The sequence below is a fragment of the Schistocerca gregaria genome, chromosome X (genome assembly GCF_023897955.1).
Source record: "Schistocerca gregaria isolate iqSchGreg1 chromosome X, iqSchGreg1.2, whole genome shotgun sequence".
Taxonomy (NCBI): domain Eukaryota; kingdom Metazoa; phylum Arthropoda; class Insecta; order Orthoptera; family Acrididae; genus Schistocerca; species Schistocerca gregaria.
Window position 1 is genome coordinate 347,077,340 of NC_064931.1, and position 288,358 is coordinate 347,365,697.

The window sequence follows — 288,358 nt, forward strand, 5'->3', positions numbered from 1 at the left end:
GAACTCTGATCCATTGGTGTGTCACAGACATCCCGTGTGCTAACGTGTTACCTCTAATGCGACAGTATTGTGGTGCCATGTTTCAATAGGACAATGCTCATACACACACAGCACACTTCTCAATGACCTGTCTGCGTGATGTGGAGGTACTCCAGTGGTGAGACAGATCTGCCTCACACATAATTTGTGTGGAACTAGCTTTGGCCAGTGCCAGTATCCAGGATGTCACGGACCAGTTACAACTGTGGACCAGCTTGCGTCAGAAGAGGATACAACAGTTTGACACCCTGCCCAACTGAATCCTTACATACCTCCAGACACCAGGGGGTTGCAATGTCTAACTAGTAAGTGGACTCATCCTGCCAAGTTATTTGTAAATTTATAATCATTAAAAAAACATCATATACCCTCTCAACCCATTAAGTTTCCTTTCATTTCATTTCCTCCTTCCCCTCTGGGTGCTTCACTGTCTTTTGAGAGGGAGTGTAGTTCTTTGTATCACAGTTTATCATCTTGTGCATACATACTGAACTGTGTAGAAAACTGTTTTTTCCAAAGTCAAAACTGCAGATGAAAATATAACTTCATACACATTAGTAGTATATGTTTTTCTTGCACTTCTGACAGGAAAAATAATTTGTGTTCTTTACACTGTTAGTGCAATTAGCCATAAATGTTTCTTTATTGACCCATAAGTACCTTACTACAGCATACTGATAAGGCAAATTTGCAGATTCATACTGCTGGTGGAAATGTGGACAGACTGTGGAGACAATTTCAACAAGAATGAATTTTTCACTTTGCAGCTGAGTGGGTGATGATATTAAAACTATACCAGACAGGGTTCGAACCCAGGACCTTTGGCTTTTGCAGGCAAGTGCCCTACCAAATGACCTACCTGAGCACGACTCAGAACCCATCCTCACAGCTTTACTTCCATCAGTATCTCATATTCTACCTTCGAAACTTCACAGAAGTTCTACGTGGCTTGCAGGATTATCACCCCTGGAAGAAAGGATATTGCACACACATAGTTTGGCTGCAGCCTGGGGGATTGTTTCCAGGATGAATTTTTCACTCTATAGCACACTGAAATTTCCCGACAGATTAAAACTGTGTGGTGGACCAGAAAATGCGTGTGAAGAGTGAAGGCCCAGGTTTCAAGTCCCTGTCTGGTACACAGTTTTAATATGTCAGGAAGTTTGAAAAATTCAACTTCTGTTTCTCTTATAACTACATCATAACTTATAGTCATGGGTTTGTTTGATATTTCTGTAGCTGCAGATAGCCCAAATGACAATACCAAATAGCCATTTTTGAATAAAGAGCAGCAGTCAAGATGAGTTAGTGTGGTTATTGAATCCAATACATCCATCTAAAGCAGGGTTTCCCAAACTGTGTTCTACACAACACTGGTGTTCTGCAGGAAGTGAATAGGTGCTCCATGAAAAACTGTACTAATTTAATGGATATAAATTTCATAAATGACCATTGTTGGCACCATAAAATGTCATGTGCGCATCATTATCAACAACATTATGTATTTCTTGCAGGTTATATTCTTTTTTAAAATAGCTTGTGATGTCCTCCCACCATTAGTTTGGTACCTTCCTTTTATTAACAACAGTCAGCAGAAGTCGGAATTTGTCATCTTTGGAACAACTGCAAACCTATTCGATCTAACAGTCTGACGTTAAATAGATGTTCAAAATGTCTTCTCTCTTCTACTATTCAGTAATTGAGCTATAACACCCCCTATATAACTTATTTCATAATTATTACTACTAATAGGCACCACATTTCAACAAGAATCTCTTTGTAATGCACTTTCATGAAACCCAGCTGATCTGTATGGCACAATTGTTTTGTTGGCACAGAATGAAGATGTCTGAAAATCATTTCACTGCACCTACAACCCACTCAACAATTGCAATCATTTTGGTTCTCTTTCTCCCGTGACGAGCATTCTGCACAGAAAAGGGCTAATTATCGTGGCAGCACAATACTGTTGACAATATTGCTGATACATACTTCATAAATCCGATTAAAATACATTGGTAAAATGCTTATCAAGCATTCAGCATATGGATGTCTAAATTCTGGAGGAAACTAATCTGGAGAAATAATATGTAATTCGCAAGTAAGAATGTGTTGTTTTTATCAATTAAAGTTAATCAAATCCATTTATTCACATTGCTAAGTTGAGTTTTGATGCTTGTGATTGGTACATGTGAAAAAAGTTTACTCATAAACTCATCCGAACTAAAATAAGTTAACACTGGGGTGGCACTAATAATTTTATTTCTCTTTTATACATGAAGTAGGATGGGTAGCAGACATATATATTCACAATATACATTTTTTCTTTAATTTTTATGTGACATTAGGAGATGATTCCTGTTTTTTTGATTGTGCCTGCTATAAGAATGATATGAGATGATGAATGGATATGGGAGACTTTGCTTCACTCACTGTATTTGGCAACCTGTACAGTTACAATATGACACTCCATGACCATATCACTCTGAATCAACAGTATGAAATAATGAAAATTGACTGTTAGAAAGTCAGCCAATGCAGAAAGACAAAACAGAACATCGTACATTCTCCAGTATAACTTAATGTGTGTTTGCTTGTAATTGTACTGCAGAAGTCAGCAGAATACATGCCAATATGTTAGAATCAGATTTGGTACCTTGAATTATAACCCACCTACAATTGGACTCGGTACAATATTCATTGCTTTAAAATGGCTTTCTGACTTTTTTTAAATAATGTAGTTGGGACAATTGGGACTAAAATTTACACCCATAGACTGAAACTCATTAATTTTGGAAACAAAAACAAATTGTGGTTAATTGAAATCCAGAAAACAATAAAGCACCAGATATGTTATTGAAATCCCATGTGAAACCTGCTGAACAGTTGACCATTTAGAGTACGACTTAGTAAACACCACATTCATGTATAGTATTTTATCATTGTCCATTGCTGAGCTTCTGATGGCGAACTTAGCTGAATAAATTCTTCAAGATGAACCCAGTTAGCAGAGAATGAAAAAATGGGTTAGCTGATCCACATTTTTATTTCCCACTGGCACAGTTTACACTGAGCAATTTTTTAAATATATATGTATAAACCCTAGCTGAATAAAGGATTGGTTCCTATTTTCTTCCTTAATTCAATTAAGCATTTGCCTGAGATCTGGATTTACTATTAAACTTACCACATACACAATAATATGTGATAAAGTTTCATATCCTGCAACTGGGTTTGCAGAGTATGGATGTGGATGCAGATATAGATTAATATGCTTTGTAGTCTTGGTGACTAGAGTATTCTTACTTGCAAATGTTGAAAATGCAACAGCAGTAATGCAGATGTTTACACACCTCATTAACAGGTACTACAAACAGTATGTAGGGACTCCAGTTACGAAGTACTCTAAATAGCGTTGTGGTACTATGGTCATTGATAGACTTTTTTAATTGAACACCTTAATTATATTTGGATTGAAATTCATATAACAAACATGGCAGCTAGCAAGCAATAGAAAAAGATAATATACTTCAACAAAGGACAAGAGTGTTATTAATTTAAGAACTGTAATCTCTGATGGGAAGAGTTTCCACACAGACCCCGCTACCCCTCTCCCCACTGCCTGACATATTGCACAGTACCGTGGCAGAGGTGTAAGCATCTGAACTAGTCAAGAATGTAGTGGTTGAGGCGATGCGGTAGTTGGTGGGTGTGCTCATGGTAAGATTGTGAGGGTTGTCCTATGGAGGGGACGGCACAGAGAGCGGTGGAGCAGGAAGCGGAGGCTCTAATGGTGTTGCTGAACAACGAGATGTTGCTGTGCACTGGCAGATGGGAGAGTGCTGTGTGGGTCCTATACATTGGCAGGGTCATGTAGGAGCCCAGTAGGTTTAAGCTGATGTACTGAGATGGTTGTAGATTTGTCAAGGAGGTGGACATCAAAGGTGCTGCTACTTAGAACTTTGTGGGTATTGGAGAGTCGCCTGTACTGTGTCGTCACACAGCATTACAAAAATACGCATGTGAGGGCTTCATGAATGAATATCTTGGGAGTTCTGTGATGTTGAGGTGGTCATGTTCTATGTGAGATGTGCTGCTTCATATGGATGACTAGGGTTACCAACTGTTTGGCGTTCATAAGATCTGTAGGCTTGAGGAAGTCCATGGATAGGTTTGAAGGTTCTCCATATAAAATCTCCACCAGCAACGCTCGCAAGTCTTTCTTAAAGACTGAACAAATCCCTAGCAGTATCCAAGATAACACTCCTGTCTCCTCACTACCATGGCAAATTGGAACTACCTTTAAAGTACTATGGCACCGCTCCACCAACCAATTCCTCTGCAGGTGGTAGGCGATGGTGTGTTAACATTTCACTTCACACAGTTTGGATATTTCTGAGAACAGGACAGTCACCAACTGGCAGTCCTGGCCAATGGTTATTGCAGCCAGACATCTGAAGCACAAGATCCAAAGTTGTATGAATTAATTACCTGTGGTTTCTGTCATAATAGCAGTTATGGGCACTGCCCCTACCTACCACATAATGTGGTTGATTGTGGAGACTATGTATTGATATGCCGTGGACTATGAGAATGAGCTGACTAGGTTCAGGTGAATGTGCTGCAGTCTTGTTGTTGGAACATCATATTCTCCAAGTGCCAGATTTGCATGGCACCCTGTTATGTCTTCACCAGCCTGTGTCCACAGTTTGCTGTTACGTATCACATTTGGTCACATGAAATTGTCTGTAATTAGTTTGGTTGAAGACTGAATTCCGAGATGTGACAAACAGTGAAAACTGTGATGTCTCATCGAAACTGGAACCTGTGGGCGAGCTCTTCCTTGTGACATGTCATGCCAGATCTGTTTCTCAGATCCTGGAAGAGAACGACATTCAAAATCAAACCAGTTGATAGATCCTGCAGTTGTGTGTGGATTTGCAGGTCATGTTCTTGAGCTGAAGCAAGGTGATCATAGTTTATATTTGTAGACACGGCATCAATACAAGATAAGTAGTCTCCCACTAAGCTTTCAGCACCCTTGACGTGCTGGACATAGGTGGAGATTTAGCTGACATAGTCAAGGTGGTGATAGCGTCTAGGAGGGCAGTCATTACTCGGATTTATTATGGCAACTGTAAGTTGACGATGGTCCATATAAATTGTAAACAGCCTGTCCTCCACCTCCACTTTGAAGTGCCGCATGGTCTCATAAACCTGCAGGAGCTCCTGGTCAAATGCAGAAAATTTGCTTAGTGTGGAGCAAGTTTGCACGGAAAAAAATTGTAATGGCTGCTGTTGTCCATTTACTAATTGTTGCAGGACCATCCCAACTTCTGTTTTGTTGGCATCAGCTGTAATAGACAAAGGAGTATTCTCGATAGTGTGAGCCAAAGTGACAGCTTGTTGCAGACAGAGTCTGATCTTGTCGAATGCTGTTTATACCTACATATTTTGTCCATGTAAGAGCTTTTGTGCTACACTTGTTTTTTCCTGCTAGTGCATCTGTAAGTGGAATTTGTATTGCCACAGCTTGGGGCAGACATGTTTTGTAGAAGTTAGTACCTCCAAGGAATCTTAATTCCTGATAGTTGCTTGGGTGCCGGAGTAGTTCAATCCTTCCTGCTGTGGGGCAAATTCTGGCCTGTTTCTATATCTACATCTATACTCTGCAAAACGCCATGAGGTGCATGGCAGAGGGCACATCCCATTGTACTAGTTATTAGAGTTTCTTCTCCTTCTATTCATGTACAGAGTGTGGGAAGTATAACCGATTGAATGGCTCTGTGCATCCATTAATTATTCTAATCTTATCCTCACGATCCCTATGCGAGTGACATGTAGGGGATTGTAGTATATCTCTAGCGTAATCATTTAAAGCCACTTCTTGAAGCTTTGTTAATAGACTTTCTCTGGATAGTTTGTGTCTGTCTTCAAGTGTCTGCCAGTTCATTTTCTTTGGTACCTCTCTGACATTCGCTCATGGATTAAATAAACATGTGAACATTCGTACTGCCATTCTTTGTATATGTTCAGTATCCCCCGTTAGTCCTATCCGGTATGGGTCCCACACACTTGAGCAAAATTCAAGAACTGGTCGCATGAGTGATTTGTAAGGAATTTCTTTTGTGAACTGATTGCACTTCCCCAGTATGCTACCAATAAACAAAAGTCTACCATATGCTTTACCCATGACTGAACCTATATGATCATTCCACTTAATATCCCTACAAAGTGTTACACCCAGTGCCTGCATGAGTTGACCTATTAAAAAAATGACTCACCGATATTATAGTCACAGAATACTATGTTTTTTTGTTTTGTGAAGTCCAAAATTTTACATTTCTGAACATTTAGAGCAAGTTGCCAATCTCTGCATCATGTTGAAATCTTATCTAGGTCTGACTGAATACTTATGCAGCTTCTCTCAGATAATAATTCACTAAAGATAACTCCATCATCTCAAAAAGCCTGATTTTACTATTAATATTGTCTGCAAGGTCATTAATATACAACATGAACAGCAAGGGTCCCAACACACTTCCCTGGGGCACACCCAAAGTTACTTCTACATCTGACAAAGATCCTCCATCAAAGTTAACATGTTGTGCTCTCAATACAAAAAAAAGTTCCTCAATCTAGTCACAAATTTCACTTGATACCCCACATGATCATACTTTTGTCAATAAGTGTAGATGCACTACTGAGTTAAATACTCTTCAGAAATCAAGAAACACTGCACCTACCTGGTTGCCTTGATCCTAACCATTCAGTATGTCATGTGAGAAAAGTGCGAGCTGGGTTTCACACGATTGATGTTTTTGAAATCCATGCTGGTTGGCATAGAGGAGGAGTTCATTCTGTTCCAGATACCTTGTTATGTTTGAGTTCAGAATGTGCTCTAAGATTCTACAACAAACCAATGGCAAGGACACTGGACGGTAGTTTTGTGGATGACTTCTACTACACTTCTTGTAGACGGGTGTGAACTGTACATTTTTCCAAGAACTGGGCATGGTTTTTTGTTCAAGAGATCTATGTTAGATTATAGTTAGAAGAGGGGGCTAGCTCAACCGCAACTTCAGTTTGATGGAGTAACCAAGGAATGTAACCTCTTTCTGACAGAGCTGGCATTTGGTGTTATTTATCACAACATGGTGCTTTCTTAGAGTGTTGAAAATATAGTTGAGATATATCTCATGTTCTTAGGAAGATGATGAAAAGACCAAGATGTCATCAGGATATGAAAAACAGAAAGGAAATTATAGTAGTATCTTGTCTATAAAATGCTCCCATGTTTGGACAGGATGTTTTAAACCATACACCATGAAAAGAAATTCATAAAACCTGAATGGTGTTATTATGACAGTTTTGAGTACATCTTCACTTGCCATAAGAATCTGTAAATACACCACTTTGCAGCCTAATACACCAGACGTGGTAGTGATGGCAAAAGCAAGCGAAAATTTCTGTATGTTTGGAACTGTGTACTGAAAGGGTATTATACATGTGTTCAGTGAATGATAGGTCACTGCAAATTCTGTAAGAACTATCTTTCTTTGTCACCAATCATATTCTGGAGGTTGTGTTCCAGCATGTGTTGTGTGTAGCGAAGGGTAGTAATTGTTTCAGTTGTTGGTGAGAAGCTGATGTGGCCTCGCACAGATTTTCTGCAAACTGTCTGGTGAAGGAACCCCTCTGCCAAGTCAGGGGAAAGGTGGAAATTTCATCCGTTGAGAGCCCTGCAAAGCCAGTAAATTTGTGTGAAGTTTCTTATAGTTCCATTTGTCTGCTCCTTGTCATCGTGGGATAGCATTAGGTCCACCAGCTACACACAAATCAATGTTCTTCAAATCATGTTCCTTCGAGATCAGTGCACATTGAATTAGTTTAGATAGTTTGAATAACTAGACTGAGGAAAGAGTGCTGTTCTGCTGGACGTCTGGAGTGACAGCCTCCCGTAGTTAGTGCCATAGTCGCAAGGATGTTTTGCTACCAATTCTTTCCTTATAAATAACCTGATACAGATGATGTTTCATAGTCTTACCAAGGATTGGAGTAGTGCCGATTTTGAAGTGTCAAATTTTTGTTATAGACAGTGAGCATAATTTGCAATATTACTCAATGAGGCCATAACTTTGCATCTGTCTTCTATGATGCCACGGCTTCATAAAAGAAGTTCAACAATTTGAAACCACGAAGCAGTATGCTCAAGTTGGAAAGCTGGTTATTAAAAAATTGTGCCAGGTCTTAGCGGAGCACAGAACAGCATTGAAGTCCAGATTACACTGAACTGACATGTTCAGTTCGAGCTCATGACATTTGCGGTGTGAAAATGAAATTTGGACATATCTTGTGAGGCCCAGCCGACTGGATTTGCATATTGTGAATGGATTAGAAAGGAGCAGAACCAATGTGCAAAAACTGAGAAACGTCCATGGGTGTTTTTTGAACTGTCCTGCACTTGACATCTGAAGTGAATGTGTTGACAATTGGCACAAAGTTCTTTGTATGTGACCTTCCCAAGTAAGTCTGTCTGATGCGTATGTTGATCACGTCTTTGTCTGCCATTTGCATTGTCCACAGAATGATTCTTCGGCACAATACTTTCATGTTTTATTTCTACTTTGTGTTGTTTAAGGAGCATGAAAATGTTTGTCTTTTCACTGTGGAAGAGGTTGCCTTGATGTATTTGTGGGAGGAACAGATGTTCTTGTAGAGTCTCATCCATATTGTTGGCTGGGGTAAATAATTCCATATTTGGTTCTATTTCACACAAAACAGAAGCTGGTTTTATTGCTTGGTATTCTGTGGACTAATGTGTATCTGTATCATGTGGGCCATGTATGAACTGCTCAATTTAAATTCATTGTAAGTATATTTATCGTATTCTATGTTATTTTTGTTCCCATCTGTTTCTTTCTACTCTTGAATTTAATGGTGGCACCAAAATTTTCATTGACTTCTGCTAATATGGACCTGTGAGAATTATTCCCACCAGAGATTATCATTATTAAATTAGTAATACCCTTGTTCTTTGGGGATGTTAATTATCTATATCTTTGCCTTTGGTTCCATTGTCTAGTTGCTTTCAAGTTTGCTATACACACATTAATTTTAATGTAATTAAAGTGATCAATAAAATAAGTGCATCACTGAAAGAAGTACCATAGCATTATTCAGAGCACTCCCTGAGTGGAGTCTCCACAGTGGTGACTCCACTCAGGAAGTACTCTGAATAATGATGATGTGCTTGTTTTATTGATTACTAAAATGGTGAGCGCAGAAAGTGAACAAATTTAGACTCCACCTTCGAAGTGTACTCTGCAGCTACAGTGACTACACTAACCATGGAGAATCTGCAAGAACATCCATTCTTCAGGCAAATATTTCAAGGCATCCCCTTTCCACAGTGAAAAAGACAAACATTTTCATGCCCCATGAAGAACACACAATAGAAATGAAACATGAAAGTGCTGTGCTGAAGTATTATGCTGCTGACAATGCAAATGACAGACAAAGACATGACCAACATTTGCATCAAACAGACCTACTTGGTGAAGTCACATCTGAAGAACTTTGTGCCACTTAACAACATTCAGCTCAGATGACAAGTGCAGGCCAATGCAATGAGCACATAAGGATGTTTCCAGGTCTTCCGTGTCAGTCCTGCCCCTGACAAATCCGTTCATTACACACTACATGGTTCAGCCAGCTGTACTTTCCGAGATTTATTCAAATTTTGATTCCACACTATGAATGTGCCGCAAGCTTAAACTGAGCATGCCCTCACAGTATAATCTGGACTTCAAAGCTGTTCTGCTAAGACCTAATGCCATTCCTAAATTACCAGCTTTCAACCCGAGCATGCTGCACCGTGGTTTAAAATTGCTGAAATTATTTTACAAAGCCACAGCATCATGAAGACACACCCAAATCTGTGGCCTTATTAAGTAATATAGCAAATTAGCTCATGTTATCAGTTCTTTTTTTTTCTTTTGCTTGTGCCTTTCTCCCGCAATGATGCAGGGTCGGCACAGTTAATCTGATCTGGCAAGGTTAATATTTAAGGGGTAGCCGGATGCCCTTCCTGCCACCACTAGCTCATGTTATCAGTGATGTCATCAAATTCAGCACCACAAAACTGGTGCTACTTCAATGTGGTAACAAAACACTCTTGCAACTATGGGCGCGACTATGAGGGGCTGTCTGCAAGTATCATGTGGGACAACTCTCTTTGATGGTTTTAGTTACACAAACTACCTTTTTCTAATTCCATGTGCATTGATCTTGAAGAAGCATGTTTTGAGGGGCATTTATGTGGACTTAACTGATACTTTATGCTATCCACAACAGCAACATGGAGCAGATGAAAGGAACTATAACATTCCCTGACAAACTTACCAGCCATACAGGGTTCTCAAAAGACATGCATGGATTAAGGACCTTGAATGCTGACAAAAACTGCTGACAGCACCCGACTAAGGTAAACTGATCTACAATCATTTGGGGAGACCACACAGTCAGTGGGTGGCAACACTTACTGATGAGGCGGCATGACAACAAGGGTGCTGGTTCCATGCTCATTACGGCAAGAGAACACACAACTGCTCACAATAATGTGACTTCCCGAAACTTCCGAAGTGGCCCATTTTAAGCACCCTGAATCACAACAGACAGGGAGAAGGGGTCAAACCAGTTTGACTAAGCCTACAGGAGTGGACACAAGTCTTTTCATGCAAGATTATGCCTCTAACAGACTCTTTCTGATTGAGACCAGCTCCATGACGAGCACTATACCTGTTCGTTTATTTAAATCAATGAATGAAATTTCGGATGCACAGCTATGCACCGCCAACAATAATCCCATCACACATTTCAAAACTGCAGAATGGACAGTGTACATCAGGTTATATGAGACATTTACTTGGCAGTTCACTACAGCCAATGTATGAAATCCAATACTGGGGGTAGACTTCCCATGAAATTTGCACTTTTCCTTTAACTTGGCCAAGGGGTTCCTTCACCAGACAATTAGCAGAGAATCTGTGTGAGACCACATTGGTTTCCCACTGGCAGGTGGAATGATTACTACCCTTTGTAACACACAATGTGTGCTGGAGCACGACCTCCAGAATATGATTATGAAATACAAGGAAACTAAAAAATGAGAGTTTCTATGCTCACCAAAAATTCTCTATCGAGAGAAAAGTTATGTCTGTTGGAGACAGACTTCAACAACAAATGACCTCACTTCATATAGTTTCAACCACCCAAACAGATACAACAGCACTACCTTCATTAGAATCATCTATACCAGAAGAATCAGTTTCTGAGCAATTGCAGCATCAACAACAGCAGAAGCACCAGTAACTGACTTCACAGCAACACAGTCTAAGAAAGGTAACACACACATCACCGAATACCTAGGTCAGTGCAGTATACAACGCTCAGAGTTTGCATGCTACCCTACCCTGCCAATGATACTCCTACCTCTCACTCACTGTCTGAGCACACTAATCAACATGGAGTGATTTACAATATTTTATACAGAATCAGTATCATGCTCGGACTACCAGTGCATTACAAGTACAGTGCCTGATATGCTACATGCTGCTGAAACAAAAAAAATGAAATGCTACTGGCAGATATTGTCATGCCATTAGAGTGTTCATGATCTTCACCCATCCACTTGGTGACAAGGAAAGATGTTTCTTATAGACTGTGCAGTGACTTTCATCTGCTGAACACACATACAATACCCATTTGTTACACACTTCCAGACATACAGGGTTTTTCACACGCTTCGGCTAGCAGTACCACCTTTCGCATATTAGGCTGCAAATAGGCGTCTTTACAGATTCTCATGGGAAGTGAAGATGTACCCAAAACTGCCATAGTAACATTGTTAAGATTATATGAATTTCTTTTCAAGTCATACAGTTTAAAATATGCTGGCCAAACATGGCAGCTTTTATAGACAAGCTTCTACAATAATTTCCTTTCTGCTTTTCATAGCTTGTAAACATCTTGGTCTTCTTGTCAATGCCCAAGAAGACGGGATACATCTCAACTGTATTTTAAAACTCCAGAAAAGCATCACATAGCGATAAATAATGACAAATATCAGCTCTGACAGAAAGAGGTTACGTTCCTTTGTTACTCCATCAATCAGGCCAGAATTTGCCCTATAGCAAAAAGGGTCGAACTGTTATGCTCACTCCAGCATCCAATCAACTATCAGAAATTAAGAAGATTCCTTGGAGCTAATAACTTTTATGGAAGACATTTGCCCCAAGCTGTGGCGATACAAGTCCCACATATGGATGCACTACCAGGAAACAATAAGCACAGCAAGAAAGCACTTACATGGACAAAAGAGGTGCAAACATCATTCAACAATATCAGACCGTCGGCAACAAACTGTTAATTTGTCTCCCACTACTGAAAACGCTTCTTTATCTATTCCAGCTGATGCCAATGAAACAGAATTTGCGGTGGTCCTGCAACAATTAGTAAATGGACAACAGCAGCCATTACAATTTTTTTCACAAAAAAATAGCCCCTGCACAATGCAAATATTGTGCATTTGACCGGGAGCTCATCGCAATTTACAGAGTGTGCGGCACTACACAGCGACATGGAGGGCAGCCATTCACAATTTATAGGACCACCGCCAACTCACTTATGCCATACGAAATCTGAGTAATGACGCTCTCCTCGACACTGTCACCATGTCAGTCAATTCTCCACTGATGTTCAACACATCAAGGGTGCTGAAAACTTAGTGTTGGACTTCTCGTCTTGTATTGAGACCTTGTCTCCAAATATAAACTGTTATGACCGCACTTTGAGTCACTAACATGACCTGCAACTCCACATGCTACTGCAGGATCAGTTGACTAGTTTGATTCTGAATGTTATTCTCTTTCAGGATCTGAGAAAGATATATGGTGTGCCTTGTCACAAGGAAGAGCTCACCAACTGGTTCCAGTTTCATTGTGACATCACAGCTTTCAGTCTTCACTGTTTGTCAAACCTTGAAATTCAAGCCACGTGGTCGAAGGCGTCTTGTCATGGTTCGCGTAGCTCCCCCTGTCGGACGTTCAAGTCCTCCCATGTGTGCACGCGCATTTGCGTGTGTGTTTTCTGCCCTTAGCATAAGTTACATTAATTAGTGTGTAAGCCTAAGGACTTATGACCTCAGCAGTTTGGTCCCACAGAACCTTTCCACAAATTTCCAATTTTGAAATTCAACCTTCACAGTCACAGACACATTGATGTGGCCAAATGTGAAATGCGACTGCAAATTGTGTACATAGGCTTTCAAAGACTGACATGACACAATAAAAGGCGCCATGTAAATACAACACTTGGAGAATACAATGTTCCAACAGCAAGACTGCAGCACATTCACCTGGACCATTCTCATAGTCCACAGGATATAAATACACCCTCTCCACAACAGATTGCATTATGCGGTGGGTAAAGGCAGTGCCCATAACAGATATTAATGCAGAAACTCCAAATAAAGTCTTCATACAACTTTGGATCTCACACTTCAGGTGGTCAGTGGCAATACCTATGTAGCAGGACTGCCAGTTTGAGTCAAGCCTGTTCCCAGAAATATCCAAACTGTGGAATGCTACTGCTCCACAGCCTACTATCTCAGAGCAATTGGCTGGTACAGTGGTGGCACTGAACCTCAACGGCAGTTTTAATGTGACACAGGGGCGAATGGGCAGAAGCGTTACCTTGGCTACTGCTCGAGGTTCGTTCAGCCATAAAGGAAGACTAGTGGGTTGTTGGCAGTGATTTTATATGGAGAACGTTTGAACCCACCGACAGACTTCCTTGAGCCTGCAGAACTAAAGAACGTCATTAAGCTGCTAACTCTAGTCATCCATGTGAAACAGTACACCTCACACAGAACATGGCCTCCTCAACACCACAGCACTCCCAAGATATTCATTCATAAGGCCCTCACAACTGCAAGTTTGTAATGCTGCATGCGGACCAGGTACAGACGGCTCTCAAATCACCTGCAAAGGCCTAAGGTGATGTGGCAACATCTTTGGTGTCCTCCTTCATGACAAACCTACAACTGTTTCAATACAGTTATTTAAACCTGTCGGGCTCCTACATGATACCGCTGATGCGCAGGACCCACACAGCACCCTCGCATCTGCCAATGCACAGCAATACTCAAACACCCATCATCATTCAGCAACACCACCGGAGCCACCACCACCACCTGCTTCTCCTACTCCACCACTGGCTGTGCCATCCCCTCCATAGGACAACCCCCACTATCCCATCATGAGCACACCCAGCAACTACAACATCGCCTCGACCACTACTCCCTTGACTAGTGCAGATACCTACACCTCCAACATGGTGTTCTGCAGTTTATGGTGGTGGTGGTTGTTGGGGAGGGGGGGGGGGGGGGGTGAGAAGCCGGTCTTCCCATAGGAGATTATAGTTCTTAAATTAACAACACTCTTGACCTTTATTGAAGTGTATTATATTTTATCTTTGTTATCTGTTTTGTTGTCTGGTGTTTATTATACAATGTTGATTTGTGTGTAATTAGTGTATAAAAGTGATTAATAAAACAAGTGAATCAATGAAGTGAGTGCCACTCCATTATTCAGAGTGCTTCCTGAGTGGAGTCCCTGTAAGTTATTGCCATAAATAAGTCATTAGAAAATGTCATTGAGCTTTTAAGAAATTCTGTATGGTTGACAAAACTAGCATATCTGGCACACATTTTTTACAGAGTGCGATGAAATTAACTTGTAATTGAAAAGAAAGAGTTAAAATTTTTAATACAAGAGAAAAAACTGCATCTTTTGAGATAAAATTGAAGTGTTGTATTTCTTCAGTTTAAGGGAAAAATTTTATTGCTTTCCAGTTTTACATGAATTTTTGACTGAAAACAATTTCAAAATAGATGACATTTTTATACTATTTATAGAACACTTACATGACTTGGAAAAATCTCTTGTGCAAAATTTTCTGAAGATTAGTGAAGAGAATTCCTGAGTCTAAAATCCATTTTTTAAAATAGCCAAGCCAGCAGGCTTATGTGCAAAAGACTATGAAAAATTACTTTATTTTATAAGTGACACTGATTTAAAGCCAAAGCACCAAGATAAGCCTTTATGTAATTTCTGGGCAGAAGAATATTTGATTTTATACAACAAGTTATTGTAATTTTACTTCCATTCACTACTACATATTTATATGAAGCAGGATTTTATTACGCTGCATTGTATCTGATATCAAGATGACTTGTAGTTTAAGGACCCAAAATCACCAAAAACTTGTTGCACTTTGTTGTTATATATTAAGGAGAAATATTTCACTAAATACACCAGAAATAAACAATTTTTTTAGTTTTTAAAATTTATTTACCATTTCTTTGTTATTAGTTATGATTAAATTTGAAGCAGTCACTAAATAAACCAAGATTTTCTTATTTTTAAAAATTTTCTGAAAATTTAAGAGGAACATGTTTCATCAAAGTACCAAGCATCTCAAAGTGCTTCCTCAATGAAAAAGTTTGGGAACACCTGGTCTATAACTTAATTGTCACAATCCATTCACTTATGTGAATTCCTGTGTTCTAATCATATCTGTAAAGGGTTTTGATACTTGATTTGGAGATATTACTGAATGCAATACGGCTGGTGGCATACCAAGAACACTTGTTAGAGTAGCTGCAGAAGAATACACAGTTTGTTCACTAGCAAAACGATGAAAACTTATTCTTGCATTAAAAGTGTGGTGTAAAAAGTATAACCATTACTTCAAGACACAGAACCACACAAGAGTGGAAAAAAATATTTACTGTCTCTGTCTCTCTCTTTTTCTTTTCAAAATGCAATATGGTTAACCTTGTCTTGCAATGAGCTCAATGAATCTTGTGATGTATTGTGGCGTAAAAGTGTGTACAGCAGGTAGTCCTACACTATTTCAATGTCCCTTTAAAAACAAATTTTACACTGGTGAAAAATAATTTCCATTAAGCGGTCAGTCAAAAACAATTCAGAATAAACAGATTGATGAAGAAGCAACATGACACAGTACGATGCAATGGAGTTAACATTATATGAAAGACGACAAAGCAGCATTTAATTTTAAATGGAAATTTATGCCATTAACATTCTGCAATAATGGTTTTTCATGTATTAATTTTACAAACCTAGGCTGTTGAATAACTTAAATTCAGTCTCTTTTCGGTCATACAGGACTAAGTTGCCGAAATTATACAGACGGTACATCTCAGAGAGATTGACAAACAGGTTTAATGAAATATCGTTGTACCATATTCTTTATTTTCTGTATTCGTAAACGATAGACATTTGTAAGACTGATAGATGCATTTCTGTTTACATTGTCAACTGACAGCAAACAACTTTGCTCGACATTGATGCGGTAGCCAGAGAAGAAACCAAAGCAATGTAAACATTGGCTATGTATGACGACATGGCACTCAGATGCTACCAAAACAAGCATTGTAAACAGTCATTGGGTTGTCACAAACACGTAATTCATTTTACATAAACAATGAATTTAGTACAACCAGACTTTTCTCTTCTACAACATTACCATAACAAATGTTGTGGTATTAAAGAAAAGCTAACATCAAATAAAATGTATTCCCCTTAGTACAAAATCAACCAATTACTGCTTAATTCATTGTACATTAATTACAATCACCTCTTTCCTCTTTTTACAACAATACCATAAAAAAACTAAACTCAGATTATTTTGCTTTAATTCAACAGACCCGTACAAAAATGAAACCCACATTATTTAATTTTCTCTTACATGAATACTACAATGTGTGTACAAAATGTCCATTATTCGATTCGACACATGCTTAATTAGTTGCGTCGTACTTTTTCACACACATTCACATTTGCCTTTATGGTACTGGCAGCATTGAAAATCCCCTGTATACATTTGTCCCCATTATATACTTGCTGAGCATATGTAAGTTACTTCATATGGCCCCAAAAGTAATAATCCAGTTGATATAAATCAGAACTGCATGCTCGCTGATGATGGGAGCAAACTGTCCCATCCATCATTCTGGAAATTATCTATTCAAAAATCTTCATACTCCGTGACCAATGTCGGCAACCACATGTCATGATGTATGGCTAACGGAATATGTTCTAATACAATTGGGTAGCAAATTTTTCTCTAGAAAGGTTCAGTAATTGTTATCACAGGTGAAACACAAGGCCCCATAACATAATAATAGGTCATACCCACCCATACATTTACGGAAAAGTGGCGCTGAAAATGAGTTGCTACTACTTGATGCTGATTGTGTACACTCTACAAGTGCATGTACAGAAATTAGTTATTCCATTGGGAGTTAACCACGCTTCATCTGTGACGAGTATTTTGTTTCCAAAATCATGCTGCATACTTTGTAACAAAAACCACTCAGAGAACTCTCATCGCAGAGGGGAACCTTGCTCTTCAAACACTTGTATATGTCGAATGCTGTACGACCACAAATGCTGCTCTTTCAGAGCGGATGAATGAATGTGTGCAATACAATCATTTTGCGGGTGATTTCCTCTAGTACACTGAGTAGGAGCTTCATGGATGCAGTCCAGAATTTGTTCCTAAGCTTCCAACACACATTCTTCGCGTTGTGGGACTCTGCATTCTGTGTGGGGTAGTAAAGAGTCAGTATCTCTCAATCCATGCAAATTAAATATGTACTCCTAAGATGTAGTCTGTCATGATCATTTAATAATAAAATGAAATCATATCAGAAAAGAGAATACATTTTGCATACAGAACTAAAATAAAAATATAAAGATAATTACTGTACTTCCTCATGAATGAATTGCAAAATAATCCAGTAAAAGTAGAGAATTATGATGATACAAACCTTTGGTGAACAGCAACAAATGTCGTTCATGTACAAAGTCTTTGTTGTGGGACACATTCTTGATAAATTCATACAGCTGCCCTCACAATATATTTTGCCTTTCCATAAATTAAATGGGTATCACATAATTCAGTGATAGTAAATCTCCCCTCCATCCTAATGTTTAACAGAGTTGCAATGACATCTGCACAGGTAACAATCATCATCTCACAAGGACTCGGCCACGCGGGCCCTTGGTGCCCATGTGCTTGCGACTCAGCTCGTGACGCCAATAAGTGCAGTGGTAAATGACACAAACCGATTGCTTGTGTAAGTGCAGCTATTCTGGGGGAGGTGGTGGAACAGGCAGCCTGTAGTGGTTTGATCCTGTGTAATGAATTCTCTCTGTCTACTATGCATAATGTTTACATAAGTCATGTCTAATCCTGGTGCACTGTCCAGTGTCTACTTGTCCAAAGACATTGTCCTGAGATGAACTGTTTACTAGATATTTTAAATCTATTATTTGTGTCCTACTAGCAGGGTTTTTTAGGCAGGTTTTACCATAACAATGGGCCTTCCAGGCGATGAACCACGCATGTGCCAATGTTAACATCACATTGCCAACTACAACTGAAATGGGCACATGAACATCCGCTCTGGATGTTGGCACAGTGGCAGAGTTTTGCAAGGAACACAGTGGCGTGTTCCAATTGGCGTGCTGGCTTCCCATACTCACTAGATATGAACCCAATCGAACACATCTGGGATGTGATTGATCTTGGTGCCACAGCTTATTGCCAGTTACCTACCAAGGCCATGATGTGTCACCACTGTTACCAGTGCAAAGGTGGATATACCAGCTATTAGGTAGGTGGTCATAATGTACACGCTGATCAGTATATGTCTTAACTGTCTGCATCATGTTAAACTACTCTGGTGGCCATCAAGATCACCAGATCTGTCCCTGATAGAACATATGCTGGACCAGCTCGAACATCAACTGCACCCCAGTGCCAGTATATCAAGGGCCAGTTACAACAGTTCCTGAAGAGGTTGCCTCAGGATAGGATACAACAGCGTTAGGGCACACTTTCTGAATGTGCCATTTCTTGCATCCAGGCCATAGGGAGAGTGACACCATACTGAGAAGTGGGCTCATATTGCCAAATTCTTTGTAAATTTGACTAGATTTTATCATAACTGAACTAACCTAACATGCCATACCCTCTCAATTTGCAAGGTCTTAGTGGAGGCAGTTTGCTTGTTCTGATCTGTCCATGAACTGTCTCACTTTTGCTGATATTGTGTGGATCACTAAGTACTGTTTTATTGCTGATATAGAGAAGTGTAGGATAAAAAGAAAAATACAAACCTCTTAAATACTATCAACAGGTTTGCCAAATTTAACATCTGTGTCTGATGGTCACCAAATCACTAACAACAGTGTCATACATCTTCAACTCCAGGAGGCAATGCAGAGTGAATTGACAGGATACAAGATGCACAGAAAGGATGTGTAATGCCACCAACTCTCTTCCAATTGCTTTCCAAAATTCTGCCAATGAAAATTTGTCTCAACACTAGAATTAGAAAGGGAGCTTTGTGTGTGTGTGTGTGTGTGTGTGTGTGTGTGTGTGTGTGTGTGTGTGTGTGTGTGTATTCAAATTCAGATTGGTTAACATGTTGACTGCAATGAGGCCACTGCAGCAGAATCGCCCGCTGTGGCCAGCAGCAGCCACATGGCAGTTAAAATGTTAACGTCACCCTAGAAATGGAAACCCTCATATACAAGTACTTCTAAAAGAGCAAAACAAGGAACTCTCAAGTTTATGGGCCATCACTCAAGGTATTATGCCGCCTTCAAGGATTCATGTTTTATTTCAGACAACCTTAAGTACAACCACCCAGCATTACTTCAAGAAAAAGGTTTTTTTTTTTTTTCATTTAAGCACTTTGTATAGACATGGAATTTATAGGGGGTAATTCTGAAGTTTTCCGGTGCGTGTTCACTTCAGCATGTGTAATTCTGATGCAATATCTGGGCAAAGTCATTCGTTTTAGTCTGTGGCAAACCACCCAAGTTGCTACTCTCATGTTATTTCATAGTTTTTCCTAGTTACAAAACTGGCCATTGCTAACATTAAACACTCCAGTCTCCACAGGTTAATAGCGTCCTTTTGAAATCAGACTTTACGCATGTGTATAAGCTTGAAAGAATGGATTTGCAGTTGTCAAAACCATCACAGGAACAAATGTTTTCAAATTTGAAATATTAAATTAATTAATTAAATTAACTCTCGTACCATACGTAGACACATATGCCATAATGCCCCTAGATATTCAAACTGCTGTAGAACGATTTTGGATGGAATCCTCATACACACCAATTCTAATTCTTGCCCATGCTATCAGTCCACTGATACTTTGACTTTTTCACATATACACGAGGTAGTTTCTTCATGTATTCTTCCTCCAGATGTGTGTGTTACCATGTTCAACATGAAACAATGAAAACACCTCACCACTTCACTCTGTCTGGTCTCCTTCACAATGTTTCTTACATTCACTACCCTACTGTTAATAGGACACAAACTACAGATCTGGATTCAGGTAAGCCTCCAGAAGACAGTTACAAACTGCAATGGTTAATAACCTGTGTTTCATTGCTTTATGCAGGACTCTACAGTTTAGTTTTAGTCTGCTGTTTATTCCAGCCAACTGTGAGGCATGATTGTAATCCCACACTAATTTCCTTGTGGACATCCAATTTGGGTTGGGTTGTTTGGGGAAGGAGACCAGACAGCGCAGTCATCGGTCTCATCGGATTAGGGAAGGATGGGGAAGGAAGTCGGCCGTGCCCTTTCAGAGGGACCATCCCAGCATTTGCCTGGAGTGATTTAGGGAAATCACGGAAAACCTAAATCAGGATTGCTGGACGCGAGATTGAACAGTCGTCCTCCCGAATGCGAGTCCAGTGTCTAACCACTGCGCCACCTCGCTCTGTGACATCCAATTTCAAACAGATTATAAAGATAGCTCTGTCAAGAAATCTTTGGTAGATGAGGATCAATCATTGGAATAAAACTGTGTGAGCATCAAATTTTGACTCTAGGCAAGCAGAAGGGAACCAATACAAACACAAAATCTCACTGCTGGATGAGGATTGGCACTCTACTTCTCCTTAATGGAAGTGCAAGGTTTTGACCACTGCAACATCTCCCTCAGTGAACATACTTGTTTGCTGTGTGTGAAAATTTTTGTACGACTTCTCAATAGCTCTTTCTGCACTGCTTGCATGACCAAGCAGGGGTCCTAGGTGGCCCAGATGCATTTATAAGAATTGTGCATGTTTTATACTGAATTGTGCTTCCTCTAAGTTTCACTCCGTTCTTATAACACTACGGAGGAAAATTGTTGCAATATTTATGTAATGAGTACATAAGAGGAACTAATAAAGATACTAATTTTGGACTAGTGTCACTGCACAATAAAATGGCGAGTTCAGAAATAGTGGTTAATGATCTCTCCACCCTTAAAATAAATGTTTCTGGCGGACACACTCTTCAATTCAAATTTTAATCACACTGAATCATCTATATCAAACAACATTTATATATAAAGCAGTCTCAAAAATTAAAAGAAAATACAGTTCTTCATGAAAGAAGGCAAAATCTTGAGTAAAATATTCATCACTGTTCTTCCCTTCTTTCTGAAAAATTTGCTGTTTTAATGTCCACAATATATTTAGTCCTTCAAACATATTCACTCTGAAAGTAATTTTAAGTATTCTTAGTTTGAACATTAAAGTCTTACCAGTAAAACACTGACTACTACACTCAATCTTTCCTACTATTTCCAATAATGTGTTAAAATATGGCAAGTATATAAACCACGCTGCACCTCCATAGAATGAAACACACACTTTTCTAACATACAGTATCATAAAAATCATTAATAAAATCCTCCTCCCACTTATACCACAGTACATTACACACAAGAAAAGTATATTGTTTCAAATGTGTTCAGGTGAGAGAACTTTTATAAGGTGATAACTTACATTTCAAAGTAATTCTAACACTAAGTACAAAACATTACAATTCATACTGATACTTATTCCACACAGTTATTTGTCATCAGATCTTCTTCACAGAAATTCCTGAACCTCTGTAACACATACAGAACTTTAATTACTGGACACACTATTTGCTCTAATGAGCAGCAAAGTGAATTCAAAGTGTGCCCACTACTTATATACTGGCATACACTTTAACAACACTGAAGGTAAAAATTCATAAAAATTATTCAGTCTTTCTTCTTTGGTTTCTTTGGATTGCGACTTCGTGATTTAGCTTTGCACAGTGGACAGATGGGTGCATTTCGATGAATCTGCTGATGGCAGGATAGGCATGACTTCATAGGAGGGGGCTGTTGCCTGAAATACAGTTTTGATTATGGCTATGATAATAATAATAATAATAATAATAATAATAATAATAATAATAATAATAATAAAACTGCCTTATACTAAGCACGACATCTATGCAATATTATTTTATATTAAATCATCAGCTGTTAACACATCACTTCTATGTTTATCACTGCATTCAAGTATTCCTTTGAACATGAGTATATCAATGCAAAAGAAGTTTCTCAATTAATATGCAGTTAAATTCTATAAAGCATGGAAGTTGAATTTACCAACTGTATTTGTGAATGCGAACAACAAGACACACCTAAAACACAATTAAGTTCTAGTAATGTACTGTAGTGAAGTTCTGTAGCATATTGGTAACTGATGACCCCCCAAAAATGTCATTCTCACACTAAGTCTTGATGTATAGCCATTTCACAATTTGACCAACAAGTAGTAGTTCTGCAGCATACCATGTTATGTTAACATCACTGTGACATCTCTTTGACTTTTTCCAACTAATAAAACTTTCTGATCTGGCTGACAGGTACTGTCTTCTTACATGTTTATTAACTTCAAAATGTCTTAGTATAATATGGCATTCAGAGCACAGCAACTCAGATGCAAAATATTAACATCTAAACACAAATGACAAACAGAAAGATGTAAGGAATTACACCCTGGAAATGGTGGAAATCAATGTGGAACAAAATCCTGCAAGTATTTGGCACTGAAGATCTAACAGCAAACAAGAAAATGTCTAAAAAAGTGGCACAAATGGTAGAAAGAACTTCAGATCAAGAGGCATATCCACTATCAACATACGAATGTAAAATTAACATCATGTATTTACTGAAATTCACTCTCATAGTACTCATGGAACAGTTAATGTGCAATACGGTAAAATATCAGTCTCGTCATGTTAAGAAGCTTTCATAAATATCATATCCAAACCACTGTCATTTAAAATAGCTTATCACCCATAAATTGACTACTGTACTGTAACAAATAAAACACTTTGTTATAATGGATCACAGCAAAAATGAGTACACTCCTCACCAAGATATAAGTGCCCAATATCCAGATACCATGGGCTTCTTATTTATCCACAGGCAACTTTGCTAGATCCTGAACACATTGTTTTGCTGTAGCTATAATTTTTAGAATTTTGTTTGCATAAAGCTTTCAACAATGTAGAATAGAAAGATGCAATCTGCACATTTGACATTGTAAGCTGGGGCTGTGAAAGTAAAATGTATTTAGTCTTTGATCTCATTTTTATTTTATGACGACACAAAAATCACTTTCAATTTAAATGGAAAATGAAGCTGAGTGCTATGTTTTGGAGTATCAGAATTGGCTACAGAAGCCAGTTTCAAATGTGCATATATTTATGCGAATGGCTTTTAAAAAAAAAACAGTGCTTTTGTAAACAGTTTCCCAGTAATGGTTCATTGAGATAGTCATTTCTTTGCTACCATTGCAGAACTAACAAGAAAAGTAGAGTGTGTGATGAACTAATCTCTCATGACCGCTCACTCTTGCACCAAAATTAATTTTATTGGCATTTGCCTTACACGATTTAGAGAAACCACATACAACCTTAATATTAATGGCTGAACGGGTTTGGAACACCATTGTATCAAATGTGAATCCAGTGGCTTAACCACTGCACCACCTTACTCAAACAGGAAACTGTATCACAGGATCTTATGAAAGCAGAATGTTCATGTCCAGGAAGTTTGGTGGCGAGCGGAAGTGCTTAAACTCAGAAGAGTGTTCCTGGAGCCATTCTGTAGCATTTCTGGACATGTGAGGCGTCGCATTTTCCTGCTGGAATTGCCCAGGTATGTCTGAATACACAATGGGCAGTAAAGGATACAGGTGATCAGGCGGGGTGCTAAGTACGTGTCACCAGTGAGTCGTACCTAGATGTATCAGGGGTCCCATATCACTCCAACTGCACATGCCCCACACCATTAAAGAGCCTCCACCAGCTTGAACAGTCCCCTGCTGACATGCAGGGCCCATGGATACACGACATTGTATTCATACCTATACACGTCCACACCCATCTGATTGATACAATTTTAAACGAGACTTGTCTGCAGAATGAGATTTTCACTCTGCAGCGAAGTGTGTGCTGATATGAAACATCCTGGCAGATTAAAACTGTGTGCCGGACCGAGACTTGAACTCGGGACCTTTGCCTTTCGTGGACAAGTGCTCTACCATCTGAACTACCCAAGCACGACTCACGCCCCGTCCCCACAGCTTTCCTTCTGCCAGTACCTCGTCTCCTACCTTCCAAACTTTACAGAAGCTCTCCCGCGAACCTTGCAGAACTAGCACTCCTGAAAGAAAGGATATTGCGGGGACATGGCTTAGCCACAGCCTGGGGGATATTTCCAGAATGACATTTTCACTCTCCAGAGGAGTGTGCACTGATATGTAACCTCCTGGCAGATTAAAACTGTCAGACTTGTCTGACCAGGCAACATGTTCCCAGTTATCAACAGTCCAATGTTGGCGTTGACAGGTCCAGGCGAGGCATAAGGCTTTGTTTCGTGCAGTCATCAAGGGCACACAAAGTGGGCCTTTGGTCCTGATAGCCCGTATTGATAATGGTTTGTTGAATGGTTCATGCACTGACTTGCTGATAGCCCACAGCTGAAATCTGCAGCAGTTTGAGGGAAGGGCAGAACTTCTGTAACGGTGAATGATTCTCTTCTGTTGTCGTCGGTCACATTCTTGCAGGATCTTTTTCCAGCTGCAGCGATGTCCGAGATTTGATGTTTTACCGGATTCCTTATATACACAGTACACTCGTGAAATTGTCATACAGGAAAATCCCAACTTCATCGCTACCTTGGAGATGCTGTGTCCCATCACTCGTGCGCCAACTATAACACCGTGATCAAACTCACTTAAATCATGATAACCTGCCATTGTAGCAGCAGTAATTGATCTAACAACTGCGCTAGATGCTTGTTGTCTTATATAGGCATTGCCAACCGCAGTGCTGTATTCTGCCTGCTTACATCTATCTGTAATTGACTATGACTGCCTATACCAATTTCTTAGGCACTTCAGTGTATTTAAAAATTTATGAATATAAAAATAAGCAGAAGATGTTTTGGAAGTTACAAGTCAAGACTTCAATTAATTAAAACTAATATAGAAATTAATAAGTAATAGGAGAATGTTCCTGGAAATCTGTTTCTAATTTATTTAATTTTGTCTTTTCAATATATTTATGAAATTGTACATCGGTACAAAGCAAAATGAAATTTAAAATGAATTAGTACAGAAGCAGCCTAAATCTGGATGTATATCAAGGTTTCCAAAATGTACCATGTCGCATAATTGTTCATTATTCACACATAATTGTTCATAATTTACTGAGTGAGCCATCACTGTCAGATCTTACATCCTCATCTTCACATTTGAAGTCCATGTACCACTTCTTAAGTGTATAAGGGATAAACATTTCTGCAGCTTTAACTAACACGTTCGCTGCGGCTGACGTTTGTAAGCGTTTACACGATCAACACGGAAGTTTGGCTGATGCTTATAAGTGTTTCTGCGATCAACAAGCCAGTGCAGCGCGTTCACTAGCTGAGTACTCAGTTTAGTTTGTTCGGCTGTGTACTCATGTTAGTACAAGCAACAAACGAAATATCATGTAACGTTTTCCTGTCTGCAGTTGTGTGTTTTCGTATTTAGTCATCTGTGTTGTGCATCATTTGCAATGGTGGCGAATCAACTGAAACCGGGGCCTTCTAACCCAAAAGAGAGTAGGAAGAGTGAACAACATTCTGACAATGAGTTACTGAGTGTGTTGGAAGAGAGTGATGTTGAGTTCAGAGAGGATGAACCAGATGAGAGTGGCTGGGATTTGGAGACTGCAGAAACATATCATAGTGATGACAGTGTGGAAGCAAAACTGTCGAATATGTTTTACGACAGTTTGGAACTGGATGATACAGATGATGATGAGGAAATTGCTGATGATAAAGAACCCGCACTCGCAGAAGTAAGCAAACCGAGTGCGACTTGGCATGAAGAACTACATGGGATGCAGTATCATCTGTTTATGAAAGCAGAATGTTTGCAGATAAATCCTGCTGGCAATTGGCCAATAGGTTTCTTTAGGCACCTGGTTACAGATGACATACTGCAGCTTGTAGTTGATGAAACGAATGGTAATGCATGCAATATATTTCGAGCAAAAATAACAAAGAGGGCTCTAGGATTGGTAATTGGAAACCTGTAAGTATAGGAGAACGACTAGTCTTCCTGGGTATTTAATTACATATGGGTAATGTCAAATAAGTCTGATTACATGACTACAGGAAGAAAGACCTGCTGCTCGAAAACAGAGGAACAGCAATGAGCATGGGCAGAGACAGATATTTGCTCATCTTACGCTCACTGCATTTTGCACAAAAATTCAGTCAGGGGACCTGAAACCAGACGATCTACTATACAAGGTACACCTTATATAGAATTATTTCAACAACAGAATGTGTCAGGTTTATTATCCAATTAGGGACTTATCTTTAGTTAAATCAATGATTCTTTGGAGGGGATGCTTGTCATTTAGACAATATATAAAGAACAAAAGGAATAAATATGGCATCAAATTGTACATGCTAAATAATCCAAATGGTTTTGTAAATAAATGCACTGTGTGGTGACATGGGGAGGGGGGAGGGGGGGGGGGGGGGAGGGCATACTGAAAATATAGTATTACATTTGTTGGAAGAGAAGCTACATGTTGGCCATCAGGTTCACATGGACAGTTTTTACAAGCAGCTTTGCTTTAGCTAAAACCCTGTTGAAAGCAAAAACACACTGCACTGGGACACTAAGGTTAAATAGGAGAAATACCCCTAAAGATGTGCTATGCGCAAAACTGGGGAAAGAAGACACTATTGCACAATATTCAGACGGTGTAATGATTGGCAAATGGAAGGATAGATGAGAGGTCTCCTCTATTTCCACAGAATATCCTAATACAATGGGACATGTGCCAAATGCATGCCAGCAAATATTCTCGAAACCACTGCCAATCATCAAATAATGGTTGTATGTCTGGGACCGATAGGCAGGACCAAATGTTTTCGTATTATTTATGTGAATGAAAGACTATTCACTGGTCAGAGAAACTATTCTTCAATGTAGTTGACATGCTAATGTTGAATTCTACTCTGTAGGAATCAGCATGGGTTTCGAAAAAGACGATCGTGTGAAACCCAGCTCGCGCTATTCGTCCACGAGACTCAGAGGGCCTTAGACACGGGTTCACAGGTAGATGCCGTGTTTCTTGACTTCCGCAAGGCGTTTGACACAGTTCCCCATAGTCGTTTAATGAACAAAGTAAGAGCATACGGACTATCAGATCAATTGTGTGATTGGATTGAGGAGTTCCTAGATAACAGAATGCAGCACGTCATTCTCAATGGAGAGAAGTCTTCCGAAGTAAGAGTGATTTCAGGTGTGCCGCAGGGGAGTGTCATAGGACCGTTGCTATTCACAATATACATAAATGACCTGGTGGATGACATCGGAAGTTCACTGAGGCTTTTTGCAGATGATGCTGTGGTGTATCGAGAGGTTGCAACAATGGAAAATAGTACTGAAATGCAGGAGGATCTGCAGCGAATTGACGCATGGTGCACGGAATGGCAATTGAATCTCAATGTAGCGAAGTGTAATGTGATGCGAATACATAGAAAGATAGGTCCCTTATCATTTAGCTACAAAATAGCAGGTCAGCAACTGGAAGCAGTTAATTCCATAAATTATCTGGGAGTACGCATTAGGAGTGATTTAAAATGGAATGATCATATAAAGTTGATCGTCGGTAAAGCAGATGCCAGACTGAGATTCATTGGAAGAATCCTAAGGAAATGCAATCCGACAACAAAGGAAGTAGGTTACAGTATGCTTGTTCGCCCAATGCTTGAATACTGCTCAGCAGTGTGGGATCCGCACCAGGTAGGGTTGATAGAAGAGATAGAGAAGATCCAACGGAGAGCAGCGCGCTTCGTTACAGGATCATTTAGTAATTGCGAAAGCGTTACGGAGATGATAGATAAACTCCAGTGGAAGACTCTGCAGGAGAGACGCTCAGTAGCTCGGTACGGGCTTTTGTTGAAGTTTCGAGAACATACCTTCACCGAAGAGTCAAGCAGTATATTGCTCCCTCCTACGTATATCTCGCGAAGAGACCATGAGGATAAAATCAGAGAGATTAGAGCCCACACAGAAGCATACCGACAATCCTTCTTTCCACGTACAATACGAGACTGGAATAGAAGGGAGAACCGATAGAGGTACTCAGGGTACCCTCCGCCACACACCGTCAGGTGGCTTGCGGAGTACGGATGTAGATGTAGAATTCACATTACCAATATAATAAATACTCAGGGCATAAAATGATAGAGAGGAGTTAAATGACTATATGTCAGTCCCTATTGAGAGAATAGGAGACAGCTAAAAACAAGCACATGAAGGGGCAAAAAAAAAAAAAAAAAAAAAAAAAAAAAAAAAAAAAAAAAAAAAAAAAAAAAGAGGCACCACTTAGCAAATAACGATGGCTAAAAAAGGCGTGAGTGCCCAATACACAGAAGAGTCAAAATAATCTCCTCCCGGCAGGAGGGCCGAGAGGAGGTCGTCCAAGTTGCTGGGAGAGGCTTAATAAGCTGAAGCTTATTCCCGTGAAGGGAGGATCATTGGCGATGCCAAAGGGGAACCACCTCCTGACAGACGGCAACGCAGAGATCATCGGAGGGAATATAGGTATTTGCAGGCTGAGGTACGAGGACTGCAGCCTTGGCAGCAGTCTCGTTTCCTGGCAGACCGACATGACCAGGGACCCACAGAAATGTGACACTGGCTTCATGAAGAGTGAGCGAGTGACAGTTTTCCTGGACCTGCTGCACTAAGGGGTGATCAGTGTACATAGACTTTGGAGGGCACTGAATGAGTCTGAGCAGTTGGAAAGGCTGTGTCACTGGATGTACTCCGTGGCCTGATACAAGGCGAAGAGCTCGGCTGTAAATACTGAGGCGTGTGCCGGGAGCTGATATCGAAAGACACGGGTGCCAATGACAAAGGCACACCCGACTCCGCTGTCAGTCCGAAGGCCATCAGTGTAGACAAAGGTACTATCGCCAAGTTCCATGCGAAGGTCGTGAAGTTTGAGGCAATACACTGAGGCTGGAGTAGCATCCTTAGGAAACGAATGCAGGCCCATGTTAACATGGACCGTGTCACGAAGCCAAGGTGGTAAAGGGTCACACCCACTGGGAAAGTTGCAGGTAGTGTGAAGTTAAGCTGCCGTAGCAAGTGGTGAAGCGGACTCCAGGAGGTAACAGAGAAGTGGGATGAGCCCCATACTGACAGTCAATGGAATCATCAATGAAGGAGGCATAGGAGGGCTGACCACGCATGGTAGACTAATAGCATGCATACCTGCAGAGCAGGAAGTAACGGCGGTAGGACAGTGGTAGTTCAGCAGTTTCAGCAAACAGACTCTCAACTGGGCTGGTGCAAAAGGCACCGATGCCAAGATAGTGGATACTGTTGAGACAGCATAAGAGGGATGGGCGTGCAGATGCGTAAACAAAGCACCCAAAGTCTAATTTCGGACAAGAGACTAGTATGAACTGAGGAGGGCAGTTCCATCAGCCCCCCAAGAAGTACCATTGAGGACACGAAGGACACTGAGGGGCCGTGTACAGCGGGCTGCCAGGTAAGACACACAGGAGGACCAAGAGTGTTTCCTATCGAGCATTAGCCCCAGGAATTTAGTAGTTTCAATGAATGGAAGGACAAGAGGCCCAAGATGTAGAGATGGTGGGAGAAAGCATTTGCGCCGGCAGAAATTCATACCAGATGGTTCTGACAGAGGAAAAGCAAAAGCCACTGTCGATGCTCCAGGAGTAAAGATGATCAAGACAGCACTGAAGACACTGATCAGTGAGACAGGTCTGTGGAGAACTGCAACAGATGGCAAAATCGTCAACAAAAAGGGAGCCGGAGATGCCCAGTGGGAGAGAGGCCATGATAGGGTTAATGGCGATAGCAAAGCGGACGACACTCAGGACAGAACACTGAGGCACACTGTTTTCATGGACAAAGGTGTCCGACAAGGCAGAATCCACACACACCTTGGAAAGTCAATCTTGTAAAAATGCCAGAAGGAAACAGGGCAGGTGGCCACAGAAGCCCCATGTGTAAAGATTAGGGAGGATACCAGTTCTCCAGCAGGTGTCATAGGCCTCCTCCAAATCAAAAAACAGTCTGGGATTTCTGCAAAAAGCCATTCAAGACATGGGTGGACAAAGTAACGACATGGTCAACTCCAGAACACCATGCTCTATGCTCCATTAAGTTTCGGGAATGCAGCCGCATGAATTCTGCTTCTTCTAATATTTCGGCTGTATACCTTTCAGCCATCTTCAGAGAGAGTAAATGTCGTAGCTTGTCCAATCATTGAACACATAAAACCATCTCCTCCCCGAAGAGGCACTTGATGTGAATCTTCAAGTTTTTGCGGCGCAAAGACTGCTCCATTAAGTTTCGGGAATGCAGCCGCATGAATTCTGCTTCTTCTAATATTTCGGCTGTATACCTTTCAGCCATCTTCAGAGATCTCTCTGAAGAGGGCACCTCTCCGACAGGTCCTGGGAGAACCACAGAGGGGATGATGCCCATTAAAGTCAATGAGTAGCAAAAACGGGGAAGGTAGCTGCCCAATAAGCTGTAGGAAGTCTGCCCTGGTGACACTGAAGGACGGATGATGATGATGATGATGATGATGATGATGATGATGATGATGATTTGGGTTGAGGGGGCGCTCGACATCATGGTCATCAGCGCCCTGACGAAAAGTCAACATGAAATCTCATGGCTGGGGAAAAAGGCTGTCTCCACATGCGGAGCAGTTTATAATGTACTAAAGCCTGCCACCCTTCCCCACCAGTTTAGGGATGAGACCTGACAGTGCACAAAATTTCACCACTCCATTAACACTGGTATTGGTATCTGCGGGGATGGTGGGCAGATCTCCAGTGAGACCAAGGGCTGCCCTAATATCAATATACAGGACACACATAGCCACAATATGCTGAACTGAAAGCAGCACAACACAATCTTTACACAATGGTGGATCCTCCTGCCACAGGAGGAAGCCATGTATGAGAGGGCTGTGCCTGATGTGCGGTCTGGTAAGCAAAACCTCCTTCCAGCGGCGAGGCGGACACAAAGTCTGCCATGCCTTTGTGGTTGATTTGAGCGACCGCAGTTTGTTGTCTGACACTTGCAACCATTCAGTCTCCCACTGACACATGATGCATCTGTCAGAAAATAAGATAATGGATAATGGAGTGCATCCCATCCTGTGGATGGGACACTGATGGGCGCCACCATCCCAACGTGCTTTCCCAGTGCTTTGTCAGCTATGTTGTTACCCTGTATCCCAACATGGCCAGGTAACCAGCTCCTTGACACAGCGTTGGGGCCGCTGTAAGGAGTCACGGATGAGCTGAATCAGTGTATCTACCAGATAAATTTGGTTAAGTGCTTGCACTGCACTAAGAGTCTGAACAGACAAGGAAACTCATATGGTGATGTCCGTGAACCCTCTTTAGTGCCATCAGAATGCCATATAACTCAGCATCATAATTTGTAGATTGTTCTGGAAGATGCAAAAAACCAATCAGAGAAACCCACAGAACAACCGAGAGCATTCTCCTGCTGGGATCCGCCTGTATAAGTAATGATAAAACTATGGTACATACTTAAAATAGATGAAAACAAAGTTGTAAAAACCACATCCGGATTACAATTTTTCGGGTCAAGATTAAAATCACTTCGAGCCTCTGGAAGACACCAAGGTGGCAATGCGTTCCATCGCCTGAGAGATCCAGATCCTTGAGACAGTCCGTAGCATGTATACCATATGGCCGTGTTGCTTGGGGCCGATTCCTGAACAGTTGCTCAAAGGTGTGTTGGATCACTGAACTAAATGCCAAAGACTCAGGTGACACTGAGATTTTCAGTGCCTGTCGAGCCAAAAGGATACATCGCTGAAAACGGAGTGGTGGCTCACCAACCTCTGCACACAGACTCCGAGCTGGCCTGGTCCGAAAGGCTCCAGTTGATATCCGAATGCCCTCATGGTGGACAGCATCTAACATCCAGAGGTAGGAAGGACGGGCCAATCTGTAGACCACGCTGCCGTAGTCTAAGCGTGATCGAACAAATGGCCTATAAAACTGCAGAGCTGGGACCTGTCAGCTCCCCATGTTTTTTCGCCAAGGCATTTCAAAATGTTCAACAACCGGAAGCCCTTTGCTCATAGGCCTTTCAGGTGTGGGAATTTCAAGTCAAATAATAAACCCAAAAAGCGCACAGTGTCTTGAAAACGTAAAATACGCTCCTTGCTTAACGCTACGTCACTTATTCTCATGCCCATCAACAAAATCTGCTCTCTTATACCATCTTTGCTAAACATTTTGAACAACCATCAGCCTAAAGGACAGAGGTACATAAATGGTACAGAGGGAGAAAGTTAGGCGGGGAAGGAAAAGGCAAACTGCAACAGCTTGAAAGCGGGTAGTCAGGGATATTAATTGACTATGAAGGTCATCCCGTATGAGCAGCATGACGCCCCCACGAGACGGATTCCTGACCTCAGGGGGAAGGTCAAAACGAAGCAGTGAGTAAAGTGAAAGCTCAAAGCGGTCATGAGGGCGCAATTTCATTTCCTGAAAGCAGAGCACAAGGAGATGCTATGATGCTAAAAGCAGCAGTAAATCCTCTTTGTGGGACCGAAGGCCACGAACATTCCATTGGATGACAGACATGAGGACGAAGAGGTGGAGGGGTGTCAACTAGACAGCTGACGAGTGACAGCCGGTGTAGAATCTCTACTACAGGGCACAGGAGCAGGAGGATCCAGCTCCATGGGGTCCACAGAAGCATCGGCTTGCTTGTGCAATCGGTCTGTGGAGTCCAATGCTGAAAAATAATTGGTGGTGTGCACCGGTGAAACAGAGACCATCTGGGCTAAGGTACCACATGGAGACATCGTCGAACAGGGTCGCTGAGTTGGTGAAGGAGAAGACCGTTTGCCTTTAGCGGACTTCTTTGAGCCTTTGCAGTTAGAGGAAGACCGGCTCGAGGAAGTCTTCATGGGAGTACTACTCCTGTTTTTTCCTGGCTATGGGTTGTGTAGTCAATGGCTTCGCCCATTGAAGCAAGAGTTTGACAGTTTGTTGCACAGTGGGTTGGGGGGGGGGGGGGGGGTGATACCTTTACACTGGGTGATTTCACAACCTCCGGGCCGAATTTGAGGTCACATGTCTGTGTGGCCATATCCTTCATGGAGTGAGTACTAACAAGAACAGAACTGTAGGTGCCAGACGGGAGAACACAGGGTTTACCACTAGCCAGTAACTTGCGAGCTACTGGGTAAGGCACTTTTTCCTTTACCCAAATCTCTCTGACAGCCTCTGCTCATCTAGATACACGGGACAATCCCAAGAGGAGGCGACATGGCCGCCATAGCAGTTGATACAGTGGGGAGGAGGAGGTAGACAATTGCCCTAGTGGGCATCCCTCCCACAGGTTGCACATTTGGCTGTGTGTTGACAAGATGTTCTAGTGTGGTTAAAATGATGACACTGGTAGCAGCGCATTGGGTTCGGAACGTATGGCCAGACTGTGATAATTTCATCACCTGCTTTGAGCTTGGATGGCAGCACCACCCTATCAAAGGTGCGAAAAATAGTGCAGGTGGCTACTAAGGAAGAATCTACCTTTTTCGTTACACAATGGACGGCAATAACATCCTGATCAGAGGGATAAGATTGTATATTGGCCTCCGTTAGACCATTAAGCAGCATGATGTAAATTACACCATGGGAAGAATTCAAAGTTCTGTGGGGCTCGACACGGACAGGGTAGCCGTGGAGAAGTGAGGCAGCAGGCAGTAGTTGTGTTTGAGACTCAGAAGCCGTCTCCAAAGGCAAAGTGCCAGTCTGTAACCAAGAGCAGGATTTCACAGGGCCAGGCCAGCAATTGCATCAACACCTTTCTGAATAATAAATGGATTGACCTTGGCAAAGGACTGACCATCTTTAGCACATGAGACCACAAGGAACCATGGTGCTGCAGGAAGGGTCTTTTGAATCAATAGCCTCATTGGGCTGGGTGTCGATAAGATGCAAAATGCTGCAAGGGCTGGGGCCGTGGTAGCCAAGCACGAACCCACCAAAGAGTGGCGCCCCCTGGGGGGATAAATGGGGAGATGATTGACTTATTGAGAGAAAATCTCCCACGATTGTCAGTGTCTCCATTAGCGCACTCCTTGCAACTGGGGGCTCCCTTCACAAGAGAGCACACTCGCCTTAGGTGATTATTCACACCTCAGGTCACACCCCCCGAACATCTGACAGAGGGACCAATCGGCAATTTGGGCAAGTTGCAGCTCAGACAATCACCCCTGCCTGGGCCTGGCCTGTACCAGGGGTATGTGCAAACCCTACCTGCGAATTACACGTTACCCAGTCACCTGTTACACATCAGATGCGTGGGCCGGCCTTCAGGAGCGCACAGGTAGGAAGTAGGGGGAAAACAAAAGGAGGAGGATCCTCAAACACCGAAGTGGAGGAACGAATGGAGAAGGGAAATGAAGAAAGGAAAAGGGAGTGAAAAACAAAAGTTGAGACTTTTTGCACATCAGAGACAGAACGCGTAACATTCCCAATAATACTCCAGACATGTTCCCCAAGGGAGGGGAAAATGAATAGCAAGATGATAGACATGCAGCATGGAAGGGAAAAATGCTGCAAAGGCTGGGGCCCTGTGGTAGCCAAACACGAATCCACCAAAGAGTGGCGAGCCCCCTGGGGGGATAAAATGACGTCGTATGATTATAGAATACAAATAATTAAGGGAGTACTTCCACCAATGGACGTTACAAAAGGTGTGCAAATATCGTAAAAACACACAAGTTGTGCAAAACTGGGGCACAACTGAAGGAAAGAAGCAAGTTATGAGGAAGCGATGTAAAACGTGCAGAATGGGCGAGCCTACAGATACACCACATGTGTGCATAACGTGTCCAAACAAGCCTGAATTCTGTTTGAACTGCTGCACAATTAATGGGATGTCGTACCTTCAGAGGAAGATCTGTTCGTGTTTGATTTGTATACTGTTTGTGTTTGTTTTATTTAATAGCCAAGTAAAATGTTGTTACACTGAATGATCAGAACATGAGGGTCCTGTACAGTATGTGGACTTATATGTGGTTTGCTATAAAAACATAACCTCTACACCTTGCAAACATATTTGTTATATGGGATTGGGTTTCCATAGCACCGCATTGCAGATGAGTCCTGTTTCTTTTTCTGGATTTGATAAATCTATTGGTGTTTTCAGACTAATTCTCTCTCAATGGAGTGGATTTATCGCTTGTTTGAATTGCATTTTCTTTCCAATTTGCAACAAAATCAATAAATCAGAGGCGTTGTTGGAATTGTTTGCAATAAATGCATATGACGCTTGTAAGTGTCAGACAGCATACAGCATGCAGCTAAAGCATACTTCTATTTCTGTATCTAGCACAACCTCTTGCGCAGATGCTATATTCACTGTCAATATTACATAAGTGCACAACATGAACTTACACGTTTTGCAGAGATATGATTTCAGCTCTCAGCTCACATGCACTTAGAGTGACCGCAGCGAACGAGTTAATCTGGATATTCCTTGCTACTGCGAGGCAGTGCTTTTAAAATGCGGGTACCAGGAAAGTATTCTTGGGAGCCAAGTTCATCACCTACCTCCCTTTACAGACGAGTTTGAGATACTTATTGTAAATCATTCGATACCGTTCTTGAAAAATGGTGTCAGATGTGATTTGAAATCAAAATCATACCCTGCTTCACGTTCTGCAAAACGAATTTACTGGAAGTTGACAACTTCCTTTTGAACGTCTCAGTTTGGGCAAACATATGATCATACGGCATAAATGTGTGGCCAAGAGAAGAAAATAGTAATAAATTTACCTGATGTAGCAAGTATACTCAAGCACTCAACCATCAAAATATTTTAAATCTGACTTCCCCAATTTTCTGCGAAGGCATGGAGGAGGATATTACCATCATTTGATACATTGTTTTCTATGTAATGATTTAAAATTGATAGAATTTTGTTCAATACTTTCCTAGCACTAGATATTGCCAGCTGTTCTCTAGGCACTTCCAGCTATTATCCACTTCTTGTACTTTAAGAACAGACCACTGAACAGAGATGACATCCAACTACCAAAATATGCAATATGTTAAAAAGTCAAACATTGGACGATGAAGGGTACACTCATTGTTTTGAAAAGTGGTCATTCTCCATTTCTTACACATAGGTCCTTAATGGTCTTTAGTGGTGCAGTGGGGATAGAGATAAGGAAGCTCTCAAATGCCACAGAAAGTACATAAGAAACAACTGTTTCAAAACAAAACTATGCAAGTATGAAGAAACTTTAGAGTGACCTTTATTTTCCACATTTTTAAAAGCTGCCACTGATAATAATGAACTACACAAACAAAATGTGTAAAACTCCAGTTAAATCTGACTCATGTGATGTGATTCATCAATCGTGTAGCTTTCAAGTTTTCAGTGTGAATAATTCTTTAGGCATTTTAATTTTTTTTATTCATGACCATTCATAAGAACTAGTACTGGAAATAAACTTCACTATAATTACATGAAACAATATAATTATTTCCTGTTTACTTGGCAACTACTGTATTTATTTCACAATCATGATTTTCAGATGTGTGCCACTCTCAAGTGATACATAAAGTCTGTATTACTTACATATCTGTCTATTAGGTTCCATGGGACCGTGCAAGCCAATGAATGGAATGAGTCACCAGACCAGAAAAGTTATAAACAAAGAAATGAAAGAATTAATAAAACACAAAAAATACTGAAAGTATACATGACAAGCTCTGAACTACTGCAAGAAACTCCTCTTTGGAAAAGAAGTGGTGTGCCACAAGAGAACCTGTCAATTTGGTACAGAAAAATCGACAAATTGTGAGGCACAGTCTGCATAAACAGAACAACAAAATGTGTTTCTACTTGGATTTAAATAATTAGGGTTTATACTCAATTTTTTTCAGTTCTGCTTTCAGCTTACCAAAACTGAAACCTGCTGACTACTGCACATCTTTCTGTAAAACAAGTATTCACATTCCAGTGTCAGATACAGTAGAGACAATACTTATAGTGGCAATAGCTGCTTTCATTTTCTGCACACAATCTCCTATGAGATACTTCCGAGAAAGCTTTCCATCTAATCTCAGTTCTACAAATTTGAAATGTTCAATTTCACTGAATGATTGGCCACCTAGGGACAATGACATTTTCCTTTTACAAGAATTAAGTGCCAGGAACATTATGCATTGCATATTGGTGTAGTTAAGCATTAATCCACCCTTTAAAAACTACATGCTGATGTCACTGACTTACCTATTAACTGCATCACTTATATTACATTCAACATTTTTCACATTACTTGTGTCATCTAGAAAGAGAATTTTTTTTTTTGAGTCATCTGTCATGTTTGGTGGCATATTCCCAATATATTTAAAGGAAAGCTGTCAACCCAGAACAGAACCTGATTGCTCCCTTCACTTTACATTATCCCAGACTGATCAAACCTGTTTCCTGTTTGTCAATACTGGAAGACAACCTCCTGCTTCCTATTTTCCAGATATGAAGTGAACCGTTGTTTGGGTTTTTCCCTAGTCCCATACCATTCCAAATTATGCGAATGTATTCCACAGTCCACGGAATCAGATGCTTTTGTTAAATGAACGAAAATATCTGATTTTTCAAAATCTTCTTTGAACACAGACAACAATGAAATTGGCTAATAACTGTGTTCTCTCTTCCACCCTTTTCATAAACAGGTTTTATTAACTAGTATTTCAGTCTGACATGAAACTGACCACATGTGAAAAAACAGAATGCACAGTTGAGTGAATACAGAACTAATGTATGGGGCATTGATCTTCATAATCCTCTTCAAATTTCATCATAGCCATGAGAGTCTTTATCCTTTAATGACTTTACAAAGGATTTAGTTTTATGTTTGCTTGTTTCCTGTAGCTGAATATGTAGTTCTCTCTGAGACATCAGCTCTCAAGACTTTTGCATTTACTTGTACCACTGAAATTATTATTTAACATACCAATAATTGACAAGAAGTGATTATTAATATTTTTCAAAACTTTAGTGTATCACTAACAGTTTCATTATCACACATGAGACGCATAATGCACTGCTTGACAACTGCTACAAAACATACACCATTGGGCAGGAATAATCAAAGGCAATGATGGACGACACGAAACACAGTACGTACTTAATAGTGGTAGAGCAGTATATTTATACAGAAAAATGGTATAGATTTTACCACATGGGAAAGCAGGATAACAGACATAAATAATCGTGTTTCAAACAGGTCCGACTCCCAACATGAAGGTCAATATCAGACACATAGTAAGGAAATGCCCTCCTCGGTCACCAATACACACTTTGCACCTGTTATTCGTGCTGGCTAGCAAACTGTTGAGTAGTCCTTGGGGATATTGTCACACTCCTCAACGCAGTTTTCAGTTCTTGCACGGTTTAGGGAACGGATGTTAGCTGTGAAACATGGCAGCTAAGAGCAACCCAGGCATGCTCTATCTATAGGGGTTAGGTCTGGGAAGTATGTAGGCCATTCCATACACTCAATATCATCACTGTACTGTCTGACTACTCAGTAGTCCTATGTGGTCAGGAACTGTCATTCATAAACAGAAATTTGGGACCTACCTTAACCCTTAAACAGACGGACATGATCCAGAATCATCTCCCTGCAATATTGCTGTGCTGTAACGGTACTTCGCGCAAAGATATGCAGCGGTGTTCAGCTATTGTGCATAATGTCTACCTACACTGTAGCATCTAGGCCATACTGATGATGTTCATGAACATTCTGTGATGTTTAAAGTGTTCCCCTCTCTCTCCACACTAACTGGTGGCCAGAATCAATGAGGCAGAATTCATCGGGAAGCATCATGATGGACTATGGTTGCTGAAACCGACCAACATGCTACCTACAGCAGCAAACTAACTTGATGATGGCATAGTTGAAATGGGATGCATTAAACACGCTTCTGAGCATACCAGCCTGATTTAATTACCACAAACACACATATAGTGTTAGCAGATGCAATGTATGCAGCGATCTGCCTAGGAGTGAAGTGTGTATTCCTTTCATCTCTAGGGCTACAAATTGATCCCCTTTCCTTGCGGTGGTCTCTCTACGACTGCTGGCATTCTTTTGCTTAGCGTTTACACATTCAGCGGTATTTTTCAATTGTGAGATGACATTTTTGGGAACACCCATTACACTAGTCAACAACCATTTTGCATCTGGGATGTGATACATCAACTAGTATGTATTTAGGTCTGCATAATCTGACTATATCCTTCGAAATGTTTTAGCACATATCATTTTTGAGTTTTTAAAAGTTTTTTATCTTTCATATTCAGTATTTTGCTTTCTGCTGTTCTTCTGTTTTGATGTTTAATTGTTTGTTTTTGATTTGCAGAGGAGAGCTGGAAGATCTACAAATCATCATTAAATTGTTAGTGTGGTAATCCAGTGGTGCGAAAGAGAACCTCAGCGAGTTGTTTACCGTGAAAGATAGTGCAAACTTTGTGCGTTTAAAACTTATACTAAGAAAAATGGCAACTAGTAAATCTGGTAGCTGTTGCCACCCCAACAACTTTTTTTATGTTTGTGGGAAGTTCACTCCAAAAGCCCAAAGAAAACCAATCACTGATTTAGTTAAGAAAGCTTATAAGTTGTATTTTGATTGTCCTGTTCGTGATCAAGATAAAAATTTTGCAGCTCATATTGCATGCACAAAATGTGCTACAACCTCAACTGAGTGGTTGAAAGGAAAACACTGAGCCATGCCATTTGCCGTTCCGATGGTGTGGTGTGAGCCTAATGGCTATTATTCAGACTGTTACCTCTGTCTTACAAATATTTTGGGACATTCAAGCAAAACTAAACATAAAACAAAGTATCCAAATGTATCTTCAGTGCATCTGCCTGTGCACCATGATGAGGGGTTGCCTGTTGCTGCCAGAAACTTGAAAGTCGCAAAACCAGACACCATGTCAAGTGAATCAGAAAGTATTGAACATATAGAAGAATACTGCTGTCAATATCATTACACTTCGCCTTAGCTCTTTAATCAAAAGGAATTGAACAATTTGGTTTGCGATCTAAAACTTTCGAAACAGCAAATTGAACTCTTGCGGTAGAGAGTGCAACAACAGAACCTTCTTTTTTCAGGGACAAAAATTTTCTGTTTCAGATCAAGAGGTGCTCCCTTCGCTCAGTATTTCAATATGCAGAATTCAATGTATGTATGTAGAGATGTCAATGGTCTGATGATGCAGCTAGGTGTACAATATAAGCTACAGGAGTGGCTACTATTTATTGACTCCAGTACAACTAGCTTGAAAGCAGTACTACTGCATAATGGCAATGTTTTTCCATTGGTACCTTTGGCTTACGCAGTAGACATGAAAGAAACTTATGAAACCGTGGCTTTGCTGCTACAGGCAATCAAATGTAACGATCATGAATGGCAGCTTTGCTGTGCTTTAAAAGTTGTTGCACTCCTTACAGGTTTACAGGCTGGATTCACGAAATACTGCTGCTTTTTGTGCCTTTGCGACAGCCGTGACACCAAGAACCACTATACAGTCAAGGAATGGCCTGTAAGGAAGTCACACGTTCCTGGAAATGTAAATGTGAATGTGAACAATACCCCATTGGTCGAGCCCGATAAAATCATTTTGCATCCTCTTCATAACAAGTTAGGCCTTATAAAGAACTTTGTAAAAGCTCTGGATAAAGAAGGCGAGGCCTTCAATCACTTGAAAGAAAAGTTTCCCAAATTAAGTGAGGCAAAGCTGAAAGAGGGTATATTTCTTGCGCCACAAATAAGGAAAGTGCTGAAAGATACAACCTTTGATACCAAACTCACAGATATCCAATTAGCTGCTTGTTCTTCTTTTAAAGCAACTGTGAAGGGCTTTTTCAGTAACAGAAAAGACAAAACCTATGTTACCATTGTGAATGATCTGTTGGATAACTATAAGAACATGGGGTGTAGAATGTCACTTAAAATTAACTTTTTACATTCTAACCTTCATTTGTTCCAGGAAAATTTGGGAGATGTAAGCGATGAGCATGGTGAACGCTTTCACCAAGACATTCTTACCACGGAACCCTGTTACCAAGGCCAATGGAGCCCTTAGATGATGGGTGACAACTGCTGGGACCTTCTTAGGGAGAGCGATGAAACAGCAAACAAAAGAAGAGCTCCATTGCATTTTCCAAAAACCAAAGAAGATTGAAGTTGAAAATATTTTCTGAACTAATTTGGACCTTTTATTGGCATCATGCCCATATATACATACAAAATAGTAACGATTTCAAACATTCTGAATGTGTATTTTTGTTTGAGTTAATTGTGTCAATTTTTGCTATTACCATTTTTTATTCTGCTGTGTATCTAGGAAATGTGACACCATAGAGAAAAACTGATTTTACCAGTTTATTCAGCACCCCGAAATTAGGTAAATCCACTCATTTACAAACCAGATGCAGAAAAAAGTTTAAATTTGTTAACTAGTGTTATTGTGGCGACAGTTTGACCAGCTTCTAGCTGCCCAACTGCTCGTCCACAATCTCAAGCATTCAAATGATGTTTCGCAAACATGTTACCATACCACATGGAATGTCGCACTAATCAGTTCCACAACCACCTCCATCAAACAACGTACTCAACAAATTGTCGAATGCATACAATGTGTTTGTGCACAAGCTTTGCTGTAGTTAACATGTCCCGTCTTCTACATTTCCATTTACTACCATTGTTCAGCTGTTCTGTAGCAACTGGCAAGCAGTGTATGTTAAGCACCCATGTTCATAAAGATTGCACAAAGGTATTTGAAAATAATATGGAAAGGATAACATGGTAATCACCACACAAAAAGGCAAGCAGGCACCGAGTCTCAGACAGGCAAAATGAGAAAGAATGATAAAATATTACAGTTTTGGACAAATCTCTTCTGAGATAAAAAATACACGCACTTGCGCACATGCACACGAACGCACAGAGCCACTGGAGCCCAACTGCAGCTGAATCTGATGCGTGCTGCAATCTTCTGGGATGGGTGTTGGGGCAAGGGGGCGAAATGGGGTGGGGAGGGGGAGGGGTATCATGGTACGGATGGGTGAAGATGACGTGCAGCCTCTAAGTGCGCAGGGGTATGGTGGGGTCAAGACAGACCTGCTAGGTTCAGTGTCAGGAGGCAGTACTGTTTTTGAGGGGGGGGGGGGGGGGGGAGTGAGGGAAAGGCAGCAATTGAGAGGGGGGAGGGGGAGGAAGTGGGAAATACAAGTAGGGGCATTGGTGTGACAGAAGATGCTTGCAATGCTGGAACAAGAGTAGGGAGAGGGGTAGGTGGCTGGAGGAAAATAACTGTGTAACTGTTACGGTGCTCGCTTATTTCCAAGTCAATATCGATCTTAGTGCTGAGTTTTCATTCAGACAGCACTTTGGCATTAGGCAGTTGTTTCTGTGTGAGATCGCTGGCCAGAGCTTAGCTGGAGGCGTGTGAGGAGGTAAGAGGTGGCTGCCTTGGTGTGAAGACAGTTCGGCTCAGCTGGGGTTGTTTGCGTCTGGACGCCGAGTGGCGCCCTATGGGAAGACCGGACTGTGATTTTACGGTTAATAGTTTGGACAGCGGCGTGGTGTGCCATTTAACTTGATTTACAAGGGGAGCAAAATCTTGCCTGTTGCAGTTTGTCGAGCCTGAGTTTCAAATAGGTTCTATGTGTGGCGGGATATCATTTCGTCGTCCTGTCTCTCCGTCACTGGGGTTGCTATCCTTGTTCACCGTCCCATGGATGTTTATCGATGGGGTACGCTGCTCTCTGTACTCTACTAGACGCTGGTGATGGAAGTGCGTTGTTCAGCGGCACATTAGTCTGGGTGCTTTCTGTTTGATCTTCAAGTGCATAGTCTTCGAGTGGCACTCCTTAGAGATTGCCTTGCACAGTTAGATTGGAGTTTATTTTGTCTTGTGGTGCTTCCACTTTCTGTTAACGAAGGTTAAGCTTGATTCGGCACTCCATACAATGCTTGGCACCTCAGCAGGCAGGTCGGAGTAACCTTAGCGACTAAACGGAAGCCTATGGGCTGAGAGGTCTTGTGTTTTGCATATTGTTCATAAATTGTTGTTTTGGTATTAAGTTGGCTGAGGTTTCTTATGGATTTCCCGGCATTTGGTCTGTTGTCTGGCCCGGGCTATGTCTCGTTATTTTAAAAGTGGGTCCTTGTTTTGGCTTAGTATGATTTTGGTTTACTGCCGGGTGGTTCTGGCAGTACGCCAGGTCGCTGTGGTTGTGTTGCATTTTGTATGGGGCTGTGTGTTCGGAGCTGTGGAGTACCATTTGTGTGAACTGCTTCACTGGGGATTACTGATCAGGCTATTCTCGGTCCTCTGCTGTATGACATGATTTTATTATTATTTTAAAGTAACATTATCACTTAAATGATTTAATTCTTGTTGCGTTAATTGCAACTGGGTTACTGAGAAATTTAACAGTGTAATTACGGAAGATTTAATAGTGGCACATACCCCTTTACCTGTTACGTAATCTGTTAATTACTGAAAGACCTTAAGCTCATAGTCATATGATGTGATTTTCTTAAATTATTGTATTTTTATGTCATGTTTTTTTTTTTTTTTTGTTATTTTAATTTGCTGATCACTAGTGTACTGTTTCAAGTTTTAAAATGTTTCAGGTAGCTATTACTTTGGTGGAACGCGCGGAACCACAACGGAGAGAGTAGTTGCGTGTCTTGCGTGTTCGTTGTTGGTGCAGCCTGGTGTCCACTGTTTGTTTTGGTGCACCTGAGTTAAGTATTGTGTTGCCTCTTCCCTTGCGGCCCCGTCGTGTTGTTCTCAAACATTTCCTTCAAGGCATTTTAGTTAATTTTATGCTAGTAATTTTTTAATTTCTTACATTGGTAAAATTGTGCGGCCTTCATTATGCACACTGTCATAGCAGAGTTGATGTGCCATTGTAATTTCTTAACTCCATTGTGTGTGTGCCCTTCATGATACATATTGTTTGTCATAATACATTTGAGTATGGCAATTATAATGTCTCATATATCATGATGTGTGTGTGTAATAGTGCAATAAATGGATGATTATTATTTTTGTTTTTGGCGCCCTTCATGCCTCCTTTCTTGTCCCTATTGGTATTCTATCCTTGTACTTGTGTTGGTAGCCCACATCAGTAGCTGGTGGAGATTGAGCCCAGAGCGATTACGGGAATGAAGGATATGGCACCATCTGGATTCTTCAAAGCAAAACCAGCTTTTCTGAACTGCACAGGTGGGAACTTTCCCTTCTATTCCACTAAAATTTCTACAAGGCTTCTCCCACTGTCTATTCCCCCCTCTCCCTCACTACCTCCTAATAATTCCCTTAGCAGCCCCCCCTTCCCCCTCCCCAACACAACCTCCCAATACTTCCACAAGCAGCCCTATTCTGTCTCCAACACACCCCTGCATGCTTCCATAGGCAGCATAGCATTCCACCTGAGACGGTGTATGTCCGGAATGTATGGGGAAAGAGCAGAAAGGAACATTGTGTGATGGAAATATTACTGCCACGATGTGTAGGTCCATGTACCACTGTCAGAGTTCTATCTCAGGTCAATTTCTTGGTTGAGGTCCTGCAGACACTGGCAGATTAGAGCTCATATAAGCCAGATTAAGTTTAGTGGAACGGAAAAGGTGGGGGTAGAAGGGGATTAAAGCCCGAGGTCCTTACCCCCCTCCCCCACCCCCAACCATCAATGGGAGAGGGGCCGGGGGTGGGACACGGGGCGCAGTCCGGGGCCGGGGTGGGACACGGGGGGGCGGTCCGGGGAAGGGGTGGGACACGGGGGTGGTGGTGGTGGTGGGCCGGGGGGTGGGACACGGGGGGCGGTCCGCGCAGGGGGTGGGACACGGGGGGGTGTTGGTCCGCGCCGGGGGTGGGACACGGGGGGGGCGTTGGTCCGGGCCGGGGGTGGGACACGGGGGGGTGGGACACGGGGGGCGGTCCGGGCCGGGGGTGGGACACGGGGGGCGGCCCGGGCCGGGGGTGGGACACGGGGGGCGGCCCGGGCAGGGGTTGGGACACGGGGGGGCGGTCCGGGCCGGGGTTGGGACACGGGGGGCCATCCGGGCCGGGGGTGGGACACGGGGGGCCATCCGGGCCGGGGGTGGGACACGGGGGGCCATCCGGGCCGGGGGTGGGACACGGGGGGCCATCCGGGCCGGGGGTGGGGCACGGGGGTGGTGGTGGTGGGACACACACAGGGGTAGTGGTGGTCCGGGGCCGGGGTGGGACACGGGGGTGGTGGTGGTGGTGGTCCGGGGCCGGGGTGGGACACGGGGGTGGTGGTGGTGGTCCGGGGCCGGGGTGGGACACGGGGGTGGTGGTGGTGGTCCGGGGCCGGGGTGGGACACGGGGGTGGTGGTGGTGGTCCGGGGCCGGGGTGGGACACGGGGGTGGTGGTGGTGGTCCGGGGGTGGGACACGGGGGTGGTGGTGGTGGTCCGGGGGTGGGACACGGGGGGTGGTGGTGGTCCGGGGTGGGACACGGGGGTGGTGGTGGTGGTCCGGGGGTGGGACACGGGGGTGGTGGTGGTGGTCCGGGGGTGGGACACGGGGGTGGTGGTGGTGGTCCGGGGGTGGGACACGGGGGTGGTGGTGGTGGTGGTCCGGGGGTGGGACACGGGGGTGGTGGTGGTGGTCCGGGGGTGGGACACGGGGGTGGTGGTGGTCCGGGGGTGGGACACGGGGGTGGTGGTGGTCCGGGGCCGGTGGTGGGACACGGGTGGTGGTGGTGGTGGTCCGGGGCCGGGGGTGGGACACGGGGATGGTGGTGGTCCGGGGCCGGGGGTGGGACACGGGGGTGGTGGTGGTGGTCCGAGCCCGGGGGTGGGACACGGGGGTGGTGGTGGTGGTCCGGGCCCGGGGGTGGGACACGGGGGTGGTGGTGGTGGTGGTGGTGGTGGTGGTGGTGGTGGTGGTGGTGGTGGTGGTCCGGGCCCGGGGGTGGGACACGGGAGGGGGGTGGCGGTGATACGGGGCCGGGGTGGGACACGGGGGGGGGGGGATGGTTCGGTCCGGGCCCGGGGGTGGGACACGGGGGGGGGGGGGGGGGGGTTGGTCCGGGGCCGTGTGTGGGACACGGTGGGGGGGGTGGTCCGGGCTGGGGGGACACGGGGGGCAGTTCGGGCTGGGGGGGCACGGGGGGCGGTTCGGGCGGGGGGGGGGCACGGGGGGCGGTTCGGGCGGGGGGGGGGGCACGGGGGGGGGGGGCGGTTCTGGCTGGGTGTGGCACGGGGGGCGGTTCGGGCTGGGGGGGGGGCACGGGGTGCGGTTCGGGCTGGGGGGGGCACGGGGGGCGTTTCGGGCTGGGGGGGGCCCGGGGGGCGGTACGGGCTGGGGGGGGCCCGGGGGGGCGGTTCGGGCTGGGGGGGGGCACGGGGGGCGGTTCGGGCTGGGGGGGGCACGGGGGGCGGTTCGGGCTGGGGGGGGCACGGGGGGCGGTTCGGGCTGGGGGGGGCACGGGGGGCGGTTCGGGCTGGGGGGGGCACGGGGGGCGGTTCGGGCTGGGGGGGGGCACGGGGGGCGGTTCGGGCTGGGGGGGGCACGGGGGGCGGTTCGGGCTGGGGGGGGCACGGGGGGCGGTTCGGGCTGGGGGGGGCACGGGGGGCGGTTCGGGCTGGGGGGGGCACGGGGGGCGGTTCGGGCTGGGGGGGCACGGGGGGCGGTTCGGGCTGGGGGGGGGGGGCACGGGTGGCGGTTCGGCCTGGGGGGGCGGTTCGGGCTGGGGTGGGGTTAGCTGGGGTCGGGTTGGGTGGGCGGAGGGGGCACAGCAGGTGGTTTGGGGTGGGGTGGGGTGGGAGGAGGGTGCACAACAGGTGGTTTGGGGTGGGGTGGGAGGAGGGTGCACAACAGGTGGTTTGGGGTGGGGTGGGAGGAGGGTGCACAACAGGTGGTTTGGGGTGGGGTGGGGTGGGGTGGGGTCGGAGGAGGGGTCACAGTGGATGGTGTAGGGTGGGAGCTGTCAATATATATTTCTCCAGTGCATGCAAAATGGGTTTATTTCTGTATCTAACACAGTGAGATCTCGAGGCAATCTGATCTTGCTGATACGATTGTGGGTAACAATTGACCAACAAATGGAATCACCATTTTTAGACTCACAGCTACCCATATGTGGCACTCATTTAAAATATCACAAAACGTTGTATTAAAAACGAATGTAGGTGTACAATCTCTCCTGTATTGCATTAAATACGAAGTGCTCTAGGTCTCTGCAGTGACGAGGGTTGCAGCTGGTAAAAACCATATATTTTGTTTCTATGTGTGCCATACAAAGTGCGAATCCCAAATGGGCCTTTTGCTTGTGGACAACTAGAGAAAAGGGTTTCCATAGCTGGATGAGCAATGCAGACTACATGCTGGTGATTTGGGAGCAGCAATGAACTAATATGCTTGATGCAACACGAGGAGTTAGCTCCAGATGGTGAGATGCAATTCCATGGCCTCAGCGCAGAGACTTGGTATGGTGCTGGACCAGTACACACTCTTAGTAAACTACTGTGGTGGAGTGCGTCAATCATCTTCCAGTTGGAAGGTCTTGCTCATCTGTACACTGTGCATATAGTTCAGATGCTATCTCATGAAAGCCCTACAAAGAATGGGGCACACTTGACAGTACGATTGCAAAGACCTGTGGCTATGGCATGATCAGGTTTAAGTGTTTTCTAGGTCCTTGCTTTCAGGGCAGTCAGGTGTGGTAACCACAAAAGATTTGAATAAAAAATGTGGGCCAATAACTTCATGGAGTCTTTAAAATGTGCAAGTCAGGTAAATTAAAAAATATAGCAGTCCACTCCTCAAATCTCTTTACTGTAAGTTTTAACTGATGAATTGCTATTGCAATGTTGGAGGAAGAACAGAAAACTTTAAAATCCACAAATATAGATAACTGTACAGAACCCCTAACCCTAGATATGAGTGCTGTTAATGACTATAGTGAAGAGGGGTGACAAAACATTTCTCCGGGGAACACTATTCTCCTGCTCAAAACTATCTGACAACATGTCACCACCACAGCAACAAAAACAGTACTGTAGCAAGAACCACCAAATGAATATAGGGAGGAGTCCATGAAAGTCTGATTGGTAGAGTTGTACGAGAGTACTGTGCATCAGAGTGTTGTATGTCTTACTGATGTAAAATTTATACCTACACAATGATGTTTACATAGGGGTCCCAGCTGGAAAACTGCCCCCTGTAAGGTCAGAACGTTAACAGGTAATCGGTACCTCATGAGTCCATACCGAGAGTGATGGAGAGCTTCCTGATTTCCAACATTCAGAGGAAATGACCATTCGCTCCACAGTCTTTCCAACATAGATCGTTAAGGTGATGCTCTGATGACTATCAGGACTTTTTGGCCATATCCTCGTTTGAGGAGAGGTATCAAAGTTGCCTCCCTCAGTGAATTGAGATAATAATCTGTCTCCCATATTACATTAAAAACATTCTAAGACGATTTGACATTATTTCCAAGTTTTTCAGCACATTGCATCAGATTTGTTGTGACCACACACAGTACCACAAGCCTTAAACTGAGCTAAATCCACCTCCCAAATGGATGATGATGTTTTGAGCTGAGGGGCAGTCAGCATCACGGCCATCAGCACCCTGACGAAAAGTCAGCATGCAAATCTCAAGGGTGGGGATGAAGTCTGTCCCCACATGCTGAGCAGTTTATAATGCATTTAAGTCTGCCTCCCTTCCCCGCCATTTCAGGGCAGTTCACAAAATTCCACAACTCTTAATACTGCAATCAGTATCTGCAAGGATGGTGGGCAGATCTCCACCGAGACTGAGAGCTGCCCTAATATAAGTACTTAGGAAACATATCACCAAAATATGCATATGAAGTGGCCCGCCAGAGCGGGAAGCCACGTGTTAAAGGGCTGTGTCCGATGTGCAGTCTGGTAAGCAAAACCTCCTTCCTGCAGTGAGGCTGACATGAAGTCTGCCATGCCCTTGTGGTCGATTTCAGTGACTGCAATTTGTTTTCTGTCACCTGCAACCATTCTGTGTCCCACTGTGTGTGTGTGTGTGTGTGTGTGTGTGTGTGTGTGTGTGTGTCAGAAAATGAGATAATGGCATGCAACAGTATGGGACATTCATGGACAGCACCATCCCGACATGCTTCCTTGGCGGCTTAGTCAGCCATGTTTCCCAATGTGGCCAGGTAACCAGCAAAAGACCACCACCTTGCCAAGGTGTTATAGCCACTGTAAAGAGGTTTGAATCATCTGGTCTACTGGATACATTTGGTGAAGTGCTTCCAGGGCACTAAGCAAGTCTGAACAGATAAGAAACCTTGTACAGTGATATCCGTCAATCCTCTCCAGTGCCATCAGAATGCCATATAATTCCGCATCATAATTTGTAAATTGTTCCAGAAAACACACTTTAAAAACCCTACCAGGGAAAACAGCATAACAGCTGAGGGCATTCTCTTGCTTGGATCCATCTGTAAAAACAACGATAAAAATGTGGCATGTACTTAAAATGGATGAAAACAAAGTTGTAAAAACATAATCTGTACAACAAGTTTTCTTGTACTGTGTCAAGCTTAAAATCACTTTTGGCCTCTGAAGACACCAAGGCGGCAATGTGTTATGTCCCTGGCTTTGAATTTTGATGCCTAACAGGTCCAGATCCTTGAGACAGTCTGTAGCACGTATTCCAAATGGCTTGGTTTCATGGGGCCAATTCCTGAACAGCCATTCAAAGATGGGTTGGACCACTGAACTAAATATTAATAACAGAGGTGACGCTGAGATATTCAGCACCTGTTGAGCCAAAAGGATATGTCGCTGAATTGCGAGTAGTGTTTCACCAGGCTTTCTTTGCACACAGACTTCGAACTGGGCTGGTCCGAAAGGCTGCAGTTGATTTCCGAATGCCCTCATGGTGGACAGCATCTAACATCTTGAGGTAGGAAGGACGGGCTGATCTGTAGACCTCACTGTCCTAATCTAAACATGATCAAACAAATGCCCTATAAAACTGCATGATGCGGGACCTGTTTTTCCATGTTTTTCCACAAAGGCCTTTCAAAATATTCCAAGTCCTTGGTTTGTAGGTCTTTCAGGTGTTGGTGCCAAGTTAATTTTGAGTCAAATAATAAACCCAAAAAGCACACAGTTTCTTGAAAACTTAAAATATTGTCCCCCTTGTGAGAACTGATTGGTTAAAAATTCAACAAGCAAGGTTACAATTGACACATATAATCTTCTGTGGTGAGAACTGAAAACCAGTTGTCCTGGCCCAGGTTTCCAGCCTCCTAATGGTCAGCTGTAGCTGCCTTGTCATCGTCGTCATCTTAAGATCAGAGGAAGAGTAGAAGATTCCAAAGTCATCCACAAACAAACAGCATCTGACAGGGCTCCTGACTGCAGAGGAAATGCCATTGATAGCTATTGCTAACAATGTGGCACTGAGGACACTGCCTTGAGGGACCCCATTCTCTTGAACATAGCAGTCAGATTATTATTATTATTATTATTATTGGTTTGTGGGTCACTCTACTGCACGGTTATCAGCACCCATACAAATTCCCAACCTTTGCTCAGTCCAATCTCACCAGTTTCAGGAATGATGACGAAATGATGAGGACAACACAAACACCCAGCCATCTCGAGGCAGGTGAAAATCCCTGACTCCGCTGGGAATCGAACAAGGGACCCGGTGCTCAGGAAGCGAGAACGCAACTGTGAGACCACGAATTGCGGGCATAGCAGTCAGACAAGGCACTGCCAATGTGATATCTAAAACACCGGTCCTTGAGAAAGGTTTGGATAAGAAGTGGCAGGCATCCGCGTAGATCTCATTCATGAAGTTGGTGAAGGGTGATGTACCTCCAAGTGGTGTGTATGCTATTTTTGAGGAGAAAAAAAATATATACACAAACCAAATGGTTTCAGCGTAAGGAGGAATCCTGTATCACTGTCTCCAGTAGAATTAAGTTGTCAAGGGTGGAACGGTAGCGCCTGAAACCGCACTGGGAGCAGCTCAGGTGACCTCAGGATTCGAGCACCCAGACGAGGTGGCAGTTGACCAGATGATCAAGGGTCTTACCCATACAACTGGTAAGGGCTATACTCCGATTACTGATAGGGGCGCTAAGGTCCTTGCCTGGTTCCCAGAATGGCATTAATACAGCCTCCTTCCAAGTCGTGGAGTGCCGTCCATCGAACAACATCTGACAAACAAGATAGGTGCTGTCCTTTCGCTTCAGGGTACACGTGATGAAGCATGGCAGAATTTAATCAGGTCCTGGAGCACTGTGTATGGCTGCAGACAAAGCTGATTCCAGTTCCACATGGAGAACAGAAGGTTGTAGACTTCCTTATTATGCGAGAACAGCTTGGCCTTCCCCATCTCCGCAGTCCTATGGAAAAGTAGGAGCTTGTCTGGATGATGCAGTGACAGTAAAGAAGTGTTCAGCCAAAACCTCAGGCATGTCTTCTGGCATGTCCACCAAGACCCCATTACTTGACAAGGCTGTATGGGACGTGAACTGCACTTGCCGTAAATCTGCCTTATTGATTCCGAAACTTGCTCAGTGGAAGGGGAATTCCCTCCAGGAAGCCCTCTTCCATTCTTTTATCACTCACCTCACATGTGCTTTAGCAGATCCGAATGTGTGAAGGTTTTCTGTAGCTGGACAGAAGTTCCACAGAGCTGTTTGTCAGGCCCTGATTGTCAATTGACAGTCATCATTTCACCTAAGTACAGTCCATCGTCTGAGGTGGTTACTAGACCGGGGGTTGGACTCTGCGGCAGCGCGTTGGATCTCACAAGTGATATGGGCCACCATCTCCTGTGCACAATCCTTTTGTTCAAAAATGGTCTGTTGATTGTACTGGAACCAATTTGCCCTTTGTATCAATCAACTGCGTGGTCTCCTATCAGCCAGGTTCCTAGTTGGCAGACAGATTCACACTGGAAAATAGTCACTAGAATGTAAATCTGTAGCCACTTCTTACTGAATGGAGTCCAGTAACTGGGGAACAAAAACAAAGGTCAATGACTGAAGAATACCCTGTAGCTGTGGAAAAGTGTCGTCTCATTTGACCTGCAGTCAGAAGGCAAATATTCTCAGAATGGACAAGTCACTATCATCCGACCCCTGGAGCAAGTAGTAGCAGAGCCCCACATTGTGTGCACTTAAGTCCCCCACAAGGAGGAATGGGTGTGGGAAGGCCCGGACGAGTTCAGCCAGTGTGTCTACATCAAAAGCATCATCAGGTGGAAGGTACAAAGAACACACTGTGATATTAAAGGGTGGTAGAACTTTTACAGCAATTGCTTGTATGGTCATGGTTAGAGAGAGAGGAGAGTAGCAGCATCTGGCATCAATAAAAACAGCTACTACTCCTTTAGCCCTGTCTCCAGTAGTTTCATCCTTCCTGTATAGGTGATAACCCTGTAATGCAGGTGTGTCAGTGACTAAGATGTGTCTTCTCCTGGGCTAAGAGTGGCAGTTCTTCCAAATGTGAGTGATATCCATTTCAATTCCACTGCGACACAGAAGTCCCTGTGGAAGCCATTGTTTAGCGATGGTTGGTCTTTTCTTTCTCCCTTGGAGGTGGTGATTTACTGGTGATGTCATGGGGAACGTTAGCCAGTTCCCAGCTCTCTGGTTCCTCCAATTGGAAGTCCACACCCTCAAGAGCATAGTCTCCATCGCAGGGAGAGAGCTCGTTGATCCGAAGGTATAACTAGGAGGTGGTTGCCTGGGTTGCATGGCAGGCTTAGTTGGTTTCTGATGGTGGGTAGTGGGATGTGGCTTAGGTGGTAAGCCCATTGCTGGCAGCTTCTGAATGACTTCAGCTTCAAGTGGAGCATTTCTCCCACAGGTTTGAATCAGCAGTTTCAACTAGAAGTGTTCCATTACAAAGTTGTTTGACACTTTTTAGAAACCAGAATACCTTCCACTGCCTTGTGAATATAGAAAGGGGAGACCTTCTCAAAGGTTACCCCTGTTCACTTGATTACAATGAAAGCGTTGTGGCACACTAATGCCCTGTCACTATAATTCGAAGACTTCTTTTTCGGGAGGACTGATCAACAGAGCTCTCGTCGTTGAGAGGGTGTAGGTACTACCTGACAGTACACCATACCTATCAGGAGTAGTAGTTAGATGAGATCGTTCCGTAAGGATCCCACGAGACGCTAGGGGAAACAGATGTCTACCCAGACAAAGCCCTGCATGCCTGAGCAAGCCTTTTACAACTGTGGGATGGCAGGTGTGCCAGAGGTTGCCCACTAGAGACTGTTTAGCCGTTCACCTCATCAGCACATAGCACACCTTGAGGTTGAGGGATTTTTTATCGAGCTTTGTATTTGCCTCGTGGTCCAGGTGGTGAAGTCAAGACCCCATTCTCCGAAACATACAACAGTCCATCGCTGCACCGCACGGTGTTCGCTGACGCATGCCCACAGCTTATGGGAACAGAGGGCTGGTGGCGCTTACCAGTCCCCAGCTGAGGAACACCAGGGTAGCTAAGCCTGTACTCGGCGAACAAATACAGAGTCCCTGAGGGGTCAGAAATGGAGAAAATCCAGCTAACTTGTGCAGAAAGGGCAGTTGTGTACCTCAGAATAGTTAGATTTAAGTCTATCTCACCCCTCTCAATAGTTGCGCACTAGTAGTACTGGTCCCAAATGTTCTGCCATTGTTTGGGCAATGTGTCCATTTTTGGAGAAATCCGTGCTTCAGCACTGATGTTCCACTGTAGTACAGAAGATTTTTATTGGTGAGGCTTGTCTTCCAGCCTCTCTCTCTACCTGGTTGGATATCCTACAACAGATAGAGGTTTAGTCTTGAGGCTAGATGGATCCCCCAGTGAAACTACATATTCCACTGTCTCCAGAGCTGAGTCATTGGAATGGTTGGTTGGTTGATTTGGGGGAGGGGACCAAACAGTGAGGTCATCGGTCCTATTATATTAGGGAAGGGTGTGGTGATGCCCTTTCAAAACAATAATCTCAGCATTTCCCTGAAGCAATTTAGGGGAATAACAGAAAACTTAAATCAGGATGGTCGGACATGGGTTTGAACAGTTGTCCTCCCGAATGTGAGTCCAGTGTGCTAACTCCTACACCACCTCGCTCAATCACTGGAACTGTCGGATAACACGAGATCTACGTGAACTGAGGGTTTACAATCTGTCTTTCTGTGTTCAGCACTTCTCATTTAGTTTGTTCTGCACTGGATATTTTGGAGGAATGGTCATGGCAGTGACAGCAGCAGTGCTGGCCTGTTTTCTGGAGTTTGCCCACTGAGGTGCCAAAAGTTATACAATGTCAGCGACTGTGGCTTTTTCTGTGTTTGGGGGGGGGGGGGGGGGGGGGCAGCTATATGCTTCATAATAAGAGCACCACTGCAATTGCACTTATGAACACATGTACTACTGTTAGCACTATGAACCTTTCTTTATGTAGAGGGTCCGGTTTTCTGAACACAGGTTTTGAGAGTAGAAACAAATGAGGTATTGAAAATGGAAGGCTGATGGCTTTATAGACCTTTTTGTCCTCTTTATATGGGATAAAATTAATTTTTTTAGGTTTCAAGGTAGACACTGCAGTTTCTACAAAGTGATTCTCAGATGAAATGCCACACTTTGGAAACACGCCTGAAAGCATCTGGGCTACTTAGTAATAAGGATTGCGATTGCATCATCTACTTTCAATATATTTTGCACATCAGTCACATCTTGTGCCCACTCATCTTTCTGTTCTTTTTTGGCAATACCTACATTATCTCTGCACACAACACTGCACCTTTTCTACAGTTTTCAAGGTGATGTGTAGCTCTTATTTGATGGCATATTCCCTGAGGTATTTAGCTGTCTGGATGATTGTGGCTAATTGGGAACTAGATGTTTCAACCCATCGTGTCCATACCTAAATTTGTTAATAGATTTTAAGGTGCTAGCAATGCCCTCAAAACCCTTTTGAATGTACAAAGGCAAACCTTTCTCAAAGCTGCATTTTTTCTTTTTAACTATTAAAAACATATTCTGTCTTATCAGCCTGTGATCCATTACCATAAACTGAAGTATTTGAAATCATTCCTGTTTCAGGACTGGTTACAAACCCCCTTTTTGGGTTTTTTGTTGATACCTACCATTGGTACACCCTTTCTGCTGGGAGGTGATCTAGAAGTGTTCAATGATTCCCTCTCAATCCCATGAGCAGCTACGGAAACAAGGGTCCTCTCAAACAGAGGACTTGAGATTGAGGTTTTTTTTGTGGAGGTTTATACCATGCTCATGTTCCCTGTTGTGAAGCAAAGATCTCTGTTCCCTGTGACACACTATGGTCTATCATCACACTCCACAGTAGTCGCTGAAGCATGCTCAGAGCTTGTGGTTACAGAGGACTGGTGGCTTTTACTAGACCTCAGCTCAGGAAACTCAGGTTCGCCAAGTCTATACCCAAGAAAACTAATACTGAGCTCCGTGAGGTTCTCTACATATAGTGACCCACTTTGGGTATGTGTGGTTTCACTGAATATACCATGGACATGGTTTGTATGTGCAATAGCTGTGTAAGTGCTACTAAATCCCTTATAACTGAACCTGCTGGCACTACAGCAACTTCTAATGCTTTTTTTTCTTTTTTTAAACTTAGAGGCAGCAAAGTAATTTATAGACCTTAACTGTAAGGACAGTAACAGAAAAACAACATCTGAAGCAAATTTAATATAATTAAGAAAGTGAAAGACAGTACTGAGACAACATAAATAGAATAATGATAGACTTGATAGCCAGAATAAACATTATACAGCTACATCTACCTTCTGGTTTGAAATGTCATATTTACAATGTCCTACAAAAATCACATATCTTTGCTACATGGATAAATTTAAGAACAAAAATGGTTGTAGCCTTACTAAAACAAGTGCATTATGTGAGTCACCAAAATTGGAAAGCAAATGCCCTGAGTCAATTGCACCTCGCGATTAAAATTTTATTAACCTATTACATGGGTTGAACAATGTAAATGATAATCACAGCTCCACACACTTACGGAAAGACTGTCTGACAACAGACTCATTATTTTGATGACATCTGACAACAATCCAGTTCCCCAGTTGTTAATGCAGTTTTATAATAAAGTGCATTGCATAGACATCATTCGCACACCTAATGAAAAGATGAATGTGACTAATTTGTTGCTATACCTCAATACAGAGTAGTAAGATCCACAATAATTTCAACATACTGATTAAAGTATGAAATAATTCACATGAACTGGCGTGATGTAAGGCGATTATTAAAATTTATCAGGGCTAAGGATAACTTTAAAGTAATAGTTTTGCGAGGATGACAGGAAATAAAATAAAGGGAGTCAAAATTTCAAAAAGTGGCTCACCTTACTTCATGGTGTCTTTTTTCATTCACTTCTACATTCACATACCAAAGTTTCATCATACCAGAAAGCCTTTCATGTTGTTACTTTCCAACAATTAATGCTTCACTTTGATAGGGTACAATGCTTTTGATGCACAAACTCAAAATTCTTCCTCAGTTATGTGTTAATAGTTGACACCAGAGGAGGATCCCTTTTAAAGTAAACCACCTTTGCTTCTTGCAAATTACTACCTACCTTATCTTTCTCATCATTTATAGTCTTATATCCTAGACAGGGGAATTTTTTCCACACCTATCACCCTACCTCCCACGTATAAATCCACTTCAAATGTCTGATTACGGGTGTGTGTGTGTGTGTGTGTGTGTGTGTGTGTGTGTGTGTGTGTGTGTGTGTGTGTGTTTTTTTTTTTACATATTTGCCTTGGAGCACGTAAGTGAGTGCCTTGGAGTACGAAAGGTTTGAAATTATGCTTTAAGTTTGTTGAAAGTCACTAAGTGCACTCATAAAACACTGGGTGAATATGAACTGGGTAATTTGCAATCGATTTTAGGCAGAAGCTAGTTTTTCACCCTTCTCAACGTTTCTGGCATTATATTTCCTGAACTGTGTGATGTGCATTGATATGATTTTGCAGCTACATTATATGGCCTATGTAGATATTGCCCGAAAAGTGTGTTGTGAATAGGCGTTTTACTAGTAAAGTAGTAATTAAAATGTCATGCTCAATACTGAAGTTTGACTACATGAACAGCGAAAATGTAGTAAGCGATAAACTTTTTTTCCTTTCATAATTTTCGGGGGTGTCAGTGAGAGAAAGTTGTGTAAAGGTTTGAAATTGTGTTAATCTTTGTTGGAACTTGCTAAATGCTCTCATTCTCAAACAACGAATGAATGAATGAATGAACAAAGTCCACGTATTCGTACACTGTTAGTTACACTGCCTCATGACAAACACACAGTTCTAAGTGTAATACTTGGCTTGTTGTGTTAAACCATTAACATAAGATTATACATCAATGAGTAGATTAGCACAGCATTTTAAATTATCAAATTCAGTTAATAATTATGTGAAATATTAAAAATTGAAGTTTTGTTATGCTTATACTGCAACTGGTAACAAATTCCAAGACTGCCTTTTAATAATATAGATTCCTCACTAATCTTTATTTTTCCAGTCGTTAATACATTTAACACCAGAATTTCTTATAAGGTAGACACAATTTTTTCTGAATCCAAAATTAATTCTCCAGTACATCTTCAATGTTTCTTCTCTATACTATTCTAGTCTGCAGTCTGTAAGCATAAGTCGTCAAAGAGCTTGTCTGATGATTCTCTCATTTAACTGTTCACACCACCTTTTGTAGTGCCACCAACACTTTTACTGAAATCTTGTGGTTAACCTCAAGTTTCATAGATGTATGACACCAGATCAAGTAACATTCTAGCTGCTGTATTGTGAAGCAAGGTAATGCACATGGATCCAAATAATCAGGCATGACTGTAAGAGTGGCTTTAAACATGCCATTGCTGTCAGTCTTCTCTAAATGTATCAGAATGTAGTTTAAACAATGCAATGGACTCAGATTTACTGTGTTGAAAGGTGGATGAATTGATGATATCTAAAAGATGCTTCTGAAAGTGATTAAAATAAATTGTGACTACAGATAGTTCATCAAAGATTGAATGGAAGGTTCTGTTGTTGTTGTTACGTGCTGAGCATTAAACACTCAAGCCCTTGATGCTAGACCCGACATTCTACTATTTACTGAGTGTTGCAACAGGGTGTACTATAGAAACATAACTCTTACCTGAGTGAAATTGGCTCACCACCGGTGCCACTGCATCAAGTGTCACCCACTCTCCTTCAAGGTAAATTTCAACTCAAGTTATTTTAATCACACACTAGCCAGAGTTTTGCATGGATCAGAGAAATATTACCCACATATATGAAAGTGTTTTTCACACCAAAAACTCTCTTATACACATTCACAGACATTAAAGTTTTCTAAAGTTGTTAACCCCATTTAGTACATCACATCTCTGAAGACAGGCTTGTGCCACCCCTGAATCTTAGACTGCTTAAGCCTGCAATCAGCTTTGAAGCATTGCTGTGAGTCAACAGTTCACTATATTTCAGTGTCAGGAATACCAAACTTAATTTTATTCCATTCTGAATCTAAGAGCAACACAAAACATTTTTATACCTCCTTTATGTTTAATGCCTTTTGCTGTGAACAAATTTTGTCGCTGCTTTTGAACATTTTATGGGCTGGTTTCGTAATTTAAATTTTGTAGTGTAAGGTTGGTTGGTTGGTTTAAAGGTGGAAGAAAGGACCAAACTACGAGGTCATTAGTCCCTTGTTCCTAATAAAACTGTGCCAGAAGTGTGAGAATAAAGTGGACGAAACATGTAACACAAAACGGAAAGAAAGGAAAAGCCACACGAATGAAGGAAGGCAACGAACACTGAAAGGAACAAAAGAGGCCAACAAAACAACAGAGAAACACTAGAAACAGAAGAGAGTAAAACATGAAAGCAGATTACAGTGGCAGGACACCCACGAGAATAAAAAGGGAAAGCAAGCCACTCTGCAACACATTAAAACCTCCACCCTTAAAGCACTAGGGCGGAGGACACAGAGGGACAAAGGACATGTGCTAAAACCTACATAGAAGTATAAAACCCACTCTCACGGATAAAACATAAAAGTAAATCTGCTGTGGAGGCATTGTCATGGAGGTCAGCTTTGGAGATGCCTATCTCCAGAAGCGGTTTCCGTGTCGCCTGTTTGGCCAGCCTGTCGGCAAGTTCGTTGCCTGGGATTCTGACGTGTCCTGGGGTCCACACGAAAACCACGGAGAGGTGGGACTGTTCCAGGGCATAGATGTACCCTGAATGGACACTACCAGAGGGTGGCGAGGGTAGCACTCATTGATAGCTTGTGGGCTGCTCAATGAGTCAGTAGACAGGAGAAATGACTCACCAGGGCACGAGCAGACGTACTCAAGAGCACGAGATACGGCCGCCAGCTCTGCAGTAAAAACATTGCAGCCAACTGGCAAGGACTGCTGCTCAATATGTCCTCCATGAACATATGCGAAGCCTATGTGACCATCAGCCACTGGGCCGTCAGTGTAAACCATTTCAGAGCCCCATAACACGTCACGAATCGAGAGGAAGTCACAGTGGAGAGGAGCGGGGTTAACGAAGTAATTAGGGCCATACAAAAGGTCCAGACGAAGCTGCGGCTGAGGCGTATGTGAACGGACAACAAGTAGAGGTGGTAAAGGGAAGGACTCCAGTTAGGAGAGAAAGGACCGCACACGAACCCCAATTGTTAGCCCTGACCTGGGCCGCCAATGTGGGAGATGGACTGCTGCAGGCGGGAAAAGGAGATGGTAATTCGAATGCTCAGGAGAACTATGAATGTGTGCTGCGTAACTGGCGAGCAGTTGCACATGTCTGATCAGCAGAGGAGGGACATCAGCCTCCAACAGTATGCTGGTCACCGGACTCATCCTAAAAGCTCCTGTCGGTAATCGAACCCCACAGTGGTGCACAGGGCGAGTAAATGCAATGCTGAAGGTGCTGCTGAACCATAAACCATACTCCCATGGTCAATTCGGGATTGGGCAAGGGCTCTATAGAGCTGCAGCAGCGTGCAGCGAACTGCACCCCAATTGGTGTTGCTCTGGCAATGGAGGGCACTGAGGTGCTGCCAGCACTTCTGCTTAAGTTGACAAAGATAAGGACGCCAAGTCCACTGAGTGTCGAAAACCAGTCCTAGGAATTTAGATGTCGCCACTACAGTGAGTGGATCGTCATTAAGGTAAAGTGCAGGTTGCAGATGAACGGTACGACGCCAACAGAAGTACACGACTCACGACTTTGCGGATGAAAACTGGTTAGCAGTGGGCTAGAGCCCATGACTGCACCTTGTGGATGGCTCCCTGGAGGCGATGCTTAGCAACAACAGTACTGGAGCAGCAGTAAGAATTGCAGAAGTTGTCTGCATACAGAGAAGGTGACATGGAGGGGCCCAAAGTTGCTGCTAAACCATTAAGGGCCACTAAAAACAGACACACACTCAATACAGAGCCCTGCAGGACTCCACTCTCCTGGATATGGATGGAACTATGGGAGTCACCAACTTGGACACGGAAAGTACTGAGCGACAGAAAGTTTTGGGTAAAAATTGGGAGTCATCCCCTGAGACCCACTCATACACTGTGGGACGGATATGAAGTTGCAAAGTCGTATTGTATGCTTTACGTAAGTCAAAAAAGATGTCAATCTGGTGTTGCTGCCTGGAGAAGGCTGTTCAGATGGCAGACTAGATGGACACAAGATTATCTGTGTTAGAGTGACCCTGGTAGAAGCTGCTCTGATATGGAGCCAGCAAGCCACATGACTCCAGGACCCAACCCACCCGCCAACATACCATACGTTCCAGCAGCTTACAAAGGACATTGGTGAGGCTGATGGGCCGATAGCTACCCACATCAAGCGGGTTTTTACCGAGTTTGAGCACCGGTATGATGGTACTCTCCCGCCATTGCAATGGAAATACGCTACACACCAGATCCAGTTGAAGATGACAAGGAGATCTTGCTTGTAGTCAGATGACAAATGTTTAATCATTTGGCTGTGGATGTGATCACGCCCAGGAGCTGTGTCGGGGCAATGTGCAAGGGCACTGAGTAGCTCCCACTCTTTAAATGGGGCGTTATAGGATTCAATGCAGCGTGTAGGGAATGAGAGGACGTTCCCTTCCAGTCGCCGTTTGAGTATGTGAATGGCTGAGGGATATTTCTACGATGCAGAGGCTCGAGCAAAGTGCTCGGCAATCGCGTTTGCGTTGGTACATAACTCGCCATTTATGTTAAAATCGGGGACAGCTGTTGGGGCCTTGTACCCGAAAGATGTTTGGTCTTTGCCCAGGCTTGGGAAGGTGGCATGTGACACCCATTGGTGAAAACTTATCTCTCTCAACACTCCTTCTTCCGTTGTTTGATAAGGTAGTGAACACAGGAACGGAGCCATTTAAAGGCTATGAGGTGCTCCAGAGAAGGGTGCCACTTGTGTCGCTGTAGAGCTTGTTGGTGCTCCTTAATTGCTTCAGCAATTTCCGGCGACCACCAAGGTACTGCCTTACGCCTTGGGCACCCTAAAGAGTGAGGGATCACGTTTTCTGGGGCAGAAACAATTGTGCTAATCACCCACTCAACCATCAAATTGATGTCACTGTGTGGGGGATATTCAGTGGTGACAGCAAAGGTTAAAGTTCCCCAGTCTGCCTTGTTAAAAGCCCATGTGGGCAGGTGTCTGTGTGCCTGACGCTGGGGGAGTGACAGGAAGTTGGGGAACTGGTTACCACCACACAGGCCATCATGTGCTATGCAGTGGATACTTAGGAGAAGTCCTGGGCTGCAAACTGATAAATCAATGGCTGAGAAACTACCATGAGCCACACGGAAATGTGTGGCAGCCCCAGTATTTAAGAGACAGAGGTCGAGTTGCGACAGTAAAGTTTCAACATCTCTGCCTCAGCCAGTAAGCATGGTACAACCTCACAAGGCGTTATGGGCATTAAAATCTCCCAGAAGTAGGAAAGGTTGCTGGGAACCAGGTTTCCTGGAGGGCAATGCAGATAGCAGGTGTAAAGCTTAACAGTTGCCGTAGCTCAGCCAGGAGGTGGAAAAAGCCTCCGCAATTCCTTTGGAGGATGACATTGTGAGACTGGTAAGGCATGGAACATTCAATGAGGCAGTTTACGCCTCAGAGTCACCTGCTGCGACCGATTTATTGCCCAAGTAGTCTATATCCATTGTGTCCGAGGATCTGGCAAGTTCTAGGTCCTCAGCAGATGTCAAAATCTCCCCCCCCCCCCCCCTTCTTAGACACAGAGTTTGCAGGTAGGAGTGGTGTGGGTGCCACCGCCATTTCCTTGGTCTTAGGGGGTTTTCTTTTTGGATGTCTCACTGCTCCTCGAGTTTCCCTGGCTGGGAGGACTTCACTGGCTCAGTCTATGGGACTGAGAATGAGTGTGAAGCCCTACGACCAGCTGCTTCTGGGCTCTTCAGCCACTGGCGGGTGCCATCTTTCCCACTAGAAGAAACCCGGGAAGCGGGTGATCCAAATGACCCCTTCCTAGCGAGAGAATCCGAAGATGGAGGGGGGGCGGGGGGTTGTTTCTCCTGAAGTAGGTGGTGCAGGAGCAAAAGGGAGGGAAACGCGCCCCACCATCAAGGGGCCAGGTGTAGTCTTCCTGCTCTGAGAGGTGACCTGGATTGGCAGAGCATATGGTGCCAGAACTGTTGTAGCGGCGGTGCACGGTAATTTCATATGCACAGGATACAGGCATTCAAATTTTCTCTTAGCCTCAGTGTAGGTCAGTCCGTCCAGGGTCTTGTACTCTGCGATTTTCCTTTCTTTCTGGAGAAAGGCAAGCAAGGCGAATGGTGCTCTCTGCAGCTGACACAGATGGGAGTTGGGGCATATGGAGTATTGGGATGTGAGGGGCCTCTGCAATCTCAGCATGTGACGCTGGAAGTACAGGGGGAGACATATGACCGAACTTCCAGCACTTAAAGCACCGCACTGGGGGAGGGATAGAGGGCTTTATGTCACACCGGTAGACCATCACCTTCACCTTCTCTGGCAATGTATCACCATCAAAGGCCAAAATGAAGGCACTGGTGGCAATCTGATTATCCTTCGGTCCCCGGTGGAAACGCTGGACGAAATGTACACCTCGCCACTCTAAATTGGTGCGCAGCTCATCGTTGGACTGCAAATGAAGGTTCCTGTGAAATATGATATCCTGCGCCATATTTAAGCTCTCATTGGGTGTGGTGGAAACAGAAACATCCCCAAACCTGTCGCAGGCTGTTTTGATCAAGATTGACCCAGATGTCATTTTGGACAAGCCCTTCACCTCCCCAAACTTGTCTTCTGACTCAACAAAAAACCTGAGGTTTCATTGCCATGAAAGATTCCCCATGAGCTCTCGAACATACAAGGTACTGGGGCGAATAAGATCCACTGCCATCCTTAGCCTGACGTTCCTCCCATGATGTGGCCAGGGAGCGGAGTGATTTGCGGTCGTACTTCTGTGCATAGAACTGAGCTCATGATCGCTTAGAGACTGCTGGTGTTTCACCACCAGCAAGAGATGATGGACTACGCTTCATCGCATGTCATCCGCCCTAATGTCACCCACTCTGACCTGGGGCCCTCCACACGGGCGCCAACCAGCCGCAGCAAAGGCCACCTGGCAGGATGGCCATTGCCGGGAGTCCTAATGCCCCAGGGGGATGGGCATCTACCCCTTGGCATACATGGGGAGTTAACGGCACAGGCATCATCAGAGTGATCCCTATGCGGTCAGGGGGCTACAACCAACCGGGTAAATGGCAGCCCCACCACAACGGACTGGCTACCAGGCTGGATATTAGGTGCGAAGAGGTCCCATGGTCATCAAAGATGCAGAGAGTGACACTGCATAGCGCATGGTGGAAAATGCACGCAAGAAGGGGTCCTCGTCTAAGAGATGGAGAATGGGCAGGACTGCAATGGGATGATGAGAAAGTGGGCTAAATATCTCCATGCACGATAGACACCTTGTAAGGCGCCCTTCCCCAATTGGCTCGCTCTTTGGAAAAATATTGAAGAATGGATGTCAAACCCTACAGGGGACCATTACATAAAGGCCAAAACGTGTGAAACTCCATTTAGTCCCCTAGTACGACAGGCAGGAATACCTCAGGTCTATTCTAGTCCCCAGACCCGGAGGGGGGGGGGGGGGTAGTTTAAGAACATACACAGTGACAATAGTCACATTTTCACATTTTAAAGTAACATAGCCTATCACATTCTTATTATGTTCCACAAATCACAACATTCTATTGTAATTACTAAGAGAGATTTTGTCAAATTTTCCGCAGAAAATTTACACAAGCTTGTAAAGTCCAATGAAGTTGTTGTACAGGTAGACACACATTGCAAACTTAAAAGTTCACCACATAATTTGTTTAATTTTTTCTCATTCATTAAGCATAAAGTTAAATCCTGTGAACATACTACTATTCTCATTATCACAAGCCTTGCACTGAGTACTTTTTAAATACACTTTACAGAGTATTTTTCACCAATTTTATATAAAACATTATTTATGCCAGCAAAAGCTTCGTGGGTTTTTTGTCACCGAAGATCATACTGTGATCAATACATTTAAGAAAGGGTACTCTCTATCTTCTGACAAAGAGCTGGTGTATCACATTCAGTCTCCTGATATAAGTATCAGCAGTGGGTATTTAAACCTCACCTCAGCTGCTCCATAGCAACCTAACATCACACCAGTTGATTGTTTAGGCAGCTGGCAACTTATGTCCACTGTCCACTTTCCACTGCTGTCTTACCGCTTTTAAGACTGGTAGCCGAGCTGCACTGAGGAGAAAACCCGTATCTCAATTAACAAGATTCATCGACATACTTATCTCGATTACTCCATAATAATGCTGTCCCAGAAATCGTTAGGTGAGCAGATGAAGGTATCTCTTTGAAAGCTAACTTGTACTTTTACAAAACAGTGTTGGTCGGGGCGTATTTATTTTCCTGGTAGAGTCATATGTTGCATATATGTACAGTACAACACAGGCAAACACAGTGCCAAATGCGTAACATTTTCCACATATGCAGGGAATGTGATGGACTTCAAGTGTATGAAGTTCCAGGTTATCTTCCATGCCGCTCAGAAGTTTTCTTATTTTTGCAGATGATAAAACAGTGGCTCGAGACTTCTCTTAGACGTCTCTGAAAATTCCTGTGGAAGCTGCACCAACATTATGTCAGGAACATTCTTTTGTTCCTGCTCATTATTTTCTCCTCCTCTGGTCTGGTTGCACCTCTGTACCCCCAGCACATTTTTGATTTCATTACTTCTGTAATTATTGGAAGCAAACGTCTCTTTCAGGCATCCAGCTTCATCGGTAAGTTGCTATCATTACATATGATTTTCACTTTGTGCACTGGTGGTAGCTAGTTATTGGAAGATACAGGTTCATGTGTGTGGGTTTGCTGTATGTTTCATATCTTAAAGAGTTCCATCAGATTTCTTCTGCTTGTGGACATCCAGAAATTGGAGGTAGCTGTTCTTCTTAACCCCCATAACAAATTTAATGTTTTCGTGCATCTTGTTGAAGTGGTTGAGGGAGTCATTTAGAGCATCCCTCCCACATTGCCATACCACAAATGAGTCTTCAAAATAGCCATAGAAGTTGCTAGACGGCAGTGGTGCTGTCTTTAGTGCAATCTCTCCAAATTCTTCCCATAAAAGTTCACCATGACTGGAGACAAGAGATGAGACAATCTGAACCTCATCAACTTCTTCATAGTATTTTCCGTCATGCAGGAAGTATGTTGTTTTTAAGCAGTGATGGAACAAGTTTAACATGCAAGGTTCAAAACATTATTCCAGTAATAAGGAGATGGAATATGATACACTGTCGGGCAAAAAACCCTTGAAGTTTTTGTTTTGTAGCAGCCACTGCCAAATGTAGATGCTGGCGTGAGGTGGAGGAATGTAGGATGTGGATGGAAACTGTCAACAGTGCCGTATTAAAACTCGGCCGTGGTCCTCAAGTGTTTTATTATTCCCAGCTACAGTGCTTCTCTGTCTATGTCACAGGATCCCGCAATGCCAAGGACGCCACTTCGCTGACTGCGAAAGCTTGGCATGGAAGGGCTCCCTCAGTGACCCGTGTAATGTACTGCGGTGTCAGGATGCGCCGGCAGCCCATTTAGCAGCCTCCATCCCCATTGCCTCTCCGCCGCTTGCGGGGAGCCACAGGGCGGCCTGCTGCATGCTTCTCTCCCGTTGTGGTTAAGATCATGGGTGACAACAAGCACCTGTGATATGACAGCCAAATTTGCGGCCCTCGCCTTGGGCTGCCTCTGGCATGTGTTGGGAGCCAACAAGACTGCCCGCAGTAGCAAGCCATCGAGTGGCCCGCCGCAGGCAGGCTACGGACCCTGTGTTGGCCTCAGAGGGTTGAATCAGCGACCCGCTGCGTACTGGAACACTGGCACCCCATCTGCAGCTGTGTGTAGCCAGTGGTATGACATGCCCCACCGTCCTGGAGAGCTGCCACACTTTAATACCCCTTGTTAGAAAACTGGCACCTATTTATACACAGCTGTGCACCTCTGTTTTGTTTGCGCACTGCTCCAAGTCACGTACCCATAACACCTAAGTTGCACCAGTGGGCCCCTTCTGCATGTAACTTGCGCCACGCAAACTGCTGCGTTTACTCTTTTCAGCGGTTCGATGGCCCTGTGGCCTCCATTCTACTTCACAACCGCTGGTCAGCATAACTTACTGACAACAGGCCCACACCTGGCTGTAACTTGTGGGCTCAGCAATAGTGCACCTAATCTAACTTTCCTATCTTGAACGGTGGTGCCACTTCATTATTCCCCCCTTCAGAACGACCTCTAACTACTCTTAAACTTGTTTGGGTCAGCATGTACTTATGACATATTTACTACTACTATTAGAAAACTTAGATGTGGTCTAGTCCTCTTAAAACACGACATGAGACAAAATGTAAAAATTCCATACTGGATGACCACTCCACTTAATGCTCGATCAACCCCTTACCTACCTGTCCCCAACCCTCGGGAGCCAATCTACTGGGCTTTGGACTACCGTCGGTTCCCTCTTGCAACTGACTCTCTGCCTGATCAGAATGGAAACAACACACAACAAAGTTAAGGCTGCAATGGCACTTGGCACAGAGGTGCTCAAAGCAATCGTTACTTGTTGTTATCTGTCCTTATACCAAGCGACATGTTGCACAAGCTGTTTGGCTGATATGCACTTGGTCTGAAATGAACTGGTTTACGGACCTCAACAGACCTGACTCCAGAGTTTGATTTAACAAGGTCAGATTCTGCCTTGGAAAAAACTCCAATACCTCCTCAGTTTTTTGATTCTACCAACTTGCTCGATGCTCCCCTATTCAGTGACCTGTGAACAGTGATCACCATCACCCTTCCTCCCTCTTCAAAAAGACTGCTGTCCCCAGCAGGCTCACAATACTCGAAAACACATACAACATATGGAAATGCAATACTTAATTAATCTATGAAAACCCAATGATACATAACAAGAAAACAAAAAACTACAAATACTCTTCTTCTTTCTGGATCGCAAAGCAGATGGTACATCATGCTGTACTCTTATCTTCCTGGTTTTCCCTGCGTGTAACACCTCTCTCTCTCTCTCTCTCTCTCTCTCTCTCTCTCTCTCTCTCCCCCCCCTCCCCCCTTCCCTTCCCGTGACATATCTGGAATATCTGGAATCACATCTGCACAACCCTCAAATGGCCGCAATTGCCAAAATGTGTACTATCATGGTTCTAGTTGGCAGCTGAAGCTTAACATTAACAGGGGATGTGGTTTCAACAACTTGGTATGGCCCTTGATACCTCAGGATGAACTTCCTCGTTTTCCCTTTTGCCGTATAGGGGCTGGATAGCATTACCCATTGCCCTGCTCTATACTGCAGTTAACTTCCTTTCCGCTTCACTGCATCTTCTTGTCTTTCCAAGGCCTTCATATTCGCCTTTTGCACCCATTTCCAAACATCCCGAATTGTCCTCGGGAATTGACATACAGATTCAGCACTCCTTCCTTTCTGTAGCTTCACAAAATCAAATGGTGATGCCATTTCTCACTCGTACACAACCTCAAATGGTATGGTCTTTTGCATTGCATGCGCATTCAATATGCTTCAAATACTCGTTCCAGTGACGGTGATGAGAATCCACACAAAAACTCACCATCTTCCCGATTGCTCCGTTTACTCCTTCTGTCCTTCTGTTTGCCTATGGATGCTACGCACTCATCCTCAACTTCTTTACGTTCAACAATTTACGCAGTTCCTTCATTAAATCTGACATGAAGATGGCCTCTTGGTCAGTAATTATTGTCTCTGGTACACCAAACTTCAAAATCCAGTTGTATACTAACACTTGCATGACCATTGCTGCCTGTTGATTTGGCATAGCCACCATCTCTACATACCTTGAAAAATAGTCTATTATTGTCTGAACGAATCTGTTCCCCGATGGTGTTTGACTGAAAGGTCCTAATACATCAATTCCCAACATAGAAAATGGACATGTCGCTTCCGGCAATTGTTGTAGCTGTATCCGTTTCTGAGTCAAATCTGCTCTCTGCACACATGGTATACAATTCTTGACATACTGATCCACATCTCCTTTCCTACCCCTCCACCAACACCTCTCCGCCACTCTCATATTCGTCGCTCTACACCCGCAATGACCAGATAACATGTGATCACGTGCTTACTTTACAACCTCATCTCTCAGTTTCGCTGGCACTACTACCCTTGGCCCTAACTTCGTTTCCCTGCACCGAAGACCGTCGTACATATTAAATTGTGGCTGTGTCGGATACAATTTACAATCGTTGTCAGCATCCTGTAATTCTTGCCACACTGCTAGGTCATAACCTACGACTTCTACTTTTGCCACCTTTCTACTCAGTGCATCCACATAACCATGCTTCTTCCCAGGCTTATGCACCACCTTGTAGTCGAATTCACTAAGACTCACAGCCCACCTAGTGAGTCTAGTGGACGGATCCTTCAACCCCAACAACCACTTCAACACAGCATGATCTGTCACTACCCGAAATCTTCTTCCATATAAATAACATTTTAAATATGTGGTCCCATAGATTATGCTAAGCATCTCCCGCTCTGTTGTTGAGTAATCCCTCTCTGCTGTGTTCACCTGCCTAGATGCATAGGCTACAGGATGTTCTTTCCCATCAATTTCCTGACTAAGAACACACCCTAATGCTTGATTCGATGCATCACATGCTAGAATAAATTCCTTTTCAAAATCTGGAAACACAAGAACAAGACTTGATGTTAACACTTCTTTCGGTTTGTCAAACGCTTTCCGACACTCTTCTGTCCACTCAAATTTCACACCCTTCCATAACAATTGCGTAAATGGCTGTGCTAAATCTGCAAAGCCCATCACAAACTTTCGATAGAAATGGCAAATTCCAACAAACGATTGCCCTTCCATAACTGTTTTCGGCTCCTGAAAATCCCTTACAGCCTGTACCAAGCTCAGGTAATGGCCGTGCTGCAGTGGATACACCGGTTCCCGGGAGAGCACCGAAGTTAAGCGCTGTTGGGCGTGGCTGGCACTTGGATGGGTTACCATCCAGCCATTATGCGCTGTTGCCATTTTTCGGGGTGCACTCAGCCTTGTGATACCAATTGAGCATCTACTCGACCGAACAGTAGCGGCTTCGGTCAAGAATACCATCATAATGACCGGGAGAGGGGTGTGCTGACCCCACACCCCTCCTATCTGCATCCTCCTCCCGGTAGGCCACTCGTGGCCTGAAGATGGAGAGAGCTGTACCAAGCTCTGATCTGTTCGCACTCCGTCCTTACTGATGAGATGACCTAAATATTTCACTTCTTCCAATGCAAAATGACACTTCTCCAGGCTCAACATCAAATGAGCTGATCTTATCCTCATAAAGACTTCCCTTAACTATTGCCTATGCTACTCCATACTACTTGTAAACACTATGTCATCCAAATAGACAAGACACTGCCACGATTTCAAACCCCTCAACACACTGTCTAGCTACCTCTGAAACGTTGCCACAACGAACTAAATGGAGTTCTAATGTACTGGTAATGGCCTCCAGGAGTAGAGAAAGGAGGTTTTGGGCGATCCTCTGGAGCCACCTCCAACTGATGATAACCACTTATCAAATCCATTGCAGAAAAGTACTGGCACTGTCTTAAGTGATTCAAAGTATCTGATAAGTCTGGAATGGGGTATTGGTAGTCACAACATAACCTGTATTTCTTAGTTCCAGCCACAGATTTTTTAGGCACAATGACAATGTCCGCTTCCCAGCAACTATTACTATGCTCTATTATACCGTCTGAAAGCTGCTGATCTATGAAATCCTCCATAATCGGCTCCTAATACCTTGGTATTCTGTATGGTTTATGGTAAACAGGTGCTTCGTTCCCTGTTGGTATCCTTTGTTGAACTAATGGAGTTGCTGGTAATGGCTCTCGCGGAAAAAACAAATCCATAAATTCTCACAACAATTCTTCCATATGATCTTTTTATCCTCCTTTCAATAGCTTAACTTTCTTACATTCTGAAGTTCTATCGGCAGTTAGTGGTTGATCGCTATGCCTACCTCTTTAACACCAGTTATCCAGTACATTGAAATTCGCTACTAAAACTCCTTTTCTCAAATTCGTGTTTACAACGCTAAAATTATCCATGTTCACAAGGACTACTTGCCCGCCTTTTCCCTCTTGTACACATACCACACTACGTTTCACAAAACAACCTAATGGATCCAAAACTTCATTATCCTCCAATGGTTCAACAAGACATACCGTACCCACAGGTAGATCTGACTCTACACCTACCCAAAGCGACTTCCCGGTGCCACTAGACACACATTCATGTGAATTAAGCCTTAATGCTAATGTACACGGCTCAATTAGTTTGTTCATTATGTTGAATGACCCTCGCGACAGCTCTGCATTGACAACAGTTTCCCCTAGTTGAAATAACATTCCACAAAGTTCCACAGTTCGTTGTCAAAGGTCAATTTTGGCACGATGTTGATGCAAGAGATCTCCTCCTAGGATCATGTCGTAGCCCTCGGTTACCGATGGTACTACCTCCATGCATGTATCAAATTGGACTTTCCCTATACGAAAGTTAACTGTCACTGACCCCAAAGGTGTGACCTTATCCCCCACTCCACGCAACTTATAACGGGGTGGGTCAAACTTCCTTCATCCCATTAAACTCTTAGTAGCCACAGACACTTTTACCCCATTGTCCAACAAAATCTTAAACTTTTTAGTTCTCTGCATAAATATTTGTAGCACTGAAAATGAACGGGAGCCCCTTAGGTGGGTCTTGAGCCCCTCTGCCGTTTAACGACTTTCCACCTCTAGTAATTCCACTTCTCCATCCTCCATGCTGCTGATTTCCGCCCCTTCCTCTATTCCTTGGTGACTGGGTACATTGGCTCTGCACATGTCCTGTACGACCACACTCATAACATTTTATACCCACTGTATACACTGTTTGTCTATCAAATAACCCTGTTGCCCGTCTATTTCCTCACATTGGCTTGCCAGCTGAATGGCCGAACACAAATCTTTCGGAATCCCTTCATGCACTTTCTGCGACATATGTGTCGGTAACCCCCTCAAAATTACATCAAGTGCCCTTTGCTCGGCCTACTGCAACAGAATTACATTCGCTTCATTGCTCTGATCCAATTCTTAAGTATACTTGTTAATTTTTCTTATTCTGTCCGCAAATTTCTCTACCATCTCTCCCTGTCTCTTCGTCAGTGTACTCAACCTCTCCCTAAAGTACCAAGTGCTATTCTGTTTCTTGTACCTCTGTAAAAGCCCCTCCTTCAACTGCTTAAACTGTCCTGCCTTTCTTAAGGCCTGAGAAGACCTTACATATGTCTTCACTTCACCTGTTAATCTTATTTTGGCTACATATAACAAGTGTTCATCAGACCAACCATTCATCATAGCTGAAGTTTCCAAGACCTCCACAAACGAACGCACATCCTCAGATGCCTTACCAGAAAACATAATAATCAAACTCACTGTAGCTGGATCAATCTCCTGCCGTGGCACCCTAGGCAACGACGAATTATCAGATGCAGTTTCCCCGATCACTCCTAGATGTTAAGTCACTTCTCAACTGCATAATGTCTGCTGTCAATTGTGCTACCTTTCCCAATAAAATCAGTACCGCTTCTGGTTCCTACACACCTTGTGTCTCTGACTGCCACTGTGCTGCTTTCGTTCCCAGTTAGTCCTATTTCAACCTATAAAATCCCACAGAAACAAAACATTTTACTGAAAAAAAGGAACTGACTTCCTACAGTTCAGTATCTCATCTTATTTTTATGCAATGACATAATAGGAGGAGATAAATAAAACATCATACTCAACCCAATACAAAAGTAAGTAAATGGCACAACAACAACAACAACAACAACAAAAATCTTACTGCCCCAAACACACTAACGCTTACTCTGACAAAGCAAATAAAGAAAATGTCCAACACTCAAAAAGAAAAATTGGTCAACACTCACCACATTTTGTGACTGTAATGCAGGCAGTGGGCTCATCATTCCAGAATGCATTCACCCATGAGACACAGGTCCCATCCTCCAGGTTAGAGAGAGAGAGAGAGAGAGAGAGAGAGAGAGAGAGAGAGAGAGAGAGAGAGAGAGAGAGCTTACGACTCACAGCCACATTTGACGTTTCTGCATGGTGAAATAACCAGTGCCCACTATATCGCACATGCTGTTATCCCTCTGCTACTTCCTATTTCTTCAACAGGAAGAGTGTGTGCTTTCTCAGCAGGACAATGCACATCCACATAGGGCTGCTAAAATGTGACATGGTCTTCATGACGTAAAACAACTGGTCTGGCCAGCACAACCACCAGATCTATCACCAGATCTGTCACCAACTGAATATGCATGGGACATTATGAAATGGGAGTTTACTCATTCTCCATAGCCTACAAGAAACATTGTCGAACCATTGAAGATTTTTGCATAGCATACGAAGCATACTTGCAGCTGTTTGAAACTCTAGAATTTATTTAACTGACAAAAAATGAATTAGCACTTACATTTTAAGCTTCATGTTTAGGAAAAACTCAAAATTTGTAGTTGATTTTTTCAATTCCTACCAAATTTTTAACAGATTTGAGAAATTATAGAATTTTGCATTAAGGAGATGGTGTTTTCTAATCATACCAAAGGCTCAAAGTAATAGCACTTTTACTTTGGGTGTTATATGTACCTACATACACAAATTTGTGTTCTGCAGAAAATGCCCATTATTGCTTGTTTCTATTTGGCATTCTTTTAGAACTGTACAGCACTATAAGTATGTTCTTTTTCACTTTCTATATCAGTTTACTTCTTTTTCACATTCCTATTATGCACTCTTCTTGATTATGTCACCTCCAAAAATTATTTATCTGATGTCACTACATGATCTGTCTATCATATAAAATGCTTTCATACAGTCCACTCTGGGCTTAGGTCTTATTTTCTCTAAAATATTTCCTGCTTTGCATACCATCATTAAAATGTGAAACTGCATCATAAACACCAACAGCAAATGTATTTCTTCACACAGAAGTGGTTTTTGACAATCTTTCCCATACGCATCGGTTAAAATTCTCATTTGGGTTTTGGATACTGCCAAGAAGACATTTCTTCAATAAGTTTTCATTTGGAAGGTCTCTGAATATAGGTTTGATGGATTCCATTACAGCAATTGGTAGAAAATTTCTGTGATGATCTTCACCAGCAGCAATTGACCTTTGGTAGCCACACCATGATTCACTTCTCTTTGGTCACTAGCTGTGGATAGGGTTATTGTCTCTGGATATTTTGTGGAAGTATAAGGCCCAAACTTCTTGCTTTGCGTTTTTCAAGTCTCTTGTATTCCTTCTTACTGTCAAGTCATAATGTATCTGCAGTTCTGCATCAGTCAGCTGCCCTCTCCCTTTTATTCCCTTTCCATCAAATAATTTTTATCCCAACAAATCTTGCCTTCGCTTTTTAACTATAATGCCAAGTCTTCTATGTACATGCCCCACACACTAACTTCTGCAAAATAGCGGCAGTTCCACATGGAGCACATTTTTGAACATGAACGAAAGTTTTACAGCTACCACTGCCAAGATACTTCACGTATCGCAGGTTGTGGGAGGCAACTGATCTGGTAAAAAAGCTGACAACTCCCTGAACTTCAAAACCTCCACTTCAGCCTATATAGTTCACATTACATTCAAGACTTAGAATCCCTTTCAGACACCTATAAGAAAATTTGCTCAAAACTTCAACATCTAGTACTTTGCCAATGTAGACAAATGTTACTTAACAACTCCGTACAATGAACTGTGCTCTTTCTTTTTACAAGATACCATCAAAAAGTGCTCATTATGTCCCTCTCACCATTATTTTCAGCAACGGGTTCCTCAGCAGCACTTTTCATTGATGATTCTCTAACTTTTTTTACCCCACTAAGCAGTAAGCCATACAAAAGTATCCAGACACTTGGCTGAAATAGACTTACAAGTTCGTGGCACCCTCCATCAGTAAAGCTGGAATTCAATATGGTGTTGGCCCACCCTTAACCTTGATGACAACTTCCACTCTCACAGGCGTATGTTCTATCAGGTGCTGGAAGGTTTCTTGGCGAATGGCAGCCCGTTCTTCACACACTGCTGCGCTGAGGAGAGGTATTGATGTCGGCGGTGAGGCCTGGCATCTCAAAGGTGTTCTATAGGATTCAGGTCAGGACTCTGTGCAGGCCGGTCCATTACAGGGACGTTACTGTCATGTAACCACTCCGGCACAGGCCGTGAATTATGAACAGGTGCTCCATTGTGTTGAAAGATGCAATCGCCATTCACGAATTGCTCTTCAATAGTGGGAAACAAGAAGATGCTTGAAACATCAATATCGACCTGTGCTGTGATATTGCCACATGAAACATGATCACACCATAACACCACCTCGGAATTTTACTGCTGGCTCTACACACGCTGACAGATGACGTTCATAGGGCATTCGCCATACCCACACCCTGCCATTGGATTGCCACATTGTGCACCGTGATTTGTCACTCCACACAATGTTTTTCCACTGTTCAATTGTCCAATGTTTATGCTCATTACACCAAGCAAGGCGTCATTTAGCATTTACCACAGTAATGTGTGGCTTATGAGCAACCGCTCTGCCATGAAATCAAAGTTTTCTCAAGCCTCCCGCCTAAATGTCATAATACTTGCAGTGGATCTTGATGCAGTTTGGAATTCCTGTGTGATGGTCTGGATAGATGTCTGCCCATTACACTTTATGACTATCCTCAACTGCCAGCGGTCTCTGTCAGTCAACAGAGGAGATCGGCCTGTACACTTTTTACTGTATGTGTCCCTTCACATTTCCGTTTCACTATCACTTCGGGAACAGTGGACTTAGGAATGTTTAGAAGTGTGGAAATCTCGCATACAGACATATGACAAATGACACCCAATTCCCTGACCACGTTCGAGGTCCGTGAGTTCTGCGGAGTGCTCCATTCTGTTCTCTCATGGTGTCTGACAACTACTGAGGTCGCTGATATGGAGTACCTGACAGTAGGTGGCAGTACAATGCACCTAATATGAAAAATATATGTTTTTGGGGGTGTCTGCATACTTTTGATCACATAGTGTATCTCTAATTTTGCTGAAGGAGAGGAAAGTTTTGTCACAGCACAAAATGTTCTTGCTGCCTTCTGTCCCAAACTAATACAGCACATGCCATATGGAACCCTCACATTCATATCATATCCTTTGTTTATGATTGTAGATGATGTGCAGAATGCACTAAGGTTGCATTTGCTGCAGAATCCTGATAAGTTTGTAGCAAGGCCTTTCCTGCCATTGTCATCTTCCACCACAGAAACACACTGCACAACAAGCAATGCTTGCACATAACATTGTCCAATATTAACTGTGACAGTAAATTAATGTCAACAATAATATTGCACAAACCCTCAGATCCACTGTCTCCGAGTTGATTAGTGCAAAAACAAGTTTCCTTCTTGAAGCACTCAGTAGTGGTTCGTTTACCTGCACAGTGGTTGCAGTCTTCTGCTTGAGGTGTATCTGCTTTAAGGTGTATCTGTCGCCTGGTAACTTCGTTATTGGTTGAAGCAACGAATCCTAGGCATCGTGTGAGATAATAGGCCACAAACAAGCACGAAACAAAGCAGCCACGTGAAAATTGATTAGAAATTCATGAAATCACACTGCAAGACTTTCAAAGCAGAGAGAGGGGGAAGAAACCAATGCACGTCGATAGCAGCAGAGAAGTATCAATATCAATAGTCCTTTCACAATCCCTGGCAAAAATATACACATTTGAATTCCACAGAGCGAAATAGAGTGACATAGGATAGGAGAATGATGTGCAAAGAGGTGTGGCACTGCACTTTGGTTCACTTAAGACCAAATAGCATGGCTTATACTTCCTCAAACAAATATGTTTTATATACAAAACTCTTTGGAAAATGTGTGCTAGAAAATGAGCAGTTTTTGTAAAATCAATTTTTTTATTTTTATGTTTCCACCTGGGGAGTAAAATTTAGAACCAAAAGTAATAAAATAATTGATTCAGCCAAGGATTTAACTCCACACCTTTGGATTTGTAGTCTGAGCACTTACACAATTCACAACAGAACCTTCAAAGTGTGACAGTTTATTAATAAGAGGCATTTTTTCCCTTGACTCCATTTGACAGCTTCAGATCATCTTTCAGCTTTAATATTTAGACAGTATCTTTGAGAAAGATGGTCAGAAAAATAGAGAAAGTCAGGGACGATGATGAAAACCTTAAAATGTATGAAAAGTTAATCACTGCAACACAAACTGCCTTCTAAGTGAAATTTTGTACTATCATGACCAAACCCTATCTTAACTCAAGCTACCAGGAAAATTTTGCAATTACTTAGTGCTACACTGGATACTACTGACAATGGGGAAGTATATATGACAGTTTCCTATAAATCAATGTCACTATGAGTGTGAGCTATCATATCATTTTAAGATGTTTGCCTCACTCCTTATCCCAATGTTGTATTTTTACCTAGAGGTAAGAGATTCTCTAAGACACTGATCCCTCAAAATGGAAACTTTCCTTTTCCTTGCTCAATTAGTATATTTTCCTCCTGGTAACAACTGACTCTGCTCTGGAATCCCAAGCAAAGTGTTTACATTTATTTGTGGCTTATACCTCCAAACTGGAAGAGATGGCACAAGAAATGGCAAGAGCTAAATGTAAGCTGTCCATCATTTTAGGCATGAGCAAATTATAGATTAGCTGAACAGTATTTGTCACAAAAAGAGACAATCTTAACAATTGTGGGACAAAAACAGTATAATCATTTCGACAATCAGTACAAAGAACATACCCACTAAATATACAAAAAAAAATGTTCAATTTCTAGGATTACAGGTCTGAAAAGGCACTTGACCTTCTGATGAGCTGCTAATAATAGGACAATGTCAAGGAATATCCGAATGGTTGTATAAGCAATATAATCTCTTGCTATCTCGGTGGTTTAGCTGACAGACTGAACTGATAATGTGTTGTGACATGAGCTTGGTTGGGTCCCACTTTAAGGGATGTTTGTGTTACTGAATTATTGAGTTTCATCTTTAGAAAATATGAAATTTTAGATCAGCAAGTTATCACAATTATTAATAAAATATATTGGGTTCTCCAAAGGGCAAGACAACTGGTTACTACATCACTTAATTTCTTGTCATAAGGTCTGATGACCTCAATGAGCAATTGCAGCTTGCTTGAGTGCGTGTCATTGGGTTTGACAACAAACTGGCCATGTTACACTATCTTCTCCCAGGCAAATAGGAGTGTTATTCAAAAAGCCACTTCAGTTGCTAGGCACGAGATAGGCTAGTTTTATTGCTGCATTTGTTTTATCTGTCCCCACACGAAGCCTCAAGCGGGAAGAGGTCACTAAGCTCCACCCCCTTCTTTCTGATCTGTAAACCACTTTTTATTCATTGTTGATACACACATTTCAGGAATGCCTGTTGCTGGAAATCAATTAACGAGTAGTATGAATCCAAACAGTTATTTTGTGAAGCATTGAAAATACACAGGAATATATCCAAGCACCATCAATAGTCACAGTGAGAAGATTAATATATTTAGGGTCCAAACAGGCAGCTTGTGCCAGGCATACGAGTACCAGACACTGTGAAAAATATGAATTGATTAGACTACATTATGCTCAGGAATTCCAGACTGTCCCTAACTTCTCAAGCCACCAAAATTCTTTCCTCTACAATAACAAAACATAGTTCCCTACCAGAAACTGCAGCTAAGAAGTCCAAATCAATCACTAATACAACAATAAACATGACATACCAGCTTTCTATCTGTCCAGCCATTTGCACAAACAAAAACATTTGATCTGATAGTTTTTAGAAGAAGTTATCTGCTTTTGTAAGTTCCAATGGTTTAATGTAGAGGGCATGGACTAAAATGTTTGAATATCATGTTCATTTGTATTCTAAAAATTTATGTGGAGTCAAACTGCAATCAAATTATTTTACTTTCTGTTACTGGAAATAGTACCATAAAGCCCATTACCAACAAGGATACTTTTAAGGATTTCCCTCTTTTAACAATTTTTTTTAATGGTCCCAGTGAAATTTCTGTAAGAAGAATGTTACATATATTCAATTTTAAGGAACCTAATATCAGAGAGTCCACTTTTAACAAATAAATATTGAAACAGACTGTTAACTAAAATACAGATATCACAAAATTCCTAATATTTTGGAATGAGTTGTGTGAAATTATTGTTAGGAAAAAAGTCTATAATTGAATCAATTCTTACTGCCAATAGATATGTCATAGCTTTTGGTCAATAATTTTGAACAACTGCAGATGTCTACATGTAGGTCACATGATCTGATTTCACATAAAATATTGCCATCAATTCCTAGTTTTATGCTGTTTACAGAGTGAAGAATTTTAAACTGTGGAATTTTTGTGTAGGAGCAGTAACTGACAACTATTCATAATGTCTGAAACAATCAGAATATTAAAGTCTTGTTGTTGTTGTTTTCAGTCCTGAGACTGGTTTGATGCAGCTCTCCATGCTACTCTATTCTGTGCAAGCTGCTTCATCTCCCAGTACCTACTGCAACCTACATCCTTCTGAATCTGCTTAGTGTACTCATCTCTCGGTCTCCCTCTACGATTTTTACCCTCCACGCTGCCCTCCAATGCTAAATTTGTGATCCCTTGATGCCTCAAAACATGTCCTACCAACCGATCCCTTCTTCTAGTCAAGTTGTGCCACAAACTTCTCTTCTCCCCAATCCTATTCAATACCTCCTCATTAGTTACGTGATCTATCCACCTTATCTTCAGTATTCTTCTGTAGCACCACATTTCGAAAGCTTCTATTCTCTTCTTGTCCAAACTAGTAATCGTCCATGTTTCACTTCCATACATGGCTACACTCCAAACAAATACTTTCAGAAACGACTTCCTGATACATAAATCTATATTCGATGTTAACAAATTTCTCTTCTTCAGAAACGCTTTCCTTGCCATTGCCAGTCTACATTTTATATCCTCTCTACTTCGACCATCATCAGTTATTTTACTTCCTAAATAGCAAAACTCCTTTACTACTTTAAGTGTCTCATTTCCTAATCTAATTCCCTCAGCATCACCCGATTTAATTTGACTACATTCCATTATCCTCGTTTTGCTTTTGTTAATGTTCATCTTATATCCTCCTTTCAAGACACTGTCCATTCCGTTCAACTGCTCTTCCAAGTCCTTTGCCGTCTCTGACAGAATTACAATGTCATCGGCGAACCTCAAAGTTTTTACTTCGTCTCCATGAATTTTAATACCTACTCCAAACTTTTCTTTTGTTTCCTTTACTGCTTGCTCAATATACAGATTGAATAACATCGGGGAGAGGCTACAACCCTGTCTCACTCCCTTCCCAACCACTGCTTCCCTTTCATGTCCCTCGACTCTTATAACTGCCATCTGGTTTCTGTACAAATTGTAAATAGCCTTTCGCTCCCTATATTTTACCCCTGCCACCTTCAGAATTTGAAAAAGAGTATTCCAGTCAACATTGTCAAAAGCTTTCTCTAAGTCTACAAATGCTAGAAACGTAGGTTTGCCTTTTCTTAATCTTTCTTCTAAGATAAGTCGTAAGGTCAGTATTGCCTCACGTGTTCCAACATTTCGACGGAATCCAAACTGATCCTCCCCGAGGTCTGCATCTACCAGTTTTTCCATTCGTCTGTAAAGAATTCGCGTTAGTATTTTGCAGCCGTGGCTTATTAAACTGATAGTTCGGTAATTTTCACATCTGTCAGCACCTGCTTTCTTTGGGATTGGAATTATTATATTCTTCTTGAAGTCTGAGGGTATTTGGCCTGTCTCATACATCTTGCTCACCAGCTGGTAGAGTTTTGTCATGACTGGCTCTCCCAAGGCCGTCAGTAGTTCTAATGGAATGTTGTCTACTCCGGGGGCCTTGTTTCGACTCAGGTCTTTCAGTGCTCTGTCAAACTCTTCACGCAGTATCGTATCTCCCATTTCGTCTTCATCTACATCCTCTTCTATTTCCATAATATTGTCCTCAAGTACATCGCCCTTGTATAAACCTTCTATATACTCCTTCCACCTTTCTGCCTTCCCTTCTTTGCTTAGAACTGGGCTGCCATCTGAGCTCTTGATATTCATACACGTGGTTCTCTTCTCTCCAAAGGTCTCTTTAATTTTCCTGTAGGCCGTATCTATCTTACCCCTAGTGAGATAAGCTTCTACATCCTTACATTTGTCCTCTAGCCATCCCTGTTTAGCCATTTTGCACTTCCTGTCGATCTCATTTTTGAGACGTCTGTATTCCTTTTTGCCTGCTTCATTTATTGCATTTTTATATTTTCTCCTTTCATCAATTAAATTCAATATTTCTTCTGTTACCCAAGGATTTCTAGCAGCCCTTGTCTTTGTACCTACTTTATCCTCTGCTGCCTTCACTACTACATCCCTCAGAGCTACCCATTCTTCTTCTACTGTATTTCTTTCCCCTATTCCTGTCAATTGTTCCCTTATGCTCTCTCTGAAACTCTGTACAACCTCTGGTTCTTTCAGTTTATCCAGGTCCCATCTCCTTAATTTCTCACATTTTTGCAGTTTCTTCAGTTTTAATCTACAGGTCATAACCAATAGATTGTGGTCAGAGTCCACATCTGCCCCTGGAAATGTCTTACAACTTAAAACCTGGTTCCTAAATCTCTGTCTTACCATTATATAATCTATCTGATACCTTTTAGTATCTCCAGGGTTCTTCCACGTATACAACCTTCTTTCATGATTCTTAAACCAAGTGTTAGCTATGATTAAGTTGTGCTCTGTGCAAAATTCTACTAGGCGGCTTCCTCTTTCATTTCTTAGCCCCAATCCATATTCACCTACTATGTTTCCTTCTCTCCCTTTTCCTACACTCGAATTCCAGTCACCCATTACTATTAAATTTTCGTCTCCCTTCACTATCTGAATAATTTCTTTTATTTCATCGTACATTTCTTCAGTTTCTTCATCATCTGCAGAGCTAGTTGGCATATAAACTTGTACTACTGTAGTAGGTGTGGGCTTCGTATCTATCTTGGACACAATAATGCGTTCACTATGCTGTTTGTAGTAGCTTACCCGCAATCCTATTTTCCTATTCATTATTAAACCTACTCCTGCATTACCCCTATTTGATTTTGTGTTTATAACCCTGTAGTCACCTGACCAGAAGTCTTGTTCCTCCTGCCACCGAACTTCACTAATTCCCACTATATCTAACTTTAACCTATCCATTTCCCTTTTTAAATTTTCTAACCTACCTGCCCGATTAAGGGATCTGACATTCCACGCTCCGATCCGTAGAACGCCAGTTTTCTTTCTCCTGATAACGACATCCTCCTGAGTAGTCCCCGCCCGGAGATCCGAATGGGGGACTATTTTACCTCCGGAATATTTTACCCAAGAGTATGCCATCATCATTTAATCATACAGTAAAGCAAACAAATGTGATTTGACAGAATCTTCTATACACAGTATATATTGAAAAGCAAGCAGGTATTCTTGAAGGCTTGAACTCATGGCCTTCTGCATTAAAAAAGGAGAACATTTGTACTTTATCACTTACAGCGGACTACATAACTTCAAAATAACTGTGCAGTTATCTATCCAAGTCAAAACTGTGTGGTTATCTGAACTACAGGTGCGTATACGCTCAGCTTTTGCTCTCAGTTCTCTCAATTCTGGCATTACATTCAATGTTCGTAATGATATCATGAACACGGGGAACAAAAAAAGGAGAACTGAAGTTTGTTGCCTGCTTTCAGCTGTGTTGCTTCTTTCATTCTTTCCAAAAAGCAGTTTGAAAAATTGTTTATTTCCTTCACTACGCTGCGAACCAGTTGTTACATTAAAATTAGAATATGAAACACATTCTACATTCAATGTTTATGAAGTTTTAAGAAGCCATCAATCAAATTCAAATGTACCTTTTCTTCCCATGGAGGTAATGACAGAAACGAGATGAGGTTCTAGTAACAGGTAATGGTAAGACTGCGCGAACTTTAATTACTGGAAGGGAGGGTGAAGTTTATGATCAATTATGGACTAGTATCTTGCATAGATGGATGACCTGTCTGAAATATGCATAGATCAGGTAACTGTACAGTTAATCGCTCAGACACGATGTTACATGTAATAAAATGCACAATTAAACTCTAGGTTTGTTGGCCCCTTAAGGACATAGAAACCATCCTCTTATCAATAGAGTCAAAAGACTCCCATAATCTCTTGCCAAAATTCAACTGGATAAAGTGACTTTGAAGCACTGAACTTCAGAAGATGGATATTTTACCACAACTGATAGTGGATATGAGCCCACAAACATTTTCCATGTTCAAGTGGACTGGAGGATTTTTCCTACAATTTATTTAAATCAAAAATTGTCCTATTCTATTCAAGGGAAAATGTCACAAGGCCAAAAAAAAACCAATGAAAGAATGATGGGCCTGCTGTGTGTTAACAGTAATGGCAGTGAAAAGTTGCCGCCATTATTATAACTTCCCGACTTTTTAAATAATTCACCCTGGGAAAACTGAATAGAGACTGGTTTTGTTGTTGTGATCAATTTGATTCCTCAGAAAGAAGTAATGAAAACGAATAATTTACAAGGTATGTCCATGTTTTTGCTGCCTGGAATGTGACAACTGACTATGTTGAACCCTGCTGATTGTTGATTAGTTTCTGTTGCTGAAGATGATGATGTCAGAATGTTATGCTGGCAGGAAAGCCAAACTATGCTTCCAAACCATTGTTTTGTTTCAAGAAAAAGGACAACACTTGAAGATTTTTCCTTTCCCTGTTATATTATTTCTAGATGGTGTATACTCAAACATGGGGGGAGGGGGGAATAAAAAAAATCACTCGGAATTTAAAATGTGAGGAGAAAGATAAGTTAATGGTGGGGGAGGGGGGGGGGGGCAATATACCACAATAATGACTCTTCTTTCCTCTCAGCTGAGCTATATACCAGCCACAGGCAGTAGTTTAATTGCACTTTTTAAACACTGATAATTTATATAAAATAATATCCATGTGATGAATGCACTTTGAGATATTAAGTATTTTAAAATTTGTTATTTATAAAACTCAATAAAATTCCATTTCAATGCTAGGTTAAAAACAATTTCCCAAGCTTTTACGAAATTCCTGAAATCCCCTGAGATTTCCCTGACTGTTTTCAGGTAAATTTTTATTTCCTACAAATTTCAGATTTTCCAGAAGAGTCGCCACCCTGGTATACCATTAGCTGAATTAAACAACTTTTGAATATAAACAGTTTCTCAGATATATGGGCTGGCACAATTCTAGTGGCCAGTGGGAAGCACCAACGTGCTGAAGGTGACATGGAAATGTGAATTGAGAGCGGGTGACATGATGGACAAAGGGGGGAAACTGTTGGGTGGAGGATGCGGGGTCAGTGGGTTGCCTGAGATTAAGGCCAGGATGATTACGGGGGAGAAGGATGTGTTGTAAGGGTAATTCCCATCTGCATAGGTCAGAGAAGCTGATGGCGGAGAGAAGTATACAAAAGACTTGGATTGTGAAGCAGCCATTGAAATTGCACACGTCATGCTCAGCTGCATGTTGTTCCACCATGTGGTCAACTTTGTTCTTTACAACAATTTCGTGAGGCCATTCATCCAGGTGGACAGCTGTTTGGTAGTCATAGCAACATAAAAGGCTGTGCAGTGTTTGGAGCAGAACTGGGATATGACATGGCTGCTTTCACAAGAGGCGCAGCCTCTGATGGGGTAGGATAAGCCTGTGACTGGACTGGAGTACGAGGTGCTGGGTGTGTGGATTGGGTAGGTCTTGCATCTTAGTCTGCCATCCTTGTAGCACTGTGGCAAGTCGTCGGGAGTGGAGTGGTAGTGGTAGAAGGGTGGATTAGGACACACTGTAGATTGCGTGGGCAATGGAGCACCACTTTAGGAGCGCTGAGAAAAATACTGGCTAGAATGCCTCCCATTTATGAGGGACATTCTACCCATTTGTGGAGGGATCTTGGTAATATACTGGAGCTAAACTTCTATTTCAGAAAAAATATTTTGGTGCCCAGAGATTCAATAAAAAGGGGTTATACCAAAGGTACACCCAAGCATATTTTCACAGTCCAAATTCTTAGCTGCCTGCCTGCCTTCGAATACACTTTTTCCAGGCCTCTTGAGGAATTCCCTCCAAGGAGTAGGCAATAGTCATGCACTGACCATTATTTTCACGTAAAGTACTTAGTTATTATAGCATAACTTTCCAGCAATGATGCATCTTACAAACCACGCAACTGCCACACAATGCCTGTTTGGTGGTAACAAATTTACCAGTGACTTCAATACGTCATGAACAGGTTTTACAAAGTATTTAAGGAACTGAAGGTAATATAAGAGGTATTTATGTCTGTCTATTCAGAACTGCCTGTTCTTGAAGTTGCCTATAGTAGACGAATAAGAGAGAATAGGTTGCTATGACCTTCGAAAATTTTGGTATAGTTACACGTAGCGATATGCAAACGTCTCGTGCAAGATATTCCATGAGTAGGGACCTGAAATTTGCGTTTTATGATGAATGTGAATATAGTTGCAAATTCTGCCTCAAAATGCAAAAACTCTGACTTACCTAATACATGCTATTTCATAGCAAATGTTATCCAGGTAAACTTTTTTATCAAACTGACTTTTAAATAGCTTTATTTTCTGCATACAAGTAGCAAAAATGGAACAAGTTTTTGGTTACTAGCATTGCACATACTGTGGTGAAAGAGAGAGAGAGAGAGAGAGAGAGAGAGGGGGGGGGGGGGGGGAGGAGAGAACAGGGCACAATGAACATGACAATTTCCATTTTAAATTTAAGTAATATTTCCTCTGCAGAGTGTCCGAAACAGGGATTATGTACGGAGCTAACACTTCATCTGAACCAGCAATATCCACAATTTATTGCTACTGGATAATATTTTTGCTGTTAAGTGTCAAATTGCCAACAGCGTCACGACTCTACCAGTGATGCACATGAAGATGCTGAGCTAATACTACATACTTAACACTGTAACACTCAGAAATTGAACAGCAATTTTAAGGAAGTACATGTAACCTAAATGGAAACAGTAATGAAACATTGCCTGCAAACTTATTACTATGAAATACAGGAATTAAACGTAATAGCATATCAAACAAAAGGATTACCTACTTACCAATTTCTGGAATTTAATTTATGAAACTTAATGCACTTGCGACATCAGAGAACATTATTATATACAAAAAGATGTGGAGCACATGGTAGGTGGAAAGGGGAAGTTACTCCTAAACCTTGATCACGACAGAGGGAATGGTGATGGAAGGTTTCTGAGGACCAACTGAAGATGTTCGGATACCTTACATTCTTCTTACTGCCTGATAAATTCTCTTGATGCCTGATCATATTTTACATTTATTTATGCATGCTGTCGAATTAGGCAGGCATACTGTCATCTGCAACAATTTGCTTGTAGGTCACTGTAACAGCACCAAAGAACTATTTAACTGAATAATTGTCCACTAATACTAACACTGAAACCCTAAGACACCAGCTTGTCGTACTGTTGTAGGTTCTGTTGCAAATGCACAATTTTAAAAAGTGCCTATACTGAGGTTTGGGATGAGGAATTATCACAAAACAGGTAAGTGGTTGTTTACTGATGTGTGTTCACACACAAAAAAAAGTAGTACAAGTACTACATCCAGTAAATTTTAACGATGAACCAAAATATTATTTCCATGTGGTTGATGTCAATATAAAATCCAGGAAACTTTATGTTCTTGTAAAGTGGTTAAAGGTGCAAAGGAAGTTTAAAAATACACAATCTTACATGGATAAGCAAAATAAAATTACTAGTACCAACAGTGCTGTAGACGACTAAGAAGTACCTACTTGTGATGAGGTTCTCTTTTAATGTAACTGTGCAAGATGAGCATTACAACATTTAATTATCCAGAATGGCCACTTCCCTATAGAAATTTGGAAATTCAGCAAAGTCTTGAGTGCAACATATTGACTTTGGAGAAATCTTCAAAAGAGAATACATTGCAAAATTTAGAATAATGCTTCTTGTAACTGCGATACAAGCTTTGTAGCATTGTTATGTCCTTAGATTTCCTCACTCAAATTACATTTTTCTCTTTTTGGAGATATAAAAACACCAATATTTCTCAATTTGTTAATTGAGGGAACCAAAATGTGTGTGAATCACCAAGATAAGAAACTGTATGCTTTATGACCTAATAACAGACACTTAGTGCTGGACCCACAAGAGTGTTCACAAAGCACTTTAAATGATTTCTGATCATACATACTTCACTAAACATCGCAAATGCAGAAGGATACCTATCACAACGACATCAAGTTGAAACGTCATCCTCTAGCTAATCCTCTAATTTGCAATATACAATATTTCCATATGGAACACTGATGTACTTGGCAGACATCAGTATGTATGTGCTTCAGAAATTACACTATCTCATTAATGCTGACACAAGAATTTGTGTGTACATTTCAAGAGTCTGGTATATACTACTGTCTATGATTTGTTTTCAGTACAAAGCTTTTTGTATGGACTTAATGGAGCTGTCATTCTATGGCTAACTGAGCATATCATGAGAATGACAACTGCCTCTCATACAGTCCAAGCAAAATTATTTTTTATGGGTATGTTTTAGATGATACACTATCAACATTAAAAATGTAAATATTTAATTTAAATAGAGGGTGAGAAGAAGTGAGTTAACTAGGTTTCTTCAGCTATGCAGTTCTGTAACCAATTAGTTGTGTACCATACTTACTACCCAACAAGTGATACATTAACATCAGGTACATTTATTATCAAGTCAATGAAAAACATTTACACAAAAAAATTTGGCTCACCTTGCTTACAACATTTTTGACGAAATGTATGCAAAAGAATTTTTATGTTCCCGCACTGCTATTATAGAAGTGGCACATTCTGCACTGAATTTTCTTCCCTAATTTGACAAGTACTTTGGGGGAAACACTTGCAACAATGATTAATCTAACATACCTTTCTCTAGAACACAAACGCTGTTTAACTGACAGCATTAGTGTGTGTGTGTGTGTGTGTGTGTGTGTGTGTGTGTGTGTGTGTGTGTGTGTGTGTGTGTGTGTAGGGGGGACCTTGAAATAACCGGGTGATGCTGGACCAAGAACAAAGCATAGTGCATGGTACAAGTGACTAGGGAATACATACTGTTAACATAACTATGTGGATGGAACATTTGGGGCACAATACGTATGTTGAGGCCACAAGTTTCTCAGTATAACAACACACTCCATTAGAAGTTTACAAATAATTTCATCATAACTTAAACACTAATCATTACATATGCAATAAATAAACACACAACATTTTCAATTTTTTTACAGAAACTTTAGCATCAAAAATGGTGCAAACAGCCAAATGAATTTACCTAAAAGTTGGTGCTGGACCTGGAGCAGGTGGCATGGGGCGTTGCTCTGGTTTATTACTACTCTGTACCAGCTGCATAGGTGGCTGTGATGGTGCAAGAAAAGCAGAAGCAGCACTCTGGTGAGCCAGTGCTAAACCGGACAAAGTAGGCTCTTCCCTCATTTCTGGTCGCCAGTCAGTTTTGAAATGTTTCTCAAAATAACTGTAATGTAAGCACAAAATGAGTGTCAGAGAAAATTCATTCAGTATCTTTAAATTAGCACAATATTCACCAGAACAACGACCAATTTTTTACACATTACATAAAATAATCTGTAGGTTAATAAAAATATACTTCCAGAAGCACTAATTTTGATGTTGTATGACAATCACTCTTAGGTTACAAGAAACTGCTGTGCTCAGCTAGGGTTCAATCACAAACAACACATTTGGTATCACAGCTTTTTATATGATCTAGTGAAATTCACTTGCAACTTGTTAGCAGCCAGCCTGTGGTCCTTGCTCAGTTCGGTTACTTTAATCAAAATTCCACAATATTCATTTGGTGATACGCAAAATATGTAACAACTAGGCATATGGTATTTTGTATGCTTGTCATATCATGAGGGAAAAATTAAACTGACAAAAAGCCCAAATTTTGCTGAAATTGAAACAAAGTTCTAATGCTTTACACCTGCTTAGATTCTTCACTACTTTAAGGAATGTAGTGACTTCTAGTCTAAAAGATTTATCTTCCTGTGAATCACCATTATTATACACTTACGGAATAAACCAAATTCCTACACCATAATTTCCTTCACACGCATTTGAGGTTTTGTCCAACTTCATGTGTCTTGAAAGTAGTCTTAACATATTTTAGAAGCTCTTCCATTGTACAGAAAATAAATGTATCACAATGTAGCCTCAGTTGCTACTGATCTGTATCTACCATGCACTCATCAATTATGCAACAAAGTTAGTGGTACCTGAGCCACAGGAGAGGCCTTACCATGTGCTAGAGTAGCAGCCTTTACACAGTTTCCAATTTCTCGGTAATAACTGTCATTCATACAAACAGAGCCAACTAATACCACTATTGGGGCCAATACTGAAGTTCTTTAATCATTTTGAATAGTTTTTCAATCATTTTGAATTAGCGTCCCTACTGGAAGACACTCAGGGATCTTATTAAGGATCTGGCACATTTGAAAAATGTCAGGAAGACATCTAAATCACCTTCTTACTCTTACACAAGAAGTTGTTTTCCCAGGTGACATTACTGGCCATAAAAACTTTATAAAATTGACCAATATATGGAAATGCAACAACACCCAAACATGGAAGAACTGGCACTATACCCAGCTCTAAATTTTATTATAAAATTGTAAGGGCACTATTAACATACGCTACATTTTCTTTGTTCCCTCATCTTTTCCTAAACTGTGGAGGACTGTGACAGAGGCTAGGAAGTGTGTCAAAAGTTAAAAGCAGTGCAAGATACGCACTTCTAAGACACTGGGGCAGAGAAATCAATTCGAAAGGTCCCTTAAGGGGAGACGGTGGCAGTCTTGCACTGATATTTTTGTAAATCAGTATCTTTGCCATTTGTTGTTCAATCTCATTGAAATTTTGCACACTTATGTAGAGAGATCTAATATGGTTAAAAAATCTGAATTTTTAATAACAATCTAATGCAGTGAGATAATTTTGAATTTTTTATTGCATTATTATTTTAAGGTACATTTTTTCACAATTTCGAGGCAAATTTGGCATTTTTTTTAATGGTAAAGTACTCTACACTAATAGGTGTACAATTAAGTGCAGTAACTTCTTGGTAAATTAATGCTATTTTTTTCTGTGATATTTTGGATTCGAAGATTTTTTTACAAGCAAACTTTTCAATATATTATCAACCACAACTCATACTGTCCAAGCTTGTGAGGTTACTTCTAATTGCAGCACCATAATAGACTTGTAGGCTGTCAATCTTCTTCTTTGTTACTCTGTTTTTACCTCCCAGTGGCTTCCCATCCTCTAGTAGCTTGCCTTTATTGTCTGCAACAAGTCTTCGGAGTTGTCCATCCATCCTCTTCTGAATATGGCCTAAGGACTCCAGTTTCTCAATAGTGCAATCTTTTCGATGGGGCCGACTTTCAACTACATTCTTGAAAGCACTAGAGTCTCCATCTCCTAAATACCGTACGTATCTTACTCCATACTTTTGCAAAGATCTACGGAAAACGAATTTCCTACCTGCAGTTTCCATCCCACCACTGGAGCCTGCATAATTTCTGCTACAAACAGCTTTATGGGCTTTTTGCCATTCTGTTTCTTTACCTGCATCAATATATTTCTTGTGCAAGGAACATGCAGAACAATATTTAGACATCACCTCTAAGTCTAATACTTTTCCAGTGTCGACACTAATGATTGTTGAAACTCCATGCAGTGAAGTATGCCCCCTCTTCATCCAGGAATTGCTTCACAATTTTCTTGAATTGCCCCCGGGACTTCCATTTTCATCCTCTCTTCACTTACTTCTGCAACTCCATTGAGGAGATCAGAGTTCACTGCAGAAAATTCCTATATATCTTAGTCCATAAGCAAATCTCATATTGGCTTCATAGATTCTATTACCGTCCTTTGAAGTCTTGAATGGTCTGTCAGCGTCACAGTTTTGACACAAAATGTGCAATGTGCAAACCAAACCTTCTCTCTTTCCATCATCAACCAAATCCACATTTCCTCCACAAACAGAGCACTTGCAGGTTTTTCTAAGTGCTTCTGCCACCATTTCCAGATCCACAATTCTGAAACCTGTATTTCTGTCATGGTTTGTTTCTTCTGACACAATCCCTGTCCCAAGTTTTATTTTAGATGCACTTGGAGACAAGCTAATGTTTGCATCTGCAGTCCCAACCCTAACGCCAATGTCAGTTTTTCTATTTATATTGGAAATATGGGACTTATTATATTTTTTAAATACTTTACCAGGCCTAGTCATTGTAAAAATGGATCAACAGATTCAACCTTGCCCAAAGAATGGCACATTAATCAAGCGTCACTCGAATCCCACTGAACAGCACAAAACTTGTTTACAACACTCCACAGCCTCCTATACCACACTGATTGAATCACAAATTGGCTCCACAGCCTTCTTTATAACACTGCTGTTACGTATACAAAAAAATCACAGCCTTATAAAGCTATATTTTCTAGGTTCACAGGCCAAATTCTGCAATAAAATTTTTCCTCCATTTGGTACACTGAAAGGTGGGCTTGGCACATTACACTGCTTAGGGTTTTACTTTTTTTATGCCATTTGTAGTTCGAATTTCAAGGAAAAAATTGGGATAATAATCTCAGTTATATTTACTATCAAATAAGCAAATAAAAATAATTTGTAATTTTTTCATTATTTCTGCCACCATCTCCCCTTAAATTATGATGTGTGGAACAGTTTCTTAACTTATTACGAGCTGTGTAGAAGAGGAGTATTTTGCATACAAGTAGCTTTGCATTTCTGAAACTATACCTCTGTGTATACAGAGAATCAAGGAAGATATAACACTCTTTTCTATAAAGAATTGGCTTTTTTTTTAATTTAGACTTCAGTCAACTTTCTAAGATGCTGATATATCATTCAAATGATTTTGTTTTCTACTTTATATTCATTATCTGGCTCTAAAGAGAATCTGTGAGCCATGTCGGAAAGCACTGAACACAATACAGATTTACAGAAGCTGGGTTTATTCTTCATATAGACTGACAATGTGCTGTTAAATATTTAAAATATATCATGACCTTAGATAGTGTGATTACATAAATAGCAATAGAGCCAACTAAATCCTTTCTCCAATGCTACCAGCCAGTCTAACCAACTGAACTACAAGTATCACAATTAACCCATTCACTATTGTGGGAGTGTATGCACGTACTGCTATGCCATTCCCCACGTGTTGTGGACGTTTATATATGTGTTGCTTGGATTTTCCTACGGTGTTATAGATGTCTGAATGCGTGCCGAGGCATTGAACTCTCCCTGCTGCAGACGAGTTACTTGCATACCTCGGCGAATAAAAACATTTAGAGTATGTATCACACAATACGCATGACTCATTGCATGCAACCATTTGCAGAAAACTGTGTTTCAATATTTTGAATCCTTTACAACCACATGATTTGCAATGCGCATAGACATAAATCGGCGTGATGTGTGAGGCTGTCCTTCAGATATTAAAACCCAATAACTCTAGAATGAAATTAAATATCTTTCTGCTCTAAATTTTAAATAAAGTTTTCTTACTGTATGCAAAATTTACACATTGATTTTATACCACTGCAGAAACTTTAAACTTCCGTATAATGTTTTAATTAATCTGATACAGTACAGTAAATATGGCACATAATGAAAAGAAATAAAATACTTTATCAAGTGAAGACTAAGATGGGCAAAAATAATTTTTTTTTCACCTAATAGTTTTCAGAAGTCATAAGTATTTCGTATCAGCCAGAGTGCCGTCTTTCAGAACAGGTAACTGTATTTGGTTGGTAGTACAAACATAAGAAAAGCAGTCTAAACATAAAATACAAAGAGCTCGTCTGTAGTCTTCAGTCCTGAGACTGGTTTGATGCAGTTCTCCATGCTAGTCTAACCTGTGCAAGCTTCTTCATCTCCCAGTACCTACTGCAGCCTACATCCTTCCGAATCTGCCTAGTGTATTAATCTCTTGGTCTCCCTCTACGATTTTTACCCTCCACTCTGCCCTCCAATACTAAATTGGTGATCCCTCGATGTCTCAGAACATGTCCTACCAACCGATCCCTTCTTCTAGTCAAGTTGTGCCACAAGCTCCTCTTCTCCCCAATTCTATTCAATACCTCCTCATTAGTTATGGGATCCACCCACCTAATCTTCAGCATTCCTCTGTAGCACCACATTTCGAAAGCTTCTATTCTCTTCTTGTCTAAACCATTTATCGTCCATGTTTCACTTCCATACATGACTACACTCCATACAAATACTTTCAGAAAAGACTTCCTGACATTTAAATCTATACTCTATGTTAACAAATTTTCCTTCTTCAGAAATGCAAATTTTCCTTCTTCAGAAACGCTTTCCTTGCCATTGCCAGCCTACATGTTATATCCTCTCTACTTTGACCATAATCAGTTATTTTGCTCCCCAAATACCAAAACTCCTTTACTATTTTAAGTGTCTCATTTCCTAATCTAATTCCCTCAGCATCACCCGACTTAATTAGATTACAGCATACTTTCTCACAATGGCATAATCCCATGCTCTACTAAGACATGCTGCCTTATTTATTGAGGGCATCTTCCAAGATTTTAATTCAATCACAAGATTAACCATCTATACCTTATGTACCCCTACAAGGAGGAAACACGGCATATCATCAAATTCTTGGGCAAGTTTTGTGTGAAGTAGGCTAATCTGTTAAGCTCTAAAGCCTTCCTGCTAAACTGCCATGATGAGATTATTCTACAACCTGCTGTAGCATGGCATCACATCAAGACACCACTGAGGTCTTGGAGACAATAATTTCACTAGCACGCAGTTGGATTAAACAGCCATGAGCTGCAGACCATCAGCAATTGATGGAGTCACTCTAATAATTAGATTGTACTGAATCTAGCCCATCACCACTGTGCAAAGATATGTCATCACAGAGAAGTACCATAAACAATACGAAGTGTAATTCAGTTGGGTTTAAAGTGGTGTGGTGTGAAAATTAATAAAACACAATTATAAACATGACAGATCTCAACACTGACGTCATCTCAGCACATAGGAATGAAGTTAACTTTGCCCCAGTAACACCGAGTTTCCCAATAAAATGAAAATTGATGTTGAACATACAGTGCGTGAATTGCCCAGTGAGAATGTGGACTATGTTTGTGCCTAGGGTTGAACACAATGTACTTTGCAGATTACAAAATGACTCCCTCATTGTGGTTCTGCCATTTGACCTTGGCAGTGCACTGTAATTTTGGAACAAGCTGACTGAAGCACAAATCTGACTGATGCTTGAAGAGAATACCTATCAGCAATCTCTGCAGGATCCAATGCCAAGGATAATAATGAAGATGTCATAGCTTCTAACGCAGCTATTACTGGAAGTTAATGATGTTAATCTCCACCCTCGGGGCCTAGTCAACATACACATCTGCCCAAAATATCATAGAAGGAATTAGCTTTCAGCCCATTGAATATCACTGGGTCAACAACATTACATTGGCAAAAAATCTGCTCAGTGTTCCTATTCTGCAGAGAGCTAATTGTGCATACCATATCACGCCATATCAAGAATATATTAAAAACAAAGAGTCCAAGACTTACCAAGCGGGAAAGCGCCGGCAGACAGGCACAATGAACAAAACACACAAACACACACACACAGAATTACTAGCTTTCGCAACCGATGGTTGCTTCTTCAAGAAGGAGAGGGAAAGACGAAAGGATGTCCTCATTTTGAATGATGGAAACACACACACACACACACACACACACACACACACACACACACACACACACACACAATGCTCAGGATTCTTGCCACCATCAAGAACAGATACTATCACTTAAGAGAAACATAATTACTTAACTGAATTAGGCAAGTGTAACTTACTCAGGAGTAATTAAATCCCCTTCCTCTTCATGCAGTTCTGGTAGCCTTTCTAGGCCCAAATATTCACGCCTCATACGGTCAATTTCTAGTTTTAGAGGTCTATATTCTTCATGAATTCGCTTTGCAGTGTCAAGCGCACGATTGCGGCACTCTTCAGACTGTTTTATGACGTTTTCCATCTGAAACAGAGTATTAGTGTCATGATAATTTTAAATGAATGTTATCCTGGAACTTATTTATGTGACTCATATGGCTGAATTTCTTTTATTGTGTTGCTATTTTCAGAAAGCAGATGTGGTCATCCTCTTTTATTGTAAACATATCTCGTGAAAATAAAGGCACCTTTATTACTATGTCTTCAGTCTTTTCTTCATGCTTTCAATGACCACAGCATTCAGTATGGAAACTGCTTCAACAAATATACTTTTTAACTGCCCAATAGTGTACAACAATCCCAACATTTATAGAACTGACCCTACCAACCTGCATCCAGTATAATAGAGCAGATTCTGCAGGTTAAAACCCATGCTAAAATGAAGCTGTTGATCTTCACCTGCAGTCACAATCTGTAATAACAGCAAAAGCCAGCTGTATCAATTTTTAAAGGCTGTACTTTTCTACTAACTCCACAAAGGCAGATGACAATACAGAGCTCAAATGCAGAGAAGTCAGAAGAATCATCTTCCTGGCAGTGGAAGCAATACCATTAGTATCAGTAAACTAAAGATGACTTGTGCTGTCAAACTGGATAATCACTGAATCTAAGTCAGAAGACATACCTGATCCATCATCATCATCATCATCATCATCACCATCATCATCATCCCACAGTTCTAAGTGAAGTGTGATGACTAACAGAGTGGAGTCAGTTTTGCGTGAAAAATATTATTTGTAACAAACAAATAAACTTAAACTATACTAATACATGCACAAATTTAAGGTGTTTTGGTTTACTTCAAATACATGGAACAGGTGTACAGTGAGAACCAAAGTATTGCTCCAAGTGTGTGTATATGGACACTAAATCCTGAAGTGCAAGAACTCAACAAACATAAGACAAAATCAAAAAGTTCAACCAACTATTGACTGGCTTCCTTTGCATGTTTATTGACATTAATTACTATTAACAATAACAATGCAATACATCACAATCTACACTTCAGTAAAGTGATTTGATGAAAATTAATTTTAGTCACAGATTCCATGCAAAGGCTAGTACAAAAACTGCAAATTAGGGCTAACCAAAAATCATATAATCCTCAATACAGACAATTACTTCAAGGCACAGTCTAGTAATCTGGAAAAAGTTTCTGAAGTTACCTTCCAATAAAAAAATAATGTAATTTTGGCACATGACAATACTGATATATTCGTCATGAGAAGCTAGTGTAGTTAAAAGTGATAATACAATACCAATTTCAACAAGCAACATGGATTAAAACATAATATTCTCTGATGACATCCTGTCAGAGAGACCAGTAGGAGGAAAGGTACAGACAAAACGTTGGTTTTATTGCCAACAGATTACTGTCCCTCACCAGCATTTTTGCACATACTTAGCTTTGAGATGACAGTCTGCAAGGAATTGCATGTTACTTTGCATTATGTTACCTCCACCAATTCTTGGCTACCAAGTTGGTTTGAGTTTCCTCAGATCTCCCCGTGACTTAGTACACAGCTGGATGATAGATGTTTTCCCTACTGGGTGAGGCTGTCAAGTATATTTTGCATTAGTTCACATTTCTCTATAATGATACTTCACTTGCCCCAGTGATTTCATAATCGGATGCAATTATGCAATGTACAGTAAAAACATTTTACATTTTCCTGCTTTTCACATTCATTTTTATTGTCCCAACTGAAGTCTTATTCTCTCAATACAGTGACTTCTCATTGTTAACAATTCTGTGTAACAACATTTCCTGCATTTTACATTTTCTCTGATGTTATCACGACCTTTAACATGGATTTTCAGATGGGTTTCTGCAAAAAGTACATCATATTCCTGCTCAAAGTCAACCTTGAAACAAAGCAGAAAAAAAAAAAAAAACAGATTATAAGTTATTGCTCCCACAATGTAGTCTTAGCACAGTAAGCAAGAATTTCATTGTCGACATGTTGGGTCATGGCCACCTGTGTTATAGGTTTGCAGAATTTGGAAGGGTGGGAAGGTATGCCGAGTCACTGCATTAATGATAATCACAATCTGGCAATAGTGACTTTAGTAGCAACCTCCTCCTGCCCACTGTGTTGCATTACAACAGCTTTAATTAATTCCAGAGTCATTTATAGAAATAAACACCACTTTTGAAGACAGCTGTCTCTACAATGGGCTTTCACAAATCAATGTTACTTCTGAGTGAAATATTGCCAATCCATATTTGGTGCACAGACTTACATTGGTTTAACTTAATGCAAATGTAAACTTTCCTCCTCAAGATTCTACATAACATGGCAACAATTTCCACCCACTTTCTTATCTAGAATGTAGCTGAACTGAGTAACCTCCTGGTATGCAACAAGCTATAGATTTCGTGCAAACTTAAAGTGTTTTAACCAATATTGTGTTACAAGTTTTATTTACCATAATTTTATAATGATTACTAATATGTCTCACAATAGAACAGCAATAATTTTTTAATGTAGTTTCATGAAAGACTTTTGCTTCCGTGTTTTGTTTATACCATTGTCCACGATTGGAATGAAGAGGGAGAACCCCGCTCACATTTGTGTGTGTCAGTGCTCAGCCACTGCCTTTGTGATTGATGCTTTGTATAGTACAGAGAGAGAAGCAGATCTAATTGCTGTTAGAAAGCAACAAAAACAAGTAATTATTTTAGATTTTTTAAATTGGCAAAATTTAAATAGTTTTAATTTCATATTTTGAACAATATAAAGAGCATAACAATAAGAGTAATTTATTTATTTTCACTTCTGTCTCCTAATGCTTTCCTGTATCTTAAACTTTCCTGCATTTTACACTTTTTGGGTTAGTCTGCTGAAAAGTGTAAAAAGGATTTTTTTTACTTTATATGATGCACCCATTTATAAGGAGAAACTGACACATGATTGGGGAAAACAACTGAATAGCTAAGGATTTCCTTACTTGGAAAAGTATGTTTATACTCCATTAAAATGTTGCTCATCCAAAAGTTACAAAACAGAGACAAAGTTAAATCTATAGCACATTCCTTCTTAAAAATTTTCAGCTCTACAGTAATTCATGACCTCTTAAGCACCTGCACAAAACTAAGTATGAAACAATTGAATAAGCTCCCAGATGACTAGTGAAAAGTTGTTCAGTCAATTGGTTTAATTACTGTATGGTATGGAACTAACTGTAGTGTGGATGGTATTTAATAAGCCTGAAGCAGCATGAGAAGCCGATGCCTGGTTAATTGGAGACCCACCAGCTATAGTATAGAGGCTGAGAATAGTGCTGGTACTGAGGTGCCTGGTGGCCAGCATAATTCCTTGTACAACACATTCATCATTTAAAATAAGATGGTCTAGTTGACCCATAAGCCATGCACCCATAACTGAATGGGGCCCAGTTCAAACCTAGCCTGCAGGCTTAGACCGCTCATCGTAATGAATTATGACAAAGAAATTGTAAAATATTCATTTCTTTTATAGAATGTGACTTTAGGTCTACAAACTGTGGCAAATAGATAATGTGCAGACCGGAAACTCACATTCTTTAAAATCTAGAACAGTGTGTAGCACAGCTGGGTGTAATAGCACAACTTGCAATAAAGGCACCCCTAGAACAAATTCTATTTTTTAAACAATGAAAAATCCAGGATGGAATAACAATATTATTAAAATGGTGGACTGCTACTCACCATATAGCCGAGAGGAGTCACAGACAATCACAACAGACAGGATACTATACATATGAGCTTTCCGCCGAAAGGTCTCCTTCTAATGTAGAAAAACATACATTCACGTAAGCACAACTCACACACACAACCATCCGCACACCCATGACCATTGTCTCTGGTAACTAATGCCGGACCAGGGGCCTTTTGGTCGAAAGCTCAAAGGTACAGTAGTCTTTTTGTTGTACCTGTCTATGATTCAACATCTCCATACAGCGAGTAGCAATTACCCTTTTCATCATATTGTGGTAAATACTTTTTTTTCTGCCATCTGTCCCATTTGTAACACATACCACAATAACGGGGAAGGATTCATCTGCAACCTCAAATTTTCAGTCTCTCTTATGTACCTGGTAATGTCTAAATGCCTGTACATGTACCACATATATTTGAAGTATCCAAATTCTTATCCAAGCCATATTCTTCAAAACCTAGTTACTCGCTGTACAGTTCATAGGCTGCTGATAACAGTGTAAACAGTTAATGTATAAACACTTAATTTAAAAAATATCCAATAATTAAAATTCATGAAACCATGTTCACTTGAAAATTCAACCATGCTAATAGTTATTTGTTTTATGACTGACATACCTTATCTAAAAGCCCTTATTTTCTTCTTTTTAAAGACCACCTGAACTGTGACTTTTCAGGCTTTCCTGAAGAGATCTGTTGCAAATACACTTCTGGGGTGGGAGAACATTGTGCAAGTCCCACAAAATTTCATGGGAACAACTGCTTTACACCTTTAGATGGTGGTGGTTGCTGTGTTCACTGCTGCAAGATAACTGGTGACACCTGAGTAGTGATGCCAAAATTTATTGGGGATCAGGAGTAGGAATTACACATACACGGAGAGGTACTCATAGTTGGATGAGAATAGCTTTCCTAGTGCCCCTGCCAAAATGTAAAGAGGTTTTCTGTGGGTGCTAAATGGACAATGACTGTCCTGTCAGACACTGCTGTGGTTAAAATCTGAATTGATTCTCTACAATGTGATGGCTTCAGTCAGAAATTGGAGGTTCTTATTTCTCCTGTTTAAATTCAGTGACAGCCAGTTCTGGATTCCAGGCACTGTCAAGCTGAAATCCTGCATCCCTATTGGTAAGGTTACCTGCCACATGGGTGTACATGGCCCCTTTTTTTAAAAAAAAGACAATTCCAGAATGATGGCGCTGAGGATGAAACTTCAAACTTCACAGAACATGCAATGCGTCATGTCCAACCAGGGTTCTGGTACAGCTCATTTGTCAAACTGGCTCAAGCTTGTACGTTGATGGCGTCAGGCCCAACATTCTTGCATGGTGTGACATGACTGCTCAATACGAAACATTTTATACTGGCATGAGATGTTATATATGCCATGTTTTCTCAGGCCAATATCATCTATAACTAAACACAACAGGTTCTTCAAGTTTGTCAACAGACATTCATTTCTCACAGATCCTCTCAAATCTTGAAAACATGCCACCAAAATACTGCAGTAGTTGCCTATGCATCTTCAATTACACCCTTACAATGAACCCACTTTGATCAGACTGCATTAAGTACCTTTTTTTCCCCTTCAGAGTAATCGTTTTGTTGGTACATTGCTCTTAGGCATTGCAATCACCTGGCAGGCTGTCGGTATTTGAGACTGACATGCTTGCTCTATGTACCATGACTAAGACACTACTCACACTGTACAATGTGATGATAGATTTTGGTCTGCAAATATAGCTCCGTGTGAGTCTGCTCAAAGTACACACTGTGTTCCACTGTTTTGTCAGCTTTATTTCTAAAAATAAGAAATGGTAGATGCCATCTTTTTCCATTTCCATGTGAACTAACTAAACATTTTAATGGAGAGAGTTCAGATGCATGAGAAATACACGTAATGCTTCTATTCTATGGGGCCACACCCCAAATACAAGGGTAAGTCTATTATCCGCAATGTAGTTATATTTTTGTTTATTTCAGTAGTACTGTCATTTTCTGTTGATGACACATGCTTGTTTATTTGTTGTCATATCTTTGCAATTTTCAAGCTGCTAGGTTAGTTTCGTTACCACTGCCGTGCTGCTCCATTGTCTATTTGCACCAAGATGATCCATTTTTTGTGGTCAAAAGGCACATCAGGGGCCGAAATTCATCGAAGATTTTCGGTACAGTATGGGAAAAGTGTCTTGCCATAACGGATTGTCTATGAATGGATTGAAAAATTCCGAAATGGTCGCAAAAGTATTACGCACCATAAAGGAGCCGGACTACCATTTACCTCCACAAATGAAGAAACCATTGAGTGTTGATGTGAAATGTTTCTCTTAGACGATTAACTATTGACAAAGTGGCACCGTCTGCAAAATAGTCACAGTTCTGCCTACAAAATCATCCACAACAGACTTGGGTCTTATAAAGTTTGAGCAAAATGGGTCCCTAAACAACTCACACAGTTGCATAAACAAACGCACTTGGACATCTGCAAAAAACATTTGGATCACTATGGAAATGAAGGGGACAACTTCTTAGACAGGATCATTACTGGTGACGAAACATGGATGCATCAGTACAAGCCGGAGAGTAAACAGCAGAGTATGGAATGGAAACATCCAAATTCAGTGTGCAAGAAAAAGATTAAGACCCAACCATCTGCAGCAAAACTGATGCTTAAGGTTTTTTGGGATGCACAAGGTCCAATATTGGAACACTATGGGGAAGGGGCACAACAATAAACAGTGTATGTTACAGTAAGATGCTTACTGCCAGGCTAAAGCCTGCAATTCAAAGCAAATGCTGAGGATTGCTGTCAAAATGTGTTGTGTTGTTGCACGACAATGTCCATCTGCATACTGCTGCCCACACTGCTGAAACACTCCAGAAACTCAAATTTGAAGTACTGGATCATTCTCCACATATTCCTGATCTTGCCGCTTCTGACTATCACTTGTTTGGCTCACTCAGACAGGCATTAAGGGGCTGTTGATATTGATTTGCCTCGGACGAAGCAGTGAAAGAAGTGGTGCATTACTGGTTTGCAGCTCAACCAAGGACCTTCTTTTATGAGGGCACCACGAAGCTTGTACAACGATGGACCAAGTGCATTGAAATGAAAGGAGACTATGTCGAAAAATGATGTTCTTGTAAGTTTCCTATTTGATTACAATAAAATTTTATAATTACTTTGTGGATAATAATTGACTTACCCTCCTATATCATCAACATACCACCAGAAGCAGGAAGGCTGGCAAGTTGCCGATCACAGTGCTTTTTGCTTGAAGTCTTCCATAAAATAGTTGGCCATTGGGGAGGGGGGAAACCCCACATGAAACCACCCACTTGTTTGAAACACTCATTACTAAATAAGGAATAGGTTGAGGAAAGTACATGTTTAAACAATGTTACGGTGTCTTTCTGGAACTTGCTGCTAATAGTTTCCAATAAAGCTTTAAGAGATACTTCCATGAATAAGTATACATCATCAGAGCTCATTGAAAGAACCAACAGTTTTAGTCTAAATGTCTTCAGGTATCCTATGAAATTCTCTGAATTCCAAATAAGATGTCTACTTCTGCTCTCAAGGAGTCCTGATTGCAACTTCAAATGTTTGGCTAACAATTTAGAAGGCACTCCAGTGCACTTTACTATGGGGCAAGGAGAGGCCCACTCTTGCTGATCTTTGGTAGACTGTGCAGTCTTGGGGTTATGCAGCCTGTTGGTGCAGGACCTTGATTAAATTATCTGGAAAAAGCTCTTCTTGAGGTGGTCTACAGATTTTCCTCTGAGTCCTGCAAGTCAGATCCCCTCTTACTTCGAGGTGCAGGGTCATCGGCCAAATCATCTATCTTGCTGTTGCACTCAGTTTGTGAGAGAAGGTCACTGGGGTTCCCCTAGTCAGCAGATAAAATGGTGAGGTCCTTGTCTGCTCTTGAGTCTTGCAGAGTATTCCTACAACTGAACTTTTCAGCAGCACTCAGGTTGTTCAAATTTGGCATGTGTCCCTCCCGGTCTCTTCTGCAAGATCACTCTGAAGTTTCAAAACGGCTTCTTCTACCACAGCTATCAAATATTTAATTGGGGCTGTCCCAAATGTACGTGCAAATTTCATATTTTTTTTGAGCACCAAAAATGTTGCACCATCAAAAATTTAGTCTGCGAGATTAAACATGGTATGTCAGTGTTACAAATTTTCTTTCATTTGGGTTTCAAGTTAAGCATACTTTGCCATTTGGCAAACCTCTGTTCATTTGTAAAGTTGGCTGGCACCCACATAGTGGTTGGTTGGTTGGTTTAAAGGTGGGAGAAGGGACCAAACTATGAGGTCATTGGTCCCTTGTTCCTAATTAAACAGTGTCACAAGTTTGAGAATAAAACTAACCAAACATATAACACAAAATGGAAAGAAAGGAAAAGCTACCGAGGCCCGCATGGAAGACTTCCACACATTCATAGTCTCCTTAATGACACACAGTTGGTTATGAGTGCTGTTATGCCATTCCATCTCCCAAAGCTGGAAAACCCTGCTATGTAAGGCAGAATGCAGGTCAGCTTCGGAGATGCCTATCTCCAGAAACGGTTTCCACGTCGCCTGTTTGGCCAGCCTGTCGGCAAGTTAGTTGTCGAGGATTCCAACGTGTCCTGGGGTCCACACCAACACCACGGAGAGGTGGGACTGTTCCAGGGCATAGATGGACTCCTGCATGGATGCTACCAGTGGGTGGCGAGGGTAGCACTTGTCGATAGCTTGTAGGCTGCTCAATGAGTCAGTACACAGGAGGAATGACTCAGCAGGGCATGAGCGGATGTACTCAAGAGCACAAGACATGGCCGCCAGCTCTGCAGTGAAAACACTGCAGCCAACTGCCAAGGACTGCTGCTCAATATGTCCTTGAAGAACATATGTGAAACCTACATGACCATCAGCCATTGAGCCGTCGGTGTAAACCACTTCAGAGGCCCAGAAAATGTCAAGAATCGAGAGGAAGTGACAGCGGAGAGCAGTGCGGTTAACAGAGTCCTTAGGGCTATGCAAAATGTCCAGACGAAGCTGCGGCTGAGGCGTACACCACGGAGGCGTAAGTGAACGGACCACAAGTAGAGGTGGTAAAGGAAAGGACTCCAGTTCGGAGAGAAGGGACTGCATGCGAATTGTAATCGTTAGCCCCGATCTGGGCCACTGATGTGGGAGACGGACTGCCGCGGGTGGGAAAAGCAGATGGTTATTCAGATGCGCAGGGGAACTATGAATGTGTGCTGCGTAACTGGTGAGCAGTTGTGCACATCTGATCTGTAGTGGAGGGACACCAGCCTCCACCATTACGCTGGTTACTGGACTCTTCCTACAAGCTCCTGTCCCCAACTGAACGCCACAGTGGTGCACAGGGTTGAGTAAATACAGTGCTGAAGGTGCGGCCGAACCATAAACCACACTCCCATGGCCAATTCGGGATTGGGCAAGGGCTCTATAGAGCTGCAGCAGCATGCAGCAATCTGCACCCCAATTGGTGTTGCTCAGGCAATGGAGAGCATTGAGGTGCTGCCAGCACTTCTGCTTAAGCTGACGAATATGAGAGAGCCAAATCAATCGAGTGTCAAAAACCAGTCCTAGGAATTTATGTGTCTCCACTACGGTAAGTGGACCATCATTAAGGTAAAGTGTGGGTTCTGGATGAATCGTACGATGCCAACAGAAGTGCAAGACGCACGACTTTGTGACTGAAAACTGGAAGCCATGGGCTGCTGCTGCTGCTGCTGCTGCTGCTGCTGCTGCTAGACTGTTAATGGCTACTAAAAATATAGAGACACTCAATACAGAGCCCTGTGGGACTCTATTATCCTGGATATGGATGGAACTATGAGTGTCACCAACTTGGACACGGAAAGTACTGAGCGACAGAAAGTTTTGGATAAAATTCAGAAGTGGTCTCCGGAGACCCCATTCGTACAATGTGGCAAGGATGTGATGTCGCCAAGTCATGTCATGTGCTACACGTAACTCAAAAAAGATGGCAATCAGGTGGTGCCGTCTGGCAAAGGCTGTTCGGATGGCAGACTAGATGGACACAAGATTATCAGTGGTAGAGCAAACCTGGCGGAATCTGCCCTGACATGGAGCCAGCAAGCCACCTGACTCCAGGATCCAACTCAACCGCCGACATATCATACGTTCCAGCAGCTTACAAAGGACATTGGTGAGACTGATGGGCCGATAGCTATCCACATCAAGTGGGTTTTTACCGGGTTTGAGCACCGAAATGATGGTGCTCTCCCACCATTGCAATGGAAATACGCCACACACCAGATCCAGTTGAAGATGACAAGGAGATGTTGCTTGTAGTCAGATGACAAATGTTTAATCATCTGGCTGCGGATGCAATCAGACCCAGGAGCTGTGTCGAGGCAATGTGAAAGGGCACTGAGGAGCTCCCACTCTGTATATGGGGCGTTAGGATTCACTGCAGCGTGTAGGGAATGAAAGGACGTTCCCTTCCAGCCGCTGTTTGAGTGTGCAAAAGGCTGGGTGATAATTCTCTGATGCAGAGGCTCGAGCAAAGTGCTCAGCAAAGTACTTGGCAATCGCGTTTGTCAGTACATAGCTCGCCATTTATGTTAACATCGGGGACAGCTGTTGGGGCCTGGTACCTGAAAAGACGTTTAATCTTTGCCCTGACTTGGGAAGGTGGCATGTGGCACCCAATGGTGAAAACATATATCTCACAACACTCCTCCTTCCGTTGTTTGATAAGGTAGAAAACAGGGGCACGGAGCCGTATAAAGGGTATGAGGTGCTCCAGGGAAGGGTGCCGTTTATACCGCTGTAGAGCTCGTCGACGCTCCTTAATTACTTCAGCAACTTCAGGTGACCACCAAGGGACTGCCTTACGCCTTGGGCACCCTAAAGAGTGAGGGATCACGTTTTCTGGGGCAGAAACAATTGTGCTAATCACCCACTCAACCAGTGAATTGATGTCACTGTGTGGGGGAGATTCAGCGGCGACAGCAGAGGTGAACGTTCCCCAGTCTGCCTTGTTCAAAGGGCATCTGGGCAGGCGACTGTACGTCTGACAATGGGGCAGTGACGGGAAGGTGGGGAAGTGGTCACTACCACACAGGTCGTCATGTGCTCTGCAGTGGATAGTTAGGAGAACTCCTGGGCTGCAAATTGATAAATCAATGGCCGAGTAACTACCATGAGCCACACTGACGTGTTGTGGCCCCAGTATTTAAGAGACAGAGGTCGAATTGCGACAGTTAAGTTTCTACAGCTCTGCCTCAGCCAGTAAGCGTGATACAACCTCACAAGGGGTTATGGGCATTAAAATCTCCCAGAAGTAGGAAATGTTTAGGGAGTTGATCAATCAGTGCAGCTAATATATTCAGGGGGTACTGCACCATCTAGAGGAAAATATACATTGCAGACAGTTATTTCCTGTGTCGTCCTTATTCTGACAGTCACAGCTTCAAGATGGGTTTGATGGGGCCACATGTTTACTACAGACCAAGTTTAGGACATAAACGCAAACCCCACTTGACATTCGATTATAGTGGCTACAGTTCCTGTAATATCCCTTATAGCCACCAAGGGCAGGGGTCTGCACTGCTGGGAACCAGGTTTCCTGGAGGGCATTGCAGATAGCAGATGTAAAACTGAACAGTTTGCTGTAACTCAGCCAGGTGGTGGAAAAAGCCTCCACAATTCCACTGGAGGATGACTTTGTGAGACTGGGAAGGCATGGAACATTCAATGAGGCAGTTTACACCTCATAGTCACCTGCTGCCACCAATTTGTTGCCTGAGCAGTCTATATCCATTGTGTCTGAGGGTGTGGCGAGTTCTAGGTCCTCAGCGGACGCCAAAATCTCCACCCCATCCTCAGCAGCAGAGCTTGCAGGTAGCAGTGGTGTGGGTGCCATTGCAATTTCTTTTGTCTTAGCAGTTTTCTTTTTGGACTTCACTCGCTGCTGCTTGGGTTTCCCTGGCTGGGAGGACTTCACTGCCTCTGTCTCCTGGACTGAGAATGAGTATGAAGCCCTATGACCAGCTGCTTTTGGGCTCTTCAGCCACTGGTGGGTGTCGTCTTTTCCACTAGAAGAAACCTGCGAAGGGAGTGATCCAAGAGACCCCTTTGTAGCGAGAGAAGCCGAAGAAGACTTATGCTTCTCTGGCTTAGAAGTGGGGATGGATGTCCCTGATGGTTGGGAGGGGGGGGGGGGGGCGTTGCTCCTGAAGTAGGTGGTGCAGGAGCAACAGGGAAGGAAATGCCCCCCACCATCAAGGCGCCAGGTGTAGTCTTGCTGCTCTGAGAAGTGACCTGGGTTGGCGGAGCCAGAACTGTTGTAGCGGCGGTGTACGACAATGTCATACGTACAGGATGCAGGCATTCAAATTTTCTCTTAGCCCCAGTGTAGGCGAGTCTGTCCAGGGTCTTGTACTCTATGATTTTCCTTTCTTTCTGGAGAATCCTGCAGTCAGGCGAGCAAGGCAAATTATGCTCTCTGCAGTTGACACAGACGGGAGGCAGGGCACATGGAGTATTGGGATGTGAGGGGCCTCCGCAATCTCAGCATGTGATGCTGGAAGTACTGCGGGAAGACATATGGCCCAACTTCAAGCACTTAAAACACCGCATCGGGGGAGGGATAGAGAGCTTTATGTCACACCGATAGACCATCACCTTCACCTTCTCGGGCAATGTATCATCCTCAAAGGCCAGGATGAAGGCACCGGTGGCAACCTGATTATCCTTCGGACCCCAGTGGACATGCCGGATGAAATGTACGCCTCATTGCTCTAAACTGGCGCGCAGCTCATCATCAGACTGCAAAAGAAGGCCCCTGTGAAATGTGATATCCTGGACCATATTTAAGCTCTTATTGGGCGTGACGGAAACAGAAACATCCCCCAGCTTATCACAGGTGAAGAGTGCCCGTGACTGGGCAGAAGACGCTGTGTTGATCAAGACTGACCCAGATCTCATTTTGGACAAGTCTTTCACCTCCCCAAACTTGTCCTCTAAATGCTCAACAAAAAACTGAGGTTTCATCGTCATGAAAGAGTCCCCATCAGCTCTCGGACATACAAAGTACTGGGGCGAATAAGATCCACTGCCATCCTTAGCCTGACGTTCCTCCCATGGTGTGGCCCGGGAGGGGAGTGATTTGGGGTTGTACTTCTGTGCACTGAATTGAGCTCATGATCGCTTAGAGACTGCTGGTGTTTCACCACCAGCAAGATGATGGACTACTCTTCATCGCATGTCATCCGCCCTGATGTCGCTCACTCTGACCAGGGGCCCTCCACACGGGCGACACCCAGCCGCAGCAAAGGCCACCTGGCAGGATGGCCCTTGCCGGGAGTTCCGATGCCCCAGGGGGATGGGCATCTACACCCTGGCATACATGGGAAGGTAACGGCGCAGGCATCAGCAGAGCGATCCCTATGTGGTCAGGGGGCTACAACGAACAGGGTACATGGCGGCCCCACCACAATGGACTGGCTACCATGCTGGATATCAGGTGCGAAGAGGTCATGGTAATCATCGACGTAGAAATTGACACTGCATAGTGCACGGTGGAAAATGCAGCCAGAAAGGTGTCCTCGCCCAAGAGATGGAGAAAGGGCAGGACTGCAATGCGACAGCGAGAAAGTGGGCTAAAGATCTCAATGCACGATGGACATGATACACCTTGTAAGGCACCCTTCCCCAATTGGCTCACTCTTTGGGAAAACTTTGAAGAATGGATGTCAAACCCTTCAGGGGACCATCACATAAAGGCCGAAATGTGTGAAACTCATTTTAGCTGCCTCGTGCGACAGGCAGGAATATCTCTTGCCTATTCTACCCCCGGACCCGGGTTTTCTGAATCAAGAATTAAGAAGTGTATTTGCTTTTCTTAAAACTGTAGAGATTTCTTTATTAATTTTTTTCTTTAACAAATGTTCAATTCTTATTATATAATCTTTTCGATAACCACAAGCCACAGTATTGCAGCTTGATTTCTCCGTTTCAAAAAATGAATAATTTTACTAGAATAACATGTTAGTTAACAAAATATTACAATTAGAAGTCTGCCAAGAATTTTCCAGACACTTAAATCTGCTATGAATCCCAGGGATAACACTGTGCAGCCAAAATTCTGCTTCATAAAACAGTACCTATCAGTTTTGCTATTTGAAGAATATCCAATTTATTAATAAACAACATAGCCCCGTACTTTATATATGTAGTAACTATCATCCCTGCCCCTTGCTGATTGCAGGTAGGACGTGCCCTTCGGTACAATGTGACACTGAGGAGGAGAGGGTGGTGAGCCCGTTGCTCTGGCTGCCTTTTACCCCCAGGCAAGATGACCAAGACTGAATTTGATAGCATACTGAGGGGATTTGGGGCCATCCTGGAGTGACTACAATGAGGAAACAATGCCTGCTTTTATGCAGGACCTCCAGAACTGGAGTCTGGCACTCCACCTAGTAGACTAAAATCGGAAACTATGAAAAATATAGTACTGATCTGTATGTTACAAATTTGAAGTTCAGAATCCAAAACCTGATCACTCCCAAAAAGGATAATGAAAACAAACTGTAAATACTCAGAATCTAGTTCAATTGTATAGTGAAAAGTTATTTAAATTTACTCATAAAAACTAGTAACTGGACGCCGAGAGAAGATGTCTTCTGTGGTATCAGTTAAGTCATATCAGTAATACTACACGTATCCCTTCACAATGACCTAAATTAAAAAAAAATGAATGTGAACAGTTAAAATGGACAAACCAGATACTCAGCTGAGTATTAAACTATTTTTACGGTGCATTTCACAGATTTCTAGTTGACAGTTTCAATTGACCATTGTGGCAGTGGTGGAATAAAATATGGAAACATTATCAAGAAACACTCCAGATGATTTCTTACACTACACTATTAATAGCTGTTGTAAAGACAATACCACTTTAAACTCCATCCTGAGAAATATTGTTCTTTCTTTCAAAGAAGTCACACAGGACAAAGTCAACTACATATTTAAAATAATGTGGGGATAGGGAGGACTGTAGAAACCTGGGAAAATATGCTCAAATGCACCATTCACAGAAATTTCCAAGATATTGATCTTCCAAGTGGTATCAAAAGAATACCATCAACAAAGAAAATACTTTTTAGGATATGTTGGCTTGTTGTATAATCACCTCCATGAGGGTGACACTCCAATAACTACTTTGTCATGTATAGGTTTCAGAAGAAAGATTACAAGAGCATTTCTTCAGTAGACAGGTAACTCTCTTTACCACATTAACACAAAAAGAGTGAGGACAATTTCTTCACTTCACTGTACAATGTGCTACATCATTCTGTAATGGACTCTTTCACGACCAGGTTAATTTGACAGGTGACATTTGACAGACATCGCTAACTGTCACTCCCACCACTGACAAACACAATGATACTAGATAACTGGATCTTGACTGGCAGTGAAAATTACACTGAAAATGTTCTGCTATTGTTTGGGCTATGTCTCTGGAAAGGAGACTTCTGTCTTATATTACAGCAACATCTGTGCACCTCTGCTTCTTCCTGAAATGTACCAATGGTCTACCAAATACCTATACTCTTAGAGGAACAACGTATGGAGCAGAGAATGTAGCCAATATATTTAATCATTGTGACACTCTGCCCTCACCACCTAAAACTCTGTGAGATTCTCTGCAGTTTATCTGCATTAGATCCTAAAGCTGAGCCACATGCTTGCTTCTGATTGCAGAGCATGATTCATCACTCCCCTAGAAGACTGTCTTCGTAGTTCATCTGAATACTGTGAGATAAGTGCCTCAGAAGCTGGGTAGATCATGTTCACAATACGATCCACCTACTCTGTATTCTACCATGACGCTCGAAAAGAGGAAGCTGACCCTATAGTATCCCCATAGCCATGCTGAACACCCATTTGAGTGGCTTGTTTTCAGGCATTTCTATGTCTGACATAGACACATGGTCACTGAAGCGCAAGTTACTGATTACTTTTCACTGACAAGAATGTGCAAGGGCTAGAGAGCAGAATGTGAGATCATTAGCAAAAAGCAATGTTCTAGAAGTTCTTAAGTGCATGTTCTGCCCCATTTCAGGAGATGCATATGGTGATTAAATGATCTCCAAAGTAGATTATTTGCATCAAAACTATCACACCGGAGCAGTTTTGGTGGAATTGCATGATGAGATCAGCGAGAGTTACTCCACCTATAGTTTTGTGAGGGGGCATTTGAACACGTAGTTACCCTACGATGCACATATACTGATTAAGCGACTGCTTGCAAGGGGTGGGATGAATGAGTAGTAGTATACAGTCTTGATTATATGATAATCCATTTTCAGGCTCTCACCCTACTGGGTTTGCTGTCATTGTGGAGGGAATAACTCATTAGCAAATGGGGTGTAAACTACTTTAAAAAGTGACTTGTCAGCGATTAGTTCCTTATATATAAAAATGATTTAGGAGACAATCTGAGCAGCTGTTTTCAGATGATGCTGTTTTATGTCTAGTAGTAATCAGAAGATCAAAATCAATTGCAAAACGATTCAGATAAGATATCCATATGGTACAAAATTGGCAATTAATCCTACATAATGAAAAGTGTGAGATCATCCAGACAAGTGCTGAAAGGAATCCAGTAAATGTTAATTACACCATGAATACATCAAGCCTAAAGGCCGTAAATTCAACTACATACCTAGGAATAAGAATTATGAGCAACTTAAATTGGAAAGCACAAAGAGAAAATGTTGTGGGGAAGGTGAACCAAAGATTGCCTTTTATTGGCAGAACAGTTAGAAGAGGCAACAGATGTACTAAAGAGACTGCCTATGCTACACTTGTCTGCCCTCTTCTGGAGCAGTACTGCATGGCATGGGGTTATTACCAGATACGAAGAACTGAGTACATCAAGAAAATTCAAACAAGGGCAGCAAATTTTGTATTATTGAGAAATAGTGAAGAGTGTGTCACAGACATGATACAGGATATGGGATGGACATCATTAAAACAAAGGCGTTTCTTGCTGAGGCAAAATCTTCTCAGGAAATTTCCATCACCAACTTTCTTCCTCAAATGTAAAAATATTTTGTTGATGTTTAACTACACTGGGAGAAATGATTATTAAAAAAATACAGGAAATTGGCACTCACACGGAAAGATGTGTGTGTGTTAGTTTTCCTCTGCACGCTCTTCAAGTGTGGAATGACATTAGGATTATTGTCAAGGTGGTTTGCTGAATCCTCTGCCAGGCACTTAAGTGTGATTTGCAGAGTAGCCATGTAGATGTAGACATAGACATCGATGTAGATCCTGTCTGTGTGGTTGGAAGAAGGTGTAAAATGGCCAAATTGTTGACTTTACTAGACAAAGCTTATTGTCTATCACTACTAGCCACCTTTCTTCCCATCCACACACAACTTTACCTCAACAGTGAGGTGATAGGGATAGCATGTAGGGGACTAAATACTGAATTATCTGAATTTCTCAACATGCCTCTTTGGTATTAAGGGAAACAAAATGTCAGATGCAGCAGCCAATGTGCCCTGATACCCTGCAGCACGATACCACCTCAATCAGCCTTTGTAAGTGGAGAAGGGAGTCCTGGAAATGCTGGAATACTTTATCTGCTGAGTAAAAGTGTTGCAGAGAGTCAAAGGTACTGCAATTTTTACAGCTGCAGCACCTCACAGTCAAGGGCACTCCCTGTTTAACCATATCTGTGAATAGAGCTAACAGTTGTGGTTCTCATTTAAAATGTCAAAGACAGTGTTAAAAACAGAGACAGCACTGCAGCCTCTCATTTATTACAATAATTCTAAAATTACTCTTGGTCTCTGTACTACCCAGGGTGGAAGACAGTTCCAACCCTGGATTTGGGTGTGCATTGGCCCAGCATCACGTGACTTAAGCTCATGCCTGATGTGGATCCCAAATAACCATGTTACTCAGGGATTGTTTGAGAAAAGGGGTTCCATAGGTGGACAAGCACCAGTACGGTATGCTGATGGAATGGGAACAGCAGATATCCTACATGTTTACTGCTCCACAAGGAGTTGCCGCCAGATGGTGAATGGCAGCTCCCCAATATTAGTACACAGACTGGATATGGGACTGGGTCACATAAGCTTCTGTGGTCAGCATGATCCCCTCATGGTGGATAGTGTCAATGATCTTTTATATAAAAAGTCTCACTGATCCATTAAAAATGCATTCAGTCAAGCCATGATCTTACAAAAGCCCTATAAATGTAACAAGTCCACTCACCAAGACCTATGGCTATGGCACAGAGAGATATTTGATCAGATCAGAAATCTAGCACCGGGAGAACGTCTCATCTGCTCCAATGATCACAAGACAGCATATAATTCTGCATCAAAAACGGTAAATTCTGTAGGCAGTCTGACCTTGAGGGCATGATCCAGGAAAACGACAGCGCAACCAACACAGTTCCCCTGATTAGACCCATCTGTAAAAACAGCTACATGGTCATGGTCCTCAGACAAAATATCAGAGAACATCACATTAAAAACTGAAGCAGGAGTGCTCTCTCTCCTGTACCGTACAAAACCTAATATCACTCTGGGCCTCTCCAGTAACCAGGGTAGCAGGCGGTTAAAAACCTGGATTTGGGGTCATACTGGCTCCACGCACAGTGACTCCAGCAAACGCTGCACACAGATACCAAATGGCATTGTGGTTTGTGGAAGCTTGGAAAAAAGGTGTTCCAGAGGTGGACTTGCACACCTGACGCACCATGAGGAGCTGGCACTGCATGGTAAGTGGCGGTTCCCCTGCCTCAACACAGTTGCTAGATATGCGACTGGTCCGATAAACACCCGTAGCCAGCTAATTCCCTCATGATGGCCAGTGTCAATGATACACATGTAAGAGGGCCTCGGTGACCCTTACATCACGCAACCACAGTCCAGCTGCGAACACGCAAAAGCTGGATAAAGCTGAAGGAGACGTGCCCTGTCCGCTCCCCAAGACCTATTGCTAATGCACTTTACGGTGTTCACTGCCTTCAGCGTTCTGGCTTTCAGGTCTCTCAGGTGTGTTACCACGGCCATCTGGACTCAAAAATGAGGCCCAGAAACCGCACTGTGTCTCTAAAATGTAGGATGGTGTCACCAATATTCAAGGAAGGCAAATTAAAAAGACGACGAGAACGTTTAAATGCAAATGCGCATGCGCATGCACACCTGCATGCGCGAGCACACGCACACTTCTATCTGCAGAAAGCTGAAAACCCATCTTTGCAGCCTGTTCCTCTAACCGCCGCACTGTAAATTGCAACTGACTGCTCGCCATTGCAACAGTGGAGGAGGTACAGAAAACAGCAAAATTGTCTACAAATCAGGAGCACTGTACAGGACTTCTTACCATAGCTGTGATACTGTTGATGGCTATGGCAAAGAGGGTAACACTTAGAACACTGCCCTGAGGAACACCACTCTCCTGCTCAAATCGATCAGACAGTGTGTCACCAACTTGGGTCCTAAAAAACTGCTGAGGCAGGAAAGACCATATAAAGTTGTGGAGGTGGCCACAAAAACCCCATTGATGCAAATGTGTGAGAATACAGTGTCTCCAAGTAGTGTCGCATGCCTTACTTATATGTAAGAATATGCCAATACAGTGATGCTTACGGAGGAAAGCCTGCTGAATAGCCACCTCTAGGAGGGATAGATTGTCAACTGTGGACCAGACTCTTCGGAATCCACACTGAGAGCGGCTAAAGAGTTGCCTGGTCTCTCACAACCAGACCAGACGACGGATAACCACTCGCTCCAGGGTCTTTCCTACACAGCTTGTTAAGGCAATACTCTGGTAACTACTGGGACATAGGCAGTCCTTTCCTGGTTTGAGGACAAGGATCAGAATTGCCTCCCTCCACAAGTTGGGGAAGTTGCCTGTCTGCCATATTAGATTAAAACATTCGAGGAGGATTTTCTTTGATACCACTGGCAAATGTCGAAGCATGTAGTACTGGATTTGGTTGTGACCAAGTGCAGTGTGACGAATCTCAGTCAGTGTCTATTCGAGACCCCACATGGAGAAAGGGGAGTTGTAGGTGTCAGAACTGTTGTACCTGAATTCGCACGATAGTGACAAAATGCCAGATCCTAGATTGTATTGGCAGTAATTTGTGCAAAATGTTCGGCCAGCATCTGAGCAATGTCTCTGGGTGTTGCTTGGAGGCACTCCCGTTCCAGCATTGCCGATATTGGTAAACAGCTGCGTTTACCAGAAATTCTCTGGATGGCTTCCCATACTTCTGCAGAAGAAGTGGAATGATTGATGGAATCCAGGACTGCTAGCCATGACCTTTTCTTACTCTCCCCAATGACACGTCGAGCCTTGGCCCTCGCAATTCGAAAGGCCATAAGGTTGTCTGCTGTCAGTTAGTATTTAAATGTTGAAGAGCAGAACATCTTTACTGGATCGCAGAGTGGCACTTAAGTGTCCACCAAGGTACTGGTCGCCTCCTAAGATGATCTGAGGAATGGGATGGAGAAGTTAGCAGCATGATGGATCACTAGTATGATGTGGTCCACTCATCCTTGGACACTGTCACAGTGTTTGAACACAGCAAGCTGGCTGAAACACATCCAGTTAGCCCTGCTGACCATCCATTTTGGGGGCTTAACTTCAGGTGGTGAGCCGTTTAGTACGTGAAGGCGGATTGGGAAGTGGTCACTGGAATGAAGATCATCAATGACCTCCCACTGAACAGAGTCAGTGAGGGCAGGAGAACATAAAGAGAGGTTGATGGCTGAGAATGACCCAGTAGCAGAGAAATGTGAGTTGAGGATGCACAGCTCACGAGACGTCATAAGGCCTCTCTCATTCTTTTTGATGAATGGGTGTGAATACTCCCAGGCAGTACACCCTTCCTGCTGGGAGGAGAAGAAGAATTCCAGGATTCAATCTCCATCCCAGGAGCAGCTAGGGAAATAAGGGTCCACTCAGACAGAGCCCCGTGTGCCTGAATAAGCCTTATACAACTGAGGTGGGCAGGTTCCCCAGAGGTTGCCTGCTAACGACTGTTCCACCTCAAAAGCCATGCATCCCGTAAGTGCACAGCACACCTTGAGATTGAGGTTTTTTAATAGAGGTTTACCCCATTCTCGCAATCAGGGCAGTCAAGCCAAGATTCCCATTCTCTGAGACACACAACAATCCACCGCCACACAGTGGTCACTGAAGTCTGCCCAGAGCTTATGGTGATGGGGGACTGGCAGCGTTACCAGTCCCCAGCTCAAGAACTTCGAGGTTGTCAAGCCTGTACCCAGCAAATCAGTGCCCAAGTTGTTTTGGATTAAAAATGTGGTCCATATACATCAGAGTCTCTAAAATTTAGACTGGTGCCCCTCGTATGCCAGTCAGGTAAATTAAAATCACGAACACTTATCTGCAGAAAATGTGAAACCTGTCTTTGCAGCCCTCTCCTCCAACGTCTTCATTTTAAGATGTGACTGACTACTCAAGTTACAGTATAGGAGAAGGAAATAAAATTGCAAAATTGTCCACAAATAAGGAGCATTGCACAAGACTCCTTACTGCAGATGTTATACTGAATTTTGCTATGGCAAAGAGAGCTACAGTTTCTTGGGGAACACCATTCTCCTGCTCAAAACCATCTGACAGCATGTCACCAACTCAATAACAAAAATGGTGTTGTGATAAGAGTGATTGGATGAGAGGTGGCCATAAAAGCCCCAGTGGTGAAGCTGTCCTACAGTATTGTGCCTCTAAGCTGTATTGTATGTCTTCCTGATCTCAGAGAACGTCACTATACAATGTTGTTTAAGTAGTTAAGCTTGCTAGAGAGCCGCCTCTAGCAGAGTCAGATTGTCAACAGTGATTGTACGTCTCCTAAACTGAGGCTAAATACTGGCTAAGGAGCTGCACGGCCTCACAATTAGACCAGATAATGGTTGACCATTCTCCATTCCATTGTCTTTCCTACGCAACTCAAAGTGATGCTCCACTAACTACTGGGACACGTTTGGTCCTTTGTTGGTTTGAGAAGAGCTACAAAAGTTGGCTTCTTTCATTAGATGGGGAACTGTCCTGTCTGTCATATTTAATTAACACATTCTTGGAGGGTTTCTTTTGACATTGTTGCAAATTTCACCGGATGCAGTATTTGATTTGTTGCGACTAGGCATAATATCACGAGATTCAGACAGTGCTGAATCCAGCTCGACATGGGAAAGCGCAGTTGTATGACTAAGAATTGTTGGATCTGAAGTCCAACTCACCCCTCTCCATGGTCACACATTAGCAGCAGAATGCTGAATTCTGGCTGGCAGTAGCAGTGGTCATTGCAAAATCCTCTGCTACTATATGGACTATGTCTTCAGGCATTTTTTGGAGTCACCCCTGCTTTAGCACCACTGATAACTGACAGAATTTACCAGAAATTCTCCTGATGGTTTCCCATGATTTTGTGGAACAATTGGAACAATTGACAGAGTTCAGGAATGCTTGCCATGAACTTTTCTTTCTCTCCTGGGTTACGTGCCAAGCTTTGGCTTTTGCTGCTCAATAAGGTGTTGGGTGGCACTTAAACCATCACAGAACTGCATGTTCACCTCAGATTGCTGAGCAGCAATCAGTCGACCAAGGTACAGGCTGCCTTCTAATACTACCTGAGGACTCTGGGTAAGTGAGCAGCAAGGTGGATCACATGTTTACTGTGGTGCACACATTCCTGTATGCTGCCTCAGTGTTCAAAGCACAGCCAGGTGGCTGAACAGCAGCATCCATCCTGACAGCTTCCTTTCAAATATTGCTCCATCTGGTAGGTGGATTTGGGGTGAAAAATTGTCACTGGAAGAAAGTCACTGGTAACTTTCCACTAAGCAGAACTACAAGGACTGGAGAGTGGAAAAAAGAGGTTTATGGCTAAGAATGACCCAGTAGTAATGCTGAAATGAGCAGTGTTGCCAGTGTTGAAGCTACACACCTCATGACACACCATAAGACTCTCCAGAGCCCTACCTGCGGGGCAAGTAGGATTTGGTGGCCACAATACCTTATGGGCATTGAAGTCTCTCAGTAGGAGAAATGGTCAAGATTTGGGGGGGGGGGGGGGGTGAGGTGAGGTGAGGTGAGTTTTCTCCAAGATCTGTAAGATCCTCATAATCTACAGCTCCTTGTGGTGCTCAGAGTCTACTGTGGTGGTAAATGCAGATGGTAGATGGTGTTCCTTTGGCCCACATGAATTTCAATTGTATCTGCTTGAACAACAGTAATGAGGAGCAGAGCAGAGCAGACGAGTGATGTATTTTATTTACAAACAAAGCCACCCGTCCTTTGGTCTCCCCCGATTCAGGTCATCCTTGGGGTGAAGGGTATGGCTTTGTAGAATAAGAGGGTATGTTTAAAATTTGCACAAGGGACAGTCCTGCACTAGGAGTTTCACTTTCTTTACATGTGTCCTGAACCCACTGATGTTCCACTGTAGTAAGAGAGCCTTTTTATCTACGAGGTTTTTCTTTCACCTTGTCTCTGGCAGAGTGGCAAGCCTGTCAGTGGCGAGCTTAGTCAGGGAGCTAGATGGTTGACTTAAACAGATTTCATATTCAATTGTCTCCACATTAAAATCCTTAGAACACCAGACTGAAAGTGAGATATACATGGTCTGAGAGTCTGACTGGTCTTCTTCTGTGGTTGATGCTTCCTGTCGATTTGTTTTCTAGAGAAGACTTTGGAGGAATGTTTTTGGCAGTGGTGGTAACTGCTCTGGACCCGTTTACCAGAGTCTGCCTGTTGTCGAGCCAGATGATATACAATGTCAGCAAGTGTAGACCTTCTGATGTTCTCGGGGATCTATAGGCTTCGTACTGACAGCACCATTGCAACTGTACTTACAAATGTACATATTATAGCTAGCTAGCACTATGAACTATTTGGGTAGCGGCATCACATTTCTGAATTAACTACACCTTGGCATACATGGGGAGGGAACAGCTCTGGTATCAGTAGAGTGATCCCTGTGCTGTCATGGGACTCAGCCATATGGGTATATAACAGTACCACCACACGGACTGACTACACGTGCTGGTGACCTAGCAGGGTGGAAAAGAAGCTGGAGAGGGGAAGGAAGGGGGAGAGTAATCCACATCGTAGATTCTAGGGATGGAGTTCTTCCCTGTATGACTCTCACTAAGAACAGAAAATTTTGTAGTGGATGTCAAACCTTAAGTGGGGACCTAAGTGCCAAAGAGAATGAAAGGACAGGTAAAAGGAACAAAATTGCAACTAATAGAGGAAACCAGGTGGATAGCCAGGGAGACATAAATCAGAACACTGAGAGAGGGGTAGGAGGGGGCAACGGTGAAGGAGCAAGGATACAGAAGGAGGGGGCAGGATGAAGGAAATGCAGCCAGGGAATGAAGAATGGACCACAATAGCTCAGGGCTTCGTGTGCGCCATGCACCAATTCACAAAAGAACCGTGAGCCCCCTGGGGGGACGGTAACTCCCTTTCTTCAAGACAGACAATGTAGTCTCCAGAGTAGATACTTTGATCCCCAAGCAGTTAATAGACTTCAATGGAGATGAACAAATGATTCCTTTGCATGAGGCCTTACCACATTTGCTGCCAGTGGCTTCTCCCTTACATGCTCAAGTGGTGTGCCCAAAGTGCTGGCACTTAAAACAGTATATTGGACTGAGTATATAAGGCCTCACACCTAAGCGAATACAATCTACCTTGATACACCATGAGACACTGGTACTGAATGTAAGAAGAAAGAAACTGGTATCAGTAGTTCACCCTCTGTCCTTTTCATAAGGTAAGCACTGTTGCCTGCTGTTGAGTAAGTCATCAAAACGTTTAAACCACTAAAATCATACTTCGAATCTGAAAAAAAAAGTGTCCATTGTTACTCCAAAACTTCTTTCAAAACCCTTTGTCTGAAGTATGGCTATACTTTGTTCACAGTCAGGCTTCATCATTTCATGAAGCAGTTAAAAAAGTTAAAGGACAGACAGTCACTATATTTGAAGTGGCTGATTGTATTAGTAAGTTGAAAACTACATTGCAGTCCAAAATTTAAGACCAGTTCCTTCCCTCAAGAGTTAAAACAATTCTTGAAACTCGAACAGAGGTATGTCTGCTTCCAGCAGAGGTAAAGAGTTTTCATGATGCTGTATTATTTTTCTATGAAACTGCTCTATCCTACTTAAAAAAAGTGGACTGAAAAAAGTTTACAGAATGGACTGCTACAATTGAGTTACCTTGAATCAAATACCTGTATGGGATGACATTGAAACAACTTCTTCCCTAGTTAGCGAAACTGTGCCATGTGTTCAGTTTACAGAAAATGTAATGTGTGATGAGTATGTCAGTGTCAAACAGTTTGTAATCACTGAGAAAATCATTGAATGGACTGCTAACAACACTGTTCCAGGTCAAAGATGGGTTGAGATGATTTCTCATTTCAGCCAGAATCATGTGCCATTCTCAAATGTACGCAAGCTAGTGGAGTCTCTTTTCTGCTTTCCTGGCACTAATGCTGTTACTGAAAGGGTATTTTCCCACATGGACAATATATGGACAAGTGGCAAAACACAGTTGGCTGTAGAAATCATGAAAGCAATGTTAGTAAGTAGAATAAATTATGATGAAACGTGTGTAGAGTTTTTTCATATGTTGTTGAAAAATACAGACTTGATAAAGAAAATTCACAGCACTGATAAATACAGTTGCCCTGATCACACTCATTCATCTTGGAAGGTATTAATAAAATGTAAAAGTGCTTTTCTTTGTAACAAATTTAATTGATATTTTGTATTTACTACATTTTATTGTAACCTCCTTCTCATATAATAAATAAATAAATATAGCCTATTTTGCAAAATTTGTAATGTGTCCCAGATTTGGGCCTAGGAAATATGTTAATGTCCCGAATTTGAGTCTAGAAAATATGGTCACCTTACTTTTCATTATACAGGTTATACGAAAAAGAATCATCCAATTTGGCAAGTCTGTATTTCTGAAAGTGTAACATATACAATGAATTTTGTTTTTTTGATCAACGGGAAACTCAAAAACTTGTTTTTCATGCCTTTTCATAGGTGTTCAATATGCACCCCATTGAGATGCACGGCATTTGTCAATGCAGTAATTAAATTTCTCCCACACTGCAGCAAGCACGTCTTGAGTTACAGCTTCCACAGCTGCTGTTATGTGATGTCTGAGTTCATCCATTGTTGTCGGCAATGGAGGCATATCAAAAGTCTTTTATAAGCCCCACAAAAAAGAATCACAAATAGTCAGGTCAAGTGACCTTTGAGGATAGTAATGTAAGGCTGAATCATTTGGCCCAGTGTGACTGACCCATCATTCAGTAACCCTTTGATTTAGAAGTTCCTGCACTTCCAGATGCCAGTGAGGCAGTGCCCCATCCTGTTGGTAAACGACGTCATTACAATCAGTCTCCAACTATGGGAAAAGAAAGTTGTTAAGGATATCCTGTAATAGTGTTCCCGGCAAATAAAAATAGACCATACACCTTTTCCCGTGAAACTTCACAAAAAACATTAAATTTTGTAGAGTCCCTCTGGTGTTGTTGAATTTCATGTGGTGGTTGTGTACCCTATATTCTCACATTGTGACAGTTCATCTTTCCATTTTAATGGAATGTTGCCTTGTCACTAAACACCAAGTGTGGAAGAAAACTTATCCTCCATCTTGTGAAGAACGAAATTACAGAACCCCATACATTGCTGTTGGTCACCTTCACGAAGAGCTTGCAGTAGCTGAATTTCGTATGGTTTCATGCGAAAACGTTGGCACAACACATGCCAGACGGACATCGGGGGCATGTTCACCTGTAGACCTGCACAGCAAATGGATTTCTACAGACATTTGAGGGCGTCCCAGCAAATTGCCTTTACACAAACAACCTGTTTCTCGAAATTTTTCACGCCATCGTCTAATGCTCTGTGTTTTAAGAGGATCCATACCATACCCATTACGACAGTCACAGTGAACAATTACTGACCCTCACTATGCAATAGATAGAACACAAAATGCTTTCTGTTGTCCGGACATCAGTTGTACTAGAACTGAATTGGGCACACTTTTAAGTATTAAAAACACCTTCTACCTAGTAACACAAGCATTCAGTTATTATAAACTGATTTATTTTCAAAAAATCCCAAATCAGGACTGGCTATAAGAATCCTTTAGTGCAAGTGAGTGTTGATACTCACCAGCAGTTCACCCATTCCACAGGGATATGGTTGGCTGAATTTGAAGAGTTCCATCTCGGTCCCACAAGCCGTTAGGTAAATAAGGGTCCATCCCAATGGATTCCCTCTTGCCTGGTTATGCCTTACACAACTGAGGTGTGACAGGTGTACCAGAGGCTGCCCACTAATGACTGTTCCACTTCAACAGCCATATGTTCCATCAGTGCACAGTACACCTTGAGACTGATGTTCCTTTAATATGGGTTTATACTGTCCCTAGGATCAATGCAGATAAGATCCCTGTGACAACTTTCACCACTGCACTGCATGACGATTGCTGAAGCATGGCTGGAGCTCAAGGTTACAGAGGCCAGTGGCATTTACCCATCCCTAGCTCAGGAAACCTAGCTTGTCAAGCTTGGACCCCACAAAATGAAGGCTGAGCTCTCTCAGATGCTTGGCATTTAGAATGACCTAGGGCATGTGTGGTTTTATGAAAATACCATAGACGCAGCAAGCATTATCCCCAGTTTAAATCAGACTTTTAATGAAATGTGCACATAACAATAAACAGTACAAACAGAAATTTTTAGCTGAAAGCAGTGAATGGCATTCCCTTCAGAAGTTTGCTAAGCCAATGACATAAATGATAAGACACCTGCAAGTTAAAATAAGATTTGTTCTATAGGTACATCATTTATGATAAGACAATTTTCACATAAAAGACACTGACTTTTATTCCTCCAAAAAGTAGCTTTCAAGTATCAATCTGCAGCAAAAAGCATTAGATGATCGACTAATGTGTTGCTGCAACAATAGGAGCAGCAATGCTTGAATAGAGGAGGAGGAGGAGGAGGAGGAGGAGGAGAAAACTTCAACAACATTCTCAAAAGCAAATATCTGGTGTGTTCAACATAACGGCCTAGCAAGGTGCCAATAGGATAGTTTCAAAACTACAAATAAAAAAGATTGAGAAAGTGGCATTACTAACAGCCAACATCCATTACACTGTTAAACATTTCCAACAGAATGGGATATTTTTTGTTCATTAGTTATGATGAAGAGGCTGATCTTGTTATGTCTAGCTTAGCATTATGTTAAAAATATGATTCATTAGTACTGCTTGAATATTAGCAACCAAGTCGTCTTCTCACCGCATTTATGTCAGCATGGATCTGTCTCAGCTCCTCAACGTGTGCCATTTTCTCTTGCATAAGGAGATCCATTTCTTGTTTGTACTCCGACAAACATTTTTCTTCTTGTTCTGTTGTTTCAACCTCTTGAATTATTCTCATTTTCATTTTCTCCAACTGCAGTGTTTTTGCTCTGAAATAATCACAAGACTATTGGGAAATGCAATGCTAATAGAACCCTATTAATGGATTTTTCACATAACAAGCAATAAGCAAGTTTATATCAGCCACTCCACGTAACACTGTAATTTACAGTTCTATTATTATACGAGGGTTGGAAGTTTAATAGTGGCAACTACTTGTTTACTGCTCATACAAAATAGTTCCGTGTTTCAAAGTTTTACTGACCTTCAAAGAAGTCACCAGTATTGTGTATAACCCCTTACCAGTGATGTGGAAGTCGTAGGATACTCTTAGCAGTGCCAGTTGTGTTGACAGTTCGAGTGGCGCAGACCATTGCTCGAAGAATTTGTAGCAGTTCTCAAGTGAATAACGTGAAATGTTTCCTTCAGTTTGGAACTCGAGTAGAACTTACGAGGGTTTAAGTCGGGGGAGTGCAGCAGGTGGTATAGCACTTAGCAGCCCCATCAGTCAAACAAATCAGTAACAGCTTGCACTTTATGTGCTTCAGCATTGTTCTGCAAAGTGATGGTCAGGTCCTGCAGAAAGTGTCATCACTTCTTTCTTTATGCTGTTCATTTTTGGAACTCAACCAATTACCAGCTTAGAGGCAGAATTGATGACACTTTCTGCAGGACCTGACCATCATTTACTGCACTCCCCTGACTTAAGCCCCCGTAAGTACTACGCGAGTTCTAAACTGAAGGAAAAATGTCACTGCATTAGCTTCAGAATTGCTACAAATTCGTCGAGCAATAGAATGCGCCACTCGAACTGTCAACGCAACTGGCACTGCTAAGAGTACCCTATGACTTCCACATCACTGGCAACGGGTTATACACAATGCTGGTGACTACTTTGAAGGTCAGTAGAACTTTGAAACATTTAACTATTTTGTAAAAGCAGTAAATAAATAGTTGCCACTATTAAAATTCCAACCATTGTAGCTTATGTTAAGATATTACATGTTCTGGATGTTATTAATGAAGCACCCTCAACACAAATATTAGAAAGTAAATATTCAAATTCATTTTACACACTGCTTATGAGCACAATTTGAGTGGAGGCTAGTCCCCTCCTCTCTCTCTCTCTCTCTCTCTCTCTCTCTCTCTCTCTCTCTCTCTCTCTCTCTCTCTCTCTCTCTCTCTCCCCCCCCCCCCCCCCCCCCACACACACACACAACCTTTCCTGTTATAATATGCATAGTATCCATACTTTCACAATTCACACGGAGTAATATTTTCTGAAATGGCCATCTTTTCATAAATATGACCTTTTTGCAAATACTGTGAACTATTAAAACTGGAAGCTTTCAATATAATAGTAATAATAGTAGTTTTTCTCTAGGAAACATTTTGATATTTAGAGTTGCCTGCCTGTAGCTGGCAAAATGTTATTTCCCGTTGAGTTTTTCAAGTTACGTCCAGCCGATAACTCTGATAAATTTGTGGCTCTATAAATAATCTAGTGAAGAATATCTACATCTACAGTCTGCAGTCCACTTAAGTGGATGGCAGATGGTACTTCCCATTGTACCACATACTATGGTTTCTTCCCGTTATTTGAATATGGAAGGCAGAATGTTTGGTTTTGTTGTGATTTAGGGAACAAAAACAACTAAGTCCATACGTGTCCATGTCAGAACCAAGCAGCATGAAGATGAAAATGAGAGTGAAAAGCGACTACATGTTAAGCCCAATCGGCGGAAGGAAAGACAGCTAAAACAGGAACTTTCTCTTGGACAAAGGTCCATAAAATATGCCACACACAATGAAGGTCCTGCACTAAAGGTTAACTGTCCTTGACCATATTGCTACAATGGATAAAAAGTAAAATTCGGACAACAGGCTGTGCATTGTTCGCTACAACTGCTGATAACTCAGACGGCAAACATATATTAAAATGTAAGTGGTTAAAGAAAGGGCATTCCGCCAGGATATGGTGAAACGTACAAGGTTGATGACAATGAGCACAAATTGGTATCAACACTTAACAAATGGCGATGGCTAAAATGACAGTGGCCAATATGCAACCTAGCTAAAATAATCTCCTTGTGACTAGAGGGCCAAGAGGAAGTTGGCAAAGCCACTGGGAGAAATTTAATTCCCCAGAGCTTGTTCCCATGAAGGGGAGACCATTGGTGACACCACCTTCTGACAGACGGCAACCCAGAGATGATCAGAGAGAATGGAAGAACTAGCAGCCGAGCAAGTGGAAGCTTTCCTGGACCCGCTGCATGAAGTGATGGCTGGTGTACAGCACACATAGGCTCTGAAGGGCACAGAGTTGAAGCAAATGACAAAATTTAAAAGATGTACTGTGCGGCCTGATACAGGGCGAAGAGCTCTGCTGTAAATACCATGTATTGTTCTGGAAGTCAATACCGAAAATTGATGGTGCCAATGATGAAGATGCACCCAACACCATGGTCAGCCTGAGAGCCATCTGTGTACACAATGGTACTATTGCGAAGATAAAGATAGAGTGAGTCTGGAGTAGTGTCCTTACGAAGTGAATTAAATCCAAGGTGAACATGTGCCGCCGCACGAAGCCAAGGTAGTGGAGGGTTCCTGCCCATCAGGAAAGTGGCAGATAGCATGAAGTTAAGTTGCCAGAGCAATAGCCGAAACCGAACTCCATGAGGTAACAGAAAAACAGAAGAGGGATGCACTACATACTGGCTGTGAAAGGAGTCATCAAACAAGGAGGCATAGGATGGGTGGTCAGGCATGACAGAGAAATGGCATGCGTACCCACTGAGGAGAACATCACGTCTGTATGACTGCAGTAGTTCAGCAGCTTCTGCATACAGACTCCACTGGGCTAGTGTGAATGGTGCCAGTGGCTGAACAGATGCCACGGTCGTGTACTGTATTGAGACATTGCAAGATGGACGGACGTGCAGGTACATAAAAAAAACCATAGCCTAGTTTTGATCAGAAAGGGATCGGTACTAACTGAGAGGGTGGTCCAATCCGATCCCCAGGAAGTATGGCTGAGGACATGAAGGACACTGAGGGACAAGTACAGCAGGCAAAGATAGTTTCCTGTTGAGCATGGGCCCCACAAAATTCTTAGTTTCAGTGAATGGAATACTGACAAGCCCAAGATGTAAAGACCAACTGTGCCACCAGAAATTTATACACATGGTTTCGTCAGTGGAAAAGCAAAAGCAATTGTCAATGATCCACGAGTAAAGATGATCGAAACAACACTGAATATGTAACTCAAGGAGACAAGTCCATGGAGAAGTGCAACAGATCGCAAAATTGTCAATGAAAAAGGAGCCGGAAATGCCAGGCAGGAGAGAAGCCATAACTAGGTTAATGGCAATAGCAAACAGAGGCACGTTTTCCTGGATATAGGAGTCCGACAAGGCAGAACCCACATGTACTACGAAAACTCTTGTCTTTTAAAAATCATTGAAGGAAATGGGGCAGGCGGCTTTGGAAGCCCCACATGTAGAGAGTACAGAAGATACTAGTCCTCCAGAGGTGTCATAGGCGTTCTCCAATTCAAAAAATAGGGCCACAGTCTGGTATTTTCACAAAAAACCAATCATGACACAGACTGGCAAAGTGACGAGATTGTCAACTGCAGAATGGCACACTAGAAATCCACATTGTGCAATGATTAGTAAATTGCGAGACTCTAACCACCATATCATCCGGGCATGCATGAATCATACATTCCATCACCTTGCAAAAACAGCTGGCGAGAGAAGTGGGGTAGTAGCCAGAAGGAAGGTGTTTATCCTTACCAGACTTAGGTATGGGTATGACAGTGGCTTCACACTAGCATCTGGGAAACACGCCCTTTCCCAAGATGCAACTGTGTGTATGAACAAGAAAGTGCTTGCCCACAAGACAAAGGTGCTGCAACATCTGAATGTGAATATTATCCGAGCCAGGGGCAGAGGATCAGGATGAAGTGAGAGCATGATCAAGCTGACTCCTAGGAAACACAGCATTGTAGCACTCACAAGAAGAGAAGAGTATTGAATGAGCCTCCTCCACTCGTTTCTGATGGAGGAAGGCAGGGTTATGGTGTGTGGAGCTCGAAATCTCTACAAAATAGCAGTCCAATGTGTTGGAGATAGCAATAGGGTCCACTACATCATCATTTGCTACTGCCAGGCCAAAAATTGGGAAATGGAACTTGGTCCCAGAAAGACGTCTAAGGTTGGCCACACGACGGAAGACTGAGTGTAATTGTTAAAACAACTGGTAAATGAAATCCAACTAGCTTTTTTGCTATCCCGAAGAACGCGAAGATATTGTGCATGCAACTGTTTGTAACGGATACAGTTCACCATTATAGGATGACTGTTAAAAACATGAACAGCACGCCTCTGTGTAAGAATTGTGCCACAGGATAGCGCAGTCCACGGAGGAACAGGGACATGACATGGTTTACATGTAGTGCGAGGACTGGAATGTTCTGCAGTGGTAAGGATAATGTTTGTAAGATATTCTACCTGGTCATCACAACTGAGGAAAAGTTGTTTGTCAAATGTCGCCAGGAAGGAGTAAAGCCTCCAGTATGCCTTAGGAAGCTGCCATTTGGGTTTGCACGTAGGTGGGGTTGAGTCAGCAAATTAATAGCACATAGGAAATGGTCAGAGAGAATGGGCTAACTCGAGATGACAGACAAGCTGGTCAGTGCAGAACAAGAGGTCCAAATGGAAATAGGTGTGCATGGAGTCAAAGGCATGTGGGTGCTCCAGTGTTAAGGCAGGTGAGGTTGAGTCATTGAGAAGTTCAGCCAAGAGGGCAGCTCTCCGACAGGTCCTGGGAGAACCCCAAGGGAGATGATATGCATTTAAGTCACTGAGCAGCAAAAAGGGGCAAGGGAATTGCCCAATAAGTTGGAGAAAGTCTGCCCTGGTGACACTGAGTGACGAAGGGATGTAAATGGTACAAAGAGAAAAGGTGAAGCGAGGAAGGAAAATGCGGACTGCAACAACTTGCAGCCAGGTGTTCAGGGAGATGGTTTGACTATGATCATCATCTCGGATGAGCAGCACGACTCCCCCACAAGACTGAATTCTGTTGTCAGGGGGGAGGCTAAGCAGACTGGAAAGAAGTGCTAGAGGTCAAAGTCATCGTGAGGGCACAATTTTGTTTCCTTGAGTCAGATAAAAATTGTACTCTGTTATTCCAAGGGCAGCTGCAATTCCACCTTGTTGGATCTAAGACTGCAAACATTTCGTTGGAGGAGTGTCATGATGGGGAAAGGGGAGGAGGGAAAAAAATGAACAGGCATCACCTTGGCAGCTGCCAAGTGCCAGCCTTCGAATACACTCTACTACAGGGCTCAAGTGACAAAATAAAACACGTACAGCCGTCCTTATGATTTTTTATTTTATTTTGTTACAACCAGTTTCAATGCTTCAGTGCATCATCTTCAGGCTGTTTTGATGTGGTGCAGGTTGATATGATATACGGGATACGCAGATAATGTGCCAGCACTCCAACTGTCAACTGGAGGATCCTGCTCAGTGAGCTCTACCAGAGGTGTCTGCAGAGTCCAGGGCAGAAAAATGGTTGGCGGTGAGTGCAACAACGACACTGAGGTCTGCTGGGAGAGGGTATCACATAGTGACACTGTTCAAGAGGATCAGCGAATTGGCGAAGAAGAAGACTGTTTGCCTTTGTTTGATTTCTTGGAGCCTTTGCAGTTGGCAGATGAAGATTCAGGTGTTGGCCACCTGGAGGAACGTAAAGTGTCTTTGCATGAGTATTCTTTCTGTCCTGTCTGACCTGCTGGTTGTGTAGCAGGTGATATTGCTGCATGAGGTGAAAATTTAGTGGCTTGTTGTGCAGCTGGAGGAGGAGACAGAGATGCTACTGTGACACTGGGCAATTCTACAACCACAGTGCTGAATTTGAGGTCGGAAGTCTGTGCGCCATATCCTTCATGGAGCAAGATTTAGCAAGAAAGGTATTTTAAGTGCCAGATGGTAAAATGCTGGGTTTCCAACTAACCAACAACTTGCGAGCAACAGGGTAAGGCACTTTTTCCTTCATCTGGATCTCCTGGATGGCCCGCTCATTGAGATACATGGTACATTCTGGGGAGCGGGCTGCATGATTGCCATTGCAACTGATACAGCAGGGAGAAGGCAGGCAATCCCCCTCCGGTTACACATTTGGGCAGGTATTGACAGAACATTTAAGTGTGGTTGTAATGATGACACTGGAAGCAGCGCATTCAGTTTGGAATGTATGGTTGGATTGTAATGATTTCGCTGCCTGCTTTGATCTTTAATGGAAGCACTACTCTACCAAACATGAGAAAAAGAATGCATGTGGGCACTATGGATGCATCTACCTTTTTCTTCACGTAGATTTCTGCCCCAGTCAGACCACTGAGCAGCCTAGTGTAAATACCACCACACTAAGTATTCAGTGTTTCATGGGCCTTGACATGTATGGGATAGCCGTGGAGGAGCAAAACTCTAAGTAGTGCTTGAGAATCGTAAGTAGTCTCAAAAAGCACAGTGCCATTGTATAAACAAGACCAGGATTTCTCACGGCCGCAATTGCAACAACACCTTTCTGAATAACTGATAACTGATGAACAACTGCTTAAGTGCCTCTATGTGGTGTAGTGATTCTGATCTTGTCTTTTTGGTCCCTTTGGGAACGATACGTAAGAGATCGCATAAGAATGATTCTTGAAATTTTTAATGTGTTTCCCCAGTGTTGCTGGCATCTGTCTTCAAGTGTGTGCTAGTTCAGGTACTTTAGCATTTCCACGAAATGCAGATACAAATAACAAAACTGCAGCAGCTTTACTCATATACGATGTATATAAATTTATCGTAATTATGCTAGATTTCACATTTAGTCAAAATGAAAAAAATAAATGCTCCAATTCCCAATCTTTTCCTTTGATGTAATCTCAATTTTTTTAATTTTTTTTTTAATATTCACTTCACTTTCCTTGTAAATTAGGAAAAACTATGTATTGCTTTCTTACAATAATTTGTACCTAGTTATTTTGTTAGGTGCATCGTTAACTGGTGACAGATCAGAAAGAAATTCCTGGGCCAAATTCTAGATCATGGCCAGTGACAGTCTCTACCATTCACAGATTCATCATGTGTAACTTTTGCAAAGTCACCGAGATGATACTTTCATGTTACCAACAGAAGGCGAGAAAATGAATGTCAAGCACTATAATGGAAACCATTCTGTATTTGCTGTTGTCATAAATATTTGTTTAACTACATTAAAATTTTGTGGTTGTGGCCAGGCTGGAATGTGACAGTTTTGTTGAGAGTTGGTGAATACAAATTAATGATAAAACCAAAATACCTGGTGGTTGTGACAGACTGATCTGTAGCTTAGCCCATGGCCTAGATTAGTTTAGAATATTATACTTGTAAAAATTAAATTAAATTATTATTGTCACATATTTGTTTTCTTCAGAATGTTCCACAAATTATGAGGTTGTGGTTAGGTTGGGATCTTTCCCAACAACTTTAATGAAATGAAGTATTTTTATTTTCAAATTATTTGCAAATTTCTTCCATATGTGTTATGATTTTAAAGGTTGTGTTATACTGACATGAGAATGTAACAATCTTCTAATGAAACACATTGACTGTCCATTACTATCTCATTGACTGCATAGATCTAGCAACACACACTCTTCCCACACTTTCACACTTCATGGAATGCACAGAAAATATAGTTGCATGAAACACGTGGGTACACCACTGGCCCTTATCTAGACTTTTCTTCGCCTTATTTTGTGTGATCTTGACAGCTTCACTGACAACCTACATGTGAGGAAGTTTCGATTGCTTTATATTTTAATGCTGAGTTTCAACGAGATTTTTTTAAGTGTGTCCAATAAGAATGTTACTAATAGACTAAATTGTTCACAGTTCCTGGTCTCCCACTTTCTTGCACGTTTTTATGCGTAGCAGCAGTGCCATAGAGGAAATTTCTAGTAAAATGTGCATACAGTAATGACATCCCCAGTGTAAAAAAAAAAAAAAAAAAAAAAAAAAAAAAAAAAAAAAAAAAAAAAAAAGAAGGAAAGATGTGACAGCCTTACCATTGCCATTGTTTTAACTGAACAGAACAAAATATGTATCTAGATGAAAAAAGGTGTGTCAGTTACTACACGCACACACACAGTGCCAATATTAATAAACTATTTATACAGCAGCTGCTAATACAGAAATAGAGGATTTGAGCAATATTATTTTCAGTATCAGTCTGCTGAACAGGTCAAATGATTTAAAATATTTATGCCACTCAAACCTCATCAGTTTGGTCGCAGTTGAAACGTCAGTGAATTGTATTCACAAAAATGTTATTAAAATGGTGAACAGTATTCTGCTTCAGCTTACATCACAATAAACATCCACACATTCATAGTCTCCTTTATGACACACAATTTGTTGTGAGTACTGTTATGCCATTCCATCTCCCAAAGCTGAAAAACCCTGTGGTGCAAGCCAGAATGCAGGTCAGTTTTGGAGATGCCCATCTCCAGAAACTGTTGCGGCATTGACTGTGTGGCCAGCCTGCCAGGGAGTTCATTGCCTGTGATTCCGACGTGTCCTGTGGTCCACACGAACACGACTGAACGACAGGACCATTCCAGGGCATAGATGGACTCCTGAATGGACACTACCAAAGGATGGCGAGTGTGGGCACTGGTCGATAGCTTGTAGGCTGCTGAAGGAGTCAGTACACAGGATAAATGACTCACCAGGGCACGAGCGGATGTGCTCAAGAGCATGAGATGTGGCCACCAGCTCTGCCATAAAAACACTGCAGCAATCTGGCAAGGAGTGCTGTTCAATACGTCCTCCATGAACATACACAAAGAGTATGTGACCATCAGCCCTCGAGCTGTCGGTGTAAATCACTTCATGGCCCTGGTTCATGTCTAGAATCTAGACAAATTGATAGCAGAGAGCCGCAAGGTTAACGGTGTAATTACGGCCATGCAAAAGATGCAGAAGAATCTGCAGCCTAGGTGTACACCATGGATGAGTACATGAATGCGCCTCGAGAAGGGGTGGAAACAGTAAGGAATCCAGTTCTGACAGAAGGGACTGGACACGAACTGCAATTGTAAGCCCTGACCTGAGCTGCTGATGCGGGTGATGAACCACCATGGTCGGGAAAAGGAGATAGTAATTCGGATGAGTAGGAGAACTATGAATGTGTGCAAGATAACTGGCCAGCAGTTGTCTGTGCTTAACCTTCAATGGAAGGACTCTGGCCTCCACTAGGACACTGGTCACAAGACTCATCCTAAGAGCTCCTGATGATGATGATGATGATGATGATGACAATGACGAGTTGGGTTGAGTGGACACTCGGCATCACGGTCATCAGCGCCCTCACGCAAAGTCAGCTTGAAATCTCATGGTTGGGGACAGAGGCTGTCCCCACAAGCAGAGCAGTTTAAAACGTACTAGAGTCTGCTGCCCTTCCCCACCAGTTTAAGGATGAGGCCTGATAGTTCACAAAATTTCACACTGGTATCAGTATCTGCGTGGACGTTGGGCAGATCTCCAGCGAGACCAAGGGCTGCCAACAAATTAGTATACAAGACACACGCAGCCACAATATGCTGAACTGAAAGCACCATGCCACAAACTTCACAGAAAGGTGGATCCTCCCCCCGCAAGAGGAAGCCATGTGTGAAAGGGCTATGCCTGATGTGCAGTCTGGTAAGCAAAACCTCCTTCCAGCGGCGAGGCTGACACGAAGTCCGCCAAGCTTTCGCGGTCAGTTTGAGCGACCGCAGCTTGTTGTCTGACACCTGCAACCACTCAGTCTTCCACTGACGCATGATGCATCTGTCAGAAAATGAGATAATGGTGTGCAATGGGATTGGACATTGATGGACATCATCATCCCAACATGCTTTCTTGGCAGCTTTATCAGCCATGTTGTTACCCTGTATCCCAACGTGGCCAGGTACCCAGCAAAAGATCACCACCTTGCCACGGCATTGGAGCTGCTGTAAGCAGTATGGGTGAGCTGAATCAGCAGGTCTGCTGGATACATTGGTGAAGCACTTGCAGGGCACTACGACTCAGAACAGACAAGAAAACTCTTACGGTGATGTCTGTGGACCTTCTCCAGTGCCATTAGTATGCCATATAACTCCGCATCATAATTTGTAATTTGTTCTGGAAGACGCATTTTAAAAACCCTTTCAGGGAAAACCACAGAACAATCTAAAGCTTTCCCCTGCTGGGATCCATCTGTATAAATAACGATAAAACTCTGGTACATACTTAAAATAGACGAAAACAAAGTTGCAAAAACAATATCTGGAGTACAATTTTTCGGATACTGCATCAAGCTTAAAATCACTTTGGGCCTCCGAAGACACCAAGGTGGCAATGCATTCCATCATTGGGTCTGTATTTTCATGCCCAAGAGATACAGATACTTGAGGCAATCCGTACGTGTACCAAATGGCTGGGTCGCTTGGGGCCGATTCCTGAAAAGTCGTTCAAAGGCAGGTTGGATCACTGAACTAAAGGCCAATGACTGGGGCAATGCTGAGATTTTTAGTGCCTGTCGAGACAAAAGGATACGTCGCTGAATCCAGAGAGGTAGTTCACCAGCCTCTTCACACAGACTCTGAACCGGGCTGGTCCGAAAGGCTCCAGTCGATATCCAAATACCCACATGGTGGACAGCATCTAACATTCAGAGGTTGGAAGGATGGGCCGATCCATAGACCACGCTGCCATAGTCTAAGCGTGATCGAACAAATGCCCTATAAAACTGTAGGAGGCGGGACCTGTCAGCTCCCCATGTTTTTCTGCCAAGGTATTTCAAAATGTTCAACAACCGGAAGCCCTTTGTTCAAAGGTCTTTCAGGTGTGGGAACCACGTTAATTTTGAGTCAAATAATAAAACCACAAAACACACCACGTCTTGAAAAAGTAAAATACAGTTCCCCATTGTAAGCTCTGGTTGGTTAAAACTCCGATGAGCACAAAGTTGACACACACAGTCTTCTCAGGTGAAAACCGAAAGCCAGTTGTTTGGGCCCAGGTTTCCAGCCTCCTAATGGTTAATTGTAGCTGCCTCGTCGTCGTCGTCGCAAGATCAGAGGAAGAGTAGAAGGTTGCAAAGTCATCCACAAACAAAGAGTATTTGACGTGGCTCCTGACTGCAGAGGAAATGCCATTGATAGCGATGGCAAACAATGTGACACTGCGGACACTGCCCTGGGGCACACCATTCTCCTGAACATAGCAATCAGCCATGGCATCACCAATGCGATAATGAAAACACCTGTCCTAAAGGAAGGATTGAATCAGAAGTGGCAGGCGTCCACGTAGTTCCCACTCATGAAGTTGGCGAAGGATGTTGTACCTCCAAGTAGTGTCATATGCGCTTTTGAGGTAAAAAAAAAACACACACAAACTAAATGGTTCCAGCATAAGAAGGACTCCTGTATTGCTGTCTCCAGTAGAATTAAGTTGTCAAGAGTAGAGTGGTAGCGCCTGAAACAACACTGGGAGCATCTCAGGTAACCTCGGGATTCGAGCAGCCAGACGAGGCGGCGGTTGACCATGCGTTCAAGAGTCCTGCCCACACAACTAGTAAGGGCGACACTCCAATAACTGTTAGGGGCGGTACAATCCTTACCTGGCTTCCAGAATGGAATTAAGATTGCCTCCTTCCAAGTCATGGGGTACTGTGCATCAAACCAAATCTGACTGAAACAAGAGAGGAGCTGACCTTTCGTTTCAGGGCACAGATAACGAAGAATAGTATAATGGATCTCATCAGGTCCTGGAGCAGTGTGTCTGGCTGTAGATAAAGCTGATTCCATTTCCCACATGGAGAATGGAAGGTTGCAGACTTCTTCATTATGCGAGGAAAAATTGAGCTTCCTCATCTCTGCAGTCCGACAGAATACCTGAACAGCAGGAGCGTGTCTGGATGACTTAGTAACAGTAAAAAAGTGTTCAGCTAAAACGTGAGCCATCTCTTCTGGAGTGTCCACCAAGACCCCATCATTTGACAAGGCCGTAAGGAGGTGTGGACCACACTTGCCTGAAATCTGTCTTATTGATTCCCAAATGTGCGCACCGGAAGTGGACCAATTAATGGAAGTCATCAATTCTCTCCAGGAAACCCTCTTCCGTTCTTTGATCACTCGCCTTGCATGTGCTCTCACAGACCTGAAGACATGAAGATTGTCTGTAGTCGGACACCGTTTGAAGTTCCGAAGAGCTGTCCGCCTGGCCCTGATTGCCAATCAACAGTCATCATTCCTCCTAGGTACAGTCTGTTGTCTGAGGTGGTTACTAGACTTGGGGATGGACTCTGCGGCAGACCTTTGGATCTCATGAGTGATATGGGCCTCTGCCTCTTGTGCACAATCCTTTCATTCAAAAAGAGCCTGTCGACTTTACTGTAACCAATTTGCCCTTTGTATCATCCATCTGCGTGGTCTCTTACTGGTCACTGTCCTAGGCGGCAGATGAATCCACACTGTGAAGTGGTCACTAAAATGTAAATCTAGAGCCACTTCCCATTCAACTGAATCTGCAATAGCTGAGGAACAAAAGCAAAGATCAATAGCTGCAAAAGACCCTGTAGCTGTGGAAAAGTGAGTCATCTGACCCGTGTTCAGAAGGCAGATATCCTCAGAATGGATGAGTTGCTTGATCAGCCGACCCCTGGAGCAAGTAGTAGCCGAGCCCCACATGGGCATTGAAGTACCCCATGAGAAGGAATGGGCGTGGGAGTGCCTGGGAGAGGTCTGCCAGTACTTTCGCATCCAAAGTGTCATGGGGGGGGGGGGGGGGGCAGATACAAAGACCACACTGTGATAGTAAGTGGTGAGAGAACTTTCACAGCAATTGCATGGATGGTTGTGGTATCTGTCATCAAGAAAAATAGCCACTCCACCTTTAGTGCTGCCTACTGTAGTATCATCTTTCCTGTATATATGATAGCCCCGTAACATAGGTGTGTCTGTTACTTTAAAATGCGTTTCTTGTAAACAGATGCAGAAAGGTTTATCCTCGACCAGCAGCTGCAATTCTTCAAAATGTGAGCAATATCCATTCAAATTACACTGCAACACAGAAGTCCCTATGGAAGCCATTGGTTAGCGCTGGTGGTCCTTTCCTTTCTCCCTCGGAGGCGGCGATGTACCAGGGAGGCCAGGGGGAACGTTAGCCGCTTCCAGGTTCTCTAGTTCCTCCGATTGGAAGTCCGTATCTTCAAGAGTATAGTCACCATCAGAAAGGGAGCGCGCTCATCGATCCGAAGGCTTACCTACCACTTTCTTGGACTTAGAACTACTTTTAGAAGGGCGTTTTTCTTTACTTACACGAGGAGGAGACTGCCTGGGTTGCTGAGATGGCTTAGGTGGCTTCCGAAGTTGGGGAGTGGTACGTGGCTTAGGTGGTAAGTCTACTGCTGATGGCCTCCGAGTGACATCATTTGCTAGTAGAGCATTTCCCCCACAGGTACAGCAACAAGTGCATATGCCTGTACTTGAATCTGTGATCTGAGTTTGTGTGAAGGCATCACACTTAGATATTGGTGTTTTAAGGGATGATGCAAAAGAAGTTGCTAAAAACCGATGGTTGCATGGCTTTATAAGCTTTTTTAGCTTCGCCATAGGGTATGCGTCTCTGTATTTTCAACTCTTCAATTTTCCTTCCCTCATTGTAAACCCCACACTTTCTGCTCCACACTGGGTGATCTCAAGAACAGTTAACACATTTCAAAGGAAGTGTACAAGAAGTCCCCGACTCATGAGCGGAGCCTCCACAATGGCAACATGTAGCCTTCCTGTTACATCCCATAGTGGTATGGCCATATCTTTGACATTTATAGCATCACACGTGGTTAGGAACAAATGGGCAAACCTTAAGTCGGATATAGCTGGCAAGGATATATTCCGGTAATTCGGGAGTACTAAACGTTAGAATAAACATTGCCACTTTTTCCAATTTGCCATTGACTCTCCTCACGTAATTCTGCACCTCCATGATGTCCACATTCTTCACTCTTCACGCAACTCCTCGAGGTACATCTTCATTATACTGGAGCAGGTAACCACGCCCTTACTATCGTTAAGGGTGTTACACCTTTCAGCCTCAATTGGGTAGTCACTTAAGGCCTTACATCCCAGAAGATTAGATATTTGGTTGGAATTAGCAGTTTACACCAAAAGTGTTCCATTACATAGTCGTTTGACGCTTTTCAGAGACCCAGCAATGCCTTCCAATGCCTTGTTACTATAGAAAGGGGATATTGTCTCAAAGCTTCCGCTGTTTCATTTGATTACAATGAAAATGTTATGGCACACTAATGCCCTGTTACTACTACTCAGAGACTTCTTTTCAGGAGGACTGACCAACTGAGCTCTCTTTGAGGAGCAGGTGTAGGTGTAGGTGTTGCCTGGCGGTACACCCATCCTGTCAGGAGTAATAGTTTCATGAGACAGTTCCATAAGGATCCCATGAGACGCTAGGGAAACAACCGTCGAACCAGGCAGAGCCCTGCATGCGTGAGCAAGCCTGATTGAATTGCAGTGCGGCAGGTGCCCCAGATGTTGCCCACTAAAGTCTGTTTTACCTCAACAGCCATTCACCACCTCAGCACGGAGCACACCTTGAGGTTGAGATTTCTTTTATAGAGGTGGGTACCTTCCTCACAGTCCAGGCGGTGAAGCAAAGACCTCCATTCTCCGAAACACACAACATTCCACAGCTGCACCGCAACAGTGGTCATTGAAGTATGACCAGAGCTTACGGTGACAGAGGACTGGTAGCGCTTACCAGTCCCCAGCTCAGGAACCCCGGGGTCGCAAAGCCCGTACTCAGCAAACAAATGCTGATCCCCTGAGGGGTAAAAGCTCCTGTTGCCAGTCGAACACCACAGCGGTGCATTCGGTTGAGTAAACGCAACACTGAGGGCACTGCTGAACTGTGAACCAGACCCCCATGGGATTGAACAAGGGCTCTGAAGATCTGCAGCAGCACAGAGCGATCTGCACCCCAGTTGGTGTTGCTCAGGCAACGGACGGCATTGAGGTGCTGCTAGCACTTCAGCTTAAGCTGACGAAGGTGAGGTAGCTAAGTCAATCGGATGTCAAAAAACATTTCTAAGAATTGATATGTCTCCACTACAGAGAGTGGTTCATCATTAAGGTAAAGTTCTGGTTATGGATTAACGGTGCACTGCCAACAGAAATGCGCGACATACGACTTCCCAGCTGAAAACAGGAAGCCGTGGGCTAGAGCCCATGACTGCACCTTGTGAATGGCTCTCTGTAGGCACTGCTCAGCAACAGCAGTACGAAATGCATAAGTAATCCGCATACAGAGAAGGTGGGACTGACGGCCCTATAGCTGTTGCTAGACCATTAATAGCCACTAAAAATAGAGACACACTCAATACAGAGTCCTGCAGATCACCATTCTCCTGAATACAGGGGGGAACTATGGGAGGCACTGACTTGGACACGGAAAGTAGGGGAACAACAGGGAGCTTTGGATAAAAACTGGGATAGGGCCCTGGAGACCCAACACATACAATGTGGCAAGGATATGATGTCGCCAGGTTGTGTTGTATGTTTTATGTACGTAAAAAAAGACAGAAACCAGATGTTGGTGTCTGGAAAAGGATGTTTGGATGGCAGACTCCAGGGACACAAGATTATCAGTGGTAGAGCGACCATAGCGGAAGCCGCCCTGACATGGAGTCAGTAGGCCATGTGTCTACAGGACCCAACTCAACTGCCGACACACTATATGTTGCAGCAGCTTACAAAGAAAGTTGGTGAGGCTGATGGGCCAGTAACTATCCACATCAAGCTGATTTTGACCATATTTGAGCACCAGAATGATGCTACTCTCCCGCCATTGCAATGGAAAAATGCCACGGCACCAAACCGGGTTGAAGGTGACGTGGATATGTTGCTTGTAGCCAGACGAGATATGTTTAATCATCCGGTGTGGATCCGATCTGGCCATGAGCTGTGTCAGGGCAATGTGCAAGGGCGCTGAGGAGCTCCCACTCAGTAAATGGAGCATTATAAGGTTCTTGTGGCGTATAGTGAACAAGAGGACTTTCCTTTCCACCTGCCATTTGAGGGTGTGAAAGGCTCGAAGAAGGGGGGTGGGGGAAGGGGGTGGAGGTAGTTCTCAGAGACAGAGACTCGGCAAAGTGCTCGGCACTCTGCAATTGCCTCAGCGACTTCCGGCGACCACCAAGGGACTGTCATTCGCCGGGGGCACCCTAAAGAACAAGGGATCTCATTTCCACTGCAGAAACAATCATTGTAGTGACGTGGTCGACGACAACATCAATGGCACCATATGGGGGACAGTCAGTGGTGACAGAAGAGGTGAAGGCTTCCCAATCTGGCTTGTTTAAAGCCCATCTGGGTAGGCGTCCATAGGCATTACACTGGGGCAGAGACAGGAAGATGGGAAAGTGGTTACTACCACACAGGTCATCATGTGCTCTCCAGTGGATAGATGGGAAAAGGCCAGGACTGCAAACCGAGAGCCGAATATGTGCCATGTGCCGCACTGAAATATGTGGGAGCACCTGTATTTATGAGACAGGCGTCAACCTGTGACACTAAATTTTCAACCTTCCTACCTTGGCCCGTAAGCATGGCACCACTCCATAAGGGGTTATGTTTGTTAAAATGACCTAAAGATAGGAAAGGTTTTGGGAGTTGATCAATCGGTGTAGCCAATATGTACAGGGGTACTGAAAGATCTGGAGGGAGATAAACACTGCAGACAGTCATTTCCTGTGCCGTCCTTATCCTGACAGTCACAGCTTCAAGAGGGGTTTGAAGGGGCACAGATTCACTATATACTGAGTTCAGGACATAGATGCAAACTCCACCTGAACCTCTATTATAGTTGCTATGGTTCCTGCTATATCCCTTACAGCCAAGGAGGGCAGGGTTCCGCATTGCCAGGAACCAGGTTTCCTGGAGGGCAATGCAGAAAGCAGGTGCCCTGGGGTCACCTGCTGTCACAAGATGAGTACCTGCGCGATCAACATCCATTGTGTCTGAGGGCCCAGCGAGATCTAGGTCCTCAATGGACGCCGGAATCTCCACCTCATCTTCAGACACAGACCTTGTAGGTAGTGGTGGTGTGCATGCCACCACAGTGCCTTGGTTCTTGGGGGTGTTTTTCTTTTTAGGTTCTCTCACTGCTCCTTAGGCTTGTCCAGGTGGGAGGGCTTCAATGATTCATTCTCAGGGACTGAGGAGGACCGTGAAGCCTTACGACCAGCTACCTGCGGTTGCTTCAGCCAATGGCAAGGAAGTGACCCAAGGGATTACTCCTTGGCAAGAGGAGCCGAAGAAGACTTACATTTCTCTGGGTGATAAGTGGGGACTGACACCCCCAATAGTTGAGGGGTGTTGGTCCTGAAGTAGGTTGTGCAAGAGCAACAGGGAGGGAAGTGCCCCCCCACTATCAAGTGGGCAGGTGGAGACTGACAGCTGAGAGCCAAATGTACACAGCAGACTGGAAGATGGTAGAACCACTGTTATAGTGGCACCATAGGTTGACATCATATACACAGGATGTAGCCCCTCATATTCTCTCTTAACCTCAGTGTAGGTTGGTCAGTTCAGGGTCTTGTATTCCATTATTTTTCTTTCTTTCTTTCTGGAGAATCCTGCAGTCTGGTGAGCAAGGCGAATGGTGCTCTACGAAGTTGACACAGATGGGAGGCGGGACACAGAGAGTATTTGGACATGAAGGATGTCCATAATCCCAACAGGTGACGCTGGAAGTACAGCGGGAAGACATATGGCCGAACTTCCAGCACTTAAAGCACCACTTTGGGGGAGGGATATATGGCTTTATGTCACAGTAGTAGACCATCACCTTGACCTTACTAGGTAATGTGTCACCCTCTAAGGCCAAGATGAAGGCACCGGTGGCAACCCGATTATCCCTCTGACCCTGGTGGACGAAATGGACACCTTGTCGCTATGAACTGGCATGCAGTTCATCATCAGACTGAAAAAGAAGGTCCCTGTGAAACGTGATACCGTGGATCATTTTTGAGTTCTTATGGGGCGTCATGGAAACAAACATCCCTCACATTGTCACAGGTGAGTAGTGCCTGTGACTGGGTAAAGGATGCAATTTTGATCAAGACCAACCCTGACCGAATTTTGGACATGCCCTCCACCTCCCCAAACTTGTTCTCTAAATACTCCACAAAAAACTGAGGTTTCATTGACAAAAAAGATGCCCATCAACTCTCATACATTCAAGGTACCGGGTTAAGTAAGCTTTGCTGCCATCCTCAGCCTGGCATTCCTCCCATGGTGTGGCCAGGGGGAGACGACGATTTGGGGTCATATCTCTCAGCACTGAAGTTAGACCTTAACCACTTAGAGACTGCTGGTGTTTTTTTGACCACCAGCAAGAGATGACGTACTACGCTTCATGGCGTGTTATCCACCCTGATGCCACCTACTCCAATCAGGGGCCCTCCCCACGGGCGCTATCTAGCCGCAGCAAAGGCCACCTGGCACAATGGCCATTGCCGGGAGCCCCGATGACCCAAGGTGACGGGCATCTACTCTTTGGCATATGTGGGGAGTTAACGGTGCAGGCATCAGCAAAGTGATCCCTGTGTGGTCAGGGGGCTACAACCAACAGGGTACATGGCACCCCCACCACAATGGACTGGCTACCGTGCTGGATACCAGACTCAAACGAGCTAAGAAGTCCATTATCGTCAACAGCGCAAAAAGCGATACTGCACAGAGGATGGATGAAAATGCACCCAGGTCTGGTGACCTCGCCCAACAGTTGGAGAAAGAGCGGAAGCGCACATCCACGTCGATGAATGATGTGAGAGGTCTCAGTGCACGATGGACACTATGCACCATGTAAGGCACTCTTCCCCTATTGGCTCGCTCTTCAGGAGAATTTTGAAAAATGGTGGTCAAACCCTATAGAGGACCATCACATAAAGGACTCGATGTGTGAGGATCCTTTTAGTTGCCTCTTATGACAGGGAGGAATACCTCGGGCCTATTGTAACCCCTGGACCCACAGGGGTGGGGGAGAAATAATTCATTTAGAAGCAAAAGGATATGAATAGGCCCAGTGCATAGATCAGAGCAGACGAGGGGTCTCCCAGGAATCAACTGTGTTGAGACTAACCCTACCCACATCGGATTCCCTGCCAATCCAAATAAAGGCAAAGACAGCTACAGATAAAGAACACATTTTTGGCAGGAGATCCATAACAGTACAAGTGAGATCACTAGAAATGTAACAGACATCAGCTGAACCGTCAGGAATAAAACAAGGTGACAGAAATAAGTATAGCAGCATGTGGGTGTCCTGTGGTGCACTGCATGCGATGAGGAGGAGGAGATTAGGGTTTAATGTCCCATCGACATCAAGGTTATTAGGGATGGAACAAGCTCCGAATCAGGAAAGGATGGAGAAGAAAATCAGCTGTGTCCTTTCAAAGGCATTGCCTTAAGCAATTTAGGGAAATCAGGATGGCCAGACGTGGGTTTTAACAGTCATAATCGTGAATGTGAGTTCAGTGTGCTAATCACTGCTCTACCTTGCTTGGTCCCACAGCCACCTCACACCTGATCCATTATACTAAAAGGTTAATGAGGGGACCATCATCCACTATTAAATATAGTGTCTCGATACCTAAAACAGAAGATTGGGTCTGGCAAAAGAAAACAGGTAAACCGCATCTAGCAATTAAAACAGAGTGAAGGAGGAATGACAGAGGCAGCTGGCAAAAGACGTAGGGTTGAGGCACCCCTGATACAGCATCTGGAGGGATATGCCCCAATCCTGATCACCTGCCACCATTTTGAATGCAGTTTAAAGTAATGTCTCCAAGAATAAAAACCACTTTCAGAGAAGACAGACTGAGTTATCTACCAATATTAGAGAAAGAATTCTGAAGACCACACTTAGCAGGGAGAGCCTGGAGGGGGCATTCCATCAGGATACGAGCTACTGTCTACTTGGGACCCAGAAAAAGACAACTGAGCACGGAGTACGACTATGGTCCAAAAGGAGTTCATGAATAATGGATATCACAGGGTGACAGAAGTAACCCCAATCAGTAGCCTGGAGGCTGCTTACCAAGTAACCACAAATTAAAACACTGTCAAGGGAGGTGTGTGTGATAACATAGGGCTCTGTTTATAGTTATCAGATTTGCTGCAAAAACACTAAACATTCCCGTCAACAAATTTTATTCATGACAAAGGGAAGACGTAAAATCATATCCCATCCTATCCATGGTTTTAGAGCTGTCCATGTAATTGACAGCAGCACCTTAAATCTCCTGAAGAACTGAAAGAAAAATTACACCAAAAGGTCATGGAGACAACTGAAACTTTAGAACCTTGGAACAGATCAGTCATAATTCACAGTCTGGGTACCTGGGTACTAACCCGGGGTGAGTGGGAAAGAAATCTTAGGGCGTACATTCTAAGGTCAGGTGGAGGTTGTAGCAGAAGGCACTGATACACATTCCAACTGGTAATCCCACTTGAGGATGGGTGTCAGTGACCTTCATATGCAAAAATAACATAGTAAATTTGATGAGTAAGAAATTGTTGGATAGCGATCATGTAAGTGAGTAACAGTCGGTACTGTCAGAATTGAAGAGGGAAGATCACCACTTTGGCAAGGAGACTTTGCTACAGGACTAGTCTGGAAGTTGCCAGTGGGCAGTCTTATTCCACAATGATGAACTGATTCTAACAATTTCAAAGCTGAAGGTGGCACCGACCCATAAACCTAGAAGCCATAGTCCAATCAGGATGAGTCGAAGGTCCGGTGAACGTGAAGGAGCGTAGTGTAATCCACACCCCAAGAAGTACGGGCAAACGGGCAAGGAAGCAGAGAGCGTTAAGCTTCAGCATGCACTAGTCTTTATATGATGCTGCAGAAACGGATGACTCATGTTTCTTCAGGAGAGAGCTGGGGACAGTGGGAGAGGATCCAAGTGGATGTTCTTTGGATGGTGTCTTGGAGCTAGTGTTCAGCAAAGACAACTGAGTGTGAGCTATATGAAATGCAAAAGTTGTCAACACACTGCACAATGATTAATGGCGCGATGAAGCTCAATAGCCCACTGATGGTGATGAAGTACACACACATACAGCATGTACGATGCATTCTCTTGGACTTGTGGGAAAATGGGTGATGCACTAACAACTGGTGGAGTAAGAAATTATTAATAAACACCAGTAGGGAGCCTTAAAAGCCTCAATCATGGAGGGTAAGTAAAATGTGATGGTGCCAAGCAGTGTTGTATGCCTTACCTAGATTAAAGAAGACTAGAATGAGGTGTTGACATTTAGGAAAAGCCTGTCCAATTACCGTTTCCAACCTAACCAGGTGGTCTGTGCAGACAGTCACTCCCAGAAACCACACTGAAAGGGGAACAAAAGGTCCCGGGATTCAGGAACCCAGTATAATCAGCGAGCAACCACCCCTTCAAGCAGTTCACGAAATGCACTGATAATGCTAATGGGTTGATCGAGGTCAGGTTTCTACCCAGCTTCACAATTAGAATAAGGATAATGTGTCACAACTGTGGAGAGAAGACACCTTCAAGACAAATACAGTTGAATACCCTGAGTAGGTAAGGCCTTTGAGTAATGTTCAGATGATAGATTACCAGATTATGGATCAAATTAGGGCCTGAAGCTGTATCTTTTGCCGAGGCACCAGCCTGAAGCAGTTCCCAGTCAGTGAAAGGTTCATTATATAATTCAGCATGCTGGAGAAGGTACAGGGAGGAGGAGGAGGAGGAGGAGGAGGAGGAGGAGGAGGAGGAGGAGGAGAACAGATGTCCCCATCTTCTTGTTTATGCATTTCAAAGGCAGGGATAACACACACCATGTTGCAAAGTGGGTCGCAATATATTCAGCAAGAACTGCTGCTTCGGTACAAAGACTACCCTAATGGAAGAGACCCAGCAGAGTAGTTTATCCTTGGCATCCAACAGACTATGGGGCTTGGTCAACACATGGGATGAAGAGACATAAGCAAGAAACATAGCACTCCCATCATTCCCTCTTATTGTGTTTAATTAGATAGTGAGGCTTAGCACAGAGCCATTTAAAAGCACTGAATGTAGTTTGCGAAGGATGTCGTTCCAGGTTTTGCAGGGCCCTTCAATGATCCTGAATAGCAGATACTATATCTTTGGCCCACCATGGCACCGGCGCAGCAGTGGAATGGGACTATAAAAAGGGTGACAGCAGTTCCAGCAGCACAGGTGATCACGTCTGAGGCATCTCCCACACTCTTGTTGACTCAATCCTACGGAGGGGGGAGGGGTTTCTGGCACAGATATACAGGATGTTTATAATTAAAGTTTCGCTGCTTGAGCCAGTGGCAATAGAAAACTATTTACCTCGAGGGTACCCTACTCATAGGAATAATGATCAGACTGTGCACTGTAGGATTTGTGTTACTAGAAATGTTAGGGTCAGGACTTTCCATTAGGCACTGGCATTGGCTCTGTGACATGGGGTTTAAACCAACTATCAGTGTGCAATACAGCTGAAAACAGTTCACCATGTGTCTGAACAAAGTGAGCAGTGCTTTACTCAAAGCTGTTTTATCAAAATAACAGCAGTAGTGTTGCTGCTCTTTGCAACAACACATTAAAAGGAATATGGAGAAGTCCTCCTCCCTCACCAGGGTTGGAGAACATGATTCGAAAGTTTGATTTAACTGGCAACTTGGGAATAGCTCCTGGGAAAGACCGATGAGCGGTCCCACAAATCGTCGTCACATCTGAAACTGCTGAACATGAAATGGTGCAGTATATTAAGAAGTGCTGTGAACAGTTATGAAATGGCATCTTTAGTGTGGTTCCAAGCTCTCGCAGATGCAGATGGTCGTCACACTGAGCAACATTTGTAATCTGGAATATAAACATGATTCACAATTAACAAATGTTACCCCATCATGTGGAAATTAAAATGGGTTTCTTTCAATAGTTGAGTCATTACATTTCTTTGCACATCCTTACAAATGTTTCCACAAGGTTTCATTATCACATGATCATTTTTGATGGGAGCCATCTGAAGTAGTGAAAGTTTAATTATAACCACCCAATACAACTGCCAGTTGGCTTTCTGAACTTAGTGGTATGACGTCCATCGGGCAGTGGCAAGGACGTCACAATCATTGGAATCACGTTGAATACTTACAAGATCCTGAGCAGTATCAAAAAAGTTATTACTGTGATCAAAATGGGTTCATCAGACAAGAGATGAAGTTATACATCAGACGGGAAATGTCTTTGAAAATAATGAATATTGTACATCATTTTTGAAAACTACGAAGAATTATGGCAGTTCCCTTGATACTTCGAATCTGCACCACACAAATGGGGAACATAAGTACATGATAAAGCACTCATGCCACAAACAGTAAATGTAGCTGTCAAATATCCTATCAAACCATTATTCCACTTACCAAAATAAAAATAGTGTGTGGGACTTACAAAATGATTAGCACTATGTATTTATGATGAACATAACTGGGAAAATTAACAGTAGGCCTATTCATTTACCTCAAAATGAAGTGCTGTAACAGCATGTGAATCTCCATAAAGCTTTCCTAATTTAGATTTTCTGTGGTTTCTTTCACTCATTCAGTCATACCGAACTCTGGGATAGCTTCATGAACAGTAACACAATTCATCATCTAAATAAAATGGTCTGAAATGTTAAGAAGTGTCATCCAGCGCATCAAGTGGGTTACAAATGACTACATAACTTCATTACAGCAGAGAGAAATTTTCAGGTAGTAGAAGATTGTACTGGGTACTAACAAGTAGTGATATCTGACTACTGCTGCACAAAATTGAAGTTCACTGAAGACATTACAGTGAACATATTAAAAAGAACGAGTAGTTACAGACCATTTCTTGGAATTCAAAGCTATATGACAACAAAGTGGAGAATTTCGGGTCAACCAAAAGCTGTGATTCCACCTGTCTGCTTTGTCCAGTGATGTAACTCTGTTATGTAATGCCTTTGTGGTGTGGCATACTTTAAATTGTGTTTGTAGTGGATGTGTTGGAGTAAGCAGCAGCGCATTAAGAGATGATGATTGTATTTTTTACCTATTTGGGAAAGACGTTTGTGTGATATAGGAGTTAGTGCTGTGCATTACAACAGTGACCTACTTTAATCGCATTAGTTACTGCCTACTAATTTGTTTTCAGTTTTGAAATTATTAGTTTGTCATGTTGTTAATAGTTTGAACATTAATTTTTTGTTTTTGTTTACTGCTAGATTTGGCTCATCATGAAATTTACTAGTTGTTCATTGGTTGTAGCTGTGAGTGGTGATATGGCTTCTAAAATTACATTTCTCTTGTTGGCTGGTTCAAATGGCTCTGAGCACTATGCGACGTAACTTCTGAGGTCATCAGTCGCCTAGAACTTAGAACTAATTAAACCTAACTAACCTAAGGACATCACACACATTCATTCCCGAGGCAGGATTTGAACGTGCGACCGTAGCAGTCGCTCGGTACATTTCTCTAGTTACATGGCCTTGTGATGGAATATGTGAAGGGTCAGCAGTGTACAGAATTTATGAAACTGAGCAAACTCTTCACTTTCCAAATCAGAAATGAACAAATGTGGTGGTGTTTCCAGTGGGTTTCAGTAATGGTTATCTTGATGCTTTAGTGTGTGTGTTTTACCCACCTAGATTTATTTTTAACTAACTTGTAGTCGTAAGTACGGTTTTTATTAAGTATAGTGTGTTGATGTATGTAATTTTCTTTGAGATGTGGGTATAAAAATTTATGTTATAGTAGTTTCCAATTTTGCAGTTTGTGTTGGTAGCTAAAGTTCACATTGAAAAGTTTACAGAGGTGGGTATCACTGAGTTTGTTGTTATTTTTGTCTGGTTAGGTTTTGATTACAGCTAGTTCTGCCAGTAGTGGGTTGTTGGAATCATAGGCTTCGTTTGAGCTATATAGGCCAAGCAAAATTTGTGATACTGAGTTTCTGGTAAGTGTGCGTGTTTTTTGTTACCTTTGGCTTTTTTAAGCTCCACACATCAAGAGAAATTTACAATACCAACAGTTTTCATTTTTGCACTTTTTGGTTGTGTTTAATGTTGAGAATTTCATACATTTTATTGCCAGGCTAGTATCTGTTTTGGAATGGTGTTGCTATTCTTATTGCCATATATTTACTTTGTGTTGACCCAAACCCCCCCATATGTCCTGCAGTTGGCCCTTTAGCTGCATTTTATTGCTGGTATTAAATATTTTACTTGTTAATTACGTTTGCCTACAGCTGTAATGACTGACATGACTGAATGTATGTGCTTGAGAGAAGGATGTGTGCTACCTTGATGATGCCACGAGTCAAAGCAGACGGGCAGAATCACAACTTCTGGTAACCCCGGAATCTCGGTGGTAGGATACAGTAAGAATCACCTCATTTCACTGTTAACTTCCTTCTCGAAAGGTTTGGACAAGGTAATGGGTAAATGAGAATATGGATCAGAAAAAACCTTTCCACTGGACATGCCATTTACAGTAGACCCAAATGACAAGATTTCAAGTACTGAGATGTTTTGTGCTGTGTAGGCATTAGACTGTGCAAATCACAACATTCTTAAAACTAAGTTAATGCCTATCAAACTATATTAAGTGCTTCACTTCATATTTAACCAACAGAGAGCAAATGTTCTTCTCAATAGGGACAAATTACTACTGGTGTTCCACAGGGTTTGATTCTTGGACGATTACTGTTTTTGGTATATATAAGATGTCCCACAAGGAATTGTCAATATTCAAGAACATGATAGAAATAATTATTCAAAGCAAACACATGGGCTCTAAAATGCATACCTCAAGAGCTATGAGCACCAGTTCATCTTCGATACTCTGAAACAAATCTCTTCTTCTATTGAAAGTTCTTTGCTTTCCATATTGCATGGGGGGGGGGGGGGGGTAGTATCGAATCAAAACTATAGAAAGGCTCTATAATGCCTACCTTGAAAGCTGTAAGCACTTGCTAATCTTCACTAATATGAAACACATGTCTTCTATTAAAGAAGCGCACATAGCTCTTAAGGTATGCATTTTAGAGCCAATGTTTACTATACATCTTAGCTTTGCTATGTCATTCCTACCATATCTGTGTATATTGACCATTCCTCCTGGGCACCCTGTGTAAGTGACCTTCCATCTTACTGTGATCTTTGCCAAAGATGGAAGACTCATAATCCAGTCAACAGGAATGACAAAAAAATTAAATATTCACAAATAATATTGACTAGTCCTTGGTAAATAGTTTATCACATAATTCACTTAGAGGAAGTTCAGTTCATTCAGTCCTATATAAGGCAAGATATGTGATCAACGCCACACAACCAGCAGAATGAAACATGTTAAGCTGATTGTTCAAAATTTCTAGGTGTGTATAGAAATTAGAAGTTTAATTGGAAATAATGTATTATGGATCTTCTCAAACACGAGCTCAGCAACATAAAATTAGCATTCATTCTTTGATACAAAAGGTAATAATTTTCTGAGGCAATTCTATACATAGAGACCAAGTATTCATTGCACAGAAAGGTGCTGCAAAGACAATATAGAACTTCATCTAGGCAACTGTGTAAAACATTAGGCTTACTAACAACAGCTTCAAAATACATTTCTCTTGTATAATGTTTGTTGTGAAGAATTGGGACCTACTTGAAAATAAAAACCTCTACATCTATACTCTGCAAACCACTGTGAAATGTATCTGAGGGTACATCCTACTGGACTGGTTATTAGGGCTTCCCCCATTCCATTCATGTATGGAGTGGGGGGGAAAATGATTGTTTAAATGCCTCTGAGTGTTGTAATTAATCTAATCTTAGCCTCACAATCACTATGGGAGTGATATGTAGGGGGTTGTAGCATACTCCTAGAGTTCTCACTTAAAGGCAGTTCTTGAAACTTTAAGTAGATTATCTCAGGATGGTTTCCATCAACGTTCAACAGTCTGCCAGTTCAGTTCTTTTAACATCTCAGTGACACCCATGGGTCAAACAAACCAGTGACCATTCATGCTGCCCCTCTGTAGACATTCAATATCCCCTGCAGTCCTACTTGGTACAGGTACCTCACACATGAGCAGTATTCTAGGATATGTCACACAAGTGATTTGTAAGCATTATCCTTTGTAGACTGAATCCATTTCCCAAGTATTCTGCCAATTAAAGAAAGTCTGCTACCTGCTTTATCCTCGACAGCTTATGTGATCATCCCATTTAATGTCCTTACAAAGTGTTACATCAAAGTCTATTTATGAGTTTACAGATTCCCACTGTGACTCATTACTTTTATATTCAGTGTATACTACTTTTTATCTTGTCTTCTGAAACACTATTTACTACTGATACCACACTACAAGTCTCAAAAGTTTCACCACCACCACACTTAATACTACCACCAAAAAACATGCCTATAAAATCAAATTTGGAATCTAACACTTCCCTTGACGTATTATCCTTACATCATCTCCCTGATCCGAGGCGTCAGAACTTTAGTAAGCATCATTTCTTCACGACTTCAGCCAACAGGCCGAATAGCTGAAGAAATTTTTATAAAAGACAACGCACTGTCCCCCATTATTGCAGACAACCAAAAACTGTTGACTGTCAGTCATATCCATACAGTCTACCAAAGACACAAACTACAATAACGTCAACATAACAAAACCAAAATCGTTAACTCACTGAAAAATAGTCCGCTGAAAGCACATTCACCACCGATACCACACACGTGCAATGTTACCACTCAAATGAACCCCATACACCACGTAACACGCCAACTATAAACACACCACCAGAGAGAACCACTGATCGCAACAATCGCCATTTATAAACATGCCACACACTCAAACTACACCAAAAACATCACGTAACACCCAACACATAAACACACCATCAGAGAGCACCAACAATCACATCAAAACGATACATATGAACACGCCACTCTCACAAAATAAACTACGCGCCGTCGTGACATCACACACAACAGCCTTATGTCACGGGCCAAAGCCGACCTGTGGAAACTGATGCTTCGGTTGATCCATAATCCTCACTCCTGTTGCACACTTCATCTGATACTTCATGTGATCACACTTTTCATGCAGGTGTGGTACTAGGCAAAATGCTTTTCGGAAACTGACAAATACTGCATTTACCAGACTGCCCTGATAAATGGTTTTCAGGATATCATGTGAAAAAGTGCAAGTTGGGTTTTACATGACATATGTTTTCGAAATCCATAATGGTTTGCAAGGAGGTGGTCATCCTGTTTGAGATACCCCATTATGTTTAAGCTTAGATTATACTACAAGATTCTACAACAAATGGATATCAAGGATATTCGACAGTAGTTTTATGGATCATTCGGCTACCCTTCTTACAGACAGATCATTCATAAATATTATCACCAGGAAGAGATATACCCTCCATGATACACAACATTACTCTTGAACAGAAAGGGGGGCAAAGCATGAAGCCATAAAAGAATGTGATCACTTCTCTCGTGAATTAAAGTAGCTGGAAGATAAAAGAACTGTCATTACAGAAGTCCACCATCTGCTTTGACCCATGACAATATCAATAGGCCTGTGGCGGGAATGGCTACTAACAGCATTTACAAAATGACAATGACACACACACACACACACACACACCACCACCAAACTAATGTGTAACATATTCAGCAATACAACAGAACATCTGCAGAAACTGAATGACAGACATATCATCACCCATCTCAGAACGTAATAAGACAATTATGAACTTCACTGTCATATTCATACCTAATGAATAAGCAATAAATAAGTACGTCTTCTTTCCTCACAACAAACATCAAACTAATCAGAACTTCCAAAAACGCCAATCACATAAACAAAATATAACCTTAACCACTCACTTAAAACACTTCCACAACCCATGTAACCGCACTAACTACCTAAACTCAAAACCACATTAGCATGATGACAACCAAAAACTCAAATGAACCTGATACCACAAGTTAAACTCTGCATGTCTACATCCACCACCAGACGGCACCATCAACAACAACACAACATCTCCAAACGCAACTAACTGAAAAATTGCGAGCCATAATGACGTTACACACACCATTAGGTAGGGGTCAAGCAGACGGGTGGAATCGGGCGCTTCCGTTGAAGACAATTCCAAATCCTTTGTCTTTTGCTATTCCTACACCATAGATGAATTGGTGAGTAGATGCTATGTATGGTTTACAATTATCAAAGTTTGTTGTAGAACAGGATTAAAATAAAAAATCCATTTACTTCGATGGTCAACATGTAAATATTTCTTCGCAGAGAACAGGTATGTTACTTATGAATCTACTGAGACGTTCAACAACATGGCGACAGATGGGGAATATGATCCAAAGAACATATAAAACTAATTCAATTACGAACGGAGTTCATGCTGGTAAATTACATGAAGCGTAGATAATAAATTCTTAACATACTATGGTAGGCTACCAACTCTTATTATAATCCAGGCTTTTGCTTACTACAATTCCGTAACACAAACTGAATTAATAATCGAATAGTTTCTGAAACATTTGCAATACATTAACCACCACACTGTCTCACTGCCTACCTATCACACATAAATGAAATTATTGCTCATATTCTTTACCACACCTCACTAAATAACGTTTTTCCACTTCTGTCTACTGCCTCTTACAAACGAAAACAATTCCGGACATAACTATATATTATATTTCCGTATAATCAGTCATAAATATATGAACGAAAGAGATGTTGATGTTTATTGCATATAACTATAAATACTACTAACAGCTACAGTATTACACTAGATCGTAATTGTGTACCACTGAACTTGCAATACACACATAATGTTTATATTATCCTATCATTACTACAGTTTATAACAATACCTGATTTCTTTCAACGCCTCTAACTTCACAAAAGTAGTCCTTTCATCTGTTGCCATAGTTATAAAGTTGTGTTACAATATTTATGACTCCAACATAAAGAAAGATTCCTAACACAGAGTTCTAAATCTTGAAACGTCAAATCTTTGTTGTTAGTAATACAATCTTTCCGAAAGAGAAGAAAGTCAAAGATGTGTACTTTGCTAAAAACGATAGTCAACGATAATAAAACAATCAGCTACTGCTCGGGTAATTTGGAAATTTCTGTAAAAGGAATAACACTTTTCAGAATATCTGTTCTCATTCGCACTTTTCTGAAATAAAAACCCTAATTTCACACACACACACACACACACACACACACACACACACACCAACTCACTCTCAACTCACTCTCCTTGAATTAATACTTCATAAGTTTATTTTATTTTTGTTGTAATATTAAAAAGACTTACAGAAAGTTTGGTAACGTGCGTGCAGTACGACACAGTAATTAAATTTCTCTCAATTGCAGTTCGCCCTTTGTTCCCAATTATTGAATGATCTCAATAAACATCTGTGATAGAGTTATTAGAATCTTAGGATTCGCTGTAGTGGTGAATGAGTGAAGTTGCTCTTGCGTGTCAGAAGTCGTGCGTCGTAAGCATCGTGTCAGTAAAGATGAAGGGTTTTCCTATAGTGGTTTTTCTTTCCATTCTAGCCATTTCTCATTATGTTGAAGCTAAACCTGCTGAAGCTTGTGAGTATCTTGCAGTCGTGATTGTTTTGTAATTGTTCCAGAGGTCTCTGTGTCAGAATGACGTAAGTTACGTGTGAGAAGCCCCGTTTATCCAGTTTTTGCTTGTCCTTTAAAAAATTACCTGATTTTCGTGCATGCGAACTAAAGGGAATGTTGTTGATACAGTGACTTCATATTTACCTCGCACTTTGGTTTAATTTCTGAATTTCTTGTGTATGCGTTTGTTTCATGCTGTCAAAGAGATTCGCGCAGAATTTTTAACGCTAGACTCATTTCAATATTATTTTTTTACAGCACCCGACGCGTCGACAAAGAATAAAACTTCAGACAGTGAAACCGCTGTACCGCCGAATAATGGGAAACTTGGAAGTGATGACGGCTCAACCACCTTAGTACCTGTTGGAGGCACCGTAATTACAAATGGGGAAGTGCCAACTCTTGCACCTGACGCGACAAAAAGTACCACTTTATCCAGCAGCATTAACACAAGTACTGTAGCTCCTACCAGTATGAATGGTTCTGCACAAGCCCATAATGGTTCAACAACAACTACTACTACTAATACTACAACTCAGAGCTCAAGTTCTGACCCATCACAAACTACGACTACCATTGCTAGTACAACTACAACCAACAGTTCATCGAATACCGAACCAACTCCATTACCCGCGTCAACATCATCAAAACCAATTGTTACTTCGGCAATCCCATTTGTAGAAACGTCAACTCAGTCAATTCCAGTAAAAGATCGCAGATTTGATGGCCCAAGCTTCATTGGTAAGATTTATTTTCCGCAGTAGTTATTACATGCTTTCTCATTTAGAAATTAAATGCCTTTTCATTTGTGTGACATTAACCTGCAGAATGTGTTCTTATAAGGCCTGGGTGTGGTGCACCAAGTTGAATTGTCAGACTGGCTCTAATTTACTTAAAACCCTTTTGGTGATATTTTGTGTGGCCTGTCTTCTGTATGTTCAGAAAGAGCTATGTATTTCAACAATGTTCTTTGTTCTTTGTCCAGTTCTAGTAAAATGTTTTATGAAACCTTGATACAATAAGAGGTTGCTTGGTGGTATTGAAAATATGCATTATATAGAGCTATTTTGACTTGCTGAGAACTGTGGCTGTAATACTGTAAGGTTTATAATTGAAACAGCAAGCAGCCACAAGTATGGTTTATTTGGATCAGATCGTGACCTGTTTTGGATTCTTCTTCAGATGGTTGTTACATGTCTTCATTTTGTTAACTACATTAGTTATTTGAAGCTGTGCTATGCTTTGCAAATGTTTGTGTGCTGCCATTAAACCGAATGGTGTGATGTATTGTTCATATAACTGAACCACTCTGATAGTGCACATAAAATATATATTCATTTTAAAATTAATAACAAAAAGTGATTTAGTTACCCAGAAGTATACAGCAGTGCAGCAAACCAGTAATGGACACAAAGCAAGGCCCCAGCAAGGAAAAAAGTGTGTGAAAATAATTTGGAGATGGATGTGGAAAAAAAATTCAAAACTGGTCATGACTTGATCCAAATAAATTGTTAAACCATATGTGGGGCTGGTTGCTGTTTCAGTTATAAACCTTATGTGGCATACACTATGACAAGTAGATGTGAAGTTACTGAGTTAATTTGTAATTGGTAGCAAATGTTGCTACAGAATTCAGGTACTCTACTCTCTTCACTTGGTGGAACACAATTTGTTGCTCAGTAGCTATCTAAAATTCTGGGTTGACTACAAAAAAATTCAAAGTTCAATAATAACTTTGAGTAAACAGAATCTATGTTTGAAGAAATATGCTACATCAAATTATTAAGATAAATCAATCTAGTTATCAAATTAATTCTTAATGTTATCTTACAATCTTAACTTTTGATACCTTCCTGTTTTGTTTTTTTACTAGATGTAAGATGTACTGTACCAAGGCAATTTACACACTTACATAGCAAATGCATAATTATAATAAATTTTACGAGTTTTTTAGGCACTTCTTAAAGCATTTGGGGATGTTAATAAACTTTGGATCTATATTATTAATTACTTTGATGGTGCTGTGTGACACAACATAAACATTTCAGTTAGGGAGGTGGGGGAGAGGATGTGTAGGTGTTTGTGCATGTGCAGTCTTTGTGGTTCATATGATGGTGCAGAAGAAATATGGGAAGTAATTAGTTTAGTGTGCAGAAATAAAACCTTTCACCATTGCTGATGACATTGTAATTCTGAGACAGCAAAGTACTTCGGAAGAGCATTTAAATTGACTGTCTGCATAAAGAGATTTTAAGATGGAATATTTAGTATCAAACAAGGATGATATTAGGGTAGCAAAGTAACATACAAGGGCAGAAGTATAGGATAAAAATAGATTGGCAATAGTAAGAAATGTCCACGAAAGGGGGGGGGGGGGAGGAGAGGGAGGGGGTGCAGGAAGTTGCCATTTGGCTAGTTAAGTTTTGTAATCAGCTGTGCATTGCAACTGTCATAAATAGTTCATTTATACTGAAACTAGCCCCCTCCCCTCCCCTTGTTATTGATACCCCACTGATTTTATGAAGTACAACAGTACGTCTTCAATTCTTATGTTCAATACCACACTGTAACGAACTTCACAATTTGTCAACTGCGACATAATTGCGTGTACAAACAGTGAGTCAATACTGTAAAATGCTATTTTATTCAAGTCTCTGATCACAAATGAATTCTTTAGACGATGACTGGTTTCAGTCTGTAATGACCATCCTCATATCTTTTTTGCACCATGTCCTAAAGTGATACGGCCATAATTGCATCGTCAAAACATATAAATTTAATCAGCATAGCATTGTCTCAGATTTAAAATATGGTGTAGAATAGGCTACATCGTCCACATAGTGATTATTGCAATAATAAAGTAACAGACTTACAGATAAAGCAATCAAATTAAAAAGCCTGTAGTGAATCTACCTCCAGCACAGAAAAGAATGAAATACACATGTATAAAACTCCTGAGAGAATCTGCCCATCAAAGTAAAATAGCTGGCACAGTGTACAATAAATCTCCACTTTAGAGAAGATATTTAAAAGCTGCTACACTGCAGTGTGGACTAAATGTGTGTGCATGATAACTGTTGGCCACAAGAGCATCAGTCGCAGTGTTGTCAACTGGTCTAAATATTGAAGCTGGCTGTAAGGTTATGAGCTGAAGTGTCGTAAAAAGCAGCACTGTCCTAGATACGTAGCCAAAAGATTGCAAAATATTCTATGTACCTATAAAACTGAATGAAACTCTTCTTTCTTCTTATAACAATCTTCATTAGTTTCTTCTCTTGGAAAAAATATCTGAAGTAACAAACTTGTTTCCTTTTATAGTTGACACTCAAGACGTTTACTTTCTTGTTTCTTTGTTTAGAAACTGAGCTGTTCCATAATTTCTCCAGTTTAGACTCTTCTGTGATTACAATCACAGACAAATTCAAAAGATTTCCTCTTCAGCATTGTCAAAGTCCTCTCTATCACATCAAAAATTAGGTCTCTAAAATCATTTTTTGATTAATTTTAGTGCAAAGACAGACAAAACTAAAATGAATTTTTCACTCTGCAGTGTAATTTGCTCTCGTGCGAAGTTTCCTGTCAGATTAAAAACTGAGAGCCAGACTAGGACAATACCCTGTGACCTTCGCCTTTTGCAGGCAAGTTTTCCCAACAGAGCTACCTAAGTACAACCCATGATCCATCCTCAAAGCTTTATTTCTGCCAGTACCTCATCTCCTACATTCTAAATGCCGTGGACCTATTCTGTGAAACTTGAAAGTCTAGTAGGCTTGGAAGGAAGGATACTGTGGATCGATGGCTTAGCCATGGTCTGGGGGTTTCTAGAATTAAGTTTGGAAGGTAGGAAGTAGGGCACTGCTAAAAGTAAAGCAATGACAACAGGTTGTGAGTTGTGCTAAGATAACTCAGTTGGTAGAGCTCTTGGCTGTGAAAGGTGAAGGTCCTGTAATGGAGTCAGTTTGCCACATGGTTTTAATCTACCAGGAAATTTCAAAAATACATACTCGTAATTCATATTCCACTGTTAACCATACCATGAAACAATGCACCTCTAACATTTTTCTATTGCAGTCACTATATTATTCCTGTGCTGCATATGTTTCTCTTAGGATGATATTCTTAATTTAAGATTGTTCCCTTGATTCTGCTTTCAGCCACTTGAGTATTAATTATTGGTGGCCCTTTGGCTTTGCCCTATTGCAGGCTCCAACTGATGAAATATTTAATTTCACGATTACTTTTATAATTGTTCCCCACATTGGCAGCATCTTGGATTACTTGACCATTAATAAAATTCATTAAAATTGCAGATTCACCCTGCAGGTCCCGGGGTTAGATTAGGTATTCCTGCCTGTTGTAAGAGGAGACCAAAAGGAGTGAGACATGTGGCCGTCATGTGATGGTCCCCTGTAGGGTTTGACCTCCATTCTTCAAAATTTTCCGCAAAGAGTTAGCCAATCGAGAAGGGTGCATTGCATTGTGCATCGTGTCCATCGTGCATTGAGATCTTTAGCCCACTTTCACGTCGTTGCATTGCAGTTCCACCTGTTCTCCATCTCTTGGATGAGGGCACCTTCCTGCGTGTTTTCCATCATGCACTATGCAGCGTCACTTTCTGTGCCGACGATGACCATGGACTACTTTGCACCTCATATCCAGCACGGTAGCCAGTCTGTTGTGGTGGGGGCCACCATATACCCTGTTGGTTGTAGCCCCCTGACAACACACGGATCGCCCAGCTGATGACTGCATCATTAACTCCCCACGTATGCCAAGGAGTAGATGCCTGTCGCCCCGCGGCATAGACTCGTGGCAATGGCCATCCTGCCAGGTGGCCTTTGCTGCGGTTGGGTGGCACCTGTTGGGAGGGCCCCTGCTCGGAGGAGGTGGCATCAGGTTGGATTACATGCCATGAAATATAGTACGTCGTCTCTCGCTGGTGGTCAGACACCAGCAGTCTCTAAGCGGTAAAGGTCTAACTTCAAGGCCAAGAGATAAGACGCCAAATCGTCGTCTCCCCCTGGCCACACCATGGGAGGAACGCCAGGCTGAGGATGGCAGCAAAGCTTACTTAATCCGGTACGTTGAATGTACAACAGTTGATAGGCATCTTTTTTGTCAATGAAACCTCAGCTTTTTGTGGAGTATTTAGAGAAAAAGTTTGGGGAGGTGGAGGGCTTGTCCAAAATTCGGTCGGGGTCAGTCTTCACCAAAACAGCATCCTCTGTCCAGTCACAGGCACTAATCGCCTGTGACAAGCTGGTAGACGTCTGTTTCTATCATGCCCCATAATAGCTCAAATATGATCCAGGGTATCACATTTCACAGGGACCTTCTTTTTCAATTTTACGATGAACTGCGTTCCAGTTTAGAGCAACGAGGTGTCCATTTAATCTGGCACATCCACAGGGATAATCAAATTGCGACCAGTGCCTTCATCTTGGCCTTACAGGGTCACACATTACCCAATAAGTTCAAGGTGACTGTCTACCGCTGTGACGTAAAGCCATTTATCTCTCCCCCGAAGTGGTGCTGTAAGTGCTGGAAGTTCGGCAATGTCTTCCCAATGTACTTCCAGCATCACCTGTTGGGATTATGGAGGTGCTTCACGTCCCAATATTCTGTGTTCCGTCTGACATCTGTGTCAACTGTGGAGAGCGTCATTGACCTTGCTCGCCAGACTGCAGGATTTTATAGAAAGAGAGGAAATCGTGGAACATACGACCTTGGACTGACTGATGTACACTAAGGCTAAGAGGAAATTTGAGCGCCTACATCATGTGGCTATGACCACCTCATACACCGCCGCTACAGTTGTTGCCCCATCAGTTCTTCGAATTCCTGTCGCCTCTCGGAACCGGGTGACTACACCTGCCCCCTTGATAGTGGGGCACTTCACTCCCTGTTGTTCCCGCACCACCTACTTTGGGAGCAACACTCCCCCCAACCATCGGGGATTTGAGTCTCCACTTCGAGTCAGAGAAGCATAAGGCTTCTTCGTCCCCTCTTGCTATGAAGGGGTCCCTTGGGTCACTCCCTTCCCATGTTCCTGCTAGTGGGGAAGATGACAGCCGCCAGTGGCTGAAGAGCCAAAAAGCAGTTGGTCGTGTGGTTTCACACTCATCCTCAGTTCCGGAGACTGATTCAGTGAAGTCCTCCCAGCCAGGGAAACCCAAGGAACATGAGAAATAGAAAAATAAGACCTCAAAGAACAAGGGACTTGGTGTGGCACCCACTCCAGTGCTACCTACAAGCTCTGTGTCTGAAAATGGGGTGGAGAGTCTGGTGTCCGCTGAGGACCTGGATCTTTCTAGACCCTCAGACACAATGGATATAGATAGTTCAATCAAAACGCTGGTGGCAGCAGTTGATCCTGAGGTGTAAACTGCCTCAGTGAATGTTCCATGCCTTCCCAGTCTCAAGATGTCATCCTCCAGTGGAATAGCGGAAGTTTTTTCCACTGCCTGGCTGAGCTACAGCAACTGTTAAGCTTTACACCTGCTTTCTGCATTGCCCTCCAGGAAACCTGGTTCCCGGCAATGTGGACCCATGTCCTCAGCGGCTATAAGGGATATTACACGAACAACAGCAACTACATGTCAGGTGGAGTTAGCATTTATGTCCTAAACTCAGTCTGTAGTGAAAATTATGCCCCTTCAAACCCCTCTTGGAGCTGTGGCTTTCAGGATAAGAATGATGCAGGAAATAACTGTCTGCAGTGTATATATTCCTCCAGATGGTGCAGTATCCCTGAATGTATTAACTGCACTAGTTGATCAACTACCTAAACCTTTCCTACGTTAGGGATATTTTAATACCCATGAGGTGGCAGCGTGCTTACTGGTAGAGGCAGAGATGTCGAAACTTTACTGTCTCAGTTCAACCCCTGCCCCTTAAAAACTGGGGCCGCCACATTTCAGAGTGGCTTGAGGTAGTTACTTGGCCATTGATTTATTAGTTTGCAGCTCAGGACTTCCCATCTATCCACTGGAGTGCACATGACAACCTGTGTGGTAGTGACCACTTCTCCAGCTTCCTGTCACTGCCCCGGCATCAGGCCCATGGACGCCTGCTCAGATGGGCTTTAAACAAGGTGGGCTGGGAAACTTTCACCTCTGATGTCACCATTGGCTCTCCCCCTACATGGTAACATCGATGTGATGGTTAAGCAGGTGACTACCACAATCGTTTCTGAGCAGAAAATGCGATCCCTTGTTCTTTAGGATGCCCCGGCGAAAGAGTCCCTTGGTGGTTGCCAGAAGTTGCTAAAGCAATTAAGGAGCGTCAGCGAGCTCTGCAGCAGCATGAGCAGCACCCTTCCCTAGAGCATCTGATAGCCTTTAAGCAGCTCTGTCTATGCATGCCCGCTTACAAAAATGACAGAAACATGAGTGTTGGGAGAGGTACGGGGTACGTGTCAACAATTGGGAGCCATAAATCACCTTCTCAAGTCTGGACAAAGATCAGACGTCTTTTTGTGTACCACACCCCAACAGGTGTCCCTGCCATTAACATCAATGGCGTGTTATCTGCTGTCAAGCACTTCGCTTGAACAGCGGATGGAAAGGAAAGTCCTCTTGTTCACCACACACCACAGTGCACTGTATAACACACCACTTGTGGAGTGGGAGCTCCTCAGTGCTCTTGCACATTGCCCCAACACAGCTCCTGGGCTGAATTGGATCCACAGTTAAGATGATTAAACATACCTCGTCTGACTACAAGCAACTTATCCTTGTCATCTTCAACCAGATATGGTGCAATGACATCTTTCCATTGCAATGGCAGGAGAGCATCATCATTCCAGTGCTCAAACCTGGTCAAAAACCCCTTGATGTGGATAGCTACCAGCCCATCAGCCTCACAAACTTTCTTTGTAAGCTGCTGAAACGTATAGTGTGTTGACAGTTGGGTTGGGTCCTGGAGTCACATGGCCTATTGGCTCGATGGCAGGGAGGCTTCTGCCAGGGTCGCTCTACCACTGATAATCTTGTGTCCCTCGAGTCTGCCATCCGAACAGCCTTTTCCAGACACAAACATCTGGATCCTGCCCTTTTTTACTTACGTAAAGCATACAACACAACCTGGCGACAGCATATACCTGCCACATAGTATGAGTAGTGTCTCCGGGGCCCTATCCCAATTTTTATCCAAAGCTCCCTGTCACTCCGTATTTTCCGTGTCAAAGTCGGTGCTTCCCATAGTTTCCTCCTGTATTCAGGAGAATGGTAGTGTGCAGGGCTCCGTATTGAGTATCGCTATTCTTAGTGGCTATTAATGGTCTAGCAGCAGCTGTAGGGCCGTCAGTCTCACCTTTTCTGTTTGTAGATTGCTTTGGCATTTCATACTGCTCCTCCAGTACTGGTGTTGCTGAGCGGTCCCTACAGGGAGCCATTCACAAGGTGCAGTCATGGGGCCGCTCCTCAGTGCCTTCCACTGCCTGAGCCACACCAACTAGGGTGCAGATTGCTCTACACTGCTGCAGCTCTACAAAGCCCTTGTTCAATCCCGCCTTGACTATGGGAGTCTGGTTTATGGTTCAGCGGCACCTTCAGCCATGTGTGTACTGGACCCAGTGCACCACTGTGGCGTTGACCTAGCAACGGGAGCTTTTAGAAAGAGTCCGGTGACAAGTGTCTTGGTGGAGGCCAGAGTCCCTCAATTGCAGAGCTGACATGTGCAACTGCTCACCAGTTACATTGCACACATTCATAGTTATCCTGAGCATCCAAATTTCATCTCCTTTTTCCACTTGTGGCAGTTCATTGGCAGCCCAGGTTAGGGCTAACGATTGTTGATTTGCATGTGATTCCTTCTGTCTGAACTGGAGTCCTTTCCTTTACAGCCACCCGCATACACCTCCATGGTGTACACGTAGGCCTCAGATTTGTCTGGGCCTTTTGCATGACCTTAAGATCCACGGAGGCCGTATGAACAGCATTCCTTGCCCTATGGCTGCAGTGTGTTGCTTCAGAGCTGGTGGCCATCTCTTGTGCACTTTCCCCCAGGGGATTGTTTCTTCTGTGTACTGGCTCCTTGAGCAGCCTACAAGCTATCGAGCAGTGCTACGCTCACCATCCTTTGGTAGCGTCCATCCAAGAGTCCATCTATGTCCTGGACTGGGCCCATTGTTCAGTGGTGTTTGTGTGGAGCCCAGGACACGTTGGCATCCCAGGCAACGAACTTGCAGGCAGGCTGGCCAAACAGGCTAAGTGGAAACTGCTTCTGGAGATTGGCATCTCTGATCCTGACCTGTGTTCTGACTGACGCCGTAGGATTTTTCGGCTTTGGCAGATGGAATGGCATAACAGTACACACAACAAACTGTGTGTCATTAAGGAGACCACCAATGTGTTGGATGTTTTCCATGCAGGGCTCTTGCAGGGAGTCAGTTGTCCTCTACCGGCTCTGCATTGGCCATGCTTGGACAACCCAGAGTTACCTTCTGCACCGTGAAGACCCACCTGAGTGTCGGTGTGGTACCCGGTTGACAGTGATCCATATTGTGGTACACTGTCCCACTTTGCCCAGTGACAAAATCTTGGGTTACTGTACTCGTTGCAGCTAATTTTATTGGACAATTTATCATTGGCTGATTTAGTTTTGTTTTATTCGTGAGGGTGGGTTTTATCTGATTAAAGTTTTAACATGTGTCCTTTGTCGCTCTGTGTCCTACAGCCTAGTGCTTCTAGGGTGAAGGTTTTAATGTGTTGCGGAGTGGCTGGCCTCTCCTTTTTATTCTCATGGTCAGCCAGCCATGGTAACCTACTTTATCGTTTTAATCTCTTCGTGCGGTTTCTTGTGTTTCTGTGGTTTCCTTGTCCCCTTTTTGTCCATTTACATGTTTGTTGCCCTTCATCGTTCTTGTGATTTTTCCTTTCATTCTGTTTTGAGTTATCAGTCTGGTTTGTTTTATTCAGAACAAGGTCCCTTTCCCCCTCTTTTAATCCAACCAACAAAAATTGCAGTTGCTAAACTCATTCCTGATTGTGTCCTATGTATTATATTCACCAAGTCTCGCAGGGGTAGGTATGCTGAATTCTAGTTCCTTCTATTGTCCTCTCTTGTAATATTAACCCTCTCCATTACGCTAACACTATTTAAAAATTCACTTGGATTGTTCTTTGGTGTAGGTAATAACTGTCTTACTCTTGGAGGCGAACTAGTTTTCCAGTAACAGCATTATAGATTTGCAATACAAATCTTGTGCACTTATTTAATTTTGCACCAGCAATCATAAAACACTTTAGTTTCACCCCTGAGAATTGTACCTTTCCCCTCCCCAAAATTCGCTTAATCTTTTGTTAATTTTTAGACCAGTATTTCTCCAAAGATGACTTTGTACTCCCAAGAATTACAAAAGCAACCATCCATAAGCAACCATTTAAGCAGACTCCGCGCAAAGGGAATTTTCCCTTTCAAACCAACTACCGCAGAACAGTCTTTAACTGAATTTAAAGAGACTGAGAAACAGCCAATTCAGTTTAACAGAATTAGAGTTAATGAGGTTCTTGAGTAAACATCACTGTTAATATATTTTTGTGTGTTATGGATACCAACAAATGAGGATGTTCTGTTGTAATGACCTCTCAGAAAAATAAAAATAACTACACTGTACATGTACTGTAGTACTTCTGACATTACTTTAATTGAGAAAGTGTGTGTGCGTACTATCAAATTCTTATTGTTTCTTTTTCAGACAGTAAAAGTATGTACATATTGTGGAACAATATTGTCCCCATTGAATTAGTATGTCATGTAATAAAACAAATGACAATCTTAAAAAAAAACTTTAATGTAGTGTTCTTAAACACACTTAGTTTTAAGCAGAACACATGTTTTAGTTAACAATAATTCATATCTATTACATATTTTTTAAATAAAAACTTGCAAAAAAATTGTTTGTTAAACTATTGGTCATAATAATATGGCACTCTCTGAAGGTAACACATCCAGAGCATCCTGAAATGACATGGAAATGTCAGAAGTGGATGCAAATCTCGTGAATAGCAGGTGCAACTGCAGCTTGATTGTGGTGTCATACCTTCATCTTTGTCCTCAGAAGATAACACACACTTCATCATTTTCTTCTGTATCATAAACAGAAATGATTTCTTCAGCAGCACAGATGTCTGCCTGTGTCCATTCTGACAGTACAAGAGGACCCTAACTTGTTAGCTTGTAGAAGAGCAGCATCAGTTTCCAAGATTGTTTCTGCATAATGAGGAAGTTCAGATATTGGCTCATAGGGTTCCTCCTCAGTTTAAGCATTGTTACCAGTTGCTGCCCAGGCATTCTTATAACAGTTATGGTGTCTGTTGTAATTTCATCCCAAGCATCAGATGCATTGTGTATAGTTTGCAGTATGTTCCAATATGTAACTGTTTCTTGTAATTAGTGCACTGATTGCAGCCTTGATAAGTCTGTGTCTGTAATTACACTTCATTGAGGCGATTATGCTTTGATCCAGGGCTGTAGACAGTTTGTGGTATTGGCTGGTAAGAAGACTCCTTCTATATTAAGAAGTTCTAGTTCATTGAACTGATATGACAAGCAGTGTTCCAAAGTTAGCAAACTATCTCCCTTGCAGTCATTGGTTATTGAACCTTCAAGAGCCAGTTACAGAATAGACTTGGTCAGCCAAGTTTTTCTGTTGTTCTCATAATGGCATGGCAAATTGAATAGGTCAACATTTTTAAAACAAAGTGGATTTGTATATTTTCACAAAGTTCGTAATTTGAACTTGCTGGAACTAACCAAACTGCAATGCAAGACCTGTTTTCTCTATGGCATTTTTGACTTTTTTTTGTCCTTGACATGTAGTGTTTTTTGGGCGCCAATTTATAGAAATTTCTGACTTAATCCATATGAACACACCCCTCGGGTCGTACAAAGAGAGAGGTTGGATTGAAATTCCCACACCCACTCGTCGCCATCTTCCTCATTTATTCTGTGCTTCCCCCACAGGTACTGACAGTACTGATTTTACACCTCTCCTGCAAAAGCCATAGCTAGCCCTTGGGACACACAAAAACTCTGAAATTTCCTTTCTCTTGGTAAGTAGTGAGCCTTTCCTTGAAGCACAGGGCTGAAAAATGGGATTTTCTGTGAAAGCCTATGTCTGAGCCATTCAAACAGTGAATCCTCCATTGATAAGCAAGTAGACTTCGGGCTCTGAAAGTGTTCTGAAACCATGTTCTAGCCTTCTCTCCACTGTCAACCATATGTAGAATCTGCTGCTTTCGTTTGTGTCAGAGCATTATGAGCTAGTTTCTATTTCAGCAGCATATTGAGTCATGGAGTGAAAGAGAAAACAAATTCATTGTTCACATACACAGACAGCTCTGTAGACTGTTATTTTGTGTCCCATGCTGTATGCAGTCTTCTGACCAACCAATCTTGTTCCCCATCTTTGTGCCTTATGCTGTGGAAGTGACACATGAGCAGCGAGCAAGTGATTGGACCGTTGTTCCGAAAGTACATTACAGTACATTGTGAAAAATTATGTAGTGTGTGTAATGGAAAATACTGTAATTCATGGCATTACATACGTATATATTTCAGTTTAGGTGGAGAATAAGATATGGAATATGGATTGTAAACACCAAATTTTAGTTTTTAGTAAGAATTACCTGAAATTTGGTTTAAGTGCTAATCTTTCGACATGATTCAGCAGACTGAACAGCCAGTATGGATTAACAAGTTTTTGTTTTATATGATTTGAAAATAATAGTATACTGGATTTGGCAAACCATGAGGTTATATGTAAAAATAGAGGATGTATGTTAAAATTTGATTGAGTTGTTGAAATTGTTATAGTTAACAAATGAAACTTCATTAGATATGATGCTTACAATATTATTTACACTTTGAACACTAAATTACTCCAGTTGCAGTAATACTGAATTCGTATATTGATACTTTCCACTGTTTCACTAAATTTTTCTCATTGACTACAGCATGTACTTGCCGACCTCAATTACCCACCTCTAAGTCCAGGTTCCCCAAAATTTAATTTTAACTGATTCTTATCAGCACTTCGTTAATGCTTGAGATTTTACTTGACAGGAATGAACTGCTTTTACTTACTTAATAAGGAATTCTTTTGCCCTTGATACTCATTCTGTGTGGACAGTCTCTTCCCCCCCCCCCCCCCCCCCCCCCCCTCTAAAGCTGTTTACATCTTTTAGTTTACTTTCATTGGAAGCTTTAAATGATGTCTGTTTAATTATGTAGAGCATAATCATGTTTATTCTCCAGTCCAGTTTAGTCTGTCATATATATTACGACTAATTTTATTGGAAGTTTTGTCAAATGTTGCATTTATACCACTTATATCTTTGTCTAGTTTTGAATGTAAACTACAGATATCATTTTTAGATGCCTTCAATCTGTTATTAGCTTTGTCCAGTTCTAAATTTCTAATGCACTGCTGCCTCACTGTTCTCAATAACAGTGTAATGCTATTGGCAACAGACATTTTATGTTCCCCTTCATTTTCCCTGGCTGAGGACTGTCTGAAAGTAAGAGTGAAGGTTAGAGAGAAGTGGGCGATGCTACTAATTTAAAAGCACTCAGTTGGCAATGGTCTTGCCATTTCCTCAAGTGGCTGGTGGTTAACTCATCATACATGATTGAATCTACTTATTTTCCTCCAGCTATATAATTATTACTTTTCAAACAATTTCTCAGTGTTCTGTCATTCCTCATACCTTGAATTTATATACCCCATATCAATTACAGAATTTCATTGTTTTCATTGTCTAGTCTTTTTGTTTCTTGAATATTTAGAGATTTTGGCATGCTTCTAAGATTTCATCTTCTTGCTTACTGTGCTGCATAAAATGTATAGTTTATCAGTGTCAGACCAAGTGGTTTAGTGGCAAAGTGTTTGCCTGAAAATGGAGGTTTTGGGGTAAAATCCTGGTAGAACTACATAAATTATCAGTCTGTATTTAATAAAGACATTACCTGTAACTAGTGTGAAAAGTTATCTGGAATGACACATGGTTCAGATTCTTTGTCAAACTGTAGGTCCCCTTTCCTCAATTGGTTAAATACTGCAGATTGGGCACACAGATGCAAGTTACTGTATTGCTGTCAAGTTCAAAGAATTGCACCTGGCCATTGTGCCACAAAAAATAAGCCAACCGTTTTCAATTTCCTTTATACATTCATTGTTTCTGATTGTTCATCTTAAATCAAAATTCACTATCTTCTCTTGTACTGTTGAAGACTTAAAATAATAATGAAGCTTAATTCAGCCTACTGTTTTGTTCCTATTGCCACCCTATCTTTTAATTGGTACCTTGTCTCATTTGAGATTTTCTTTTGCTTTCTTCATACCAGCAACATTTATTTAAATGTTTGCATAAGTTCCATTGGAAGGTAGCCTCTTCCATCTGTCTATTTAATCGTACTTATCTAAGATACTGCACTTGTCGCACAATTTAATCAGGTGTACCTAGATATAAATCTGTAACTGAAAATTTTTACTTCATCTCAAATGATCTGTTCTTGTTTTATCATAGGTGTTCAAAGTCACATGTAGTTCAGAAGTAATTTAGGACTGCAGAATTCGTATGTAAATTTATTTGTCGTTTGTTGTGTAAATTTTGTTGTAACACAGATCTCCTCCAGGTCCTCAGTTTATCATTGTTGTCTTCATTCTGAAGGCTGGTTTGATACAGCCCCCCATACTACCCCATCTTGAGCAAGCTTCTTAATCTCTGAATAACTACTGCAACCTACAGCCTTCTGAATCTGTTTATGGTATTCATGTCTTGATATCCCTCTACCATCCCCCCCCCCCCCCCCCCCCACACACACACACACACATACACACACACACCTCTCTCCCCTCCAGTACTAAATTGGTGATGACGTGATGTCTCAGAATGTTTCCAATAACTGCCCTCTTCTTTTATGAAAGTTGTACCCCAAATTTCGTGTCCCACAAATTCTATTCAGTAGTCCTTCATCAGTTACACAATCTACCCACTAGTCTTCTACAGTCTTCTGTAGCACCACATTTCAAAACCCACTAGTCTGTTCTTGTCTAGAATGTTTCATCACATGTTTCACTTTCATGTGGTGCTATATTGTATACAAACACCTTCGGAAAAGAGTTGCTAACATTTAAATCTGTATTGCATATAAACAAATTTCTCTTACTCAGAAACACTTTCATTGCCATTTAAAGTCTGTTTTATATACTCTACTTAGGCCTTCATCAGTTATTTTGCTGCCTAGATAGCAGAACTCGTCTTCTGCTTTTAGTGTCTAGTTCCTAAACTGATTCCATTGGCTCTGCACAGTTGAATTCCTCTCTTTAACTTCACAAAGTTGTTGACCCTGGATGGCTTCAGTGCATTTGTGACATACATTCCATTTAGAAAGAAAGGAATTTGTCCTTTTTGCTAGTCTGGTGGGCTGTGGATTATTTTTTCTAATCATTGAATGTGGCATGAAGTTTCATTGGTTACAGTTACATAACACTCTTTAAATGTGAACAATAAAATTCCCCTTTCTCTACCCACTTCTCAGATACGGGTAAGTGAATAGGTTCCTTATTTTGTAGTTCATAAATGGCCATAACATGTTCTTAGCTTTACTGCTTTTGTTCTAGGATCTGATTTTGGATGACTTGTAAGAATATTTTTGTTTTCTTTTTATGGTGTAGTACCATCGATTAGTTAAGACACTATCATGGCAGCTGCCTCAGAAAGCAACAAATGAGGACCTTGACCAGTCGAGGACAGATCAGTGTATGGGTCAATCTGTGCCTTCCTCTTGAAGGACAAATAGCCTGCACCCATGTTCTCTGCTTCTGCAATCAAGACTTCACCTGTCACTAGAGTGAAAACTTACCTGAAATGACATGTGGTTCAGATTCTTTGTCAAACTGTAGGTCCCCTTTCCTAACTTGGTTAAATGATCTTTTGAAATGTGTTATGAAAAGAATACTAAATCATCTATTGAGAAAAACTCTGTATGAGTTATCAGAAACAATACAAAATTATAGGTGAATTATGTTTGATAGAAAACAAATTATGTATATTTGACAGCCAGTGGTATTAACTAAATAAGACTTCTAATGTGCTTAGATGTAGTGTAAAAATATTTGACAACTTAGGTTAATCACTTTCATGGTCCTACTGTTCTCTCTTCTCTCTCTCTCTCTCTCTCTCTCTCTCTCTCTCTCTCTCTCTCTCTCTCTCTCTCTCTCTCTCTCTCTCTCTCTCTTCCCTTTCTCCTCCACCCCCTCCCTTTCTGCAAGATGAACACTTATGTTCTGATGTCTGTATAATATGAGTCATTACAAGAGTAAGTACTTTGGCATGTCCTCATTAGGTCCATAACACCATTGTGCCTCTTGCAGTCAAGCTCCACCTATTGCACTTTCCTGCAATGCCGTTACCAGTCATTTGCAGTAACAGAATGAAAGACAGCATAAGTGTTCCTGAAGGTTTTATGCGGTCATGTTAGTAAGACACCTTACGTTGCCTGTTATAGTTAATCTTTGTTTATGCCTGTTAAATTGCACTCAGGTCGCTGTTGTCTGGCAGAATGCAAAGCACGCCGCTTCTGAGGCTTTTAGCTAATTTGTCAAAGTTGTCTTTTCAGGAGGTTTCCGTACTTCCACTAGGGCATATATCTCAGCCTTTGCCATGTTGTCATTGCATTCTACCCCCCTCTTTTGTAACCATTCAGTCGGCAGCCTTGAGTAATTCGCTGATGACATTTTGTCCGCTTGCCTACAATAGAAAACATTAACAGTGACAGGATTGGGCAGGAGATTTGGAAGCACCATCTCTGAAAACCATTCCTTGAACTTCGCAGAATTAATTTGCTTAAGATATTCTCCTTGTTCAGATTTAGCTCTGCTTGCATCAGATCTGTTTCTTGATCCAACTGTTCCCACTATCATTCTTCTGGAGGCAGTTCACCACACTGTGATGTCCATGAAGTCTTTAGATTTCTGCTAACAGCAGCTCCATGTTAAGTTGCTATTGACCCATGACTTGTCAAGATAAGTCTTTATTTGGAAGCACCCCTAATACTCTTAATGTGCACAAGGAAACATGACTGCCAGAGCAGTGCTGCCATCTTCTGGGAACAGATGGATCTCCATACAAATCCCTTAGACTTGAGTCATTTCTAGAGATACTACCCCATCTCCAAATAAAAATAAAGTAATTCGAACCTAACTGCTGCAGTGTTGAATATAAACAACTATACACTTTTACAGTACAGATCACAGATGTAACTGAAACTGGCTTGTTCTTCCCAGCAGTCTGACAGTTCATGAGGATGAGAGCTGACAAAATTCCTAATAATGTTTAGGTGCCACAGACTTTAGCCAGTGTAGGTGGCTGCTCTTTTATGGGCCTGTGTGATAGTGTGTAGATATTCTTTCTGTTCATTTTTTCACCTTGGGCATTGTGGCACATTGTGCATCATTTTAAGCGGACCAGTGACCCCTTTTCACAGGTCACAATGCAATCACTGTGTGACAGATCTGAGACTTCTTTTAAAATAAGAGAATGAGCAGCAGGCAACTCAAAATGCAAAGCAAAAAAATTGAATAAAAATGTTTGAGGCATTCAGTAATGGTTAGCGTTGCCATAAAAGTAGCCTGATACTATGTGGCTGCTGGTGACCACAGCAGACAGTAATGCCAGGTGCCGAGCTTAACCTGGTGGTGAAACATCTATCACTAAGTGTGTATCAGTCAACATCTAGAGCAACTACAGCTCAAAGCAGCCTGTCCCCACCTAAAACTAACATGATATGGTGTCAGAATAAGAGAACATAGGGTTTGCTTTCTAACCCTACCTAATTTTACTGAGGTACAGAACAGTAATGTTGTGCGAAGTTATTAAAATTACATCAGAAATATGTTGTGCAGGATTTATTATGGTGAGGGAAATTTGTGATTAGTGAGTTGACTTTTCTCATTAGTAGGAATATTAAAAGTTCGTTTATTGTAAGCAAGTTGACTGAATTTTTTGCTTCAGTATAGACATTTTATGGGAAAGTAAATTCAGTGTACAGTGCAGTAAGGTTGTGGAAAACTTCTATTAGTACTCCTTTAGTCACTAACAACTTAAATATCAAATATTGCATGCCTGTTGTAAATTATAACTTAATGTGAATATGAAATTTGATAGTAATTTTAATAAGTCTTCAGACTAACATTTTTGTTTCAAATTTCAGGTGGAATTGTGCTTTCTTTGGGCACAATGGCAATTGGATTTGTGGCTTTCAAGTTCTACAAAGCTCGTACAGAAAGGAACTATCACACTCTTTAATTGACTGTGTCATTATTTTGGAATTGGAATATCAAGAGGTCATATTTTGCTTGTGTAAAAGTTACTTTATACAGAAATCTCTGGAACAAATGTTTATAGGTCCTATTTCCAGTACATTTATAGAATCTCACTTACACGTAAAATAATAGTTAAAATTGTCTTGATTACTGACCACTGTCTGTTATTATGGGAACTTAGGGTATAGATGTTAAAATGCTTAATTGGCATACATTTTGAGATGTCAGTGGTGGTTGTGATGAGATTAAATTCTCATGTATTTACATCATGCCTGCCTGTACAGTTACGGATGTATATTTTTTGATCAGTGTATTTGCAAATGCTTTGCTCAAGTCTGCTTTGTGGTTACTGTACAGAGTTGACACTGATTTGTGGATAGATGTTTTTCCAGGCAAATTGAGAGCATATAAAGTATGTAATAAGTCACAAGTTGCATTCACTGCACATTTTTATATTCTATGTGCAACCACAAATTGTAATTGTTGCTGTAAGAAGATGTAACACACTGTTTTGTTTTCATAATATTTTTTTCCTCTTTCAACATTTTAGCTTGTTGAGAATGTTTGACAGGTCAGTTGTAAATGCAGATTATAGCGATGTGATGATGAAAACTGTCTGCATAGTAAAGCTACCACCTGGATATTAACAATGTACTGTATGAAAAATGACTATTTTTGGTCCATATTTTTCAACTTCCAATTTAATATATTTCAGCAATATCCTGGCTTACAGATATGAAAATCTGCTTACATCACAATCTCAACTCCTTAATATTTATGTACAGTTAGGATATAGTCTGTGATCACATTAAAATATTTAATTAAGATTGTTATGGGATAAGTAATAAGAATGAAGTGTGTGAATGATTGTCATGTTACTGGCGTCCATAATAGTTAGGTATTTTTTTGTTTTTGTTAAATTTTTTCTGCCAGACATTTCAGTGAAATGTAAGCCATGGCACGAGTTGTTTTTCTGTAAACAGTTTAGGTTGGTTATGTCCTTAGTGGCAGGTTCAGTGCTCAGTTGAGCTAGCTAAAAGGAATTCAAACTACTAATATCACAGTGTCAGGCAGTTGTCCTGAAATTTGAAACTGAACTGTTTCTTATTTTTTGATTAATGAGTACTACTACACCCACTTTATTTTTGTGTAGCCAAAAAGAGGCAGCCTTGCTTGAGGCAATGTCTGGAGATCTAACCCTGAACAAAAGTATTTCTTTCAAACTCCTTTCAGCCATGTTCAGCAAGTTCTGAAGACTGAAATCTGTGATATTGAAGTTAAGTGTGTGTGTGTGTGTGTGTGTGTGTGTGTGTGTGTGTGTGTGTGTGTGTGTGTGTGTGTCATTATGGTGGTTGGTATGAGTTGAAATGGGCCTTAGAGAAGGCATGTGTGTTGCTTAAGATTGCTTTGCACAATTCGGCAGGCTTGTAGAAAATAAATTGGCTCCTAACATGTAGTTATTTTGCAAATTCAGTATATTATAATAAGCTGAATGAAAGCTTTGGTGTGCTATAAATCTGTAATTGAAAATCCTTCTGTATCATCATAAACACCATTTGCAGTTACTCTCAATAACTTTTTTCTGCACAGTTTATATAGTGGAAGCTCTTTTGTAAGTGCACATGTACCATTTGGAGTGTTAAAATTTGAAAGCTGGATATTTGATCTGAAAAGATTTTTTTGTTTAGTCATCATTATCTTATCATGATTTGTTTTGTCTCAGAAGTTCCTTTAGGCCAGTTGGAGTACTTAAATTTGATTCTCATCTGGCAGTGCAGTGGTCAGTTGTGACAGCATTGTATAATAAATAAGTTGTTCTGGAAAGATCTTTGCAGTTAGTGTGGTTAGACTTTTCTCGATGATTACCATTCTGAAAGGGCCAGTCATGAATGATTATATATATATTCATTATTCTGGTCGAAATTCTTTGTTCCTTTGTTACATGTAATCTATTATGGGGTACTTCATTTGAAGACATTTAGGCACTGCAAACAGATTCAGAACTTCAGTGTTTGGCTGGTTTCATGGCTTTTGTCTTCTCATAGTTTTACAACATTCTTATACATATTCTACTGAAGGGCAAAAAAGAAACTGATATTTTTGCTGCAGAATTTGTTGTCTAAATCATATGCAAAGATATTGGATAACATTTCATCATAATGAATTGTAAAGCCCTCTGACACATGGATAAATGGTGCATTTTCAGATAAGCTTACTTCAGTTCATAGTACATTGGCAAGGACTTCCTTGTACTACTTACTCATTGCTTGTGCTTGGGGTTAATTTTCCTTGGTTATTAAGTGACCTTTGCATTTACTTTCTGTCATATGCAATTACACACAAATGCAGAGTTCAACATGTAGAGACTACATGCATTGTTAAAATGAAATTACTTGGGTGGGAAGGCCTTCATAACAGTGCCTTAAGTTTCAATGCATAATTTCAATTGAACAGTAAAAAATAGTGTGAAGGAAAAAGCACCATATATCAAAGCTTCAATGAACAGATACTCAGTATCATAGGTAAAGTGAAGATGTTTCATTTGTACTAGCAGACAGTTTTATTTTGTGGCACTTAATAAAATGGGTCAAAGGCAGTCTACTGTTTTAGGTTGCATTAGTAAAATGTGAAAAGTTAAAATTTCACAAATATTGTTTACTGGTTTTCAGTCTGTCCAGATGTATATCATTTGTAATGCAAAGTCAATTAGGAAAACTGTCATCTCGGGGATATGAAATTAGCAATAGAAGCATAAAATGTTAAAGTAACTTGGTGATTATTCAATTGGTATCAATGGAATTAGCTTGGAAAAATAAAGTGCTCTTAATGTAATTCACTTACATATTAAGTGATAATGTGAATACTTCTGGAACAGAAATGGTCATTTAAAGAAGTGTTGAAAGCTATTGTTGCCTTCCTGTGTATTTTTAAATTAATAGGGGCTTCAAACAGAATTGTCATTTCAGTGGTTTACGATCTTGCACACACATTTGGTTAGTGTGTTAAGTGTATTCCTAAAGTTTCTTAAATATGCAAATTGATTGTGTGTGTGTGTGTGTGTGTGTGTGTGTGTGTGTGTGTGTGTGTGTGTGTGTGTGTGTGTGTTTCAGACAATTTGTCATGTAGTATAAAGCACGTCATGTTCTTGATAAACATTGTTCTGTGTGTGTGCCTTGAGAAGTATCACTTTTGTTTCAAATTTTTCTTGACTTTTAATGTCTTAATAGTAGTTAAGATATTCTGTGTTGGTGTATAAATTGAAAAAGTGGCCAGGATGAAATAGTGGTGCATTGCTTCTTAAAAAAACTGAGCACAACAGAGTTGGAGAAGCATTCAACACAGTTAATTTTACTCAGTGTTATCTTAACGTAGATTCTGTATGAATTTGAGAAAGCCACCCAATTTCTATAAATCATTTAAAACTAATGCTGTTGTTTCTATTTTGATATGAATCATTGTATGAGCAAAGTTTCTAATTTGTTGTTGAGTAGTACCTATTATTTGCTTACTGAAAAAAATTGATAAAATTTAGATTTGAATATTCATGTTTAATCGCAATTTTCTGTAGCTTCACTGGTCCTTAACTAAGCAATAACACTTAACTGTGGAAGACTGGCTAAAATTTTGTTTCCACTGTTTCAAAAGAACTGTACTTTTGGGTTCAGTGCACTGCATGTGGTATGTGAATGTAGTTAAACCTTGTACCTTGGTATGTGCATCCTGTCAATCAAAAACAGATGTAATAGGGAAAGCAGTTGGCATCCCTTCAGTCTTATGTGTTGTTAAAATTTGCTTTACTGGAAACTGCTTGAGTTTTAAATATAAATAGAATCATCATTCCCATTTTCATAGATGTATTTTGCTTTTCTACAGTTTGTATATTAAATTCATAAGTTTTAAATAAATATATTTACAAAAATTTGACAAGATGTTCTGTTTGTTTAAGATTAAGTGTTGCTTTAAGGCTTTCTGTGTGTAATAACTTGATTTCAATGTTGTCAGTCATATTTTTATTTCTAAGTAAGTTAGATTAAGCAACTAATATGTTGCGGAGCTAAATTGTGGGGAGTGTGTGGCACAAAGTAATGTAGTTAACTGAAATTTGTTGAACTTCAACAGTTAGAGTTCATTTTTTAAGAAACTTTAACACACATTAGATTCTACCCAAAAATTTCAAACACTAAATGTAAATGTTTTTTTTAGACTTTGCTTTGACATTTAATTGTTCTAATCACTTCACAGGTGTATGCATGTACAAAGCAGCAGTCCAATGGAATTCATCACAAGATAGGCATTTAATCATTGTTTTGCTCATGGTATATAGGCTTTGTGATTAATAGATAATCCCTTCATATTATGTAAAACATCTCTTCCCTGCCTGCCTAAATGTTCAGGACAGTGGGTTACTTCCTGCTGCAATCTTTTTGTGTCAAGATCATTGACACTGAAAACTGTTACTGGTTAATAAGTATTTCCTTTAAATGTGGAGGTAAAAATTGATTTGATCATAGATTTATGGAACAGGTAGATTGCTCAAACAATTACCTTCAAATCTAAAATAGACAAAAATACTTTGAAGAAAGTTCTGTCTTATTTCATTTACAGCAATAAAATGGTGACAGAACAAACCATTAAAATTTCATTGCAGTGAGTAATGTCGCATGTAGTACACTCACGCACATACTGAAATTGTCCAATATGATAATATAGAAAAGACACTAATCTGTGAAAAGGCACAAACAGTATGTAGTTATGTTTAATGTATTAAAAAAGTAGACAAAGAATTTTAGGAGTTTTGTGGTAGAAAAGTCAGTCAACAGAAAATCAAAATTAAGAGAGTAATATCAAAAGTAAGGTCTCCTTTGAAGTACATAGACCTGTTTATTTCTACCACAGTTTACATCAGTTTACAGCTTTAACATTTAGCTATTTTTCGACAGTCATCATTTCTATCGATGCGTTTTTGTAGGTGCCTTGGCAGTTTTTGAATGCTCGCATATCAGCTCGCCGCCATGCTAAGAAAGCTATGAACCTCTTTTTTTTTTCACCTCATTGTCGGAGCTGAATCGCTTTCCGGCCAAATGTTCTTTTAACGTAGGAACAGGTGAAAGTCACTGGCGCCAAGTCAGGACTATATGGTGGGTCGGTGATTGTTCACAGAAACTGTTGCAGGAGCACAACGGTTTGCCGAGTGATGTGTGGGAGAGTGTTGTCATGGAGAATGTGTTTTTGCACTTACTCAGTCTCACAGTACCTGTCATCGTTATTTGTGCCCCCAGCGATTCAGTTCTGACAACGAGGTGAAAGAAGAGGTTCATAACCTTCTGAACAGCATGGCGGCGAGCTGGTATGACATGGACATACGAAAACTGCCACAGCATCCACAAAAACGCATAGACAGAAACGGTGACTGTCGAAAAATAGCTATATGTTCAAGCTGTGAACTGATGTAAACCATTGTAGAAATAAACAGGTCAATGTACTTTAAAATAAATGGAGAGCTTACTTTTGGGATTCCCCTCATAATTTGACAAAATGAAAGCTATAAAAGGGCAGAGAGGAGATGTTGCACCACTGAGTTTATTGCAGTCAGTAGTGGTGGCATACTTCAAAATGTGCATGAATTAATTGTTTTCTTCAGTTGCTGATGTGGAAGAGGGCAGATGGATCATGCAGAAGCAATCTTGGTGTATCCTTGGTTTCACATGAGGCTTTGTCACAATTGGTCTGACTGCTGTGTATTAATGCATCACGTTTTAACACATGGCATTAAAAATATCAAACCACTAAAGGAGCTTAAGTGTCAGGAAACTCATTCTAACTAAATGTGGACCGTTTGTTCAAAATCTGTTTTGGAGAGCACTTCCAATTGGTTAAGATTTAAATTTCTCGTAGTACATCGAGCAGTCTTTCCTGGATAGCTTTATGTAGCCTTTTGGTGTTCTGTTTTATGTTGTGGAGTACTCTCTCTCTCTCTCTCTCTCTCTCTCTCTCTCTCTCTCTCTCTCTCTCTCTCTCTCTCTCTCTCTGTGTGTGTGTGTGTGTGTGTGTGTGTGTGTGTGTGTGTGTGTGTGTGTGTGTGTGTGTGTGTGTGTGTGTGTGTGTATCGTGGAGCTGAAAATGGTTTCTTACAAAATTGAGGTTGACATGAATGGGTATTTATCATGTTCATGAATGTTGGTTTTCAATAAATTTTGAAAAACATTTGTCTTCTTTCATGTTACAATTAGATCTAAGTAGTGGATGCAGTTATTGTGCTGTCATTAGAGTTAAGCTGATTTTAGGTCCCCCTGCAGGTCCAGGGGTTACACTAGGCCTGAGGTATTTCTGCCTGTTGTAAGAGGTGACCAAAAAGTCTCTCATGTTTAGGCCTTTATATGATGGTCCCTTACAGTGTTTGACCTCCCTTTCTCAAAATTCTCCCGAAGAACAAGCCAATTGGGGAAGGGCGCATTACATGGTGCATAGCGTCAATCGCGTGCTGAGACCTCTCACATCCTTCGTTGACGTGGATCTGCGCTTCAGCTCATTCTCAGCTGTTGGGCGTGGGCACCCTCCTGGGTGTGTTTTCCTCCACCCTCTGTGCAGTATCGCTTTCTGCACTTTCAACGATAATGGACTTCTTAGCTCGTTAGAGCCTGATATCCAGCACAGTAGCCAGCCCATTGTGGTGATGCCACCATGTACCTGTTGGTTGTAGCCCCCTGACCGCACAGGGATCGCTCTGCTGATGCCTGCACTGTAAACTCCACACATATGCCAAGGAGTACATGCCTGTCACCCTGGGGCACGAAACTCCTGGCATGGCCATCCTGCCAGGTGGCCTTTGCTGCAGCTGGGTGGTGCCCGTGGGGAGGGCCCCTGATTGGAGTGGGTGGCATCAGGGCAGATGACACGCCATGAAGAGTGGTCAAACACTAGCAGTCTCTATGTGGTCAAGGTCTAACTTCAATGCTAAGAGATACGACCCCAAATTGTAGAGCACCATTCGCCTTGGTTGCCTGGCTGCAGGATTCTGCGGAATGAAAGAAGAATAATGGAATACAAGACCCTGAACTGACTGTCGTACACTGAGATCGAGAGAGAATGAGAGGCTACGTTCTGTGCATATGTCACCGCTACGACAACGGTTCTACCATCTTCTGTTCTGTCGTGTACAGTTGGCTCTGAGCCATCAGATATCACCTGTCCCATTGATTGTGGGCGCACTACCCTCCCTGTTGCTATTGCACCACCTACCTCAGGAGCAACACCCCCCCCCCTCCTCCCCCCTCCTCCCCTCTCCACCCCCAAATATCTGTCTTCTTGACCTCCTCTCGCCGGGAAGGTATCCCATAGGTCACTCCCTTCCCACATTCCTACCACTGGGAAAGCTGACACCTGCCAGTGGCTGAAGCAAAAACACAGGTAGCTGGTCATAGGGCTTCACGGTCCTCAGTCCCTTAGAATGAATCATTGAAGCCGTCCCAGCTGGACAAACCTAAGGAGCAGCGATACAATCCTAAAAGGAAAAAGACCCCTAAGAACCAAGGCACTGCAGTGGCATGCGCCCGACCACTACTTAAAAGATCTGTGTCTAAGGATGAGGTGGAGATTCCAGCATTCGCTGAGGACCTAGGTCTCACTGGGCCCTCGGACACAATGGATGTCAATCGCACAGGTACTCATGTGGTGGCAGCAGGTGACTCTGAGGTGTAGACTTCCTCATGGAGTGTTTCATGCCTTCCCAGTCTCATGATCATGTAATTGTCCAGTGGAATTGCGGTGGTTTTTTATACCGCCTGGCTGAGCTACGGCAACTTGTGAGCTTTACACCTGCTTTCTGCATTGCCCTCCAGTAAACCTGGTTCCTGGTAATCCGGACCCCCTGCCCTCCATGGCTGTAAGGGATATTACAGGAATCATAGTGACTATAATAGTGTCAAGTGGAGTTTGCATCTATGTGCTGAACTCAGTATGTAGTGAACCTGTGATCCTTAAAACCCCTCTTGAAGCTGTGGCTGTCAGAATAAGGATAATGCAGGAAATGAATGAGTGCAAAGTCTATCTTCCTCCAGATGGTGCAGTACCCCTGAACATACTGGCTGCACTGATTGATCAACTCCCTTAATATTCCCTACTTTTGGTAGATATTAACAGGCATAACCCTTTATGGGGTGATGCCATGCTTACTGGCCAAGGTAGGGAGGTAGAAAATTTGTCACAATTCGACCTCTGCCTCTTAATTACAGGTGGCCCCTACACATTTCAGTGTGGCACATGGCACATATTCGGCCAATGCTCTCGGTTTGCAGTCCTGACCTTCTCACATCTATTCACTGGAGATCACGTGACTACCTTGTGTGGTTGTGACCACTTCCCCATCTTCCTATCACTCCCCCGGTGCCATGACTGTGGATGCCCACCCAGATGAGCTTCAAGCAAGGAAGACTGGGAAGCCTTCACCTCTTCCGTTACTGCTGAATCTCCCTCACAGAGTGCCATTGATTTGGTGTTTAGCAGGTCACTATGACGATAGTTTCTGCGGTGGAAAACACGATCCCTTACTCTTTAGGGTGCCCCTGGCGACAGTCCCTTGGTGGTTGCCGGAAGTCGCTGAGGCAGTTAGAGCGTCGGCAAGCTCTATAGCTACATAAGCAGCACCCTTCTCTAGAGCGTCTGATAGCCTTTAAGCGGCTCCGCGCCCTTGTATGCCAGCTTATAAAACGATGGAAACAAGAGTGTTGGGAGAGGTACATGTCGCCCATTGGGTACAATGTCACTTTCCCAAGTCTGGATGAAGATCAGTTTTTTGGGTACCAGACCCCAACAGATGTCCCTGCCATTAACATCAATGGCATGTTATCTGTTGTTGCCAAGCGCTGTTGCCGAATGCTGTTGCGGAGCCTCTGCATCGAAGAACTAACCCCGCCCCCCCAGTCTTTTGCACCCTCGAACAGCACATGGAAAGGAAAGTCCTCTCGTTCACTACACACCACAGTGAACCCTATAACACAGCATTTACAGTGTGGGAGATCCTCAGTGCCCTTGGACATTGCCCCAAAACAGCTCCTGGGCTGGATCGGATCCATAGTCAGATGATTAAACATATGATATCTGACTACAAGCTCCATCTCCTCGTCATCTTCACTGGATCTGGTGGAATGGTGGCTTTCCATTGCAATGGCAGGAGAGTACCACCGTTCTGGTACTCAAACTCGGTAACAAAAACCTTGATGTGGATAGCTATTGGTCCATAAGCCTCACCAACATTGTTAGTTAGCTGCTGGAGCATATGGTACGTCGGCAGTTGGGTTGGCTTCTGTCAGGGTCGCTGTGCCTCTGATAATGTGTCCCTCGAGTCTGCTATCTGAACGGCCTTTACCAGACACCACCATCTGGTTGCTGTCTTTTTCGACTTTGTAAAACATAGAAGACGACCTGGTGATATCATATTCTTGTCAAACTGTAAGAGTGGTGTCTCCAGGGCCCTCTCCCAATTTTTATCCAACGCTCCCTGGCTCCCTGTGGCTCCTTACTCTGTGTCAAAGTCGGTGCCTCCCATAGTCCCACTCCCCCCTCGCCCTGTATTCAGGAGAATCGTTGTCTGCAGGGCTCCGTATTGAGTGTCTCTCTATTGTTAGTGGCTATTAACAGTCTAGCAGCAGCTATAGGGCCATCAGTCCCACCTTCGTTGTATGCAAATTACTTCTGCATTTTTTTACTGCTCCTCCACTACTGGTGTTGCGGAGAGGCACCTACAGAGAGCCATTCACAAGGTGCAGTCATGGGCTTTAGCCCATGGGTTCCAGTTTTCAGCCATGAAGTCATGTGTCATGCACTTCGGCCGGCAGCAGACCGTTCATCCAGAAACGGAACTCTACCTTAATGTCAATCCACCCACTGTAGTGGAGACATATTGATTCTTAGGACTGGTTTTTGATGCCTGATTGACTTGGTTACGTCACCTTTGTCACTTAAGTGAAAGTGCTGGCAGCACCTCAGTGCCCTTCACTGCCTGAGCAACACTGAGGTGCAGATTGCTCTAAGCTGCTGCAGCTCTTCAGATCCCTTGTTCAATCCCGCCTTGACTATGGGAGTCTGGATTATGGTTCAGCGGCACTCTCAGCATTCTATTTACTCCACCCAGTGCTCCACTGTGGTGTTGGCCTAGCAACAGGAGCTTTTAGAATGAGTCCGGTGACCAGTGTCCTTTTGGAGGCCGGAGTTTTGCCATTGAAGGTTGGGCATGCACAACTGTTCGCCAGTTACATTGCACACATTCATAGTTCTGCGCATCTGAATTAACGTCTCCTTTTTCCAACTATGGAAGTTCACCTCACGTATTGGCAGCCAAGGTCAGGGATTAAGATTGCAGTTCACGTCCGATCCCTTCTGCGAGACTCGTGCTGGACTGCCCACTTTCCGCCACTCTGTGGTGGACTTTTAACTTTCCCAGCACCCTATCTTCGGTGTTGGGTGACAATGCCTCAGCAGCAGCTTTAGTTTAAAGTTTTGTTCGTGAGGGTGGGTTTTATCATTTGATCTAAGTTTCATTGCATGCCCTTTGTCCCTCTGTGTCCTCCACCCTATTGCTTTTAGGGTGAAGGTTTTAATGTGTTGCAGAGTGGCTGGCTTCTCCCTTTTATTCTCATGGTCAGCCAGCCATGGCAATCTGTTCTCTTGTTTTGATCTCTTCGTGTTTCTTGCGTGTCTATGTGGTCTTCCTTGTCTGATTTTGTCCATTTTAGTGTTGTTTGCCCTTCTGTCATTCTTGTGGTTTTCTCCTGTCTTCCAGCTGCTTTTGGACCTCTGGATTATTTTACTTCCACCCTTGTAGAATTATTTTAATTGGAATGGGGGACCAATGTTCTAGCAGTTCAGTCCCCTCCCCTTCCCTCCCCCCACCCCCCCCCCCCCTCCCACCCACCCCACCGCCACCCTTTTTTAAATCAACCAACTGACCAACTGATTCTTGGGTGCATGGAACTCAGTTTTTGCATAGTCATCTGTCTTACTGCTTTGTGAGAATCATATCATCTGTGCATTGTCCATAATAAGAGGTGTATTGTGTCTTCAAGTTATCACATTCTCAAACTCATTCTTCAGATTGTTGACTGTTTTTGCCAATGTGCCAGCTAAGCAGTTGCCTGTATTAGGACCACCCTTGTGGTTATGGATTTCACTGTTAAAAGTGAATTGATTGAAAGATAAAACTAGTTCTAAAAGCTCTACTAGCCCAAATACTTATGTGGTACCCATCTTTTTGTGTGTTAATGAATTTCTTTTTATGATTTGAATAGTTTCTTTCAAAGTCACAATACTCTATAAGTTGTTGAGATCTGATGACACTAACATTGCATTGTTTGGATCTTACGTTTTAGACTGCTTGAGCAAATTTGTAGTTGTTTTATGCTGAAAGATTGCTGAAATGTATGTAAACTTCTTAGCTGGTTCTTTGAAAGCTTTTGAAGTTAAAATGTGTAATTTTCTTCACCATAGGGTGAATAGATTTCTTTCGATATATTTTGTGATCTCAACTCTGGAATCTGAGAGTTCATTATTTCAGAAGACACTTTCCAGATTCTGGTAGTACAAAGTTTGTGCTATTAATTTGCGTCCATACATTATTACTGAAATTTTTGTTGAGGCTTTAACATCTGTGCCATTCTCAGTAAAAATTTTCCTGGTTTGTCTATATCCACAGTAATAAAGCCAGGTTGACCTTATCAGCATTAGTGATGACAGCTTTCTCACTTTCTAGTTTTTAATTTAGATTATTTAAAATATACTTTGTTTCTCAAAATGTTGTACTAGCATGTCTTTAGCTTTGACTTCACTGTTGGTTGTATTAAATTTATTCATTATATCTGTCTCAGTGGCAACTTTTGTTTCTGCTGTTCTCTCTGTTTTTATTTAGTTATGAACTGATATTGTATTGGAGTCATTTGCCTAACAGTGCCTGTTCATTGCTAGTTATTCATGAAGTTAACTGTGTCATTGACCTGATGTACATTCTAGAACTTCCCTTAGTTATGATTTTTATGTTGGTTGGAAAGTATTTTTGTGAATTATTTCAAAATATTTTGTGATTTTCATTGTGAATAACTTGTGGCATATGAACTTACTTCAGTGGTGATAACTCATTATATAGGTTGCACTGCAACTGTGAAACTTTTCTCTTAGGCAAAGCTTTCATATTATATGGTTATTTTTACTTGCATTTCAAACTATACTAGATCACTTGTAGCTTTCAGATTGTGCTTGAGGGAGGGGGAGGGGTGTGGGTTTGCAATCATAACTTTAGTGTTTTGGTGTGATACCTAATGCAGTGCACTTTTTACTAAAAATTATTTTAGTATTTTCTTTTGGCAATTACCTGCCTAATCTTTAATGACCTAGTTAGATCTCTTGCTGATTAGACTTTGACTTTGATTTTACATAGTCAAGTTTGTGGAGTAAATGATTTTAATTTGCAATGTAAAATTTCTTGATGGCACATTTATAAAATGGCTGGATTCAACTGCTCAAGCTATTGTATTCAATCTAAAATACTGAAACAATATTGTTTGTGAAAATATCTAGATACTTAAAACGTGCACTGTATGAAAAGAAAAGAAGTGACAGAAAACATAAGTTTTCTTTAAACTGTGTAACTGGTGGGTTTTTACTTTAAAGTTAATTTTAAATATCTACTATATTCATTATGATAATGGCAATGAATAGATATGTGGCTTTTCTTGGCATCATTTGCTTATTGTCTAGTGTAGCAGTTAATCTGATCTGCATAATCAACAGACAGTTCCCATTGGTTATACCCTTTTTTCTCCATGCATAGCTGTGGTTGTATACAGAAAGGAGGAATGAATTATGGTGACACATTAACCTCATGGCTGAAACCAACTTTAAGGTAATGTTAATGGACCTGTGAGAATTTATCACCTCCATTATTTTGCTAGTGCTTGTGCCTATATCCACTTTCCCTCTTGTTTCCTGTTAATTTCCTTCCTCACCCAACCAAACCACCTCGTCCTTTATCTTCCCTTGCTCTTCCACACAGTATGGGCCCCAAGAAGTGATGGTCACTAGCCTTACCATTCACATAGACAGTTATGTGACTGTTACATTAATATTGCTATGAAAGAAAGATTGCTATGACAGTTCACAAAATGCACATGCTACATTCATTAAGTCAGTTGCCCACAGTATTCTAGTACCTTATATATATATATATATATATATATATATCTCTTGTCCTTCCCAAAAATTTTGCATCTTTTGCCTAAATGGTTTACTGCAGCAGGCATTGGTACGATACTCTTTCCAGAAATTTGCAACAGATTGGTCACTGTGCTGCTAAACACACATACTAGCTGCTAAGATAGGATTAAATCAGTGACACAAATTATCGCAATCATAAAATGTTTGGATTGCTACTTCATCCTTCTTCAGTTCTAATAGAGAGATATGTTCATCTAATATTTATATCTAATTGACATAAGTGTTGAAACTTATTGCAGTTGGTAATGACACATTACAGAACACGAGCAGAGTATCTTTGACGTTACAGGGGTTCTGTATGCTTAATAAGTCACCAGTTGTGTGTGGGAAGTGAAGAGGTTATATGGACTTCATGGTCACTGAGTTAATGTGCCTAAACTGACTAGTAATATGCAGTTTTTCTTACCCATAATGTGGTCATGCACTTTGCCCTGGATAGGGAAGTTCGTTCTGCAGCTTTTAAGCTTTTGGCTTCATTTTTGTGCAAAGTGTTAACCTGCACAAACATTTAAAGTTTATGCCCAGCAAAAGGGAACATTCAGGATGAGCCCAAACTCCAACAGTGTTTAGGAAGTTGTTCAAAGTTATTTTGGGTCTTCTGGTGTTTGAAACACAAGATCTTTGGTGGCATGTTATAGAGTAATTGCATTTCGTTGGATTTCTTATGTAATTTGTCTCAGTATCTCTATAGCAGTGAAAATATTGATGGTATGTGTTCTCTCTTGTTCCACTTGCTCACTCACTCACAGTACTTGCTGTAGATGAGTGATGCCCATACTAGTCTCCACCTTTAAACTTGCCAGTACTGCTTAGTTCCGTCTCTTGTGTTTTTACAGCAGTGTGCATAAGTTTACTGAAGAATTGACTGGTATGCTTCTCACGTAAGAATTCAGTGATGATCTGCACAATGGCAACAACGTCACAGAACTTTAGCATCTGAGGGTTGTTGCATATTTGTCATTTTCACTACTGTGAGGGTATTTTCACCTGAAGGTAACAGGAAAATAATACATATTTGCAATGGAAAATAATCTGGGTTACAAGACAATAACATCGAATTTTCTAGAGGATAACCTTCTAAGAGTTGAACACACTGAAAGCTTCCAATTTTGAAGAACTATAACTTTTTAATACAGTTTAAGGAAATATCTTTAGAAAGAGAAGAGGATTTTCTAATAAGGCGTGTCAATCCTAAAACAGAATTATTAGTGTGGTCAAATTCTCAAATGCACCTAGTTTTACTTAATTAAAAACTTGGAATATTTCATTAAAGAAAATGCTTCTGCATGAACGATTTACCATATTTTATGGACTATAAGACGCACTTATTTTGTCAAAAAATTGACTCCTAAATTCAAGTGTCTTTTTCTCAAAATTAACATAAAATATACAGTGTTTTATTTAAAATTTCCACCAGTCTTAACAATGGCCATATATTTGATGCCACGGGAAACCTTTTTCTCTGGCAACACCGGATTCAGCTGGCAGGAGCAGTGCATCAATGCTACGAGCATGAGTTGACGGGATTCACAAGCTTGCTAACACTGTCTCTCTCCCATCCCGCCATCACAAAACCAGTTCACCATCTAGCCTTCGGTGTGTTATTGCAGTCTATGGTTCCAGTGAACTAGAACTGAAAGTTAGCTGTGTTATGGGTAACAGTACAATATTTGTGTTTGTAGCTAGTTTCGTAATGGTAAAACAATAACTGGTATTCATATGAAATGGGCTGAAAATTGAAAGTAATTGCATGTGCAGAAGAACCTGGAAACAGAGCAGCTGAGTAGCATTTCAGCCCTCCACGAACAGAGAAAAACCATTCGTGATTGGTGGGCTAGTAAAGAACTGAAAAAAATGAAGACTAAATGTGCAAATAGACGACTGAATGCAAAATGGCCAAAACCAGATGACTATTTTCAGGGAGTTTAAAGGTCAGTTTGTTTTATAAACTAAGTTGCTCTTTTAGTCTGGCTTTGCAGTCTAATAACAAGAGGTAAAAAAATTATTTAAAAGAACTGCTTAAAAATTAAGGTACATCTTATAGTCAGCAGCGTCTTCTAGCTGTAAGATATGGAACTGTTATTTTCAACAGCCTGGAAACTAGGCACTGAAAATATGCCTTGGGTGAGAATCTGGGCATTTCATACCTACATTGTGTGTGTGTGTGTGTGTGTGTGTGTGTGTGTGTGTGTGTGTGTGTGTGTGTGTGTGTGTGTGTGTGTGTGTGTGTGTGTGTGTGTGTGTGTGTTCGTTCATGGCACATGTGGTAGAAAGAACACTGTTACCATTATATACTCTATCTGAAAAGTTCTGCTGTCTCCAGGTCTCTTTCACATGTACAACCATCTTTCATGATTCTTATATCAAGTGTTTGCAAGTATCAAATTTTTCTCCATGCTAAATTCCACCAGGTGGCTTACCCTTTCATTCCTTTTCCCAGTCCATAGTCTTAATTTCCCTGATAAAAAAAATTCCAATTCCCGCCACAATTTAATTTTCAACTTCCTTAACAACCTGAATAATTATTTTATCTCATCAGCTCATCACACACTTTTAATCTCTTCAGCTGCAGAGCTATTAGTCATACAGACTTCTACTGCTGTGGTAGTTGTTGACTTTGTATTTATCAGTGCTATCTAGTGTGTTCACTATGCTGAGTGTAGTAGCTAACCCACATTTCTACTTTGATTTCTTTTTATCTGGCAAGTAGGAAGTCTGATTATTGTTCAGTAGAAGCACAACATAACCACAGCCAGTTTTCCGTATAGAGTTAGTTCTACTTAATAGTAACTCACCACATCCTAAAGTTTGTCGTCCACATAACAAGGGCCTGCAGGTCACTTGAATAGGTAACCTAAAAAGTCTAAAAGAATTGCCTGTAATCCGCAGTAAACTTGGCATCCCACCTCTGCTTAAAAACACTGCCTGCATTACAGTAATGGACAGTAAGGTGTGCATTTCAAGAAATAAGGTAAATTTTGGATATTGTAAAACTGACATCCAGTGCACTCTACACTCTATGGCCCAATGTGGGGGAAGGTAAACCTGGATAGGCTGGAGTTCCATAAATTCTCTCTTCCAACCCCAGCCATACCATCAGAACACCCTTTTTTTTATATCAAAACCCAATTTTATTAACATTTTCTGACTTCTCACATAATATATTTAGACATATGTTTGATTTTTATATGCTGCATGCTTCTAACATTATTAGAGGAAACATTAAATGATCTGAATTTTTAAGTATGAATGTATTAGTCATGTGAAAAGCAAGGCCTAAGGAAAAGATGAAACTTACAGATTTGAGTTTTTAAAAGAGTCTTTGATAGATGACTGTTTCCCTCCAGTAGCCATTTTCCGTGCTCCAATATCCCTCCATTAAGGCAAACAGATGATATCAACTGACATTGCTTCCTCCTGCTCACTAATGTGCTGTAGCCCTGCCGCAATCGTCTTGAACCCTTCCAAATGTGGAATGAGATTTCTCCTGCTATCTAAGTTTGCCCCCCACCCTCCCCCCCTCCCCTCTCCTCTCATGTGTCACTTCCCCAATCATTGCAATTTCCACATTATTGTTATATTTTTGTTCATCAGCTTCATCATTTGCAATCCATTCTATGACATCTCTATGTCGACACCCTCGCAGCCTAGTACAGTTCTGAGTGCCAAAAAAATGTCATTGTTTCCATCTTTGACTTCAATTTCACACATTGATTCAAAGTTAAAATGTCCAATGTCATGGTCTAAAAGAATTTTCCAAGACCTTAGCAGTGATATGTTTAGAAATCTTACGCTGCTTCGGTCAACCATTTTATGATATCAGATATATGAATCCTTTTCAGAATGGTGACAGTCTTCACTGTTATCAATTGCTGATATCAATGAACTGAGAAGATGGTGGAGATACTTCTTATTTAGTATTTTAGGGATGCTCTGGTCCATCAGCTGACAAAGAGACGTCTTATTTGCTGATAAAAATAATGCCTCCATATCTCCATCTATGAATCTGTCACTGGCAGGGTGCGGCGGCAGGTTATCAAGAAACAGCAGAAATTCCCTCAGTAAATTGTTCTCTTTAAAATATTGCTCCAGAGAGCTGGTACAAATTCATCCATGGTTTATTTAGATGAGCATAATGTAGGGACAGTGAAAACTGATTTTTTTTTCTTTTTTAAGTTTTTGAAAGTTTTAAGATTTCCCTGTCAACGAAAGCCTATGCTTGTAGTTACCAGTTGCATTACTACAAGCCAATATGGTAACTCATTCATTATTTTTCTTGTGTCTGGGTGCCAGAGATTTCTTTTTTTGACAAAAACATTTTTGTAGCTAGCATCTCTTAATTTAAATCACTGTCATCACAAATTTAAATATTCACTAGAAATTCCCTCCTCATCAATTAACTTTGAAAGATAGTCTTTAAACAATGGCACCGTCTCTTTGCCAGCAGTGAAAGCCTCTCCACTAAAGGTAACTGGTGAATAGTGAATCGTTTTTTCCACCGATTCAACCATCCAGCACTGGCAGTAAATTCTGAATCTTCTATTTGGCACTGGCATTGCAATTCCTTCAGTATCAGCCTGGCAACGGACAAACTTTTTTCCTATTAAATGTTCGTGCCACAAAAATAAAACTTCAACAACATAATTATGCTTACATTTCAACATTTTCTTTCTTGCTTGTATTCCACTTTAGCTAGCTTGGGAAGCACACCACTTTTCAATTCCTGCTCAGTTTTTCTTCGTCACAATAGTAACTCCTAACTCCAAAGCAACAATTTTGGATGCGACCCTAAGTTGCATTACACCACATAGTTTTTGATTCATAATCACCCACTTTGCACTCATTAATTGAAACACAAAGGATCACACAAAACAACTTAACAATGCATGCACTTTTGACAGTTGATATTTGACTGAAGAAACAAAGAACACAAGGCTGCCAATAGTGTTACTTTCTGTGTGTGTTCATTGTTGTTTGTGGGTGCTGGAGGAGGGATTCTAAGTATAGTTAGTTGAATAGCAATTCTGATTATTTATTCAATATTAAAAATACATTATGTACCTTAAAATTGTGGCTTCAGATGTGCTAGTAGACAAAAGATGCATAAAACATTTCAAAAGGCCACAGAACGTTGTACCCAGCATCCGCTTGCTAAAGCTTTGAAAAAGTGTAGTACGTACAATGAACTCATCCTCATTTTATCACAAAGAAGTATTATTATGATGTTAATTAGGTGCCCCAGATAGTCAAGAGTCTACTGTATACTGAATCTTAAAATTTCACATCAAAAGCAAGCCCTACTCAAATACAAGCAAACAGCACTTGGAATATATCTGTTCTGAAAGTCAGAAAGTTCCAATGTTCTACACAGTTACTTGAAATAATTGTTGACCAATTAGTTCAATAGTTAATTTGCTCATTAACAAAGTGGTCTTGTCCTTAATAAGGGAGGGACTGATGACCGTAGCAGTCTGGTCCCTTTAACCCCCACAAACCAACCAACCTTAATAAGGGAAAAAACTTGATCTAAATCTTTGCTCCTGTGGGAATGGAAAACTATCCATGAGGACGGATGAGCTACCAAGACCAACAGCATGTAGATATGGAAGTCAATGTACATTTATCACAGTAAAGATCCATTTGGATATCACAAGTGTAGCAACCATGGCAGAATCTACAAATGTGTGTATCCTCACAGATAATGGGTTTTTGAGCCCAAGGTCTGGCAGGAGAAGTGGTGAGGCTTTTCAAGTCATCATTCTGCAAGATTCTAACAGAAAGGTGCAGGAAGACCAGAAAAAGGAAGAAAAGATAAATTTAACATTGGCCCTTGGCATGCGCGAACACTGCGAAATCTTGGTAAACTGTAGGCAGTCAAAAAGACTATGATAAAGTGTCAAGTGGATATTGTAGGACTATGAGGGACAAGATAGACTGAAAATGGTGACATTAGTTCACAAGATTTCGAGGAAGAATGGAATAGCTGTTGTATTAACAGAGAAACGGGTGCACAATGTAATGAACACATACTATGTAGGTTAAAAGCTACTCCTTTAAAAGTGGATGGGAAAAATTAGTAAAGAAACAAATGATTTTAAATACAGAAAAACAGGATGAAGTGTACTACAAGATTAAACTATTCTAACATGGACAGTAACAAAGAGAGGAAAATGGCTAACTACTATTTGACATAGAGTATGTAAGTGACAGATGTGAGGATTTGAAGACCTGCATGGTTATGCTGAAAATGGAAGTTTAGATGAGAATACTGGAGAAGGAAAAACTGGTTACTGAAAACAGTAAGGAATCACTGATAACAAAGACGAGGTCTTTCTTGTGAATAGTCAGAGTGGTGGGCTTGAGGACCCTGTGGAAACATTGTTGGCAACAAAGCATGACATTTTATCACTCAAATATATGATGTATCATGACCCATTGAGGCAAACAAGCCTCTCTCTCTCTCTCTCTCTCTCTCTCTCTCTCTCTCTCTCTCTCTCTCTCTCTCTCTCTCTCTCGACGATGACACTTAGGCAGCGACCTCCACCCTAAATCCAGAGCAGGTGCTCTGTGATGCTGACAGCAGGTCCATGGTTGGCCTGTACTGTACTGTTGTTATCAGCTGCATCAGGATTGGGTGCAACATCAGCGGCGATGAGCGAAAATGTGTGCCAGACCAGGATTTGATCCTGGGATCTTCTGATTACTAGGCAGTTACGTTAACCACAATGCTACTCAGACACAGTGTTTATGGCAATTGCGTGGACTATCTCGGCACACCTCTTGGCCAACCCAAATTCCCACCTAGTGCTGCCAATGTGCAGTTCCTGTCGGTGTTCTCCATACTTGCTACTTTGAGATTCCCACAAGGCCAGACGTACACATGCATCTGCAAATGTCTGAAAGAACAGACACCATGCATTCGTATAACTGATTTGCCTTGATGGACAATGAATCCACCACATTCAGTGCAGATCCACAATTATGTCCAGTCTCCTGCAGGAATTTCACAGTTGTGAGCATGAAGGACCTGGGGACCTGGAACTGGGTGGGAATGTCGGACGGCCGAGAGATGTGTCAAGACAGTCTGTGCATTTGTAACAAAAACTGTGTCTGGGTGGCTCAGTGGTTAACACAACTACCTTGTAAGCCAGATATCCTGGGTTAAAATCCTGGTCTGGCACACATTTTTACTCGCTGATGCTGCACACAGTCCTGATACAGCTGATATCAACAGCCCCTTCCCCATGTGATAATGGTACTGATATTCACTGTATCAGACTTGCTGACGACATTGCAGTAGTGGCAGACACAGAGAAGAAACTAAATAAAAAGTTGAAGGCTTATATCAAGAGATAATAAAACTAAAAATAAGTACCAAGGAGACAAAAGTCATGATTATAAACAATAAAGGTGGCGGAGGTAAGTCTGACATAAAAATAAGTAGTAAGCAACTTGAGGAAGTAGCAATATTTAATTATAGCAGTAACATGGTAGAGGGAAACAACAGATGTCGCGAGAAAATCAAAAGAAGAAAAACACTGGCCAAGAGTTCTTTCGAGAATCAGAACCTTCAAGTGAATACTTCGTGTGGAGTGTCCTGACATACGGGTTTGAAACCTGGGCAATATAAAAGCTGAACACTTGCCTCAAAGCTGCAGAAATGTTATCAGCTGCATCAGGACTGTGTGCAACATTAGTGGCGATGAGTGAAAATGTGTGCCGGATCGGAATTTGATCCTGGGATCTCCTGATTACTGCTTTGAAACTATAATTCGATACGGAATAATTTTCTGGGAAACTCTACAAACAGCTCAAGATTACTTACACTTCAAAAAAGTATCATAAGAAACATGGGTTTAGTCCAAAAAGAACATCATGTTGACCATTATTTTGAAAATTAAAAATGCTAACCATGGCTTCTCTGTACATCTATGAAATTTTGATTTTCATATATGAAAATCAAAACCCACTTGACAATTTTCATTTCCACCACAATTACAGTGCTTATTACGGGCATAGTTTCAAACTACCCTCTCATAATTTAAAATTTTACGCTCAAACACCATTGTACACAGGATTAAAAATTTACAATAAATTAAATAACACAAATCTGTTATATATGGAGTTTGACCCACTAAGAAGATTGTTGTTTAATACACTGGTGGAAAAATATTATTATTCAATTGAAGAATCCATGCATGACAGTTTGGCAATTTGAAAAGAAAACAGACAATGTTATGTATTGTAAAATACATTGTTAATATATTGTATTGAAAGCTGCAAAATGATCATAAGTGTGATACATGTTATTGTTAAATTGTTCATGTCTAAAAAATTCAGAAATGCCTGCTTAAATATGTTAATTATTATAACCTTATTTTTTAAGTAATTTGTTTGTGACTGTGCATTATGAGATGAATAAATTACATTCTACAACTAGAGAGAGAGAGAGAGAGAGAGAGAGAGAGAGAGAGAGAGAGAGAGAGAGAGAGAGAGAGAGGAGTGTTCTAAAGGAAATAAAAGAGAAGGAAGAACTAATGAAAGTTGTAAGCTAACACAAAGCAAAACTTGTTGGATACTAATTTGACAGGATATTTTTCTATAAGTCATTTTCAAAGTCAAGATAGTAGGGAAGGAAATATGGAAGGGGTGGGGAGTACAACTGAGAGCATTCTATTAAAAAACATTACATGTAAGATGGGATGTTTTATATACATGAAGAAGAAAACTACTGAAGATAGGAAACTGTGGCTGCAGAGACAGTTTGGCCATTTGGGAGGAGGTGAAGAAGAGTGGAAAGTTCTTTTACTGGAGTTGTCAACTCGGATACCTATGCAGGCAGTGAACAAAAACCTGTAGATCTGATATACTTCAGTTTGCAAGTCACTTTGTCTAATAATAAAACTACCACTATAAAACATAATTTTTCTAATTTTGATTAAATGTTTGCATTGACCTTTTTACAATCCAACATGAATCAAAACAGCATCCATGGCATGCAATTATAATTGCTATGATGACAGCTTCATGCAGACCAGGACACATTTAGTACACTGACTGCTTGTAATATACATGAATGTCAAAAATAAGTTTGACCTGTTGCTTCAGTTAGAAATTGATGAGCCTCAAGCAGGGGTAGGTGTAGATAGGACACAACAAACTTTCAATAGGAAATTGAAAAAGAATGTAGGAAAGTCATCGAAAAGGAAGAAAGTTTTGTTGTTAGGCAGTTCTCATGCCAGAGGTGTAGGCCAACTTCTGCAGGGGGAATTAGGACCATAATACCAGGTCACAATTTTTTTCAAACCAAGTGCTAGTCTGGATCAGGTGACAGAGGATTTACGTTCACTCTGTAAAGGATTTACCATCGAATACACTGTGGTTATTGTGGGAGGGCCAGGGAACAGCATCGACAGAGATCCTGGGTACAGTATAGAGTGTGACCTGGTAAAGATTGAGTTGGCATCGAGACACACCAATGTTGAATTTGTATCTGTCCTGAGATGCCATGACTGGCCTCATTTGGACTCTTCTGCTGGGAGAGAGAATTTGGAGTTGGAACGGCTGCTTGGGTCGGGTGCGTGGGCTCATATTGGTGTGGTTCCTGTTGATTCTCTCAGTGGGTGGGACTATACCAGGCACAGTCTACATCTTAACAGGAAAGGGAAGGGTAAACTGGCTGGGGTAATAGCAGGAAATTTAAGGGGGGAGGCACTGCCATGAATGGTAAAATACCAGTGGTTACAGGTACTGGAGCAGCACCATTTTTAGGATAGGTAAGACAGAAAGATGTCAAGTTCTATGAGAGGTCAGGATTGAAACAAATCTTCAGTTTAGGAAAGAAATTAAACAGCACAATTCTAGCACATTGGATCACCAATCACAGCTGTCAATTATAAATTTTCACCAGTCACCAGAAATTTTATCCCCACCAAGTTGTATCTCAGTCCTAGGTAATTCCATTGATGAATTAGTCACCCAACCCAGTTGACATAATCTGCCTCTCTGAACACCATGTGACCACTGGTGTAGGAACTAGACCTAAGCACAATGAGACACTCAGACAGGTGAGTACTGCAAATGTTAGAATAAGGAAAGGTTCTCTGCCGTCAATCTGTTGTAGAATTTTAGAACATATTTTTTGCTCGCGTATTATGTCGTTTTTGGAAACCCAGAATCTACTCTGTAGGAATCTACATGGATTCTGGAAACAGCAATCGTGTGAGACCCAACTCGCTTTATTTGTTCATGAGACCCAGGAAATATTAGATACAGGCTCCCAGGTAGATGCTATTTTCCTTGACTTCTGGGAGGCGTTCGATACAGTTCCACACTGTCGCCTGATAAACAAAGTAAGAGCCTACGGAATATCAGACCAGCTGTGTGGCTGGATTGAAGAGTTTTTAGCAAACAGAACACAGCATGTTGTTATGAATGGAGAGACATCTACAGACTTTAAAGTAACCTCTGGCGTGCCACAGGGGAGTGTTATGGGACCACCGCTTTTCACAATATATATATATAAATGACCTAGTAGATAGTGTCGGAAGTTCATGCGGCTTTTCGCGGATGATGCTGTAGTATACAGAGAAGTTGCAGCATTAGAAACTTGTAGCGAAATGCAGGGAGATCGGCAGCAGATAGGCACTTGGTGCAGGGAGTGGCAACTGACCCTTAACATAGACAAATGTAATGTACTGTGAAAACATAGAAAGAAGGATCCTTTATTGTATGATTATATGATAGCGGAACAAACACTGGTAGCAGTTACTTCTGTAAAATATCTGCGAGTATGCGTGCGGAACGATTTGAAGTGGAATGATCATATAAAATTAATTGTTGGTAAGGCAGGTACCAGGTTGAGATTCATTGGGAGAATCCTTAGAAAATGTAGTCCATCAACAAAGTAGGTGGCTTACACAACACTCGTTTGACCTATACTTGAGTATTGCTCATCAGTGCGGGATCCGTACCAGATCAGGTTGACGGAGGAGACAGAGAAGGTCGAAAGAAGAGCGGCGCGTTTCGTCACAGTGTTATTTGGTAACCATGATAGCGTTACGGAGATGTTTAGCAAACTCAAGTGGCAGACTCTGCAAGAGAGGCGCTCTGCATCGCATCGCGGTATAGCTTGCTCGCCACATTTCGAGAGGGTGTGTTTCTGGATGAGGTATTGAATATATTGCTTCCCCCTACTTATACCTCCTCGAGGAGATCACGAATGTAAAATTAGAGAGATTCGAGCACGCATGGAGGCTTTCAGACAGTCGTTCTTCCCGCGAATCATACGCGACTGGAACAGAAAATGGAGGTAATGACAGTGGCACGTAAAGTGCCCTCCGCCACACCCCGTTGGGTGGCTTGCGGAGTAAAAATCTTGATGTAGATGTAGAAAAGTATAATTAAAAATAATATAAGTATATTTCATCAATATATTGGGAATTTAAAGAATAAAATAGATGAGTTTCTGGCTTGTTTAGAAGGTTTAGAAGCTGAGAATGAAATAGATACACTATGCCTGACTGAGCATCACATTGTTACTGATATGGATAAGGTAAATGGAAGTGGATATAAGCTGTCTGCACATGTAATTAGAGAAAATATGGAGAAAGGAGGCGTTGCCATATATGTCAAAAGTTATCATTATGCAAAAAGTATAGAAACAAAAAAGTTTTGTGTAGAGAAACACATAGAAGCATGTGCCTGTGATCTTAAATTAAGTAAAGGCACATTTATAATTGTAACTGTATATAGGTCACCATCAGGAAATTTTCATCTATTTCTGACAAATTTGGACTCCTTGTTGTGCTATCTGTCAGACGGGGGAAAGCAAATTATTATTTGTGGGGACTTCAGTTTAGATTCCCTGAAAGAGGGTAATAGGAAAAATGACCTTGAAGTATTACTCGGTTCTTTCAATTTGACACCCGTTATTGATTTTCCTACTCGGGTGGTAAATGATAGCAGCTCAGTGATAGATAACTTCTTTATAGACCAAGATAAGTTTAACCAGATAAATGCTCAGCCTGTTGAGAATGGTCTTTCTGATCATGGTGCACAGCTAGTTACAATATATGACATAGCTCCATTCAGCAGTACTAAACAGTCTTCAAAAAGTAGTACGTTCAGTCAACGATTTAACAATTGCAAATTTCAGGGAAAGCCTGCAGCAGTTAGACTAGGATGAGGTGTACGGTGAACCTGATGCCAATTTAAAATATAATTTATTTCATGACACTTTTGTAAATGCATTTGAAAACTGCTTCCCCAAGAAAATAGTTAAAAATACTTGTAAGAAACCATGTAACAAACCACTGCTTACTAAGGGTATAAAAATATCTTGTAACCGGAAAAGGGAAATGTATCTGACAGCAAGAAAGAGTAGTGACCCAGAAACTATCAAACATTATAAAAACTACTGTGCTATATTAAGAAAAGTTATTTAAAAATCCAGAAGTATGTCTATCGTGTCTAAAATCAGCGACACCGATAATAAAATTAAAACAATTTGGAATGTTACTAAAAGAGAAACAGGCCAACCAAGAGCACAGGAAGACAGTATTACCATCAAATTGAATGAAAACTATACAAAAAAAGTCAGAAGTTGAAAATATTTCTAATAATCATTTTCTAAATGTTGTGGGTATAGTAGGATCCAGGTGTTCATTAGAAGATGCTAGGCTGTTAATGGAAGAGGCCTTACCCATGAAATTTGATACAATTAAAATCTTGTCCACTTCTCCCTCTGAAATTAGGAAAATAATAAACTTGCTTAAAAGTAAAAACTCACATGGAATTGATGGCATTTCCAGCAAAATACTAAAAGCTTGTTCTCAACAGATAAGTAAGATTCTCAGCCACCTGTGTAATAGCTCTCTGGAACAGGGCATTTTTGCTGATAGACTGAAATATGCTATTGTTATACCTTTGCATAAAAAAGGGGAGAGATCTGATGTCAACAATTACCGTCCAATCTCCCTTCTAACAGCTTTATCCAAAATTTTTGAGAAAGTAATGTATTCAAGAGTAGCTTCACATATCTGTAAAAATGAAGTACTAACAAAATGTGAGTTTGGTTTCCAGAAAGGTTTTTCAACAGAAACTGTCATATATGCCTTCACCAATCAAATTTTGAATGATCTGAATAACCGAACACCTCCCATAGGGATTTTTTGTGATCTCTCAAAGGCTTTTCATTGTGTAAATCATGAAATTCTGCTAGACAAGCTCAAGTATTGTGGCATGAGTGGGACAGTGCACAAATGGTTTAATTCGTACCTAACTGGAAGAGTGCAGAAAGTTGAAATAAGCAGTTCTCACAATATGCTAAGATCAGCACATTCCTCAAACTGGTGAACTATCAAGAATGGGGTTCCACAAGGGTCGGTCTTGGGTCCTTTGTTGTTGTTAATATATATTAATGACTTGCCATTCTATATTCATGAAGAGGCAAAGTTAGTTCTCTTTGCTGATGATACAAGTATAGTAATCACACCTGACAAACAAGAATTAACTGATAAAATACCATCACACGGTGTACAGCGCCAGATGTGCACCTAGTGTTTGCAAAAGGAACTAATTAGTTTTCCAGCATATATCAGCTCTGCATTAACACACTAGCATATCTACCAGGTTTTGCTGCTGTACAATAATTACAGCCTGCACTGGACCTCTGTGAGTAACTGCACTTTAATTATAACCACCCGGTAGAAGCAAGTGTAAACTGAACTTACTTTACTGTTCTCAAGAGCTTTTCCGCAAAAGGTTCAAAAAAGTTTCCGAATTTACTTAAGGGCTTGCTTTTAAATTAAAATTAAATTTACATATTTATTTCAATTTGTAATTAGTTAGCAAACAACATGAAGATACAATCATTGAATGTATACACCAATAAACCGTTCCACAAATATTCAGGGATTTTCCCAAAAAATCGCTTCAAGCAAATTAAATGTTTCGTTGTATTGGACAGTCAATGACACAGCTTTATAATTAGTTACATCTTTAAGCATTTTAAATCAGTCACAGCTGAAAAGCAAAACACCCCTTTACACAACACTCAATCGCTTATTTGCATAGCTTTGTGGTTGGCCCCTATGGTAGGCACTAATACATACACACTTGTAAAGTTTAGTATGAAAATGGGGTATGGGAGGAGTCACTGTGATGAGTGTCCTCCTGTGTGTCACCTTTTCAACATACAGTTCTGGTCAGCCTGTACAAAGTCTCCAACTTCCTGCCAACAAATAATGCCATTAGAGTTTTTATTTGTATCATGTGGTAGCAGGCTTGTAAACTAACATCTTCTACAGTGTCAATCTTTCACTATTTAAAACTAAGGCAAACATAAAAAAGTTAACAGAATGAATCATTTTTAAACACTCTGCTTTCTACCACAAATGTTCAAAATATGCCAATGATTTTGCAAAAGTTATCTATTCAATTCAAGGTTTCTTAGAAAAATTATTTTTCATTAATTAATGAACAAAATTATGTGAATTATTCTTCAGAAAACATACCATTCATTCCAAACTTTATCCTCTACATATTTTACACTGATTCATACTAAAATCACATTATTTAGCAATGATTGTACACATTATACAAGTTGCATTAGTGGATCACTAATTTTTTGTTGATAGTCATACTTCAAACAATGATGCTGTTCTGTCTTAGTGTTTTTTATAGCATGTTAAGATTTAAATAATTTACGTTTATAATAATAATGCCTTGTTTGCATTTTAGTTTTAATCTATATGTTTTTTTAACTTACAATTTATGAGTAGCTTCTGTAAGTGTATCCTTTCCCATTGTTATTATTTAGTTAAATGTACTCATTTCCTAGCATTAGTTTCTGAAAAATTACAATTCTTAAGCAGTTATTAATTGTCATTGGAAAATTTATTAAGGATCAGTCAACTTTTGGAACATATTTTCAGTCTACTTTTTCTGTATTTACTACTAAAAAATTCACATTTTTGTCTTCACCAATCATTATCATATGTTGTCTGACTTTTGTGCACTACAGCAGTAGTATGCATTTATCTTATTCTTTAGGAGAGGTGAGAAAATAAATGACTACAATTTCTTTTCTCCCCATATGGAGGGGAGGGGGGGGGGGGGGGGGAAGAAAAGGAAAGGAAACCACAGAAACAAAAATTTAGAATTTTCATTGGAGAAAATTGAAACCCATTTTCTATTTGACAAAAACGTCACAGGTGTCCCATTTCCGTGCTGGGAATCCCTAAAGGATTTGATGCTGTTCTTCCCTTAGGCTGTAGACACTTGTAGCAGTAATGTAAACCTGGTTGTTTTGAGTATGCTAGTCAATCATTAGTAGTTAGATGCCAGTTGTGCATTATTTAAATGGGCAACACTTTCAGCAGCATCTCTAAAACAGCATTCATCACGCTACAGTTTGAGTACCATCTTTGATCATCACTAACACCAAAACCTTCAAGGATCCTTGAGGGCAAAAGTGTACCTGTGACATTTTTATCAGATAAAAAAAGTGTCTTTTTATCTCCTGTAAACAGTCTAAAATTTTGTATACATAGTTTTTAATACCCTTTTTGTAATTCCTACTGCAGTATCATGTTACTTTCACTTACAGTTTTCTCGCTTAAACACCTTAATGCGTATTACTCTTATACATGGTCATATAATAACCCTCAAATTCATTCTGACAAGTACGTCACACAGTTTTGTCATTTATCCAACATATATAATGACACTGGTTGCTTATGTGGCAGCTGCATTAATGTAGCTGAATTGGGCAAATGGCACCTAATTATTCCTTGCACACTCAAACATTATGTATATTTTTCCTTCATCAGTACTAAAATCATTAAATTTTTCCTTCTTGCAATAAACACATGTATCTGTCCATCCCATTTATGCATTCACAAACAACATTGTTCTACTGCTACTTTTGAGATGGTATCTTTCTCTTTTAACATTTCAAATATAAATGCTCTTTACTACATTAGTCATAATCAGGCTCATCAAATACAGAAAATAGTTTTCAGGTCCAATAGTTCTTAACACTGAAAAGATAGATGAACATGAAGACATATTATACTTATGTACTACAGATAAGAAGGATGAAGGAAGAATGAAACTTTAAAAGGAAAATAATGTTTTATCTAGTTTGCACCACACAGTTTGACAGACCTTATATCTGCCATGGAGTGGCAAGCTTCCTACAAATTTTATCCACTCCTATATACAAGGGCTATCCACAAAGTACATTACATTCTGGAATTAAAAATAAATAAAGTATTGGAATTTTTTTATTATATACAGATGAAAGCCACACTTAAATACTACTTTTCTACATAGTTGCCGTTTAAATTAAGATAAATGGTTCCTTGGAATTTCTATAGTAACTAACCTATATTTTGTGGGTTGTCACATTCTGCAACTACAATTTGATTCCAGCTATGCACATTCAGTACCACTCTTATGATTCCATCACATTTTGGTCCCACCACACCCTTTGTGCTTGTTATTTCACCTTAAATCTAACATACATTGTATGTCTTCCTTCATTGGCTCTTGATGAGTAACAGTGATCAGATAAGGGTTTCTGTGTAAATACTGGTAAGTTTTCACTGTTAAATGACATTCATAATTTCTTACCACTCCCAGCTTATTTGAAAATACTTGCTGATGTTTAACTAATGCTGTTCTTACCTCCTCCCTTTGGTATTCTGAAATTTGATCTACCACTTGCACTTTTATTTCTGTTTCTTTTGAAATGTCACTCTCCTCAATTTCAAATTGTTGCTCCTTTTTATCAAATGTGATACCATCTTTCAATTTTTTTTTAAATTTAGCCATTCTAATAGGGAGTTCCAATGCCTCTTTTCCATTATTGTGTATCCATAAAAGGTACCATCACTGCTTACTGATCCTTTGGCATCAGTAGTAAGTTACCCTGGTATTGTATTGTAGTTTTTATTGGTCCTGTTGTCTACATAGCAGCTTATGCATAAGACATTGGACAAGTCAAGTTATGAATATACAGGCTGAAAGTCATTTCAAGGTATACATATTTAAGGTTACAATAATACACTTTACACGTAAGTATTTATATAACACATTTCATAAATTTAAATATTCTTCAATGGAGTAAAAGCAATGATTCTGTAATATATGACTTTAGAGATTCTCCAAATGTATTGACCTCAGTGATAGCTTTTATGTTTTCAGGAAGTTTGTTATAAAGCTTAACTCCCATGTGAAAAGTACCTTTTTGGCACAGTGCTGTGCTGATTTGAGTCATATGTAAGTTTCTGTTTTGTCTGGTAAAGTGATCATGTATATCACAGTTTTTTGCAGTCTCCAGTCCTTGCCTATTACATTTAATTTAAAGAACAAAAGGGTTTCCATAATGTATACACATGGTAATGGAGGAATACCAGATTTCTTAAACACGGGTTTACAAGAGTCTCTAGGCTTGCACCGAAACAAGATTCTAATGGCCCTTTTTTGTCGTTTAAAATTGCTATTAGCTGTTTTAGAGTTTCCCCAGAAGGTGACCCCATATCTAAGACAAGAATGAAAGTATGTATGATATGCATTCAATACTGTTTTCTCACTACAGCATGATTTTAATGAACAAAGAAGGTAACATGTTTTGCTCAGTTCTGCATTGAGATATTCAATATGCTTATTCCATCTGATGTTACTCTGCAGCCAAAGTCCTAAGAATTTGGTTTCAGTATCTTTACCAACTGGTTTGTCATTGACAGAGGCTGATGGGATAAATATGTCCTTGTTAGGAACATTGTGGAATTTTAGAGCAATGGTTTTCTTACTGTTTATTACAAGCTGATTACTCTGTGCCCAGCTGCTAAGTTGTTTCATGACCATGTTTACTGTCTGCTGTAACTGTTCATCATCGTCTCCTTTTAGTAGAATCGTGGTGTCATCTGCAAATCTGATTGTTTTGTGTGCATCAACATTTAAGCTTAAATCATTTATGTAGAGGAGAAACAGAAGGGGTCCCATTATTGATCCTTTATAGTCAAATATGTGATTAGATACAGTTTTTAGTTCAATATTTGTGTGCTTGATGCACACTGCCTGCTTATGATTAGTCAGGGACTATTGTTTCCTGTTTTTTGTCCATCAGGTTTAGGATGGAATTGATGCACTCATAGACAGCAGTTGTCATTGATCTCTTATTTCTGAATCCATGTTGTTCATTACATAGGATGCTGTTTTTATTTACAAATTTCGTAAGTTTCTCATACATAACTTTTTCCAGTACTTTAGAGATGCAGGAGGAAATTGTGATGGGTCTGTAGTTATTTACATTACCTTTATCCCCTTTTTTATATACAGGAATAACTTTTGATGTTTTCACATCGGGGAAAGTGCCTGCCTGAAGTGAGCAGTCACATAAGTGTGTGAGTACTTCAATTAGGTTTGATGTGCTCTTCTTTAACATTGTTGCAGGTATATCTTCAATACCTGCCGATTTGGAATTTTTTAGTCCTTTTATTGCTTTAGATACTTCATCTTGTGAAGCAGAACTGATATACATTGATCCTCTACATGCACTTACTTTATATTCGTTTGCCTGGGTGCTCTTAAAGTTTGATTGTAACATATTATCAGCAACACCTGTGAAAAAGTTGTTAAATGTGTTGGCTACTTCTAAGGAGTTTGTTACTTTTTTATTTTTATGTGATAGTGTTATATTTTTGCAAGATTGTCAGTATTCTCCACATTCTTTTTTTTTATAACAATCCACATACCCTTTGATTTATTAGCTGAATTATAAATGATTTCATCATTTTGCATTATTTTTGCTGCTTTTATTACTTTTCTTAATATTTTGGAGTATTTTTTATAGTACTACAGGTAAGGAATTTTTTGAGTTACATATTTCGTGAAGTAGTCTTTTCTTTTGGCATGAAACCCTTATTCCCTTTGTGATACAGCTGTTTGTTCTAGAGTCCCCTGTATGGTTAAAGTTTTCAGTGGGAATGCAAGTTCAAAAAAATGGGTTAATGTATCAATGAAAGTGTTGAATTTTTCATTTATATCATTCATTTTGTACACTCCTGACCACTTTTCTTTCTGTAATAAGTTGTTGAAGTAGTTTACATTATGCTGATTATAACTTCGATATGCTGTTCTGAAAGACATGTTGTTAATAATACTGCCTTGCACTTTTATGCTTAATATTTGAGCAAGATGGTCACTGAAACCTGCATTGAAAATTTTTAGTGAGGTGTTGTGTAAACTTTCCTTGACTAGAAACTGATCAAGAGCTGTTTGGCAAGTTTCTGTTACTTGAGTACCTGCCTTTACATCAGCCTTTAAATTGTAGGATGTTGCAAGGTTCAAAATAGTCTCCCTATTTCCACTATTCGCGAGGAAATAATATTGAAGTCATGACAGATGATCAATTCACAATCCATTTTATTTACTTTATTTAGCAATGACTCATTTCATTTCAGAAAAGTTAAAAATTCCCGGATGGTGATTGGTAAACTGTAGCAATAACCAGGTTGAACTGAATAATTTTTATAGCTGCAGTTTCAATTTTACCATAAAATTTCAATAAAAATCAGTTCCAGTTGACATATCCAAATTTAAACCAGAAATAATTAAAACTTCATCATCAATAATCTTATTTACTATAGTTATTGACAACAAAGCCTCCACTTTTATTGATTTGGACAGCTTGTCAGTGGTGCTTATCTCTTGCTATCCATTTGATGGATTTGCCACTAATGAATTGTTATCATGGATGGTTATTAGATTTTGGAATTCAAAAAAATTTCAGTGATGAAGCACTAGCATAGCTTCCACTGGCACAAAGGCAACATGCAGAAATCTCTGGTACCATTAACTTTGTTACTGGGTTACTTACTGTGTTATACATATTCACACTACCCTATACCCCAAGTAAATCTTAATCAGTGTGTCTCCAGCTGAAACGATCAACTCCTGTAGTTATAACATTTAATGTGGCACGGTTTGTTGCTGCTAGTCCTTCTAAAGCTTCCTCTAATATGTTAATCAATTTTAAGTCAAAATATTTAATCACATCATTACTCTCCACATGCCACACTTTGTATACTCTTTTCTCCATAAAAAAAACCACTCTTACCTCAGTACCAAGACATTCCTGTGCATATAGCTATTGTCTTCGTTACATTATTCCACTTCTTTTAACAGATTATCATTCTGTGCTAAGAACATTTTAGTGACCCCACCAGATGTGCAAATGGAAGATATGAATATATTGATATGTGAAACATTATCCATGTTTGATGAGCTAGTGTACATTCTTGCAGTGTGTGTGAGCAGACAAATATAAAGCCACTGGTGGTGGACTCCCTCTCAGTTGCTATTACCCAATTTCACCTTTACAGGTGGCTGCAATGCTGCTGCTATTTACGTGGGCTGGTTTAGATTTGTGTTGCATAGTGCTTTGACTCATTAATGAGTGGTCTCCACCACCATCAGGATTAATCAAACTTTGCTTAGTATTATACTTACTGTATGTGTGCATAATGAATCAGTAGTGTTTAGACTTACAACAAATTCAACTGGAAACTATTGTAATTTAACTTCTATTTTGGAAAACATTTTATATAGAGAGTCTCTCTCTCTCTTTCTCTCTCTCTCTCTCTCTCTCTCTCTCTCTCTCTCTCTCTCTCTCTCTCTCTCTCTCTCTCTCTCTCTCGAAATAATGACATCAATTCAGTAATTGTCACTGGGTGTGTCATTCAGTGTAAAATTTTTCTTTCCAGTGGTATCAGAGAACTGACTGGGTCTCAAGACTCATCAAACTGAAAGCTGTCATCATAGTTAATAAGCTCATTTGCCAAATGTATTTCCACAGATTCCTTAAGAGCTGGATCCCAGAAGGATCTCTTCGTGGCCAAAATGTTTGTGGCAAAATTATCCATAGAAGATGCTATGCAGTTTCAATGTTGGCTATAGCTGGCCTACTAGACTACAAATGGTGAGTTTGTCAAACATGTTCCATGCATCTTTTATGAACTTTGTATATGGTCTGACCAATGTAGGCTTTGCCACACTGATATGGCCAATTTTTGGTATAAATCCAGTGTAAAATTTACTCAGAGATGGCTGAATGGTTGTCAGCCAAAATATTATGGTAAGATGTCAAGGCCATTCAACTGCATACTTGAAACATCATGGAATTGTGATCACTCTGGGAAAACTACAAGAATCACATCTGTTCATCTAATTTAATATTTTTATTTAATATTTTGACTGAAGATGTACTTTTAATGGTGCTAGAATATTGTTCGTATACTTTAATATTTAGACTTTACATTTTTTGGCTAATGATGTACTTTTAATGTAGGGAATGATTCGATAATGATAGGAAACATTCAGAAGTAATCATCATTAACCCACATTGTCAGAGAAACCAAGAAGGACAGATAAAGAAGTAATAATTGCCTACACTCAGCTGAGCTTCACTAAACCAGGAACATAGGATATAAGGAACCTTCGAGCAGTTACAGTACACATTCACTGCCAGTCAATTTGATGATGTTCCTGGTGGCACTGACATTGGCAATACCTACACCAGCAGTCAGAAGGTTACAAGCTCTTCATCTACTTGTACCATTTAACTTCTGACACCAAATGTGGTAGGTCAGGTTTTGTACAACTGCTACTGGAAGAGTGGGGAGTCATTCTTCAGTTGCTCAAGATGGTGAAACTGCCCCTACCCAGGCATTATGGTTCATTGGCTTTTTCAGAACTCTGGAACCAGTCACCAAGGCACCAACATGGGGCATACGGTACATTGTCTGAAATGAGTATGGGCCTACTCCTGCAAGCATAGTCTGGCATTGACTTCTGGACCATATGGAGTGGAGCACTGCAGCACATCACAGATTTTGCAATACAGCACCTGGTCCTAGCAACAGTACTAGGCAGTGGCTCAATCAAATGCTGATTGGCTGCTGCTGACTTTCTTGTTTCTGGCCATTTGTTGACCACTCTCATTTTCAGCACAAGATCTGCAACCAGCAGGTAGTCTGTTCCAGGCCCACAGGCACTCTTCCTTTGGAAACTATTTACATACCTCACTAGTACATCATATCAGTGGACATTATACTGGTTACAAACAATGTGGACAGGTGAAATGCTAGCAGGCACCACCAGGGGTACCATAACTGCTCATAGCCAGCATGGGCAGCATCAACGGAAGTGCTGCAATTGAGGGCACTAGCTTGCATCTGTGGAGCATGATGTGTCCATCAAGTGCCCATGGATATTCCTGTGCCAGCTGTGTATTTAAGTGGCAGCTCAACCTACAGTAGGCAGCTCTTTGCTCAGCTTTGGGCCAAGTGCCAGCCATATCCCATGTCCTGCCTAGTCACTGCTGTGTGGTCGAGCCCAGTGCTGCCCCAACCCCTCAAGAAGATGCATCCCTAGTTGATCATCCTTGCTTGCAAGGCACAACCCTTTTGCGCCTGTTCTTCTGGGTAACTTGCAACAATGTGTTGTTTTCTCAACTTCCTTGATGCTTCATCATTTCTTCTTATTGTTTCTGCAATGAAGCCCTTTATTGTGTTCTTGAACAGGCCTCATTTTTTGCATTTTTTCCTGTGGTGTAAATCCTTCTTGTTCTCCTGTGCATGCCATCTTTTCCATTTCTACAAGTCAACAGTAGTGGTTTCCTTCTTATATTATGCCCCTGTGTGAGTTTCTTTTTAGTGGGATTTTTTTCACTTTCCTGCAGAATTTTTTTCTCTATTGTTTTTTTTTTTTCATTAAGATGCTCTATTGCACGCACTATTGTTTGCTCTTTAGGCATCATGCATGCTCTCTCACCTTGTTGTTCTGTACCATTTTTGACATTTTTGGGTCTTATGGCTGTTCTTGTTATCAGCACTCACAGTATTCCCTCTCTGCACAATCTTTCCTGTTTGTCCACTGTCTTCATGCATTTCTTGTCTGGTGACCACTGTCCCACCAGCTTCACAGCTGTCACACTACCACATATCCAGTGGCTACATTGGTCTAGTTCTGTCCCCAGTGCTGTCTGGATTCATCAGTGCCATGCTGCCCGTTGTCACCATTGTGTTAAAAGCAGCCGTGTTGGTTGAGCTTTATCTTCCAGTACTGTCAGTGTCTGTCAGTACCATGCAATTTTGTCAGACATTGTGCCTGCAGCCACATTGGTTGAGCCTAGTCTCCCAGTGCTGCTGGCACCACATTTCAGTTGCATCATCACAGCAGTGGCCACATTTGTCATGCCCTGTCTCCCGGTGCTGTTGGTACCTGCTGAAGCCATGCCAGTTCCTTCGTTTCTTTGCTCCACATGCTCCCTATGTGGCTTTCCTTGTCTGTTTCTGGCAGAGTATGTGTACCTCACTGATTGGCTCCAGTCAGTAACCAGGTCTGCTTTTGTGGGCCACCAGCTAGTCATCTGTGGCTCTGCTGTCACTCTCTGGGACCACTCCATCAGCTATCCACATCAGTCAGCACCCACAGTATCACAGTTCTGCTGTGTTTTCCACTTCAGGATTGCTTGACACCTCTTTCTTTGCAGTCATGCCCCTGCTGCCAACCACCTATGCAAACATCACTTTACAACCTTGGGTCCAGGATTCTGGAGGACAGGGTCACAGCCATAAAAAGCTCTTGTCACACTTGGATGTCCTCTGCATTGATGTGGAGAGGCACCCCTTCCAGTGGACATCCAATGGCACTACAGTCTTCTTCTTTGGTTGGCATTGCCATCTCCAGTTGAGGGATGGCTTGCAGGATCTCTGCCTAGTGTCCAGACATAATTGCCATCTTTTCCTTAAGGGGAATGGTGGTCTACTCTCTGGATATTCATCAACTACTCTTGTTTCCAGCACAACACCCATGACTAAAGAGTTGTCTGCTCCAGGGCCACAGGCACTCCTCCTTCAGAGGCTGTTTATGCACAATGCTAGTACATCATGTGTTGTGGGCACTGTACTATACAGTCTGTTGACAGGCTAAATGCTAGCAGCCACCACCAGGGGAACTATCATTGCTCATAGGCAGTGCCCACAATAGCAATGGCAGCAATGCAATTGAGGTAACTAGCTTGTATCCATGGGTCGCATGTCTGTCAATTGCCTGCATATATTCCACCTCCTGCTCTGGTGCAACCTCCAGCAGACAGACTAAGTGATACAATGGTTAGCATACTGGACTTACATTTAGGAGGATGGTGGTTCAAATCTGTGTCCACCCATCCAAATTTAAGTTTTCTTTGATTTCCCTCAATTGTTCCAGGCCAGTACCAGGGTAGTTTGTTTGAAAGGACGTGGACAATTCACTTCTCCATCCTGGAATCATTCCAAACTTGTGCCCCATCTCTAATGACTGCAATTTTGATGTCATATTAAATCCTAATCTTCCCTCCTTCCTTCTTTTCAGCAGGCAGCTCTTCACTCAGCTCCAAGTCAAGCAACAGACAGGTGCCATGACTCTCCTGTTGGAGATTCCAGTTAAGCCTACACTGTACAGTATCACAGTGCTGCTCCAGCAGCTACCAGGGATGGCACTCTACTTCAAATGGCCACCAGTCTTCATTGTTGCCTCCTGCTTGCTGCTACCCAGGCCTTCCTAAGACCCATGCCACCCTTCCAGTAGTGCTATTGTAAAGTGTTGAATGTGTACTTAATATCATGTGACTATTTGACCAACATCACTATGGACTTTGATTTTGTTACTCATATGTGATCAAGGACAATCATTTAAGTTGTTGGAATGAAATTTTCAATCTGCAGTGGAGTGTGTGCTGATATGAAACTTCCTGGCCGATTAAAACTGTGTGCCAGACCTAGACTCGAACTCGGGACCTTTGTGTTTCAGGGGCTAGTGCTCTACCATCTGAGCTACCCAAGCACAAGTCACAACCCATCCTCACAGCTTTTATTCTGCCAGTACCTTATCTCCTACCTTCCAAACTTCACAGAAGCTCTTCTGCGGACCTTGCAGAACTAGCACTCTTAGAAGTAAGGGTATTGTGGAAATATGGGGCTTAGTCACAGCCTGGGGATGTTTCCAGAATGAAATTTTCATTCTACAGTGGAGTGTGTGCTGATATGAAACTTACTGGCAGATTAAAACTGGTTGTTGAAACAAGACTTGAACCCAGGATCTTTCCCTTTTGTGGGCAAGTGCTCTACCATCTGAGCTATCCAAGCACGACACACTGGTAAACCACTTGCCTGTGAAAGGCAAAGGCCCAAAGTTTGAACTTCAGTCCAGTACACAATTTTAATCTGCCAGTTTCTTTTATGTTGTTATTCTATTTTATGTTGAATTTGGCTTTGTAGTAGCACTCCATCTTCTGGCCACAAGTGGCCCATCGGGACCATACGACTGCCGTGTCATCATCAGCTGAGGATGCAGATAGGAGGGGCGGTGATGGTTTTCTTTGACTGGAGCCGCTACTATTTGGTTGAGTAGCTCCTCAATTGGCATCAAGAGGCTGAGTGCACCCCGAAAAATGGCAACAGCACATGACAGCCTGGATGGTCACCCATCCAAGTGCCGGCCACACCCAACAGCACTTAACTTCGGTGATCTGACGGGAACCGGTGTATCCACTGCAGCAAGGCCATTGCCTGGCTTTGTAATGGTGCTGTAATAAAAGTGTACTTAAATGCAACATGGGATCATCACTCATCAATCATATGTGTGCAGTTTACGATGAAGGATACTAAAGACTCAGTGATGGCAGCTGCTGGCAGTCATGGCCTTACTGCTCAGAGGCATTTGCATTGCAAACTAAGACTGTAGGGCTGGTGAGCAGTGGGGATTTGTGGGCGGCTCTGAGCTCTGCACCTTGATGAATAAGTAATAGTTGACAGATGGATGATGTCTGTTTAGAAGGTGCTAAACGGTTGGATGATCTAGCTGCACAATGGCTGAATAGCTTAGCAGGACAGTTAATATGAATGATCCCTGGGCTGCATGGCAACTGCCTGGTTACAATGACCTCTGGCTCCACACACGGGTGACTGGATGAGCACATGTAAATAGCAACTCATTGACTGTTTGGCTGTTGCTGGTGGTGGTAACACGAAGTGAGGACGACCAGTGATGATTTGGTGTCCTGCATGTTGTATTATTGTAAGACCATCATGATATGCATGACAGTCAATGCTTTGATCAGGTCAACTATGACGGAACTCCAGAAATAGGTACTGAAGTTATGTTGTGTGTTGCAACACATTATACAGCTCACTACACTGTCATGGAAGTTATGTCTTAATGCATGCCCTGTCATTCTGAGATTCCATTTTGTTGTCAGTGTTTTCCACATATTCATTTCCTCATATATTTTGCTGAAAACTTCCTCATTTCTTATGAGTCCACCTAATTTTCTACATCCTCCTATAACACTACACCCCAAATTCTTTGATTCTATTTTTTTTTTTTTTTTTTTTTTTTGAGTTCTCCTGTGGTTCATGATTCACTCCCATCCAAAGGTACATTCCCAGAAATTTGATTCTCAAATTAAGGTTATGTTTGATACTAGTAGATTCCATTTCATGAAGAATGACCTGTTTGCCTGAGCTATGCTTCTTATATCATCCCTACTTAATCTTTAATGCTTTATTTTACTTCTGAGGAATCAGGAAATCTTCTCTTCATCTCCCTCATGGCTCCCAATTTTGGCATGAAATTTATCACTAATCTCATTTCTGCTATCCTCATTACTTTCATTCTTCTTTGGTTTACTCTCAAACCATAATCTGTGCTCATTAGAATGCCATTGCGTTCAACAGGTTCTGTAATTCTTCTTCATTTTCTCTTAGGTTAACAACATTATCAGTGAATATTATCATTGGTATCCTTTCATCCTGAATTTTAATCCATGGCTTGAAATTGTCATTTATTTCTGTCATTGCTTCTTCATTGTGCAGATTAAGCAGAAGAGGAGGAAACATCATCCCTGTCTCCATTCACAAACTTGTATATTCATTTGGCTGCTACTTCTCCCTATGATTTTAAAATTCCAAAGAAGTATTATCTGTTATTTCTGCCTTACTTGATTAGAAGTTTCTCAAAGCTATCTGAAACTCTGGCTCTAATTTTGAATTCCATATGTCTTATAAATTTACTCCCATTTCCTTTTTTATCATGTCTACAGACATTTTGTCCCTCTTGCAGAGGCCTTCAACATAGTCTTCCACCTTCCTGTCCTCTCCTCTGCAATGAGATTTCTTTCACACCTTTAATGTTTATGTCTTTTTCTAATAATATCACTGAAGGCTGTTTTGACTATTCTAAATGCTGAAGCTGTCCTGATGACCATTTACCTTTTGAATGCTTCACATTTTTCTGCAACCATTTCAATTTATCTTCCATGCCCTTCTGAATGATTTCATTTCTAAGTGACTTATATTTCTATATTATTTCTTTTTCTGAACACTTTTGTACTTCCTTCTTTCACTGATCAACTGAAGTATTTCTTCTGGAATCCTCTGTTTATTCATACTTCCTTGATCTTATATGTGTCAATCCAACTTCCATCACTGTATTTTTAGAGATTTCCATTCCTCTTCAACTGAACTGCCTTCTGTAAAATACATTATCACAATATCTACCAACTCAGAGAACTTCAAACACACATAATCATTCGTAACTACTCCAGTGTCATTCTTAGTGCACCTGACAATTCAGTAACAGGTTTTGGAATCTCTATCTTACCATTATGTAATTCATCTGATACTTTCCCATGGTGTCATGGTTAAGTGGTCATGGTGTTGGACTGCCAAGGGGAGGAACCATGTTCAAACCTTCCTTGTGCCAATCTTCTTTTTCTGCCACTGTATTCAAATTTGTGTTTGTGTTGTGGTGTATTTTCCATTTGCAACAATGAGGTGTAAGGCATGGACCTATAACAGCAGTTGATTCATCACAACTTTTCTATTAGCAGCCAGAAGGAAATGGCTTTCAAATGGGAAGTGCAAACTTTTGATGACAAGGAGGCAAGTCAACTGAATTCTCCACTAGAAAACACATCTGGCATGTCATACACAGCATTAGTGACAGTATGTGTGTCATAGATTGGAATCTCTTATTGACACACATAATTTGTATGCCTGGAGAGTGAGTCAAATATGCCTCCTTGCCCAATTTAGTTGTTTGTATGAATGCAAATCTGATCACTATTATGAAAACATAATAGTTTGTCACATAAGGTGCAACAAATGAACACAACTGTTTTACAAACACAGTTATCTGCGCTCTGTCAAAACAAGTGTTTTTAACATTTTTGAAGTTGTGTTCTGTTTTGGAAGCTTTGATTCTTGAATTCCTTTGTTATAAAATAGTTTGCACCTGTTTATTTGCTGTTTTCATTTAAATGAGACATCTATGTGGCATCTTGCCTGCTGTCACTATTTATCACATTTACTTACAATGGTAACATACACATACCATATGACTGATATTCTATAACCAATGTATAGTATGACAACTGCCAAGACTACAAAAAGAGACCAAACATTGCGTGGACAATTCATAATGTTGTGAAAAAAATAAATAAATAAATGGCATGAGGGAGTTTTGAACATGGCTAAACCACTTGGCAGCCCAACACCATGACCATTTGGCCACAACGCTGTTGCTATTTTGAAGACTTTATATATTGAACTTCTTGTTCTCGGACCATTCTCTGTTTCTACTTTGCTTCTTTTTTCCCAGTTCAGTTTGTCTTCTTCCTGTTTTCATGCTTGATCTATGTTCAGTTTTTGATGGGCTATCCACTGGGCAATTTTACCACTAAATATAAGGAGGGTGCAATGGCGAGGTTTTCCTTGTAAGGTGCTGAGGCCACTGATCACAGATTTGGGATTTTTTTCTGAATCTTGATTTTCAACTAAGACGGAAGTATCATATGCAAACAGAACTGACAGGGTGTTGATACTTAAAGGTAAGTCATTAACAGAAAAGAAATATAGAACTGGGCCTAGTACGGAGCCTTGTGGAACACCCTGAGATATTTTTCCAGTGAGAATAATAATTTCCCCCCTTTAAACAGATGATAATTGATTTCTGTCCAATAAGTAGGATTTAAGCTATTGAAGGGCACTACTGCTAATGTCAGTGTTTTCAAGTTTGTAAATACGCAATGCGTCATTTATAGAATTAAACACTTTTGTGATGTTGCAGAAAATTTCTACCACATTACTCTTGTATAATGATGTACTTATTTTCTCAATGAAACTGTTCACTGGATCAGTGGTGTTTTTCCCTTGTTGAAAACCAAGTTGATTGTTTAGAATAATAGGATATTTTAAAATGAAGTTTTTTATTCAGGCAACAGCAACTTTTTTAATATTGTAGATATGACTGGGAGAATTGAGACAGGGTGATAATTTCCCATGATCTCTTTTGATCCTTTTTTGAAGAGTTGTTTGACTTCGGCATATTTCAGAACCTCTTGGAAACAGCCCACTTCAAAACATTGTCGTATTATTTGAGCTAGTGGCTTTGCAATGTTTGTTGTGTACTGTTTTACTAACTTTGGTGGGTATTCCATCCCAGTGTGCAGAGCTTTTGTTTCTTAATGCTAGGAATGCATTTTCTACATCCTTCATAGAAACTTTTAAAAATTTTGTAAGGTGTTCATGCCAGCCGCATGGCCGAGCGTTTCTAGGCGCTACAGTTCAGAACTGTGCTGCTACTACGGACACAGGTTTGAATCCTGCCTCGGGCATGGATGTGTGTCATGTCCTTAGGTTAGTTAGGTTTAAGTAGTTCGAAGTGTAGGGGACTGATGACCTCAGATGTTAAGTCCCATAGTGCTTAGAGCCAATTGAACAATTTTGTAAGGTGTTCAGAGTTTTCATTTAGGCAAACAGTTACTGTTAAGTCCATTATTTCTACACATCAGATCTTAAACATTCATTCTTCATTTAAATGATTTAAATAATTCCTGATTTCATAATTTATATCACTATGCAGAAGTATACATGAGCATCCACATGAGTTATTTGTTCTGTAACAGTTATTTGCTAATCTGAAATTTCCCATTTTGTTTTAAATTTTAATTGTGTCCTCAGTAAACTAATGGTCATTTAAACAAACAATTCTAGTATTTTCAATCTGTTTGTTTTGGGACAAAGATACAGTTCAGCAATCCGTATATACATCAGTCCTAATATACATGGAAATTTTACATCCAAAGAGTTTAATATGAATAATTAAATACCTTAGAAAACAAATAGAAAAATGACAGTAATTTTAAATTATAATTACAATTTCAAATTAAATTGAAAATAAATCTCATGTAATTTTTAAATATTATTTCTGTTCATGAAAAAAATAAAAGGAGGAATTATATTTTTTGATTTATGATTTTGATTCCATGATATTGTATTGTGAGGTTTTTATTCTACAATCTGTGTTGGAGGTAGGAGAACTGACCATTCCATTACAATAGCCCTGTAAGAATACTGTAGGCATGAAAATGCAAGCAAAATTCTAATACCAAATTGATGGAACTGCCCAAAGTTCAAATTTTGAAAACTGTAGAAATAAGAAAAATATTTGAAAATATATAATGTGTGTGAGTGTTGTTGCTGCAATAGTACATAGCTAACATGATCAACATAGATTTGAATTGGTATAAAGAATAAAATTTGTTTCTAATGAGGTCATTACAAAAATATCTCTTCTCTTAATGTTGACAAAATTTTGAAGTCCAAGAGAAAGTAATTGCTGGTAGTATAATAGAAACAAAATTAAGTCTGAATTATCTGCATCATAATATTTACAGAGAAACCAATGCACTACCATCTCCATTATACCATGCAGCAATTAATCAAATAATACAGCTTCAAAAGTAATAGAGCATTATTATTAGCACTCCATATTAATTAGATTAAATATCATGATGTCCACATTCCTGTGAAAATGCAATAAAAATAAAAACAATTAGTTGTGCATATGCTGCAGCCGGTAAGCCCATAAAAATCAATTCACTCTGATTACACACCATTTCATAATAGAATAATGCAAAACTGGCAAAATGATTATTGTAAAACACCAAGTCAAACTTTAAAAACATACAAAACATTCATTCTTTCATTTTCACGTCAACATGAGACTTTTAGGCTTATGCTCACAACATAACAGCTCTTAAACATGGCGTCCGGTAGTTGTTTACAGCGAGGAAGTGAACAAAAGTTATAGTTGTGTGGTGAAAAACGGAACATACGTAAATTATAACAATGAAATAGTGAAGCTAAATGAACGTGTATCAAGCCTGCAATTAATTGTAGATGTAGTAGGGCGGGACATTGCACATTTAGAAAATGAAAATGCCTAACTGAAAAAGACGCGTAATATCCCGATCGCCAAAGCAAGTAAAACACGGAACTGGGTGCACAGGACTAGCATGATCACGGAAGAAAGAAGCGAAAAGGTGATAAATGCAACGAATGGAACGAACAGCGGCAATAAAAGCAGTTTCAGTGTCCTACCTACAATAAACGAGTGCTCTGAAGTTGATATAGGCCTAAAGGCAGAAACAACAAGACAACATATGTTTACTAGGCCTAAAAGGGTTCGTCGTGTGAAACCCAGTGACTGTAGAATTCCTGTGGCAACAAAAAACCGTTTCAATGCACTAGATTCAGATATAAATGTGGAATCCAGGAAAACTGTGACGACAACACGCCGAATCTACACTCCTGGAAATTGAAATAAGAACACCGTGAATTCATTGTCCCAGGAAGGGGAAACTTTATTGACACATTCCTGGGGTCAGATACATCACATGATCACACTGACAGAACCACAGGCACATAGACACAGGCAACAGAGCATGCACAATGTCGGCACTAGTACAGTGTATATCCACCTTTCGCAGCAATGCAGGCTGCTATTCTCCCATGGAGACGATCATAGAGATGCTGGATGTAGTCCTGCGGAATGGCTTGCCATGCCATTTCCACCTGGCGCCTCAGTTGGACCAGCGTTCGTGCTGGACGTGCAGACCGCGTGAGACGACACTTCATCCAGTCCCAAACATGCTCAATGGGGGACAGATCCGGAGATCTTGCTGGCCAGGGTAGTTGACTTACACCTTCTAGAGCACGTTGGGTGGCACGGGATACATGCGGACGTGCATTGTCCTGTTGGAACAGCAAGTTCCCTTGCCGGTCTAGGAATGGTAGAACGATGGGTTCGATGACGGTTTGGATGTACCGTGCACTATTCAGTATCCCCTCGACGATCACCAGAGGTGTACAGCCAGTGTAGGAGATCACTCCCCACACCATGATGCCGGGTGTTGGCCCTGTGTGCCTCGGTCGTATGCAGTCCTGATTGTGGCGTTCACCTGCACGGCGCCAAACATGCATATGACCATCATTGGCACCAAGGCAGAAGCGACTCTCATCGCTGAAGACGACACGTCTCCATTCGTCCCTCCATTCACGCCTGTCGCGACACCACTGGAGGCGGGCTGCACGATGTTGCGGCGTGAGCGGAAGACGGCCTAACGGTGTGCGGGACCGTAGCCCAGCTTCATGGAAACGGTTGCGAATGGTCTTCGCCGATACCCCAGGAGCAACAGTGTCCCTAATTTGCTGGGAAGTGGCGGTGCGGTCCCCTACAGCACTGCGTAGGATCCTATGGTCTTGGCGTGCATCCGTGCATCGCTGCGGTCCGGTCCCAGGTCGACGGGCACGTGCACCTTCCGCCGACCACTGGCGACAACATCGATGTACTGTGGAGACCTCACGCCCCACGTGTTGAGCAGTTCGGCGGTACGTCCACCCGGCCTCCCGCATGCCCACTATACGCCCTCGCTTAAAGTCCGTCAACTGCACATACGGTTCACGTCCATGCTGTCACGGCATGCTACCAGTGTTAAAGACTGCGATGGAGCTCCGTATGCCACGGCAAACTGGCTGACATTGACGGCGGCGATGCACAAATGCTGCGCAGCTAGCGCCATTCGACGGCCAACACCGCGGTTCCTGGTGTGTCCACTGTGCCGTGCGTGTGATCATTGCTTGTAAAGCCCTCTCGCAGTATCCGGAGCAAGTATGGTGGGTCTGACACACTGGTGTCAATGTGTTCTTTTTTCCATTTCCAGGAGTGTATATAGTGACAAGCACATGAGCAGAAACGTCCGCAATAAACGTGAAGACAAACTCAAAACGAAAATATTCTCTGATAGCCATGGACGTGAGATCGCAAAAATACTACGTTACAGACATTGTATACAAGCAACTAGTATTGTCAAACCAGGTGCACCCATCCAAGAACTCATTAGAAACATAGAAACTGAAAATGATCGTCATATTGTCGTCATAGCTGGAGCCAATAATTTATATAAAAACGACCTCCACAGTGCAACACGAAACCTTAAGGCAATACTAAATTCAACAGAAGATAAATCAGTTTTTGTAGTCGGAATTCCACATAGGCATGACCTTTCGGAATGGTCATATGTGAACGTGGAAATCATAAAAGCAAACGGGCAATACTCAAAGATTTGCAGGGCCTACCAAAATGCATATTTTATAAGTATGGACTCCTTGCAAAGAGACTGTTACACGAGACATGGCTTGCACCTTAATAACAGAAGCAAGAAGATTCTGTGCCAAAACATCAGCATGACACTGAAAGCCTCTGACAACCAAGAAGTAATTGCTGATCTTCCAGTTCCTTGCTTGACGCAAGCATAGCCTGAAGAAATGGTTACTTCTATTGCAGCAGTAGAGGTGGAAGCAGCAATTGTACCTACACACATAACAAACGCTGCAGCACCAGTACCTACAACACTTCATCTACAGGATTCAACAGCAGCAGAAGATGAAGCAACATCCAAATCTCCACTGTCACCAGTTGCCACAACAATGCCTACAGCAGGAGCAGCAGCAGTACCTATCACACTTCATCAGCAAGATTCAACAGCAGCAGAAGAAGAAGCAACCACCTTATCTCCTCAGCCACCAGATGCCACAACAGTGCCTCCACACACCATAACAGTCGTTCCATCAATTCCTGTAGTAACAGCCTCATCTACAATATCATCACAAGGAGGGAAGAGTAGGCATACAACAGTAGATGTGCTACCACTCCAAGTGAACAATTTTTTAGTAAAAGGCAACGAGAGGCAGAAATCCAAAAGATAAGCCCTAAAAAAGGTTTGAAAACCAATCACCATAGTGTTCAGTGTGTAAGCAATAAGAGCATGGATCTTAAAATATGTTACCTTAACGTTCAAGGACTGAAAGATAAAGAACTTATCATAAATGAGTTTGGTCTTGATAACCAGTTTGATATTTTTTGTCTGAGTGAACACTGGGCTAATGAGAATGAACTTGCAGTTGCCAAATTTGACAATTTTAGTATACTAAATAGCTACTGTAGGAAAAAGCACATTAGAGATGGTGTGGCAGTTTATTCCAACAAGTCACTCAATTGTACAATAACCAAACTAGACCTAAATTCCTTGTGTGATGAACAGCACTTTGAAGTTACAGGTACAATCATTAACAGTCATAAGCTAATAGTAGTATCCATGTACAGATCACAAGAGGGAAGCATTAAAATATTTTTAGAAAAAATGAACATGCAATTGAGTGAATTAAGTAATACTAAATGGCTACAATATGATATTGCAATATGAGGCGATTTAATGCTGATTTTGATGTTACTAAATGTAAGGGTAGTGTTGCAGATCTGGAAAACTTACTAAGACAATACAATTTACATCATGTCAATAACAGGCCCACAAGAAACAAACCATGTTTAGATAACATCTTTGTAAACTTCAAGACCACCGAAAACACATGCGAAGTTGTAGTGTTCCCATTCTCTGACCATGACCTCGTATCTCTAAATTATGCAAGTAAAATTCCCCTCAATAGGAGCAATGCAAACAGACCTGTCCCAACAGTTGTGATTACCAGACCCGTAACTGAGGATAAAATTAACACATTTCTAGCCAAAATAATATTTGATAGATTTTTTAATGCATTCTTGACCCTATTTAACCATAATATTCCCATAAAGAAAATCAAAATAATGGACAGCAGTCACAAATCCAGATCTCAAAACAGACAAAATATATGGTACCATAAACAGCTGACTGATCTAAAGAAACAAGTTTTGTTACTGTACAACATATACAATAGTACGAAGTCTGACTGTGCCAAATCAGCCTATGTGGAATGCAGGAATGAATATAAAAAAAGCCATCCTGCGAGCCAAAAAAACCTACAATGCCAAAAGCATACATAATTCCACCAATAAATGCAAAACCGCTTGGAAATTAATTAACAGTGCTGCCACAGGTACTAAAAAAGACAAAATTAAATCCCACCACAAACACTCAATGAGTTTTTTATTATTCAGTGAAAGAAATAGGAGACGCAGTTATCAAACCAGACATTAGTCCATCAGAGTCACTCTCCCAAAATTGGGGTAGACAGTCACTAAATACAAGCATGCTAACCTCCTCCAAAGTATCACCTAGATATGTACAAGGGGTCATAAAACAACTGAAATCATCTGATAGCTTAGATATATATGGTATAGCATGCAACCTGCTAAAAAAAGTGTGTGATTGCATTCTGTACCCTTTAACCCATTGCATAAACAAGGACTTCCTTGCAGGATATTTTCCTGATGAGTTAAAACTGTCTAGGATCGTCCCAGTATACAAAAAGGGAGATAAAGACTCTCCATCTAGTTACAGGCCTATTTCAATAGTACCCGCATTCTCCATGATACTAGAATGCATCATGTACCAACAATTATCATCTCACTTTGAGAATCTAGGAATAATTAATGCTACACAATACGAGTTTAGGAAGAATCTGTCGACCACTGATGCAATCAACACGGTAGTCAGTTACATCCTCAAAGTTTTTGAGAACAAAGGCTTTGCTCAGGTCTCATTCTGTGACCTAAGCAAGGCCTTTGACTGTGTTGAGCACACACCACTACTAGAGAAACTAGAATTCTACGGCATGAAAGGAGACAGTCTCAGAGTATTAAAAGCTTATCTCAACAATTGTAAACAGGTAGTTTGTGTTGGTAAGGAAATGTCAAACATAGAAAATGTTAAAGTAGGTGTGTCTCAGGGATCTGTACTGGGGCCCTTTCTGTTTCTGATAATGATCAATGACCTCCCCTCATTTATTATATCCACCACTGTATTGTATGCAGATGATACGACTTTTCTTCGTAGCAGTAACAATCTTAATGATCTTAAAACCTGTGCTGAAAATACATTTACTCATGCAGCATATTGGTTCAGAGCAAATGGTTTCCTGCTAAATGAAAATAAAACTCAGCAGATAATAATCACTCTAAGAGATAATCCACTATCTGATGACCCTAGTTCTGTTAAATTCCTGGGAGTTCATTTAAACGAAAAGTTGTCCTGGGGCCAACATGTGAACTATATTAGTAGCAAGCTATCTAGAGTAATTTATTTATTAAGACAACTCAGAAATTGTGTACCTGAAACATGCATCAGATCATATTATTTTGAATTTTTCCGAAGTATAATATCCTATGGCATTATCTTGTGGGGTAACTGTAGTCATATACATGACATCCTATTATTGCAGAAGAAAGCCATTAGGATAATTACAAATTCTTCACATAAGGCTCACTGCAAACCCTTATTTACTAAACAAAAGATTATGACAGTAATAAACCTCTATATATACAATGTCTTAATCTTTACCAAGAAGAACCTACAAGATGTGAAACGTAGAGAAAATGTACATAGTTACAATACAAGAAGCATCAAACACATATACACGCCTTACCACAGACTATCAAAATCAATAAATAGCTATGAAGTCACAGGGCACAAACTATTTAATAAGCTGCCACATGCTATACAGGATCTTCCTGAACATACGTTCAAAGAAAGACTGCATGAATGGTTTATTGCCCACCTGTTCTATGATATCAATGAATTTTTTTAACTGTAAAATGCAGTAATCCAACAGATGAACCACTGTACATTTATTGTAATATAAGCTAAAATATTTCAGTAGTCAATACCTTATCACACTGTATTATAAATTGTAACTTCATTTGACGTTGTCAATTGCTGTAATGGCCTGAAGACAATAAAATCTTTATTATTATTATAAAAATTGTTTATAAAAGAAAAATAGTTTCACAAAATCTTCATTCTGTTTGTAAAATTTAGAAAATAGTTTCTTCAGTTTTTATTGCACATGACTCTTTTGTTAAATAATCAGATCTGTTTCAAACATTCTGGTTGTATGAATTACTAGTCAGTACCATCTCAGCATCACAAATAGTAAACTTCTTGGCAGATTAAAACTATATGCCAGACCAAGACTTGAACTCAGGAACTTTGCCTTTCAAGAGCAAGTGCTCAACTGACTGATCCACCCAAGCACAGCTCACAAAGTGTATTCACAGCTTTACTTATGATAGTACCTCTTCTCCTACCTTCCAAACTTCTCCTGTATAGCTTACAGTACCAGCACTCCTGGAAAATAGGGAATTGTATAGACGGCTTAACCACAGCCAGGGAGATGTTTCCAGAATCAATTTTTCACTCTGCAGTGAGGTGTGACAAAAGACTTCACATTTAATTAAGATAGCCATTTGTTGTATGGTATTATGATGAGACACTAGTTGTACAGTACACTGCATATTGATAGTGTTTCCCATTAGGTCATTGAACAAAACAGACACAAACATCAGAGAAGTTGTCAACAATATATTCCTCCACATTACTGAAAACTGTCTGATGATGCAGAGGTAGGTTTTTGATTCCATGCATGTGGCAAATTGCTGATTCTGAGTATAGCCACATATAAAGCCCAACTGGCAAAACAAAACAAATGAAAGAAAACAAATACCAACTTTCTTGGTGGTTGATCGATAATGGGCGAGAGAAGTAAACTTTCTTGGCGGTTGATAGATAATGGACAAGAAAGGTAAACATGCAAGTGCCAGATTAGATGATGTGTGATAGGCGTGTTTGCCAACCAAACTCACTGGTGCTGTCTTCCAGGTCACATTTGTTACTCTGTGACTGCAAGGCATCTCATTTGTTGGCAAACAAATAGCAACCGAAAAGGACACGTCTCTTTGAAGGAGTTTGTAACACAAAACACCTTCTTTGTGCCACCAGATGTATATAAATAACAATACATTTTGTGGACATGTATAGGCCATCATTTGAGATAATTTTTGTTATGGCTTACCCATTATTTTCTCTTTATGAAGTTATCACACAGTATTTCAAATCATCATCAGGCCACACTGACTTAAGTTTACAGTGACCTTAAATCTGTTATGCAAATGCCAGGATCAATCGTTCTAAAGGTAATAGATGATTTCCTTCCCAACCTTTCCCAGTTTGAAAATCTGCTTTGAATGTAATCTTGTTTTTGATAAGACACTACCATAATCATTCTTCCTTTCTTTTAATGTCAGTATGACTACTAAAGGCAAGTATTGCACAAAGGTTAATTGGTCATTACACTTCCCATTTATTGGGTACACTGTCATTGACCATAGTGGTAAATTGCAGAAATGTTCTTCATCAATGCCTGTTTGTCTTCCTGAATGGGGTGATTAATTTATCTCAAAACGATTGTGCATGAAGTGATACAACTCGCTTTCTCGAAAGCACTCACTCCATACAGGACACAGGTGTCTTGCATCACCTCCAGTGCTGCTTTCACCCTTTTATTAAACACAAACAGAACACAATCTCACAAATGTTAGACTATAGTCTGTTTTAGACTCTATTGTCTAATGCATAAATGAAACTCCTCATAACAAAAAAGAACAAATATTGAAGCTGTCATGGCATGAGCTATATTACAAAAGTGAACAGAATAAGACCATAGATAAATATGCTTATAGCAATGTGCCATACAAAATCGCAAGTCTATACATAGTGGCCACTGGCTGACAATGCTGACATTAATCTTATCATGACAGACATCCATGAGTCATTCCACAAACATGTTCCCACATTCGCACTGCATGACATTGACTACTAGACCACGAATAGATTATTCACAACAACATATCAAGCTGTGTACCCCATTATGATGAAAACATGATGCTAACACATGCAAAATTGGGATGTTGGTTGGACTGAGGCTAGCTTGCAATGGTTAAGGTGTGGATTTGATTCCTGCTGGGGATACCAATTTTTAACAGCCACAAACATATTCCCTTCATCTATGATAACACCAAGGACTGTGCTGTGGTTCCAAACCAACATTAAACATGTCTATTCACTACTGACTGAAGCAGAGTTGGATTTGTTTTGGCTGTCAGTGGTGAAAGCCACTGCTTGCAGAAACTCTTGTTTCTAGTAAGCTTTCTTACACTAGTAGTGTTATTTTAGTTCATGAATCGATGGTCATGTAGTAAGGGCATACGACATTCATTACTAATTTAAGTGACCTTGAGATTTTGAAAATATGGGCACTGTACAGGGACTGAACCCAAATTTTCTCTGGATTTGAACACTTTGAGATGATACTGTCCATCATTTCGCTGATTCCTCATGATGCTAAACACCTCAAGGTCTCTACGAATGGTGCAATCCTAACTTCTAGTGAGAGGGAATTTCATAGTTGACACCTCTTCTAATGGGGTCAACAATGATGATATGCATAGGGTTGGAGTCCCAGGGAGCACAGTACTGTTCATTGCATTACCTCTAGCTGAACATGTGCACATCTTGCTACTGGTGAAGAAACAATAAATATCTCATACCTATTCATAGCTATAAAACGGTAGTGAAAGGTGCCAGGTTCAAATTCCTGCCAGGCAAAAATCATTTGTATTGTCATTTCAGGTTCCAGTGTCTGTTGACATCTTATTGTGCTTAGTTAAGAATTCATATAGATACTGGGTTTCACTTCTTGTCCATGACCACAACTTTACTTTGTGGTGTTTCACATTTGTGCCTTGCACTTTATTACATAGCTTTTGTGGTTACTTCTCAGAAGCAATATAAGCATCAGTGCTGAACATGTTGTCATTTATTTCCCGTTTTGGACATTCTGCATGGTAAACTGATACTGGTGAACACTTTGATATTTTACATCTCTGTATGCCTAGTTGAGTCTTGACCAGATATGCAAGCTTTGTTTTGCTAACAGCAGTTCAAATTCAGATCATGGGACTTATCATGTCATTTAATGATCATAAGAAGCCTTCTGAGGTGTCACTTATTGTAATGAAGTTTAATTTACAAGTGTTAGGGATTGTCGCATCTCCAATAACATGTTTTATAATATATAATATTTTTTGTATGACGGTATTGGTTTACAACTCGACTGTCTGCCATAAAGGGTGGTGTTCTATAGTAGTCTCTTGTGGTACCCATTGTTTGTAGTCAAACGACTGTACTGCAGAGGGTTTGGAGGACGTGCAACACAGTTATGCTATGCTGGTTGCTTACAGTCAAGTGTGGCCTACACTCTGGAATTCATGGGTGGCCCACTTTTTGTGCTGTCGAGTCTACATCTTAACATTGCCTTTATCATAATCAAAATTAACAGTTCACGTTATAAGTTAAAAAAAAGTTATCCTCTCACGAGCACAAAAGGCGTCACTATGTCTTCAGTATTACACAATTTATTAGATTGCTTCTTGAGCTATTTAACTACTACATCCTGCGATGGTTTTTCCATTTCATTTTTTTAAATATACTGGCAAACCAGAACTGTGTACCTTTTCTATGTGAACAATCTACAAATTTGATTTTGCTTTCACATACTGACTTCATTTCCTCCACTGCAGCTGAAAGGTAAATATTTTGAAAGTTTTCACCAGAATTAAATAACTGTCAGTGCAAGTTGATTACAGACTTGGCAATGTTACAGTGTTGCTTCAAAATAATTTCACAAAATTTTTGATTATTCACGGAAATATGTGAACTAAAATTACAAGATTTTGCGTCAATGTTGGGTGTTGCAAACATTTCATTACTTGCTGAATTACTACAAGCATGTATGCCACTGTTTCTAAACTGACCGCTGACCACCAGTTGCTGTAGGTGAAAATTGAAATACACTCCTGGAAATTGAAATAAGAACACCGTGAATTCATTGTCCCAGGAAGGGGAAACTTTATTGACACATTCCTGGGGTCAGATACATCACATGATCACACTGACAGAACCACAGGCACATAGACACAGGCAACAGAGCATGCACAATGTCGGCACTAATACAGTGTATATCCACCTTTCGCAGCAATGCAGGCTGCTATTCTCCCATGGAGACGATCGTAGAGATGCTGGATGTAGTCCTGTGGAACGGCTTGCCATGCCATTTCCACCTGGCGCCTCAGTTTGACCAGCGTTCGTGCTGGACGTGCAGACCGTGTGAGACGACGCTTCATCCAGTCCCAAACATGCTCAATGGGGGACAGATCCGGAGATCTTGCTGGCCAGGGTAGTTGACTAACACCTTCTAGAGCACGTTGGGTGACACGGGATACATGTGGACGTGCATTGTCCTGTTGGAACAGCAAGTTCCCTTGCCGGTCTAGGAATGGTAGAACGATGGATTCGATGATGGTTTGGATGTACCGTGCACTATTCAGTGTCCCCTCGACGATCACCAGAGGTGTACGGCCAGTGTAGGAGATCGCTCCCCACACCATGATGCCGGGTGTTGGCCCTGTGTGCCTCGGTCGTATGCAGTGCTGATTGTGGCGTTCACCTGCATGGCGCCAAACACGCATACGACCATCATTGGCACCAAGGCAGAAGTGACTCTCATCGCTGAAGACGACACATCTCCATTCGTCCCTCCATTCACGCCTGTCGCGACACCACTGGAGGCGGGCTGCATGATGTTGGGGCATGAGCGGAAGACGGCCTAACGGTGTGCGGGACCGTAGCCCAGCTTCATGGAGACGGTTGCGAATGGTCCTCGCCAATACCCCAGGAGCAACAGTGTCCCTAATTTGCTGGGAAGTGGTGGTGTGGTCCCCTACGGCACTGCGTAGGATCCTACGGTCTTGGCGTGCATCCGTGCATCGCTGCGGTCCGGTCCCAGGTCGACGGGCACGTGCACCTTCCGCCGACCACTGACGACAACATCGATGTACTGTGGAGACCTCACGCCCCACGTGTTGAGCAATTCGGCGGTACGTCCACCCGGCCTCCCGCATGCCCACTATATCCCCTCGCTCGAAGTCCGTCAACTGCACATATGGTTCACGTCCACACTGTCGCGGCATGCTACCAGTGTTAAAGACTGCGATGGAGCTCCGTATGCCACGGCAAACTGGCTGACACTGACGGCAGTGGTGCACAAATGCTGCGCAGCTAGCGCCATTCGACGGCCAACACCGCAGTTCCTGGTGTGTCCGCTGTGCTGTGCGTGTGATCATTGCTTGTACAGCCCTCTCGCAGTGTCCGGAGCAAGTATGGTGGGTCTGACACACCAGTGTCAATGTGTTCTTTTTTCCATTTCCAGGAGTGTAGATTTCAGGGAAGGACATGTGTTTGAAAATTTCAGACTTTTTGTCCACACAAATTGTTTGCTAATGATGGTTTCCAAACAGTCTTTAGAAACTAAATTTGATGGATATGTTTACTGCACAGTTCGTATAGAGTTTCATCTCATAACATCACATTTCATTTCATCATCAATGCAATGAACAACAGGTAAACTCTTTTCACTTCCTCCAACTACAAAGTCATCTTTCAAAGCACAGAAACAATTACAGTCTTCATTATCATCCACTATTTCACCCAAGTCATTCACATCTTGCACTTCTTTAACTGCAGAATTAGGTTCTGCCATTTTTGTTCACTTAGGTTCCTGATTTTGTCTTCAATATTCTTAATAAAAGTTTCTACTTTATTACTGTCTAGTATCGATACTCAGTTTCAAAATCTCCTAGGACACACTTACTGACAGTTCAAAAATACTTTTACTCTCAGAATGTGCTTCTTCAACATTAATTTTGTTTACAATTTCGTCTTCTCTGCAGATTTCTGGTTTTACCTGTTCTGTGCTTAATTTATCTGACTGACACTTCCATGTATTGCTGGTATTAACCATTCATGATGTTCTTTCATATATGCTGAAACAGCTTTAAGTAAGTTTATTACCAGTACCATGATAGAGTTGTCTTGGGATAATGTACCCAGGTTTTTTTTATTCCTGGTTGTATCTAATTTTAACAAAATGTCATCACCCTGAATTAATTCACTCAGCATTACCACACAATTAGACATTGTTCCTGCACTTTCACATGTCACAAAATTAAATAAGCCACTGAATTTCAAAATATTTTCTATGTATCTTGTTTGTCCATACACACTGCCATTGTTTACCAAATCATAAGTTCATTATTGTTCACTAGAATTATCATCTACCATTTCTGATTGTTCAATGAGTATTAGTCCATCCATAATTTTTGCACTATGCTGCTTTCCATGTACATTCAAATTTATTTCTCCTTCTTGATCAGCAAAACACAAATGCCCAGCAGCATCAAAATTTGGGCTTTAATTAATCCCAGACAAGCCTTCACATTATCATGAAATCATCATCTGTTACAATACATCATCATCAGTTTTTCACATGGAATACCAGTAATATCACGAAGTGTCTGCAACTGTTTTAAGCAAGAAGGTAGTTTGAAATAATAATTAAAAACTAAAATGTACTCATCCAGTTCTCATGGCTCTTCATGGTTCATTGAAAATGTGGCTTGCTGAAATGATCATTGTCACATCTAGGAATATGATCAGGCTTGTTTTTGAAATATGAACACTGCTGATATCTGTTTCTTCATCATTCATTTTACTGCCTTCATTTCATGTATATTTCCACAAAACTGCATAAATAAAATTCAATTTAATACAAACATCACACAGATTGCTTTCAAGCAACACCAAAACTACTTCACAGTCCAACTGCTTGTACCATAATTTTGAAACTTACTGCTTCCTGATAACTCCTTGCTACACAATATCAACAAGAGCACAGATACAAAAAGTTGAATTCAGCAATCTTAACATACAGTAGAGCTCCAATATCTGACCTCCAACTATGTGGATCAACAATTATCCTTGTCACATTGAGAGAAGAGAAATTTGTACTGTATGGCTAAATCTGTTGGTTTTATTCTATAGCTATTTCAGTATACAGTACACTGTATGTTTCTTTATCATTCTAAACTTAATCCACAACATATGCATTAAAAGGCAAAATCTTCCTGTGAACAATGAATGACTAGGAGGATGACACTGTGATTGAAGCAGATGTGGAACTGTCAGCTGGTGAGGTGCTTGTGTCTTGACACTGGGCAAATGTAGATGGAGAGGCAGCCCAAGTGGACCATATACAGCTGCTCATCATCAAATGAATGTGAAACTGCATGAAAACAATTCAAGGCAGTAAAGCAACTGATTCTGACTGATATGTTCAAGAACTGACAGTGTATGTAAGTACAGTACTGTACAAGATCTGAACAACATTGTTCTTTAGTCATTAAATTAATATTAGAGAAATATTTATATAAAAATTTAGCTTTTTTTAAAAGAAATAATGTGTATTCATGATTTATCCAATTATCGAGATATTTGATTATCCAGACTGGGGCCTGTCCCAAGTCATCTGAATAGCTGAACCTCTACTATACATCAGTCTTTTCCACCCAAAGAGATTCATATACATAATGCTTCTTTTATGGATGTTTTCAGAATAAAGTGTACAAATGGGGATAAGAAAAACAGTTTTAAATTGTAATTACAGTTTCAGATTAAACTGTAAATAAATCTTGTGTCAATTTTATATATTATTTCTGTTTATGAAAAAATATGAATAAGGTACATTTTTTAGATTTATGATTTTGATTGTGTAGGATCTTGTCTTGACTTTAATGTGAGTTTCATATTCTACAACAGGGGTAGGCAACCACAAAGCCTTCATGATCTACTTTACAATACCAACATATCAAAGTGATCTACTTTTAAAAATTCAATTGCTACATTTTTAATTTCTGGATGCCGCTACTGTAAAGCAACTATTTCAAATATAAGTTTTAAGTTTTCACTACTTATTCAAAACATAATCAATTTATTTCATGATATTCTCAAGTATATTCTTGCATAAATAACCCAAGAATTATTTTACATTTGATGTAAAATCTGAGTCCTTGATATTTTGTGTATAACTTGTTACACTTAGTGAAATACATAATTCCAGATACCCATCAGTCAACCTTGTTCTGTGTGTATTTTTGTTAAAGTTCACATTTGAAAACAGTGATTCACACAGGTAGGCAGAAGCAAACAAGGTCTTTATTCTAAGAGCAACAGTAACTAAGATAGGGTATTTCTCCTGAGGAATTAGAAGCCAACAGGTTTTGGGTTCTGCAACCCTTTTGAGAAACAAATCATTTTTTAATGATATTATTTCAAGTTCAGGATTTGCCCTATCTATGTCAAAAACTTTTGCTATGGAAGAAGATACATTCAATAGTTCAATTGAAGATCATTATTGCATGACATTTTCTATTGTAAGGTATCTGACTTTCTTCTATTTGTGTCTTCAGAGTTGGAAAATGACTTAATTCACCCCTCTTAATACAGCACTCCCACAAAAACAATTTTTCAGTAAAATAAATTTACTTCAGATATCATATCACCAATATCTTTGTCATTGCCTTGAAATTTGAAATTCAGCTCATTAAGCTTTTCTATTAGGTCAATTAAGAAAGCAAAATTTGTTGATACACAACTCATTATGTGTGAAGTCCCTGCACTACTCGTACATTCTCAAAAAGTGTTAACAAGGTATTCAACTACAAATGCTCAGTGCTGAGTACTGATGGCACAAAAAGTTTTACCTATGTCCTTTCCATACTGTATTACATTGCAGAAGTTGGTAGTACATGGCACGAAACTCACCGCCTTCTCCTGACATGTACCAAACACATTTCACAAAGATGAGTGAAACAGTGCAGCAACAAGTGTCGTGCAGCTGGCGGCTGATTTAACTAATATGGCAAAAAAATTTAGAGGATCAAGGTAGATGTTGGTACCAGTTATACGCTGTTATTAACAAACAAAACAACTTGTTTCGAACAAGCACACATTTTTACTGCTACGGAAAACAATTGATGATTTTATTCAACAATTTTTGTTTTGCACTCACAGTACTCACGCGATCTACCAAATATGCACTCGCAATCTACCAGTAGATCACGATTGATGTGTTACTGACCATTGTTCTACAATATATCTCAGAGATGGGCGCACTGATCACTTCCAATACAACAGGAAGTTAGAAAGAAATTGATTCTGTAGTCAGTGCTACGTGACACTTGAGCTCATGGAAAGACTAACATCACTGAACAGTGGATGAATGGAAATGAGAGATCGGGAGGTGTGAATTTCACTATATCCTGTGGAAATCTGACTGGAGGGGTTGTGTTTGGCAAATGTCCAGACAATATTACCTGCCATCACGTGTACTGCCAACAGTGAAGTATGGAAAAGGTGGTGTTAAGGTCTGGGGGTGTATTTCCATTATTGAACTTAAGAAAATACCAACTGTGGAAGGATATGAACACATTTTACAACATTGTGTACAGTTTACAGTAGAAGAACAGTTCAGAGACTGTGGTTGTTTGTATCAGCACAACACTACACCCAGTCATAAAGGGTCCAGATTCCCAACCTGAACCCCATGGTACACCTGTCAGATAAGTTAGAATGTCGACTTCTATCCAGGCCATAGCATCCAACATCACTATCTTCTCTGGTTTTGGCTCTTGAGGAAGAATGTACTGCCATGGCTCTACAGACATTGAGACAACACACTGAAAGTGTCCTATCCACAGCAGAGTTAAAGGGTGAACACTCTCCATATTAATGTCCTGTAATGGATGTACAGACGCTTTTAATCAAATAATGCAAGCATAATGTTGACTTTTGTAGGCACACACTTATGTTAATAAACAAATTTGTAGTTTTGATTAGTCAGAATATGTTAAAAATCAAAATTTCTAGAGCAGCTTCTTAAAAAAAAAAAAAAAAAAAAAAAAGAATAGGATGGCCACATATTCAGGGGCATCTTATAGTCAGGTAAATACAGTACTTTTCTCCACTCTTCAGCTTCTGTTTGTGGTGAACAATTGTTGCGGGTGTTGATTTGCTGTCAATTCTGATTTGAAAAGTCGTTGAACTATTCACAGACTTACTTTTTGCCCTACCTTCCTTTTTATAGTGAATTGTACTCTCATTATACCATTTTCTGTTACTGTTGATATTACTCTACATTTGTCTGACTTAAATCTTTACTTTTTTCCATTTCACTTTAAAAACCCCACTATATTTAGATTCAACCCTTGCACTGCTATTTTCATATTTCGTATCTTCCCTGCTACCTTTAGACTTGCGACATTTCACATTCTGACTTAGACTGTTACTCTTGCATTGGCTATTGAATCTTTCTCTCACAGTCCTCTTCCCCTTAATAGTTTCCTTCTGGAGATCCAAATGGGGGTCTAATCCATAATCTTTTGCCAGTGGTGCAATCTTCATGATGTTTTTTTCCTATTACAAACCACATATCTTGTGGATACACATTATGTATCTTTAAATCAGCAATTTCCATTGCATTCAGCATTCTCATTCCATTGATCATTGCTGATTCTTCCACCTTTAGGGTCAACCTCCCCTACCAAAGGGAAAGAGGATGCACAGAATCTTTGTCCACTTCACTGTCCTCTTTCACAAGCCTGTTGGAGAATGAATGTCGTTTCTTATATCATAAGTCTTTGGCTGCCATTGCTGATGAGTTTTTTCCAGAATTTAACCAGTGGCTGGAATCAAACCCAGAACCCAGAATGATTTGATTACTAGTCAGATATGCTTCTCCTAGACCTATGATGGTTAATTCAGTTGAATCGATGAGTTGTAAAAGCTGTCATGTCCTTTTATTTTCCAAATTATGTATACTGGAGATAATCAATCTTTATATCTGTATGTCTCATTTGCAATAACATGGGGTCATGTTCCATCAATAGAAATGCTCATTATAAGGGTATTAAATTAGAGGAGGCTATGTCCATATAAACAAGCATATAGTGCACCTATTTCAATAAAAAAGTCTTTATGGTGTAAATAAAATACTGCAATACATTTTATAACAGTATCTGCCAGTGGCTAGTGAAGGGTGAATGAGATAAAGATGAAGCAGTACCATCACTGTATGCTTTGCTATATTTTGCTTGTGGTTGTATTTTGGGTAACTGATGAATAAACCTGTATGCTCACAGTACACTCTTTTATTGCTGTAATGAATATGAATAATATAAGCTCGTATAACACAATCCTCTGCTGCAAACAGAATGTTAGTTGCCTCATCAACATCATCAAGTTCAAAAAGGGGTCATCTTCAGTACATTAAAACTTAATTACTGACCACAGTTGGTGGGTAAGGCATGTTGTAATGATGTATATTGTTTCGTCCTGGGGTCAGTTGCTAAATAGCAACCACATGACACCATGCTTAAGGTCATTATGTAGTAAGTTTTTGTATCTCGTGAAAAAATTTGCGCTCTGGGACATGACCCCTTTTCTAACTTATCAGTTCAATCACATAGTGGAAAAAAAGTTATTCTTCAGTTTACCAATGTATTTTTGCTAGCTTACATTCTAGCAGCAAAAATTATCAACTACTTTGTAACACCTACAACAAAATAAATTTTTTTCCAAAGTTCTTTAATTTTTATTGGAACGCAATAAAAATAACTTTGTGATGTGATACAAATACTCCAGAAATCACTCCTACAAAAACCACCTAAAGATAATAAACAATGAAGGCAAAAGGGGAAAGAATTCAGTGACTCACTCCATGTTGCTTCATAAACTAGACAAAATGCACTACAGTGGCTTAGGTCTTATGTGAGAACAGGAGGCAAAGGGTACTCATAACATATAATTCCATGTATTTGCATCTCAGTGGATACAATTTCACAACAAGTCCCTCAAGGCTGAATCTTAGTGCCATTCTTGTTTCTCTTTTACATAAATGATTTACCTCTCAATACCAGTGACCAGCCAGTCATGTTCGCCAATGATAGTTCAGTACGTAATGAAAAAGAAAGTGTGAAGGAAATTCCAGATGCTGTAATAAACACACTAAACATCCTAGATACATGGTTTCAACCAAATGTTCTTAAATGTAACAAAGGCCCTGTTTACTCAGTTTAAAACTGAACGATCAAAAATCAGTGAGATCAGTATCAAACATAAAAATCAAGTTGCAGATGAAGCTCAGACCATCAAATTCTAAACTTGGACAAAAATATAAGCTGGCAAGCATATATAGATTATTATCTACTAAATTAAACAGACTTGTTTTTTCAATGGACATGCTATCTGGTGTAACAGACATAAATAGCAGGAAGGTGGTGTACCACAGCTACTCTGAATCCATAATTAAATATGGTTTAATTATTTTGAGGAATTCAAGTCATATGTTATGAATCCTACTAGTTTAGAAAAGAATCACTAGAAAAAAAAATGTATGCTGCCTCTCCAAGAATATACTGTTACCCTATAAAATTACCTATCTCTCCATTGTACATATTTGAGATTATCATCTTCGTACACCCTAATTCTTAAGTAATGGAATGAAACCATTTCAATCATATACACAACACTAGACACAAGGAAAATTTGATGCTTCCAGCACATCACCTAAAACTCTACCAGCAACACCCAAGCACAGGGGAATGAAACTCAACGATAAACGTAAGGGTAGAGATCTACTGAGCATGGAGATAGGTTCACTGAAGTGAAAACTATATGATCTTCTGGTTGAAAAATGCTACTACTCAGTTGAGGAACTAATGAATGATGAGATGATCATATGAACTGTGTGAGTACTTAATATCATAATGTTGTATAAACGATTCTATGCATAAAATAATGTCTGGAATTTAGACACTAAGTACTGTTCATCACAAGAAAAAGAGTTTAATAATGTGCTCAACACAAATCTGTGCTGGTAAAATTAGTGTTATAAAAATATGTAACTGTGTGTATCATAAGTCAAAAGTTGACATGTCTTCTGTACAATATGTTCAGCTGATCTGTAAAATGTATGTTATGAGTTGAATACAAATGCAGTGAAATACAATCGTACTGCTGATCAAAATTATATGCAAACAGTTCTGTATTATCATATACTGTATACAATATCAGAAAGGACTCTTGCAATAGCAGTATCTGCACCTCATAAGAGACCACTCACAATCAAATTATTTCTTTAGTGCCGAAAAAGTCTACTTTCTTGCCCTTGCATCATATGCCGTTTCAAGTATGCAGGGTGAGTCTGTGATGGTATTAAAAACTTTCAGGGATGTTGGAGAAGGGTAAATGCATCAATTTGTAGTAAGGGACACTGGTCCGGAAATGACAGAGTTGAAAGTTGCAAGCAAAAATCGTTCTGATAACTCTAAAAGTGGACCTCTTCCACTGCAAAATCTTTGCTTTCCATATTGTGGAAGGGTGTAGTATGGGCCAAAAGAAGAAACAATTGGCTCATAAACATGGGCTGTAAAGTGCATACCTTAAGAGCTAGGAGCTCTTGTTCAGTAGAAGAGATGTTTTTCACAATAGCGAAGATGCAAAAGTGTTGATAGCTATTATGGTATCCTCTTTAGAGCCCATGTTTAATGATCTTTTTCTCTTGTTTTGGTCCAAGCTACCTCCTCCCAAAATATGGAAAGCAAAGAACTTGCAGAAGAAGAGGTCCACTGTCAGAGGTTTCAAAACAATTTTCGCTTCTCACTTTGGACTTGGTCTTTTCGAGACCAGGGTCCCTTGATTCAAATTGATACATTTACTCTTCTCCATCATCCCTGAAAGTTTGTAACATCATGAGGGAATCACCCCGTGCAATAAAGGATGCAATTTTCTGTTGTGCTTCGAGAAATGAACAAAACTAAAAATGGCAGGATGACCATCTGTGAGCAATGTGTGTTATCAGCAAGCTATACACTGAGTAACTGAAAATGTAGTCAAACTTTCAGAAAAATTCCTTATGTGTCGAGGAATAAAGTATGTTATATGGACGTGGGACCGGAATTGCTTTATTTCCTTGTTAAAGCTCATTCCCTACTTCTCTTCATAATCATAACAATCAAAAAGTTGTGTTGAATATTGCAAACAATGTTGGAAGGTAAAAGAATTTAGTGACAAGTGAGAAATCATGAAGGGAGTCCAATAAAGTTCAATTCTGGGCCCACTCCTATTCTTTACCGTGGGCTGTGACGAATCCAAATGAAATTGTGCAATCCTGTCATCAACAAAGATTTTTTATCAAATTCAGGGCTGTCATTGTTTGTGACTGCTTGTTAGGGCCTCATGTTCTATCACACAAACTTGACAGAGAAACTTGTCATGCTTTCCTAGACAATGCTCTACCTGTTCTGCTGGAACAAGTGCCCTTATGAGTGCATCAAAATTTATTTCATGCAGTGAAGGAGCTCCTCCTCATTTCAGAGTTAATGTCCTTAGGCTTCTACAAATTCCATGATGGATGAATAGGTAGAGATGCACCAGTTCCTCTGGGCCTCACACTCTCGAGAACTAAGCCCATTAGACTTTTATTTGTGGGAGCATTTGAAATCTCTTGTGTATGGAATTCCAGTACAAGATGTACAGAATCTTCACACCCTTATTGTGGAAGGCTGTGGATTAATACGCTGTTCTCCAGGGATTTTATGCATGTAGCCATCCTAATGGAGTGCATTTTGAACATTTCATTTAGGAAAGTATTTTATTCTGTGCTGATACATTACTTTCCTGTGTGTTTCCCATGATTAATGTGTTGAAAAGTTGAAGAAACAGAGCTCTAATGCTGAAATAAATTATTTATGGACTCATGCCCATATAATATGTTTTCTTTTTCTACTTGTGCACAATGTTTCCTAAAAATTTCACCATATCTTTCCATTACACTCTATATATATATATATTCCTGGAACTTGAAATAAGAACACCGTGAATTCATTGTCCCAGGAAGGGGAAACTTTATTGACACATTCCTGGGGTCAGATACATCACATGATCACACTGACAGAACCACAGGCACATAGACACAGGCAACAGAGCATGCACAATGTCGGCACTAGTACAGTGTATATCCACCTTTCGCAGCAATGCAGGCTGCTATTCTCCCATGGAGACGATCATAGAGATGCTGGATGTAGTCCTGTGGAACGGCTTGCCATGCCATTTCCACCTGGCGCCTCAGTTGGACCAGCGTTCGTGTTGGACGTGCAGACCACGTGAGACTACGCTTCATCCAGTCCCAAACATGCTCAATGGGGGACAGATCCGGAGATCTTGCTCGCCAGGGTAGTTGACTTACACCTTCTAGAGCACGTTGGGTGGCACGGGATACATGCGGACGTGCATTGTCCTGTTGGAACAGCAAGTTCCCTTGCCGGTCTAGGAATGGTAGAACGATGGGTTCGATGATGGTTTGGATGTACCGTGCACTATTCAGTGTCCCCTCGACGATCACCAGAGGTGTACGGCCAGTGTAGGAGATCGCTCCCCACACCATGATGCCGGGTGTTGGCCCTGTGTGCCTCGGTCGTATGCAGTCCTGATTGTGGCGCTCACCTGCACGGCGCCAAACACGCATACGACCATCATTGGCACCAAGGCAGAAGCGACTCTCATCGCTGAAGACGACACGTCTCCATTCGTCCCTCCATTTACGCCTGTCGCGACACCACTGGAGGCGGGCTGCACGATGTTGGGGCGTGAGCGGAAGACGGCCTAACGGTGTGCGGGACCGTAGCCCAGCTTCATGGAGACGGTTGCGAATGGTCCTCGCCGATACCGCAGGAGCAACAGTGTCCCTAATTTGCTGGGAAGTGGCGGTGCGGTCCCCTACGGCACTGCGTAGGATCCTACGGTCTTGGCGTGCATCCGTGCGTCGCTGCGGTCCGGTCCCAGGTCGACGGGCACGTGCACCTTCCGCCGACCACTGGCGACAACATCGATGTACTGTGGAGACCTCACGCACCACGTGCTGAGCAATTCGGCGGTACGTCCACCCGGCCTCCCGCATGCCCACTATACGCCCTCGCTCAAAGTCCGTCAACTGCACATACGGTTCACGTCCACGCTGTCGCGGCATGCTACCAGCGTTAAAGACTGCGATGGAGCTCCGTATGCCACGGCAAACTGGCTGACACTGACGGCGGCGGTGCACAAATGCTGCGCAGCTAGCGCCATTCGACGGCCAACACCGCGGTTCCTGGTGTGTCCGCTGTGCCGTGCGTGTGATCATTGCTTGTACAGCCCTCTCGCAGTGTCCGGACTAAGTATGGTGGGTCTGACACACCGGTGTCAATGTGTTCTTTTTTCCATTTCCAGGAGTGTATATATACACTCCTGGAAATTGAAATAAGAACACCGTGAATTCATTGTCCCAGGAAGGGGAAACTTTATTGACACATTCCCTGGGGTCAGATACATCACATGATCACACTGACAGAACCACAGGCACATAGACACAGGCAACAGAGCATGCACAATGTCAGCACTAGTACAGTGTATATCCACCTTTCGCAGCAATGCAGGCTGCTATTCTCCCATGGAGACGTTCGTAGAGATGCTGGATGTAGTCCTGTGGAACGGCTTGCCACGCCATTTCCACCTGGCGCCTCAGTTGGACCAGCGTTCGTGCTGGACGTGCAGACCGCGTGAGACGACGCTTCATCCAGTCCCAAACATGCTCAATGGGGGACAGATCCGGAGATCTTGCTGGCCAGGGTAGTTGACTTACACCTTCTAGAGCACGTTGGATGGCACGGGATACATGCGGAATTGCATTGTCCTGTTGGAACACCAAGTTCTCTTGCCGGTCTAGGAATGGTAGAACGATGGGTTCGATGACGGTTTGGATGTACCGCGCACTATTCAGTGCCCCCTCGACGATCACCAGAGGTGTACGGCCAGTGTAGGAGATCGCTCCCCACACCATGATGCCGGGTGTTGGCCCTGTGTGCCTCGGTCGTATGCAGTCCTGAATGTGGCGCTCACCTGCACGGCGCCAAACACGCATACGACCATCATTGGCACCAAGGCAGAAGCGACTTTCATCGCTGAAGACGACACGTCTCCATTCGTCCCTCCATTCACGCCTGTCGCGACACCACTGGAGGCGGGCTGCACGATGTTGGGGCGTGAGCGGAAGACGGCCTAACGGTGTGCGGGACCGTAGCCCAGCTTCATGGAGACGGTTGCGAATGGTCCTCGCCGATACCCCAGGAGCAACAGTGTCCCTAATTTGCTGGGAAGTGGCGGTGCGGTCCCCTACGGCACTGCGTACGATCCTACGGTCTTGGCGTGCATCCGTGCGTCGCTGCGGTCCGGTCCCAGGTCGACGGGCACGTGCACCTTCCGCCGACCACTGGTGACAACATCGATGTACTGTGGAGACCTCACGCCCCACGTGTTGAGCAATTCGGCGGTACGTCCACCCGACCTCCCGCATGCCCCCTATACGCCCTCGCTCATAGTCCGTCAACTGCACATACGGTTCACGTCCACGCTCTCGCGGCATGCTACCAGTGTTAAAGACTGCGATGGAGCTCCGTATGCCACGGCAAACTGGCTGACACTGACGGCGGCGGTGCACAAATGCTACACAGCTAGCGCCATTCGACGGCCAACACCGCGGTTCCTGGTGTGTCCGCTGTGCCGTGCGTGTGATCATTGCTTGTACAGCCCTCTCGCAGTGTCCGGAGCAAGTATGGTGGGTCTGACACACCGGTGTCAATGTGTTCTTTTTTCCATTTCCAGGAGTGTATATAGGGTGTTACAAAAAGGTATGGTGCTCCCAGGTATTTAAATTCGCGGACTCTCTGGTAGGATCCGTTTCTCACCCGCAATGACTGTAGTTGTTCAGCTTCTTGACTTTCTCGACGAGTCATAACGAGGAAATCCGTCTTGGCTTCGTGTATGAGTAGACCAAATTTGCTGCCTGTCATCTGCAGTGCCTTGGTCATTTGTTCCAATTCGTCTTCAGAGCTGCTGATTAAGCAGATATCATCTACGAAGGACAGATAGCCATGTTCTTGCCTTCGACTTGGATTCCTTTGAAGTTCTTTTAAAGGTCTCGCATACTATATTCTCAAGGACAAAATTAAACAGGGTTGGAGATAAATCATCTCCTTGCCCGAGACACGTCACAATTTCGAAGTCACCTGTTACTCGGTTTGCCATCTTGACTTTACTACGTGTTTTACTCAGGCAGATCATTTCTAGGTTGGTGAGTTTGTGTGGAATCCCGAATTCTCTTACGCAACTGAACAGGCTCTTGCGATGTATACAGGGTGTTACAAAAAGGCACGGCCAAACTTTCAGGAAACATTCCTCACACACAAATAAAGAAAAGATGTTATGTGGACATGTGTCCGGAAACGCTTACTTTCCATGTTAGAGCTCATTTTATTACTTCTCTTCAAATCACATTAATCATGGAATGGGAACACACAGCAACAGAACGTACCAGCGTGGCTTCAAACACTTTGTTACTGGAAATGTTCAAAATGTCCTCCGTTAGCGAGGATACATGCATCCACCCTCCTTCGCATGGAATCCCTGATGCGCTGATGCAGCCTTCGAGAATGGCGTATTGTATCACAATTGTGTCCACGATACGAGCACGAACAGACTCTACATTTGGTACCGGGGTTGCGTAGAAAAGAGCTTTCAAATGCCCCCATAATTGACAGTCAAGAAGATTGAGGTCAGGAGAGCGTGGAGGCCATGGAATTGGTCCGCATCTACCAATCCATCGTTCACCGAATCTGTTGTTGAGAAGCGTACGAACACTTCGACTGAAATGTGCAGGAGCTCCATCGTGCTTATGTTGTGTCGTACTTGTAAAGGCACATGTTCTAGCAGCACAGGTATAGTATCCGCATGAAATCATGATAACGTGCTCCATTGAGGGTAGGTGGAAGAACATGGAGCCCAATCAAGAAATCACCAACAATACCTGCCCGAGCGTTCATAGAAAATCTGTGTTGTAGATGTCATTGCACAATTGCGTGCGGATTCTCGTCAGCCCACAAATGTTGATTGTGAGAATTTACAATTTGATCACGTTGGAATGAAGCTTCATCCGTAAAGAGAACATTTGCACTGAAATGAGGATTGACACATTGTTGGATGAACCATTCGCAGAAGTGTACCCGTGGAGGCCAATCAGCTGCTGATACTGCCTGCATACGCTGTACATGGTACGGAGACAACTGGTTCTCCGGTACCTTTCTCCATACAGTGACGTGGTCAACGTTACCTTGCACAGCAGCAACTTCTCTGATGCTGACATTAGGGTTATCGTCAACTGCAATAAGAATTGCCTCGTCCATTGCAGGTGTCCTCGTCGTTCTAGGTCTTCCCCAGTCGCGAGTCATGGGCTGGACTGTTCCGTGCTCCGTAAGACGCCGATCAATTGCTTCGAACGTCTTCCTGTCGGGACACCTTCGTTCTGGAAATCTGTCTCGACACAAATGTACCGCGTCACGGCTATTGTCCCGTGCTTATCCATACATCAAATGGGCATCTGCCAACTCCGCAATTGTAAACATTGCACTGACTGCAAAACCACGTTCGTGATGAACACTAACCTGTTGATGCTACGTACTGATGTGCTTGATGCTAGTACTGTAGAGCAATGAGTCGCATGTCAACACAAGCACCGAAGTCAACATTACCTTGCTTCAATTGGGCCAAATGGCGGTGAATCGAGGAAGTACAGTACATACTGACGAAACTAAAATGAGCTCTAACATGGAAATTAAGCGTTTCCAGACACATGTCCAGATAACATCTTTTCTTTATTTGTGTGTGAGGAATGTTTCCTGAAAGTCTGATGAACATTATTGCAGTATATACTACTGCACCATCACATTCACCTGAGACACACCTGAAATGAATGTTTCATTTTTAAAATGAGAAGAAAACTGACAAACGATTCTCATAAATAAATACTCCAGTTTGATACAAATGTATATTTTTTTCAGAGGCATCGATACGATATATTTATTTTCAATCACTTTTTTGAGATTTAGCTTCTATAATAGTAACTACATTAGGCACTTACCTAGCATATTTGTCAAGAAAATATCATCATCACAATCTAGTACGGCAGAATCTTTAGAATCTCAGTCGACACTGGCACTTGTGGGAGGAGGAGTCATACAAGTGCTCCAGAGCAAGAGATACAAAAAATCACCACGTTCTGAGAAAAAGGTAATTAAAAATAGAAATTTGGCCAAGAAAAAGGTTTGTCCATACAAGTACTAAATGCAGTTTGTCTCAGCCACTTTTCATTAAGTATCATCTCACCTGGCAGTTTGGATACAAGAAACAAAAAATTTGCAGACCATTTCCTTTCGGTTATTTCTTAAATAAACCTAACATTTTTCCTTCTTCGTGTCTTCTGATAATGTACTGAAGATCATTTTATGTTGAAGTTCCATAGCTTTATGAAGCAGGCATTGGTATGCATTTCCCCACTGAAGACATTCATAGCCCTAGTTTCATAATTCTGAAATGAGCTGAGATCCTCACAGGTTGAACTATGTGCCAGATCATAACTTCAAATCTGTGTTGGATCTTCAACAGTTTTAGTCCACTCTTTATCATTAAGCTGTTATATCTTACTTAATTTGTGCTAAAATGAGTAATAATAGCTTCCCAGACTAATTTTTGTTTATAACTTTTATGTCTGACGAGCTGGTACCCAGCATGTTGCTGCTGCGGAAGAAATAATTATGAAAATATCATTTGAAATTTGAAAGAGTTGTCTTGTTTAATTAGAAATGATAGATATATTTATTTTCAATCACTTTTTTGAGATTTAGCTTCTATAATAGTAACTACATTAGGCACTTACCTAGCATATTTGTCAAGAAAATATCATCATCACAATCTAGTACGGCAGAATCTTTAGAATCTCAGTCGACACTGGCACTTGTGGGAGGAGGAGTCATACAAGTGCTCCAGAGCAAGAGATACAAAAAATCACCACGTTCTGAGAAAAAGGTAATTAAAAATAGAAATTTGGCCAAGAAAAAGGTTTGTCCATACAAGTACTAAATGCAGTTTGTCTCAGCCACTTTTCATTAAGTATCATCTCACCTGGCAGTTTGGATACAAGAAACAAAAAATTTGCAGACCATTTCCTTTCGGTTATTTCTTAAATAAACCTAACATTTTTCCTTCTTCGTGTCTTCTGATAATGTACTGAAGATCATTTTATGTTGAAGTTCCATAGCTTTATGAAGCAGGCATTGGTATGCATTTCCCCACTGAAGACATTCATAGCCCTAGTTTCATAATTCTGAAATGAGCTGAGATCCTCACAGGTTGAACTATGTGCCAGATCATAACTTCAAATCTGTGTTGGATCTTCAACAGTTTTAGTCCACTCTTTATCATTAAGCTGTTATATCTTACTTAATTTGTGCTAAAATGAGTAATAATAGCTTCCCAGACTAATTTTTGTTTATAACTTTTATGTCTGACGAGCTGGTACCCAGCATGTTGCTGCTGCGGAAGAAATAATTATGAAAATATCATTTGAAATTTGAAAGAGTTGTCTTGTTTAATTAGAAATGATAGAAAGCATGATATTTATTTTATTCTCAACAATGAACACATTAATTGAAACTGAATGATACATAAAGGAGAGGCATAAATGATATTCATTTTATTTGGTTGACTTTGTTATTCAAAAACTTTAAGGTGGACAGTATTTTTTTGTTTTTCCATTTTCAGCAAAAACAAATAAATTTCTTGGTTGTTGGACTTGTGAGCGTACAACATACAACTGGCCATGTGAACTTGAAGTGATTCATTTTGTGTCTTCTTGATGGTCATTGAGAACCCAAGTTGAATGGGGAACTGCAGTCGTTTGGAATTAAATGGCATATCGGTGGGAACGATGGGAAAGCATGTAATGAGCACATCTCCTTCTTTCAACTTTCCACTAAGAATAATTGCCTTGATGACATTCGGCGTCAGTTTCTCCACAGCGAGTCTTGTTCCAGTACACAATTGGGGTGGATTATGTTCAATAAGAGAATAATTGCCACGCCGACTTTGAGTGACAATCTGTGCGGTGACACACCAGGAAGATACAACGAATTTAAAAACTCGATTGGATACTATAATTAACAATTTCGTCCGCGTTCATGACGGTGTCAATCGATTTGTGTGTTACACAATCGCCTGTATTTTTTTTCTTGAACTGCATGGTTGATTGCAAAGAAGACGGTGGTGTATGCTGCCAAAATAGCATGTTCACAAAGCCATTTATGAATTTTATACTTGGTGACTGTCTGCGGAAAAGCTTTTTGTATGAGTTTTTCGATGGATGGCACAATGACACAAAAGTTCAATGGAAATGAAATACATTTTGTGGTAGAATCAACTGGTACTTTTCTTCCACCAATGTTCCACAGCTGCTTTCTGAATGTGGTTACCGATGCATCGTGCTGTAAATGTAAGTGCATATTGGTCTTTAAAGTGAGTTTAAGCACAAGTCTCCAAAGATGCGACGCTTCGAGCTCGTCATCTGATGCTGGTGTACGTCTCATAGAAAGAGCTTGTCTTAAGTCGGCAGATAATAAAATGAGAACGCAACAGGACGGTTGTGCCTTTGATCGTAAATCTTTAAGCGTTCGGTCAAGTGCTCAAGCGATTTCTTATGAGCCATGGTGCATTCGCACCAGACAATGACCTTGCGAAGTTTCCTAACTTTAGCCAGGCCAGATCCTTTTGAAATGTTACATGTTGCAGCTTCCGAGATATGCATATTCGAAGGCAATCTGAGCGCCGTATGCGCCGTTCGTCCACCACCTAATTATGTAGCCGCAATAGCTGATGAAGCAAGAGCCAAACCAATTCCATTTGGAGGTTGAATGTGAGCCAATAGCAAAGTGATGAGAAACGTTTTTCCAGTGCCGCCAGGCGCGTCTAGGGACACCAGACCTCCTCAGCCATTTGACTGGGCATTTGCAATTCTGTCGCAGGCCAATTTTCATTCCACAAGCAAAAGTGGTTCGTTTGCTTCAACAAACAAGCGCAAATCATTAGTATTGGATTGGATTGTTTGGGGGAAGAGACTAAACAGCGAGGTCATCGGTCTCATCGGATTAGGGAAGGACGGGGAAGGAAGTCGGCCGTACCCTTTCAGAGGAACCGTCCCGGCATTTGCCTGGAGCGATTTAAGGAAATCACGGAAAACCTAAATCAGGATGGCCGGACACGGGATCATTAGTATTGTGCTGCTGTTCTCGCATTAAATTGCAATGATAAAGGTCAAGTGCAGAACGTTCTGGCGCAGTCATGCCAAAATGAATGAGTTCTTTGTTGTTGATGGTGAAGCACATGTCCTCGATTTCGATCACAGCTGGATCGAAACTATTGCCCAAAAAAATGATGGATTTGTCACTGCTGAAAGTACGAACAAGGTGCAAAGTGCATTGGTTCAAATCTTCTCTGAATTTTTCCCGTAAATCTTTCGGCTTAGATGGCGAACACTTAGTAAAAATGATGGCGCATAGCGTTCGAATTTGTCGCGGATGACAGCTGGCATATGTGTCCGTCAGTGTTGTTTCCCACTCCTGCTCATTTTCGAACAAATGAAGATTCTGGCAAGCTTTTCTGTACATTTGGCATTCTATGCCATCGACTGTTGTCAAATTTGCAAATGAAGTACGACTTGACATTACCCAACAGTATTCTCAAATTATTTATTTGGATGTACTGTGTAAATACGGCCAAATAGATCGCACGAATACAGATTTTGATAGCCTTCGACACGCATGCACTGCTTACGTCTTTGGAATTTCTTGGATGTAGAATTCCATGTATACTATTTTGGAACTTCTGCGTGCAAGAATGTCTTGGCAAATACATCTTCTTCACACAGCGCACAAAATGCTGTAATTGTTGTGTGCACTGGTTCAGCAGCAACATTTAGAGCAGTTTCTGCTGCGAAACAGAATCTTTGTCGATCTTCAAGATGATCGCGGAGATGAGCAACGCTGGGATGTCGACTGTGAATCGGAAAACACAAAATACGCCAAACAGCATCGTTTCTGCTGATAAATCGACCTGTTTGAAACCGACACACTTCATCGTTGCGCGCATCAGTTCTATCAATACTGATTATTGCTATGTCGCTGCTTTATTGACGTATTTGGATATGTATTTGATCGATTTGACAGAATGATAATATTCGACGTTGATATGAGCTTTAAACGTGTTTTACAACTGCGGAGAATATGGCACAATCCATCTGTTGTCGATTTCAGCAACATTTCTCGTTCTCATTGTGGCTGTATGACCTCCGTCTTCTGATTTTCGGCGCCTATTTGTGGATATCCGTCAACACCAGTGCCTGTTTCATAAACAAATTCTCTGGGATGCTTTTGAATGCATTTTTTATGTGCCATGCAAGGAGATTGTGGATTATTGCTCTGCATGGTCCATCAATTTAGTGAGTTTTTGCTTGAATAGTCATGCAGTCAAATTGTGTCGACTGGATGGACGCTGAAGGTACAATAGATGCTCTTTTATACACATCAAAAAAAGTTTTCCAACACCTCGGTTCCGAGAGTTCCAGAACCTGTACCGAAAATTGGAGTAGAGATCAACATAAACATCATTTCCGCCCTTTTTATTGCTCATGAAAACCACACATTGCATGTTGTACCACCATACAGAGAGACCTTTAGAATGGTGGTCCAGATTGCTGCACACACACTGGTACCTCTAATAACCAGTAGCACGTTCTCTTGTATTGACGAATGCCTGTATTCGTCATGGCATACTATCTACAAGTTCGTCAAGGCACTGTTGCTCCAGACTGTCCCATTCCTCAACGTCGATTCGGCGTAGATCCCTCAGAGTGGTTGGTGGGTCACGTCGTCCATAAACAGCCCTTCTCAATCTATCCCAGGCGTGTTTGATAGGGTTCATGTCTGGAGAACATGCTGACCACTCTAGTCGAGTGATGTCGTTATCCTGAAGGAAGTCATTCACAAGATGTGCACGATGGGGGCGCGAATTGTCTTCCATAAAGACAAATGTCTCGCCAGTATGCTGCTGATATGATTACACTGTTAGTCGGAGGATGGCATCCACGTATCGTACAGCCGTTATGGCGCCTTCCATGACCACGAGCAGCGTACGTCGGCCCCACACAATGCCACCCCGAAACAGCAGGGAACCTCCACTTTGCTGCATTTCGCTGAACAGTGCGTCTAAGGTGTTCAACCTGACCGGGTTGCCTCCAAACACGTTTCCGATGATTGTTTGGTTGAAGGCATATGCGACACTCATCGTTGAAGAGAATGTGATTCCAATCCTGAGCGGTCCATTCGGCATGTTGTTGCGTCCATCTGTATTGGGGGTGTCGACGTTGCAAAGATGGTCCTCGCCATGGATGTCTGGAGTAAAGTTGCACATCATACAACCTATAGCGCACAGTTTGTGTCGTAACATGACGTCCTGTGGCTGCACAAAAAGCATTATTCAACATGGTGGCGTTGCTGTCAGGGTTCCTGGAGCCATAATCCATAGGTAGCGGTCATCCACAGAAGTGTCAGTGTCGTCGTAACTGCCGTCTGCTTCACGTCCGCTGTGCAGCGAGCTACCTTAATTTAAGTATTAACTCTATTTTTCTTACTTGTCACTTCTTCTTCCGTGTGTTTTTCCTTTTAGGAAGCTTTAATTGTCGAGTGCTAGTAATAGTGTCCCATAGATTTCGTGTTTGTTTTGAATACAGTCAGAGAGCGTCCCTTTAGTCAACCATAGTGCCAGTAGTGCTAGTGTTTGTTTTCAATACAGTCCAGAGACAGGTAGTGCTATTTTCATTGTTTTCTACAAGAAGTGGCTAGCAATCACAGTTTAGTCAACAATCAGCCACCTTTAATGAATTAACAATCTAGTTAAAAGTTGATTAACTCTCTACAGTAAATTGATTTATTAGGATGGATCGGATGTGTGACTGCTGTGTACGGACGCAGCAGGAGCTGGCCACTGTTCGCGAACAACTGAGCGTGTTGATGGCCGCGGTGAGTCGTCTTCAGGCTGCTGCCTCGGACTGTAGCGGCAGTGGGGAGTCTGGTGCGTCGCATGGTACACCCCAGGTGTTACATGCTTCACCCACTGTCACTGCTGCCGAGACATCTTCGCGGGTACCGGGCGCGGTTGGGCCACCCTCTCCCCAAGGGGAGTGACGGGTTCAGCGGCGTTCGCAGCGCACGAGGCGGAGGGTAAATCTGGAGGCTGGCCGTGTGGCATCGCCCGCTCTGCCTGTGAGTGGACATGTGGCTGCTCCTTCGGCAAGGTCCGATCAGGCACAGGGGGGGAGGGGTTAATAGTTATTGGGAGCTCCAACGTTAGGCAGGTGATGGAGCCCCTTAGGGAAATAGCGGAAAGGTCGGGGAAGAAGGCCAGTGTTCACTCTGTCTGCTTGCCGGGGGGGGGGGGGGGGTCTCATCCGAGATGTGGAGGAGGCCCTGCCGGCGGCGATAGAGAGCACTGGGTGCACCCGACTGCAAATTGTTGCTCGTGTCAGTACCAATGGCTCCTGCTGTATGGGTTCAGAGGTCATCCTCAGTTCGTACAGGCGGTTGGCGGAATTGGTGAAGCTGGAAAGCCTCGCTCGCAGGGTGGAATCAGAGCTAACTATTTGTAGTATCGTTCCCAGAACCGATCGCGGTCCTGGAAGGCTTAAACCAGAGCCTCAGACGATTCTGCGGAGATCTGGGGTGCAAATTTCTCGACCTCCGCTTTCGGGTGGAGAAATGTAGGGTCCCCCTGAATAGGTCAGGCGTGCACTACACGCCGGAAGCGGCTACAAGGGTAGCGGAGTACGTGTGGAGTGAACATGGTTTTTTTTTTTTTTAGGTTTGAGAATTTTCTCCCTAGGCCCGACAAGATGCCTCCTGAGACGCGGCAAGGTAGGAGTAGGTAAAATGCAACAGGGAATAACAATATTAATGTGCTAATAGTAAACTGCAGGAGCGTCTATAGAAAGGTCCCAGAACTGCTCTCATTAATAAACGGTCACAACGCCAACGTTGGCTGAAACCAGAAGAAAAAAGTAATGAAATCCTAAACTCAGATTGGAATGTATACCGCAGAGACAGGCCGGACAGTGAAGGGAGAGGCGTGTTTATAGCGATAAGAAGTGAAATACTATCGAAGGAAATTGACGGAGATCCGAAATGTGAAATAATTTGGGTGAAGGTCACGGTTAAAGCAGGATCAGACATGGTAACTGGATGTCTCTATAGGCCCGCTGGCTCAGCAGCTGTTGTGGCTGATCACCTAAAGGATAATTTGGAAAATATTTCGAGTAGATTTCCCCACCATGTTATAGTTCTGGGTGGAGATTTTAATTTGCCGGATATAGACTGGGAGAATCAAACATTCATAACGGGTAGCAGGGACAAAGAATCCAGTAAATTTTTTTAAGTGCTTTATCTGAAAACTACCTTGAGCAGTTAAACAGAGAACCGACTCGTGGCGATAACATATTAGACCTTCTGGTGACAAACAGACCAGAACTATTTGAAACAGTTAAGGCAGAACAGTGAATCAGCGATCATAAAGCGGTTACGGCATCGATGATTTCAGCCGTAAACAGAAATATTAAAAAAGGTAGGAAGATTTTTCTGTTTAGCAAAAGTGACAAAAAACAGATTACAGAGTACCTGACGGCTCAACACAAAAGTTTTGTCTAAAGTACAGATAGTGTTGAGGATCAGTGGACAAAGTTCAAAACCATCGTACAATATGCGTTAGATGAGTATGTGCCAAGCAAGATCGTAAGAGATGGAAAAGAGCCTACCGTGGTACAACAACCGAGGTAGAAAACTGCTGCGGAAGCAAAGGGAACTTCACAGCAAACATAAACATAGCCAAAGCCTTGCAGACAAACAAAAATTACGCGAAGCGAAATGTAGCGTGAGGAGGGCTGTGCGAGAGGCGTTCAATGAATTCGAAAGTAAAGTTCTATGTACTCACTTGGCAGAAAATCCTAAGAAATTTTGGTCTTATGTCAAAGCGGTAGGTGGATCAAAACAAAATGTCCAGACACTCTGTGATCAAAATGGTACTGAAACAGAGGACGACATACTAAAGGCCGAAATACTAAATGTCTTTTTCCAAAGCTGTTTCACAGAGAATGACTGCACTGTAGTTCCTTCTCTACATTGTCGTACAGATGACAAAATGGTAGATATCGAAATAGACGACAGAGGGATAGAGAAACAATTAAAATCGCTCAAAAGAGGAAAGGCCGCTGGACCTGAGTGATAAAACCTCTCGCTTCCAACATTTAAAATTGAGAAGTGTGAGTAGTGAGTAGCATATACGAGACTCTTGCCGAAGACAAAGATTTCTTCGCAAACAAGTAAAACACTATTAAGTTGGTTTGTTAAAAGAAAGATGAATTGGCGCTTCACCAACCCATCACTTTTGATTTAGCGTATGTAAGAGGGGCCGAGGACGTTATTGCTTTCCATGTCCACTTGGAGGGCGCTCTGTTAGGCAGTTTGTGCTACATAGACTGCCAGAATTGGGCGTGGCGGCCGCGTGCTTAGGCAGCCTACAGATGGGGCGATACACGTCTCAGCGCTCCCTGTTTGTGTCCTCAGATTCTCGTCCAGTTGTCGGAGGATCGTAAACGAGGCCAGCCCCAGTGTCTAGACTTAGACGGGCCGGCTGTTTGAGTGTGGGCGTACCTCCTGCGTTCAGCAGACACTAAGCCGGTCACTCGAACAACTGTAAACTGAAGACAGACAGCAAGCGGTCTCTCCTAGCACCATGCATTGGACGTAGTAGCGCTTGACAGTCAGCCACCCCTCTCTGTTACATGTTTGTTACTGGCGGGGGATGACTAACGTGTTTACTTACTCTATTGCGTGAAGCTCAACTCCTCACAGACTATGGTGGCTCACTGGCTGACGTGTTAGCTCTGCTCCAAGCAGAGGGCAATTTACAGTTGATAACTTACATACTAATAACTGCTCTTAGTTTCACACATTAAAATAATTACATTTATTTCACGAATAAACGCTACAATCTGGTTCCTAAGGAATTCATATCTCTTTGATCACCAGCCATACAATGTTTTGATCAAATGGGATAAAAAATATTCAAACACATTAAATTTTAAAGTAATAATAAACCCTAGTCTTCCATGAAATTAGGAATGTTTACTGTTTCTCTCTCTTTCTCTCAGTGCTTAAAGTCTCTAAATTAACCTAAAGTCTTACGTTTCTAAACCAATGTACACCCTCTGAGCTGCAGGATTTAGAAATTATCAGACGCAGGCATGAACACTTTCATCCTTGCGGAACAAATAGTGAGAAAATTTATATCTGGTATCGTTTCCTATTCAGGGAGAGAATGGAATGTAAACCCTTGCTTTGAGTAACAAGTAAGGCGAGGAATACAAAGAAATGTTCATACCAGCTCGTTCTCTTGGCGTGCCGACTCAGCGACGCCGATTCTAATAGAGGAGGCATTGAAGTTCGCACAGAACTTATAAGTTTTTGGGGAGCTGCAGCAATGGATTCTTCGGGCAATGAGAAATTTGTCTCTTCCCTGTCGGTTATCGGAAACTGTTAGTTGAGCTAGAATCTCCTTCTGACACGAGTGAAGGCTTGAATATTTATGTCGAAACTTCCTTAACCAGTAAGCATAGAAGAACAGTGTTTTCAAGATTTAGAGAAATTAGCCAGAAAATCTTTTAGAAAACCTTTTAGAAGATCCAGAAAATGACACTGAAAAAGGTTTTCAGAACATTAGTAACATGAAGACCTTTTTTGTTGAGCTGAGATGGAATCACCAGATGGAGTGACCCCTCTTGTCCTTCCTTAACCAGTAGTTAGTTACCTTATAGGCTACAAAAATATAATATAAAATATTATTTATATAAAATGTAATATATAAACGTATAATATAATAAAAAATAATATAATGCAATAAAATACAATATATATAAAATATAATATATAGTACATATAAAATATACAAAAATATATACCTCCAGGTTCTTGGAGTAGACTGGTCTGCTACAGCAGCTGCACACATCAGGCAGGTCCTACTCGAAGTGGTGTAGTCAACTCTCAGGGTGACTGACTGCTTGCAGTCAAGTAACTTTGATGGGGAGGGAGGGGGGGGGGGGGCGCCAGAACCTGAACCATAATGCAAGAGCAAGAGACCTGAAGGGCCAACCTTGGGAGAGGTTTTACCTGACTGGAACCAGTGAAACCAATTTGGTTCTGCAGGATCACCAATGGCCTGGGACGACTTAGTGCTGAATTTCAAGACACAACTTCATAGTATTCTGTGTCTTTGATACCACCTTACAAGATTTAAATTTGCACGGGAACGACTCAAATGAACAATGATATTACCCTGTACATACCACTTAATAGCGCTGTTGGAATAAGACATAAATAACTGGACACTTCTTTAAACAATCTGCAATTTTCGTGTGATATACCAGAGGACAAGAGGGGTCACTCCATCTGGTGATTGCATCTCAGATCAACAAAAAATGTCTTCATGTTACTATTGTCCTGAAAACCTTTTCCAGACTCATTTTCTGAATCTTCTAAAAGGTTTTCTAAAAGATTTTCTGGATAATTTCTCTACCTCTTGAAAACACTGTTCTTCTATGCTTCTGGCTCTGGGACAGAATCTTAACCCCTTAATCAATGTGACAAAATAGCTACTGGGACTGCTCGTCACATCCAACCAGAGGCGAGCTTCTAACGTAATGTGGCTGCCTTCAGAGTACTTTCTTGTTTCTTTGATCTCCGAATTCTGATGTACAGATCTCCGAAGTTGTTGGCAAAACGTAAGGGGTTGGTACTGAAATTCAATCTCTCGAATTTCTCCAAAGGATCCGTCAGTAGATGGGAAGAAATTTGTTTAGGAGGAAGCTTGTGAACGACAAAAAATCACGGTGTCACTCGTTGACTCCAAAGGTGTCTGTAACTGCCATTCTGAAGTGAAGGAACAGGGGCAGTGAATGAAAGGGACCATCCCTTTGCCTGGCGTACCCCATGGGGACTGAGCACTGGAGGTGGACACTGCCCGCTGGCTCCAACGAATTTGGGACACAGCAAGCTGGAGAGGACGGTTCATTGACTCTCTGTCTCGGGACAGCGCCAACATTGACAAAAGACGCTTCTCCTCTTGCACTATTTTCAATTTCCATGTCACCGGAATACAAAGAAACAGTTCCAACCACCAGGACCACATCACTTACTTCAGCACTCAGATTCCGCAGCTCTGAATCCAATCGATTGAGCGTGTCTTTACTCAGCGACTGACACTTTCTTCGGTCTTTTTCATGTACTATTTCTGCTACAGACCCTAGGAACGACTTCATCTCTTCCTCTGTTCCTCTCATCCCAGATTCCATAATCGTAAGTAGCAATGATTGTGCCGAGTTTTGCGCCTGATCTTCGTCTATCTGTCTGTGCAAGGGCACCTGTCTCCTCATACACGATGTCTGCTACGTTATACACTTGCTCATTAACATGATCGTGCCTGTTATTTAAATTTCTTTGAATCTCAATGTTTTCCAGCGGCTTTACTAGCGACATTGTGTCCAAGAGCTGGCCATGGGCTTCTTGCTTCTCGTCTATGTGATTACTTAATGAACTAATTATATGACTCCGTATTTCTGCTTTCTGTGAATCTAATTTCTGAGTCATCTTTTCAGTTGAGCTATCCATCTGAGCCAACAACATCTGTAAGGGATAGAGTCTACCGCTAGAGACTGATTGCAAAACACATCTCGCCTGTGTGAAAGATGTATGGATAGGTAGCGGCGAGACTGTGGCGGCGTCGACAGTGGCAACGTGAAAGACGTCGGTGGAGGCTGGAAAGTAGTAAAAAGAGATATCTTCTAAAATGAGCACAGAACAACGGACTCTTAAGCTAGGGCAGTCTGTACTAACAGAGACATATTCACAGAATGACGTATGGAAATAGTATTCACCTATAGCTACACATGTTTAACTGAGAACACTTCCGAGAGAGAATACTGAACCTTGAGAACTAGGATTCTTCACCAAAAGGGGTGTTGACTGAATTCGGTGAACCTTACAGATGGCTAGCGCTGCTGCTCTCCTGCAGTGTCGCGAAATACTCGCGATTGCCAGACGACCGAAACGGTGATCGAATCCGAACATCATTATTAAACTTTGGCCATAGTCACGAACCATCGAGCTCTACTATCGCATGGCGGAGCGTACGTATGGATAATAGTCGATCGCGGGCGAGAAGGCAGATTTTCTAGAATAGGGAGGAGCGACGATGCTCAGGGCTTAAGTTAGCTGGTCGGCACCCCACACTAATGTGTCTACGGCTGAGAACAGTACCAACATCGTGGGTGGTAAAGCGGTTAGCTGTCGCCTGCAGGGCCATAGACCTGACGGCTTCCTTTTTGTGCTAAACGTTTCCCAACCTGGAGCAGCCTTGGCCGTTGTGAAGATGAGATGTATGTTCTGTTTTCATGCGCGCCTCAACACAAAGAAGCTCCTTTTAAACTCGAAACTTTTCAACGGCCGCCGCTATTTTGAACAATTTATTAATTGCTTTCAAAATTACGGCAGCCGAAATCTGTTTACAGATCTCTGGTTCTCTGTACGTGGGAAATTATTACTACCGTACGGGTTTTTTTCGTTTCTGTAATTATTTAGTTTAATTCGCGGTTGAATCTTTAGACACTTCGAAATAAAATTGATCTGCAAATTATGGACAGAGCAGCGGTTTGTTCCTCGTCAAAAAGTCCTCAATGTGTCACCTGATTTCCTATTCATTTATTACTCTCAACTCATCCTTCGCTCACGGCCTTGCGCGACCACCCACGCGCTCATCACTGCACGTGGCGTTCTTGAGAAGATTACAAGGGCGTGTACCACTGCTACTTTTCGGCTGAAACTATCGGCTTGTGTATAGCTTCATACTCGAAATCACTTAACCTCAACTTAGCCAGCCTAGTAGTAGAGTCCTGAAGCCCCAACAACCGTTTAATGGATTAATAGTCCATTACTACATTAACCCCATTTCCATACAAATAACACCTGAAATATATGATTCCATATATCACACTACGCGTCTATTTTTCTGTTCTGAAATAGTGTTTCTCTGCTCTGTTCAACTGCCTAGAGGTATATGTTATCGGATGCTTATCTCGGTTTACCACTTGAGTTGGAATAAACCCTACAGTCCTATTGGAAGTGGCAGTTGACAAGATAAACTCTTTCTTGTAAGCTGTAAATGGATTTAATATCACTGCTCTTTTTAACCGTTCGAGTGTGTCTCAGTATTCCTTTGTCCACTGAGACTTTACACCCTATTTTAAAAGGCACATAAGTCATACCACCATATCTCCAAACACTTTTATGAATTTTGCGCAGTAATTTCCTAAACTCAAAAAAGATTGAAGTTTCTTTGTATAACTAGGAATCGTAAATTTGTGTATTTCTTGTATCAGCCTTGAATCTGTCTTAACCCCTTCACCGCTACTAACATGTCCTAAATACATAACTTCTTGTAATACAAGACGACATTTTTTCTGTCTTTGATGTTAAGTTCACTGCTCATAATCTTCTAAAAACCTCTCACAAACGCTGTGTAATTAGTGGGACAAAGTGGGTATAGCCCCTTGTTGCATTGTTGCCAGAGTTATTCAAGATGGATGATCCGAGATGGGAAGTTCAAATTTTGGCGGGAAAATAGGTCAATTGGACTACCTCCACTAATCTAACCCCCTCCCCCCCCAACTAGCCCCTTTCCCCCCTCCCCCCTCCCCCATCCGCCCTTCCCTCCCCAATCTGGAAATTGGTGGGAAAAGGAATCAGTCTGTGCTGGGCTGCTGCATAGGATGGACATAAGTCTTTATTTTGCACACATTCTTTATTTAAACAATTTGAGTTGTCGTAGGCAGTAGCTCCATCCATTTCACCATGAGATCCGGGGTCCAACTGACCTAGTTCGCAGTACCACCACAAGAGGCCACTATCTTCTCTCTCCCCCTTCGTGATGTAATCCAAGATGGCGGTCTGGGACAAAATGTCTTGCTGCTGGACTGGGAGGATAGATATAACTGTTTACTGTGTTCAAAGGACGAGATGTCTGTGCTGGAGTGGGAGGTGTATATTAGCATCTGAGGACTGTGTCGATAGCATTGATATTTGTTGAAGACAAAAACGTTTCATGAAATAATGTATATGGGCTAAGTTGTGATTAGCAACTCATACTGATCAATGCATGTGCAGTAAATGCAGATCATTTGCTAAAAGCCCAGACAGTCAGACTTCAGAAAAGCAAGAGGCAACATCTTCACCCACTATGACGTACCATCTCTTCCAACGTGCCCAGGGACTCAGGCAGGCAATGCACTGGTCTACCTGTCCCTAGTCTCCGAACCAGCTTAGGCACAGTCATGTGGTAACTGCTAACCACCTCCTGTCGCGTTGGTAACACCTGCGGCCGCCTCCTTTCCCATCCCTGGCGCACAGACACCCTTTCTCGTTGAATACGAACTGCTTCAGGAGTTGAAACTTCCTGGCAGATTAAAACTGTGTGCCGGACCGAGACTCGAACTCGTGAAAGGCAAAGGTCCCGTGTTCGAGTCTCGGTCCGACACACAGTCTTAATCTGCCAGGAATTTTCATATCAGCGCACACTACGCTGCAGAGTGAAAATCTCATTCTGGAAACATCCCCCAGGCTGTGGCTTAGCCATGTCTCTGCAATATCCTTTCTTTCAGGAGTGCTAATTCTGCAAGGTTCGCAGGAGAGCTTGTGTAAAGCTTGGAAGGTAGGAGACGAGGTACTGGCAGAAGTAAAGCTGTTGGGACAGGGCATGAGTCGTACTTTGTAGCTCAGTTGGTAGAGCACTTGCCCGCGAAAGGCAAAGGTCCCGAGTTCGAGTTTTAATCTGCCAGGAAGTTTCACATCAGCGCACACTCAGCTGCAGTGTGAAAATCTCATTCTGCTTCAGGAGTGTTTAAATCAGGTGTTGTGCAATATTGTCACTTGCATAGCCTGAAGATATCACAGGAACTAACTGTACCACTACCAGAGAGAGAGCACTTTTCAGATAACGCAAGAATATTTAAACGATTACATATTTTATTCTGAGCAATTCCGCGACCACCACACACTTGAACATAGTCTCTAAAACAAAAAGATCGCGACACAGTTGTGAAACCGCCTCAGAGACACACTGCACGATTTTGTGGGAAACATCCTTGTGTTCGAGGATGAACTACTTCAGGAGTTAATTAATCCAACTGTATATTTCTCTAAATGCACCTTCGAAAAGACTGATGCACAAAAGTTTGATACAATTTTGTGATGTATACCGCCACTCCCGAACCTGGACTCTAAAGTCAGATCGCTGTACACTTGTGATACCTCCTTGAGACACTTCACACACTTTCGTGGGAAACAGATTCCGAAACCGATGTCTGCTGCAAATATCTGATTTTACACACCAAACGACGATATTTGGAAGTCGAAATAAATATTTCTGTAATTCTCTGGACGTTCACCACTTTTCGAGATTTAGCTGCTTTCTAGTCCTACTGCTGCTGTGGTGTTGATCAGTTTTCTGAAATGGTGAGCGGGCTTAGTTTATATTCGCTGGTGTTGGAGTCAGGGACGTTACTTTTTCGTCACTTCTCAAAGCACAGACAGAGAAATCAGAACAACTACACAAACAGAGTTCGAAGCACTTTCCTACAGACGAGAAAAATGGCTGGAATTTTCTGTGTCCTACAGCTGCTGGTTTGGATTTGTTCTAAAGCCACAAAGGCAGATGAGGGACAGCATCCTGACAGAGATGGATGGTCTGCTTGAACTTATCTCTGAACACTCGAACAAAGAAGACATCCCGTTATTCTCAGAACATTCCGCAGATGCCGGCCGAAGTGGCCGAGCGGTTCTAGGCGCTACAGTCTGTAATCGTGGGACCGCTACGGTCGCAGGTTCGAATCCTGCCTCAGGCATGGATGTGTGTGATGTCCTTAGGTTAGTTAGGTTTAAGTAGTTCTAAGTTCTAGGGGACTGATGACCTCAGAAGTTAAGTCCCATAGTGCTCAGAGCCATCAGAACCATTCCGTAGATACCTTTCCCCCATCTTGTTCAAATCAGTCTGTGGAGGCCCTTATGCCCCACACAAAGGATATGTTGTGAATGAATGGAGCACTCTGATTGACTCTCCTGAATTTACCCGCTAAACTGCTACAGCTGTTGGTGTTGGAGCAATGTCCACCATTGTCTGCAGACGAGACTTTCAATGGAGAAGCTGTTTTGTATAGATCGAAAAAAAGATACAGCAGCCATATTGCACTGACAGTTAAACCCTGTAAAAGTGGCCTACGTATCTTGAAATACGGAAAGACACTTCCTCAGTTACACTGCTCTGCTACTGTCTAGCAAAGCTTGAATATTTCAGATTCAAACCGATCTCCAACTCGGCTATATTACCATATATCATATCGATGTAGTAGTAAACAGAACTGGTATCCTGCACCATACAGAATCATCACTTCTGCATCATGCATACAGCTATCGACAACCAGGCACTCGTAGATATACCGCAGAGACAGACAGCATAAGCACATACATAATCCTTCCAGCACTAGATATTTTCCACAATGTCGCTCAGTCATCCACCGCAGCCAGTGGTCACGAGTCATCTGCCCCACACACACGCTGGCCCGACACGTGACCAGAAAGCCCTCAGCGGACCAAGGTCACTCACCCAACTGTTATACGAAGGCTGCGCTTGTTCCCCTTGGCGCAGAGATGTTACTGTTTCTGTCACCGACCTGCTTATTTGCTTGCTCTCTGCAGCCATATCAAGACTCTGAGATTACAAGAACACATGTATTTTCACATGGTTTGCCAGAATGTTATACTATTTACGCGATACTTCGTGATATCAAGCACACAGCAGTATGCTACCGATCGCTTGCACAGTATCGTTCCGAAGATGTAGAGTGGAAATTATTTCTCTAGAACCCTGAAACGTTAGTGTGGTGCATCGTGGTGGAATGTGCTATAAACCACTGAGAACTAGAAACTTATCTCGTCTGTGAAGGTCTTAACGTGAAAACTCGAAAAAATAGAGCAAACTGATAGTTCCACTCGTGAATACCGATGTTGGTGATATAAGAGATTACCCGCCGTGGTAGCCGAGCGGTTCTAGGCGCTACAGTCTGAAACCACGCGACCGCTACGGTAGCAGGTTCGAATCCTGCCTCGGGCATGGACGTGTGTGATGTCTGTAGGTTTAAGTAGTTCTAAGTTCTAGTGGACTGATGACCTCCGATGTTAAGTTCCATAGTGCTCAGAGCCATTTGAACTATTTGATATAACAGATTCCAAATTATCCTTGTAATTTCCACAAAGTCAATTGAGGCGTTTCTCATATCTAGAACACAACTAAACATGTCTTCCATCCACCTTTCACCAATCTGTATGCACATAACACACACCACTGTCGATGTTCACTCGACCAAATAATGATGGGAAATGTGCGGAAGCAGCCAACCAGACAGTTTATATAGGAAGGAATATCTGTCCAGCGCAAACACACGTCCATATTGAATCTTCTCAAATTTCTATGAAAATCATATGCCATCACGAAGGCTGCCGAACACATACTGAATATTAGTTCGCTGTTCAGCCGTCCAGAGGGCGACACGGTTAGCAGCTACATTCCTGTACCCCAGCCAGCCTCTCCATTGGGACGGCTCCCGCTGTAAACTGAAAACGTCAATCGTTCCCGCCACAGGCCACCGCCTTTACGCGCCCCGCACCTCAGACAGAGTCATCCTAGGAAACCAGCTACATGTATTGTATCACTGTTCTTACAGTTAAATATTAAGATTGTAGCCTCAATCGTACGACATTCAACAATGAGCGAAGTATTGGAAATACCCTATCTAACGACTCTGACTCTGAAAATACAAATATCTGTACAATTCTTATGACTGTTCATAATTTTCCAGGTAATTGACCATTTGGTGGAAATGGGAACATGTTTTCATAGCTCCCGCAACCATGTACGATGTGTAAGGCCGGCACCAAACGAAGCTTTCTCCAGCAACTCGAAGTCATAGTATAAAAAGACAGTAAAGGAAGTGGGAGAAGGGCGAAGATTTTGCTACTGCATTGTGGTTTGTCTCCAAACTACGTACAGGTACTGTAGTCCAAAGGAGATCTGCATCTCTCAGGGTGCATCCACGTCTGTTACCCAAACATTCTTTCTATCATGTACTGCCAACAGAGGATAAAAAGCTAATAACTATAAAAAACTCAACTAACTTCATCCTACAGACAACTCGATATATATGTCGAAAACGAATACTGTCTATTTGCTGGCATCGAGAATATGAGCCTACCCCATTAAATATACAGGTGTTGATCCACTCAGTCGCCTGCACAGGCCAGCGTGAAGCATCATCACCTGTACTGTAGGAGGAGGATCATGTCTCAGAGACTATCAGTCTCAAGAGAAGCTCCCTGTGTCCCTGTGCGTTTGTTTGAAACTTAATTTTTTTCTGCTGTAACATGTCCAGGCAGTGTATGACACAGCTTTGTATACTACCATACATCTTGTTCTTTCCACCAAGACTCCAAGGTCTGTAACAGGCTCTAAACTGGCATTAACGCCCTTCAATCCATTGGCTCTCGCAGACAACTAGACATGGCACGGTGTAAATCGTTGTTGCTGCTGCTCCCACAACACACACACTGGGTGATTGAAATAAAAGACAGTCACAATATAAGGAAACTGGAAGAGTTTTGCAGCGCTGTGGTGTGTTTCCAAACTGCTATCCCAAGGCCAATTCCTCATATTGCAATTATGTACATGATCACTGTTTCAGTGCTAGTCATCCACAGAAGGTGTTGCCCCTCCACCAATACTCTTTCTCCATCTCAAATAAGCGATGTCAGTCAATCGTTATGTAGTAATCAAACTGCTGTCCAAAGGTGATTGATGACCTCTTCATTTAAACTCATCATTCACAGTGATGGGATAGCTGATGGCTCTATGTTCCGTTTCAATTGATTCCTCATATTGCAGTCATGTGCATGATCACTGTTTCAGTGCTAATCATTCACAGAAGGTGTTGCCCCTCCAGCAAGACTCTTTCTCCATCTCAAACAAGCGATGTCAGTCAATTGTTATGTGGTAATCAACAGAATACCAATGGACGTATGGGATGGAAAAGACACGATCAATATACTGAACATAGTTGACAGTGTGATCAATTTTAGCAATTTTACCATAATCAAATAACTTCCGGGAATTCAGCCAGTTAACACTTTCAGCGACCGCCGATATTTCGGCGGGAGAACACCCCGCCATTTTCAAGACAAACTGCCGCCGAAATATCGGCGGTCGATGAAAGTGTTACCTGGCTGAATTCCCGGAAGTTATTTGAAAGTTGTATACGCCAGGAGAAACTCAGGTCTCACAATTTTACCATAATTTCAACACTAACTAATGATACGGCAGCATGCTTACCAGTTTTTGTATCATCGCTAAACCACCCCTCCACTACTTTGCGAGTACCATTGTGAATGTAGATAGATGACTCTGCAGAACGTCCACTGATTGTTAATTCTGAACATATACACCAAAGTATGCCAGACAGTGATTTACATATTTCTAGGTCTTTGATCATAGTGCATAATTTACGATCTTCCTCTGTGTGGATGGGAGTCACAGGGCATTCTCGCATCCTTAGTATCGAGTTAGAGAGCGAAAGATCTTACATTGTCTTTGACCATTGCTCCCTGTAGCAGTGACACTGATTTAATCTGCAGATGACCAGAAGTAGACTGCTACATTCCACATTTCCTGAAGAAACAGTGTGAACTGAGTCCGTAACTGCCGTCCGGCATCCATCCAAGAGTACAATATTTCTCTAGATGCGCGAATGTCGACGAGGTTAGCAGTTCAGAAATTATACTATGCTCGCATCAATCCTATATAAAATGATCCTTAGTAACAGAGAATGCCTCTTACAAGGAAAGAGACAAAGGCAAAGTTGCGGTGTTTGACATGTGAAGTTACATGTCATGCCATCACTTACTGCATAAACATCACAGCTGTCAAGCAGATGTATACACAAGGATTGCAGAACTTCACAAACACCTGTCGCTAAATTAGAATAATCGTACTTATGAAACTGCAGGCTCGATTTTATGCCCAAGATGCGGCAAGGGAATGTAGTACGTCACATAAATCCTCGTTCGTCTAGAGAAAAGCGCCGATACAGGATGGACATGTTTCATCATCACCATCATCATCACACATGAGATTGAAGTCCTCTGATGACTGAGAGGTTTGCTGTTAAGGATCACAAGTAGATAGTGCTCTAAGCCACACACAGTTGTATACGAGTTGAATGTAGATTATGCCGCTCAACTGATGTACGTCGACAGAACAACCGAAAAAAAAATGGTTAAATGACTTACAGCAACATCTCCTTCTCTCTTTAGAATGCGTCATCAGTCTAACATTAAAACATACCTCGTTACGATTCCATCTCAACCGATCACTCCATTCACTTCCTGTCATCCTTTAAGGCATATGCAAGTAAGTTTAGAGGCAGATGGTTCTCTTTTTTCCAGAAAAGCTTCAAAAATACCAGTCAACTCACATGTATCACTGTTACCTCAATAGACATACGGTAGAATGTTGTCATACAGCATCTGTTTGTTAGCTGGCACCACAAGCTTGTGATTGGCGGAGAGTGCAAAGAAGCACATTGTAAAATCTGTATGTTAGTGTTTGAAACACCTAATAAGTATTGCAGAAAGTCAAACACGTGATCCATTCTGTAGTTGTGTATTGCAGTCCCACGACGCTTTTAGCTAAGGACAAAAAACACATTAAACATTCTTTTCCGGCCGTCTTATCACTGTCCTCGAAAAAATGACTGTTTCCCTAGTTCCCAGTGCTTCCATGTCAACTGTTTCTCGTATTCCTCTAGTTGGCACATAAAAGAACTGTACGGCACCAAACAGAAGACAAGCAAGCACTTCACCTTTTCGACGTATTTTTTCCTCAATATATGTGTAATTTTATGTCATCTCTACCCAAGCCAGCTTTCTATATTTTTTACGAGTTTTCACGTAAAGGACTTCGCAGACGAGATAAGTTTCTAGTTCTAGTTCTCAGTGGTTTACAGCAAGTTTCACCACGATGTACCACACTAAAGCTTCAGACTTATAGAAAAATAATTTCCAGTCTTTATATTCGGAACGATATTGTGCAAGGGATCGGTACCATACTGCTATGTGCTTGATATCGAGGAGCATCGCATAAATGGTTTGATATTCTGGCAAACCATGTGAAAATACATGTGTTCTTCTACTCTCAGAGTCTTGATATGGGTGCAGAGAGCAAGCAAATAAGCAGGTCGGTGACAGAAACAGTAACATCTCTGCGCCAAGGGCAACAAGCGCAGCCTTCGTATAACAGTTGAGTGAGTGACCTTGGTCCGCTGAGGGCTTTCTGGTCACGTGTCGGGCCAGCGTGTGTGTGGGGCAGATGACTCGTGACCACTGGCTGCGGTGGATGACTGAGCGACATTGTGGAAAATATCTAGTGCTGGAAGGATTATGTATGGTGCATGTGCTTATGCTGTCTGTCTCTGCGGTATATGTACGAGTGCCTGGTGGTCGATAGCTATATGCATGATGCAGAAGTGATGATTCGTATGGTGCAGGATACGAGTTGTGTTTACTACTACATCGATATGATATATGGTAATATAGCCGAGTTGGAGATCGGTCTGAATCTGAAATATTCAAGCTTTGCTAGACAGTAGCAGAGCAGTGTAACTGTGGAAGTGTCTTTCCGTATTTCAAGATACGTAGGCCACTTTTACAGGACATAAATGTCAGTGCAATATGGCCTCTGTATCTTTTTATTTCGATCTATACAAAACAGCTTTTCCATTGAAAGTCTCGTCTGCAGACAATGGTGGACATTGCTCCAACACCAACAGCTGCAGTAGTTTAGCGGGCAAATTCGGGAGAGTCAATGAGAGTGCTCCATTCATTCACGACACATCCTTTGTGTGGGGCATAAGGGCCTCCACAGACTGATTTGAACAAGATGGGGGAAGGTATCTATGGAATGTTCTGAGAGTAACGTGATGTCTTCTTTGTTCGAGTGTTTAGAGACTAGTTCATGCCTTTGTGGCTTTAGAACAAATCCAAACCAGCAACTGTAGGACACAGAAAATTCCAGCCATTTTTCTCGTCTGTAGGAAAGTGCTTCGAACTCTGTTTGTGTAGTTGTCTCGATTTTACCGTCTGTGGTTAGATATCAATATGTGCTTCGAGAGGTAAAGAAAAAATAACGTCCCTGACTCTAACAAAAGCAAATATAAACTAAGCCCACTAGTTATTTCAGAAAAGTAATGAACACCACAGCAGCAGTAAGACTTAGAAAGTTTTCTCTCTCTCTGGCAGCGCTTTCAAACAAGCAGCTAAAGCTCGAAGAGTGGTGAGCGTCCTGTTTAGAGTTGCAGAGATATTTATTTCGAGTCCCCAATATCATCGTCTTGGTATGTAAAAGCACGTATTGCAGCTGATATCGGTTTCGTGCAGCGTTCTTTTTTAAATTGCGTTTAGGGACATATTCAGTTAGATTTAGTAACTCCTGAGGCAGCTCGTGCTCAAAGATAATCACTTTCAACAAACGCGCTCGGAATGTTTCGGGAACGGTTTCACAAGTGTGCTGCAATCTGTTTTTAGAGTCTGTGTTCAAGTGCGGCGGTATACATCGTAAAATCGTAACAAACTACTGTTCACCGATCCTTTTGAAAGTGCGTTTAGAGAAATATTCAGTTGGATTATATAACTCCTGAAGCAGCTCGTGCCCAAAGATAAGGGTATTTCCCACAAAAGCGAGCGAACTGTGCCTGGGGCGGTTTCACAACCGTGCGCGATCTTTTTCTGTTACAGACAATGTTGAAGCATTTGGCGGTGGAGGTATTGCGTGGAATAAAACATATATTTGTTTAAATATTCTTGCGTCGTCTGAAAATTACTATTAACTGCATTATCTTATTTAGCAACAATTGGTTCACTTTCTGGTGGTTCTGCAGCAATCACAAATGCAGTAGTAAACTAGAAAAAAAGATGATGCAGAATTGGAAGAACAGAAAAGTCATAAATTGGAAATGAAAAAGAAAGGAAAGGAAGTAAAAAAATTCGAAAAAACAGTAAAGTGTAATAATCATTTACGTACTTTGTACACAGAAAAACTATTTGAATAAGTAAATATTTTTGTGGTGTTTTTATGAATGATGAATTATCTGAATGCTGCTTTAAAACTGCTTTAGCTTTCACTAATTTACCAAAAAAATTTAATATGTGGAATAGTAAATTTAGATACACCTGATTATACTGGTACTCATTGGATTTCTTATTATAAGAATAATGATATGATTTGTATTTGATTCATTTGGTGGCAATATTCCAAAAGAATTGGCTTAATAACTTCGTTTAAGTGATTTGTACTATAATGGACAACAAATTCAAAATTTCTATGAAGTAATATGTGGTCAATTGTGTCTATTTGTTTTAAAATTATTGCACATAAATTGTAAGTTGAATGATATTTAACTTTAATAAATACACACTTTTGAAAATAAGACACAATTATAGGTCAAGCACTTAATGGACAAATCATACAAGACAAATTCGAAGAATAAATGGAAAGTTTAGTTTACACAATTCCATAAAGAGCTAAATGATATTTTTAAGGTGACTAAGGGATATATTGATTTTAAAGGTAGAAGAATTACGAATATAAATGATCCAGTAGATGGTTATGATTCTGTTAGTTCACAATATTTAGAAAAAGAATATGTTATAAAACCTGAATATACAAGTACTTTAATGTGGTTGAATAATTATATCAGGCAAACTAATCTAACTATTCAATTTACAAGAAAGAAAATAGTAAAAGCTTTTACAGATTATAACTCAAAAACAGATTTAACTCCATACTTAAACAATTTAAGTAATCTTAAAGAAAATGTACATGATAAACAAATTATTGAATTTACTTTTATGACTGGAGATGAACAAAAAATACACAATTTCAAGTATGAGTTTATTTTTAAAAAATTGTTATTACAGTAATTGTTTGTGATAATATTTATGACATAACGGCTACTAATCAGTCAATAATGGTAAATAAACGAAGTTTGTAAATTGTGTACTTTATACCTCCTCCTTCCTATCCTTTCATCTAATCAGAGCTTAATGTTAAAATTATGCATAAAATGACGCCAAGTCCATGATAATTGCATAAAAATATGTGAAGGCACACTGTATAATGCACCACTTTCTTCCCATCTCATCCAGTTGAGATTCTGTTAAAACTGCTGCAGTTGATTTAAAGGTAATTATATTTGGAAAAATAATTTAAATCTTACTAAATATTTTATTCTATAAAAATGGTAAACTATATATACTATATGAAGTGAAACACATAATCCTCAGAGACTAAGAACTAAAAAGATAAGAGAAAGAATTGAAGGTCTTTGTACAGTAAGTAGAACTTAAAAGTGTAAATTCGTTAAAATAGTTCTTTAGGTGAAGGTCCAAATACACACATAAAAAAAATGTTTTGCACCACCTCATTTCCGAGAGTTCCAGAACATGTATAGGACATTGGATTAAAGAGAAACACAAACATCATTTCCGCCCTTTTAATCCTCATGAAAACCACGCATTGCATGTTGTACCACCGTACAGCGATACCTTCAGAGGTGGTAGTCCAGACAGCTGTACACACTGGTACCTCTAGTACCCAGTATCACGTCCTCTTGCATTGATGCATGCCTGTTTTCGTCGTAACATACTATCCACAAGTTCACCAAGGCATTGTTGGTCTAGATTGTTCTACTCCTCAACGGTGATTCGGCAAAGATTCCACAGAGTGGTTGGTCAGTCATGTTGTCCATCAACAGCCCTTTTCAATCTATCCCAGGAATGTTCAATAGGGCTCATGTCTGGAGAACATGCTGGCCACTCTAGTCGATTGATGATGTTATCCTGAAGGAAATCATTCATGGGATATGCACAATGGGGGCTAGAATTGTCATACCTCAAGACAAATGCCTCACCTATATGCTGCTGATATGATTGCACTATCAGACAGAGGATGACATTCACATATCGTACAGCCATTACGGTGCCTTCCATGACCACCAGGGGCATGTTGGCCCCACATAAAGCTACCCCAAAACCTCTTCCTTGCTGCACTCGCTGGACAATGTGTCTAAGGTGTTCAGCCTGACCAGGTTGCCTCCAAACATGTCTATGACGATTGTCTGATTAACGACATATGTGACACTCATTGGTGAAGAGAACATGATGCCAGTCCTGACCAGTCTATTCGACATGTTGTTGGTCCCATCTGTACCGTACTGCATGGTGTCGTTGTTGCAAAGATGGATCTCACCATGGATGCTGGGAGTAAAGTTGCACATCATGCAGCCTATTGCGCACTGTTTGAGTCCTATCGCTGCATAAAAAGCATTATTCAACATGGTGCCGTTGCTGTCAGGGTTCCTTCAAGCCATAATCCGTATGTAACGGTAATCCACTGCAGTAATACTCTTGGGCACCCTGAGCGAGGCATGTCATTGACGGATCCTGTCTCTCTGTATCTCCTCCATGTTCGAACAACATCGCTTTGGTTCACTCCGAGATTGCTGAACACTTCACTTGTTGAGAGCCTTTCCTGTCACAAAGTAACAATGCATACATGATCGAAACGCAGTATTGACTGTATAGGCATAGTTGAACTACAGACAACAAGGGCCGTGTACCTTGTTCCTGGTGGAATGACTGGAATTGATTGGCTGTTGGACCCCTCCGTCTAATAGGCACTGCTCATGCATGGTTGTTTACATCTTTGGGCAGGTTAGTGACATCTGTGAACAGTCAAAGGGATTGTGTCTGTGATACAATATCCACAGTCAACTTCTATGTTAAGCAGTTCTGGGAACTGGAGTGATGGGAAAATTTTTTTGATGTGTGTATTTGTGAACAAATTATTAATGAATTAATAAAACAATGAGAACAAATTTTAAAAGAAGAAATGGATTTTATTTTGGAATAAATGATTTATGGCAAGCTGATTTAGTTGAAATGGGTTCTGGAAAGTTAAAAGGAATTTCAAAAATAAATAAAAGATATAAATATTTATGAACTGTTATAGGTGTTTTTCCAAAATTTCCTAGGGCAATTCCATTTAAGGATTAAACAGGTAAAAGTATAGTTGATGCTTTTGAAAAGTATTCATCGCTAGAAAACCAAGAAATTTACAAACAGTTAATGGAAATAACTTTATAATGAATATTTTCAAGAAATCATTGATAAATGTATTATTAATGATTACTCAACTTTTACAAAATTGAAAGCATGTGTTTTTGTACTATTTAACAGAACACGTAAAAAAGGTGTCGAAAAAATTAAGAAATTGAAAAAATCTTATTGAATAATATTTATGTAAAAAATATGTTAGATAAACTAATCTCCTCTTGAACAGGCCATGAAGGCCCAATGGTACTGACCAGCTACCATGTCATACTGAGTTCGTAATTGTCACTGGATGCAGATATGGAAGGGCATGTGGTCAGCACACCCCTCTCTTAGCTGTAAGCCAGGTTCCGAGACCAGAGCTGATACTTCTCAAACAAGTAGCTCCTCAGTTTGCCTCACAAGGGCTGAGTGCACCCCACTAGCCAACAGTGCTCAGCAGACCAGATGGCCTCCCATCCAAATGCTAGCCTAGCTCAGAAGTGGTTAATTTCAGTAATCTGACTGGAACCAATGTTACCACTCCATCAAGGCCATTGGCAAAACTGTTAGATACTGAAGATAGTTATGAAATTGGTGATAAAGTAATAATAAGTAAATATAGAGGATTTTTTGAAAAAAGACAGACTGCCAATTGGTCAACAGAAATGTTTGAAATTGAGTCTCTTATTCATTATAATCCAATAACATATAAATTAATAGATTTAATGGTGAAAAAATTAAAGGATATTTTTATGAGTATGAATTACAGAAAACAAAATATCCTGATGCTTACCTTGTTGAAAAAGTTTTGTGAAAGAAAGACGATAAGGTTTATGTTAAATGATTGGGTTGTGACAATTTACACAAGTGTTGGTAATTGGAACAAAAGTAACTTTTTAAAATTTATATATATATATATATATATATATATATATATATATATATATATATATGGAGTTCTTTACTGGAAAAATAGATATTTTTGGTATTGATTATTATATTCATTCTGCTAATTGTTTTATCAAAGAAAATAAGTGGCAGCTGAAGCAGTCTTGCACCAAAGAGTATATTTTGATATTCTAATATAGGTTAACAAGAACGACTTAATGTCAACATTATTTGAGGATTTTAAATCTGAGGTGATGGAGTTTAATGATAAATTTTGTTAATTAGATGCTCATAGTTATTCTTATTAACGTTATTTGAAATTTGATTATAAAAAAGTAATTGGAAGTTTACTTTTACTGAGAAAGAACAAACATGTAATAGTAACTTCAGTTTCATTATGTGTTATTGGTTCTTTACTACTTTTCCATTCTTCTTGTTCTTTAAAACAATTCCATACCTTTGTATTACTAGCATGACAAATTTTCTATCTAATAATTAGTTTATAATTAAAATTAAAATATTTTTACTTGTAGAATCATCCAGAACTTGATATATTTTCTCTTTTAAATCCTAATCATTTACTTCTATTTCGTTAGTAGTAATTGGATCCATCATATATACTTCTTTTATTCGATTTATAGTAAACTGATAATGTAATCAATTGGCTAATTGATATTTTTAATCATTAATTTAACAATCTCAAGTAATGGTGTGTACTTAAAACAAAAATTACCTTATTATTCTTATCTCAAAACTCATCATGTAATTCATGAATAAATTTTTCTGCTTTATTTACATAGTATGCTTTCTCATAGTAACACAAGTAAAAATTATCTTGTTCGTTGTGTGAAGAATTAAAATTAGAGTTTCTAATAGACAAATTCTCTGTTTTCCCTAGTTTTAAAGATATTGATTAAATAATATCTTTTTGAGGTAGCTATGTAAACATAACCATTTATTGTGTGTTGTGCAACTTCTCAGTCAATATTTTAATATTCATAGTGAATTGTTCCAACATTTTTATTTTGTAATTCTTCTCTTCATCTTAACTGATATGAAATTCGATGATTAGTTGTTTATTTTGAATAGTTTCATGCTCTTTTCTGTAGTTAAGATAATCAACTTATATATCTTCAAATGTTGTATAGTACGTTTTATTTTCATCAGCTACTTTAGCTGTTAAACTCTCTATATGCTCTTTTAAATTTCTAACAGATTGTAAAGTACATGTTTTTTTCCATAAATTATTTGATATAACATTTTTTATTTCATTTTGAATATATTCATATTCTACAGCAACAGGATCATTATGTTTTATTTCAATGTAATGTATTTTATGTGCCTTTAAGGATTCAATAAAGTTATTTTTAAATTGTTTGAATTTTTCAGGGCCAATCGACACGGTCTCTGAAATTACAAGAGTAATAATACATATCACTAGTTATTAACATATTTTTTTTGATTTAACAGTGGAACCAAAATATATTTAAATTTAGAGCCTAATTTTAATTCATAACTAATATTTTGAATAAATATAAAAATATTCATCATATGTTTCGAAACTAGTGAGAAGTGCATTAGGGTCAGCTGAAGAAGACTTCTGTGTCTGCAAATAGATGACTTTAGTCAGCAACTTAAGTCTGCAAGTAGATGAGCTTGACACTTATTACAAATAATTTGTAATGCAATTTTTTACTTTTCAGTAAATATCATCGAACATAATATTTTGCTCATGTATATCCTAGATTATCATTAATAAAAGATCATATTAAATTAGTTTTTCCTTTTTTCTTATTTATTTTGCAGTTCCTTTAATCAAGATTTATTACAATAAGTTCATTATTAAAAACGATTTTTAAATTTTTTTATTAATTATTTAAATAAAATTTTTGTTTAAAGTAAATAATCGTACATTTTCATTTTTAAATCTACATTGCTGAACATATTCTCAAGAGTTTCTGTATTGATAGAAAGATTATTAAGTATTTCTTCTGCAATTTCAATTGTTCTTTGGATTCTAGTGAGTGAAATTGAAACTGAAGTGCTTTTTTCTATGGAATTCTTTTATATATTTTAAATAAGTATTTCATCTAATCTTATATAATACTTTCATATTTGATCAGCAACTTTGAATCTTAACACATAATTAATTTTTTAAAATTTCTAACACACAAAAGAATCATGTTTAATTGCATGTTAAATTTTTCACTTAATTTTAAATATATTCATATTCCAATACAAGTGCATCATCATGTTTTATTTCTGTGTACATCACACTGTAATTATTTAAACTTTAATAAAATTTGAGTTTATTTTATCATTTTCTTCAGGCCCAATGATCTGGATGACCTGGATTATTTGTTAAATTTTCACTATAAAGAGACTTGTTTTTAGTATCTATGTTTACATTTTAGACTTGTTTAATTATTCAGGGTCTGCTGTCCCAGAACTTTCATTTTTAGTTTTATTTTCACTATCAAGTGACTGATTTTTAGTATCTAAATTTACATTTTTAGTCTTGTTTATGAATTTATGAGTCATCTTTCCTACCCCTGGTCTATTTGTTAAATTTTCAGGTGGGGTACTTATTCAACATGCGTTGTTTGTTACACTTCCACCATAAAAGACTTGTTTTTCATATCTAAGTGTACATATTTTGCATTATTTGTATGCCCAGGGTGAGGTGTCACTGTTCCTGCATTTTATCCTTAATTTTTCTGTTATTTTCAATGTTAATATTTGTATTTTCTATATCTGAATATACATTTTTAGATTTGTTTAATGAATTTTTTTCTTCGTATGTTGTATAGACAAAATGAATAAAATATGATATTTCATTTGTGAGTCTAAATGTCTACAATCTCCACATATTACATATTTTAAAATTCGTTGCATTTTCTATTTTTATTGAATTGATTTATATATTGAATTAATTAATTTTTAGGATAATATTTAGTATTTCTTAATTATATTTAAAATTTAAAGCTCTAGTCATTTTTATATTATATTTAATATGTAAAAAATTAATAAAATGATTGTTAAAAACAATTGGTGGCCATATTAAATTAGTTTTTATATCCTTTAATTTTCCAAAGAGTGGGACTCTACTGACTGGAATTTCATGATGAATAAACTTGAAAATACACTCCTGGAAATGGAAAAAAGAACACATTGACACCAGTGTGTCAGACCCACCATACTTGCTCCGGACACTGCGAGAGGGCTGTACAAGCAATGATCACACGCACGGCACAGCGGACACACCAGGAACCGCGGTGTTGGCCGTCGAATGGCGCTAGCTGCGCAGCATTTGTGCACCGCCGCCATCAGTGTCAGCCAGTTAGCCGTGGCATACGGAGCTCCATCGCAGTCTTTAACACTGGTAGCATGCCGCGACAGCGTGGACGTGAACCGTATGTGCAGTTGACGGACTTTGAGCGAGGGCGTATAGTGGGCATGCGGGAGGCCGGGTGGACGTACCGCCGAATTGCTCAACACGTGGGGCGTGAGGTCTCCACAGTACATCGATGTTGTCGCCAGTGGTCGGCGAAAGGTGCACATGCCCGTCGACCTGGGACCGGACAGCAGCGAGGCACAGATGCACGCCAAGACCGTAGGATCCTATGCAGTGCCGTAGGGGACTGCACCGCCACTTCCTAGCAAATTAGGGACACTGTAGCTCCTGGGGTATCGGCGAGGACCATTCGCAACCGTCTCCATGGAGCTGGGCTACGGTCCCGCACACCGTTAGGCCGTCTTCCGCTCACGCCCCGACATCGTGAAGCCCGCCTCCAGTGGTGTCGCGACAGGCGTGAATGAAGGGACGAATGGAGACGTGTCGTCTTCAGCGATGAGAGTCGCTTCTGCCTTGGTGCCAATGATGGTCGTATGCGTGTTTGGCGCCGTGCAGGTGAGCGCCACAATCAGGACTGCATACGACCGAGGCACACAGGGCCAACACCCGGCATCATGGTGTGGGGAGCGATCTCCTACACTGGCCGTACACCTCTGGTGATCGTCGAGGGGACACTGAATAGTGCACGGTACATCTAAACCGCCATCGAACCCTTCGTTCTACCATTCCTAGACCGGCAAGGGAACTTGCTGTTCCAACAGGACAATGCACGTCTGCATGTATCCCGTGCCACCCAACGTGCTCTAGAAGGTGTAAGTCAACTACCCTGGCCAGCAAGATCTCCAGATCTGTCCCCCATTGAGCATGTTTGGGACTGGATGAAGCGTAGTCTCACGCGGTCTGCACGTCCAGCATGAACGCTGGTCCAACTGAGGCGCCACGTGGAAATGGCATGGCAAGCCATTCCACAGGACTACATCCAGCATCTCTACGATCGTCTCCATGGGAGAATAGCAGCCTGCATTGCTACGAAAGGTGGATATACACTGTACTAGTGCCGACATTGTGCATGCTCTGTTGCCTGTGTCTATGTGCCTGTGGTTCTGTCAGTGTGATCATGTGATCTATCTGACCCCAGGAATGTGTCAATAAAGTTTCCCCTTCCTGGGACAATGAATTCACGGTGTTCTTATTTCAATTTCCAGGAGTGTATCATTTGTAATTCAGACATGTTTTTCTTCAAAGAATGGATTAATTTTCAATTTTCTTTAGTTTACAAATGTAATAAAAATAATGTCTAATAAATGGTGAGTCGAAATAGTCTGAAAGTCAACGAACTGAAAGTTAGAGCATAAGAATTACACCCAAGAGATAAATTTAAATTGAGAATACAAGTAGTTATTGAGATAATTAATAATGACGAAAGGAATAACAACCAGCAGTGATTGGAAAATGACACTCTAAATGAATTAAAAGTTGAAGAGAAGGAACTAGGAATTCAAAGTTATACTATGTTGCATAAAGAAAACTAAATGCATTGATTAATTGTAATTTTGTAAATCAAATTTCAGGGCATTATATAAAACAAACTGACAATAATTGTGACCTATAGAAATACAATTGTTGAGAATACGAAAAATAATTATTCATATCTTGAAATTGCTTGGAAATACATATCAGGACATTATGAATTATCTGAAGATTTTTTGAGAGAATTTTTAGATAAGTTGAATTGGGACAATTCATTAACACTAGATCAAAATTTATCTGAAAATCATAATAGAGAAATTAGAGATTAAATTTATTGAGATCTTTAGTCAATTTATAAAAAAATTATCTAAAGATTTTATAAGTGAATCCCAAGATAAATTGAATTTTACTATAATATCAAATCATAATTACGATAATAATGTAATGAGAGAATGTCAAGGCAAATTATATTGATTAGTTATATCTGACAAAGCAAAATTATCACTGGATTTGCTAGGAGAGTTTCAAGATAAAATTGACTGTTATGGAATGTCAACTTGCAATTAACTTAAATTTTCATATAAGACTTGAAGGTAAATTAAATTGGAATATTATATGTAGGCAAAGGAAACTTTTCTGAAATATTTGTAAACGAATATAAGAATAAATTTCATTTGGAAGAATTATCAAACTAAAATACATTATCTGATTAATTTATGAGAGAATTTCAAGCTAATTTAACTGCAATGTTGAACAGGAAAAGGGAACAAACCTGATAATTAATAGGGGAAAATCAGAATTAGGCAGATTGGAATAATATACCAAAAACAAAACCTATATTTAGGTTTTGTGAGAGAATTGCAAGATATATCGAACTAGGATATATATCAAGTTGACCTAATCTATCTGAAAATTTCATTAGAGAATTGCAAGGGACATTAAATCTGAATTGGGGACATATACCAGCATTTCAGATATTATCTGCAGATTTTATAAAATAATTTTTAGTATAAATTAAAATGGGAGAATTTATCATATGCACAAATAGTCTGTAGATTTTATGAGACAATTTCAAGACCAATTAGATTTGAATATTATCTCATATAGACAAGAATTGTCTGAAGATTTTATGAGAAAATTTCAAGATAACTTAATTTGGAGGGAGTATTAGGGGAAGGAAAATTATCTGAAGATTTTATACTGGCTTTTCAATATAATTTTGATTGGGAAATATTTTTAAAACGTCAAGAACTACCTGAATATTTTATACAAAATATAATTAGACCTTCTGAAATACTGTCAGAACAATCTGAAGGTTATGAATGCCCCATATGCATATGCAGTGAAAATCATCAATTTGTAGAAACAAACTGTTATCATATTTTTCATATGCAATGTATTCGTGAACTTTTAAAAGGACAAATTAAATGTCCAATGTGTAGAAGAACTATTAAAACAGTTAATCTGAAGTCTATAACATATCAGTCTGTTGTACTGTATGACGATACTGATAGCGACAGCGATGATTATAATTGAGAATAGGTTATTTTTTTAATATTTTAATTGTATATAAATCAAGATAATTTTGCTATTGTTGATTCTGAAAACAGAAGTTTCAGAACTGCCAGATGGAAAAAAAGCAAATAAATATTTGTATGAATTTGCTTATGTAGATATACATACAGATGAAGGAATACTTACTCAAGGGAATCGTGATTTATTTAAAGTATAAATTGAATAAAACAATAAAAGAAATCCAACTATAATGTAGCGAATAGGTAAATGTTAGAAGTAAGAGAGGCATTTCTTTTATGGAAAACATATATTAACATTCAGTTTGTTTGTGATTTTAATAATCATAATATTTTGATTACAAGTAAAAGATGAGAACATTCACATGAAATATCATGACTCCAGGGTTAAAAAAGTCTAGATGGAGAAGGAAAAGTGTTAGGTCATGCATTTTTCTTAATAAGAATAATGATCCTGTAGAGATGCAAATGGATACTGATGAGATTTGTTATATAGAAATTGAGAAAAATGCCCCAAAAATCAAACAAATTTATTTGAAGTTTTAGTTCACAATACTGGACACTCTTTAGGTTTATATCATTCACATGTTTATGAATCAATAATGTATCCATTATATAATGGTTCACAATTAGAATTATTTGAAGATGATACTGTTGATATTCAAAGTCTGTATGGTAAAAAAATATCAACACTAAGACTGTCCCAAAATCTACACCAGTTGCACAGTTAATTTAAATGAATCAGTTAAAGCACTATGTGAAATTAATAAATTTGATAACTTATTAAGTATGAATGGAGTTCTATATATTTTCTATCAGAAGCAGGTATGGATAGGTGATGATATGAATTCTCTGTTATCAACTAATTGGTTATAATTTTTACCTTAAGATTTACAAAAATAAATGGAATATATCAAGGACCAAGTGATGAAGCTGTATTACTTGTTAACAATATGATATATATGAGAAATTTACAAACATTACAATTAATTCTGGGATATCCCAAATCAATATCTAGTACAGGATTGTGTAAACCCTCTTTATTAAATAGTGTAATCTGCACTTATTTAGATATAACATTTTTATTCTTTAATGAACTTTCCGTTGTGGAATTAGGTGAATTAGGTGAATTTTGCATATAAATCACAAGGAGCTATACCTGTAGACTTTCCAGGGTTCCATATGAGAATGAAGTCTGCAGCCAGATGTATTTAAGGAGTGTTGTACTTTTTCAAGCATGATACTTTTTATGAATATAATGGCTTTACAAAAAAGTAGGTAGAGCTGGTACAGTTGTTCTATTTTTTGGCATGAAATATACAACACTATTGCATAATGTAATAAATGTATTAAAAGGTGCAATAGAAAAATTAGAGAATTTTACTTTTTCACAAAAGTAATAAATTTCTTTCTGTATAAATAGACATGATTAAACAACAAGCAGAGCAGTCTAGTGGTGTCAAATCCAAATTTTGTAAATACTGGAATTCTGAGAAGTCAATTGATAATTTCACTTCACAGAAATATATAAAACATGGGTATAGAACGATGTGTAATCAATGAGTAAATGAAAACCACGTAAAAAATCGTAATGATAATCGAATTCCTTGCGTATGTGGAAAAATATTTCTAAATAGTATTACAAAAATCGTTTACGACGAATTCCCAGGAAAGAATGTTCAGAAATATTACTTTCAGTGGAAAATGACAAAAACCAAGAAACCCATAAAGTGGAAAAGAAATGTAAACCTTGTCAAGAGATAAAAAGATTAGATTGTTTTTACAAAAATCCTTCTCATAAAGACAACCACAATAGTAGATGTAAAAAATGTATTTTAAGAAATGAGAAATATAAGGAAGGACAGTCCTCTCAAACTTAATTTAAATATCTATTAAATAAGACTTCTGTCTCACCAGTTTTCAAAAATTAATTTTTGCAAATCAAATGAATTTTTTTCCTTTAAATAGAAAGTTAAAATGCAGCAGATTCAATCTAAAAGCAGATTTGGCAGTCGCCAACTCTCAGATGTTCAACTTTGTGATTAATGTAAAAGAAATAATTTATGAGGATATAAAATTAAATAAAAGTGATCTAATTAGATTTATTAAAAGACATCAAATGACAGAAGGAAGATTTCTTTAGAAACAATTACCTTCTTCTAAAATAAAAATGATAATGTTTTCAAAACTAAAGAAGACAAAGCATTGAAAAAAATGTTTCCAATTTCTAATGACATCTTATGAAACATAAATCTATAACTAATAATGAAAAGAAATCTTTGAAAAAAATTTCCATTTTCTAAAGATGTATGTCTAAAAGAAAAATTAGAACTAGTAAAGAAATATTATTTCCTTTTCATACTAATTTATTTGAGAAACTTTGAGCAGAAGAACAGTCAGACATCGTCTACTTGATACTGAATTTCAAAACAGAATACAAACTATAAATTTTGAAAATAATATAAACCCAATTAAAGCTAATCATGTCTTAATTGCAGGTAAACCGAAAATTATGAAAATTGGAAAAGATAATCTAAGAATACACCATGGATTGAAAATTTTGTGAGTACCAAATGCAGACAAATCGAAATATTAAAGAATTTTAGATCCAAACAGATATGTTACATTGAGAGGATCACCTTACATCGAATTACCAGATATAATAAAAAATAAAAAAGCATGTATTAATATGAAAAATAATATTCAAAGATATTTTCTGTGAGCTATAAAATCTGCATTACATCCTGTAGATAAAAATTCAGAAAGAGGTACAAAATATAATAATGTTGATCTTAATCTTTATCAGAAACTGGAAAATTTTGAATTTCCTGTTATAGTTGATCATATTCCAAAAATTGAAAGGAAAATTAATGTATCTATCAGCATTTATTCATTTCAAGAAAAATATCAATTGTCTCCATTAAAAAGTACGAAAAGTAAGAAAGGGAAATATGTAAATCTGCTTTCAAGTCAAATTAATAAACATCAAGAAGTAAAATTTATTTGTGATATGTGCGTGTTTCATTTCACTAGTGTCTGCCCTAGGTAGCTGAGTGGCCAGCATGACAGACTGTCAATCATAAGGGCCCGGGTTCGATTCCCAGCTGGGTTTTAGATTCAAGGCAGTGAGAAGTCATGGGCAATCCTTGTCATTTTCGTCACAGTCCTGTCTTTGCCTTATATATATGTGTATCTAATGACGAACTAGAGTTTCAAATACTGAAATTTATTCCTGGGATTCAATTCAACCTTAGTAGGTATAGGTGTACTACTTAAAGCGATGTACGAGAGTCATTTTAAAAGTTTTGCAAACTGTAAGATAGAATTGAATGAAATAATTTATTTTACAAAATACCTTTACAGGTTTTCAATATAATCTACATTCTTGCTTATGATAGCTTCCCAACGTTTTGGCAACTTCTGTATTCTGGATAGGGCATCTTCATTATTGAGCTGTCTGATTACTCGGCTCACCTTACTGGAAGCTTCATCAGTTACATCAAAATTTTTTCCATGGAGTTGTTCCTGCAATTTGGGAAACAAATCAAAGTCTAGTGGGTTCATATAAGGACTGTGTGATGGATGGGGAAGTATTTCCCCTCCATACTTGTCGAGCGTTTCTCTGACTGGTAGCTCGACATACGGTCTTGATTATGATGCAAAATGACGACACCGACTGCAACCATGTCAGGCCTTCTTTGACAAATTTTCGGGCGCAAAACATTTTTCAGAAAGAGCTTGTACTACTCGCTTGTTACAGACATCCCAAGGGGCACTATATTTGTAGCTACCACTCTATTCACGTCATACGCAAAGATCATCATCAGTTTCACCTTTGACTGTCAGTGGCGGAATTCTATCGGTCGTGGAGAGACGAAAGTTTTCAATTGCAACGACCGGGACTTCGTTCTGGCCCAAAATTTCCTATCCAGGCTTCATCAAGTGCACCAATCCTTTTCGTTGACTGTTCTCGTTCTGTTCGACAGCGTTGAAACAATTCTTCTGCGATACTTTCACGACCTGCTTTCTGTTCTTCACTCAGATCATGCTTAACCCAAAGGGCAGAAACTTTCCTCCTCTTTAACTTTTCAGTTATGTGTCTGTAAACTGAAGTGACAGACGTTCTATCCTTATATGCAATTTCCTCACATGTTTTTCGTCGTTTCTCTCTCCAGCTGAGAGAGCCTGAGAGGTGTAGTGTGAAGCAGCTAATGGTATTTCACTTCTTGGGTTGTCCTCAGTGCTTACCAGATCTTCACGGAAAAGAGCAGACCACCGTGATTCTGTGCTACATCCACTGCACTATTCATACACACCTCTCTCAAAACGTTGTGAATTTCCGTTGGGTTCTTTCCAATTGGGGATTCAATTTTAATGTAGGAATGCTGGTCACTACGTGTAACCCGTCCTGACTCGGTTTCAACTTCCATTTTAAAACTGTGTTACTGTCGATACAACTTCGTGAACCAGCAAACACAAATATGACCATCACGCCTAAAAGTCTCCTTTACAACTGAACGTAACGATTGCACATGTGCAGTGTGCAGTACTTTTGAAATGACCCTTTCACGACACGAGATGTGGGACTGTAGGTACATGAATTAATAATCGATGAGACGAAACAGATAAATATGTGATATAAGAAAGTTTGGGTCAGTCCGCGGAGCGAGCTCGGTTGGTTGGTTGATTTGGGGGAGGGGACCAAACAATGCAGTCATTGGTACCATCGGATTAGGGAAGGATGGGGAAGGAAGTCTGTTGAAATAAACAATTAAAAAATAAATAATGATTTCAGCCGAGCTCTTTCGAAGGAACCATCCTGGCATTTATCTGAAGCGACTTAGGGAAATCACAGAAAACCTAAATCAGGATGGCCTGACGACGGTTTGAACCATGGTCCTCGCAAATACGAGTCCAGTGTGCTATCCACTGCGCTTCCTCTCTCAGTGCATACTCAGATAGCCTAAAAGGTAAGGCGACTGCTCGAGGTAAGTGCGAAATACGGCTTCGAATGCCAGACCAGCACAAATTTTGATATCTCGCTTTATTTAGTACATCTCTAGCTGTTACATTTAAGTTGAGTTTTATGACTAAATTTCAATATTTGAAAGAGAAGTTCGTCATCAAACATAAATATTTGGTAGAGTTGATGTTTATCTTCAAGCAGTTGCAATTCAGGTTTGTTTGTGTTTCTGTGATGCTCTGCCGTGGTTCAAAAAATCCATCATGCTGCCCCTCTTTATTTATTTTTGATTTCCCATGTTAGTCCCATCTGATGTGGATTCCACACACTTGAGTAATATTCGAAGATGGGTTGCAAAAGTGACTTGCAACCAACATCCGTTGTGGACCGTTTGCATTTTCCCAGTATCCTGCCAATGAACCGACGTCTGCCACCTGCTATACCTCGACTAACCCTATGTTATTATTCGATTTCACATCCTCTCAAACTGTTACACACAGATATTTCTGTGAGTTGACTGATTTAAATTGTCACCCATTGATATTGTTGTCATATGGTACTGCGTTTCTGCATTTTTGTAAGTGCATAATTTTGCATTTCTAAAAATTTAAAGCGAGTTGCCAGTCTTTGTACCACTTTGGTTCAAATGGTTCAAATGGCTCTGAGCACTGTGGGACTTAACATCTATGGTCATCAGTCCCCTAGAACTTACAACTACTTAAACCTAACTAACCTAAGGACATCACACACATCCATGCCCGAGGCAGGATTCGAACCGGCGACCGTAGTAGTCGCGCGGTTCCGGACGGCGCGCCTAGAACCGCTAGACCACCGCGGCCGGCCCGTACCACTTTGGAATCTCATCAAGATGTGACTCAACATTTGTGTAGGGTCTTTTATATAGTACACCATAATGTATAACTGCCTCATCCGATAAAGTCTGAGTATACTGTTAGCATTGTCTTCTACGTTATTAATATGCAACATGAACTGCAATCGTCCCTACACACTTATTATTATTACCATAAGTAGTGATAGTGTTGCTCTTATTGCTGTGTGTTATTAGTCAGTTCTAGTATTCCAAATAAGCTTATGTATATCCACATTTTTACGGAGCAGCTTCTATTACTACAACTTACTACCATTTTTAACATTATAATTACTCTCTTTATTTAAGTAGCTGTAATGTAAGAAGAATGTATGCATAAAACCTTTGCACAATGTGACAGAAAGACTGAGGGACCTATTCTGATAAGGTGTAATAAATAAATAAAAATAGACGGAATGTGTATCGAGACGCGGTGTTTCTTTCTCTACTCTGCACCAGCTTTAAATAGGATTAAGTATAGGTACGAAGCATCTTCCGTATCCAACTACGCAGTTGTTCGGAGTATGTGCGTGACTGGAATCCCTTTTGTCAAGCGAATACTGCCTAATAGACTGTACAAAATGGCAAGCTGTCGTGGTCACGGCGGCGGAGATGAGTTGCGGCCACGTAACGACCTTTACACCTCGCTCCCTTTGCAGACCTGAACTTTCGCGGAGGCGCAGCCCCTCCATGATATCGAATTTCAGCCCTCGCGCTTCGTTTTGTGTTTGCACGCCATTGTATAATACTTTCCGAAAACATTTGATCCATTTCCCACAATGTGTCTCCAATACAAACCCATTTTTCGCGGCCAAAGGCACGAAGATTGGGATCGGTATGGACTAAAGTGCCGCGAAATCTCATTCGCAGTGGATTTTCCCTCCAGTGACGTAGGCTCCGGTTTTCCTTTTTTTTTTTTATTCTCCTCCGAGCAAGAGCGTTCCTTTGGGACCCTAAAGTCGGGCCGAAGAAAAGCTTTTTCTTCGCCGTTCACCAGTTCCTTTCCTGACTCAGAACGTGTATTTGATAAAGTACGATTTACGTGTATGCAAACTACTTATTTCAGATGGCTCTTTGGCACAGGTTTACTACGAAACTTTTTAATTCGCACGATTCTTTATCAAATGAAACAAATTCTTCTGTATCTTGGTTTATTGTTTTATTAATGTTTGCAATCAGTGCTGGTTCAGACAGTAAACTGGCCATCTTGGGAATCTACTGCAGAAAAAGGAGCAAGGTCTACACTGAAGTCTTAATATCTCTAATATTTTCGTCAGTTCCACTTACAAGTGACGTAAGTCAAGATATAAGCATTTTTTTGTCTTTACTATTGGATATTTAGGGATTAGCAGTAAATCCAAAGGCTTCTTGTTAAAGTTAGAGTTAAGGCTAGAGTTAAACCGTAAATCGGAAGGCTTCTTGTTAAAGTTAGTTTTAGAGTTAATCGTAAACTAATTCCTTACTTTTTATCCTTACATAAGCCCAATCTTCACAGTATGTCTGTATAGGCGCAGTTTTTGAATAAAAACAACATTCTGTCTATGGAGAAATGTGGTTGAAAATTATGCACTTCTTTTTATTTCATCTAGACAGAATCACAGAACATGTTTCCAATATACGTCAAAACTTTTTTTATGTATATAAAGCTGAATTGTATTTAGAGATTTTAAGATTTTTATATGTAGCTTTTTCCTTTCTCTGTTGCAGATTCTGAAGATGGCCAATGTATGAACGACATCGATAACGTTTGTAAATATGTTCTGTGATTGCATTTATAAGAAACAAAAAGAAGTGTATTTTACGCTAATCACTTTATTCCAAAGACAAATATCTTTTTGGCAAAATATTTATGTATCTATTTTCGTAATAAATCGGTGCAGTTGCTTCACAAACGAGTTTGCTGCGAGTTGTTTTCCTATTCCTTAATAGAAGTAGCACCTCTGGCTCTTCGTCACCAAATATGAACAGTTTCCTAATTAAAGGTTTTGTAATTGAAGGTTGTGTAGTTTGCCACGTTGTGAAGAGGACTCAATGCTTTCTTGTTTATGCCGTTAAGGCCTTCGTCAACAGTAGACAGACATACAAACCACATGTACACTCTCGCAAACGCAACTCACACACACGACTGCAGTCTCAAGCAACTGAAACCACACTGCTAATATTTGATTACTGTACAATATTTGATTTAACATCGGATGAGATTGTTCTCCCAGAAGAACAGGTAACAGAGTCCGCACGTCTTGCCAAATTTATAACGTAACGGTAATGCAATGATTCCCTTTCCTGTTTACCTCGGCAACACTGTATATTCTCCACTTACACCGTACTAGAATGATCAAAGCGTTCATCTAGTTGTCAAGGAACATATTTGTGTAACTGAATTAATCAGTTTACTGGCGTAAGCTACAAGTGCACAGAAATCACCATAATGATTTATAATTCATCTAAGTGGGTGCCAGGACATATATTAATTATGACAGTTAAAATTGAGTCGCTAAATAAGAGTTTAAGTCTTGTTTAACATTTAAGGGGGGCATGACTTGGGCAGAAGAGCCGTACTACAGCAACAGCAGTCATTGATACTACTGCTTGAAACATAAATGTTCAATTGTGACTGAGGCGTGCGGAGTGGCCGTGCGGTCTAAAGGCGCAATGTCACGAATTGCGCGGCCCCTCCCGCCGGAGGTTCGAGTCCTCCCTCTGGCATGGGTGGGTGTGTTGTTCTTAGCATAAGTTAGTTTAAGTGGTGTGTAAGTCTAGGGACCGATGGCCTTAGCAGTTTGGTCCCTTAGGAATTCACACACAACTGTGACTGATATAAAATATTTCAAATTCCTAGCATCATCTAAATATTTCACGTCCACACATTATTCACTCCAACTAAGATGCAGAACCCACACCCTCCACTCTAAAATATGAAAGTGTGACTTGAACTCTTTGATAAATTTCTTATGTGAAAACTCGGACAGCGCACCAAAGTCCCAACTTGCACTAGCAAGGAAAATTTCAGAGTCGCAACGTGTACTGCTACAAATACTTCAAAGTATCACCTGAGTTCCAAACTACATCCGACCGACACGTGCTCTATTTCTAAAACAGCCGCCTACACGATTGTGACTTCCTCTCATACGGGGTAATTCCGTGACGCCGTTACAAATTTTCAGGGATGGTAGAGAAGTGTAAATGTGACAATTTGAGGTAAGGAATCCTGGTACGGAAACGAGCGAGTTGTAAGTTACAAGCAAAAATAATTCTGATACCTCTGATAGTGACATAAATGTACCGGTACTGTTGTTGCTTAAGATTGTAGGGCAGGCAACTTTCAGGGGTGGTAGTATGGGCGGAAATGATCACAAAATGCCCAGTAAATTCTGTGTACCGTAGCAATCCTAGGTTTACTTCAGGACGAGGTAGAGCGGTTACTAGAATACACATAAAATATTGTTTCATGTTATTAAAACACTTGAATTTCCAGTACTTAACTTTAATGCAATCCATGCCCAGTTGACTCACAACATACAGGGTATTTCGAAAAGAATATACGTACTACAAAAATTACAAAGCCGCGGTTCGGTATTGCAGAAACGAATATAGTGTCTAGTTTATATTCATCGCCACTAGATGTCGATTGTCTTTTGTTTGCTTGGTTACCATCACATGTTGCAAAAAGGCTACTCCGCAACAGAAATCATTTTGTGTTCTCGAGTTTGCGAAGTGTATTCCGTGGTTACAGTGCAAAGATGTTTCAGGCTGAGGTACAAAGCTGATCTTCCGAATGGATGGAACAATCACAGATGGCATCGACAGTTTGTAGGGGCAGTATGTGTATGGAGTCCTAGTCGCCATCGTGTTTACGGCCAAAATGTCGCACGAATTCAAATCGCTTGCCACACAGCCCTACAAAATCAACTCAATGTGCCAGTTAGGAGTTACAACTGCCTACTACAACAACACATTGCATGTTTTGAGGCATCGGTTGGTTATGAAGTCGTACAAGTTACGGCTGTTACAGGCACTACGTCATGACAACAAATGCAAACATGCAGTTTTTCTGACGAACTTCAGAATGCTATTTACAATGACAACACTTTCGCACAACGTATTGTGATCGGTGTTGAAGCGAGTTTCCACTTTAGTAGGAAACTAAACAAACACAATGTTCGAATTTGGGCCCTGCAGAACCCACATGCACACGTTCAATATATACAAGATTCACCCAATGTCAATGTGTCATCTGTCTGCGGCCCATTCTTCTTTGAAGATTTGATGGAAAGACGGTTAACAGACAGCAGTATCATGCCATGTTACGAAACTGGTTGTACGAGGAAAACTTCATTTTTTAAGACGGGGCATTCCGTCACTGGCGTCGCCAAGTGCGTAAATATCTGAATAAAACTCAACAAAACCCGCTGGATTGGTCATGAAAGGGCCGTCGACTTAGCACTTTTCAGCTGGCCTCCACAGTCACCATACTAGACCCCCATGTGGCTTCTTCCTGCGGGGTTTCATTCAGGATAATGTTTATGCGCCAACGCTACCACAGAACCTAGAAGAATTGAACAAACGTACCCGCACTGCCGTAACTTCAGTGACGATGAGTATACTTACCCGAGCATGGGAAAAATTCGAGTATCGATGAGATATTATTCGCATCACTGGTGGAGGACATATTTAACATCTGTAATATGAACTTGAGAGATTCGTAAAAATGTGTCCCAAGTTTCATAGTTGAATGTCTCACAGTTTAATAAATACAGGGTGTTCAAAAAAGTGACTAATACTTTGAGAGGTGGTAGTACTCATCGAAACAAGAAAAATAAGTCCAACAGACAAGAGTCCGGAAATACATACTTCCTGAGATATGTCTAGTAAACATGAGCCCAAGGATGCATACTTTCGGCGATAAACACATATTTACAGGATGTGTTCAACGTGGCGTCCATTCATGACAATGCACCCCTCTGCCCTCTGGCGTAAGGAATGACGCCGCCCCCTTTGAAGTATACCGTTTGTTGCTGTACCTGTTCGCGCGCACTAAACACACGACCTTGTAGTGTGCGCACATTGCTGACTGGGGTGGCGTAGACCAGTTCATTTCAGGGTCCCCATAACCAAAAGTCTAGGGGACTGAGGTCTGGGGAATGAGCAGGCTAAGGTTAGCCCCCCCCCCCCCCCAGACCAGTCCAGCTGTCCTGAAATGTCTGCTTCTGATATTCGAGCACATTGTAACGAAAGTGTGCTGGTCCGCCATCATGCATGGCACACACTCAAGAAAGGTAGGCAATAAATCAACGAGAAAGTCCAGATAATGCGCCCCAGTTAACCTTTCTGATAGCACGTACACCCCTTTTAATCTATCACCAACTACACCTGCTCATACATTGATTTATAATCTGTTTTGATGCCCTCTTTCCTTAATTGCATGGGGGTTTACATCTGCCCATACATATTGGTTACGGAAATTCACATCACCATCTTTTGTGAACCCTTCTCATCGGTAAATAAAATCTTCT

At 41.1% G+C, this 288,358-nt stretch overlaps 2 protein-coding genes and 1 pseudogene across 3 annotated transcripts; 1 reads left to right on the plus strand and 2 right to left on the minus strand.

Moving 5' to 3' along the window:
• Nucleotides 1–21,503: 21,503 nt before the first annotated feature.
• Nucleotides 21,504–154,110, minus strand: LOC126298525 (zinc finger C4H2 domain-containing protein). 2 transcript variants are annotated; one of them, XM_049989885.1, is made up of 5 exons: nucleotides 153,911–154,110; nucleotides 123,736–123,907; nucleotides 95,493–95,671; nucleotides 88,865–89,065; nucleotides 21,504–22,373 (listed from the first exon to the last, which is right to left on the minus strand). In XM_049989885.1, the coding sequence occupies exons 1-5, from the start codon at nucleotides 153,964–153,966 to the stop codon at nucleotides 22,244–22,246; spliced, it is 738 nt and encodes a 245-aa protein (XP_049845842.1). In that variant the 5' UTR covers nucleotides 153,967–154,110; the 3' UTR covers nucleotides 21,504–22,243. The 2 variants fall into 2 exon arrangements, with proteins under 2 accessions (XP_049845842.1, XP_049845843.1); XM_049989886.1 differs by lacking the exon at nucleotides 153,911–154,110 and adding an exon at nucleotides 153,112–153,314.
• A 357-nt stretch (nucleotides 154,111–154,467) lies between these two features.
• LOC126298527 (sialomucin core protein 24-like) lies at nucleotides 154,468–176,940 on the plus strand. The gene is made up of 3 exons (XM_049989887.1): nucleotides 154,468–154,646; nucleotides 154,941–155,423; nucleotides 172,902–176,940. Exons 1-3 carry the CDS (start codon nucleotides 154,508–154,510, stop codon nucleotides 172,994–172,996), a joined length of 717 nt encoding a protein of 238 aa, XP_049845844.1. The 5' UTR covers nucleotides 154,468–154,507; the 3' UTR covers nucleotides 172,997–176,940.
• Nucleotides 176,941–211,778: 34,838 nt separating this feature from the next.
• Nucleotides 211,779–211,896, minus strand: LOC126299909 (5S ribosomal RNA; annotated as a pseudogene).
• Between the last annotated feature and the right edge of the window lie 76,462 nt (nucleotides 211,897–288,358).

What these genes read in the sequence shown, in the direction of transcription:
- LOC126298525 (XM_049989885.1), bottom strand. Translation starts at nt 153,966, where the DNA reads ATGGCAACAGATGAAAGGACTACTTTTGTGAAGTTAGAGGCGTTGAAA. An exon ending in GAGGCGTTGAAAGAAATCAG is followed by an intron (nt 123,908 to 153,910) that starts GTATTGTTATAA and finishes TGATTATTTCAG; the next exon opens with AGCAAAAACACTGCAGTTGG. An exon ending in GGGGATTTAATTACTCCTGA is followed by an intron (nt 89,066 to 95,492) that starts GTAAGTTACACT and finishes CTTACATTACAG; the next exon opens with TTATTTTGAGAAACATTTCA.
- LOC126298527 (XM_049989887.1), top strand. Translation starts at nt 154,508, where the DNA reads ATGAGTGAAGTTGCTCTTGCGTGTCAGAAGTCGTGCGTCGTAAGCATC. An exon ending in AGCTAAACCTGCTGAAGCTT is followed by an intron (nt 154,647 to 154,940) that starts GTGAGTATCTTG and finishes ATTTTTTTACAG; the next exon opens with CACCCGACGCGTCGACAAAG. An exon ending in TGATGGCCCAAGCTTCATTG is followed by an intron (nt 155,424 to 172,901) that starts GTAAGATTTATT and finishes TTCAAATTTCAG; the next exon opens with GTGGAATTGTGCTTTCTTTG.